This window comes from Erythrolamprus reginae, chromosome 8, assembly GCF_031021105.1.
Source record: "Erythrolamprus reginae isolate rEryReg1 chromosome 8, rEryReg1.hap1, whole genome shotgun sequence".
NCBI classification, from domain to species: Eukaryota; Metazoa; Chordata; class Lepidosauria; order Squamata; family Dipsadidae; genus Erythrolamprus; species Erythrolamprus reginae.
In genome coordinates, this window is record NC_091957.1 from 35,456,596 (window position 1) to 35,744,953 (window position 288,358).

Sequence of the window (288,358 nt, forward strand, 5' to 3'; positions counted from 1 at the left end):
GCAGAATTGCGCTGGACTCCACTAGCACTCAGAGCCATGGGGGCGAGCACACGTCACCGTCCTACCTTAGCAGCCCACCTCTGGGGAGACCTTACACTTGAGGCAGATGTACTGTGTGGATTGGACCAAAATGCACTTTTGTTTCCATGTTGCATAGCATCCGGTGGGGTCAAGAAGATGACTCTCTTTGGGCGTTCGGTGCTTTGATCATAAATTTGAGATGGATGAGTATCACCCGGAAGGTTCTAAAGTTCAGACCACAGAATAACGCAACATGTTGCTTCCCTGTTTGCTAATGAATTGAACAAATAAATAACAATATAGCCTTCCTGTGATTTGCTACAATTATTCAATTCCTAGTAGCTTTTCTTTAAGGAGGAGAAAATGTGGCCTGGCCTATAACTAGAACGCATAAGAATCCATAATAAATGTGATTTCTGGAATTATTAGAATAATTCCACTTCATGGTTTGTCAGACATTACAAGGGCTAATTTTTAATGGCCCCAAATGTGCTCTAAATGAGTCTATTTTAGTCCCACGCAAGCCACCTAGGTGTCCTATGGGATCCTTGGTCCTCTCCAAGCCTGGTTGCTTTCTTGCAGTAATTTCATGCACGGATATCAGTAAACTGATGGTGTTACCTAGTTTGGTAATGAAATGTCTGCAGGAAACCCACCAAACTCAGAGAAGACCCAGGACCCTGCAGTCCAATCCTTAGCTGTCAATATTCTCTTCTACTGGTACAAATCACATATTTATAGCTGCTCACTTTTCTCACTCTTGTTTACACCCCTTACTGTTGTCACTAATTCTTCTTTCTCAGCGATGATATGTAGCATACCAATTGCTGATGGAGAATAATCTTTATGATGCTATCCACATTTCTAAGGGTGAGGGCCTTCCTGAGAGGTTTGAGAGGAGAGAGAGGGGGGGGGAAGGGAGGGAGGGGGGAGATAGAGAAAGAGGGAGACTTCCTTGTCAAGAGTTTCCTAGGAGTTTTCCCTTTTCCCACAGAGTTGGCCTTCTCCGGGTCCCATCGACAAAACAATGTCATCTGGCGGGACCCAGGGGAAGATCCTTCTCTGTGGCGGCCCCAGCCCTCTGGAATCAACTCCCCCCGGACATTAGGACTGCCCCCACCCTCCTTGCCTTTCGCAAACTCCTGAAAACCCACCTATGTCGCCAGGCATGGAGAAACTGACATATCCCTAGCTGTTATGATTGATGTATGGTTTGTCTGGATTGTATGATTGTTTTTATAAGGGGTTTTTAAAATTGTTTTTCTAATATTGGTTTGTAGATGTATTGCTTGTTATCAGCTGCTCCGAGTCCTTGGAGAGGGGTGGCATACAAATCTAATAAATTATTATTATTATTATTTCCTGGAGTAAAAATTTAACATTTACATTGAAAATTTTGGGGTATCAGAAACAGCCTGCCTGCATTGTGTCTGCAATAGGACTATTTTCCCTATGGGCATATGCTGGGAGAGAGAGCAAATTCAAATTGAGGAATGAACATGGACCCAAACCTGGTAGTGTTTTGGTAGAGGGTCAAATTGAGCCAAGAATTAGGACATCAGTTTCCATAAAGAACCAGAAACTGGTTGCAGGGACTGGACATGAGCCAATTAATGAGAATACTGGTATATGAAGAGCCAAGCCAAGCCAAGGGTGTCTGGGTTGGAAATATGTTGTGGCCTATTCAGAGGTGTTTGCTTGGACATTCTGCCTTCGCTTGGAATTAATCTCAAGTCAACTATAATCTTTTTGGATAGATTCTTAGAAATGGGGAGAGAGGCATTTCTAACTTCCTACCATTGGGTGAAAGAAGAGCATGCCTATCTCTTAGAGCAGAGGTCTTCAAACTTGGCAACTTTAAGACTTGTGGATTTCAACTCCCAGAATTCTCCAGCCAGCTATGCAACTTTATAAACTTGTGGACTTCAACTCCCAGAATTCTCCAGCCAGATATGCTGGCTGGAGAATTCTGGGAGTTGAACTCCACAAGTCTTAAAGTTGCCAAGTTTGAAGACCCCTGTCTTAGAGCAATGGGGAGGGGAGGACTGTGGCCCTTTTATGACTTGTGGACTTCAACTCCCAGAATTCCTGAGCCAACATGGCAGATAATCCCTCTTCTCCTCCAAAACTAACGAATGAATGAAAAAAACTCAACGGTCAAGAAACTGCTTCTATGGGCATATTCCCAATGGATCTAAGACGCCCCTCCGATTTTTGAAAGTAATCCCTTTAGAGAAATGCCTCGTCTCTCTTTCAGGCAAGAAATACATTATTTCACATGTGTTTGAGGACATCTTACAGAGATGATAGGCAGACAGTGAAGGAATTCAGCCCTTCTGGGAAGGAACAGGGGACTCCGGGCTGCCCAAGCTGCTGCTGACTTCTCCTGGGCCCTGGCTGGACAGAAAGGCCTGGGGAGACCTCTTCAACACTTCTTGCAGCTCTAGGTCAGAGAAAAAGGGGGGAAGGGGCCAGGGAGGTCTACGAAACAGGGGAGGGGGAACCCTGTCATCACCCCTGGGCTGCCTGGGCCTCGCGCAGGACTAGGATCTTGGGCAAGCTACTACTGCCACAGGCCACTTACTCACTTCGCAGGGGAAACATCCCGGCCAGGAACCTGAACCCAGGATACGTGGTGGCAGAAGCAGCTGGGGTCACTCCCCGGGGGGTGGGGGGGCTCGCACTGGCCTTTGCAGGGGGCCCCCTGCTCCCCCTTTCCCTTCCACCCCTTCCCTGCCTGGCTTCTGCAGCTTTAGGCTGGGAGCTCTTGGAGCCCTCCCTTGGAGGCTGTGTTTCCACACCAGCCCTCTGGGCATCCCTGGGCGGCCCTGCGCTCAGAGTCGCTCTCGGAGGGGGTCTCGGCGTGCGTGGGGTGGGCCTGTGCACGGCATTGTCACCCAACTGGCGCCCCCGAAAGAGGCACATGCCCCCTCCCCTCCCCCGCAGGGGCCTCTCCCGCTCGTTCTCGTTGCCTGAGGCGCTGCCCTCGCGCCCGGTCACTCATCTCGGGCGATGCCCTCCTCAACGGCGGGAAGGACCTCCAAGGTCAAGCCCTCACTGCTGTGAACACCGGAGAAGGAGACCATGGTGTGCAGGAGCATCAGGACCAGGACGCAGAGCCGGATCCTGCTGGGGCTGAGGCGAGACCCTGCGGAGACCGGCAGCAGAGATGGGGGAGGGTACTGGTGGTGGTGGTAATACAGGTGGTAGTGCTGCTTCCGTTCCTGCTCCTTCTGCTGCTGCTGCTCCTTCTGCTGCTCCTTCGGCTCCTCTTGCTGGTGACGGGGGGCTTCATGGCGGGGGCTGTGGGGGGACTCCGACCCCGTGGATGGGGCGGAGGTGTTGTGGCTGTGGTCCGCTTGGGGGTCACAGGAGTCCCATTGCACGTCGCAGCACTTCGCTTCCGGGTCTGGCAGCGGGCTCTCCAACAAACCTGGAAATACAATGGCACATTAATGACCTATGGCAGTGATGGTGAATCTATGGCACGGGTGCCACAGGTGGCAGGTGGAGTTATATCTGCTGGCAGGCGAGCCGTTGCCCTAACCCAGCTCCAATGTGCATGTATATGCCATCCAGCTGATTTTTAGCTTGCACAGAGGCTCTGGGAGGGCGTTTTTGGCTTACAGAGAGCCTCTGAGGGAATGGGGGAGAGTGTTTTTACCCTCTCCCAGATCCAGGGAAGCCTTTGGAGCTTGGGGACGGTGAAACATGAGCCTACTGGGCCCACCAGAAGTTGGAAAACAGGCCATTTCCAGCCTCCAGGGGGCCTCCAGGGGGTGGGGAAAACTGTTTTCACCCTCCCCAGGCATTGAATTATGGGTGTGGGCACTCGCGCATTTGCAATAGCGCATGCCCACGCTCTTTCGGCACCCAAGGGAAAAAAGGTCTGCCATCACTGGTCTATGCAATAGCTACAGCACTTAGAACAGTGGTTCTCAACCTGGGAGTCAGGATCCCTTGGGGGGGGTCAAATGACTGTTCTAAAGAGGTTACCTAAGACCCTGGGAAAAGACAAATTTCCCCTGGTGTTAGGAACTAAAGCTTCTATTCTGGTACCTTGGAACATATTTTTACAATCCGACCAATCAGGTATTGACAGTGGGGGTGTCCCTCTGACCTTCCTGCCAATCAGCTTAAAGCTCTGTTGGAAGAATCGGCACTAGGCTTATGGTTGGGGGCCACCACAACATGAAGAACTATATTAAAAGGTCACGGCATTAGAAAGGTTGAGAACCACTGACTTATATGCCACTACACAGGGCTTTATTTATTTATTTATTTATTAGAGTTGTATGCCGCCCCTCTCCGTAGACTCGGGGCGGCTAACAACAGTAAAAAGACAATATGAACAAATCTAATATTAAAAGTAATGTAAAAAACCCCAATTTAAGAAACCAATCATACATACGGACATACCATGCATAAATTTTATAAGCCTAGGGGGAAGGGAATATCTCAATTCCCCCATGCCTGATGACAGAGGTGGGTTTTAAGGAGCTTATGAAAGGCAAGGAGGGTGGGGGCAACTCTGATATCTGGGGGGAGTTGGTTCCAGAGGATCGGGGCCCCAACAGAGAAGGCTGTTCCCCTGGGTCCCACCAAACGACAGTTTGGTCGACAGGACCTGGAGAAGGCCAACTCTGTGGGACCTAACTGGTTCCTGGGATTCGTGCGGCAGAAGACGGTGCTTGGTCTCTAAGAGGTGTACAGTCAACCTATTTGCCCTAACCCAGCGAGGCAAAGGGAGGTCTTTCCTTACTTCCTTACTCTCACTCCTTCCTTCCTTCCCTCGTTCCTTCTTTTCCTTCCCTCCCTCCCTTCCTTCCACTCCTTCCTTCCTTCCTCCCTCCCTCCCTCCCTCCCTTCCCTCCCGTGCTCATCCCTGGGACACTTTCAAGCCCCCCTGCCCCCCCCCCCCGAGTCTTACCCGTACAGAGGAAGCCAGGCAACCCTCCATAGACCAATTCATCGTTGTCAGGCAACACGAAGGGGCACCTGGTCTCCACCTCCAGGCAGTATTGCTTGCATGGGATCCGGTGCTGGCACTGTAGTTGGGTCACATCAAAATACTCAGAGCACAGCCAAGCCTTGTAGACAGCCTGCATGGAAGGAACAAGAGTCCAGAGGCAATAATACAGTAGCAAAAACATCTGCCCGCCGCCTTTCCTCCCCCCCCCCCAAGGACCTGAATAGGGTCTATTGGGACGTAGGGATGGTCCTTGACTTACAATAGCTCAACTTACAATAGCTCAATTCAATCCTGCCACCTCTCACAATACTAGACAACAGTAGAGACATTCAAATTTCTAGGTTCTATCATATCTCAAGACCTAAAATGGTCACGCAACATCAAAAAGTCACAAAAAAAGCACAACAAACAATGTTCTTTCTGCATCAACTCAGGAAGCTCAAATTGCCCAAAGAGCTGCTGATCCAGTTTTACAAAGGAATTGCTGAGTCTGTCATCTGCACCTCAATAACTGTCTGGTTTGGTTCTGCAACCCAACAAGACCAACACAGAACTTCAGAGGAGAATCAGAATTGCAGAAAAAAACAATTGCTGCCAACCTGCCTTCCATTGAGGACCTGTATACTGCAAAAAGAGGGCTGTAAAAATATTGACTGACCCCTCGCATCCTGGACACAAACTGTTTCAACTCCTATCCTCAAAACGTCACTGCAGAGCACTGCACACCAAGACAACTAGACACAAGAACAGTTTTCCCCCCGAACGCCATCGCTAGGTTGAGAATCACTGATCTAGGATAAGTTTTGCATTAGGGAAATGTCCCAACGATCATTAAATAAAAATTAGTTTCTTTTGGTTACAGAAAATTACACCAATTTCCACAAATAAAGAAATAACTAGAAGTTAGAATGACTACCGTGATGCTAAAAAATTACAACCTTTAAATATCTCTATAAAAGGTCCTTAATATTAATACTAAAACTAAAGCCTCAAAGAAAGCTTCAAAGGGCAAAAAAAGATGTAAAAGCAGATAAAGATTAGAAAAATAAAAGAATATAATTTTGAAGAATTTGCAGCAGCAGCTCTAAGGATGAAAGGAGAAAGCAGAAAGGGAACCAAAAGAGATCTGGTTTCTGATGTTTTGGTAGACAGTTAAAGACAATTAAGTGGGGAAATTAATTAACAGAGTTCATTCTGTAGGTAGACACCCTATTATAAGTAAATACTGTAGATGAGAAAAGATAAATTCTCTGCCTGTTGAAATCAGTAACAGCACTGTTGGATGTACGTTACTCATATGTAAAGAAACCCGAGCATATAAAACTTTCACCAGAGCAATCCTTGAATACAGCTCATCTGTCTAGAACCCACACCGCATTTCGGACATAAATACATTAGAAAGTGTCCAGAGATACTTTACGAGAAGGGCCCTCCACTCCTCAGAAGAAAAAGGGGGGACATGATCGAAACATTTAAATATGTTAAAGGGTTAAATAAGGTTCAGGAGGGAAGTATTTTTAATAGGAAAGTGAACACAAGAACAAGGGGACACAATCTGAGGTTAGTTGGGGGAAAGATCAAAAGCAACGTGAGAAAATATTATTTGATTGAAAGAGTAGTAGATGCTTGGAGCTGCCGCCACTGGGATGCCCTGCCTCCGGACTTCCATTGTCAACCGAAGCGCGGGGATACCCCTGAGGCTCCCCTCGCTGGGAAACTCCACCTCCGGACTTCCGTTGTCAGCTGAAGCGCGGAGATTCCCCTGAGTGATCAACGCCTGGAACACATTACCTGTCTGTGTGGTTTATTCCCCAAACCCCAAAATCTTTAACCTCAGATTGGCTACAGTTCACCTCTCCCCTTTTCTAAGAGGTCTGTAAGGGGTGTGTGTAAGCGTATCATTGTGCCTACTGCCCCTGTCCTACTGTCCTCTTTTATCATTATTTACTACTTTTGTTATGCTTATACAAACTACAATCCTATATTTGCTCGACAAAATAATTAAATAAATAAACAAACAAACAAATACATAAACAAATAAATAAAGCAACCAAGCAAGCAAGCCCTGATGGCTTTGTGGAAGGAGTCATTCTTCTTCCTGCTTCTCTTGCCTTGAGGCTTCATTTAAATTTCCTGCCTAATTTCATTTCAATATTACTGTTTGCCCCAGAGAGAGGGTCAAGTTCAGCTCAAACCTGAGAAAACATCAATTACCTCTCACATCTATATAAATACAGTATTTATCAAAGATCTGGCAACTTCTTTTGAAGGGGGGGGGGCGCATCTCTGTGACACTCCCCAAAAAGTCATCGGTGGGGTTATGATAAAAGCTACATTTCCTTGAATCAATATTAATAGAGTTAGCGGTTGTGTTTTGCGCAACATGCTTTAATTGGGTCATGAAGTCAGAGTGTCACGCAAACAGGAAAACTGGGTCAGTTGATGCAGCCAATCAATTCCAGTGAAGGAAGCGCAAAACCCTTTTCCCCAGATGTCAGCAACACCCGTAGCTCTGTGGGTTTAGTTCACCATGAAGACCAGGCAGATGAAAACATCCAGCTCAGTGGTTCCCAACCTTTTTTTGGCCATGCCCCACCTAAGCATCTCTAGAATCCTGAGGCCTCCCCCCCCCATGACATATAATTCTTATTATTCAAAAAGTGGACTGTTCATGTGGAGGAAGCCTAAAATAATAATAATAATAATAATAATAATAATAATAATAATAATAATAATAACAACAACAACTTATTAGATTTGTATGCCGCCCCTCTCCGAAGACTCAGGGCGGCTCACAACAATAATAAAACAGTGTGACAATGTAAACAAATCTAATATTAAATAAGCATCTAAACACCCCATCATTTAAAAACCATGCAACACATGCATACCATACATAAAACTATAAAAGCCTGGGGGAGATGCCTCAATTCCCCCATGCCTGGCGATATAGGTGGGTCTTAAGTAATTTGCAAAAAACAAGGAGGGTGGAGGCAGTTCTGATCTCTGGGGGGAGTTGATTCCAGAGGACTGGGGCCGCCACAGAAAAGGCTCTTCCCCTGGGTCCCACCAGACAACATTGTTTAGTCGACGGTACCTGGAGAAAGTCAACTCTGTGGGACCTTATTGGCCGCTGGGATTCGTGCGGCAGAAGATGATCCCGGAGATATTCTAAAAGGCTATTAACTAGGCTTAAACAAGGTTCCAACTGCCCCTGTTAATGTATTGGATTATTGTCATATACTGTTTTATTACTGTTGTTAGCCGCCCCAAGTCTACGGAGAGGGGCGGCATACAAATCCAATAAATAAATAAAATAAATAAATGAAATTGCCCCCCTGTGGGGAACCTGGGCCCTATGTTGGGAACCTGGGGTCTAGCTTGATCCTAGGCATTAAGATCCTTAATGGGGGCTAAAACGTATGAAGAACAGTTGCAGGAACTGGGCATGGCTAGTTTAATGAAATGAGGACCAGGGGAGACATGACAGCAGCCTTCCAATATCTCAAATGTTGCCACAAAGAAGAATGAGTCAACCTATTCTCCAAAGCATTTTAGGGTACAACAAGAAGCAATGGCTGGAAGCTGAACAAGGAGAGAAGCAACTTAGAACTAAGGGGAAACCTCCTGACCATTAAAACAATTAACCAGTGGAACAACTTGCCTCCAGAAGTTATGAATACTCCAACACTAGAGGTTTTTAAGAAGATGTTAGGTAACCATCTGTCTGAAGTAGTGTAGGGTTTTCTGCCTAAGCAAGGGGTTGGTCTAGAACAGTGTTTCCCAACCTTGGCAACTTGAAGACATCTGGACTTCAACTCCCAGAATTCCTCAGCCAGCAAATGCTGGCTGGGGAATTCTGGGAGTTGAAGTCCAGATGTCTTCAAGTTGCCAAGGTTGGGAAACACTGGTCTGGAAGACCTCCAAGGTCCCTTCCAACTCTGTTGTTGTTGTTGTTATTGTTATTATTATACAGAATTTTTGGGTTCAATTGCGGTCATAATAAGTTGAGGACTACTGTATACTGTGGGTACAACTGGTATACCAGCACATATAGATTAGGCTTCATTGAGAATGAAAGAACTAGGGGCATTCTTTAGAGGGGATGCATTTATTCAGAATAGACAATTTCCCATTTTCCAGAGGAAGAAATATTCATTCACAACATTACCATTTTATTAGGTTTCTACTTCCTCAAGCTGCTTTCTGATCTGTATTGCAGAGCAAGAGAGCTCAGCAACTTTGCAATACCTCTAAATACTCTTAAAAAAATGGAGGGCTTCATATATAAGTTAAAATAAATATGGCATTCAGTTCCAGTCTTCGCAATATAAATAAGATATTGAGACTTTGGAAATAATGCAGAGAAAAGCAACAAAGACCGTTAGGGGGCAGAGGCCTAAAACATATGAAGAAAAGGTTGCAGGAATTGGGTATGTCTAGGGGAGACGTGATAGCAGTGTTGCAATATTTGAAGGGCTACCACAAAAATGAGAGAGGGGTGTGTGTCAACCTATATTCCAAAGCACCAAAAGGCAAGACAAAAACAATGTAAGGAAGCTAATCAAGCAGAGAAGCAGCCTAGAACTAAAGATAAATTTCTTAACAGTGAGAAAAATCCACCAGTGGAATGGCTTGCCTTCAGAAGTTGTGGGCGACAGGAGTCTTTCAAAAGGAGATTTGAATGGATAATCACTTATATGAAATGGTATAAGATCACCTGCTTAAGCAGGGGGCTGGACTAGAAGACCTCCAAGGACCCTTCCAACTCTATTATTCTATGTTCTATGTATGTATGCACTATATCTGAAAATACAGAAAAAAGATATTTGAATATTCAATTCAATTCAATTTATTAAGATTTGTATGCCGCCCTTCTCCGAAAACTTGGGGCGGCTCACAGAATAAGTATAAAACAAAGCACCCTATATAACACTCAGTCAGGCAATCCAATCCAATCACACCATACATCACATTTATTGATCAGAGGGGCAAGGTCTAATTGTCCCAAGCCTGGCGACATAGATGAGTCTTAAGACTCTTGCGGAAAGCGAGGAGGGTGGGGGCAGTACGAATCTATGGGGGGAGCTGGCTCCAGAGGGTCAGGGCCCCTACAGAGAAGGCTCTTCTCCTAGGCCCCACCAAATGGCATTGTCTGGTTGACGGGACCTGGAGAAGGCCAACTGAGGGATCTAACCGTCCGCAGGGATTTATGAAGCAGTAGGCGGTATGTTGCTAAAAATAGACTCAAAATACAATACAGTATTGCAATACTCTAGTACCAGGTTTTTTTTTTCCTGAACTGAAGATTGCTTTTAAATAACCACATCAATGGGGAAAAAAGTAGATGACCTGGGAAAAGTTACACTTTTAAATTAAATCCTCGCTAACACCACTTTTCATCATAGATCTTTTTTCTGAGAACATCTATAGGTCTGAAATGTGATGATCCCAGAGTAATTTGGGATCATGAACAAGTTGTTAGAAGCCAACACTTACTTTGTGTAAGGTAAGTGAATACCTGACAAAATAAAATGACAGCACTGGAGACACACTGAAACCCATGGGTACTGGATCATTATTAATCTCCAAAGTAAACAAACCACACATCTACATATTGGCCTCCTCCAAAAGTTAAGATGGCATTATGATTCCCATCCATTGTATTATCAATGGAACTAAACCATCTCCATTCTGATTATGGTTTATTTTCCAACACTGCCATATTGTGACACTGCAGAAAATCTCAGGCACTCTCTATTCCTTCTCCCTATGAAGATTCCACGGTCAAAGCTGATATACAAATATCAATAGAAACACCAGATCCCCCTAATAGTAAAAGCTTAACTTTATGTTATATTCAACATGCATGGTATAAACATTTAATATAATGCTACAATGAGGAGGAATAATTTATTGTGGGATCAGAAGACACAGAGAAGGTACATTTAACCCTCCACTTCCAAGTTAGTTAATGAAAATAGCAATTACATTTCCATATCTGTATGAAAATCAGTGTCCCTGTACTTATTTCTTGAAACTGAGCATTCCACTTTCCAAAAATGGTGCATTTGATGTTATGTAAAATATAATAATCTAATAAATAATAATAATAATAATAATAACAACAACAACTTGAATCTTTTCAGAGAGGAAGAAACTTTCAAATTAATTCTTATATGAAGAATACTGAAACTTACATTGTATAAACTGAAAATTATTTTGTGTGCAAAGAAAAATCCACACAGCCAAGCATATGAGGATTAATTTTACAGTACCTGATAAATAGAGTGTTGTATTCATTGTTGCAACATATAAAAAATTCAAAAATACACCCAATTTGGTGATAAATTTTCTTTACAACCTAGAAATGCTCCGGGTAATATTTTCAACTCTTCTTACTCATCTCCATCCCTGCAAGAGTTATTAATTCTCTGGGCTTCCATTCTTAATGGGGATATTTTATTTCCAGAGGTGGCTGAGGGGGGCAGGTAGGGGGCCTGTGGTCTCCCACACTATCTTCCAGTTCTATGCAAGTTACATCTGGAAATGCTACCCATGGAACTGGACCTGAGGTTCTGCTGATTCAAGCACACCCACATCCATTTGGCCAACACTCAAATGTTTATTATTTGTAGGGGCAACTTGTGGAAGGGTCTTTTGGATGTGTTAATGTCATGGGATGCAGTTATTACGCCTGTACCTATATTCAAATATCCCAAAGTAAAATTTCTAAAAGGCTTTGATGTAAATGAAGTTTGGAAACTACACTGCTCAAAAAAATAAAGGGAACACTCAAAGAACACATCCTGGGTCTGAATGAATGAAATATTCTCATTGAATACTTTGTTCTGTACAAAGTTGAATGTGCTGAAAACAAAATTAAATTGATTGTCCATCAGTGTTGCTTCCTAAGTGGACAGTTTGATTTCACAGAGGTTTGATTTACTTTGAGTTATATTGTGTTGTTTGTTCCCTTTATTTTTTTGAGCAGAAATTACTGGAATGCAGACTAACTAAACGTTCCATCTTTCTGTCCAGCAAGGCAGCTCAAAGCAGCTAGCAATCCTGGTCAAAAGTTGAGATTAAAATATAATGCAACAGAAAGTGTTGTCAACAAGTCAGATTCATTGCCTTTTAAATCAAAGTAAGGTATGAGAGAGAAGCTTCTCCAAAACGCTCCTTAGTTCTAGATCAAAAGAATGAGCAAAGGTGGGTTGTCCTGAGTGACGGTCAGTTCAGAGTGGCTACTTAATCACAAGGCTATTTCGCTACCAAGGAAGACGAGGTTCCTAGCGATGGACTTGCACGGCTGTGCAGCAAGTCACTGAGGAACTCTGATGGCAACGTATGTCCGTCCTTCCCAAGAAATTCTGACGGAGGCTGCTGCAAAGAAAGCAAAATGAGTGTTTCAAGCAGCCGGCCTGCAAAAAGCCAGGGCCTGGCTCTCGGTGGCCGGCATTCCTCCAGTCTCAGCCCATCTGTGGCGCCAAAGTCTTGCTTATTGGCAGCAAGAGAGACGGTCTGCTCATCAAGAGAAAAGGGAGGGAGGCCCAGTAGGGGCCAGCACAGTCCCAACAGGCCAGCCAGTTGTTGCACTCAAAGCCAGAGACAAGCCCTGGGGGCGTGGTCTCCTGCCAGAGGTTGGCTGCCACATAACTCCCAGAGACGAATTACAGCACACAGAGTTGGCCTCCTCCAGGTCCCATCAGCTAAGCAATGCAGGTTGGCGGGACCGCAGGGGAGGGCCTTCTCTGTTGCCGCCCCAGCTCTATGGAATTAACTCTTCCCCTCCGCCCCCCCCCGATGTCCATACTGCCCCCACCCTGCCATGAAGACCTGGCTATGGTGACAGGCCTCGTCGCCCTAAATTTTATTTATTTATTTATTTATTTTATTTATTAAATTTGTATGCCATCCCTCTCCGTAGACTCGGGGCGGCTCACAGCAGTAATAGAAAAACAATATACAATACAAATCTAATAATTAAAACTAAAAACCCATAATTTAAAAAAACATGCACACAACATACCATACATAAACAATATAGGCCTGGGGAAGTTATCTCAGTTCCCCCATGCCTGACGACAGAGATGGGTTTTAAGGAGCTTACGAAAGGCGAGGAGGGTGGGGGCAATTCTGATCTCTGGGGGGAGTTGGTTCTAGAGAGTCAGGGCCACTACAGAGAAGGCTCTTCCCCTGGGTCCCGCCAGATGACATTGTTTAGTCGATGGGACCCAGAGAAGGCCCACTCTGTGGGACCTAACCAGTTGCTGGGATTCATGCGGCAGAAGGCGGTCCCGGAGATATTCTGGTCCGATGCCATGAAGGGCTTTATAGGTCATAACCAACACTTTGAATTGTGACCGGAAACTGATCGGCAACCAATGCAGACTGCGGAGTGTTGATGTAACATGGGCATACTTAGGGAAGCCCATGATGGCTCTCGCAGCTGCATTCTGCACGATCTGAAGTTTCCAAACACTTTTCAAAGGTAGCCCCATGTAGAGAGCATTACAGTAGTCGAGCCTCGAGGTGATGAGGGCAAGAGTGACTGTGAGCAGTGACTCCCTGTCCAAATAGGGCCGCAACTGGTGCACCAGGCGAACCTGGGCAAACGCCCCCCTCGCCACAGCTGAAAGATGGTTCTCTAATGTGAGCTATGGATCGAGGAGGACACCCAAGTTGCGGACCCTCTCTGAGGGGGTCAGTGATTCCACCCCCAGGGTGATGGACGGACAGATGGGATTGTCCTTGGGAGGCAGAACCCACAGCCACTCCGTCTTATCAGGGTTGAGTTTGAGTCTGTTGATACCCATCCAGGCCCCAACAGCCTCCAGACACCAGCACATCACTTCCACTGCTTCGCTGACTGGACATGGGGTGGAGATGTAAAGTTGGGTATCACCAGCGTACTGATGATACCTCACCCCATGCCCTTGGATGATCTCACCAACAACTAGCTTGACCACGTGCATGAATCTGTATGAATGGTACGTTTGTGTGTTGTTGAGTTGTTATACTACAAGTTTTAATCAGGGTTTTAGTACGCAGATTGTTTTCTTTCTTGACTTGCTGTTGTAATTTTATATTGTTGTAAGCTGCCCTGAGTCCTTCAGGACTGGGCGGCATAGAAGTTAAATTAAACTGCTAAGGTGCAATGGTGACACATACTCGCCCCCGTGACTCTGAGTGCTAGCTGAGTCCAGTGCAATTCTGCTACTGCACCTCGGCAGGTAGCGAAATTGTGCGCAGACACCCAGGTGCGCCCGTTTTTCAGTGCAGTAACCATGGAGTACAGCACAATTCTGCTATTGCACCTGGGCAGGTAGTGAACTCTCACATGGACATGCAACGGCGCCCGTGTTTTGGCGCATTAACCGTGGAGTCCAGTGCAATTCTGGTACTATAACTGGACAGGTAGCAAAATGGCACGGACATGCAGGTATGCCCATGTTTCGGTGCAGTAACCATGGAGTCCAGTGCAATTATGCTACTGCACCTGGGCAGGTAGCAAAATTGTGCGCAGACACCCAGGTGCGCCCGTGTTTCAGTGCAGTAACCATGGAGTACAGCACAATTCTGCTATTGCACCTGGGCAGGTAGTGAACTCTCACATGGACATGCAACGGCGCCCGTGTTTTGGCGCATTAACCGTAGAGTCCAGTGCAATTCTGGTACTATAACTGGACAGGTAGCAAAATGGCACGGACATGCAGGTATGCCCATGTTTCGGTGCAGTAACCATGGAGTCCAGTGCAATTCTGCTACTGCACCTGGGCAGGTAGCAAAATTGCACAAGGACACTCAAGAGCAGGCACCCATGTTTCAGTGCAGTAACTGTGGAGTCCAGCAGAATTCTGCTACTGCACCTGGGCAGGTAGCAAAATTGCACAAGGACACTCAAGAGCAGGCACCCATGTTTCAGTGCAGTAACTGTGGAGTCCAGTGCAATTTGGCTACTGCACCTGGGCAGGCAGCATGTCTGTGCGCAATTTCGCTACCTGCCCAGGTGCAGTAGCAGAATTCCGCTGGACTCCGCTAGCACTCAGAGCCACAAGGGCAAGCAGGTGTCCCTGTCGCACCTTAACAGCCCACCTGTATCTCCTGCTGCCCGGGAGTTTCTGCCCCCCCTCCCTTACCTTGCAGTCTCTGATGCAGGAGCGGACGGAATAGTCCTCGGCCTGCAGGTATTTGTCCAGCAGGAGCTCGAACTCCTCGTATTTTTCCTGAGCGTGTTGGTCCAGCCTTTGGTAGGCCTCCAGGCAGCTGCTGCAGGCCTCTCCGCGCCGGGCTCCCGAGAGGAAATCCAGCAGCAGGTTGGGCAAGCTGCAGTCCAGGCTCTCCGGGCCGGCCATGCCCAACAAGAGGTCCCAGGTCGTGTAGGCGTCGCAGAAGGCCAGGCGGAAGGTCCCGAAGTGGCCAGCCAAGAAGTCCAACTGAGGCGAGGAGGAGGCAGCCAGGGCGGCCAGGGCGGCGGGCAGCCGGTGAGGCACGGCGGCGAAGGCGGCCAGGGAGCCCCGCTGGAAGAGGCGCCGCTGCGAGCAGGCCGAGCTCAGGTCCGCGGGGGCGGCGCAGGGCGAGGCGGGGCCCTCGGCGCTCCGGTTGCGCGGCCCTCCGACCAGGCCGGGCGCCTCCATCGCCTCAGCGACCAGGCGGTCGGAAAGGAGGACGGCGAAGAAGAAGAGCAGCGAGCCCAGCCACGAACGACGCTCCGGCTTCCCGGCTACTGAGGCGGCGGCGGCGGCGTCCGGTTCTCCTGCCTGCATCCAAGCGCCGCCAGTCATATTTTTCCGGGGCGGCGCGGCGGAGAGCGGGGGGCGGCGGGGGGCGGCGGCGGGCGGCCCCTCCGCGGGCAGAACGTCACCTCCCGCCGCTCCTCCCGCCGCCGCCTCCGTTGTCCGGGCCCTGAGGGAAGGAGAAGGGGAGGGCCGGCCCCATGGCGGGCCAAAACCTGAGCCCGCCCGCTGCTCCGGCCCCACCGCCGCCGAGCCCCGCGCCGACGCCCCCAGCCTCCCCGCGCCGGGCGGCTAAGGGCGGCCGAGGGCCGGCGCATGGTGTTGCGCCGCTGCGGCGCCTATCAGCATGGCCGGCCCGGGCGGGAGGAGGCCGCGCCGCGCCGTCCGGGCATTCCCCCCTCTTCTTCCTCCTCCGCCTCCTCTTCCTCGCGGGCGTCCCGGTTGCTGGGTCGAGCTCAGCGTTCGGCCCGCTCCATCTTCCGTCCCGACGGGCTGCCTCACTGGCCTTTCCTCTTGCGCTTCAGGCCGCTCCGGAGCGCCCGGGCGCCGCGGCCCTGGCCAGGCCTACCCGTCATCTCCCCCCTCCCGCGCTCGCCCGCCTCCCGCCTCCCTCTCGCCTCAGCCCGCCGCCATCTTCCGCCGGGCAGGGAACACCTTGAGGGAGCGCTCGGGTCGGGAAGGGGGGGAGTGGGCCAGAGGCCAGGGCGCATGCGCGGCCGGGGAACACTTCCTTCGCGCGGCGCCCCCCGAGGACGCCGCCGCCGCCGCCGTGCGGGACGGGGAGGGACGCTCGCCCGGCCGGTCCGGAGCCGGGAAGCCCAAGCGGCTGGCCGGGCGGCAGAAGGTGGGCTGCTAAGGGTGGGACGGGGAGAAGTGCTGCCCTCCGTGGCTCTCAATTCTGCTGCTGCACCTGGGCGGGTAGTGAAATCGTGCCCAGACCCGCAGGTGCTCCCGTGTTTCGGCGCGGTTTATGCTACTGCACCTGGCAGGTATCGAAATCGCGTCCATACACACAGGTGGCACCGTGTTTCGCCGTGCTTTAGGCTATTGCACCTGAGCAGGGAGCGAAATCGCGCCCGGACAATCTGGGTTGTTCCTGTTTCGGCGCGGTAACAGTGGAGTCCAGAGCAATTCTGCTACTACACCTGGGCAGGTAGTGTAATCATGCCTGGACACTTAGCATCCCACCTCTGCCGGGCGGCTTCTGGACAGCGGCGCCTCCTCCTCCGTGGTGCTGAAGGACAGCTCCCGAAGCGCATCAGAAGAGCCGCCTGGGCTGCGCGGCTCAGAAGCGCGGAGCCTCGCCTGGCTTCTTCGGCGGGGCGCCGGTTGCGAGAGGCGCGGCGGACGGGGGCGGGGGGGGGGGTGAAACGCCAAGCGGGGTAGCAAAAATGGAGGAGAGGAGGAAAAGAAAGGAAGAAAGGAAAGGGGAGGAGAAATGGAGGAAAGGAAAGTTTCACAACAGCAGGTGAAATTGACTGTCAATTAGAATAGAATTTTTTATTGGCCAAGTGTGATTGGACACACAAGGAATTTGTCTTGGTGCATATACAACCATCATGAATGTGAGTCAGTGGCCAAGCGTCTGAATTTTGATCACATGACCACAGGGGTGCTGCCATTGTAACTTTGAATAGTCAATAGAATAGAATTCTTTATGGGCCAAGTGTGATTGGACACACAAGGAATTTGTCTTGGTGCAGATGATCTCAGTGTACATAAATGAAAAAGAGACATTTGTCAAGAATCACGAGGTACAACACTTAATTATTGTCATAGGGATCAAATAAGCAATCAGGAAACAATCAATATTAATAAAAAAATCTTAGGCTACAAGCAACATGTTACAGTCATACAGTCTTAAGTGGGAGGACATGGGTGATGGGAATGATGAGAAAAAACTAGTAGCAATAGTAGTGCAGACTTAGTAAAAAGTCTGACAGTGTTGAGGAAATCATTTGTATAGTAGAGTGATGGTGTTCGGGGGGAAACTCTTCTTGTGTATAGTTGTTTTGGTCTGCAGTGCTCTGTAGCGACGTTTTGAGGGTAGGAGTTGAAACAGTTTGTGCCCAGGATGCGAGGGGTCAGTAAATATTTTTACAGCCCTCTTTTTGCAGTATACAGGTCCTCAATAGAAGGCAGGTTGGCAGCATTTTTTCTGCAGTTCTGATTCTCCTCTGAAGTCTGTGTCGGTCCTGTTGGGTTGCAGCACCAAACCAGACAGTGATGGAGGTGCAGATGACAGACTCAATGATTCCTCTGTAGAACTGTATCAGCAGCTCCTTGGGCAGTTTGAGCTTCCTGAGCTGGCGCAGAAAGAACATTCTTTGTTGTGCTTTTTTTTAAATGTTTTTGATGATGTTGTTGCTTCCTAAGTAGACAGTTTGATTTCACAGAAGTTTGATTTACTTGTAGTTCATTTTATTTTTTTGAGCAGCGTACAAAGATTGAATAGCAGTTCTCCTTTCTCCCTGCTGCCTGTCACCTGCTCGCCATTTTCTTCCAATAGTGGATCAATCATTTCCTTGGTTTTTTTCCCCTTAGTTCTGGTTCTTTTCTTTTCTTTTTTTTTAATCTCATCAATTTTGGTACCGTGGTACCTTGCTGAATGTCTGTTGGGATTAGAAATGAACAGTATCTTGTTTTAATTGGAGAAATGTTTAAGCACCATTAAGACTAATGTGGGCGGAAGGCTGCAGGTTACAGCCCGAACAGTCAAAACAAATAGACAAATAGAACTCTAATCATAAAAACATTCTTTCTGAGCATTTTAATGGTTGCCAACTGGGCCCTGGAAACTTTGCAAAGTATGCTCCTTCACATACACGCATGCATATTATATGTGTGAATTGGACATCACGCAGAATTGTCTGACTTGCACGAAGATTATGTGAAAACAAATCTGGTATGTCAAAGGAATGCCAGTGTGCATGCACTCAATGTGTGGGGTGTACCTTTTTATCAATTTTTGACACAGCTGGATGGAAGACCACCTGGTAGGCTTTGGAGATTGCCAACATCCAAAGGCCTGAAGAGGAAAGGGCCAAGAGGGCCAAACACTTTGGGGTGTTTTCTTTGTGAGGGTCCTGAAATGTAAGCCAACAATCCATGTTGACAGGACTGAGGACTCAACCGCCAAAGCCTCTCCAAATACTGTACATAGTGAACATGAAATCAAGACTTTTCAATTCATTTCTCCCTTCTCTGATGTGGATCTTTTACTTTATAGCAGTTTAAGAATGCTACCCAGAGTTGCTTTGGATAGTGAGATAGGCAGAAGATAGAAACAGATGATGGATGGATGGATGATATTTAAGAACATTGACAACTACTGGTATATAGTAATTGTCTTCCTGCAGAGCTCGTAAAGAGTTATGATTCAGAAATTATGAAAGAATGAAAAAGTGATCTGCTGCCGAGATCATCAGAATTGCAGAAAAAACAATTGCTGCCAACTTGCCTTCCATTGAGGACCTGTATATTGCACGAGTCAAAAAGAGGGCGGGTAAAATATTTACTGACCCCTCACATCCTGGACACAAATTGTTTCAACTCCTACCCTCAAAACGTCGCTACAGAGCACTGCACACCAAGACAACTAGACACAAGAACAGTTTTTTCCCGAACGCCATCACTCTACTAAACAAATAATTCCCTCAACACTGTCAGACTTTCTACTAAATCTGCACTTCTATTTCTACTAGTTTTTCTCATCATTCCTTTCACCCATTTCCTCCCATGTTGACTGTATGTCTGTAACTTGTTGCGTATATCCTAAGATTTTTATTAATATTGCTCCTTCATTGCTTATTTGACCCCTATGACAATCATTAAGTGTTGTACCACATGATTCTTGACAAATGTATATTTTATTTTATGTACGCTGAGAGCATCTGCATCAAAGACAAATTCCTTGTGTGCCCAATCACACTTGGCCAATAAAAATTCTATTCTATTATGTGAATGTGGAGATTGGGCACAAAAGAAGGCAAATGTTGCCTTCTGCAGGTTCTACTCTGAAATTTCTCTTTAATTCTCAGATCATCCCAGGTTACCATGGAGACAGGAACATGCACTTTGAAATGATTCAAGTTTTACTGACCACCCTTTACTGGATTCTCACTTAGTTAGCAGGCTAGAGTCGGGGGGTTTCCATCCTTTGAAATGTATTTTCTTATATATCATGGCAGCTGATTTTTGGCTGGCACGGAGGCTCTGTGAGGGCATTTTTGGTGTCTGGAGGGCCTGCGGGGGGGTGGAGGAAGGCATTACAGACAACAGATTGAGGAGTTGTTGTTGTTGTTGTTGTTGTTGTTGTTGTTGTTATTATTATTATTATTATTATTATTATTATTATTATTATTATTATTTATTGGATTTGTATGCCGCCCCTCTCCGTAGACTCGGGGCGGCTAACAACAGTAGTACAAACAGCATGTAAATCCAATACTAAAACAGCTAAAAAACCCTTATTTGTAAAACCAAACATTCATACAAGCAAACATACCATGCATAAATTGTAAAGGCCTAGGGGGAAAGAATATCTCAGTTTCCCCATGCCTGACGGCAGAGGTGGGTTTTAAGGAGCTTATGAAAGGCGAGGAGGGTGGGGGCAATTCTAATCTCCGGGGGGAGTTGGTTCCAGAGGGCCGGGGCCGCCATAGAGAAGGCTCTTCCCCTGGGCCCCACCAAATGACATTGTTTTGTTGACGGGACCCGGAGAAGGCCCACTCTGTGGGACCTAACCAGTCTCTGGGATTCGTGCGGCAGAAGGCGGTCTCCACCTTTTCTATCCCATGCATGATTTTATACCCTTCGATCAAGTCACCCCTTAAACGCCTTCTTTCCAGGCTGAAGAGACCAAGGCTTTGCAACCTGGTTTCATAAGGGTAGTGCTCCATTTCCTTGATCATTCTTGCTGCCCTTTTTTGCACCTTTTCCATTCCATTATATCCTTCTTGAGGTGCGGTGACCAGAGCTGTACACAATACTACAAGTGTAGTCTCACCATTTATTTATTACTTGCCAACCTATTTTCAATTCCCTTCCTAATCATGCCAAGCATGGAATTTGCTTTTTTTTTTTTAATGCTGCTGCTCATTGGGTTGACATCTTCATTGAGCTGTCCACCAAAACTCCAACATCCTTTTCTTGGGTTGTCTCAGAAAGGTTGGTTCCCAAATATGGCACAGGTGCCACAGGTGGCATGCGGAGCCATATCTGCTGGCACGCGAGTTGTTGCCTTAGCTCAGCTCCAACGTGTATGTGTGTGCTGGCCAACTGATTTTTGGCTTGCACAGAGACTCTGGGAGGGTGTTTTTGGCTTCCAGAGAGCCTCAGGGGGCATACGAGAGGGTGTTTCTACCCTCTCCCAGCTCCAAGGAAGCCTTTGGTGTCTGGGCAGGGTGAAACACGAGCCTACTGGGCCCACCAGAAGTTGGGAAACAGGTCATTTCCAGCCTTCAGAGGGTCTCCAGGGGAGCAGGGAAATCAGTTTTCGCCCTCCCCGGGCATTGAATTATGGGTGTGGGCAGTCGTGCATATGCGATAGCATGTCTACACGCTCTTTTGGCACCCGAGGGAAAAAAGGTTTACCATCACTGCCATAGGGGGGGGGGGGGGGGCTTTTTACTGTCTCCCAACTCCAGGGAAGCCTTTGGAGCCTGGGGAGGGAGAAACACGAGCGTACTGGGCCCACCCGAAGTTGGGAAACAGGCCATTTCCAGCCTCCAGAAGGCCTCCGGGGGGGCATGGAAGCTGTTTTCGCCCTCCCCAGGCATTGAATTATGGGTGTGGGCATTCACACATGCACGATAGCACACAGGCACGCTCTTTCAGCACCCAAGGAAAAAAAGGTTTGCCATCACTGCCCTATACTATTTCAGACAAATCTCTGTGAACCAAGCTCACCCCTTGCCAAGAAACTATGGCAGTGGGGGTGGGGGAGGTTGGGTTGCCATTGAGAATTGGGGGGCTTCTGGGGGAAGAAGGCAGAGAAGGTAATGGGAACCCCCTTTAAACCTGGTTTCTCTCTGGTCTTTATCTGGTCTTTATCCCCTTTCTGCTAACAAAGCAGGGTTGAGCTCAGGGAAAGAGGCTCACTCCCAGGAGGGATCCTGCTCAGCACGAAAGCTTCCCAAAAGCCGGAGTGGTATCCTTTGGCTTTGGGCCCTGCAACTCTGGCCTCTGGAGGGAGAAGGCATGGGTGGCAGTGCTGCTCAGGCTACAAAGCTGCTGCCTTCACTTTGGGGCAGGAGGGTGTGCAAACCCAACCCATCATCCACGGCAGAGCATAATGTATATCAGCAGGAGTGAAAACCAGAAGGTTCTGGAGAACCAGTAGCAGAAATTTGGAGTAATTAAGAGAACTGTCAAAGATCGCCTCTGTCTGGTCCCAGAGTTGGCTGGGAATAAGATTTATTTATTTATTTATTTATTCATTCATTCATTCATTCATTCATTCATTCATTCACTCATTCATTTATTGGATTTATATGCCGCCCCTCTCCGAGGACTTGGGCTGGCTTACAACATATAAAAGGAACAATAAAATACAGTGTCTAAACCCAATTAATTAAAACTAGGTGGACTAATCTAAAATCCACAATAACGTGAAAAATCTATCCTACCCATTCAAACACCAATCATACGTAACATTCGTTGGCCAGGAGCTAAGATCTAATCGCCCCAAGTGTGGCAGCATAAATGAGTCTTAAGACTCTTGCGGAAGGTGAGGAGGGTGGGGGGAAAACGAATCTCCTGGGGGGAGCTGATTCCAGAGGGCAGGGCCCCCACAGAGAAGGCTCTTCCCCTAAGCCCTGCCAACAACATTGTCTAGTTGACGGGACCTAGAGAAGGTCAACTCTGTGGACTTAACCAGTCGCTGGGATTCATACAGTAGTATCAGAGGTGGGCTGCTAAGGTGGCATGGGGACGTGTGCTCGCCCCCATGGCTCTGAGTGCTAGCAGAGTCCAGTGCAATTCTGCTACTGCACCTGGGCAGGTAGCGGAATCGCGCACAGACATACAGGTGCCAGGTGCAGTAGCAGAATGGTGCTGGACTTTATTAGCACTCAGAGCCACGGGAGCAAGCACACACCACTGTCCCACCTTAGCAGCCCACCTCTGGGCAGTATCCTTTCCTCTGCCACGCCCACCAAGCCACACCATGCCCACAGAACTGGATCTCAAGGCGCTGCAGGAATAGAATAGAATTTTATTGGCCAAGTGTGATTGGACACCCAAGGAATTTGTCTTGGTGCATAAGCTCTCAGCATACATAAAAGAAAAAGATACGTTTGTCAAGAATCATATGGTACAACACTTAACGATTGTCACAGGGGTCAAATAAGCAATGAAGAAACAATATTAATAAAAATCTTAGGTTATAAGCAACAAGTTACAGTCATACAGTCCTAAGTGGGAGGAAAAGGGTGATAGGAATGATGAGAAAAACTAGTAGAAATAGAAGTGCAGATTTAGTAAAAAGATTGACAGTGTTGAGGGAATTATTTGTTTAGTAGAGTGATGTCGTTCAGGAAAAATCTGTTCTTCTGTCTAGTTGTCTTGGTCTGCAGTGCTCTGTAGTGACATTTTGAGGGTCGGAGTTGAAACAGTTTGTGTACAGGATGCGAGGGGTCAGTAAATATTTTCCCCGCCCTCTTTTTGACTCGTGTAGTATACAGGTCCTCAATGGAAGGCAGGTTGGCAGCAATTGTTTTTTCAGAAGTTCTGATTCACCTCTCAAGTCTGTGTCGGTCCTGTTGGGTTGCAGCACCAAACCAGATAGTTATAGAGGTGCAGATGACAGACTCAATGATTCCTCTGTAGAACTATATCAGCAACTCCTTGGGCAGTTTGAGCTTCCTGAGCTGTCATGATAGAATAACAGAGTTGGAAGGGACCTTGGAGGTCATCTAGTCCATGAGTGGGCCAAATGGGCTCTTCTATGACATGTGGACTTCATCTCCCAGAGTTCCTGAGCTAGCATGATAGGCTCAGGAATTCTGCGAGTTGAAGTCCACAAGTCATAGAAGAGCCAACTATGTCTACCTCTAATCTAGTCCGATCCGCCGCTGGAGTAGGGGACCTGACCATTCCAGACAAAGGGGCTGTCCAGCCTCTTCTTAAAACCCTTCAGAGTTGGAGCACCCACAATTTCTTCTTTTTATTATTTTTTGTCCAATATACAATAATACACAATGATGTTTATAGAGGATATAGTAGAGAAGAAATAGGAGATATAGGAGAGACTATAGGACAGGGGACGGAAGGCACTCTAGTGCGCTTATATACGCCCCTCCTCTTAGGAATCTGGAGAGGTCAACCGTGGATAGTCTAAGGGTAAAATGTTGGGGGTTACTACAGAGTCCGGTAATGAGTTCCACGCTTCAACAACTCGATTATTAAAGTCGTATTTTTTACAGTCAAGTTTGGAGCGGTTAAAATTAAACTTGAATCTGTTGTGTGCTCTTGTGTTGTTGTGGTTGAAACTGAAGTAGTCTTTGATAGGCAGGACGTTGCAGCATATGATCTTTTTACTTACTTACTTACTTACTTACTTACTTACTTACTTACTTACTTACTTACTTACTTACTTACTTACTTACTTACTTACTTACTTACTTACTAGATTTGAATGCCGCCCCTCTCCACAGCCTCGGGGCGGCAATACTTAGATCATGTTTAAGGCGTCGTAGTTCTAAGCTTTCAAGACCCAGAATTTCTGAAGGCGAGCTCGTCCATCGACCGAGCGTTCTCCCTGCCAAGAAAATTTCTCCTTATTTCTAACTTGAATCGCTCACTGAGCAATCCCCCCGCCCCCGTTCCGGAAAGCGCAGGGCGTGCGAAGGCAGAATGCGCATGCGCCTCTCCCTGCTATCCGCGTTAAGCTACGGGCGCCCTCTAGAGGCCGCCTGCCACGCCGCCTCCTGCACTACATTTCCCTTCGCGCCGCGCGCTCGCCCGCCTGCCCGCCCGCCCGCCTGCTTCTCTCCAGGCGCCGCAGCCGAGCGCCGAGTGAGCGAGCGAGGGTGGGAAGGGTCGCGCCGCCCAGCCCCGCTCAGCCGAGCGCCGATGCCGCCGGGCCCGGCCCGCGAAGGGCGCCGCGGCAAGAATGGCGCTGTCCAGGGGGCTGCGGTGCTGCCAGCGTGTCTTCGGCTGGGTGCCCGTCCTCATCATCGCGCTGGTGGTGCTCTGGTCCTACTACGCCTACGTCGTCGAGCTCTGCCTGGGTAGGAGGGCGCGGGGGGGCTCCCGACCCATCCTCCCCAGCCGGGTGGGGAGGGCTCTTGGACTACAACTCCCATCCTCCCCCGCCCAGGCTTCCTCAGGGGACTGGGCCTCAGCTCCCCCGGGCCGCCTTGTGGGGCCTTTCCTCGCCTGGTGGCCCGCTGGGTTTCCGGGAGGGATGGGCTGATTCCTTGGTGGAGGGGGGGGGGCAACAACCTTTAAGTCGCCTCCACCCGCTTTGTTTTGTTATTATTTTATTTTATTATTTTATTATATTATTATATTATATTTAATTTTTATTTATAATTTTTAATAATTTATTTATTTATTTGATTTATATGCCGCTCAACTCCCTAAGGACGGCTCCCTAAGGGTGGCTGACAACAATAAGTATTTCTTTATTTTATATGCCAAGGAGGGGCAGTATATAAATCTAATTAATAAATAAAATAAATACTATATTATATTTATTATATTACATTACATTACTATACAGTACATACAAATCTAATAAATTATTATTATTATTATTGTTATATTATATTATATTTGTCATGTTTAGTGTACAGTATATCAGAGAAGGTGATCCTTTGAGAGCTGTATGCAACAAAATTTCATTTTCATGTATGCTAACTAGTGTACATTTAAGCAGTGAAGGGCTGCTATTTCCTGGCACTACTGAAGCACCTTGGGAATTCTGGGACTTGAAGTCCACAAGTCATCAAAGGGCCACTGTTCCCCACCCCTGGGTTAAAAGCCAGACTCACTGGGACAGAGGTCTTCAAACTTTAAGACTTCAGCATATCTGGCTAGAGAATTCTGGGAGTTGGAGTCCACAAGTCTTAAAAAGTTGCCAGGTTTGGGGACCCCTGCTCTGGGATAACCTGTGGGATCATCTGATTCCAGGATGCTGCTCCCCTGACTTCGTAACTTCCTCCTCCTTGAACCAAAACAGGGGTTGTGCAAAGAGAACCAAAATGCACACAAAGCCGGATTGCACACTTACGGCGTATTGGGCTGCGCTAGTGCCTCAGATACGGTTGATAAGAAGCGCTTCCAATATATTGTGAAAGCTGCACCTCAAAAGCAGCTCAGCTTGTTTGTTTGGTTCCAGGAGAGCTTGGGGAAAAAAAGATTGCTACTGTTTTAAACATCTTATTTATATCAAGACAGGGCTGTGCAAGCTCAGCAATTTTAAGACTTGACAGAGTTGCAGAAGGCCGTGGAAGCCAAAAACGGAGCACCGCGGGACAGACCTTGGCTGTTTTCAGGGCCTCCCTTTGGCCCAGATCTAAGTCCGCTGTGGGCTGGATCTGGCCTCTGGGCATTGAGTTTGACACCCCTGCCACAGATTCAGTTTAAAAAAAGATATCTTTATTAAATAAATACATTAAAAATGAAACAGAGGTAAATATAAACATAATACATGACATATCAATCATATATGTTGTATAAAGAAATAAAGAGAGAAGGAAGAAAGGGAGAGGATAGGAAAGTTATAGTAGAAAGGAGAAGTTAGGGGAAAGAAAAAAGAAAAGGGATTGAGAAAGAAATGAGAAAAGCAGAAGACATGCCGGCTATTTAGCTGGCACTTCCGTAATATACAACCTCTGATTTAAATATGTAGTTGGTGTAAATTTCCCTTGATTTTTATTAGTTCATTGTATGGTGTTAGTTAGATTTTTGTATATATTGTTGGTATTTATCTAACAAGTAGTCCATGCACTAAATATTTTAGGATTTTGTTCGTAATGTTAGTTGTGTGTCTAAAGGTTGCGTCGATTAATGTCTTTCGTAAGTTCTGTGAAAAGTTTGTTTTCGTCAGGGTGTGTTGCCAGTACATGAAATCATTGTTGAACAATCTTCTTTTTTAATAATATTTAAGGGGCGGGGGGGTTGTCTTCGCCAATAGTACCATTTCTCCCAGGCCTTGTAGAAGTCAGTTTCATCCCTATTTTAGTTAATTAAAACTGAGTTTGCATCTTAGAGAGAAAATCGTTGAGTTTTAATTTCCTCCAGGTCGGTATTTTCCGATTCTGTGGGCATGCACATACATGCTGCCCCAGAAAAGTTTGCCTTGCCGTGCCCATTTACCTTGACAAACAGCAATGTGGGCAAAATCACTCTGTTTTTCTTCATAGGTGAGAGTGGGGTTGTAGTCTGCAGAGGGATTCTGACTCTCAGCAGAATTGACCCCTATGACACTCTTGTGGGGTAACATGAAGGTGAAGCAGTAAGGTTGCCTCCCAGAAGTGCTTCCTACCTGATATCCAAGCAATGAATATTAACAGGAGTCATTGTAGGGTGTCTTGGTGCCCTCCTATCTCCAGAGCCCAAGCACCTCTCCATTCTAGCCCCACAAAATAATGCAAAAAATAATATTTATTTATTTATTCGAGTTCTATGCCGCCCAATCCGGAAGGACTGAGGGCGGCTTACAAAATACAATACAAATACAAAAAATACAAAGTAATAAGCGAAGTCGAATATAATATCTAAAACTAACCCCATAAAAACCCATTTATAATAAAAAGACATAATCATTTACATACACACCATTGATACAGTTTGGCCATAAGCGGTTACAGAAAGACCTTTTGGGATGGGCAGTTTGCTTGAACTTGCTGTCTCCTATTCTATTTTATTTTATTATTATTATTATATTATTATTATTACTATTATTATTATTATTATTATTATATTTATTTTATTATTGTTTATTTTATTAATCATTATATTACATTACATTGTATTATGTTGTTTTTATTTTATTTTATTATTATATTATTGCCTTGTAGAGTGTCTAGTTTCCTATCTTCAGATGGCAAACGCCAGTGGATATCTAATCTTTCCTTGAAAACCTCCAGCACTGGAGCGTCCACAGTTCCAGGATGATTTGTTCCATTCTTCTCACTGTCAAGAAGTCCCTCCTTACTCTGTTTCCCCAAAAATAAGACAGCGTGTTATCTTAATTTTTGCCCCCAAAGATGTGCTACGTCTTATTTTCAGGGGATGTCTTATTTTTTTTCAATGAAGAATAATTCACATTTATTGTTGAACAAAAAAACAACAACAACATTTATTATATACTGTACAGTAGTTGTCATCACACACCAGCATAACCAGACAAACCGAATCGTATCAAGAATTTCTTACTACTACCATACCATTATTTCCATGCACAACAATTATACTTTCTTCAAATATATGTTATATATGTTCTGTTCGGAAATGTTGCGAAATGAAACATCTACTACGTCTTACTTTCGGGGGATGCCTTATATTAGGCAAATCTACGAAACCTCTCCTATCTCTTACTTTTGGGGGTGACTTGTTTTCCGGAAAACAGGGTAGTTGCAGCTAGGATCTTTCTTTAATTAGTTTTTTTCTTCTTGTCCTGCCTTCGGGTGCCATGGAGTTGGGGGGGGTTTGACCCTCTCTTCCCTTCAAGTATTGGAGGACCGCTACCACATCACCCCTAATCCTTTGCTTCCTAGACGTACCTTTCCCCCTATAGAGCTCTTTCCCTGATAAGAGTTCTGCAAGATAAACCATATGATGAACAGTTATTCACCATATGGTTTATCTTGCAGAGCTCTTATCACTTTGTTGCTCTTCTCTGTACTCTTTCTAGGGCCTCAGAATCTTTTCTGTATTGTGGTGACCAGAAGTGGGAAGAATATTCCAAGTGTGGCCTTATTAGTGCAGTAAAAAGTGGCACTATCACTTCTCATGACCTAGAACAGTGTTTCCCAACCATGGCAACTTGAAGACATTTGGACTTCAACTCCCAGAATTCCCCAGCCAGCAAATGCTGGCTGGGGAATTCTAGTAGTTGAAGTCCAGATATCTCCAAGTTTCCAAGGTTGAGAAACACTGACCTAGAACCCAATAGATCCTTCGGTTCTTTAAGGCAGATAATTTTTCTATTTTTAATAGGGTCTTTTCTCTGAGCCAAAGAGCTTACTTCCCAGAACTGAGGAATTTGCAGGGGGCTGTTTTTTTTCCAACCATCTCCTGAATTTCAGTGAGGCCATCAAGAGATAATTGCAGGTGAAACTCAATGCTTCCTTTCTCACTGCACTTGTTTTGGAGTACTGTGTACAGTTCTAGTCACTGCACCTCAAAAAGGATAGAATGGAATTGGGAAAGGCGCAAAAAAGGGCAACAAGAATGATCAAGGAAATGGAGCCCCTCCCTTACGAAACTAGGTTGCAAGCCTTGGTCTCTTCAGCTTTGAAAGATGGCGTTTAAGAGGTGACTTGATCGAAGTTTGTAAAATCATGCATGGCATAGAAAAGGTGGATAGAGAAAAAATATTTTCTCTATCACACAATACTAGGAAAAGGGGGCCCTCCCTAAAGCTCACAGGTAAGAAAGTGAGGACAAATAAAAGGAAATATTTCTTCACCCAGAGGGTCCTTGGTTGATGGAATTCACTTCCAGAAGAGTTTGCGAGACTCGTGACAGCTGTCAGCCTGGGTAGATTCAAGGCAGGATTAGATGGATTCATGGATGCCAAATGTATCATATGTGGTTATTGAAACGAATGTCCAAGTGCCGCGTCTCTGTTGGTTGAGGCAGGCAGGGTTCCCTTGGGTCCCATTTGTTGGGGGTCAAGGGAAAGGGAGGTTTTTGCCTTCTCTTTCTGCTCAAGATCCCCATGGACAATTGGTGGTTCACTGGGTGACACAGAATGCTGGACTCGATGGGCTTTGGCCTGATTCAGCAGGGCTCTTCTTATGTTCTCTTGGCTGTTTCTTTGCATCCAGTTCATTTTTTTCTAAATGAACCATGCCTACTACTGCATTATTTTCTTTTGTTTGGAAATAAAAAATAGGTGGGCCGCTAGGATTAGTCACCAATGCCTGTCACTCAGCCATTCGTGGTGCTTTCCAGCATTCTTCATAGCAGGCTTCCTGTATGTCTCATTCAAATTTGAGTCAAAACGTCATCTGCATAGTTGTGTATTGAGCAATGTACAAATGTATGCTCTGACTCTGTGTATGTTTTCATGACGCCCTGTGACTATTCAGGTGAAGGTCACCATTGATATCTTTCTGCCCTTTCCTTCAAATACTGGCACTCAAGTTCTTAAAGCTGTTGGCCACTATTCTGTTTCAATACTCTGCTTAATCCTTGGGGATTTTCTTCCCAGCCTAATTCTTGTGAGGATAAAAATGTGACCAAATCCACAATAGAATCGATTTCTTTATTGGCCAAGCATGATTGCACACACAAGGAATTTGTCTTTGGTGCAGATACTCTCAGTGTACATAAAAGGAAAGGATACATTTGTCAAAAATCATGAGGCACAACACTTAATGATTGTCATAGGGGTCAAATAAGCAATGGGGAAACTATTAATAAAAATCTTAAGGATACAAGCAACAAGTTACAGTCATACAGGCATAAATGGGAGGAAATGGGTGATAGGAATGATAGGAAAAAACTAGTAGCAATAGTGCAGACTTTGTAAAAAGTTTGACAGTGTTGAGGGAATTATTTGTTTAGCAGAATGATGGTGTTCGGGGGAAAACTGTTCTTGTGTCTAGTTGTCTTGGTGAGCAGTGCTCTGTAGCGACGTTTTGAGGGTAGGAGTTGAAAAAGTTTATATCCAGGATCCGAGGGGTCAGTCAATATTTTCACAGCCCTCTTTTTGACTCGTGCAGTATATATATAATAGAAGGCAGGTTGGCAGCAATGGTTTTTTCTACAGTTCTGATTCTCCTCTGAAGTCTGTGTCGGTCTTGTTGGGTTGCAGAACCAAACCAGACAGTTATGGAGGTGCAGATAACAGACTCAGGAATCCTTCTGTGGAACTTTATCAGCAGCTCCTGGGGCAGTTTGAGGTTCATGCGTTGGCGCAGAAAGAACATACTTTGTGGTACTTTTTTGATGACATTTTTGATGTTAGGTGACCATTTTAGGTCTTGCGATATGATACAACCTGGACATTTGAAGGTCTCTACCGTTGATACTGTGTTGTGTTGTCTAGTATTGTGAGAGGTGGTAGGATGGGAGGGTTTCTCCTAAAGAACTTGCAAAAAACAAGTATTTTGTAAATGTGCAATGCTTTCTTCTTTTCCAGTGTAGAAGAAAGATAAAGCCATTTTGCTTGTTACTGTGTATGTGCTCAGAATGAGGTCTCCTTTTGAGTCGACTAGGACTTGCAAAGCAACTTTGGTGGCGCATGACAAGTGTGGTTTTTTTGTGGTACAGCAGCTGTGACACAGCAGAAAAGGTTTTTGGATGCCATCCCCAGATGTATATTCTGGGCTTCCCTCCTTTTGTCTGGAAGGATAATAAGCACTCTTGTAATAAATGTAAACTCAGTCCCCCTATGGTAAATGTGGACAGGTGTGAATGATTTTGAGCTGGTGTAAAAAAACTTTATTCACAGGCAAGCGTAAAGAAGCAGGCAGGCAAATGAATCAGATTGTAGTTGAAGGAGCAAGAGATAAATGTGATCTAAATTATTACTGCTATTTTTATTTATTGATAACATGTGCCAAGTATGGTAGCTAATTAAATCAACACATGTAATCTTTTAAAATCATCCAGTTCAGATGGAAAAGAGAGAAGATTTTAACCCCATTCATGAAAATAGAAGAAGAGTAGAGTAGGACGTCCAAGGAAGGCTTTAATAAATCTGCAGCAGATCACCAACCAGATCCAGATCCATTTGAATTCTCCACAAAGCTCTCATCCTTTCTATGAATGAATTTGTTGAAAAAGAATCTTTCCTTAGTCTGGCAAGATTCTGTCTGTACGGCAACAACAACAAAGTACTCAGAAGTAACTCCACGTGTCATTCTTGATTCTTGGGGCCTTTCAGTTATAAGGATAATAAATCAAGTCAATAATTGACTATCAGTGCAGCGGAATTAATAATACAATAGGACCCATAAAGTAAAGATTAATTTCAGACACATGGCTAGAGCATACATAATTGCAAGCATATTTCCTTGTGGAAATCTTGATACGTCATTTGAAGATATCCTTATTTTCTCTTTCAGTGACTCTGACGAACTCCGTAGAAAAAGGTATGTTGGTATTTATTGTATCTGATCTTTATACTTTGTTCTGCTCTGCATTGCTTCGCAGTCCCTTACAATGCTAATCCAGTATGATTATCCCAGTATGGACAGAGATAGAAAGGGCTCATGGATGGGAGTTTTCAACCCAAGGTGTGGTTGAGTCTCATGGAAATGCAAAATGTCTCCAGGCCCTGCCTAACCTGAGACCTTGGAAATCCCCACCAATCGTGGGCGGATGTAGGAGGATCTAAGTTGCACTCAAAGGAACGTGCAAGGGAGAATCGTGTGTTTGAAAGGAATCTCAAAGTATATGACTTCTTTTTTGTATTTCTGGCCAGTTGAAGTCAACTTAATATGGGGAGAAATGTATCTTTCTTTCTTTCTTTCTTTCTTTCTTTCTTTCTTTCTTTCTTTCTTTCTTTCTTTCTCTCTTTATTTATTTATTTATTATTTTATTTTATTTTATTTTATTTTGTCCAATACACAATGAAGGTTAAAGAGAATAAACATATAGAAAGGATAGAAGAAAAGATATAAGAATAAAATACGACAATAGAGGAAAAGATATAGGAGATATAGGAGAGACAATTGGACAGGGGACGGAAGGCACGCTGGTGCACTTATGCACGCCACTTACTGACCTCTTAGGAACCTGGAGAGGTCTTGCTTTCTCTCTCTTTCTCTCTCTCTTTAGTGTTCTATTTTATTTGAAAGGCAACAAGCTCAAATCAGAATTGACGGGGGACAAAAAGTTAGATCCACCATGTTGAAAAACAATTTATATTAGCTTGAATAGGCTAGCTTCTCATAGTCTAAGTCAATGATGGAGAACCTATGGCATGGGTGCCACAGGTGGCACGCGGAGCCATAGCTGCTGGCACGAAAGCCGTTGCCCTAGCTCAGCTCTAACATTCATGTGTGTGCCAGCCAGCTGAGTTTTGGCTTGCACAGAGGCTCTGGGAGGGTGTTTTTGGCTTCCAGAGAGCCTCCAGGGGATGGGGGAGGGCGTTTTTACTCTCCTTTGGCTCCAGGGAAGCCTTTGGAGCCCGGGGAGAGCTAAACACAAGCCTACTGGGCCCACCAGAAGTTGGGAAATAGGTCTTTTCCAGCCTCCAGGGGGTGGGGGAAGCTGTTTTTGCCCTCCCCAGGCATTGAATTATGGGTGTGGGCACTCACGCATGAATGATAGCGCGCGCACACACACTCTTTTGGCACCCAAGGGAAAAAAAGGTTTGCTATCACTGGTCTAAGTTCACTAGGCATATTTCCTCTTTTCAAGCCAGCCAAACGAATATTAGCAGCCAACAGTGACATTGTATTCCTTGTTGAGTAAGTGGCACTTCCAATATGTGTCATGTATCTTGCTTTCTCGTGGGATGATCATTTTCCCCCCTGAAGTGTCTCACTTCCCTATCATAAACATTTTTTTCCTTTTTCTGTTAAATCATATCTTGCCTGCACAAGTCTGTTCTGTTTTCTTGGCAAGCTTTTTTTTCCCCAGAAATGGCTTTCCATTGCCTCCTGTGTTGGGATGAGAGAAAGTGACTAGCCCAGCTGGTTTGGGGCCTAGGGTAGGATTAGAACTCACAGTCTTTTCCTTTTCTAGCCTGAGAATTGTTTCAAATCATGAGACAGGGGGCATAATTCATTTCAATAAATAAAGCCAGACTCCACATTGATTCTCCCAATCTTAAATGCAGAGACACTTTGAGAGAGGTTAATGTGCTGGTGTCTGGAGGCTGTTGGGGTCTGGATGGGTGTCAACAGACTCAAACTCAACCCAGACAAGACAGAGTGGCTGTGGGTTTTGCCTCCCAAGGACAATTCCATCTGTCCGTCCATTACCCTGGGGGGGGGGGAATTATTGACCCCCTCGGAAAGGGTCCGCAACTTGGGCGTCCTCCTCGATCCACAGCTCACATTAGAGAACCATCTTTCAGCTGTGGCGAGGGGGGCGTTTGCCCAGGTTCGCCTGGTGTTCGCCTGGTGCACCAGTTGCGGCCCTATCTGGACCGGGAGTCACTGCTCACAGTCACTCATGCCCTCATCACCTCGAGGTTCGACTACTGTAATGCTCTCTACATGGGGCTACCTTTGAAAAGTGTTTGGAAACTTCAGATCGTGCAGAATGCAGCTGCGAGAGCAGTCATGGGCATACCTAGGTATGCCCATGTTTCACCATCACTCCGCAGTCTGCATTGGTTGCCGATCAATTTCCGGTCACAATTCAAAGTGTTGGTTATGACCTTTAAAGCCCTTCATGGCACTGGACCAGAATATCTCCGAGATCACCTTCTGCCGCATGAATCCCAGCGACCGATTAGGTCCCACAGAGTGGGCCTTCTCTGGGTCCCGTCAACTAAACAATGTCGGTTGGTGGGCCCCAGGGGAAAAGCCTTCTCTGTGGCGGCCCTGACTCTCTGGAACCATCTCCCCCCAGAGATTAGAACTGCCCCTTCTCTCCTTGCCTTCCGTAAACTCCTTAAAACCCACCTTTGCCGTCAGGCATGGGGGAACTGAAACACCTCCCCCGGGCATGTACAATTTATGCATGGTATGTTTGTGTGTGTGTTTGTTAGTAAATGGGGTTCTTTTTAAATCTTTTAAATCTTTTAAATTTATTTGGATTTGTCATCATTTGCTGTATCTTGCTGTGAGCCGCCCCGAGTCTGCGGAGAGGGGCGGCATACAACTCTAAATAATAATAATAATAATAATAATAATAATAATAATAATAATAATAATAATAATAATAATGTTGTCTGTTGTAAAAATCAAGGATTGCTAAAGGATTAGGAGCAAAATGGGTATTTCTGCTTCCTTGGTTAATGCTTTTCTTCTTCTTTTTTAGTGGCCTACCTCACTGTATTCCATATCATCTTCGTATTCTTCCTATGGACATATTGGATGTCTATATTCACTCCTCCGCTGCAACCGGACAAAAAGGTAAAACTCAGGAATTTTATAAAGGAACTATCTGGTTTTCGCAGGGAGAAACAATGAAAGAACCTGCAATGTAAGAGTTGGGAAAATCATTAGCAGCTAGTTAGGGCTGGGGAAAATAAAGCTACATTCAGAGTATAAAATGCACTCCAATTATCAGCCTCTTTTATGGAGGAAAAAGATGCATCTTGTACTCTGAAAAATACGGTAGTCTGGAGAAGGCTAAAATAAAGAGAAAAGCTAAAACAGAAATGGTATGGACACCTCCAAGAATAATCTAAAGAGGGGGTCTCATCATAACTTTAGATCTGCTCTCATGGTCAGGAAGCAAGTGGGTCAGTTTGGGGGCAGCTATAATTACAGTGGTACTCGTCATTAATTGGTTCCAGGAGGCACAATGAGTTCCAAAAACAATACCAAATAGATTTTTTCCCATAAGGAATAATGTAGTGAGTCAAAAGGCAGCCAACACCGACAGGTTCTAGCTTATGCAATGAGTAACAAACCAACGATGAGTACCACGACAAAATTCTCATGTCAAAATGGGTTGAGTAACAAATTTGAGATTTGGTACTCCACTCATTTAAAGAGATGCGTTGAGTACCAATTCAGTTGAGTAACAAGGTGCCACTATGTAAAGCATGGGGTGCTAGATCCTGCAATAAATCAAATATCTCTACTATGGGTTTTGGCCAGCCTTTAAAATAAAAAGAATACAGTGCAAAAGAGAAATAGTTTAACACAGCAATTTGTTATTGAGGAAGGGGAAAAATAGGACTATATAACAATATAATTAAAAATTCTGTGCAACTGTATTACTTAGGGTAGATATTTGGTCACCTGATACATGAGTGTGGGGTTATATCATCCCTAAAAATTATAAGAAAAACATGAACATTCTTGTGTTTGGAACTGCTTGGGGCAATCAGAGAAAGGGCACCATAGGATATGAGTAAGTTTCTATTCCCTGGATCCACAGCGGAAAATTTCTGTGAATAGGATGTCAGGGAAATCCTCCCCCCAATAGAGCTGATGGGAGGGCAGAAATAATCGGAATGGCTTGGTCGGGTTTTGCTATATTTTAATTGTGAAATTAGGCATCTTGATAACTGAGGGGTAAGGCTGCCTGGGGGACAGTAATAATTGGCCTTCAGGAGATGCTAGTAGAGGGAAATGGGCAGAGAAGTTGAATGTCTAAGTAGTAAGTGTTGTAGTTGGATCACAGCCAGCTTTTCTGGTAATGGATTTTGAACCGGAAGAGCCTGGTCCGTCCGAGCATCGGAGACCTTTGTGGCTATTGGAAGGTTCAGACAGTGAGAGGGAAGGTGAGATGGAAGCTGGAGGTGCTGGAGAGATGGAGGTGGAGGCCCCTGCAGTGCCTATGGAACCCCCAGCTAGGGCCTTGTCTGGGTCGGATGAGGAGGGGGTGATTGATGATCCAATCCTGAATGTGCATGTGCAAAGGATTAGGAGGAGACAGGAACAGCTGCACAGATGCAGGAGGAGATCTTGATCACAGCTGAGAGTAATAGGGAATTCTGCAGCATGCATAAAAGGGGAAGTTTGTGGGAGTGTTCTTTGCAGGAGTTATCGTTCATGGTTTAACAGAGAAACAGATCTAGAGTTTTCTCTAAACCAACACCCTTGCTTTCTTGGAGAAACCCAGCCTTTGGGAAATTGCTTTATGAAAGACTGTAGCTATTGCAAAAATAGTGAGTACCCTTGCTTCAGCCCAGTTTTGAGACATTATTTACAAACTTTGGGGAGTTTGGGGACATTTGTTATTGGCCTTGAAGATAACTCAAACTCTTTGGCAGTAAACAGACATTCTTTTGCCGTAATTGTGGCTCTCAGCCAACTTGTTAAAGAAATATTTTTTTGTGTTACTGAAACTCCAGTGTGTGTTTGACTTTGACCTTAATCACTGCTCATCTGTCACCAGGCAGAACAGTAAGGATCCTTGGCTTTGATTGTTGCAAAAAGTTATAGCTTTATTAGAAGTCAAGTGTATAACAGTAGTTCATAGCCAGAACTTGAGAATCGTGAGCCAAAATCTCTTCACTTAATTTACCTTTTTTCTCCGTTAACTGCCTCCCACTGCTGATTCCCCCATGACCAATCAGGTTTAAGCAAGATGCTGTCAGAACGGTCACTTCCAAGGCAGTTGCTGCCTTCTCCTGGAAGGCTCAGGAATTCTGGGAGTTGAAGTCCACAGGTCATTTAGGGGCCATAGTTCCCCACCTCTGTTCTACAACTGTGTGTGTTTCACTCTTTTCCTTCTCTTTCCAGTTCCACATGTCTTATGCCGACAAGGAGCGCTATGAGGATGAAGAAAGGCCTGAGGGTCAAAGGCAGATCCTGGCAGAGATGGCCCGGAAGTTGCCAGTTTGCACAAGGACAGGGAATGGGGGTGAGTTTCTAACACGGCTTGGGCAAAGTCCACCTGTGCAGCAACCCATACTGAAACCCCTCTTTGGGAGAACTTTTGGAGTGATCAAGAGCATCATCAAAATCATTGATGACAAAATGTTTGGCTTTTGTATTAAAGGCAAGGGACCGAGAAGGCATTCATTCATTCCAGCTCTTAAAATCAAAACACAGGCCTTTGTGGCATCATTACAACTTTTTCCCCGGCTGCTTTTATCATTTTCATCCCACTGTGCTTTCTAGTTGCCAGTTGGAATTGCAAAACTCAAGGTGGGGTGAATTCAGATCTGGGGAAATTGTTCTTTTGGATAGTGATTCTGAAAGGTGTAATCCAAAATATATCTGGAGGGTGCAAAGTTTGAGAAAATCTAATCTAATTATTGTTGTTGTTGTTTTGTTATAGAATGTAAGGTGTTCTCTGTTGCACGTACTGATTCTTTTTTTCTGATTCTTGCTCCTGATTTCATAGGAGTAGATGATGAATAGCAGGGTTTATATCCACAGTGAACAGTTACTGTATAAGATGCACTGGAGTATAAGACGCACCTTAGTATTTGGGGAGGAAAATAGGGAAAAGAATCTGCTTACCAGATATTCATCTGGCTAGCATCCTTAGTCAGCTTCACATTATTTTATCCCCTGGTTAGGGCTTTAAAAAATCTTATTCAGAGAGAGTAACAATGAAAGAACTTGCAAGCCAGTAAGAGCTGGGAACACCTTTAGCACCAGGTTAGGGCTGGAAAGAAACATTTGGAGCAAGTTAAGAGCAATGGGGAAAAAACCTGCAAAGACTTAGGGCTTGGAAAACATTTTTAGCAGAGTAACAATGAAAAAGCTTGCAAGTGGGTAAGAGCTGGGAACATTGTTAGCACCTGGTTGGGGCTGGAAAGAAACATTCGGAGTAAATAGAGCAATAAAAAAACTACAATAGGTTTGGAAAACATTCTTGACAGACAGTAGCAATAAAAGAGCTTGCAAGTGGGTAAGAGCTGGGAACATCGTTATTGCCTAGTTGGGGCTGGAGAGAAATATTTGGAGCAAGTAGAGCAATGAAAAAACCCTGCAATGACTTAGAGCTTGGAAAATATTATTTGCAGAAAGTAACAATGAAAGAACCACCAAGGTAAGAGCTGGGAAGTTAGTTAGCACCTAGCTATAGCTGGGGGTGGGGGGGAGCTTCAAGAAAAGCTACATTCAGAGTACTGTATAAGACACACCTGAATTTTCAGCCTCTTTCAATGGGAAAAAACCCCAAAATGACGGCAGCGCATATGCAGTCCAGATACTCTGCTTACCACCCTCCCCCATTTAAAAAAAAAAAAAAATCCAAAAATACCCCCGGTTACGTCCATGGATCAGGACTGACAGAACCAGCTCCGTGACATCAAACTGGGAGGAACCCACCTCTGGTAGAACCCCCTGAGAAGGTTTGCCAAAAAGGCTGGAGGGATTGGACCCACTCTGATATAGGAAATTGAGCCAAGCATCCTAGAAAAATTTTAAGAAATGACTTTGTCCATAAAGTCATCGGTTCAGCCTGAGCGAAGCAGGTGTCTCTGTACCATAATCTCTCCTGTGGCATTCAGCCACTTAGAACACCCGGATGAGGAATTCTGGGAGGGTTTTTTTAATTATAAATTTTATTAATGTTTTATAATAACAACAGATACACACTTGGGAGTTGAAGTCCACAAATCTTAAAGTTGCCAAGGTTGTAGACCCCGATCTAGAAAGTATAGCTTCCCTAGTTTTATATAAGGCACCATCTTCAAAGTAGGCCTCAACTCTTGCCTTGGTCCTATGTTTCTCAAAGTTGGCTACTTTAACATGTAGGGACTTCAACTCCCAGAATTCCCCATGCTGGCTGGGAATTAAAATTACCAAGGTTTCAAAACATGCCTTGGTCCTTCTAGTAACACAGAATTTGCACTCGTGATAATGATTTAACTAGGGGCATTTTTGTCGTGTTCTTTACAGCCATTCGGTTCTGTGACAGATGTCAACTCATCAAACCTGACCGTTGTCACCATTGCTCGGTTTGTGCTGTGTAAGTTTACTCTTTTCGTCCATAACCAGTGCAGCTTGAAGGTTAGCTCAACAATTACGCAGGATGTTGTTAACTGAACACACAAAAAGAAATGGTTTTGCTTGCTTTAGCCATAGTGGCACAGTGGTCAGAGTGCAGTACTGCAGGCTACTTCTGCTGACTGCCGGCTACCTGCAATTTGGCAGTTTGAATCCACAGGGTCAAAGGTTGACTCAACTCAGCCTTTCATCCTTCCGAGGTCGGTAAAATGAGGAACCAGATTGTTGGGGGCAATATGCTAACTCTGTAAACCACTTACAAGTGGCTGTAAAGCACTGGTAAGCAGTATACAAGTTTAAGTGCTATTGTTCTTGATTGTACAACTTGACATATTTGTTTGTTTGTTTGTTTGTTTGTTTATTATTTTATTTATTTATTTATTTATTTGTTATTTTATTTATTTATTTGATATATATGCCAGTTCCCACCCCAACCCAGGGACCCAGTCATGTCCTTTGTCTGTGTATCTGTCTGTCCTGCCCCTTCTCTCTCTCTTCTCTCTCTCTCTCATCTATCCATCCATCCATCTCTCATTTCTCTCTCCCCACCTACCTACCTATGAATGCACACACACACTGAAGATTTTAATTAATTATGAAAGCATATACAAATTAAGCTCAGTGCAAATAAGAAAAAGCAAGATAAAAAGAAATGCATGAAGAATTGACTCTGGCTGTGTTAGAAATCATTAATGTCATTTATTGGCAAGTTAACTTTTAAAACTTTTCATGCAATTCAAGGAAGAGGACTTAAAATATACTGCTTAAAAAATAAAGGGAACACTCAAATAACACACATCCTAGATCTGAATGAATGAAATATTCCCACTGAATACTTTGTTCTGTACAAAGTTGAATGTGCACAACAGCAGGTGAAATTGACTGACAATCAGTGTTGCTTCCAAAGTGGACAGATTGATTTTTACAGTAGTTTGATTTACTTGGAGTTATGTTGTGTTGTTTAAGTGTTCCCTTTATTTTTTTGAGCAGTGTAGAAAGAAAGAATAGAGAGAGAAGGGAAGAAATTATGTTGAGTAAACATTCCAATGTTATTTTTTGGAGATGTCTCAGAATTAAAAGTACAGTTGGACAGTCTGTTTGTAATGCAATGCATTGTACCAGTGAAACAGTAGCTTTTCTCCTTTTGAAAATGAAAAGGCCAGCCGTGAATTGGATTTGACTTCAGCACTGACCAGAATGCAGGGCTTGCTTGCAAGAGGAGAGGCAAAACGTGGCCCTTAGCTGGGTTATGCCTGGACTTGTTAGCTGACGTTAGCACGGATGCAAAGTTATGACATGCCAGCTTGCAAGGGTTGCCCAATTACAGGCTTGGTTTCATTTCCATGTCATTCATACAGCCATGTCTCTAGGTTAGATTCTGACCCTGCCTCTGATTTGCAAAAAATCTTCTGGGTCTTAGTCAAAATATCGAGCGAGGAAATGTTGGAAACCGACCCACGTTTAGATGAACAAGAACATCATTGGGAGGTTATCCTGCTATGTTTACCAGTTAGAAAGCAGATTCCTCCACCTCACCCCACCCCGCCCCAGTCCAATTATTAGCTGTGAATTAGGGTGGGGTTGTTGTGCAGGCAGGGATGACTGTCTTCGGAAAATTACCCTAATGATGGGCTTTTGCTTAGGAGAGTTGGTGCCCCCTGATGAAATTGACCCCCTGGTAGCACCCAAAGGGCCCTCTTCTTCCCTGTTCATCCTGCCTCATCATCCTTTGTGGTTTTATAAACATGTCTACTTTTCAAGGCATATAATTTCAGTTGTTATTGCTGAATTGTTTTTGTCCAGTGTCTTCTTTTTAGTTGTGTTAGTTCTGGCAGAGAGATTCAGGGATAGATAGAAGTATATGCTTGCTGGGGAGGGCAAAGTCTCCAGGCTGACTTAGAGCGGAAGGTGGCGTTGCAACAGGTGAGCTTGGTGTTGCCTAGAATTTTTGTAGTTGTTTGTTTTTATCTGTAGGTTATTGAGGCGGTATTATAGTAGAGAAGAAATAGGATTAGAATAGAAATAGAAATAGAGTAGAATAGAACATATAGAGAATAGAATAGAAAATAGAATAGAATAGAATAGAATAGAATAGAATTTTATTGGACATACAAGGAATTTGTCTCTAAGCTCTCAATGTATATACCATCAACAAAGTGATAGGTCATGTAATATAAGTCATAGTTACAAACATTAATCATAATACTGTATAGAACAACATGATAAATCACAGATAGTAGAAAGCACTAGAGAAGATGGGAAGGATAATATCAATGCAGCCCTAGTACATGGGTAAATGAAGTTTATATTTTGACTGTCAACAGTGTTTGCTTGATACCCAGAGCAATTTTCTGCATGGCTTTAAATCTATGCAGCGCACCTCATTCATTCAACTAACTGTGAGTAGCAAGCACTGAATCCCTTTTTCACAGGATAATCAAGATATAAGATCCCACAACTCGCAACAGAATACCCTACACAACTAAATTTACAATCCTAGGTTTAGAAAGCTTAGAACTGCATCACCTTAAACACAACCTAAGCATAGCCCATAAAATCATCTGCTACAACGTCTTTCCTGTCAATGACTACTTCAGCTTCAACCACAACAACACTCGAGCAAACAACAGATACAAACTTAAAGTAAACCGCTCCAACCTTGACTGCAGGAAATACAAGTTTAGTAATTGAGTAGTTGATGCATGGAACTCACTACCTAACTCTGTAGTATCATCATCGAACCCCCAAAACTTTATCCTTAGACTGTCTACTGTTAACCTCTCCTGATTCCTAAGATGTCAGTAAGGGGAGTGCATAAGTGCACCAGTGTGCCTTCTGTCCCCTGTCCTAATTTTTCTCTCTTACTAATATCATGTATATAAATATTATATCTTTGTATACCACCAATACATACTTGACAAAACAAATGAATAAATAAAATAACCTTGTCCTGTGTTGTACGTGCAGTAACAGAAAACCTCACAAGGGGGCATCATGCCCAGAAAGACTTCCTGGGAAATGAAGTTGCAAACCTGAAAATGTTAGTGGTCACTAATAAATAACATCATCTTTAAAAAAAAAAAAAAGCAGAACCCTTGGTTATGAGTAATATAGCAAAGAACCAAGTTTGTGGTTTTGGCTTCTTTTCCCCCTTGTGTGGTCCCTGACATTTTTCTCTTTTTTTAATAGGTGTGTGTTAAAAATGGACCATCACTGCCCATGGTAAGGAGTCTAGAGGAGAACCATTTTATTAATCCGTCATATACACATTAAAGTGTTTCGGGGATAGAGGTGTATCAATTTCTGAAATTGACTGGCTCATTCCACCAACACTGCTTAAAATTCAGAACACCCAATTTTCGTTCAGCTACTACAATAAACATTAATGCGAGCCTCGGTGGCGCAGTGATTAGAGTGCAGTACTGCAAGCTACTTCTGATCACCAGCTGCCAGCAGTTTGGCAGATCGAATCTCAGTAGCTCAAGGTTGACTCAGCCTTCCATCCTTCCAAGGTCGGTAAAATGAGGAGCCAGATTGTTGAGGGCAATATGCTTACTCTCTGTAAGCCTGTTTAAAAAGTGCTGTAAAGCACTGTGAAGCGGTATATAAATCTAAATACTATTTTGCCACTTGTTTCCTCCAGGGTGAACAACTGCATCGGCTTTTCCAACTACAAGTTCTTCCTACTGTTTTTAGCCTATTCTCTGTTGTACTGCACGTTTATTGCAACAACAGTCTTCAAGTATTTCATCAAATTCTGGACAGTAAGTTGGGGGACCTGGTTATTGCTTACTTTCTGCATTCTATCATTTGGGAGTCTGAAATCACCTGGGGTCCAAACCAGTCCCAAGGGAAACACTGGCAGAGCCAGGTCTTAGTGGCCTTTCGGATGGCCAGTAGGGTAGGAGCAGTGCGGATATCGGGGGGAGGTGGTTCTATAGGGCCGGGGCAGTCACAGAGAAGGCTCTCCCTTGTGGGCTGGCCAACCTGCATTGCTTGGTCAACAGGACCTGGAGGAAGCCAACCCTGTGAGATCTAATTAGTCTCTGGGAGGTATGCGGCAGGAGACGATCTCATAGATAGTCTGGTCCAAAGCCATGTAGGGCTTAGGACCAGTCGTGTCCCTTTTTTCAGTGCCATTGTAACTTGGAATAGTCGCTAAATGAACTGTTGTAAGTTGAGGAATACCTGTACTCTAAAATGTGACAACCCCCACCAATGTTCCCTCTAACTTTTTTTTGGTGTGGCCGGAAAAGTATAGTGTCTGAGCAGCACATTTTCATACCTGAGCACCTGATTATTTTTCCCACAGATATCACCCAAGACAACTTGTTGCATAATTATTATGCTGGGGCAGAATAGGTTCCCTTCCCACTATGTTATTCTGTTATTCTGGTTGCCTAATTATTGACATCACTAGCATACAAGGATTCCAACTGAGATTAGCAATACTAATGATCACGACTGCACAGCGTTGGAAAATGCTACACACAGTTTGTTGTTGGGTGCACGGCTGCGTGGCCGTGCAGCTTAGAGGGAACAGTGGCCCCAACCATTGCCACAGAGCTTTCTAATTCTCAGTAACCTTAACCAAAGACCATTACGCAGGAAGGCAGGGGGATGTTCTTCAGCCACATCTGGAGGGCAAGAGATTCCCTCCTGCTGGTCCCTTAAGAACATAAGAAGAGCCATGCTGAGTCGGGCCAAAGCCCATCGAGTCCAGCATTCTGTGTCACATAATGGCCCACCAATTGTCCATGGGGATCTTGAGCAGAAAGACAAGGCAAGACCCTCCCTTTCCCTTGACCCCCCAACAAGTGGCCCTCCAGGGAATCCTGCCTGAGTCAACCAACATAGAGGTGGCACTTGGACATCCGTTTCAATCACCACCTATGATACACTTGGCATCCATGAATCTGTCCCTTGTGACTGGGAGGGGCATTCGCTGGTCCTCCAAGCTCTGCCAAAGCCGGATCTGCCAGAAGAAGGAGCACACTCACTCTTTTCACCCTCTCCGGGGGTCTCCTTTTACTTTCTCTCGATTTTCTCTGCAGGCGGAGCCAACCAGTGGTCATTCCAGGTTCCACGTCCTCTTTCTCCTTTTTGTGGCAGTCATGTTTTTGGTCAGCCTGTTGTTCCTCTTTGGCTACCACTGCTGGCTCCTCAGTCAAAACAGATCGACCCTAGGTAAGGCATTCACTCCTTCGAGAAGAAAGCTGGGGGTGGGGCAGACTTGTACCAGCCCATTTTTGACGACCATAACTGAGCGATATGCATTCTGCAATCCCAAAACGGCTTCCCTTCCCCATTCCAGAATCCTGGAATCCTCATTGATGGGGTTTTTGCTTGGTGTTTGTCGGCTGTTGATAGAATCATTGGGTTGGGAGGGATTTGGAGGGTCTTTTGGTCCAGTCAAGAATCCAAGGACATGAAACGCTCCAGTGATGCTATAGCCTCCATGAATCCAGGAGGCCAGAGATCTCATGGATGAAGAGCGCTCCCACTCCAGAACCGAGTTTCTCAATCTCAACAACTTCAGAATTCCCCAGTGCTGCTTAAAGTGGTTAAGGTCAAGAAGCACTGGTCAGAAACTCCTTAATTCATCAGTTTTTGTTCAGTACTCTACTGATATTTTTGTTTGTGAAAAGGCATTGCCCATTTTAATGACAATGAGACAACTTAAGACCTGTTGGGGCATCTTCATATCAACTTACAAATACCCTGTTATTAATGCCAATGGAAGGGCTTGCCTTCAGAAGTTGTGGGTGCTCCATCACTGGAGGCTTTTAACAAGCGACTGGACAACTTTTGGCCGTGCCCCACAAGGGGCACGTGGAGGTATATCGGAGGGCACACGATGCATTGCCCTATGTCAGTGATGGCGAAACTATGGCACGGGTGCCACAGGTGGCACGTGGAGCCATATCTGCTGGCACATGAGCCTTTGCCCTAGCTCAGCTCCAACGTGCATGTGTGTGTTGACCAGCTGATTTTTGACTCGTACAGAGGCTCTGGGAGGGCGTTTTTGGCTTCCAGAGAGCCTCCAGGGGGATGGGGAAGGGCGTTTTTACCCTCCAGGGAAGCCTTTGGAGCCTGGGGAGAGCGAAACATGAGTCTACTGGGCCCACCAGAGGTTGGAAAACAGGCTGTTTCTGGCCTCCAGAGGACCTCCATTGGGCTGGGGAAGCTGTTTCGGTCCTCCCTAGGCATTGAATTCTGGATGTGGGCACTCGTGCATATCACAATAGCATGTGCGCATACTCTTTCGGCACCCGAGGAAAAAAAAGGTTTGCCATCACTGCCCTATATCAACTCCTGCGCACACTAGCCGGATGATTTTCAGCCTCAAGGAAGGCTGTTTTGCACTCCCGAAGTTCAGGGAGGCTTCCCAGAAGCCCCAGAGTGGAAAACAAATACCCTGCCCAACTGGCAAACTGAAAGTTCGGAAAAATTGGCTTCTCGTTTTCCCAGTGTGCTCTTTTCCGCACTCTGGAGCCTTCAGCACAGCTTCCTGAAGCCCCGGAGTGCAAAAAGCAGCCCGACGGGCAAATCCGAAGTCCATTTTCCAAACTACCAGTTTGCCCGTCCAGCCATTTTTTCACCATCCCAGGCTTCAGTGAGGCCTTTGCGGGCGCATGGGGACAGGGGAAAGGATTGTGCACATGCGCACGGGCTGCATGGGGGTTGTGCCTGCGTGCCTGCTAGCACATGCTAGCACCCTTTTGGCACGCAAACCAAAAAAGGTTCACCATCACTGCTGTAGGGTCTCCTGCTGAAGCAGGGGGTTGGACTAGAAGACCTCCAGGGTCCCTTCCAAATCTATTGCCCTGTGATCCTCCTTCTCTTCAGCAGGAAAGCCTCTTTGACATCTTAAAGCAGTGTTTCCCAACCTTGGCAACTTGAAGATATTTGGACTTCAACTCCCAGAATTCCCCAGCCAGCAAATGCTGGCTGGGGAATTTTGGAAGTTGAAGTCCAAATATCTTCAAGTTGCCAAGGTTGGGAAACACTGTCTTAAAGCACAAGGTTGTGAAAACACTGGTTCAGATTTCGTTTTGCTTGCCAGCCTTCCCCATCCAGGATGGTTTGAAGTGTCCGCTGATTTCTAGCAGGCGCAGCCCCCAAAACCCCTCTCTGACCGGGGTCCATTTTCCGGCGCCTGAGACAGCATTCTTCTATTCTGCTGCAGAGGCTTTCTCGGCTCCTGTGTTCTCCAGCGGCCCTGATAAAAACGGCTTCAACCTCGGCTTTGTCAGAAACTTCCAGCAGGTGTTTGGGGAAGAGAAGAAACTCTGGCTAATCCCGGTGAAGTCCAGGTAAGTAGCAAGCAACCCACCCACTGTTCTGTGCACGGCCCTCGGAGCGACCCCGCCGACTCAAATATCCTTTATTTTATGAATAAATCAAACTCTTTATTGATATAAGCACACATAAGGAAAAGCAGGTTTTAAACTGCCAGGGAAAAGGAGTTATCTTTTTCTTCGGAGCAAAACATAAACAATGTCCGGGAAAGGGGCCAAACTCGGCCTAATCAGTATTCCGAGATAACAAAGTCCATTCATCATTTAAGCATATGGATTTTGCTCACTGGAATCCTGGCAACAAGCATCCAGCAGAGAAATGCCTTTTATCATGGCAGAAATCATGGTTTTAAAGTCCTGTTCAATTACAACTCCCAGTCTCACATCTCTCCCATTGAACGATGTTGAAACTCCACACCCAATTTCCCAAGACCCTTTGCCTTTATACACCTGGAAGTGACATCACATCCCAAAGAGGCTCAGGTTGTACACTAATCCCTTTTACTATGCAACTCCTCTCGCCCTCAACAATCTTCCATAGTGAGGGTCAATCCATTGACTTTCCATGCTAATGTCTTCCTCACTCTCTGACTGGGACCACTCCCCCATTGTCACATCAGCCCCCTCTAGTGGTCCCTCAGGCTCACCATTTATCATTTAAGCATATGAATTTTGCTCACCGGAGTCCTGGCAACAAGCAACCAGCAAAGAAATGAATTTTACTGTGGCAGAAATCATGGTTTTAAAGCCTTGTTCAAGCACACCCCCAGTCTCACATCTCGTCCATTGAATGATGTTGATTCCCCACACCCAATTTCCCAAGATCCTTTGCCTTTATAGAGGCTACGTCAATACACTAATACCTTTTACTATGCAACTCCTCTCGCCTTCTCAGCAATCTTCTATAGCGAGAGTCTATCCACTGACTTTCCACTCTAATGTCTTCCTCACTCTCTGACTGGGACCACTCCTCCATTGTCACATCAGCCCCCTCTAGTGGTCCCTCAGGCTCACTCAGGTCACTTTCTCCTGCACTCTCACTCTCTGCTTCAGCTGGTACCACCCCCTGGCAGAGGGTATCCAGAGGGGCCTGGCTCATCCTCCTCAGAATCTGACATGACCTGAGGTGGACAAGGAGCACTCACAACACCCACCAGCCATGCAGACAGAATTTGAAGTCCCCTTCCCTCATCTCCCTTCCCCCCAAAGAGGAGTTTGGGGCTATGTAGGTGTGGAGAGGACCTCCAGAACTATGGGGCAGCAGAAACCTCCCTCTCAGGGTTAATAATAATAATAATTAATAATAATAATTTATTAGATTTGCATGCCACCCCTCTCCGAAGACTCGGGGCAGCTCACAACATAACAGCAATACAATATAAATACAAATCTAATGTTAAAAACTTTAAAAAACTAATTTAAAATACATTATTATAAAAACTTATCTGTTACACAACCGTACACATTCAGTCTGACTGAACATAAATATAATAAAGGTTAGCGAAAAAAGGAGGGGGGGGGAGATTAATCCCCCATGCCTGGCAGCAAAGGTGAGTCTTCAACATTTTATGGAAGGCGAGGAGGGTACGGGCAGTTTGAATCTCCGGGGGGAGTTGATTCCAGAGGGCCGGGGTAGCCACAGAGAAGGCTCTTCCCCTGGGTCCCACCAGACGGCATTGTTTTGTCAAAGGGACCCAGAGAAGGCCAGCTCTGTGGGACATAATCGGCCGCTGGGATTCATGCTGCAGAAGGCGGTCCCGGAGATATTCTGGTCCAATGCCATGTAGGGTTCCAACTAACATTTAAGTTCAAATCACAGTCCGAGGCAAAAGTTTCTTTAAAGTTCCAATTTATTCCTAGAGCTACGTTGGTATATCTGTGAGAAACCCAGATCTGAATTCCCAGGGTTTCTCCTTCCTGTTTAAAGTTCATTCCCCTGCCCCACATCCACAAGTTCATCACATGGACCACTCATCTTCTGCCAATGGGTGCGTACACTTCCATCTTCTTCCGGGAGCATCGAAAGAGCCGGTGGCTCCTCCGTGATGCCTGATGCCAACCAAACCCAGACCTGCCATTTGCCGGGTGGCTTTTCTTCTTCTCCCTCACCTTCACACTGCCTTTCTCTCTCCACAGCCTGGGAGACGGACACTCCTTCCCCATCCGAGCTCAGAGCGAAGCCCGGAATCCCCTGCTGGCCAACGAGGAGCAATGGGAGGAAGACGGGACAGAAGACGGCAGCCAGCACAGTAAGGGCACAACGGCCGCGGGAGGGAGAAGGGGCAGACCCTGCATGTCCATGCGCGATTTCGCTCCTTGCCCAGTTGCAGTAGCAGAATTGCGCTGGACTCCGCTAGCACTCAGAGCCACAGGGGCGAGCACCCGTCCCCCTCCCACCTTAGCAGCCCACCTCTGCTCCCCACCAGCCTTCAAAAATTGGGCTCCACAACTGCTGGGAACGCAACTCAGATGGAAGAGCAATCCCTTTTTTACTGAGTGGTCTTGTTTTGTTTGCTTGTCCAGATTTCCAGCAAGGGACTTCTCTTTCCATCGAAATGGAGACGTAGCAGCACCGAGGAGCTGAAGTCGTGCAACTCATGAGCTCTGGTAAGTGATTCCTTCTTTAGAGTTTTCTTTTTTTAAAGCTTATCACTCCTTTTTCAGCTACCGTATTTTTTGGAGCATAAGACGCACCTTAATTTTTGGGGAGGAAAATAGGAAAAGAATCTGCTTACTAGGTATTCATCTGGCTAGCGTCCTTAGCCAGAACATTATTTTATCCCCTGGTAAAGGCTTTAAAAAAACTTTATTTGGAGAGAGTAACAATGAAAGAGCTTGCAAGCCTGTAAGAGCTGGGGACATCATTAGCACCTGGAAAGAAACATTCGGAGCAAGTAGAACAATGGAGGGAGGGAGTGGCACGTATCTCCGAAGGGAGTTCATTCCAGAGGGCCGGGGCCGCCACAGAGAAAGACCCGCCAGACGACATTGTTTGGCTGTCGGGACCTGGAGAAGGCCGACTCTGTGGGACCTGACCGGCCACTGGGATGCATGAGGCAGAAGGTGTTTGCAGAGGTCCATAGAGTTGTGGCGGGAAGAGGAATAAATATACCCTTTGAAAAGCAGCATTCCAGGTCGAACCCAAACCAATTGGCGTTTTCCTTTCCTTTGGAATCCCCCCCCCCCCCAATTAAAGATTTCGTATTAAAACATCAAATAGCAGCTTCTGATGAACACTTTTTATCCCAGAAAGGAAAAAAGCTGCCTCCTGCCCCTTCCTCCCACCAGCCTGGATCTTGATCATTATCAACACATCTGCAGGTGCCCTTCCCTTCTTATTTCATGATGGTGCCAACGAAGACTGCCTCAGTGAAATGCTCTCAAAGTACTATCACTACTAATTTTTCTCATCATTCCCATCACCCATCTCCTCCCACTCATGACTATATGACTGTAACTTGTTGCTTGTATCCTTATGATTTTTATTAATATTGATTTCTTCTTCATTGCTTACTTGATCCCTATGACAATCATTAAGTGTTATTCCACATGACAAATGTGTCTTTTTCTTTTATGTACACTGAGAGCATTTGCACCAAAGACAAATTCCTTGTGTGTCCAGTCACACTTGGCCAATAAAAAATTCTATTCTGTTCTATTCTATTCTATTATTTCTATTCTAGTCTAGTCTATTATTTCTATTCTATTCTATTCAATGGGCGCATTAAATGCAGGGCTGCCTACTAACGTCATGTCGACTTTGGTCCTTAGCAGCAGAACAGAAATTATTTTAATGAGACTCATTCTTATTTCTTTCTTTTTCCGCAACCCGCTTCCTCCCTGTCTCATTAGCTTCTTCTGGTGATGGAGACTCAGGTGGCACCAGAAGGAAGGAGGACAAAAGAAAAAAGATTTGGATCAGAAAACGAAAAAGCAACATTGGATGAAGGTTAATTCTCACTTTCCGAAACGCTTCTTGAGCAGCCCTGTCCTTCCAAGGTTTGCTACGTGGATTTATTTCTATTTTTATTTTCTTAACATGGCAGCTCCGAAGCGATTTAAGGCTATTCGTGACCTTCTCTTTTTGTACGTCTTACCCAGAAGAGGGGAAAACTGCTTCGTGCAAATGCATTTCCAAGTGCCTTAAGGGGCATTTCGCTAACAGCCTGGACTTCGCGTTGTCTCGTTTTGCCAAATAGGAAGAGCAGCTCCGTAAAAGGGTGTAGACGGACGGTTAAGCAGATGGCTCAAAAATGGGAACCGTGGCCGCTAAACCAAGTCTTAACCGCTTGAGAACGGGGCGAATACTCAGCGCTTCTGTAGCCCTGGGAAACCTGCAACACCCTGGGGCCCTAAATGTCCTCATCCTCAACTCTGATTTTGCTAAAAAAAATCCGGCTCTTTTGAGTTCAACCTTTTTGATGTAAGCACAATCCTCATTTGCAGGTGCCTACAATTATTTCAAATTCATTCCGAACAGCTTCAACTACTGGACTAGTTTCTGCTATGGGGAAAAAATAGTCTTTGAATTGCACAAGAGTGGCACCGTCTTGGATTGTCCACGGAGGCTCCTGTGACTGTGGGCATCTTTAGACAGAACTTGCCTCCTCCTCTTAATATCACCTCTCCCTCCGGCCCCTGCAAAAGTCAGGCTGCCAGGGGGAGAAAGCCCAGCCTCTGGTTTTTCACGCAGGGATAGCTGTGTTTGGAGTCACTTGATGGACTTTTAAACCCTTTGCATAATCTGATCAGGAATTAAGATTTGTGTCTCTCCATCATTCATTCATTTTTCCCAAATGTTCAAAGGAAATTCATGGAGAGAGAAGTCCAACAGGCTGGGCTTCCCCCTGCCCCTTTAACTTGAGTGCTGGTTGACTTGATCCTCAAATGTGGGTGTTGCAAGAAGAGGTTTTGATCCAAGTGGGATCCCCACCACCACCACTCAAAGAGATTTTTTTTCAGGCTTTTCACTGACCAGGCCAGTGATGGCGAACCTATGGCACGGGTTCCACATATCTGCTAACACGCGAGCCGTTGCCCTAGCTCAGCTCCAATGTGAATGTGTGGGCTGGCCAGCACAGAGGCTCTGGGAGGGCGTTTTTGGCTTCCAGAGAGCCTCCAGGGGGTGGGGAGGGCGCTTTTACCCTCCTCCGGCTCCACGGAAGTCTTTGGTGTCTGGCGAGGGTGAAACACGAGCCTGCTGGATGCACCGGAAGTTGGGAAACAGGCCATTTCCAGTCTCCGGAGGGCCTGCGGGGGGCCATGGAAGCTGTTTTCGCCCTCCCCAGTTATGGGTGTGGGCACTCACGCATGCACGATAGCGCATGCCTACGCTCTTTCAGCACCTGTGGGAAAAAACGTTCGCCATCACTGCTTTAGAGGGAGCCTCCCAAGATCCATCCTCCAGAATTGTCTCAAGCTCAATTAAACAAACATTAACGCTTAGATTTGTATGCCGCTCCGAGTCTCCGGAGAGGGGCGTCATACAAATCTAATAAATAATAATAATAATTAACAAACTATTTTTTCTCAACATAGGAAGGCGCCAGCCAGAGAAACTTAAACGCAAATCTTAGGGCAAATATTGAAGCTATCCTAATTTCAATAGAACTAGTTTAAGCATTTTTTTCTGCTGATTATATTCGTCCTTTGAAGGCTACGTGTTTTAAGCAAAACAGACATTTGCGTGGGTCCCTGTTTAACGCTGATATTCTTCCCTTGTTAGGCTTCATAACGGTGCTGTCAATCAATTGCAACGTGTTTTCCCTTTCTTTTAAAAGACTCTTTTCTTCTTCACACCGATCGGAGCAATTAAATGCTAGCATTTAATTAACAAATTAACTAACGCAGCTCCACTCCAACATTTCCAAAAAAGATAATCTACTAAAACACTAGAACGAGTATTTCGGGGGACTAATTCTTAATTATGTGTCTCCACCTTCATGGAGCTATGTGAGAAAATTATCTCGGTGGGTCCTGAACATTTCTCAGGTCACCTATGTTGACACTATCAGAAGAGGTGAAGAGCTGGCTTGGTTTCATTGGTCTCTGATTGATTGCTATTGGACTAGTGCAGTGTTTCTCAAATAGTGGGGTGGGGTTCCCTGGGGAGGGGGCAGAGCCCTGCCAGGGGGCCGTGCGGCCCCAGGGTACGTCCTTTTTTTGCCAAAGGGAGTAGGGGATTTTCTGCACCGAACAATAGGACATAGCGCAGAGTAGGACATACGAAGTGCAGATAACAAACCTTAAGAGACACCATGGAAAAATATTTAACAGGGATGAAAAGAAAGGAGGAGAGAGACGGAGATCATGAGACAAATGTAAGTCTCCTGAAAGCTAAGATAAGGAGCTATCTGGGCATGGGTAGTTTAATGAAAAGAAGGACCAGTGGAGACATGATAGCAGCCTTCCAATATCTCAGGGGTCTCCACAAAGGAGTCAACCTATTCTACAAAGCACCTGAGGGTAGAACAAGAAACAAAGGGTGGAAACTAAACAAGGAGATAAGCAACTTAGAATTAAGGAGAAATTTCCTGACATTTAGAAGAATTAATCAGTGGAACAGCTTGCCTCCAGAAGTTGTGAATGCCCCAACACTGGAAGTTTTAAGCAGATGTTTGATAACCATCTGCCTGAAGTAGTGTAGGGTCTCCTGCCCAAGCAGAGGGTTGGACTAGAAGACCTCCAAGGTCCCTTCCAACTCTGTTATTATTATTATAAGAAACAATTAACAAATATGTGATGAATCTTCTAGTATATACACTTAAATGCCATAAATGATTACATCACTATTCACCTTAAAACTCTACTGTTCACGAAATACACACATGTATTTTACTTCTCCATAGGATTTCTTTAATTTAAGATTTTGGTTTCTCCTTTCTACCAGTGGTATAATTTATTCCACATTTCATAATATTCAGTCTCATTTTTTTCTTTCAATTCTAGCATTAGTCTGTCCATCTCTGCGCACATTAGTATTTTATATAGAATTTCTTCTTTTGTGGGTATATTCCTGTTCTTCCAACATTGAGCATAGACGGGTTTTGCAGCAGTCAAGATATGCAGCATTAGATATTTGGTATTTTTCTCATACGTTTTCTCATACATTGTTACCCCTAGTAGGAAAGGTTCTGGGCTTTAAGTGTAATTGCATGTTTGATAGTTCTTCCAACTAATGTTTGATTGTTGTCCAAAATTTTGTGATGGATGACATTCCCACCACATGTGATAATGAGTACCTGGTGACATCCTACATTTCCAGCAAAACGACAATTTCTGATGATTTGACAAAGTTTCCTTAGCAGCCTAGCTGAAGGATAAAACCTACTTGGTGTTCTCATGGCTAAACCTTTGGGAGTTTAAAAAACAGCACAAAAAAACCCTTTGTGCACCTATTGCAACTCACTCAATCTGTCTTACAAGCCCTGCAGGGAAAACTCCAGTATAGCCCTGAAGTTTTTTCTCTTAGTAGCCTCTCCCAAATTCCCCTCCAGCTGTGACGCCTGTTCTTTGCCAGCTTCCTTGTGAGCTGGACAGATGTTGAGCTTAAAACGGCACCAGTGGAATGCGTGTGAATTATATTTTTAAATGATTTTGGGGTTGGGGGAGAACTGCTTAATTTAATAAAATTAGATGCGATCAGGTGACTAGAAAATTATCTTTGGAAGCCTCTTACCACCTGGCTTGTGGAAAGCGAATGCGCTGGTTTAAATCAGGTTAGGGAGACTTCGGCCCCGATAATTCCTCAGAATCGAAGGTCACCTAATGTACATCCCTGCAAAGCAAGAGTTGCAAAAGGGCTTCCACAAATTATGGGAGTCTTAGAGATCCAGTCCGTTCTACTAATCATGCGCAATCTGTATGCATTTCATTACCAAATGCCATTACCATTTTCATGGTGGCACATTCATTGTTTTTATTGGGATAAAAGTAAGTTTGTTGGAATAGTTTGTACCAACCAGTATTGCCTCTTTCAGTCCTTATCCAGTTGCTGCATGCAATTCTGGTTTTCATGTACTCACATAAGATATGGAGACACCCAAAGCCCTGAATAATTAAGCAAATGTTCTGAAGAACAGAAAGTATTTTCTTCTCATTCTAGATAATGAGAAGTCATTAAATGTTTATGCTTCCTCACTCCCAAGGATGGTTCACAACTATCAGCCTGTGAACGGAGCACACAGACCCAATAATTTGTGCCAGTGTTATCTAGAAATATTATAACTAGTATTTAATAATCTAGTTAGCCTTTTTTGTGTGATTTCTTAGGACCAACTGAAATTTTGAAGCAGGGAGGATGGGTAGTAAGAGACCATTTGCAAGCCTACTTTTATGCTTGGAATATGACAAATTCCTTGTGTGTGCAATCACACTTGGCCAATAAAGAATTTTATTCTATTATTCATATTCAGGAAGAAATTAAAGACATTAAATGGCTACTTAAGGAATTTGATTGTGTTCTATAGCTGTGTTCCTCAACCTTGGCCATTTTAAACTAGTGGCACTTCAATTCTCAGAATTCTGGGAGTTGGAAATCCACCCAACTTGAAATGACCAAGGTTGAAAAATACTGTTCTGTAGCATTTGATCCAATATTGTAATATTTTGTCTCTAGATTCCTATTATGTTGATTAGTTTTGTGGTTGCAGCCCATGAGGTATAATTTTCGTACATTATTTAAACCATTTTTAAAGCAGTCACGTGTGTGGAACAAAACAACCTTTGTGTATTGGAACTATTAAATTTGCACTTTGTCCAGCATTATTCATGGAACCAGTTGGGGTTTTCCATTCTGTGATGTCCCAATTTCAGAAACTTCTCCAAGGTTTCCACGGTTCCACAGTGCCCACTTGTACCCGGGCGTAAAATGTGCTTCTGAGATGAAGCAGTGGAGAGCAGTCCCTGGAAACCAACCTGAGGATGTTTGCAAACAGTATTGCATCTCATTCTCACCACAAAACTGAAAGCATCCCATTGATGTCTGCTAAGGACAGCGAGACAAATGTAGTTAAGTAGGACACCTGTGTTTAAAAAAATGGCTTTCTGTATATAGCTTAAATTTTGGAGATCATCAGAATTGTTGAATAATGTCACTGTTGCATGCCGGTATAGTGAAAGAGTCAGCTAGCACGATGTAAGAAATGTTCATTTGGCCCCAGCCTATAATTGTTTCTTGTGTAAGGTGTGCAACTGAAAGCACAATTTCCTTGTAACAAGACAGGACCATGATGTATCTGTAATGACAAATTGAATGTGACATACATACCGTTCCTTCCTCCTCACCTGGGTAGAGAAAAGTATGTTAGAGAGGTAGGGACATACAGTGGTACCTCTACCTATGAACGCCTCTACTTACGAAATTTTCTAGATAAAAACCGTGTGTTCCAAGATTTTTTTTGCCTCTTCTCAAGAACCATTTTCCATTTACAAACCCAAACCTCTGAAACTAACCGGGAAAAGGCAGGAAGAAGCCTCCGTGGGGCCTCTCTAGGAATCTCCTGGTAGGAAACAGAGCCGGAAAAGGCGGGGAGAAGCCTCCGTGGGGCCTCTCTAGGAATCTCCTGAGAGGAAATAGGGCCAGAAAAGTCAGGGAGAAGCCTCCGTGGGGCCTCTCTAGGAATCTCCTGGGAGGAAACAGGGCTGGAAAAGGCGGGGGGAAGCCTACATGGGGCCTCTCTAGAAATCTCCTGGTAGGAAACAGGGCCGGAAAAGGCGGGGAGAAGCCTCCGTGGGGCCTCTCTAGGAATTGCCTGGGAGGAAACAGGGCCTCCACCCTCCCTGTGGTTTCCCCAATTGCAAGCATTATTTGCTTTTATATTGATTCCTATGGGAAAAATTGCTGCTTTTTACAAACTTTTCTACTTAAGAACCTGGTCACGGAACGAATTAAGTTCGTAAGTAGAGGTACCACTGTACATTATTTCAGTGTTTCTCAACCTCAGCAGCTGGAAGGTGGCTGGATTTCACCTCCCAGAATTCCCCAGCCATCCTTTCTAGCAGCCAAGATTAAACACTGCAGTATTCTATTCTACCCCCTTCTCAACTCTTGGGGAGAACCACTATACCTGCATTCCGCCTTCTGTCTGTGACCCATCAACACTGAAGATATGCAGGGGGTTGGATTAGATACCCACAAGTTCCCTTCCAACTCTAAAAAAATAAATAAATATGCAGAATAGGACTGTAAGTCCCAGCAAACCTGCTTTAGCTCAATTCCTTGAAAGGTCTGCTGTTTTGCCGGTCGCACTGCTTGCTTCCCACCACAATAAAACAAGCATATCAGGGCCTACTTGAAAGCACTGATAAATACATTTAATATATTAAGAGAAAGAATATGGCTGTGTCGGTCACGGCTGATGGAGGGAGAGAGCTGATTTTACCTTTGTAGAATGTTTAAAGTGGATTGTGTTTCCTATAGCAGAGTCCTAGATGAGTCTTTTGTTGGTTTAAAAAGAACACCAAACATTTGAGGCAGAGGATTCACTTAAAGGTACCAGTTATTTCTCAAAAATACTTCCCACTGAATACATTGTAGTTAGATTTAAATTCTTTCTCTGAGCTTTTGAGGGCAGCTTAAATAATATTATAAACTATTAAATAAGTTACTTCCTATGGCAGGGAGGGAAGATTACTCCGCGAAAGACTACATGTACATAAGTAAAGAATGGATGGATCCTGTTGCTTGAGCTACCAGCAGCTATTGATTTGACTGCATTTTTCCAAATAGTTTTGCCAAGGTTTTTTGTTTTAATCATTGTAAAAATGGCACTAACCTTTAGTTTGGATATTACCGATTAATGATCTTGGGGGTGGCCGCAAATTGCACAGCCCTTTATTCTATGCTTTTAAATATTTTGCTCACTATCTATTCTAATTCCTTCCTGGCTTTTTCTTTGGTATTGTATAATCAATTTTTTTCATTTATGATATATCATAGAGTGGATTTCCCCATTTGATTTTATAATCACAAACATACAAAACAGATTACTTAAGTACAGAATAGCGGAGCATAATCATTCCTAAGGATTCTCAGAATCATTTGGTTGTATCATATTCTATTGTTCATGTTGGTCTCTTGAATGTTTAATGGTTACATTCTCTCAGGTTCATTACTTGAAAAATGTATGTCCGTGATCATGTAGCAGTCTAAAGCATGGAAATATTTTACAATAAAAATGTTTTGTAGAATCACATTTGAATATTTAAATATGTTAAAATGTATTGTGTAATGCTGCCTTTTTAAAATTCAAATACCAGTAGTCCAGGCTGGGTTAATGTATTCCTCTTGATTTGCATCATGTAATCTTCCATTATGATTTAGCTTGTTTTTATTCAGGGTCTGTTAATCACAGACCGAGTTTCCATCTTATCCAACGATCTCCAAGCTTAGGTTTTACAGTAATGTCCAATATAATGAAAACAAATTTTAGTAAGAAGTAAAACATGCTCTTAAAGAAATGAAAAGAAATATCCTTAAGTCTGATGATGAACAGAAAAATGAAGATTAACGGAGCAAGAACATTACTGGTTTGTTTGTTTTTTAAATGCAAATGATTTGTGGTTGTAGGGTACCAGCTCATTAGCAACGGAGAGGGGCGGCATACAAATCTAATTAATAATAATAATAATAACCAGGAGACAATTACTGATATAGCCAAGCTGAATATTGTCTGGACAATGACCTATAATGGCTGATATACAGCACTGATCTCTCTGAAATGGGTTGCTTTAAAATTGTGTTCAAGTCACCTGTCATGAAGTGAAACATTAGTTTTGTCTTTGTTCTCATTTGTATTTAATTTAAAAATCAAGATTTACTATCAAAAGAAAACTAGCTAATCTGTGGTATAAAAATCTGAGCAACCACCAGATGGCAGAAAAAGCAAAGCATTTTCTTTTCTTTTCTCTATTAAAGGTATGAATCTACCTTTAATACCTGCAGGTAGCAGGTATTATGCTACCTGCCCAGGTGCAGTATCATAACTGTGCTGGACTTATTCAGATATTCAGAATTCTGCAACCCAGATCTGATGGGCTTGCGTTGCCTCTTCCATTAGTCCATATACTGGAATGTGAGCAAGTGAGAGCAGTGTAACGTTTTGCACACACCGACTTTTGAATTGTGCCTGCATTTTGTTTACACATCGTTATTACAGTTACATAACTCCTATACACAGAGGTGGGCTGCTAAGGTGAAACGGGGAGGTGTGCTCGCCCCCGTGGCTCTTAGTGCTAGCAGAGTCCAGAGCAATTCTGCTACTGCACCTGGTCAGGTAGCAAAATTGTGCCTGGACACGCAGGTATGCCCGTGACCCAGGTGAAGTAGCAGAATTGCGCTGGACTTCAGAGCCACGGGGGCGAGCATACGTCACCGTTCCATCTTGGCAGCCCACCTCTGCCTGTACAGCTTAAGGATACAAAAACTAAAGTTATATCCAAAGCCTGGCACAAATGGGGCAACAGTTTCCAGTGAAAAATCCATCTGTTCCAGGAAAAGGGTCCAGCTGCATTATAAAAACAATGAAAAATACACAAACAATGGTGCTTTCACAGTTAATTTATTTTACCGTTGCAATCAGCCAAATTGGCTACGAAGAATAAATAAAGTAGAGGGCAGCAATTTGAATAACCCAACATTAGATGTCTGTGGTCTGCTTGATTTCCCCCCCATCTCATTATTAAAACAAAAACTAGACTTAAGCTCAAGTATCTATCCATTTAAATAAAAAATTAGTGCAGGTCAACTATTTCCACTTTTGGACAAAAACGAAAAAAACAAAACAAAACCCCGAAGATGTTAAATATTCCCATAGATACCTCCACTTCAAATTATAAAATGTAGAAAAATGGTATAATATCTTACAGTAACAAAACACAAGCAAGTTAATTATTTCAGTCTGTTCCAAAATACTTCTGCCCAAAATGTGTAGGTGCGACTGGATGAACCTCTGTTGTCAAAATTGTGATATCTGGAAATTCCTGTATTATTGATTTGGCACCTTAAAAAACAAAACAAAACTGTAAATTATATATGTAGCTATGTAGATTTTCTACTTCTGGAATGTGACCTTATCCAATTATTATAAGCTTTAATCAAAAGTTGACGTAAGTTTTTTCCCCTTTCCCAGTATTTTGTGAATTCAACAGCTGCATTCTCTTTGGACATATAATTCCTATATGAAAGTTTACATGTGACAGTTTCCACATCTGTCAACAAGAAATTCAATAATACTTCTATAATACAGAAATGACATTCTGGAATATTCTTCTTTGCCTAAGAAAAAAAAACTTAAGACGTGCCCTCACAAGCATCAAACACACAGATACACAACTCCTTTTATTTAATCTGTCTTTTCTAACAGGAAAGGATTTCACTACATAGGAATGTTGAAAGTCTTTTCAAATGTTTAAGAATTCTATTTATAATTATTCACTCCATCTCAATTTGTATCTTCAATATTTTGAAGATGCTCACATCCGTGCCTTTTACGAGATACACCAAAGACAAAACCTTGCAGCAGAAGTGTTAGTATCATGTTTCTCCATGTTGCTTGATCAAGTTCTCGTTAGTTTTACATATTGGTTTGGTTTGGTTGAAGACCTATGCTGAAACATTTCATCTGCCACTTTTAAAAGAAATCAATCATACCGTTGTATATAGAGTATATTAATTTCTCTCTTCATTTCTAGCAGGAGTATGGATCTCCTTAGATGAAACTAGACTTTCCCACAAATACCCTTATTTTATGGCCAGTTTGCCTGAACTTACCGTGGGGGGTAGAGAATAGACTCAGCAGGATTATAACGTTGGGCTGAACCCCGTGTTCTATGAGAACCTTTACGGCCTCGATCACAGTGTTGCCAGTGCCTGATAAATATATGGGGGCAGGGGGAGTAGAAGGGGGGAGAAGAAAGCAGAGGTGAAATATCCAACTGTCTTTTCAAACTTTATGTGTGTGTCAGAGTCATTTTCCTTTCTGTAGGATTACAACTGGAGTGAAGAGTCTAACTCTGGCACAATCTATTCCCAATTTTTTTTCTACGAAGCATTTGGCTAAACAGAATCATTGGAAAGAAAGAGTCAATTGCCAAGTATCTTACGAAGGGTTAAAAACCTGTGGAATTCTACATAGTCATGCCATTACTTAAATCACATCAACACACCTCCATCAATCGTTTTAGATGAGTAGACACCTCTTACTCAACATGTGCAGCCTAGGATCAATTAGATCAAGGACTAGACCAAGGGTCGGCAACCTTACACACTCAAAGAACCACAAAGGTCCTAACTGGAAGTCCGGTCCCCCCACCATAGAGTCTCCTCCTAGTGCGATGTCCATTTTCCTCTACCCGTCCTAACCGAAACCGCTATCAATTGTGGAGCCGACTGGAAAACCTGCCACTTTCCATCGTCTCTCCTCCTGGCACGCCCTGCTCCCCTCCCAAACCGCAGAAGCTCCTCTCAAAATTGTGAAGCCAACCAGCAACAGCTACAGCAGAGGGATGAAAGAGCCACATGCGGCTCCAGAGCCCCAGAGGTTGCTGACCCCTGGACTATACCTTCCACCCTCTGCAGCCCACCCAGCCTCTGATGCCGTCTTTAAAGCACTCACTCAGAATGGGGTACATGAGGAGGACTTTCCTTCTGTAGATGTCTGGTGGGAATTTTGCATAGTAGACTTTGGCTCTCTGGGTCTCCTCGTCGCTCTGGATCAGGATCTTCCCTATCCGTATAGATCGGCAGCAGTCGCGTAAGCCCTGTTCCATTGCCTCCCCTTCATTGGGAGAGGAAAACGGGAAAAGGTTACGCGGCAAAGAAGGGCCAGGGGATTACTCGCTTTAACAACTGTATTTGTACTCTCAACCTTACTGTAATTCTATGCTGTCTTCCTAAATAGGCCTGACTATCTTACATAGGTGAGCTCTGTGCATTGTTTTCTAATCGGCATTCTGGCGTTATTGATAATGTGGTACAATGATCAATAATAAGAAATACTAACAAGCACACAAGAAAACGTTAAGTGACCTACCACTTCTCATTATGCTGACCCCACAGTTTCCCTTTTCAAATTTCACTCCATCATATTTGTACCCTGTTGAAAAGACATAAATATTATTTTTATTTATTATAAAGAATTTGTTATTTTTATAAGAATAAAGAAATTTCTCCAGGAGTAGTATTCTTCAAGTTATCCAGTAGTAAACCTAATAACCTCATTTCCCAGACAGCAACGACATGTTTAAATAAGAAAACAGGAGGTCTTATAAATTTGGAACTAGCCAGTCACAGAAAGAAAGGACAATATTGCAATGGTTGACCTTCAGTGATGAGAAATAAAATTTGACTTAATATGCATTTTCACTGCAAACATTTACAGGGGTGTCTCTTTTTAAGTGTTGAAATTTCATTACCATCTGTATAGTAGTCAATTAATAAACTTTCTTCCTAAAGTGCAGTACTGCAGGCCATCAAAGCTGACTGCTAGATCTGCAGGCCAGCGGTTCAAATCTCATCACCGGCACAAGGTTGACTCTGCCTTCCATCCTTCCGAGGTGGTAAAATGAGGACCCGGATTCTGGGGGCAATAGGCTGGCTCTGTGTTTTAAAAAGTGCTATTGCTAACATGTTGTAAGCCGCCCTGAGTCTAAGGAGAGGGGCGGCATAAAAATCGAATAAATAAATAAAATAAATAAAATTTAGTCCATACTTTTTGGTGGGGGGTACACACAATGAAAGAAAAACTCACTGAGTTGCTGCTGTTGAATAATTAGTCTTTCATATTCTGACTCCAAGTCAGAAATCTGAGGAAAGAATCCAGCCACATCTGCAAAGTAGTACCAAAATAACTATGGAAGCTCCCTGCCTGGTTTCCTGAAGCTTTCCAAGAGGCTTGCCCTCTGACTTCCAAAACTGCAGCCTGCATGTAGGAACGAATCAGGTCAAGAGAGCTATTTTAGGCTAATGCACCGAGCAAGATTCCAGGCAAAATTAAGAGAACAACTCTTACTTTTTATCAGACATTTATTTACAGACTACAGACAACTCTATTTATTTTCAGGCTATTATTCCAATCACATACTGTAGATTCTGGCTCGGTAATGCAGCTGGTTCAGCCATTTCTGCCAGAATGAAAAGCCACCAGTGTTTCTTGCTTAGGAAACTAGTTTGTGATTTTGAACATCTGAAGTTAATTAACACTTAGCCAACCACAGCAGAAACAAAAGACAAAGCCAATATGAACTTGTATGAAAGACCTCTAGGAAATCCCAGGTTGGAAAATAAAAATATATTTAGAGACATGGGTACAAGCAACCTGATTCCTAAGAAAATTGCATGGATGCAGTCATGAAAACTCCAGGGGTTTTTATCTTCACCTTTGCCAGAGGCTGAGACTCCTGTTAATAAGATGATTAAAATAAGAAACACAACCTTATTGCTAACTGATCCTATCCGGCTCTAATCTATGAATCAGAAAATATAAAACTCTTGCTTGCATAAAAGCTCTCAAACTATTTTGATACAAAATAGGTGAATTTATCATCTCCTTGCTAGCTAATTATAGTGGCAACATTTCTCAGACCCACTTGAATTAAATCTAGGGTCAGATGCACAATAACCCAAAGTTCCAATCGGCTGGAAACACAGCATCTTTCATTCACAGGTCGCCCATTATAATCAGTGCACATTGTTCTGTGTCTGACCTTTTGTTTTTTATTTACACCCCCCCTCCCCTTACTCAGCAGAAGCACTGAAGAGGAAGGGATTTAAAGAGAGGAAGCAGCAGAGGTGGGCTGCTAAAGTGCGGCCATGTTATGGCGCACAAGCAAAAAACCGCACCGAAACACGGGTGCACCTGCGTCTCTGCACATGATTCTGCTACCTGCACAGCTGCAGTAGAATTGCGCTGGATTCCGCTAGCACTTAGAGCCACGGGAGAGAGCATACGTCACCGTTCCACTTTAGCAACCTACCTCTGGGAAGCAGGCGTACAATGGAAATATAGTGGTACCTCTACCTAAGAATACTTCTACCTATGAACTTTTCTAGATAAGAACCGGGTGATTTTTTGCTTCTTCTCAAGAACCACTTTCCACTTACAAATCCAAGCCTCCCAAACTGTAACTGGAAAAGGCAGGGAGAAGCCTCCGTGGGGCCTCTCTAGGAATACCCTGGGAGGAAATGGTTAGAAAAGGCAGGGGGAAGCCTACATGGGGCCTCTCTAGGAATCTCCTGGGAGGAAACGGCCGGAAAAGGCGGGGAGAAGCTTCCGTGGGGCCTCTCTAGGAATTCTCCTGGGAGGAAACAGTGCCGGAAAAGGTGGGGAGAAACCTCTGTGGGGCCGCTCTAGGAATCTCCTGGGAGGAAATAGGGCTGGAAAAGGCATGGAGAAGCCTCCGTGGGGCCCCTTCTAGGAATCGCCTGGGAGGAAACAGGGCTGGAAAAGACGGGGAGAAGTCTCCTTGAGGCCTCTCTAGGAATCACCTAGGAGGAAACAGGGCCTCCATCCTCCATGTGGTTTCCCCAATCGCACATATTATTTGCTTTTACATTGCTTCCAATGGGAAAAATTGCTTCTTACAAACTTTTCTACTTAAGAACCTGGTCACAGAACGAATTAAGTTCATAAGTAGAGGTATCACTGTATACATTTCAAGCAATGCATTGGCACTGACAGCTATGAGCATGCTACATAAACAGCCTGATATATTTCTCATTGTGTGCCTCTTTCCTCTTGTTACCCCTTCCTTCCCAATCCCTTCCTTTCTGGTTCTGCAAGGGTGGGACTGGGGAAAATAAAAAGACCAAGCAATCTCTCCCTCGCCGGACCTCACCCCCCACCCCTGCACAGCGGAGAAATTGGACAGGAAGGGATTACAAGAGAGGAACAATGGGGGATGCCCTAGTTTGCCAAATGCACTCGGAGGTTACCATCACATTCCTTTTGATGTGTATTCCCCGCTGTGACCTCCTTACTTTCCTGCAATCCTTCTTCTTCACTGAACGTAGTTCCCTTCTGCTAGCATCAGGGTAAGCATTCCAAGGGTGGGGTCATTGAGAAAAGGAAAATACAGTTGCAGTTTACAGGATGTCCCACTTAGTGACTGCTTTGGCTACTGAGAGTTGCTGGTCCCAATTTTGACTGCTATATGAGGATTGCCTGCATTTGAATACCAGTGCATTGATCTAATGATCAACCCCACAGTTTAAAAAACTAAAACAATCTTCTGTTTATTGGATTTTGTATACCTCAAGATTTAGTTGCTTAATCTGCATTGCCTATAAAGCAACTGGAATTCTCCAGCAAGTAGACCATCTGCTGCAGAAACATATGTTTCTGTATATATTATATATTTACATGAGAATGATTATTTATAATTTGAAGGTACTGTAATTCATATGTAATCTCTTTAGAAATCTACTAGTCCCAGAAGGTGGAACGGTGACGTGTGCTCGCCCCCGTGGCTCTGAGTGCTAGCAGAGTCCAGTGGAATTCTGCTATTGCACCTGGGCAGGTAGCAAAATCGCACACAGAGACGCAAGTGCGCCCGTGTTTGGGCGCGATAACCATGGAGTCCAGCGCAATTCTGCTACTGCACCTGGGCAGGTAGTGAAATCGGGCACGGACACGCAGGGGTGCCCATGGCGTCCCTGTGTGTCCATGCCCGATTTCACTACCTGCCCAGGTACAGTAGCAGAATTGCGCTGGACTCTGCTAGCCATCAGAGCTACGGGGGCGAGCACATGTCACCAGTCCACCTTAGCAACCCTCTGACTAGCCCTATATACATTTGCCGTTCTTTGATGTCTAGGACAACAAAACCCAGACAAGGACAGGCAATCCCCTGAGCAATTTATTTAACATTGTTGCTAAAAAGCGTTCCATGGTTTTTTTAAAACAATTTTATTTGTTTGCACTAACTCTATGATATCTTATCGATCTGTTATCTATCTCCTTCAGCCTTGGGCTAAATATAGTTAGTTCTTGGTTAGCAACTGTTTGTGGCAGCAGGAATTCAATCACTAAATGACAGGGTCATAATGCACAACAACAGGTGTTCTGCATCAATTTCTGATGGCAGTTCCAGTCATTAGGTGGTTGAAATCCAATGTCACATGATCACTATTTGCAACCTCCTGCCAGCTTTGCCACTGACTCAGTGATGGAGTGCTACCAGTTGACCCCGGTTCGGACAAACCAGTAGCAGGAGGTTCTGCCTCCTCACCTGCACACCATCATGGATGATCTGCGCATGTGCAGAAGCACCATGCACAACATTCACAGTTCTGACACCAGTAGCGAAGGTAAGTGAAGCCTACGACTGCACTGACTGCTTGCCTGAAACCTGCAGTGAAGATTGTAAATGGTGATCATGTGATTGTGGGCTATTACGAGCCCGTTGCCAGCACCCGAACTGCAGTCACATGATTGTGCGAATGCTGCAATGAATGCAATTTCAAGGGCCAGACATGTCTCTTCATTCAGCAGCATTGGAGCAAATGTTTATTAACCTTTGAATAATTTGGCCTGGGACACTCCCCCACCTTGGGAGCTTCTACCTTCTCTTACCTGTTGGGGTGGTCACTGTGCATTCTGTATATGGTAGTCGATTTAATCCCTCTTCAACTACGAGTCTGATCTGCAAGAGAGGAAAAATTCAAATAATCACAACCAAATCAAAATTTCAATGAAAGCATTTAGAATAGGCGTTGATTGCTTACCTGAACGCCTCTTCTCGTACGGTGAGCGGGTACAGCAGTCACATGGGTTGCTCATGTCCAATCCGGTGGAACTGAGCCTAGTATTAAAAAAGCTTGCCGGATCCGCCCCTTCCCCAGAATTCGCGAATCCATAGACTAGGCTCAGTTGTGAAGCTCTGTAGTGTTCAACTCTCATTGTTAGAGGAAGAAAGAGATAGAAGGTAAAGAAGACACATACAAGGGCGGGAAGTGACTGCTGTACCCGCTCACTGTACGAGAAGAGGCGTTCAGGTAAGCAATCAACGCCTATTCTCCGTACTGAAGGAGCGGGTCCAGCAGTCACATGGGACATACCCAATAGATGGTCCCTAGGGTGGGATTAGCTTGCTATCGTGTGAGATAACGGATTGGAGTACCCTTCTGCCGAAGGCAGCGTCCGCTGAAGCGTAGGAATCAATTTTGTAGTGCCTGATGAAGGAATTTGGCGAGGCCCAAGTGGCTGCTTTGCAGACCTCCTCCAACGGGGCTTGAGTCGCCCAAGCGGCCGAGGTGGCTGCGCTCCTGGTGGAATGCGCAGTGATGTTCCTTGGAACTGAGAGGGAGGCCGACTCATAGGCCTTAGATATAGTCCCTCTGATCCAACGGCCTATTACTGTTGAAGACACTTTGGCCCCCATGACTCTGGGATGATAGGCTACAAACAGTGCTTCTGACCTCCGAAAGGGTCCTGTGCGTTGGATATATATTCTCAGCGCTCTGGTGAGATCCAGGGTGTGCCATCTAATTGCCAAGGGATGGTCTCGTTGGAGGCAGAAGGAAGGTAGGACAATATCCTGAGATCTGTGGAACATGGAACTGACCTTGGGTAAGAAGGTGGGGTCCAGTCGCAAGACTACCTTGTCCTGATGGAATTGACAAAGGTCCTGCCTGATTGAGAGGGCAGCCAGCTCCGAAATGCGTCGGGCAGAGGTAATAGCCACCAGGAAGGCTACCTTACAGGATAGGTACCTGAGGGACGCCGATTTTAGGGGTTCGTATGGTGCCTGCGTGAGGGAGTGGAGAACCCGTGGCAAGTCCCAGGATGGATACCTGTGGACCTTGGAAGGCCTGAGGTTGGCTATGCCCTTGAGGAATTCCTGAACTTCAGGGAAGGATCGGAGAGGCTGTCTGCGGGGGCCCCCTAGGACAGATGAAATGGCTGCCAGATGACGCCGGAGGGTGCTGGTGGAGAGACCTTTATGGAAACCTTGCATAAGGAAGGAAATAATTCTGTGTATGGGGATGCACAGAGGGGAGAGACCTTCCTGAAGACACCACTGGTGAAACTTGGACCACGTGTGGTCGTAGATTCGATTGGTCGAGCCCCTTCTGGCCTTTAGAATGACCTCCACTGAATCGGGGTCATGCCCACGCAGTTCTAAATCTCTCCTGATAACAGCCAGGCGGTGAGGTGGAACCACTCCGGGTCTGGATGGAAAGAGGCCCCCTGCCGCAGCATATCCCCCGAAACGGGGAGTCGCCAAGGGTCCTGGACGGACAGCTGTTGGAGATCTGCGAACCAGGGCCGGCGGGGCCAATGAGGGGCGATTAAGATTACTCGGGCCCTCTCGGTGAGGACCTTGTGAATCACGTCCGGGAGGATTGGAATTGGAGGAAATGCATAGAGTAGGCCTGGAGGCCATGGACTCCGGAGGGCATTGATCGCTTCCGCTCCCGGGGATGGAAATCTGGAATAGAAGCGAGGGAGTTGTGCGTTTGCATTGGTCGCGAAGAGATCCAGGACTGGTAGGCCGAATCTGAGGGTGATTTGATGGAACAGGTCTTGATGGAGGTTCCACTCTCCTGGGTCTATCGTTGCTCGGGATAGCCAATCCGCCTGGATGTTGAGGCTCCCCGAGATGTGATCGGCTAGGAGCGACTGGAGATGTTTTTCCGCCCAAAGGCCCAGCTTGAGGGCCTCCCTCATGAGAGCCTTGGATCTCGTGCCCCCTTGCCTGCAGATATGGCTTTTTGTGGCAATGTTGTCGGTGAGAATGAGAATGTGCCGGTTGGGGATGCGAGAAGAGAAATGCTTCAGAGCCAGGGAGACGGCTCTTAACTCTAGCCAATTTATTGGCCTGGAAGCTTCCTCCGGGGACCACGTGCCCTGGGCTATCATCCCCTGGGCGTGGGCGCCCCATCCCGATAGACTGGCATCTGTGGTGATGACAAATTGATCCGGGCACCTGAACGGGGATCCTCTGTCCATGGCCGGAGACTTCCACCACTTGAAGGATCTGCGAACACTCAGTGGAATGACGATGCGTCGATTTGAGTTGCTGTGCCCCGATCTCTGAAAAGGCAACAGAAGCCACTGGAGTTCCCTAGCATGAAGGCGAGCCCAGGGAATGATGCCTATGCATGACACCATCTTCCCCAAAAGGGAAGATAGAGTAACTATGGATACTGAAGGATTAGATAAAATGTTAGAAATTAACTCCACAATACTGAGTTTTCTCTCGGGAGAGAGAAAAACCTGGGAAGATTTTGAATCAATAATGGCTCCCAGGTGAGGAATGGAAGTGGAAGGTTGGAGGTGACTTTTTTCAAAGTTGATGGAAAACCCATGGTCCTGAAGGACTGACATGGTGACAGAAAGGTCTGATTTCACTCTCTCTAGGGAGTTCCCATGAATTAAAATATCATCAAGATAACATAAAATGTGGATGGGAGACGCCCGGATATAGGCCGCCAGGGACCCCAAGAGCTTTGTGAAGACCCGAGGGGCCGAGGAAAGGCCAAATGGCATCGCCCTATACTGGAAATGCCTGCCTTGAAAGGAAAAACGTAAAAATTTTCAGTGGCATTTGGCTATAGGAATGTGAAGGTAGGCCTCAGTGAGGTCTAAGGAGACCATGAAATCTCCCGAGTGAATGGCGGCCAAAATAGAAGACAAGGAGTGCATTTTAAACTTCCTATATTTGATGAATAGGTTTAGTTTCTTTAAATCCAAAATAGCTCTCCAACCTCCGGAGGACTTTGGAACCATAAATAGGATGGAGTAAAAACCTAGGCCCTTCTGACCGGAAGGGACCGGCTGAATGGCTCTAATGGACAATAGATGAGAAATGGCCTCCTCCATACGGTTACAATCTGAGGATGACCTGGGCGAAGGGCAGGAAATAAAACGTTTAGGGGGAGGAGAAATAAATTCTAAAAGAAGGCCTGATTGAACAGTGTCAATGACCCAAGGGTCCTTGGAGGTGAGACGCCAATTTGCAGCGAAATGAGCTAGGCGACCCCCTATGGGAATGGAGGAAAGGTTACCATCTAGGTTTTTTTGAAGCCCTGTTAGAGGCAGCTCCCCTTTGGAAACGAAAACCCCTACCCCTGGAGTTCCTACCTTGGGAACGAAAGCGGGGGGAATACTGACCTGGAGATCTCTGATAGGAAGCCGCTTGATCTTGCTGGCGCCCTGGGCGACGAAAGGACTGCGTTTTAGTAACCTTTTTTGTGGTTGGACCCAAAACCTTCTTCTTGTCTGTGGTCTCCGTGAGGAGAGGATCCAGAAGATCACCGAAGAGAAGGTCGCGCTTTAAGGGGCCCTGGGATAACTGCCACTTTTGGCGAACTCCCGCTTGCCAAGGGCGAATCCATAGGAGTCTTCTTGCCGTTGTAGAGGCTGCAATAGACTTAGCAGAAAATCTAGTAGATTGTAAGGTGGCATCAGCCACGTACTGGGCAGCTGCAAAGACCTTGTTGAAGTCTTGTTGACCTCTCAAGTCATCTGGAGGAATGTGCTGTTGAAGTTGGCGAAGCCACAGCAGCATGGCTCTGGAGAAGAAGGAGGCTGCTGCAGAACTTTTAATGGCCCAGGAATCAGCGGAGAATCCTCTTTTGAGCATTTGCTCGATGCGCTTGTCCTCTGGACGGAGGACTTCCTCCGCCTCGCCTGGCACAGCCGCTGCCGAGTGAAGAATTTTGACAGGTTCATCTGGTTTGGGAAAAGATAGAAGCTCTTCATAGGAAGAGGAGAGTTTATACAACTTTCTGTCCTTGGTAGAGGGATTAAGGCCAGAGGCTGGAAAATCCCACTGTTTAAGTAAGGCATCTTTAAATAATTTAGGCATAGGGATTACCTCGTTATCCTCCTGTTCCTCTGTGAAGTAAGGTAAATTCTCCTCCGGGGGATCAGTGGAAGTGGAGGCTTGTTTCTCCTGGGCCGCTAATCCCGTAGAAATTCTAGCTTTGAGGAGGAGAGATTTGAATAGTTGAGAAGGGAAAATAGTAATAGGAGGAGGGACCTTTATTTGGGATTCCTCATCCTCTGATAAGCCCTGGAAAGGGTCTTCATCCTCCTCTATATCCTCATATTCATCTTGGGAGGACTCTGAGTCATCCTGAATAGGAGCTCTGACCGCTGGGGAAGAACCCAAGGGGCGGGAGGAACGAGAAGGAGGAAGAGGTAAAGGAAGCTCATTGATGGAGGAGAGTTTGGCATCAATGGCTTTGGACAACACAGCAAAAATAGATTGGAACTCAGGAGGTAAACTGGAAATATCAGCAGAAATGGCAGAAGAATTCCTAAAGGCCTGGGAGGATCCTGGCTGGGGGGAATCTTCCATAATATCTGGTTCCTCTGGACCTATGCCCCATAGGTTAGGTTGGGGTCTGTCTAGGTTTGGCTCATCCAGAGATAACACAGGGACCCCAGAAGGAGGCAGACTAGAGGCCTCTGGTGGGTCTTGACTACTGATTACTTGGGCCTGCACTTTCAAACGTTTTGCTGATTTATCATGAATCTTTTGTAGGGCTAGGTCCCTTCTCTTCTCGGCCCTGGTGACCTTGGTCGAGGGGCGGGCCCCTGGAGAAGAGGAGGAAGAGGCCTGGGGGATACTAGTAATCTCATCGCCTGTAGGCCTGGCCTCTCTGGGACCTTTAGTTGTGCCTCTCTTGGGAAAAGTAGCCATAGTCTGACAATTAACAGAAGACAAGGCTGAGCCAATACTAAATTATAAGGAGAAGATTTCAAGGACTTCCCAAGAGGAATGGATCCTGCTTCGAGGCCTCGAAGCTGCTGAAACGTGAGGACAATCTGGGCAAACCCAGAGTTCGTGCCCCCAAATCCAGCGGGGCCAGCCTCCCTAAACTTTGCAATTAAGTAAAACCAAGGCACTCTGGTTGGAGGCTAGGCCGGTGGAGAATTTAGCCTGGGACCCCCAAGGCCCGCTCCCGGATCCACGCGGTGGACTGAGGCCTACGCGGCTGGCAGAAGGCCAACACGAGAGGCCTAGATATTTTAAGAAAGGGCGCGAAGGCCTTCGCGCCAAAAAATCGCTTCGTAGAATTTCTTAAGGGAAAAGCGATCGACTAAGTCCAGGAGACTAAAGGCGTCCCACTCCGCAGGAGGTATTTATAAGCCCTTAAATATATTTTTATACAATCAATAAGCAATAATCCAATGATAAATACTTGCACTAGGACCTCCAGGCCAAGGGATTAGAAGAATCCACAAGCGGCCGCAGGAATCGTAACCGGCAAAACCGCCGGGGGAAAACGAAACCGCAACTTCTCCCAAGTAAAAAAGCCTAGCCGCCTTTTACTTTTTTTCCTTTTTAAAACGGCTGGCGCAAATAGTGCAAGTAATAAAATAAAGACAATAAATCTTACTACTTTTTTGAAGGAAAGATCGAAGGGAAGGTGTTAGAATGTTGAACGAGCTATCACATACAACCGCAGGATATGCGAACTGAGCGAATTCTGGGGAAGGGGCGGATCCGGCAAGCTTTTTTAATACTAGGCTCAGTTCCACCGGATTGGACATGAGCAACCCATGTGACTGCTGGACCCGCTCCTTCAGTACGGAGAAACACAGAAACATAGAAGACTGACGGCAGAAAAAGACCTCCTGGTCCATCTAGTCTGCCCTTATACTATTTCCTGTTTTTTATCTTAGGATGGATCTATGTTTATCCCAGGCATGTTTAAAATCAGTTACTGTGGATTGACCAACCACGTCTGCTGGACGTTTGTTCCAAGCATTTACTACTCTTTCAGTAAAATAATATTTTCTCATGTTGCTTTTGATCTTGCCCAAAACTAACTTCAGATGGTGTCCCCTTGTTCTTGTGTTCACTTTCCTATTAAAAACACTTCTCTCCTGAACCTTATTGAACCCTTTAACATATTTAAATGTTTTGATCATGTCCCCCTTTCCCTTCTGCCCTCCAGACTATACAGATTGAGTTCATGATGTCTTTCCTGATAAGTTTTATGTTTAAGATCTTCCACCATTTTTGTAGTCTGTCTTTGGACCCATTTGATTTGATCAATATCTTTTTGAGGTCTTCAGAACTGAACACAGTGTTATTCCAAATGGGGTCTCACCAGTGCTCTATACAGCGGGATCACAATCTCCCTCTTCCTGCTTGTTATACCTCCAGCTATGCAGCCAAGCATTCTACTTTCTTTCTCTACCGCCTGACCGTACTGTTCATCCATTTTGAGATGGTCAGAAATCACGACCCCAAAATCCTCCTCTTCTGAAGTTTTTGCTAATACAGAGCTGCCAATACAATACAATATTTCTCCCTTTCATTGTAAGCAAAATTTGTTTCCTCCCTAAAATAAGCCTTCAGGTAGTCCTCCACTTACTACCAAACGTTTAATGACCATTACAAAAGTCTTAGAAAGGCTGTTTAAGCACTTCTGGTCATCATAAAATGTTGCCCCCTCCCTCACAATCATACGAGTGCGTTTGGCAACTGACTCACAATTAAGATTGGCTGCCAAGTGCCACATAATCACAGGGGTCATTTCTGTTGAAACGGATCCCTTCTAGGAATGGGTGCTTGATGGTTTCATCCCAGGAGAATTGAGCCCAAAGTTATTAAAACTAAAACTATGACTGCGTTCAGGGGGCTTGCCTGGCCCTTTGCACAGGAAAAGAAGGAAGGACGTGCTAAACTTTTGCTTTTGGGACTGAAGGTGGCTGGGAAAGTAAGGGCAGCTCTTCATGTGCAGCTGGCAGCAGGGTCGGAGGGTGAGGAGGTGGCTGGGGAGGCACCTGGGCCAGGCTTGGAGCCTGGAGAAAGCTCGGTGCCAGAGGCCGGGATTCATCCAAGGCCTCCCGAACCTCCAGAGACTGACATGAGTGGGGAAGAAGAACAGGAGGAGGAGCCTCTTCTCAATGCGCACATGTGCAGAAAGGCAGGAATGGTTCCAGACCAGGAGGACTTTTAAGGCTTGGAGATAATTGGCCGTTCCCATAGGACAGTGATGGCGAACCTTTTCCCCTTCGGGTACCAAAAGCATGTGCGCACACACTATCACGCCAGTGCAAGTGCCCACACCCATAATTGAATGCCTGGGGAGGGCATTTTTGCCCTCCCCAGGCTCCAAGGAAGCCTCTGGAGCCTGGGGAGGGTGAAAATGGGCCTACTGGGCCCACAAGAAGTTGGAAAACAAGCTGTTTCTGGCCTCAAGAGGGCCTCGGGGGGGGGGAGGGCAAGGGGAGGCAATTGTTGCCCTCCCCAGGCAATGAATTATGGGTGTGGGCACTTGCGCAGGTGTGATAGTATGTGCGCACACACTTTCGGCACCCGAGGGGAAAACAGTTCGCCATCACTGTCATAGGGTATCTGCAACACATGTAACTTTGGCCACAGGTCACAAGTCTCCTTGTTCAACACTGTTGTAATTTCAGTCCTGGAATGGTCATAAATCAAGGTTTAACTGCATAAGACAGCCAGGACAGTGGATAAACAGAATATCTTGGAGGCCTTATCTACTGCCATTATTGGTGAACCAATACAAACAACAGAATTTAGTTATTCTATTCTTTGGTTTTAGAATGTTTCTAAAGGCCATAAAATAAGATTTCCAGGACATGTTTGACTGGTGACCTTTAACACTTTCCATTGCATACGTGCAGAAGCTATCTCCATGAATAAACCAGTGCTATTTATCAATTGGAGAAAAATATATAGATTCCATGTAAATAGGTATTTGCAACAAAACTGGCATTGGAAAATACAGCAATAACTGTCCAATAGTTTTAACACTTATTATATTAAGTCAAAATACCAACTGATTCAGAATCTGTTATGCTTTCCTGAATATATATCCTAAAGATTTATGTTTAAATTTGTATGTGGAAATATTTTATTTGGCGAGTATAATCTTGCCACTGAGAAAAGAAAATTCTATTTTTAAAAAAATAGTATTTAAGTTTGAATTAGGCGTTGATTGCTTACCTGAACGCCTCTTCTCGTACGGTGAGCGGGTACAGCAGTCACATGGGTTGCTCATGTCCAATCCGGTGGAACTGAGCCTAGTATTAAAAAAGCTTGCCGGATCCGCCCCTTCCCCAGAATTCGCGAATCCATAGACTAGGCTCAGTTGTGAAGCTCTGTAGTGTTCAACTCTCATTGTTAGAGGAAGAAAGATATAGAAAGGTAAAGAAGACACATACAAGGGCGGGAAGTGACTGCTGTACCCGCTCACCGTACGAGAAGAGGCGTTCAGGTAAGCAATCAACGCCTATTCTCCGTACTGAAGGAGCGGGTCCAGCAGTCACATGGGACATACCCAATAGATGGTCCCTAGGGTGGGATTAGCTTGCTATCGTGTGAGATAACGGATTGGAGTACCCTTCTGCCGAAGGCAGCGTCCGCTGAAGCGTAAGAATCAATTTTGTAGTGCCTGATGAAGGAATTTGGCGAGGCCCAAGTGGCTGCTTTGCAGACCTCCTCCAACGGGGCTTGAGTCGCCCAAGCGGCCGAGGTGGCTGCGCTCCTGGTGGAATGCGCAGTGATGTTCCTTGGAACTGAGAGGGAGGCCGACTCATAGGCCTTAGATATAGTCCCTCTGATCCAACGGCCTATTACTGTTGAAGACACTTTGGCCCCCATGACTCTGGGATGATAGGCTACAAAAAGTGCTTCTGACCTCCGAAAGGGTCCTGTGCGTTGGATATATATTCTCAGCGCTCTGGTGAGATCCAGGATGTGCCATCTAATTGCCAAGGGATGGTCTCGTTGGAGGCAGAAGGAAGGTAGGACAATATCCTGAGATCTGTGGAACATGGAACTGACCTTGGGTAAGAAGGTAGGGTCCAGTCGCAAGACTACCTTGTCCTGATGGAATTGACAAAGGTCCTGCCTGATTGAGAGGGCAGCCAGCTCCGAAATGCGCCGGGCAGAGGTAATAGCCACCAGGAAGGCTACCTTAAAGGATAGGTACCTGAGGGATGCCGATTTTAGGGGTTCGTATGGTGCCTGCGTGAGGGAATGGAGAACCCGTGGCAGATCCCAGGATGGATACCTGTGGACCTTGGAAGGTCTGAGGTTGGCTATGCCCTTGAGGAATTCCTGAACTTCAGGGAAGGATCGGAGAGGCTGTCTGCGGGGACCCCCTAGGACAGATGAAATGGCTGCCAGATGACGCCGGAGGGTGCTGGTGGAAAGTCCTTTATGGAAGCCTTGCATAAGGAAGGAAATAATTCTGTGTATGGGGATGCACAGAGGGGAGAGACCTTCCTGTAGACACCACTGGTGAAACTTGGACCACGTGTGGTCGTAGATTCGATTGGTCGAGCCCCTCCTGGCCTTTAGAATGACCTCCACTGAATCGGGGTCATGACCACGCAGTTCTAAATCTCTCCTGATAACAGCCAGGCGGTGAGGTGGAACCACTCCGGGTCTGGATGGAAAGAGGCCCCCTGCCGCAGCATATCCCCCGAAACGGGGAGTCGCCAAGGGTCCTGGACGGATAGCTGTTGGAGATCCGCGAACCAGGGCCGGCGGGGCCAATGAGGGGCGATTAAGATTACTCGGGCCCTCTCGGTGAGGACCTTGTGAATCACGTCCGGGAGGATTGGAATTGGAGGAAATGCGTAGAGTAGGCCTGGAGGCCATGGACTCCGGAGGGCATTGATTGCTTCCGCTCCCGGGGATGGAAATCTGGAATAGAAGCGAGGGAGTTGGGCGTTCGCATTGGTCGCGAAGAGATCCAGGACTGGTAGGCCGAATCTGAGGGTGATTTGATGGAACAGGTCTTGATGGAGGTTCCACTCTCCTGGGTCTATCGTTGCTCGGGATAGCCAATCCGCCTGGACGTTGAGACTCCCCGAGATGTGATCGGCTAGGAGCGACTGGAGATGTTTTTCCGCCCAAAGGCCCAACTTGAGGGCCTCCCTCATGAGAGCCTTGGATCTCGTGCCCCCCTGTCTGCAGATATGGCTTTTTGTGGCAATGTTGTCGGTGAGAATGAGAACGTGCCGGTTGGGAATGCGAGGAGAGAAATGCTTCAGAGCCAGGGAAACGGCTCTTAACTCTAGCCAATTGATTGGCCTGGAAGCTTCCTCCGGGGACCACGTGCCCTGGGCTATCATCCCCTGGGCGTGGGCGCCCCATCCCGATAGACTGGCATCTGTGGTGATGACAAATTGATCCGGGCACCTGAACGGGGATCCTCTGTCCATGGCCGGAGACTTCCACCACTTGAAGGATCTGCGAACACTCAGTGGGATGACAATGCGTCGATTTGAGTTGCTGTGCCCCGATCTCTGAAAAGGCAACAGTAGCCACTGGAGTTCCCTAGCATGAAGGCGAGCCCAGGGAATGATGCCTATGCATGACACCATCTTCCCCAAAAGGGAAGATAGAGTAACTATGGATACTGAAGGATTAGATAAAATGTTAGAAATTAACTCCACTATACTGAGTTTTCTCTCGGGAGAGAGAAAAACCTGGGAGGATTTTGAATCAATAATGGATCCCAGGTGAGAAATGGAAGTGGAAGGTTGGAGGTGACTTTTATCAAAGTTGATGGAAAATCCATGGTCCTGAAGGACTGACATGGTGACAGAAAGGTCTGTTTTCACTCTCTCTAGGGAGTTCCCATGAATTAAAATATCATCAAGATAACATAAAATGTGGATGGGAGACGCCCGGATATAGGCCGCCAGGGACCCCAAGAGCTTTGTAAAGACCCGAGGGGCCGAGGAAAGGCCAAATGGCATCGCCCTATACTGGAAATGCCTGCCTTGAAAGGAAAAACGTAAAAATTTTCTGTGGCATTTGGCTATAGGAATGTGAAGGTAGGCCTCAGTGAGGTCTAAGGAGACCATGAAATCTCCCGAGTGAATGGCGGCCAAAATAGAAGACAAGGAGTGCATCTTAAACTTCCTATATTTGATGAATAGGTTTAGTTTCTTTAAATCCAAAATGGCTCTCCAACCTCCGGAGGACTTTGGAACCATAAATAGGATGGAGTAAAAACCTAGGCCCTTCTGACCCGAAGGGACCGGTTGAATGGCTCTGATGGACAAAAGATGAGAAATGGCCTCCTCCATAGGGTTACAATCTGAGGATGACCTGGGAGAAGGGCAGGAAATAAAACGTTTAGGGGGAGGAGAAATAAATTCTAAAAGAAGGCCTGTTTGAACAGTGTCAATGACCCAAGGGTCCTTGGAGGTGAGACGCCAATTAGAGGCGAAATGAGCTAGGCGACCCCCTATGGGAATGGAGGTAAGATTACCATCTAGGTTTTTTTGAAGCTCTGTTAGAGGAGGCTCCCCTTTGGAAACGAAACCCTCTACCCCTGGAGTTCCTACCTTGGGAACGAAAGCGGGGGGAATACTGACCTGGAGATCTCTGATAGGAAGCCGCTTGATCTTGCTGGCGCCCTGGGCGACGAAAGGACTGCGTTTTGGTAACCTTTTTGGTGGTTGGACCCAAAACCTTCTTCTTGTCCGTGGTCTCCGTGAGGAGTGGATCCAGAAGATCACCGAAGAGAAGGTCGCGCTTTAAGGGGCCCTGGGATAACTGCCACTTTTGGCGAACTCCCGCTTGCCAAGGGCGAATCCATAGGAGTCTTCTTGCCGTTGTAGAGGCTGCAATAGACTTAGCAGAAAATCTAGTAGATTGCAAGGTGGCATCAGCCACGTACTGGGCAGCTGCAAAGACCTTGTTGAAGTCTTGTTGACCTCTCAAGTCATCTGGAGGAATGTGCTGTTGAAGTTGGCGAAGCCACAGCAGCATGGCTCTGGAGAAGAAGGAGGCCGCTGCCGAGCTTTTAATGGCCCAGGAATCAGCGGTGAATCCTCTTTTGAGCATTTGCTCGATGCGCTTGTCCTCTGGGCGGAGGACTTCCTCCGCCTCGCCTGGCACAGCCGCTGCCGAGTGAAGAATCTTGACAGGTTCATCTGGTTTGGGAAAGGATAGAAGCTCTTCATAGGAAGAGGAAAGTTTATACAACTTTCTGTCCTTGGTGGAGGGATTAAGGCCAGAGGCTGGAAAATCCCACTGTTTGAGTAAGGCATCTTTAAACAATTTAGGCATAGGAATTACCTCGTTATCCTCCTGTTCCTCTGTGAAGTAAGGTAAATTCTCCTCCGGGGGATCAGTGGAAGTGGAGGCTTGTTTCTCCTGGGCCGCTAATCCCGTAGAAATTCTAGCTTTGAGGAGGAGAGATTTGAATAGTTGAGAAGGAAAAATAGTAATTGGAGGAGGGACTTTTATTTGGGATTCCTCATCCTCTGATAAGCCCTGAAAAGGGTCTTCATCTTCCTCTACATCCTCATATTCATCCTGGGAGGAATCTGAATCATCCTGAATAGGAGCTCTGACCGCTGGGGAAGAACCCAAGGGGCGGGAGGAACGAGAAGGAGGAAGAGGTAAAGGAAGCTCATTGATGGTGGAGAGTTTGGCATCAATGGCTTTGGACAACACAGCAAAAATAGATTGGAACTCAGGAGGTAAATTGGAAATATCAGCAGAAATGGCAGAAGAATCCCTAAAGGCCTGGGAGGATCCTGGCTGGGGGGAATCTTCAATAATATCTGGTTCCTCTGGACCTATGCCCCATAGGTTAGGTTGGGGTCTGTCTAGGTTTGGCTCATCCAGAGATAACACAGGGACCCCAGAAGGAGGCAGACTAGAGGCCTCTGGTGGGTCTTGACTACTGATTACTTGGGCCTGCACTTTCAAACGTTTTGCTGATTTGTCATGGATTTTTTGTAGGGCTAGGTCCCTTCTCTTCTCGGCCCTGGTGACCTTGGTCGAGGGGCGGGCCCCTGGAGAAGAGGAGGAAGAGGCCTGGGGGATACTAGTAATTTCATCGCCTGTAGGCCTGGCCTCTCTGGGACCTTTAGTTGTGCCTCTCTTGGGAAAAGTAGCCATAGTCTGACAATTAACAGAAGACAAGGCTGAGCCAATAACTGAATTATAAGGAGAAGATTTCAAGGACTTCCCAAGAGGAATGGATCCTGCTTCGAGGCCTCGAAGCTGCTGAAACGTGAGGACAATCTGGGCAAACCCAGAGTTCGTGCCCCCAAATCCAGCGGGGCCAGCCTCCCTAAACTTTGCAATTAAGTAAACCAAGGCACTCTGGTTGGAGGCTTAGCCGGTGGAGAATTTAGCCTGGGACCCCCAAGGCCCGCTCCCGGATCCACGCGGTGGACTGAGGCCTACGCGGCTGGCAGAAGGCCAACACGAGAGGCCTAGATTTTAAAAAAAGGGCGCGAAGGCCTTCGCGCCGAAAAGATCGCTCCGTAGAATTTCTTAAGGGAAAAGCGATCGACTAAGTCCAGGAGACTAGAAGGCGTCTCACTCCGCAGGAGGTATTTTATAAGCCCTTAAATATTTTTATACAATAAATAATCAATAATTCAATGGATAAATACTTGCACCAGGACCTCCAGGCCAAAGGATTAGAAGAATCCACAAGCGGCCGCAGGAATCGTAACCGGCAAAACCGCCGGGGGAAAACGAAACCGCAACTTCTCCTAAGGAAAAAAGCCGAGCCGCTTTTTTTCTTTTTTTTTCTTTTAAACGGCTGGCGCAATTAGTGCAAGTAATTAAATAAAGACAATAAATCTTACTACTTTTTGAAGGAAAGATCGAAGGGAAGGTGTTAGAATGTTGAACGAGCTATCACAATACAACCGCAGGATATGCGAACTGAGCGAATTCTGGGGAAGGGGCGGATCCGGCAAGCTTTTTTAATACTAGGCTCAGTTCCACCGGATTGGACATGAGCAACCCATGTGACTGCTGGACCCGCTCCTTCAGTACGGAGAATCAATTATTACATTAAGAAACCTCACTGATCTTTGATGGAATTACAATATTTATTTAATTCAACTTCTATGCCACCCAATCCCGAAAGACTCATGAAAATATGAAAACAAGGAAAATATGAAAAAAAAATATGAAAATATGAAAACAAAGAGCCCAGCTGCTCATGTGGGAAGGCCCTGGGTTGGAGGCTAGCAAGCCCAGGTGGGAGACCTTATTGCTGCTGTGTGACCGGGTAAGTTCCCGTCATTCGCTCCAGCCTCCTTGATGGGGACATCAAAAGGGCTTGGCCAACAGCGATGTCACCAGCTAAATACTTTCAACCCGGAAGCACCTTAAATCATACCTCTGACATAATTGGGGAATGGGACAATATGAAAGCCCAGTATAATAATGTAACTAGACCATTAATGTTAATGACTGATTTTAATCTTTGTATAAAGGTTGTGTCATTATGGTAATATTGCCATCATATATGAGCATAACATAGTGCATGAGAAATGTGGCTTACCAAGCGGTCAGCGGAAAACACGAAGTCACCTCTACTGGCTGTCCTGAACAAAAAAGCAACAAGAATTAAGTTTTATTAAGGATTCAACTTCAGTTTCAATCACTTTGTTAGTTATCCCAGAATATTTAATATAATTAAAGTGCGACACTAGCAACATACACATTCATTTTATCTATTATTTTATGAGAGAATGTCTAGACTTTACATTTACATTTTTATCATCACAAAGGCCCTTCAACATTAATCATTACAGCAACCACCAATATTGTCAGAGAAGAACTCCATTAGAAAGATCTAATGAAGCCACCCTGCTATGAATCTGTGGGACTTTTTATTTATTTCTTTGGGTGACAATTAAGGAGACAGGATTACCTGTAAGCATATGAGCAGAACTCTACATTTATTTTAAGCCTCATCAAAAACTCAAAAATGAACAGCAGAGTAAGTTTAATAAAGAAAACATAATGGATCTTGCAATTCTCAGAGCTCAGTAACATTCCACACCTCTCCCTTTTATTGAGATTAGCTTCTTTTAGTGCTTCTAGTCGGACTTAGAAGAATCTGACCAAAACATGTTATCATTGATCTTTTTGAAGCCTTTATTCATTATTTTAAGATATGAATAAAGTTTGCAAGAAATAAGCTGCGGGCAATTCTCAAATAGTAAATCACCTTTATCAGTTACCAGTTGCACATGCAGAATAGAATAGAATGCAATGCAATGCAATTTGGAGTGGAGAGTGGCATAGCATAGCATGGGGGTGGTGGAATTTTTGACCCCCTCAGAGAGGGTCCACAACTTGGGTGTCCTCCTCAATCCACAGCTGACTTTGGACCATCACCAGCCGCCCCGAGTCTTCGGAGAGGGGCGGCATACAAATCTAATAAATTATTATTATTATTATTATTATTATTATTATTATTATTATTATTATTATTATCTTTCGGCTGTGGCAAGGGGGGCATTTGCCCAAGTCTGCCTGGTGCACCAGTTACAGCCCTATTTGGACAGAGAGTCCCTACTCACAGTCACTCACACCCTTATCAACTCGCGATTTGACTACTGCAATGCTCTCTACATGGGGCTACCTCTGAAGAGGCATGCCCAGGTTTCTCCAACACTCCACGGACTGCACTGTTTGCCGATTGGTTTCTGGACCCAATTCAAAGTGTTGGTTATGACCTATAAAGCCCTACATGGCATCGGACTAGATTACCTTCAGGACCGCATGAGTCCCAATGACCGGTTAGGTCCCACAGAGTCGGCCTGATCCAGGTCCCGTCAACCAGACAATGTCGCTTGGCCTAGGGGAAGAGCCTTCTCTGTGGGGGCCCTGGCCCTCTGGAATCAATTCGCACTGCCCCCACACTCTTTGCCTTCCACAAGTCTTAAGACTCATTTATGCCGCCAGGCTTGGGGCCATTAGATCTTAGCCCCTGGCCAACAAATGATTGTATAGTTGTTGTTCGAATGGGCATGATTGATTTTCACTATAACCGTGGATTTTAGATAGTTTATGTAGGTTTAATTATATCTTAATTAATTAATTAATTAATAATTAATAAATTAATAATTAATTAATCTTATTGTATCCTACTGTTTCTTTTATATGCTGTAAGTCACCCCGAGTCCTCAGAGAGGGGCAGCATATAAATCCCATAAATAGATAGATAGATAGATAGATAGATAGATAGATAGATAGATAGATAGATAGATAGATAGATAGCATAGCATAGCATAGCATAGCATAGCATAGCATAGCATAGCATAAAATTCTTTATTGGCCTAGTGTGATTCGACACATACAAGGAACTTGTGTCCAGTGCATAAGCTCTCAGCATAGACACAAACAACAAGTGATAAATCATGACCACAACATTAAGTATAATCATAATAAATCTTAAGATACAAAACTCAAGTGATAGTCATAGGATACTAAATAAGCAATCAACATAAATCATAACAGGATAATCAATAAAAACGATCAACATGAACCACAGGATATAGCAACAAGGTTATAGTCATAAGAAGCTAAGGAAATAGGCAATAGGAAAGATGGGAAGGATAGTAGTAATACTGCCCCTACTAGGGGGTTTGACATACAGCTAATGTGGTTCCCTTTACCTTGTCTTATATCCTCCTAACTCCACAGATTTCAAAGTCTTATTAATATTCTCAACCTTCGATGGAGTTGTGGCTGTAGATGGCAATAGCAGTAAGCTCGGACACAGAATAGATGATCCCTCATATCAAATTCAATCTATATTCACAAAGGAGATCTATGCCTTGTCGTGTTCAGAGAGTCAGGGATTCCCATGAAAGAAGTCTTAAAATAATTTTAAAAAACAACAGCAGAAGCTGTGAACTGGGTTGGGAAAGGCCAATAACTAGCACGTGTTCTCCACATCTTCCGATTCTATTTTGGCATCTCTAGGAATCTGAAGAAAACCCACGTAAGTTAAAATAGATAACAGTAGTTTATTTCTGTAGGTGTAGGTAAAAATATTGTTCGCACTATAAGATGCACTTCCCAAAAAATGGGTGGAAATGTCTGTCCGTGAATGATTCTGAAGCCCCCGCCCACCTGCCAGGCCCCACCCACTGGCTGTTTTTAGCCTCCGCACATCCAGTTTTTGGCCCGTTACAGGGTTTGGTTCCATTACACAGCAACAGCTATTGGCAGCGATACCCTCCTGCAATGGGCTGAAAACAGGACACGTGGAGGCCAAAAATGGGGCATGTGGCTAATAAAGAATTATATTCTATTCTATTAGGGGACTGGAGGCTAAAGCACTTGAAGAACGGTTGCAGGAACTGGCCATGTGTCTAGTTTAATGAAAAGAAGGACCGGGGAGACAGGATAGCAGCCTTTCAATATCTCAGGGGTTGCCACAAAGAAGAAGGAGTCAACCTATTCTCCAAAGGAGTGTTTCCCAACCTTGGCAACTTGACGATATCTGGACTTCAGCTCCCAGAATTCCCCAGTTAGCATTCGCTGGCTGGGGAATTCTGGGAGTTGAAGTCCAAATATCTTCAAGTTGCCAGGGTTGGGAAACACTGCTCCAAAGCACCTGAGGGTAGAACAAGAAGCCATGGGTGGAAACTAAACAAGGAGAGAAGCAACTTAGAATTAAGGATAAAATTCATGACAGTTAGAACAATTAACTAATGGAATAGCTCCAGAAGTCGTGAATGCTCCAACACTGGAAGTTTTTAAGATGTTGGATAACCATCTGTCTAAAGGCAGTGTAAGGACTCCTGCCCAAGCAGGGGGTTGGACTACAACAGTGTTTCCCAACCTTGGCAACTTGAAGATATTTGGACTTCAACTCCCAGAATTCCCTAGACAGTGAATGCTGGCTGAGAAATTCTGGGAGTTGAAGTCCAGATATCTTCAAGTTGCCAAGGTTGGGAAACACTGGACTAGAAGACTTTCGAGTCCCATTCAACTCTGTTGTTATTTATGTTGTAAAGTGAGTTTTGCCCCATTTTACAACCTTTCTTGCCACATTTGTTAAGTGAATCACTGCAATTGATAAGTTAGTAACCTGCTTAAGTGAATCTGGCTTCCCCATTGTTTGTCAAAAGGTTGCAAAAAGTGATCACATGGCCTTGTGGACATATTGGCTGAGTGTGATTGGACACATGAGGAATTTGTCTTTGGTGTATATTGCTCTCAGTATACATAAAAGAAGATACATCTATCAAGCATAATGAGGTACAATTTATTAGTTGGATTTCTACGTCGCTCCTCTCCAAAGACTCGGTGTGGCATAGAAATACCCCCCAATACTAAATGATTGTCATAGAGGTCAAATAAGCCATCAGGAAACAATCAATAAAATCTTAAGGATACAAGCAACAAGTTACAGACATACAATCATAAGTGGGTGATAGGAATGATGAGATAGGAATGATGAGAAAAAACTAATAGTAACAGTAGTGCAGAATTAGTAAATACTTTGACAGTGTTGAGGGAATTGTTTGTTAAGCAGAGTGATGGCATTCGGGGGAAAACTGTTCTTGTGTCTGGTTGTCTTGGTGTGCGGTGCTCTATAACAGTGATGGCAAATGTTTTTTCCCTTGGATGCCAAAAGAGCGTGCATGCATGGTATTGTATGAGATGTATGATTGTTTTTATATTAAGGGTTTTAAATGGTTTTTAATTTTGAATTTGTACTGTTTTTGTTGTTGTGAGCCACCCCGAGTCTTCAGAGAGGGGCGGCATACAAATCTAATTAATAATAATAATAATAATAATAATAATAATAATAATAATAATAATAGCACATGCGCAAGTGCCCACACCCATAATTCAATGCCTGGGGAGGGCAAAAACAGCTTCCACCGCCTCTCAAAGGCCCTCTGGAGGCCAGAAATGGCCTGTTTCCCAATTTCTGGTGGGCCTAGTAGGCTCGTGTTTCGCCCTTCCCAGGCTTCAAAGGCTTCCCTGGAAACGGGAGGGCAAAAATAGCCTCCCCCATTCTCCCAGAGGCTCTCTGAAAGCCAAAACACCCTCCCAGAGCCTCTGTACAAGCCAAAAAAAAACCTGGCCAGCACACACATGCACGTTGGAGCCAAGCTAGAACAGCGGCTTGCGTGCTGACAGATATGGCTCCACGTGCCACCTATGGCATCCATGCCATATACTCGCCATCACTGCTCTATAGCGATGTTTTGAGGGTAGGAGTTGAAACAGTTTATGTCCAGGATGCGAGGGGTCCGTAAATATTTTCTTTGCCCTCTTTTTGACTCGTGCAGTATGCAGGTCCTCAATGGAAGGCAGGTTGGCAGTCATTGTTTTTTCTGCAATTCTGATTCTCCTCTGAAGTCTGTGTCGGTCTTGTTGGGTTGCAGAACCAAACCAGACAGTTATAGAGATGCAGACGACAGACTCAATGATTCCTCTTTGTTGCTCTTCTCTGCACTCTTTCAGCATCTTTTCTGCACTGTGGAGACCAAAATTGAATGCAGTATTCCAAGTGTGGCTTTACCAAGGCCTTATAAAGTGGCATTAACACTTCATGTGGTTTTGATTCTATCCCTCTGTTGTTGCAGCCTAGAACTGTGTTGGATTTTTTGGCAGCTGCAGAATTTTGGGCTCAATTTGATTGTAAGTCATGGACTCTCTGTATCTGGTCCAGGATTCCTTGCTTCCTGCTCCAACACCACCTGCCTTTTTAACAGCCTTTTTAACAGCTGTTCTCAATTGAAGAAAACAAAAAAACCTGGGCATTATAACAATGAACAATTGTAATATTGATTCCGACAGACCTAAAGCTTAAATGTGATTCATTTTTTAAAAAGCAGTCAGTTTTCAATTGAAATAAACAGAATTTTTATAGAAGTGCAAAGTAACCTAAAACAATTACCAGCACAATGGAAACATAAAGAATTCCCCCATGTTTGCATTCAGTTAGTTAATTATGGATTTCACTAATAGGCACATACTGTTCTGAGCTGCTTCTATGGAAACCAGCTCCCAAAATCAGCTGCCCCAAATCTTCTTCTTTTTTGTTAAAAACTGCGGCACTGTTACCATTAGCCTTGAAATCAAGCAAACCAACCTCTGCTCAAATATATTGTGAAATGTATTCCCCTCAAAAAGATCAACATACTGATTATAAATATGAAACACCAGTAATTTATTGATTGATTGAACATTGGCACCCTGGGTGTTGGGCAGCTAAAAATGAAAAGGAGACAAAACAACAACTGTAGTGAACTGAGGAACAAATGCAGCTCATCCCTAACAGAGCTCTCCGAGCGCTTTGACTCCAAGGCCTGGGAGAATATCCAAGGTCTTCACAGCCCTGAGAAGGTCGCCTGTATCTCAAGGAGGACATTTGATCTACAAGGCAGGTGTCATGAGAAAGGGGGCAGTCTTGCATGGACCCACCAAGTCACACTGCCTCAAGGGCAGGCAGAAATATGGGGAGAGGCAGCCCCATATATAATCTGGCCTCATCTGGTGTAGGGCTTTGAAGATGACAACCAGGAACTTGACCCAACACCTTCTCAGTGACCTTTGTGAGAAAGGCAAGCATAGAGACTAAATGTTTAGTACTGTTAATTTCAAGGATGGCCTCCCACAAAAAGATCCATTTGCTGCTATTGCTGATATGGCACTTAACAGAGTGGAAGCTAGAATGTAAATTAGATAACTAATAGAATAGATATAATTCTTTATTGGCCAAGTGTGATTGGACACGCAAGGAATTTGTCTTTGGTGCAGGTGCTCTCAGTGTATGTAAAAGAAAATATAGATTTATCAAGAATCATGTGGTGCAACACAATGATTGTCATAGAGGTCAAATAAGCAATGAAGAAACAATATTAATAAAAATCTTAGGATACAAGCAACAAGTTACAGTCACACAGTCCTAAGTGGGAGGAAAAGGGTGATAGGAATGATGAGAAAAAAGTAGTAGAAATAGAAGTGCAGACTTAGCAAAAAGTTTGACAAAAAGGGAAATAATTGTTTAGTAGAGGGATGCCGTTTGGGAAAAAACTGTTCTTGCGTCTAGTTGTCTTGGTGTGCAGTGCTCTGTAGCGATGTTTTGAGGGTAAGAGTTGAAATAGTTTATGTCCAGGATGCGAGGGGTCCATCAATATTTTCCCCGCCCTCTTTTTGACTCGTGCAGTATACAGGTCCTCAATGGAAGACAGGTTGGCAGCCATTGTTTTTTCTGCACTTCTGATTATCCTCTGAAGTCTGTATCAGTCTTGTTGGGTTGCAGAACCAAACCAGACAGTTATAGAGGTGCAGATGACAGACTCAGTGATTCCTCTGTAGAATTGGATCAGCAGCTCCTTGGGCAGTTTGAGATTCCTGAATTGGCGCAGAAAGAATATTCTTAATCGTTCTTTTTTGATGTTTTTTGATGTTAGGTGACCATTTTAGGTCTTGAAATATGATAGAACCTAGAAATTTGAAGGCCTCTACTATTGATACTGTGTTGTCTTGTATTGTGAGAAGTGGAAGGATGGAAGTTTCTCCTAAAGTCTATAATTGACCGTATTGTTAACAAAATTTCTAATGCGGTGGCACAGAATAAACCTTTCCTGTTATTTAATGTGTTAGCTGCAGTAATTTATGTACTGGCTTCACCTGTAGCATAAACACCTTTAAGGGATGAGGAAACCCCTTCAATGTGCTCTTTAAAGAGTTAATCTTGGAAACCGTTTGGAAATAGCTGTGGACATAATATGCTATTTGGGGCAAAGTACAATGATCAGATCATACTGGTGTGGAAACAGCTGGTTATGAAACAGCTGTTAAATATCTTAAGCAAAGGCCCTTTAGGGTGTACCCTCATTTGCAAAGACCCATACCAAGGATTTCAGTACTGATTTCTTCTATATGAGAAAGCTTTTGCTAACAATTGTCTGACAACAAAATCTCAATATTAAGGCATAACTAAAAATTCTGCATAATCTCTGATCCTTCATCTTCTTCAGGCAGGATGGGGAGGGAGGGCACCAGTGGCTTCCACAATCTTTAGTACTCTGCTACAATCTCCTTTGATTGCTGGTCATAGGTGAAAAGTATTTCGTGGGAATATTTCCTACAGAGCAGCTGCATGAAATCAATGTAACGTCCTCTCTCCAACTAGCACAAATTTTATCATACTGCATCCAGAATTGGAAAAAAAAGCAAAACAGTTAATGGCCATCAATTTTGCTTGTGTTTATTCACTCCTAGGAGAGGCTTTTTGTATGCCAAATCTGGCAAGAATAAAGGGCACTGCTCTTAAAATATCCTGCTTGGAATACGCACATCAAAGGGAAGAAGAATACGGAGTTTCATTTTAAAAGAATTGAAGTACACAAATTGACACATAACACATTTGGCAAAAAGATGGAAACACACAGAGAGCAGCAAAGTACTCCTGTAACAATGATAATCACACTCCTCATTCTTTGATTCTACTGTTTCTGTAATGACTCAGCCTAGTCCAGTGACGGCCAACCTATGGCACGTGTGGCATGCATCCCATATCTCAAGGCACGCGAGGTGTTACCCTGTGTTGGCTCCAGCATGGGGTGCATGCCCGTCCAGTTGAGTATCAGCCTCCTTTTCACTCTCTCCAGGCTTCAGGAAGGCCTCTTAAAGCCTGGGGACGGTGAAACACAGCTCAACAGGCCAACCGAAAGTTCACACCCCCAGCCTCCTTTTCACTGTCAGAGGTCTTCAAGAAGTTCTTTGGCTTTGGACAGTTGAAGCCAGGCCTCACACACTTCTTCTGCAGGCAGCAAGGCTTTCCTGAAGGCCTCTGCAGCTGATAACAGAGCTCCGGATTGATCTGGAGTTCTGTTATCGGCTAGAGAAGCCTTCAGGAAAGGCCTCTGCAGCCGATAACAGAGCTCCAGATTGATCTGTTATCAGCTACAGAGGCCTTCAGGAAAGCCTTGCTGGCTGCAGAACACATTGGCCAAGGTGTGCAAGGTCTGGTTGCAACTATCTAAAGGTAAGTAGTAGGGCAGCTCCACTGACGTTTAGTTAGCCTGTTGGGCCATTTTTCGCCATCCCTAGACTTCAAGATTTCCTGAACCCTGGAAAAAGCAAAAAACAGCCGAGGCCTACGGGAAGCCCGGAGGCTTCAGTGATGTCTCTGCGCATGTGCAAGGGGGTGGAGAAGAGGGAACTGCATTATGGGTACGCGCGTACCTACCCTTTTGGCGCCCGAGCCAAAAAAGGTTCACCATCCCTGGCTTAGTCCTATTCTACATGACTGGTCTTTTCTGGAGAAGTTTGCATCTTACTCTTCCTAATTGTATTTCATATTCTCCTTTCCAGCCCTGTAACAGTCCAGTATAATGAGCTGTTATTCTCTATTTGCTTCAACTACTCCATTATTAAGCATCTACACTACAGTATTTATTAATTTTTTGGTGTTGGGGCAATAATTCTGGAACAGTACTGGCATTAAACGTAATGAGGGTCAAATATTAATCTTCCATCAAAAGCACTGCACACCAAGACAACTAGAAACAAGGACAGTTTTTCCCCCAAATGCCATCACTCTGCTAAACAAATAATTCTATAATTCTGAATAGTCAAACTATTCACTAAGGCTGCATTACAATTGCTATTAGTCTCATCATTCCTATCACCCATGTCCCCCCACTTATGACTGTGTGACTAACTGGTTGCTTGTAGCCTTATGATTTATATTGATTGGTTCCTAATGACAATCATTAAGTGTTGTACCTCATGATTCTTGACAAATGTATCTTTTTCCTTTAGGTACTGTTGTGGTTCCGTCTGAGGCCCCTCCGGGAACGGCTGACCTTCTGTCGGTTTCCAGCTCAGAGGGAGAGGCTGAGGAACAGGAGGTGCAGACAGACGAGGAGGAGGAATCCCAGGCTGAAGAAGAGGGAGGACAGCCAGAGTCCCACCAGGGGGAGCTCTCCCCAGCAAGCAGCCTGGATTCCTTAGAGGAAAGTGCACAAGCCATAATTGATCTGCGACAACGAAGAGCTACTCAGAGACGGAATCAATTGGCTAAATACTTTCAGCATTAAAGTGGCAACAGCTGGGTTTGGGTGTGGTGCTCTTGGGAAAGGCTAAAAGGCAGACCCACCCTTCCTGGCTTGTGGAGTTTTATCTTTGAGAGTCGTGGGACCTGACTGTGAACTTTGGCGTCTTGGAATCCTGGTTTGTGCCTTTGACTATTGAAACCTTGGGGGGGGGGGGTGCCAGCAAGAAGCTTGCTGTATTGTCTGGACATCAGGACCCTGCTGTACCGTATTATATCCTGTCTGTTGGGAAGAACAGGTTTTCCTCTGTGCTTATTTTTTCCAGTTATAAAATACTTTTGGCTTTTACCAGAGTGTCTGGCTGTTTTTTCCAGTTGGTGTTGAGGTCTGGGGGAACCCAGACAGAACAGGTACACTGAGAGCATATACACCAAAGAGAAATTCCTTGTCTGTCCAATCACACTTGGCCAGCAAAGAATTCTATTACATTTTATTCTATTAGAACAAATATTTGAGATCATTCATTACAGGATATTTTTAGATGTTCTGCACCTGCTTACATACGGTAGTCCTTATCAACTTGATAACACATCCACATGAGTATTTCTTACATCAGTTTATTTCTCCTCTTTTCTGTGCCATAATACACATTTTTCTAATGATGCAACACAAAGACGGAGCAGGCTGAACTTAGAAAAATGCCCTTTGGTGAGAGACAACTTTCCATATTAAGGATTTCACACTTTCCACGGCTGCTTTCTGCACTTTTTGAGTTATAAATTAATGAATCCTTCAACAGATTAATCGTACAACATATTCTAGAGATTTAAAACTGTAAGTGTTTCAATACTAATAGGAAATAATTTGAGTGAGACATTTTTGTAACAGGATTACACTGTTCCTGACACAGTGGGTCATTGCTGAGCGCTGCAATGACAAATGCATGAAGTCAGCGAAAGCAAGCAATGATTCTACTTGCCCTGGAGCATGCAACTAATCAGGAGGCTGCCGAGGACAATTTGTACACCAGGAGCAGCTCTCGCCGATGGACTCTTTCAATAGGAAAGGCTAACGTTTTCTTCAAATTGAACTCAACTGTCAGTGACAGTATGGACAGGTCCACGTGCCCAGGTTAATTTTGGGCAGCAGTACAGGAAGGGTGGCCACTGCCTTCACGAAGCAGGACCCAGAGCTGCTCGGCTGACAAGCCCAAACATGGCCGGCCAGGTGCTGCCACCCACTGAGGCTCGTTTCAAAGCAGAACATGGGGAGTTTGGAAGTAGCTGCTGCAACAGCTTTAGGAAAAGGAGTGGCTGCAGGCAGAACTCCGTGAGCCACTAAAATAAATCAGGCCAGTGTTCTTTACAAAGGTAACCACAGCCACAGACTATACAGTGGTACCTCTACCTAAGAAAGCCCCTACTTATGAACTTTTCTAGATAAGAACCGGGTGTTCGAGATTTTTTTTGCCTCTTCTCAAAACCATTTTCCACTTACAAACCCAAGCCTCCAAAATTGTAACCGGAAAAGGTGGGGAGAAGCCTCTGTGGGGCCTCTCTAGGAATCTCCTAAGAGGAAATATGGCCGGAAAAGGCAGGGAAAAGCCTCCGCGGGGCCTCTCTAGGAATCTCCTGAGGAAATAGAGCCAGAAAAGGCAGGGAGAAGCCTTCGCGGAGCCTCTCTAGGAATCTCTTGAGAGGAAATAGGGCTGGAAAAGGCGGGGAGAAGCCTCTGTGGGGCCTCTCTAGGAATTTCCTGGGAGGAAACAGGGCCGGAAAAGGCAGGGAGAAGTCTCTGTGGGGCCTCTCCAGGAATCTCCTGGGAGGAAACAGGGCCGGAAAAGGTGGGGAGAAGTCTCTGAGGGGCCTCTCTAGGAATCTCCTGGGAGGAAACAGGGCCTACACCCTCCCTGTGGTTTCCCCAATTGCACGCATTATTTGCTTTTACATTGATTCCTATGGGAAAAATAGTTTCTTCTTACAAACTGTTCTACTTAAGAACCTGGTCACGGAACAAATTAAGTTCGTAAGTAGAGGTACCATTTTATTTAGTATTTATTTGTTTGTTTGTTTGTTTGTTTGTTTGTTTGTTTGTTAGACTTGTATACTGCCCCTCTCCGAGGACTCGGGGCAGCTCACAACATATCAAAAAATATATACAATTAATATAACTAATCTAAAAACCCTTCCAAAAAACCTTGAAACATTATAAACCATTCATTCAGATTCAAACAGCAAACATACAACATACTTGTTGGCCAGAGGCCACGGTTTAGTGACCCCCAAGCCTTACGGCATTAATAGGTTTTCAAATTCTTGCGGAAGGCGAGGAGGGTGGGAGTAGTATGAATCTCTGGGGGGAGCTTTTCCCCTAGGCCCCACCAAGCGACACTGTCTAGTTGATGGAACCTGGAGAAGGTTGCTGGGATTCATGTGGCAGGCTGTGGGCACAACTCCATGAGAACCGCTTGATCAGGAAAAGAAGAAAAACAGGAGAAAACGATTGATTCTGAGAAGAGAACCTACTGTATGTATTTCGCTGTCCCCACATGTTAGCAAGAACAGATAGCCCTCAACTTACGACTGACTTAGTAACTTTTAGAAGTGATGGTGGATCTCCCCAGGGATACCTATCACTCTGATCCAAAGTTCTGACCCTTCCCCTGCCTGTGCTCACACAAGCACACTCTGGGCACTCTTTGCAACCATTTGTAGCGTTTGGCAACTACAATTTGAGGTTTTTGCTGGAAATTGGTATTTACTACTGAGTTTCTGCAAAAAAAAAATCATTGCAAATAATGGATTTGTATAATGATTGTCACAAAAATGGTTGTAAAATCAGGCATGGTCATGTGGTGAACAAGACGCAAAGTTTCAAAATTTACAAAGTAATTTTGTGTTCAATTCTAAGTCAAGGATCACCTGGAGTAATGGTTACATGAAGTATTCCCCTTGCTCTTCAGGTTTATAGCAAGTACCTAAACCTTAAATTTGTTGCAGAACTAGACTTTATCCATCTCTCTCCATTTTTTAAACATTTTTTTAGTAAGGAATGACATGCTACAGATCTTTGAAAATGCTCTGGAAGTCTTACAAACAATGAAACTCAAAATGCTTTGAAGTAAAAAAGCTTAATGCTTCCATTATAACGGAAGTACATAATTACACATTATGAGATTACACTGCAATAAATTAGTGAACTGTTATGAGGTGAGATGCAAAGACATTTGTGGTGTAAGCTGTATGATTTTTCAAATCTTTAATAGTAAAATGGCATTCAATTTCATAGCATTTTATTGAAGATACATAAGATCATTTGAAGCAAAAGGCTGTAATTTGCCATTATAGATGGCACTGTAGATCTCATACTTAAATTTTTCTCATGGGTCCTGCAATGCCCTGGTTCATCCTTATTCATGTGATGAACTTGTTTGTGTGCTATAAAAATATTTTTATATTTCTGTATCGTTTATCATAATTGCATGTTATTTTGACTGCAAGATACCATCAGTATAAGAAATTGATAGAAACCTACATAAGGGAATAGAAGCAAGCCATGGATCCTAATGTCCTTTCTCAAGTAAGCTTCAGATCTAAGCCAGCAAATATATTTTTATATGTTGGAAGAATCAGTGTTGGCCATTTTAATCATCTATTTTGCCGAGCGCTGTGAATAAGACCCTAAACAATTAAGAACCTGAAACATTACTGTAACCTTGAAGTCAAATCCAAATTTGTAGCATAGTTCTTTAAGACTGATGTTATACAGTCTCAACCGTGACTTCTCCCTGTTAAACATACCTAGTTCCCTCAACCATTCGTTCATCATATGATTTAGCCTCCAACCACTGGTACAATATAGAGGTACTATCATTTCTTGAGATATTGATGCCCTCTGTTGATGCATCCTAGGACTGCATTGGCTTGTTTGGTAGCTGCAGCACACTGCTGACTCACACTTAAGAAGTGATCCACTCTCTCTCTGTACTATTGCTGAATCAGGTACTGCCTATTCCAATGATGGCGAACCTATGGCACGGTGCCACAGGTGGCACACGGAGCCATATCTGCTGGCATGCAAGCCGTTGCCCTAGCTCAGTTCATGTATGTCTCGGGCAGCTGATTTTTGGCTTGCACAGAGGCTCTGCGAGGGCATTTTTGGCTTCCAGAAAGCCTCCAGAGAGGATGGGGGAGGGCGTTTTTATTCTTCCTGGGCTCCAAGGAAGCCTTTGAAGCTTGGCGAGGGCGAAACACGAGCCTACTGGGACCACCAGAAGTTGGGAAACAGGCCGTTTCCAACCTCCAAAGGGCCTCCAGGGGGGCGGGGGAAGCAGTTTTCGCCCTCCCCAGGCATTGAATTATGGGTGTGGGCACTTGCGCAAATGCAATAGCATGCGCCATGCTCTTTCAGCACCCGAGGGGAAAAAGGTTCACCATCACTGGCTTATTCTATACCTGTACATTAGATTTCTCTTGCCTAATTGTAATACTTTACATTTCTCACCACTGAGCTACATTTTGTTGGATAGAGCCCAGGGTTGATCCCTCTGCATCCTGAGTCTGTCGTCTAAACTGTTAGTTGTTCCATGCAGCTTGGTGTCATTTGCCAATTTCATGAGCTCCCCTTCTATCCCCCCACCTAGATGATTTATGAAGTACTGGGCCCTAGACAGAACCTTGAGCACCCCACTGCATGCTTCTCTCCGTGTGGATGTACTGTAGTTCCATTAACTCTCCCTGAGTTCCCTTGGCCAGCCAACTGTGAAGCCATCTCATGGGGGTACAGTCTATCCCACATGGTTCTATCTTTCCAAAAAGTAGGATGTGATTGACTTGTCAAATGCCTTACTGAAGTCCAACTAAACTATATCCACATTATTTTCCAGATCCACTAATTAAGATACTTTATCAAAAAAGGCAAGAAGGTTTATCCAGCATGATTTGTTTTTCACAAGCCCATATTGGCTTCTAGGGATTGCTTTATTCATCTCCTCAGCCTGAGCATCTTTTCAAGGAAGAAATGGTCATTTAAACAATAAAATCCAGATTTCAGGAATTATGCAAACTCAAGTAAAGTCATCCTGCACATTTAAAATATTTTCTTACATTTTATTATTCTATCTACTGAAAAGTTATTATTTTATAAAGCAGTAATTATTGATTTATTTGTGGTAGGTGGTGTAGTAGAAAATTTTGAAGACCCAATTTGCAATGTCACCTCGATTAGAGGGTATTTCCAGCTTTTACCACAGCAAGATGTGGAACTGCTGAATAAGCTTGGATATATTTCCCAAATAAGCTTTGGGAAAAAGGGGACATTACCTTATGTCTCTCTCTTATGTACACTGTACACTCTCCTTATGTACACTCAGAGCATATGCACCAAAGACAAATTCCTTCTGTGTCCAATCACACTTGGCCAATAAAGAATTTTATAAAGAATTCTATTATTACCCTATTAAAGCAAGATCTACTCTTACTGGTTCAATAATTCTAGAATGAAGGCACATATAAGACAGTACCAATGTCTATAATATATACATTCATTGTGTTTCATTTGTTAAAAATTGCTTGATATTAAGACCGATGAAAATGATGCAATCCCACCATTTATTTAATGTAGTTATATTTAAAAGCCATAAAATCATTTGAATAGGTTTCAGCAAATTTTGTAGCAATGTAATTACATTAATTATAAAACCAAAATCAGAATAGGTAAGAACAAGCATCAAAATTCTAACACTGAGATGCCCAGAATATATTAGCTATTTATAAACTTAGTTATTGTTGGCCCTTTGTTCAAACAAACCCCTTGGCACTTAGTGAAGCACCTGCATTAGATGTGTAGCATATTCTGGAATAGCCACACATGAAAAACATGTTGTAGAATTAGAAATAGCTTCTTTCTGCACACATTTTGTGATTTGCTTCAAAAAGAAGAAACTTGAAAACCTGGTTTATATGTACCAACAAATAATGAACCCGGATGCCTCCATCCTCTTTAACTACTAGAGCTGGCAAGAAGCCTGAGGTGGAGTCATATACTTGGCTAGTATGCTGTTTACTTAGAGACCTACAAGCAAAAAGGAAAAATATATTCTGAAATGATTCTGGGAACACAAAATTCTGGCTTCATATTGCAGCTACAGTATGGGTTCTTTTGCTTCCAACTTCACTAGTATTATAATAACTGGGTTAATGCATCACAGTAAGATTATTTTGCTGACTATTATTACTAAATAAAGCACAATGAGCTTTATTCTATATGTTAGGTCAAAGCATGTAGCTTTATAAGCACGATGGTTGAGTTCACAGGAATGCTAAGTCATAACTGGAGTGCAAAATCATACAGTCACACTTTAAGTTTTGGGGTGGCATCAGGGCCCCCAACCAAATGGGAGGGGTCAAGGGAAAAATACCACCTAAGTCTGATTCATAATAAAAACATTCAAGATTTTTATTTTATTTTATTTATTTGATTTGTATGCCGCCCCTCTCCGGAGACTCGGAGCGGCATACAAATATGTTCAATATATTTTTCTGTCACTTTAAAAATGTGCTGACAAACTTTTGGTCTGCAAACTAACCACATACAGGTCTGTGCAAGGCATGAAATCCATCAGTCTCCATTAAACAAGGCAATTGCAAGAACACTCATTTCATCTCAAAAGTCTGCCTAGGCAAAAAGCTCTTTTGTAACACAAAGGAAAAATGTTTTTAAACGAAAGACAGCTGGACTCATCAAACCTTGCAGTACTATGACAAACCCAGATCTGAGGGCAAGCCAAGAGCAGTGAGACAGCAGAGGCAGACTTGCGCTGGCACACTCGGTGAACTTTGACGCAGACTTGAACCAAAAGCCCTGCCCTGAACGCAGAACAGGCTTCTCTACCTTCCTTTGAGGGTTCAAAGACGTCAATGCTTTCCCCCACCCAGGCCGGGTCTCTTTATAGAATGCCTTGGGCCAGTGTCATCTGGCGTGGCTGTACTTTCTTAACACTCCTCTAAGCTGGGTAAAATCTGGATGGGTGACTCGCCCATCTATCACGCATTTCTGATAAATGTTACCTCCAGAAGTATTATTAGGCAAGAGTTAACATGTCTGTATTTCAGAGAAACTGAAATCAAGAATCCACATACATGTACTCATTTACTGGCTGAAGCATTTGCCTAGGTGTCATTTTTACATCAGCAGCCTTACCTATAAAGACCCCTCTCTGCTTACAAAGTTTGTTCTTTCTCAAAAGAACAATTTTAAAAATTGATGAATATAGAACATTGACAGCAGAAAAAGACTTCTGCCCTTATACTCTTTCCTGTATTTTATCTTAGGAGGGATCCATGTTCATCCCAGGCATGTTTAAATTCAGTGACTGTGGATTGACCAACCACGTCTGCTGGAAGTTTGTTCCAAGCATCTACTACTCTTTTAGTAAAATAATATTTTCTCACGTTGCTTCTGATCTTTCCCCAACTCACCTCAGATTCTTGTGTTTATTATTATTATATTATAAATATTATTCCACTAGTCAGCTGTAATGCTTTATCTTAAATTCACTTTTTAAAAAGAATATTGTAACATTGTTTCTAACACGTTTTGTTTCTGTATATTAAAGCAATTAGAAGGGGAAAAGGAAAGACAGAACCCTCTTCCAGATAACTTTGCACCTGGCATAATAGTCAGCCTTGTGTTAAAGTGAAATTGCTGACCTACAGTAGAAACAGAAGGGCACAGAAGCTGGCTGGGTGAGTGAGGGCAGTCTCTCTTTCTCTTTCTCTCTCTCTGTGGCTAACCTTCCTCACAGGGTTGTTGCGAGAGAGAAAATGGGAGGCAAAATACAGGTAATCTTCAACTTACGTTAGTTCATTCAGTGGCTGTTCAGTTATGACTCTGAAAATAGTGAGCTATGACCATTCTTCACACCCACGACAATTGCAGCATCCCCGTGGCCACATAATCAAAATTCAGATTATGTTGGCAACGGACTCATTTATGACAGTTGCAATTTCTTGCAGTCATGTAATCCTCTTTTACGACCTTCTGACAAGCGAAACCGATGGGGATGCCACGTTCGCTTTAAACACAATGTTGCTAACTTCACTGCAGTGATTCACTTAACAAATGTGGCAAAACTCTTCCCCTTTAGCAACTGAAATTTTGGGCTCAATTGTGGTCATAAGTTGAGGACTACCTGTGCTTATTAGAGATGTTCACCACCTTGAGTTGACCTATATAATACACACAGATGCAGGATAGATGGATCAGATTGATAGGATAGATTCATAAGATAGACACGATAGATAATATAGATAGAGTTAGAGATAAGATACAGATAGATAAGATAGGTAGCTAGATAAATAAAGAGAAAGAAAGAAAGAGATAAGATAGATAAGATAGAGAGAGATAAGATAGAAAGATATAGAGATAAGATAGATTGATAAGATAGAGATAGAGATAGATAGATAGATAGATAGATGACTAGTAAGATAGAGAGAGAGAAAAGATAGATAAAGATAGAAAGATAGATAGATAAAAGAGAAATAATATAAATTGATAAGATAGAGAAGAAAGAGATAGAGAAATAAAATAGATTGATAGGACAGAGAAGATAATGATAGAAAAATAGAAAGATAGCTAGATAAGATAGCTAGATAGCTAGATGATAAAGAAAGAAAGAGATAAGATAGATAGAGAAGATAGAAAGATATAGAGAGATAAGATAGATTGTAAGGTAGAAAGAAAATAGAAAAATAGAGATATACTAATATTATAGGTTTTACTAATTTATGGAAATGTATATAGTTTGCTTAAGATACAGAGATATGATTTGTAACTTCAGTATGCAAAACGAAACTGTATTGGATCTGTAATAACAATTATGTAAATTATTTTCTTTTTAACAATAAAATTTTAAATAAATTTAAAATAAAGAAAAATAGAGATAGAGAAGATAGTTAGAAAGATATAGAGAGATAAGATAGATTGGTAAGAGATGGAGGGAAATCACAGGAGCCTTCTCTTCTCCAAGAATCTCAGCTGTCATTCAGGGGCCTCGTTCAACTTTCCTTAGTCTCCCTCCCCCCCACCGCATTTCCTTCCGGAGAAAAAGCCATCTCTGCAGGCGGCACCTGGCGACGAAGCCCCGAGCGACGCCCGTCGTGCCGAGGCGGGCGAGGCATTCTTGCTTCCAACCCCAGCAGGCGGGCGCGGCGCTCTGCACGTGCTCAGAGGGCGGCCGCCGCGCGCCCCCTCAACTCACTTGTCGCGGATGATGGTCTGCAGCTCCCGGATCTGGTCGTTCATGGGCAGGAGTTTCAGCTGGGACTCCGCCGCCGCCGCTCCGGGCCAGTCGTGAGGCGTGGTGGTGGTGGCCGCCTCGGTGCCCCCGTCGCCCGCGCAGCAGCCGTTCCCGCTGGCGCTGCAGCAGCATCGGCTCCCTTCGGCGCTGCTGCCGCTGCTGCTATCCGGACTCAGACTGTCCCCGCTGCCTGGGCCGGGTTCAGCGAAGCGCAGCTGCCGAGGCTCGCCGCTCGCCGGCATCCCGAGTTCTGCCCCCGCAGGGCCCACCACGCGCCGGTCGCGGCAAGGCATCGCCTCCATGCGCCGCCGAAGCAGCCCCGGCGCCTCGCCACGCGCTCAGCTTTACCTCAGCCGCGCGGGCCCGCGTGCCGGCCCGTGACGCAGACGGGCGTCCGGGGCTCCCCATTGGCTGGCGCGCCTGCCGCTCGGCGACGCGCCGCCACTCGGGCGTTCGGAGGAGGTGCCCGGGCCCGCCCACTCTCGCCCCCCCTTCAGCCAGCGCGCGCGCGGGGATCTAGCCCCGCCCCTTTCCGGCCTAGCTTGCGCGCCGGACCTGAGGAGCCGCGTCCTGCGCTCGCTTAGTTGCGGGGAAAGTGCCGTGGCCCGAGCGCCTGCCGGACACGCGTGGGCCTCTCCGGGGTCCGTCCGTTGGCTGCTGGGTCTCCCTGAGGGGAAAGAGAGTTCGCGCCGATGGAAAGTCCCCAGCGCCCTGCTCGTTGAACTCCATTTCCCAGAATCTTTTGCGCGAAACTCTTAAAGGGGCGGCTTATATGATTATGATTATGCGTAGCCAAACTGGTCCTTTGGTGCTGTGTTCCCCCCCCCCGCCCTTTCTCGTTTGCATGCAAGCCAGGCTGCTTCGGGGCTGTGGTGGTGCACCAACCCGCAAGGGAAGCGTCTGACTGAAAGAAGCTGCAGGTCCTGCTTGCAAAGCGCAAAGGGGCGCATTTGTAGAGGGTGCGGAAATAGCGTGTTTTTCTGAATGGCGAAATTCGCTCCTATTTTACATCTCATGTGTCCTGCCTGTCTTTGAAATAGCATACAGTGGTACCTCTTCTTACCAACTTAATACGTTCCATGGTCAGGTTGTTAAGTAGAAAAGTTTGTAAGAAGCAGTAATTTCCCCCATAGGAATCAATGTAAAAGCAAATAATGCCTGCGATTGGGGAAACCACAGGGAGGGTGTAGGCCCTGTTTCCTCCCAGAAGATTCCTAGAGAGGCCCCATGGAGGCTTCTTCCTGCCTTTTCAGGCCCTGTTTCCTCAGGAGATTCCTAGAGGCCTCACAGAGGCTTCTCCCCGTCTTTTCCAGCCCTGTTTCCTCCCAGGAGATTCCTAGAGAGACCCGCGCAGAGGCTTCTCCCTGCCTTTTCCGATTACAGTTTTGGGGGCTCAGGTTTGTAAGTGGAAAATGGTTCTTGAGAAGAGGCAAAAAAAATCTTGAACACTTGGTTGTTATCTAGAAAAGTTTGTAAGTAGAGGCGTTCTTAGGTAGAGGTACCACTGTACAGAAGTAGTCCATGACTTATTGCAGAATTCCATTGGTGAGCAGGGGGGGGGGTAAATTCTACAGATTTTACGGCCGCAATGAAGCAAATCACAAATAGATTTCTTTATTTTAATTTAGATCTCTAAATAGTAGAAAGTGCCACCTGGCCACCATTTTCAAGGAAAGAATGTGTGTAGAGCCCTGTTGTAGAATCTTGCTTTGTTTAGGGAGGCAAATTTTCTAATCAATGTGTTCCAACATTCTTAGCAAAGCAAACATAAGAATTCACGATAACTGATAATGGGTTTACTTACGGGAGAGCCTTAACTATTACAACATTTCCCACAGCAGGTTGCTGTAGATCTAAACTAGGAACTTGGCGTACTTATCTAAACTGTCTTAATGAACTAAGCAATTTGCACTCTGCAGTGGGGTGGGGGGGGGGGGTGATCTTCTTTTTTAGTTATATTTTTAATTGGAGAAATGGATTTAAAATCAGGTGTGTGCTCTTTTTTATCTCATTTCCTGCATTCATTAAAATGGGTTGATCACACCTTATTTTTCTATTTGATTCAGAGGATATTTATACTTGAAAATGTATAAAATGTTGACATTGAAACTAATGTTTGGGCAGACCATAATCCTATAGTGATGCAATGGAAAGGGAAAAGTAGAAAATTTAGATGGACATTAAGACGGGAAATATTACTAGAAAAATATTTTGAATTACTGTATATGCAAAAAATGGCGTTTTTCTTTCAAAAAAATAAAAGAGAACATACTTCCTCGCAAATACTTTGGGGTACTTGCAATGTTTTCATTGCCACCTGCATACTGTACTATGTGGATAGGATGATTTGGTCTTTGTCAGGCAGGTGAAGCAAGTTTTATGCCTTGGGAGTTATTGACTGAAAATTTTGCAATAATGGCACAGAAAGATAGGGGCACACTATACCTTTAAAAAAAAAATCACAAATGGCAACCACAGGAAGCTGCAAACACTGGTTGCCAAAAGCTTGAATTTTGATGTAACCGGATGCTGCGAGTGTGAAGGTCATAAATGCACAATCATTCAGTGGCTGTTGTAACTTTGAATGATCACTAAATGAGTAGTACTTGGAAGCTGAGGATTACTTTGCAGCCACTGACTTTTAAATCAGGTGGGTTTTAGGCAGGTTCTGATCAGTTCTGGAGAGCCACGGGTGGAAGAAATTTGGAGTTCGGAGAACCGGTAAATACCACCTCTGCCTGGCCCCCCCTCCATCTATTCTCTGAAATTGAGATTTTGCAATTGCCTTTCCCTGCCACACCCACAAAACCAGTAGTAAAAAAAAATTTGAAACCCACCTCTGCTGTAAATAGTTTGTAGAGCAACATATAATACCATAGAATCTAATTTTCTGTTTTATACAGAGTTCAGTTTGAACGGAAACACTCATCCAAATGTCATAGAACAATACAGGCAATTCCATTGTGTTCTATTTTATCTTACATCCTGAGCCATAAAACTAGATCATTTTTCAGGATTGCATGGAAAATATGGGAAACACTCCACAACCTGCATGCAGGATATTGCCATCCCTCCATCTTGAGTGTGTGTGTATGTATGTGTATATGTATGTATGTATGTCACATGTTTTTGTTGAGTTTGAAAATTAAGGGAGACTAGGATAGATCTATTTCCGCCTTGTTCTGGCCTCATCAGCTAGCCATACCTTCACTGGGATTTGTATGTATAGAAGGCAAGGTTTGCAAGTTCAAGTCCCAGTGAGGGTATGGCTAGCTGATGAGGCCAAAATAAGGCCGAAATAGATCTATCCTAGTCTCCCTTAATTTTCAAATTCAGCAAAAACGTGACATATATATACTGTATGTGTGTGTGTGTGTGTGTGTGTGTGTGTGTGTGTGTATATATATATGTCACATGTTTTTTGCTGAATTTGAAAATTAAGGGAGACTAGGATAGATCTATCTATATATATATGTATGTATGTATATATATGGCTTAGTAGTCTTCCTTTTCATTATCAGCAAAAATATGTTACACTTACAGATTATAGTTGTCGGCTATAAAAAGTTTATCTGCCTTGGAATATGGCCCCTGGTGGGGCTGAGAGGCAAAAAGGAAGTTGTATACTCCTCCCATATACCAGGGTGACTTGACATAAATATAATAAATCCAGGCAACACACATGCATACAATATAACTTGCCATGACAAATGTCAATTTCATGGCCCCCAGGCACAGTCAGGTCTTTGTGGCCTTTTGGAAAGCCAGTAGGGTGGGAGCAGTATGGACATTGGGGGAGGGGAGTTGGTTCCATAGAACTGGGGCAGCAACAGAGAAGGCCCTCCATGGCCCCTCTAACCTGCATTGCGTAGTTGACGGAACCCGGAGCAAGCCAACTCTATGTGATCTTATTGGTCTCTGGGAGGTCAAACAATTATAGCATGGTGATTTGTACAAATAAAACATTAGATAAGTAATGATAAAAAGTAATGATAGAAGACAATGGAACAGTAAGCCAAGGACGGTAGGCACAATGGTGCACGTATGCATGCCCCTCTTAGAAAGTGGGAGAGCGGAGTGGTCAATTGTAAATAGTCTGAAGTTAAAGGTTTTGGGGTTAGGAGTAGAAACCACAGTCAGGTAGTGCATTCTAGGCGTTGATCACTCCATTGCTGAAGTTGTATTTTCTGCAATCAAGTTTGGAGCTGTTGAAGTTTAAATCTATTTAAATCTATTTTTAGTTTAAATCTATTTCGTGCTCATGTGTTGTTGCGGTTGAAGGTGAGGTAGTCGCTAACAGGTAGGACATTTTGGTATATAATTTTATGAACTATAGTTCATAAAATCCATAAAAAACCTTCACCCATGGACACCCATGTGCGGAGAGGGGCGGCATACAAATCTAATAAATAACAACAACAACAACAACAACAATAATAATAATAAAATGCCAAGCACAGGACCCAGCCTGATGCAGAATTTGGAGAAGGGAAGTCAGCTGCCGGAGGACAACCTTGAAGGGTGGGAGTTCCTGCCCTAAAATGTTTTAAGTCTGAGGAGCAGCCCTGGGCATGCACAGACTGCTGGCTGAAAGGGTGGGGCAGAGGAGAAGCTTGGAAAGAACTTGCAGAGGAAGTGGGTGATTAGCTGAGCCCTGGTCTGTTGATTGATTTGTGCCCATCCGTTATAGCTGGCTCTTCCCATTCAAGAGGGCAGAGACTTCCTTCCTGGTGTAGAATCCTCCGCATAACACTTTATTCTTATTTACTCCAAGGCTCTTGTTCTTTTTTTTTGCCAGTTACTGGGGATAAAGTACACTGCTCAAAAAAAAAATAAAGGGAACACTCAGATAGCATATCCTAGATCTGAATGAATGAAATATTGAATACTTTGCTCTGTACAAAGTTGAATGTGCACAAGAGCATGTGAAATTGATGGTCAATCAGTGTTGCTTCCTAAGTGGACAATTTGATTTCACAGAAGTTTGATTGACTTGGAATTATATTCTGTTAAGTGTTCCCTTTATTTTTTGAGCAATATATTTTATTGAAAAGGTTTTGATTAGACAGCAAATAAATTTATTTGCAGTATTCGGAGACAGCAAATACATTTCTTCAGAGTCTTCGTAGAGGGGCGGCATAGAAATCCAATTAATAAATAAAATAAATAAAATAAAACTGGGAAATTCTGCAAAAGTTTAGCAATCAATGATTCAATGACATGAATGTTGCTGAAATGTGTAGAATGCATTTGAAGATATCCTTGTTATTGTTACGGTATCATGTCAGTATCTGCAATCAGAGAGGGAATTGTCAATCACACCCCAGTAGGCTTCATTTTGGCGAGATTCTACATACCTTCCACTGTGTGTGTTTGTATAACACATAGGATTCCCAAATTCTTCCTGATGATTGACAGATGGTGGTAACTTTTATTACGAATATTTTCCAATTCACATAAACCATGCCAGCAATCTGTTACAATTATGCAGCCAGGTAAAACACATGATATTACATTTGCTAATGTTGATGCAGACTAATTGTCAACAGCAGGTATGAAGCTGTGTCCAACAATCCTCTTTCCTACGCATTGCATTTTTGCTGAATCAGTTTCAACTGTGCTGGATCCACCAATGGCATCCTGATAGTTGAGGGATGATTGCACACAAATCTCACACAAGAAATAATTCTGGTCAGTTATTGTTTAGTTTTTTTAAAAAAATTATCTTTATTAAGTTTCTACATATAAAAATAGAAAAGAAGTTAAGCAAAACACAAAGAAAAAAGGAAAAGAAAACAAGAAAAACAGACAAACAAACATATAAACTTGAACAAAATACAATAAAAGTAATTCAGTTACAGTAGTGTTCTTTATATGCACATAGATATAGTTATTGTTTACTTTGATTCTATAGCAGAGGTTGCCAACCCACGGCTCCGGAGATGCATGTGGCTCTTTGGGCCCCTTGCTGTGGCTACCTCTCCCATCCCTCACCTGGCCTGAAAAGGTAAGGATGATGGACAGTGGTTGGCTACTAGCTGGAACGCTAAATCGGGTTTGCCAGGGCGGCTCGTGAGTACTTGCGTGACCAGTGCGATTTTGCTTCTGCACCTGTGGAGGTAGCAAAATCGTGCACGGAGCCGTGGAAGCAAAAAAACCTCGCTGAAACACAGGTGCACCTGTAGCTCCATGCGGGATTTTGCTACCTCCGTAACACTGGCCCCACAAGCACTTACGAGCCACCACGGCGAGCCCAATTTAGTGTTCCGGCTAGTAGCCCACCACCGGTGATGGAAGGAATGGAGAAGCGGCTGTGGCTGATTCTCCAGCACTGGTTGAGGAACATAGCTTCACTTCAGGCGAACCCCCCTTCCCCCGGCAACTCCCTGGCTGGCTGTGGCGGGGCTAGGAGGGTGTGCATCCATTTTCTGCATCATATTTTCTAGCCTTTAATCTTGGTTTTCCTCTCTATCCATTATAGAATTTATTCCAGGTTTCAATATAATCTGTATCTGATTGGTCCTTTAATGATAAGAAGAGCAACAAAAATGATTAGGAGACTGGAGGCTAAAACATATAAATAACGGTTGCGGGAACTGGGCCTGGCTAGTTTAATGATAAGAAGGACCAGGGGAGACATGATAGCAGGCTTCCAACATCTCAGGGGTTGCCACAAAGAAGATTTAGGAGTCCACCTATTCTCCAAAGCACCTGAAGGTAGAACAAGAAGCAATGTGTGGAAACTAAATAAGGAGTGAAGCATCTTAAAACTATGGAGATATTTCCTGACAGCTAGAATGGTTGATCAGTGGAACAGCTTGCCTCCAGAAGTTGTCAATGCTCCAACACTGGAAGTTTTTAAGCAGATGTTGGATAGCCATCTATCTGAAGTAGTGTAGGGTTTCCTGCCTAAATAGGCGGTTAGACTAGAACAGTGTTTTTCAACCTTGGCAACTTGAAGATATTTAGACTTCAACTCCCAGAATTCCCCAGTCAGCAAATGTTGGCTGGGGAATTGTGGGAGTTGAAGGCCAGATATCCTCAAGTTGCCAAGGTTGGGAAACACTGGACTAGACCTCCAAGGTACCTTCCAACTCTTCTGTTTTTTCCCTTGTTGTTGTTATTGTTGTTATTATTATTATTACTATTGAAGACACTTGGAGTCCCATAAAAGTGAGTGAAAGTGTCCCTATCAATCGAAGGGATGGAGACATGCTGAGTCATGGACGCGCAGCAAAGAAGCAAGCCATGAAAGAAACTCAAAACGGAGGCGGAGAACGAGGGACCTTTGATGACTTGAGGACTTCAATTCCCAGAATTCCTGAGCCTAGATTTTTCTGTCGAGGTTGCCATGTAGTAAATGGCTGGAATTCTGGGGATTGAAGTCACAAGCCATCAAAGGTCCTTCCTTCCCAACCCCTTAAATCCATTAAAAGTCAGCAAATACACAAGATCCGAACTCGAGGAGAAGGAGGGGGAAGAAATCTTTGGCGTTCAATTTATGCACTGAAGTTCCCATCCGGTCAGTCTGTAGGCCTTCACGTGTGCGGGAGAAAACCGCCAGCCGCACCGCCAACACACACACACCGGTCTCTCCAGTTCCTCAAACCCAGTACTGTACTGTAGTAGGCAAAGTTGGCTCTTCTATGACATGTGGACTTCAACATGATTCGCTCAGGAATTCTGGGAGTTGAAGTCCAGAAGCCATAGAAGAGCCCAACGTCTCTCTCAGGCCTCCAAAGTCCCTTCCGACTCTATTCTCCCAACTCTATGGTTCTGGTATTGTTGCTCTCGCTCTCTCCTTTCCCACTTCGCTCACTTCCGGCGCCCGCCCCTTCCGCCCCTCGACTTCACCGTCAACTCCCCCCCTCCCCTCCCCCCAATATGGCGCTGCTGAGGGCTCTGCCGAACTTCTCCGGGGACCGCGCGGCCCTTCGGACCAGGCCTCTTCGGCTTTCCTTGCGCTGGCCGGGCCGGTCGCTGCCGGAGGTCTCCCAGGTAAGGCGGCTGGGGCTCTGGGCCAGGCGGGGCGGGGGCGCCTCCTTAGCGGGGCCGTTCGGGGAGAAGTTGTTTGGGTCCCTCACCCTCACTCCCGGGGACCCCAGGACTGGTTGGCCGGCTTCAGGTTCCCCCCCCCTCCCGCTTTCTGGCTGCCGGTTTCTAAGAAAGCAGTTTATTTATTTGTTTGCTTGTTTGTTTTTTCAAGTACGTATTGGTGGTATACAAAGATATAATATTTATATACATGATACTAGTGAGAGAGATACATTAGGACATGTTACAGTCATAGAGTCAGAAGTGGGAGGACATGGGTGATGGAAATGATGAGAAAAAACTACTAGTAATAGAAATGCAGCCTTAGTAAATAGTTTGACAGTGTTAAGGGAATTATTTGTTTAGCAGAGTGATGGCGTTCTGGGAAAAAACTGTCCTTGTGTCTTGGTTGTCTTGGTGTGCAGTCCTCTGTAGCGACGTTTTGAGGGTAGGAGTTGAAACAGTTTATATCCAGGATGCGAGGGGACAGTCAATATTTTCACCACCCGCTTTTTGACTCATGGAGTATAAAGGTCCTTCTCTCCTTGCACAAAATACAGGAGGACCTTCAACCCAGGTGATCAAATCACCCAAGAGGTCTGATTGATATCCTTCAGAATTATTTGATGAGGTCCCGGTCCCTCATGTGCCTAGAAACTCATATGTATGCCTACAGGAGGAAAAAAAGATGTTAGTTCAGATTGGGGTGCACAAATCCGGAATCTTCTCCTTTGGTTCTTTGGCAGAGCTGCTTTTGATTCACTTCCCTGGGGAGAAATGAACACAAATGAGGACATTGTATGAATGAAGGGACAATTAGTCTGGGCATGTTTGAGCATTCAAGCAGATTCACAAGTCTGTTTTACATAGAGATTTACTGCCCTACAAGGGTAAAGTTCAATCACATAATTGAAACATTTTTTATTATTTATTTGTTTGTTTATTTTGATGAAGCTTTGTGATTCAACAAGGGAAACCCAGAGTTTAGTATTTATCTTTATTGTTTGTTTTTTTTGTTTTTTTGTTTGTTTTGTCAAGTATGTATTGGTGGTTTACGAAGATATAATAATGTTTATATACATGATATTAGTGTGAGAGAAATATTAGGACAGGGGACAGAAGGCACTCTGATGCACTTATGCACACCCTTTACTGACCTCTTAGGAATCAGGAGAGGTCAACAGTGGATAGTCTAAGGGTAAAGTATTGGGAGTTAGGTGATGATACCATAGAGTCAGGTAGTGAGTTCCATGCTTCAACTACAGTATTTGGTTACTAAAGTCGTATTTCCTGCAGTCGAGTTCAGAGCGGTTTACTGTATTTTGAGTTTGTATCTGTTGTGTACTTGTGTGTTGTTGTGGTTGAAGCTGAAGTAGTCATTGACAGGAAAGACATTGTAGCAGATGATTTTATGGGCTGTGCTTAGGTTATGTTCAAGACGATGTCGTTCTGAGCTTTCTAAACCTAGGATTGTAAATCTAGTTGGGTAGGGTATTCTGTTGCGTGTGAAGAAGTGGAGGGCTCTTCTAGTAAAGTATCTCTGGATGTTTTCTAGAATGTTTATGTCCGAAATGCGGTGTGGCTTCCAGACAGATGAGCTGTATTCAGGGGTTGGTCTGGCGAAAGTTTTGAATGCTCTGGTTAGTAGTGTGTGATTACCAGAGCAGAAGCTATGTAGGATTAGGTTAACAACTTTTGAAACCTTTTTGGCAATGTTGTTGCAGTGGGCTTTGGCACTTAGGCCATTTGATATGAGTATTCCAAGGTCTGCATGAAGTTGCCTCGTTGGACAGCGAAACAACTGCAAGCGTAGAAGAATGGAATAGAATAGAATTATTTATTGGCCAAGTGTGATTGGACACACAAGGAATTTGTCTTTGGTGTACATGCTCTCATTGTACATAAAAGAAAAAGATACATTTGTCAAGAATCATCAGGTACAACACCTCATGATTGTCATAAGAGTCAAATAAGCAATGAGGAAACAATCAATATTAATAAAAATCTAAAGGATACAAGCTACAGTCATACAGTCATAAGTGGGAGGAAATGGTTGATAGGAATGATGAGAAAAAACTAGTAGTAATAGTAGTGCAGACTTAGTGAAATAGTTTGACAGTGGTGAGGGAATTATTCGTTTAGCAGAGTGATGGCATTCAGGAAAAAAACTGTTCTTGTGTCTAGTTGTCTTGGTGTGCAGTGCTCTGTAGCAACGTTTTGAGGGTAGGAGTTGAAACAGTTTATGTCCAGAATGCGAGGGGTCAGTAAATATTTTCACAGCCCTCTTTTTGACTCGTGCAGTATACAGGTCCTCAATGGAAGGCGGGTTGGCAGCAATCGTTTTTTCTGCAGTTCTGATTCTCCTCTGAAGTCTGTGTTGGTCTTGTTGGGTTACAGAACCGAACCAGACAGTGATAGAGGTGCAGATGACAGACTCAGCAATTCCTCTGTAAAACTGGATCAGCAGCTTCTTGGGCAGTTTGAACTTCCTGAATTGGCGCAGAAAGAACATTCTTTGTTGTGCTTTTTAGATATTTTTGATAAAAAGATAGAATAACCGAGCTGGAAGGGACCTCTAGTCCACCCCCCACCCCCCAGCAAAAGACCCTGTACCATTTCAGATAAATCGTTGTTCAATCTGCTTCTTGCAATGCGCCAGTGATTGAGCAAACCAGGACTTCTGGAGGCAAACTGGTTCCCCGGAGAAATTAGGAAATTTCTCCTCTAGTTCCAGGTTGCCTCTCTCCTTGGGTTATTTTCCATCCACTGTTTCCTGTTGTTCTGCCCTCTGGTGCTTTGAAGCAGAGGTCCCCGACCTTTTGGGCCTCAGGGACCACCAAGGTCATAATTTTAAGTCCTGCAGACCACTAATATTTTTTTTCAAAAGATACATTCATTTGTAAAATAATGATCCATTTTATTAATATGAAATGCACTTATTTAACATAATAGAATTATAAATGCTTATTTAATCATAACAAAATTTTTAAAGGTTGATTAACTGTAACAAAGTTATTAAAGGTAGTGTAATTATCACAAAAAATGAAGCTTTTTTGGTGGTTTGTTTTATGATTTTATGATTTCTTTGATAGCAGGGAAAGGTGGTCATGCTACTGAGGCTTCATAATCTTTGATAACTGAGTTGACATCTGCACATTTAAGGCTAGCATTACATTTTAAAAGCAATATTTTTCTTGGAAGATCTTAGGCTAATCATACAGCTACCAGAACAAGTTTATTCTACATAGGAAGATTGCAGATCAAGGCCCTATCTTGTCTTACCATTTAACAAATGCCATGCCTTTCAGGTTGTAACACAAAAGCACAATAGATTTTCCAGAGCACAAAAGGAATTTCCATGTAACTCAGCAGTTACTATCCTGTCCCCGTCCCCTCCCAAATAAGACGTCTCCTGATAATAAGCCCAATTGGACTTTTGAGTGCATGGCAATAAAGCCAAGCACTTATTTCAGGGTTTAAAAAATATACTGTATTTTGGGGGGAAACACAGTATTCCAACTAGTGCTTGGAAGGCCAGAGCCTCTAAGTGGTTACTTCTGTTATACAGGAACAGTTTGCTTTTCTTGGACTCTGAACAAATCAGCCGGGTGGATTCACACAACATGCTTATCAGAGTTAAACATATCACATTTTAACTTAGCTTAATAGCCAGATGGTACAGCAATACTTTAAAACTTGTGAAAATAAATAGGCATCATCTTGGTGGGAACATAGCAGTGTTCCGTGCATGCCAGGGTATAGTCATGCCGGCCACATGATCACAAAAATGTCTTCAGACAATGTGGGCTCCTTTGACTAGCAGATGGAGATGAGCATCCCCCTAGAGCAGTGATGGCGAACTTTTCCCCCCCCTCAGGTGCCGAAAGAGCGTGGGTATGTGCTATCGCACATGTGCAAGTGCCCACACCCATAAATAAGTGCCTGGGGAGGGCAAAAACAGCTTTCCCCCCGGCTGCCCAGAGGCCCTCTGGAGGCCAGAAACGACCTGTTTGCCAACTTCTGGTGGACCCAGTAGGTTTGTGTTTCGCCCTCCCCAGATGCCAAAGGCTCTCCCATCCCCCTGGAGGCTCTCTAGAAGCCAAAAACACCATCCCAGAGCCTCTGTGCAAGCCATAAATTAGCTGGCTGGCACACACATGCACGTTGGATAATTGGCAGCTTCATATTTGAAAATTTAAATGGATAAAATAATTAATTTTCAGATTTTGAAACTATCTTGCCACGTTGAATTTGCCTTAGTTTTCTGACCTCCTTAAAGCTATCTGCACATTTACCCTGCATTGCTGTTTGGGAGAGGCAAATAATTCAACTACCTTCTCTATAATTTTTTTAGCTACCTTAGTTCTATTTTTATCTCATTAAGTTGGTCATTTTCTGGAACAAGAATAAATGTATTTTCCCGCCTTCCTAATAATGTTACTAACACTGTTCAATGTTGATAACCTCTTGGACTTGGTACTTTACCTCATTTCAATATACAGTACAGTATACTCCACCCTGGTTTCTGCTCTTAGGATTTTTTCAAAGATTTGTGTGGTTTTACTTTAAAACTAATTCCTCCACCAGATTCACTTTCTAATTTAACAACTGCAGTGATTCACTTCACAACTATGTTAAGTGCATTTGTAAAAATTCTGCTAAATTGGGTTCCCTTTAACTAGCTTTAAAACCTGACTAGGGACCAGATCATGTTTTAGGACATACTTGTGCAGAAATTGAAAATTCAGAAAGACTAGCAAACTCAAGTAACACTGTATATGTTGTGGGAATTAATAGCAAATTTTGCAATTGTTTAGTTACATTGTTTGATCATGTTGGTAACATTTTAGTATCTGTTCTGTAAATAACTACATCTGTACATGAAGCACAATTGATTTGTAGAACTTTTTAAAAAAGTAAATATCAAATTTCTGTTTCATCAAGCAAACAAATGCAATATTTACAAGCAAAGAATATATTCTGAAATAATTCTCATTTATCTCCAATATCTTACTTAAATTTTTGATCATTTTTTTTTTAAAAAAAGCACCTTTGGGACAGCCATGACCAGAGAATCTCCCTAGATATTTTGGTCATATAATGACCAAATAATATATTGTTTGAGTTTTTTTATTACATTACAAGTTTGCAGTGCGCAGCACTAAAGCAATAATACTTGCAGTTTGCAAGATTAAATGTCTATGGAGATTCTCAGTCCAGGTCATGGCTGTCCCAAAGGTGCTTTTTTCCCCCCTTAAAGGTGCTTTCTTCTTTTTCCAGAAGATGTTTTGCTTCTCACTCAAAAAGCTGCTTCAATTCTGACTGAATAGTGGAGAATGGAATTCCTTGCAATCACATGGTTGCTAACTTTTGTGGACTTTGGTATTGGTTTATCCAGGCAAAACAGGAGCAAATTCTGACAATAATTCTCTTTTTATGTACAAGCTCAAAGCAGCTTTTTTCCCTGACCTTTCAGGATCACAACCTTCAGTTTAAGAACTCCTCTATTAAGTTAAAATGTTTATTTGTATTAGCTTAGCATTTTTGCATCAAGCTGTGTGGTTTATAAAGCTAATACATGGCAAGAACAGTCATTCAATGATTTGCAAGGCCTCATTAGATCTCCAAGATCCCTTCCAATCTCTTATTCTGTGTTATTTCTTCATCTTTTTTGGTGTGAAGCAAACCGTTTATTTTTAAAAAATACTGTTTAATTGTGTGCTAGTACCTAATAGTTGTGGGAAGGGGACACTTGTTGAAAGAATGGGAATAAGCCAAGTTAATTATTCCCCTTTAAACCATCTCAGGCTTATATTCATTTGGCAGTATTGGTTGCTGGGGGAACCTCAGTACAATGGTACCTCGTCTTACGAACTTAATTCGTTCCGTGACGAGGTTCGTAAGAAGAAAAGTTCGTAAGATGAAACAATGTTTCCCATAGGAATCCATGTAAAAGTGAATAATGCGTGCAAGCCCATTAGGAAAATCCAAAACATTAAGGAATTATCTACAACTTTATGATCTATCATTCTTACAATCTCGTCACTTTTAAAGAGTTTTCTGATCATTTTCTTAGCAATTCCTGACTGTAGTATTTTGGACTACTGATTTATCTGATATTCATTTAAATTATTATGTGAAGCCAAGCTTATCTTAGAAGCCAGGTTTTCTGCCTTAACATGTTGTGTGAATCCATCCAGTTGTAGTCTGTTCAGCAGTCCATACTAAACAATAGAAATTTCTTCTGTGGGAAATTATGGGTGTTGGCGGATAAGAGAATGAGTTCCACATAATACTTGGCCTGTAAAGATGTTGATTGGCAGCTGTAAATAAAATAGGTGAGCCAGGGTTCTCTCAAGCAGCCACAAAGCAGCCTCTGGTTAGCTTTCTTGACTGTTAACTAATACATGTGCAATTTACTATTCTGCAGGCACAACCACCCCTTTTATTTTACAATGCTTTTGTGCATCCCAAGAACTTCCTAATAAACAGAGATGATGGTCAAACTTTATATATTCTGGTCTTCCCATTTAATTATTAAAAATAAATAATAATGAGATTGAAGGGCCAAGTGAGATCAAAGGAAAGAGTAATGTTAGCCTTATTTAAGTTTTAAAAGTGAAAGTCTTCCAAAATTCCTGGTATAGTGGTAGATGTAGCACATTCTTTTGCTCCTTGCTTATTGTACATTTTCCTTTTTGAAATGTTTATGGATAACGTGACCTGATCATGGGGATGCTGCAAAAATCAGAAATGGCAAAGACCAGTTGCACTTTTTTCAGTCCCATTTTAATTTTGAATGGTCACTGAATTCAGGTTGTAAGTTGAGGAATACCTGTAGTATAAATGTCCTGGAAATTAGAATTAGAATTTAGTTACCGTTCAGAGTTACAACAGCACTGAAAAAAGTGACCTTTGAGCAGTTTTCATACTTCCAACATAAAAACCTAAGAACTTAAGAAGAGCCATGCTGAATCGGGCCAAAACCCATTCAGTCCAGCATTCTGTGTCTCACAGTGGCCCACTGATTGTCCATGGGGCTCTTGAGCAGAAAGAGAAGGCGAAACCCTCCCTTTCCCTTGACCCCCAACAAATGGTACTCAACCAATATAGAGGCGGCATTTGTACATCCATTTCAATAACCACCAATGATACACTTGGCATCCACGAATCTGTCTAATCCTGCCTTCCAACCATTGCAGCATCTCCGTGGTCAAAATCCAGACACTTTCTTTTCAGAAGCCAATGCTCTTTCATTATATCAGATGTGTCTCTGCAAATGACTGGGGGGTTTGAGTTGTGGACATTGTGCTATTAATTGTTACAGCCTTGCTTTTTATTTCTTTCCAGGTTCTACCAATTTTAGATCGACCCACATGGCAGAGCTCAGGGAAATGCTATTCAAGGCAACTACTAGATGCTGCAAAGGTAGTAATGAGCTGTCTTTTCTTTTTCTCTCTTGAAATTCTGCTAATGAGAAAGACTGGTAGACTGTCCCTCCAACTATGGCTCCAGTTTATGTCCTGCTTTTTACTTAATCTTTATAACTTTGCTTTCCAGCTCCAAAGAATGTAGGTTAAAAAGCAAGACTTTCTTCTTAAAGAACTATTTTTGCAGTCTCGAGAAAATGGATGTGATTGTAAAAATAAAAGCAAGCTTTCGACAGCAACGATGAGTTTCTTTGGTATCAGGTATCGCTTTGGAGGGGGGTCTAGGACAAGTTGGCACAGCCAACTCGCTTCAGCCAACTTGGCTGTGGGACAGCTCACCGTGGGACAAGAGTTCCACTAATATTGAAGAAATGAAGGAATGAAATCTTAAAGAAAGGATGAAAAAGGAGGGAGAGAATGAAATGTGAATGACAAAAAATAAAAATATTTTAAAATTACTATATTTTTTAGACTATAAGACACTCCAGAGTCCAGACTATAAGATGCAAATAGAAAAACAAAGCAAGTAGAATTCTTGGCTGCATAGCTACAAGTATAATAAGCAGGAAGAGGGAGATTGTGATCCCGCTGTATAGCGCGCTGGTGAGACCACATTTGGAATACTGTGCTCAGTTCTGGAGACCTCACCTACAAAAAGAGATTGATAAAGTTGAACGGGTCCAAAGACGGGCTACAAAAATGGTGGAAGGTCTTAAAACATAAAACTTAATGAACTCCATCTGTATAGTCTGGAGGACAGAAGGGAAAGGGGGACACGATTGAAACATTTAAATGCATTAAAGGATTAAATAAGGTTCAGGAGGGAAGTGTTTTTAATAGGAAAGTGAGCACAAGAACAAGGGGGCACAATCTGAGGTGAGTTGGGGGAAAGATCAAAAGCAACGTGAGAAAATGTTATTTTACTGAAAGAGGAGTAGATGCTTGGAACAAACTTCCAGCAGATGTGGTTGGTAAATTCACAGTAACTTAATTTAAACATGCCTGGGATAAACATATGTCCATCCTAAAATAAAATACAGGAAATAGCATAAGGGCAGACTAGATGGACCATGAGGTCTTTTTCTGCCATCAGTCTTTTATGTTTCTATGTTTCTAATAAATAAATAAAATATTTTCCTCTTCAGCCTGAAATGGGGAGCATGGATTAAAAGATCTTCCAGAGATAATCTGGAAGAAATAAAGAACTGCTCCTTCATCTTTCTTAACAGCCGCACAGGTAGTCTTTGATTTGCGATCAATCGCTTAGCAACTGTTCTGACAGACCTGCCTAGGAGAGATTTACAACCCAGGTTCAAATTTACAGTGATTCCCCCAACCCCCTCCTGGACAGTTGCATGACCCCACTTCAGGCGCTCAACAACATGACTGCACTTATGGCTATTTTCAGCATCCCACAGGCATGTGACCACATTTCACAAGGTTTTTTGCCCTGCATTTACTTCGTTTCGGCAAAACCAGACGGTAGGGAACCACTGGTATGCTTAAGCACTGCTTAATGACCCCCACAGAAAAGGTTGTAAAATGTAATTGATCTGTTTTACGACTGTCACATGTTTCAACTGCAACAGGTAATGTGGTAATTCGAGAACTTACTCTCCTCCCTATTTATATTTGGTCATGCATAACTTGTGTTCTTGAAAGTAATAAATGAGAGCCTTTAAGCTCAGGCTCCCAAGCTAGAAAGGAATTTGTCTTCAGCATCTAAGTATAAATTTCCACTGCATTCACAAATATACTCCTAGCTGCAGATCCAGTGTACGAATGATTAATTTTCCTTCCTTTATTTTTAATTTTGTTTCTTAAAACATCTCAACTGGAATAAAACTTTGTAATCTGGTTAATATTTTGCTGTTGGGTTCCTGAAAGAGAGAAGCCACTTTGTGGAAATTAGGGAGTACCTAAGAACATTTAGGAATAGCAAGGAAAAGTGGGAACCTTATAAAAGTAGTTAGCTGCATAGAAAAAATTACTTGAAACATGTCAGAAAAACTGGCAGCTTCCTTGATGCTCCCAGTCAAACGTTGATATATACTGCTCAAAAAAATAAAGGAAACACTTAAACAACAGAATATAAATCCAAGGAAATCAAACTTCTGTGAAATCAAACTGTCCACTTAGGAAGCAACACCGATTGACAATCAATTTCATTTGTTGTCAGCACATTCAACTTTGTACAGAACAAAGTATTCAATGAGAATATTTCATTCATTCAGATCTAGGATGTGTTCTTTGAGTGTTCCCTTTATTTTTTGAACAGTATATTATGTCACCTTCCTGTACATCTGGAGGGTTCAGATGTGGTACATTAATTCAGGAGATGCAGGCTGCATTCTCTAATAAAAATATCCTTTAAAAAAAAAAGTAGCTATCTGATCACTATTGAAAGTAATCAAAGAGTAGGTGGCTTTTAAAAGAATTGTGTTTACTAGCAGAAGGGACTTTCCTGCACTTTTCCTCCAGTTGTATCTTCCTGAAAAGCCTGTCCTGGGGGGTGGCAGGGTGAGGGGAAGGAATTTACAGAAAATTGTCCAAAGACAGCGTGTAGAAGTTTCAAGACTGTTCTTAAAAAGTTTTGAACATGTCGAGAACAATATGGAACAGATTGGAATTTATGAAACCTATACATCTAAATATAGATATATATTTTTTTATTTTACATACTGCCTACAGTAAAAATTATGAATAGAAATGTTGGAAGTGTCATTATATCTATAGTCTTTAATAATGTCAGTCTTTGTTATTGGATCTGTTTTTTGTTGTTCCTTTTTTCTATTCCTTTTTTAAAACTGGGACATTTGAATGATGTTATTTGGTTTTTATTATGTTGTTAACTGATGCCAATCCTTGATGGTCTGTAAATTTAAAGAAGCTAGTAGCAAGATAAATACTTAAAATAGACTGGCAGCATTAATTTGACACACATATATTGCGCATAAAATGTCATATAGCTAATGATTTTTGGTAAAATGCTTATTAATAGAATGTTAATGCCATTTTCTTTCATTTTCCTTCTTTGTCTATAACTTCCTGAGTCCCCTTCTTAAAAACAGAAACAATTATGTTTTCTGTGAAGAATGGTTGTGAATTAATGCTTTCTCACACTTATGTATTTGCAAGCATTTCTTAAGTTCTTTGTAAGTGCTTTATGATGTTATGTTGCTCACCAAATTGCTCTTGGTGTTCTAGCATAATAGAGATAACAAGCCTTTTCTTTGAAGCCTAGATGCACTTTCAGAAATGACATTCCGAATATATCATTCTTTCTTTTTTAAGTGGAAAATAGAAGAGCTCAGGGTAAAAATAAAGGAAATTGTGTTGTTAGTTCATTAGACTTCAAGTGTTACACTGTGTGACTATTACACAACCATGGGGATGAGGTGAGAGGTGGCAGAAGCGGCAACTGATTCCATTTCTCCCCCAGACTGCTAGTTTTATCACCCAGGACAGTGATGGCAAACCTTTTTTTCCTTGGGTGCCGAAAGAGTGTGTGCGCGAGGGCCCATACCCATAATTCAATGCTTGGGGAGGGTAAAAACAGCTTCCTTCGCCTCCTGGAGGCCCTTTGGAGGCCGGAAATGGCCTGTTTCCCAACTTCTGGTGGGCCCAGTAAGCTCGTGCTTCCCTGGACCCAGGGGAGGGTAAAAATGCCCCCCCCCGGAGGCTCTCTGGAAGCCAAAAACGCTCTCCCAGAACCTCTGTGTGAGCCAAAAATCAGCTGACCTTATACACGTGCACATTAGAGCTGAGCTAGGACAACGGCTCGCGTGCCAGCAGGTATGGCTTTGCGTTCCACCTGTGGCACTTGTGCCATAGATTCGCCATCATTGAATCAGGACCTGCACTCTGATATTGCTCTAAAAGAGGGGTGGGCTGCTAGCCAGGATGATAAATTGGGCTCTCCGCCGTGGCTTGTGAGTGCTAGTGGGGCCAGCGCAGTTTTGCTTCTGCATCTGTGGAGGTAGCAAAATCGCACATGGGGTCACAGGTGAGCCCGTGTTTCAGCATGTACGGAAGCAAAAAAAGCTCACTGAAACACGGGTGCATCTGCGGCTCCGTGCGCGATTTTGCTACCTGCACAGGTGCAGAAGCAAAATCGCACTGACCCCGCTAGAACTCACAAGCCGCGGCAGCAAGCCCAATTTAGCCTTCCAGCTAGCAGTCCACCCCTGCTCTAAAAGCTCTTTCACCTAATAATGTAAACCTGGTTTATACCTGTGCATGTAACACCTGCCTACACCAGCATCTCACAAGTTCTGCTGCTGCAATATGCTATCCACAGAGTGGGTTCTATTTAATTGTTGACCTGCTCTGACATGTTAGGAAGCAAACCTTTGGTTGCTGTTGACTAGATTTTCTATTCCAGAAGTGTTCAAACTTGGCAACTTTAAGACTTGTAGACTTCAAATCCCAGAATTCTAGGAGTTGAAGCCCACAAGTCTTAAAGTTGCCAAGTTTGGGGACCCCTGCACTAAATAAATAAGAGTGAAGTAGGAGTAGCTCAACTGGTGGGATTTCAACTGGTCACCTTTCAAAAGCATCTGACGAGCAAAGTCAATGAGGAAGCCAAATCCACTTAACAACCACGTTGCTAACATAACATCAAAAAGTACTTACTGGCCCCTCGCATCCTGGACAAAAACTATTTCAACTCCTACCCTCAAAACGTCGCTACAGAGCACTGCACACCAAGACAACCAGACACAAGAACAGTTTTTCCCGAACGCCATCACTCTGCTAAACAAATAATTCCCTCAACACTGTCAAACTATTTCCTAAGTCTGCACTGCTATTACTACTAGTTTTTTCTCATTATTCCTATCACCCCTCTCCTCCCACATATGACTGTAAATTGTTGCTTGTATCCTTAAGATTTTTATTAATATTGTTTCCTCATTGCTTATTTGACTCCTATATCATTAAGTGTTGTATCTCTTGATTATTGACATGTATATTTTCTTTTATGTACACTGAGAGCATCTGCACCAATGACAAATTCCTTGTGTGTCCAATCACACTTGGCCAATAAAGAATTCTATTCTCTGTTCTATTCTATTCTATTCTATTCCCATCTCATATTCTATTCTAATCTATTCCTTTCCATTCTCTGCTCTAATTCTATTCTCTGCTCTAATTCTATTCTTTTCTATTCTCTTTTCTGACAAATGCATATTTTCTTTTATGCCTCTGCACTAAAGACAAATTCCTTGTGTGTCCAATCACACTTGGCCAGTAAAGAATTCTATTCCATTCCATTCTATTCTATAACAATTGTAACAATTCACTGAGCAACAGTGGCAATACAGGTCGTAAAATGGGGCAAAACTCGCTCAGTGTTTCAGTTAACAACTTAAACTTTGGGCTCAGTTGTGGCCCTAAGTCGAGTGATGTATACTGTAATGGATTTTATTGTGACTGTGCAAGCACTGACATCCTCCTCTGCTGTGTTCTCCTCCCAGCATCTGCAGGGGTGGTCTCAGATAGACAAGAGGACCTGCTGGCACGGGCATGCTGGGGGAGGCCTCCATTCAGACCCAAAGAATGCGGTAAATATCACCTCTTAATCCCTCCTGGCTTTCCTGCACTCAAGGAAGCCGTGCCTGCTCTACCCAGTCGCTTGTGTCTTTGCCTCTGAGGAAGCAAGGGGTGGGTGGGAATCCTTCTGTCGATTTCTCTTAAGTTGGCCTTGGGTTCTCTCAAGCAGGTTGATTGGAAGCAAATCCCCATTTGCATAAATTGTTCAGAAAATTAGTTTTGACAGAAGAAGGAAGCCACCAGCTCCTCTGCCTGTGATTGGAAATGACTGCATCCTGGGGAGAAAGGTGTCAATTTAAAGCTTTTTGATGGCTTTGACCAGTGTGAAAAATCACGGAGGGGACCGACTTTTCCATTACACGTTCTCATGCCTCTTTTCCTCCACTCTCCTCCTTGATTATATCTTAGCGGGGGGCAGCAGCGTCTGTTTTATTTATTTAAAATGTCCCTATCTTTCTGACAACAGGCCTCTGGGGCAGCTGACAAGCAGCGCAAATTAATATATAAGAAACACGGGATTCTTCTATCGTGGCGGTGGATGGGGAAAAAAATAGGATGCTATATCCTATTCAGCTGCTTTAGTCGGTTGTGCTTTTTTAGATAGTTATTATTTCATGGTTGTCACTGAAAAGTCATCTTGAAAGGCAATATCACACTATTTTAAAATATATGTATCACTTCTCGGCTTTTAGACTTTGCTTCTTTAAACTCCAGCTCTGATATGAATTAATATTTCTCCGTACTGAAGGAGTGGGTCCAGCAGTCACATGGGTTGCTCCTGTCCAATCCGTTGGAACTGAGCCTAGTATTAAAAAAGACTGCTGGATCCGCCCCTTCCCCAGAATTCGCTCAGTTCGCATATCCTGCGGTTGTATTGTGATAGCTCGTTCAACATTCTAACACCTTCCCTTCGATCTTTTCCTTCAAAAAGTAGTAAGATTTATTGTCTTTAATTATTTACTTGCACTAATTGCGCCAGCCGTTTAAAAGAAAAAAAGAAAAAAAGCGGCTAGGCTTTTTTCCTTGGGAGAAGTTGCGGTTTCGTTTTCCCCCGGCGGTTTTGCCGGTTACGATTCCTGCGGCCGCTTGTGGATTCTTCTAATCCTTTGGCCTGGAGGTCCTGGTGCAAGTATTTACCTATTGAATTATTGATTATTTATTGTATACAAAAATATTTAAGGGCTTAAGAAATACCTCCTGCGGAGTGAGACGCCTGCTAGTCTCCTGGACTTAGTCGATCGCTTCCCCTTTAAGAAATTTTACGCAGCGATCTTTTTCGGCGCGAAGGCCTTCGCGCCCTTTTTAAATCTAGGCCTCTCGTGTTGGCCCCCTGCCAGCCGTGTAGGCCTCAGTCCACCGCGTGGATCCCGGAGCGGGCCTTGGGGGTCCCAGGCTAAATTCTCCACCGGCTAAGCCTCCAACCAGAGTGCCTTGGTTTACTTAATTATAAAGTTTAGGGAGGCTGGCCCCGCTGGGTTTGGGGGCACGAACTCTGGGTTTGCCCAGATTGTCCTCAAGTTTCAGCAGCTTCGAGGCCTCGAAGCAGGATCCATTCCTCTTGGGAAGTCCTTGAAATTCTTCTCCTTATTATTCAGTTATTGGCTCAGCCTTGTCTTCTGTTAATTGTCAGACTATGGCTTCTTTTCCCAAGAGAGGCACTACCAAAGGTCCCAAAGAGGTTAGGCCTACTGGTAATTCTACTGAAGTTCCCCAGGCCTCTTCCTCCTCTTCCTCAGGCACCCATTCCTTAGCCAAGCCCACCAGGGCTGAGAAGAGAAGGGACCCAGCCCTACAAAAAATACATGATAAACCAGCCAAACTTTTAAGGTGCAGGCCCAAGTGCATATCAATCCAACCCCCCCGGAGGCCTCTAACCTGCCTCTTTCTGGGGTCCCTGTGCTATCCCTGGATGAGCCAAACCTAAATCCACCCCAACCTAACCTATGGGGTTTAGGTCCAGAGGAGCCAGATATTACCGAGGATTCCTCCCAGCCAGAACCTGCTCAGGCCCTCAGGGATCCTCCGGCTTCTCCGTACTGAAGGAGCGGGTCCAGCAGTCACATGGGTTGCTCATGTCCAATCCGGTGGAACTGAGCCTAGTATTAAAAAAGCTTGCCGGATCCGCCCCTTCCCCAGAATTCGCTCAGTTCGCATATCCTGCGGTTGTATTGTGATAGCTCGTTCGACCTTCTAACACCTTCCCTTCGTTCTTTCCTTCAAAAAGTAGTAAGATTTATTGTCTTTATTTTATTACTTGCACTAATTGCGCCAGCCGTTTAAAAGGAAAAAAGAAAAAAAACGCGGCTTGGCTTTCTTTCCTTGGGAGAAGTTGCGGTTTCGTTTTCCCCCGGCGGTTTTGCCGGTTACGATTCCTGCGGCCGCTTGTGGATTCTTCTAATCCCTAGGCCTGGAGGTCCTAGTGCAAGTATTTATACCATTGAAATTTTGATTATTTACTGTATATAAATATTTAAGGGCTTATAATATACCTCCTGCGGAGTGAGACGCCTTTCAGTCTCCTGGACTTAGTCGATCGCTTTAGAAATTCTCAGCAGCGATCTTTTCGGCGCGAAGGCCTTCGCGCCCTTTTTTTAAAATCTAGGCCTCTCGTGTTGGCCTCCTGCCAGCCGCGTAGGCCTCAGTCCACCGCGTGGATCCCGGAGCGGGCCTTGGGGGTCCCAGGCTAAATTCTCCACCGGCTAAGCCTCCAACCAGAGTGCCTTGGTTTTACTTAATTATAAAGTTTAGGGAGGCTGGCCCCGCTGGATTTGGGGGCACGAACTCTGGGTTTGCCCAGATTGTCCTCACTCTTCAGCAGCTTCGAGGCCTCGAAGCAGGATCCATTCCTCTTGGGAAGTCCCTGAAATTCTTCTCCTTATTATTTAATTATTGGCTCAGCCTTGTCTTCTGTTAATTGTCAGACTATGGCTTCTTTTCCCAAGAGAGGCACAACTAAAGGTCCCAGAGAGGCCAGGCCTACTGGCGATGAGATTACTAGCATCCCCCAGGCCTCTTCCTCCTCTTCTCCAGGGGCCCGCCCCTCGACCAAGGTCACCAGGGCCGAGAAGAGAAGGGACCTAGCCCTACAAAAAATCCATGACAAATCAGCAAAACGTTTAAAAGTGCAGGCCCAAGTAATCAGTAGTCAAGACCCACCAGAGGCCTCTAGTCTGCCTCCTTCTGGGGTCCCTGTGTTATCTCTGGATGAGCCAAACCTAGACAGACCCCAACCTAACCTATGGGGCATAGGTCCAGAGGAACCAGATATTATTGAAGATTCCCCCCAGCCAGGATCCTCCCAGGCCTTTAGGGATTCTTCTGCCATTTCTGCTGATATTTCCAGTTTACCTCCTGAGTTCCAATCTATTTTTGCTGTGTTGTCCAAAGCCATTGATGCCAAACTCTCCTCCATCAATGAGCTTCCTGTACCTCTTCCTCCTTCTCGTCCCTCCCGCCCCTTGGGTTCTTCCCCAGCGGTCAGAGCTCCTACTCAGGATGATTCAGAATCCTCCCAGGATGAATATGAGGATGTAGAGGAGGATGAAGACCCTTTTCAGGGCTTATCAGAGGATGAGGAATCCCAAATAAAAGTTCCTCCTCCAATTACTATTTTTCCTTCTCAACTATTCAAATCTCTCCTCCTCAAAGCTAGAATTTCTACGGGATTAGCGGCCCAGGAGAAACAAGCCTCCACTTCCACTGATCCCCCGGAGGAGAATTTACCTTACTTCACAGAGGAACAGGAGGATAACGAGGTAATTCCTATGCCTAAATTGTTTAAAGATGCCTTACTCAAACAGTGGGATTTTCCAGCCTCTGGCCTTAATCCCTCTACCAAGGACAGAAAGTTGTATAAACTCTCCTCTTCCTATGAAGAGCTTCTTTCCTTTCCCAAACCAGATGAACCTGTCAAGATTCTTCACTCGGCAGCGACTGTACCAGGCGAGGCGGAGGAAGTCCTCCGTCCAGAGGACAAGCGCATCGAGCTGATGCTCAAAAGAGGATTCACCGCTGATTCCTGGTCCATTAAAAGTTCTGCAGCGGCCTCCTTCTTCTCCAGAGCCATGCTGCTGTGGCTTCGCCAGCTTCAACAGCACATTCCTCCTGATGACTTGAGAGGTCAACAAGACTTCAACAAGGTCTTTGCAGCTGCCCAGTACGTGGCTGATGCCACCTTGCAATCTACTAGATTTTTTGCTAAGTCTATTGCAGCCTCCACAACGGCAAGAAGACTCCTATGGATTCGCCCTTGGCAAGCGGGAGTTCGCCAAAAGTGGCAGTTATCCCAGGGCCCCTTAAAACGCGACCTTCTCTTCGGTGATCTTCTGGATCCACTCCTCACGGAGACCACGGACAAGAAGAAGGTTTTGGGTCCAACCACTAAAAAGGTTACCAAAACGCAGTCCTTTCGTCGCCCAGGGCGCCAGCAAGATCAAGCGGCTTCCTATCAGAGATCTTCAGGTCAGTATTCCCCCCGCTTTCGTTCCCAAGGCAGGAACTCCAGGGGTAGAGGGTTTCGTTTCCAAAGGGGAGCTTCCTCTAACAGGGCTTCAAAGAAACCTAGATGGTAATCTTGCCTCCATTCCCATAGGGGGTCGCCTGGCTCATTTCGCCTCTAATTGGCGTCTCACCTCCAAGGACCCTTGGGTCATTGACACTGTTCAAACAGGCCTTCTTTTAGAATTTATTTCTCCTCCCCCTAAACGTTTCATTTCCTGCCCTTCTCCCAGGTCATCCTCAGATTGTAACCGTATGGAGGAGGCCATTTCTCATCTTTTGTCCATCAGAGCCATTCAACCGGTCCCTGCCGGTCAGAAGGGCCTAGGTTTTTACTCCATCCTATTTATGGTTCCAAAGTCCTCTGGAGGTTGGAGAGCTATTTTGGATTTAAAGAAACTAAACCTATTCATCAAATATAGGAAGTTTAAAATGCACTCCCTGTCTTCTATTTTGGCCGCCATTCACTCAGGAGATTTCATGGTCTCCTTAGACCTCACTGAGGCCTACCTTCACATCCCTATAGCCAAATGCCACAGAAAATTTTTACGTTTTTCCTTTCAAGGCAGGCATTTCCAGTATAGAGCGATGCCATTTGGCCTTTCCTCGGCCCCTCGGGTCTTTACAAAGCTCTTGGGGTCCCTGGCGGCCTATATCCGGGAGTCTCCCATTCACATTTTATGTTATCTTGATGATATTTTAATTCATGGGAACTCCCTAGAGAGAGTGAAAACAGACCTTGCTGTCACCATGTCTGTCCTTCAGGACCATGGATTTTCCATCAACTTTGATAAAAGTCACCTCCAACCTTCCACTTCCTTTTCTCACCTGGGATCCATTATTGATTCAAAATCCTCCCAGGTTTTTCTCTCTCCCGAGAGAAAACTCAGTATAGTGGAGTTAATTTCTAACATTTTATCTAATCCTTCAGTATCCATAGTTACTCTATCTTCCCTTTTGGGGAAGATGGTGTCATGCATAGGCATCATTCCCTGGGCTCGCCTTCATGCTAGGGAACTCCAGTGGCTTCTGTTGCCTTTTCAGAGATCAGGGCACAGCAACTCAAGTCGACGCATTGTCATCCCACTGAGTGTTCGCAGATCCTTCAAGTGGTGGAAGTCTCCGGCCATGGACAGAGGATCCCCGTTCAGGTGCCCGGATCAATTTGTCATCACCACAGATGCCAGTCTATCGGGATGGGGCGCCCACGCCCAGGGGATGATAGCCCAGGGCACGTGGTCCCCGGAGGAGGCTTCCAGGCCAATCAATTGGCTAGAGTTAAGAGCCGTCTCCCTGGCTCTGAAGCATTTCTCTCCTCGCATTCCCAACCGGCACGTTCTCATTCTCACCGACAACATTGCCACAAAAAGCCATATCTGCAGACAGGGGGGCACGAGATCCAAGGCTCTCATGAGGGAGGCCCTCAAGTTGGGCCTTTGGGCGGAAAAACATCTCCAGTCGCTCCTAGCCGATCACATCTCCGGGAGTCTCAACGTCCAGGCGGATTGGCTATCCCGAGCAACGATAGACCCAGGAGAGTGGAACCTCCATCAAGACCTGTTCCATCAAATCACCCTCAGATTCGGCCTACCAGTCCTGGATCTCTTCGCGACCAATGCGAACACCCAGCTCCCTCGCTTCTATGCCAGATTTCCATCCCCGGGAGCGGAAGCAATCAATGCCCTCCGGAGTCCATGGCCTCCAGGCCTACTCTACGCATTTCCTCCGATTCCAATCCTCCCGGACGTGATTCACAAGGTCCTCACCGAGAGGGCCAGAGTAATCTTAATCGCCCCTCATTGGCCCCGCCGGCCCTGGTTCGCGGATCTCCAACAGCTGTCCGTCCAGGACCCTTGGCGACTCCCCGTTTCGGGGGATATGCTGCGGCAGGGGGGCCTCTTTCCATCCAGACCCGGAGTGGTTCCACCTCACCGCCTGGCTGTTATCAGGAGAGATTTAGAACTGCGTGGTCATGACCCAGATTCAGTGGAGGTCATTTTAAAGGCCAGGAGGGGCTCGACCAATCGAATCTACGACCACACGTGGTCCAAGTTTCACCAGTGGTGTCTACAGGAAGGTATCTCCCCTCTGTGCATCCCCATTCACAGAATTATTTCCTTCCTTATGCAAGGCTTCCATAAAGGACTTTCCACCAGCACCCTCCGGCGTCATCTGGCAGCCATTTCATCTGTCCTAGGAGGTCCCCGCAGACAGCCTCTCCGATCCTTCCCTGAAGTTCAGGAATTCCTTAAGGGCATAGCCAACCTCAGACCTTCCAAGGTCCACAGGTATCCGTCCTGGGATTTGCCACGGGTTCTCCACTCCCTCACGCAGGCACCATACGAACCCCTAAAATCGGCGTCCCTCAGGTACCTATCCTTTAAGGTAGCTTTTCTGGTGGCTATTACCTCTGCCCGGCGCATTTCGGAGCTGGCTGCTCTCTCGATCAGGCGGGACCTTTGTCAATTTCATCAGGACAAGGTAGTCTTGCGACTGGACCCCACCTTCTTACCCAAGGTCAGTTCCATGTTCCACAGATCTCAGGATATTGTCCTACCTTCCTTCTGCCTCCAACGAGACCATCCATTGGCAATTAGATGGCACACCCTGGATCTCACCAGAGCGCTGAGAATATATATCCAACGCACAGGACCTTTTCGGAGGTCAGAAGCACTTTTTGTAGCCTATCATCCCAGAGTCATGGGGGCCAAAGTGTCTTCTACAGTAATAGGCCGTTGGATCAGAGGGACTATATCTAAGGCCTATGAGTCGGCCTCCCTCTCAGTTCCAAGGAACATCACTGCGCATTCCACCAGGAGCGCAGCCACCTCAGCCGCTTGGGCGACTCAAGCCCCGTTGGAGGAGGTCTGCAAAGCAGCCACTTGGGCCTCACCAAATTCCTTCATCAGGCACTACAAGATTGATTCTTACGCTTCAGCGGACGCTGCCTTCGGCAGAAGGGTACTCCAATCCGTTATCTCACACGATAGCAAGCTAATCCCACCCTAGGGACCATCTATTGGGTATGTCCCATGTGACTGCTGGACCCGCTCCTTCAGTACGGAGAATAGGCGTTGAATTGCTTACCTGAACGCCTCTTCTCGTACGGTGAGCGGGTACAGCAGTCACTTCCCGCCCTTGTATGTGTCTTCTTTACCTTTTTCTATATCTTTCTTCCTCTAACAATGAGAGTTGAACACTACAGAGCTTCACAACTGAGCCTAGTCTATGGATTCGCGAATTCTGGGGAAGGGGCGGATCCGGCAAGCTTTTTTAATACTAGGCTCAGTTCCACCGGATTGGACATGAGCAACCCATGTGACTGCTGTACCCGCTCACCGTACGAGAAGAGGCGTTCAGGTAAGCAATTCAACGCCTATTTTCCGGCTGATATTTCTTCCTTGCCACCGGAGTTTCAGTCTATCTTGACTATTCTGACTAACACCATTGACGCTAAACTCTCATCTTTCAATGTGCCTTCTCTGTCTCATCCCTCTCCACGCTCCTCCCGTCCCGTGAGTTCTTCTCCTTCCTACAGAGCCCCAGCCATGGAGGTCTCTGACTCCTCTCAGGAAGAGGATGAGGACGTGGATGCAGAAGAGGATGATGACCCATTTCAGCGTCTGTCGGAAGATGAGGAATCTCAGATTAAGATTCCAGCCCCAGCTGCTATCTTTCCTTCGCAGCTTTTCAAATCTCTCCTGCTTAAAGCTAGAGTATCCACGGGGCTAGCCGGGCAAGAAAAACAGGCTACCTCTTCCTCAGATCCTCCGGAGGATAATCTTCCTTATTTCATGAAAGAACAGGAAGACAATGAGGTAATTCCTATGCCCAAGTTGTTTAAGGATGCCTTGCTTAAACAGTGGGACCACCCAACTGCTGGCTTTACTCCCACTCCCAAGGACAAGAAGCTCTACAAGCTCTCCTCCGTCTATGAGGAACTCCTAACATGTCCCAAGCCAGATGAACCAGTGAAGACTCTCCACTCGACTGCCGCCATGCCTGGCGAAGCAGAGGAGGTCCTCCGGCCAGAGGACAAACGACTTGAGCAATGCTCAAAAGGAGTCTTCTTGCAGACTCATGGGCCTTTAAGAGTGCTGCAGCGGCATCCTTCTTTTCCAGAGCTATGCTCTTGTGGCTTCGTCAGCTCCAACCACACCTGCCTCCAGATGACTTACGGGGCCAACAGGATTTCAACAAAATCTTCGCAGCTGCCCAATATGTAGCAGATGCTACCCTCCAATCTTCCAGATTTGCAGCCAGGTCAGTAGCAGCCTCCACAACGGCCAGAAGACTTCTATGGCTCCGCCCTTGGCAGGCGGGAGTAAGACAGAAGTGGCAGTTAGCCATGGGTCCGCTGAAACGTGACCTCCTCTTCGGAGACCTTCTGGACCCTCTCCTTACAGAGACCACAGACAAGAAAAAGGTCTTGGGACCTACCACCAAGAAGGCCCCTAAACCGTAGCCCTTTCGGCGCACAGGGCGTCTACAGGATCAGGGCTTCGCATTTCAAAGGAGTCCAGGTCAGTATTCCCCTCGGTTTCGATCCCAATCTAGAACCACCAGGGGCAGAGGTTCCCGTTATCAGAGAGGATCCTCTTCTACCAGGGCTTCCAAAAGAGCCAGATGGTAAGTTTTCCTCCTTTCCCATAGGCGGTCGCCTAGCCTGGTTCTCTTCCGCCTGGCACCGTTCTTGTAAGGACCCCTGGGTCATTGACACTGTGGAAAGGAGCCTAAGGTTAGAGTTCATTTCACCTCCCCCTAACCGTTTTTATTTCTTGTCCTTCTCCCAGTTCCCCTCCTTCTCGTATCCGAATGGAGGAGACTATTTCTCATTTGTTGACTATTAGAGCTATTCAACCGGTCCCCTCTCTCCAGAGAGGTTTAGGCTTTCTCCCATCCTCTTCATGGTCCCTAAGACCTCTGGAGGCTGGAGAGCCATCTTAGATCTAAAAAAATTGAACCGGTTCATAAAATATAGGATTTTCAAAATGCATTCCTTATCTTCCATTTTTAGCAGCTCTACATCGGGGAGACTTTATGGTGTCTCTGGATCTCACGGAGGCCTTCCTCCATATCCCCATTGTCAAGGTCCTTAGGAAATTTCTGCGCTTTGCCTTTCAAGGCAGGCATTTTCAGTGTAGGGCCATGCCATTTGGGCTCTACTCAGCTCCCAGAGTCTTCACTAAACTCTTGGGATCCTTGGCGGCTCATATCCGGGCTTCTCCCATTCATATTTTATGTTATTTAGATGACATTTTAATTCATGGAAATTCCAGAACTGGGTGGTGGCAGACCTCTCTTTTACCATGTCGGTTCTACAGAATCATGGTTTCTCCATAAATCTTAAAAGGAGCCACCTTGATCCATCCACTTCCATTCTGCATCTGGGAACTATCATTAATTCTGAGTTATCCCAGGTTTTCCTCTCCACTGAGAGAAAACGCAGCTTTTTGGATCTCATTGCTCGCATCCTGCCCCAGCAATCTACCTCCATTGCCACCCTATCTTCCCTTTGGGTAAAATGGTGTCATCTATTGGTATTGTCCCCTGGGCCTGTCTTCACGCCAGGGAACTACAGTGGCTTCTATTACCTCCCAGAGATCGGGCCACAGCAACTCGAATCGTCGCCTTCCACCGACGGTTCGCAGATCCCTCAAGTGGTGGACTTCTCCAGCCCTAGACAAGGGATCTCCCTTCCAGTGCCCCGACCAGTTGTAGTCACCACAGATGCCAGCCTCTCGGGCTGGGGAGCCCACGCCCAGGGTCTTTTAGCTCAGGGCACATGGTCACTGGAGGAGGCTTCCAGGCCCATCAATTGATTAGAATTAAGAGCCGTGTCTCTAGCTCTAAAACAATTCCAATCTCATATCTCCAACCAGCATGTGCTGATTTTCACCGACAATATAGCCACCAAAAGCCATATTTGCAGACAGGGAGGCACAAGAGCCTAGGCCCTCAGGAGGGAGGCCCTGAAGTTAGGCCTTTGGGCAGAGAAGAATCTCCAGTCGCTTCTAGCCGACCACATCTCGGGGAGCCTCAACGTCCAAGCGGACTGGCTCTCGCGAGCGACCATAGATCCAGGCGAGTGGAATCTCCATCAGTCACTGTTCCACCAAATCTGCCTCAGGTTCGGCCATCCAGTGTTGGATCTATTGGCGACCAAAGCCAATGCCCAGCTCCCTCACTTCATCTCCAGGTTCCCGTCTCCGGGAGCAGAGGCAATCACTGCTCTCAGGAGTCCTTGGCCTCCAGGTCTATTGTATGCCTTCCCTCCAATTCCAATTCTGCCAGACGTGATCAACAAAATCCTCCTGGAGAAGGCCCGAGTAATTCTGATTGCCCCTCACTGGCCTCGCAGGCCCTGGTTCGCGGACCTCCAACAATGTCCGTCCAGGACCCCTGGCGACTCCCCGTTTCGGAGGATATGTTGCGACAGGGGGCCTCCTTCCATCCAGACCCAGAGTGGTTCCACCTCACCGCCTGGTTATTATCCGGAGGGACTTAGACCTGCGAGGGTATGACCCAGACACAGTGGAAATCATCCTGAAGTCTAGAAGAGGGTCTACCAACCGGATCTACGACCATACTTGGTCCAAATTCCATCAGTGGTGCTTGCAGGAGGGCTTATCTCCCCTGTGTCTTCCCATCCACAGGATAATCACCTTCCTCATGAAAGGCTCCCACCAAGGCCTCTCTACCAGCACCATCCGCCGACACCTGGTCGCCATCTCTTCCGTCTTGGCGGGGCCTCGCAGGCAGCCCCTCCGCTCCCTTCCAGAAATCCAAGAATTTCTAAGAGGAGTGGCCAACCTCAGGCCTTCTAAAATCCACAGATATCTCACCTGGGACTTGCCACGGGTTCTCCACTCTCTTACTCAGGCACCTTACGAACCCCTGAACTCTGCGTCCCTCAGGTACCTATCCTTCAAGGTAGCATTCCTGGTGGCGATTACATCCGCCCGACGCATATCTGAGTTGGCAGCCCTTTCTATCAGACAGGACCTTTGGCAGTTTCACCAGGACAAGGTGGTTCTGCGACTGGACCCCACCTTTATACCAAAGGTCAGTTCCATGTCCCACAGATCTCAGGATATCATATTACCTTCCTTCTGCCTCCAACGAGAGCATCCCCTGGCAACTAGATGGCACACTCTGGATCTCACTAGAGCGCTAAAGGTTTATATCCAACGCACAAGATCCATCCGGAGGTCTGAAGCACTCTTCATAGCCTACCATCCCAGATCCTTGGGATCCAGAGTGTCTTCTACAGTAATAGGTCGTTGGATCAGAGGGACCATCTCTAAGGCCTACGAGACAGCTTCCCTTTCCATTCCAAGGAATATTACAGCGCATTCCACCAGAAGTGCTGCCACATCTGCCGCTTGGGCGACTCAGGCTCCGTTGGAAGAAGTCTGCAAAGCAGCCACTTGGGCCTCGCCAAATTCCTTCATCAACGATTCGTACGCATCAGCGGACGCTGCCTTCGGCAGAAGAGTACTCCAATCCGTTATCTCTCACGATAGCAATGTACTCCCACCCTAGGGACCTATCTCTTGGGTATGTCCCATGTGACTGCTGGACCCACTCCTTCAGTACGGAGAATAGGCGTTGATTGCTTACCTGAACGCCTCTTCTCGTACGGTGAGTGGGTACAGCAGTCACTTCCCTCCCTTGTGTGGTCTTCTTTACCTTCTATTCTATTTTCTTATAACACATGAGAGTTGAACATTAAAGAGCTTCACTACTGAGCCTAGTCTATGGATTCGCGAATTCTGGGGAAGGGGCGGATCCAGCAGTCTTTTTTAATACTAGGCTCAGTTCCAACGGATTGGACAGGAGCAACCCATGTGACTGCTGTACCCACTCTCCGTACGAGAAGAGGCGTTCAGGTAAGCAATCAACGCCTATTTTCAATTTAGCATTCATTGTTCTCAGCTATGCTGCCATATCCAACTTCCAAATGAAATACTTGCAGGAAGACAGCTTCTGTAAGTTTAGAAGGATAGACTTCAATCCCCAACTCCCATCTTCCAAGTTTCCCAATGACTATTTACCTTTGGCAGGAAAGAATGGCTGGGGAAAACTGGATTGAAGCTGCTGCTGAAATGCTTAAAACTGGCTAGGCCCTCCGCCTATCTCCCGGCAACAGAGTCTAGTCCCATCCACTGTTTATTGCAAGGCACAATGTTGTTCCACACTGCCTGGGTTCCAAAGCCCACGGTCACACATTTATTGCACACGCATGAGCCTCCCTCTCCCCGTGGAGCTGGAAAATGACAAGACTCCCTTTATTCAAACAGGCTGCTCTCCCTGCTTTTGCTGACTCAGGGATGGAGGAAAAATTTGATCAAATGTCACACAACCTCTATACTGAACTAGTGGGCTTGTATTGAAATTTTCTAAAAGAGCAAACTTGGCTCCTGTCAAAGTTACAGCACTCCCAAGATTGAGGGATATGTTTACATCAAGAAGCACAGTAGGATACCTTTAGTTAAGGTGTTGCAAAAGGAAAAGCAGCTATACCTTTATAAGAGCTAAGACAATGTTTCCCAACTTCCGGTGGGCACAGTAGGCTCGTATTTTGCCGTCCCGTCTCCAAAGGTCCCCATGGAGATGGGAGAGGGTAAAAACACCCTCCCCCACCCCCTCAGAGGCTTTCTGGAAACCAAAAATGCCCCTCCCCCCGAGCCTCTGTGTGAACCAAAAATTAGCTGGCTGGCACACACATGCATGTTGGAGCTGAGCTAGGGCAGCAGCTTGCATGCCAGCAGATATAGCTCTGCGTGCCACCTGTGGCACCCATCCCATAGGTTCGCCATCACTGTCCTACAGTTTTACTTTTTAACACTTGTTCCTCCACCCATAAGTTTCTTGGTAGACGGATTCTAAGAGGACAAGAAAATCACCAATAAACCATGATTTGGCTGGGCATGATATGAAACATTAATAAGAGGCTGACAAATCACTGTTTCAAATTCTGATTTTTTGAACAAAACAAAACATGGTACTGTCACAAAATGGGGGGGAGGGTTTCCCGCATTTTCCTAAGCCAAACGTTCTTAATGTGACATGTGATCATGCTATACCGACTCAAGATCCCTGTAAAGCCAGGAAACTGGAACTTGCTGATCTTTTAAGAGGAATCCACTGTGTCAAGGAATGGTGGGATATAATTTATTTATTTATTTGTTTATTTATTTATTTATTGGATTTGTATGCCGCCCCTCTCCAGAGACTCGGGGCGGCTAACAGCGACAATAAAACAGGGTACAATAGTAATTTGGTATTGATGATTAAAAATCAATTAATATAAAAACCAAACATACATACATACATACCATGCATAGAATTGTAAAGGCCTAGGGGGAAAGAGGATCTCAATTCCCCCATGCCTGGCTGCAGAGGTGGGTTTTAAGTTGTTTACGAAAGGCAAGGAGGGTGGGGGCAGTTCTAATCTCTGGGGGGAGTTGGTTCCAGAGGGCTGGGGCCGCCACAGAGAAGGCTCTTCCCCTGGGTCCCGCCAGGCGACATTGCTTAGTTGACGGGACCCGGAGAAGATCCACTCTGTGGGACCTAACTGGTCGCTGGGATTCATGCAGCAGAAGGCGGTCCCTGAGGTAATCTGGTCCGGTGCCATGAAGGGCTTTATAGGTCATAACCAACACTTTGAATTGTGACCGGAAACTGATCGGCAACCAATGCAGACTGCGGAGTGTTGGTGTAACATGGGCATATTTGGGAAAGCCCATGATTGCTCTCGCAGCTGCATTCTGCACGATCTGAAGTTTCCGAACATTTTTCAAAGGTAGCCCCATGTAGAGAGCGTTACAGTAGTCAAGCCTCGAGGTGATGAGGGCATGAGTGACTGTGAGCAGTGACTCCCGGTCCAAGTAGGGTCGCAACTGGTGCACAAGGCGAACCTGGGCAAACGTCCCCCTCGCCACAGCTGAAAGATGTTTCTCTAATGTCAGCTGTGGATCGAGGAGGACGCCCAAGTTGCGAACCTTCTCTGAGGGGGCCAGCGATTCTCCCCCCAGGGTAATGGATGGACAGATGGAGTTGTCCTTGGGAGGTAAGATCCACAGCCACTCCGTCTTGTCTGGGTTGAGTTTAAGCTTGTTGACACTCATCCAAGCCCTAACATCCTCCAGGCACCGGCCCATCACTTCCACTGCTTCGTTGGCTGGACATGGGGTGGAGATGTATAACTGGGTATCATCGGCGTATTGATGATACCTCACCCCATAATGCCACAGATCCTGACTTTGTCAGCTTTCCAATAAAAACACCCCCAATTAAATAAAACTCCAAGGCTAGAAGTTCCTCAAAAGTTCCAATTTCATATTAGAGATGCCATGTTGGCAACATCTGGGAAAACCCGAATCTGAAAGCTTCTGGGTTTTCTCCACCCAAACAAAAGTTCAAGTCCCTGTCTAGCACCCACATGTCCCTCACATGATCCAATCAGGCACCATCCAAAACTGAAGATGCCTCTCAGTCACCTCATCGCAGCTGCAGGGCACAGCGGCCTTGACCTTCTGGAAAGAATGTTACAAGGATCGCCCAGAACTGTAATGCACCACATTTTTTTTTCTTCAACAATTATTTATTGAACATGGTGAAACTTACACACAAGAAAGAAGGATGTTTCTTCTACACTCCCTATTTTTCCACGTAATCTCCATCTCGTTCTTTGGCCTTCCTCCAGTGAGACACAAGGCTGTGTTACGCCCCATCAGTACCACTCCTTGTTCTGGTCACGAAGCTTTGGAGCTCTGCCGAACCGTCTTCTAATGGCCTCACCCTCTGTGCCCCGTGACTAACCGTACTTCCGTCGACTGCAGATTCTCCATAAACTGAACACAAACGTTTGTGAATCTTCCCAACAGTTTCTTGCAGTGAGAAATTCAATGATGACACGCTGCTTGTAACGTACATCACTTACAGACACCATTTTGAAACACTGCTGCAGCTACACTATCTGTCTGAAGAAACACAAAATTTACATGCGCACGCCTGACAATTCAAATAATGTATAGCTAATGTTTCGCACTCATATCATTATTGTAGGCTGAGAAAAAAAATGTGGTGCATTACTTTCTGGGCAACCCTCATACTAAGACTACTACATATCCTCTACTCAATCCCCCATCCCATTTTCCATTGGTGAAATAGAAAATGTGGCAGGGCTGAATATGAAAAGGTAAAAGACGGCTTCCAGGCATGATAGACTGGCTTCAGTGTACTCATGTTTTTATGGTTTGGATGCCAAGGGTAAAATAATGCATAAGGCCTATAGAGAGGCCCATGTAATGAGCGGGTTTAATTGCCCAAGTCTCTGTGCAATATTGTACAGCGTCATCAGGACATGTTTACTGGAGCTTTCCAATTCCTTTATTCTGGGAAGCTTTAAGCCAGCATGGGGTAGCTTTACCTCTGGCCTAAATCAGCAAGCTTTTAATAGTGATGATTATTTGCCCCATTTGTTAAACAAACACTGTCTTTCAAAATGGGTCGTATCCTTTTAGAATTCACTCCAGTCCAGTGAGTGGTATCAAGTGAAAATGAGCACAGGGCTGTACCTTTGGGCTTGCATGGAGGAGTCGCAAAGGACGGACAGTGGAGAAATGAAAGGGGAGAGACATTTGGAAATATTAACTGCTAAGTAGAACGTTGGAAGCTGGCATTGTCTCCAGTTGCATCCAGATTCACATTCTCTGGTATTGCTCTTGCTTAATGTAATACAATTCCTTGCTGGAGTTTTTTTTCTTCCTGATAGTGGAGACCAAACATCAATTCTGATGGAAAACTAGGGAGCAATAGCAGATAAACCTCCACATGGCTTCAAAGACTCCTAGAAAGAGCGCTAATGACCAGAGGAGTGCAAGGAATATAAATCCTTCCATCCACCACCCTTCAGTCAGAAGTGAAGAAGCTTCTTGGATGAGAAGCGAAACATCTTTAATAATAATAATAATAATAATAATAATAATAATAATAATAATAATAGTAATAATAATAGTAATAATAGTAATAATAATATTAGATTAGTATGCTGCCCTTCTTCGATGACTCGGAGCGGCTCACAACGAACAATACATAGTATACAAATCCAATATTAAAAACAATTTTAAAAAACCTTATAAAAAACAATCATACAGCCCGAACAAACCATACATAAACCGGAACAGCTAAGGGTATATCAATTTCCCCATGCCTGGTGACATAGGTGGCTTTTCAGAGACTTGCAAAAGGCAAGGAGGGTGGGGGCAGTCCTAATCTCCGGGGGGAGTTGATTCCAGAGAGCCGGGGTCGCCACAGAGAAGGCTCTTACCCTGAGTCCCGCCAGACATTGTTTTGTCTGACAGGACCCGGAAAAGGCTGAATCTGTGGGACCTAATTGGTCGCTGGGATTCATGCGGCAGAAGGCGGTCCCAAGGGTATTCTGGTCCAATGCCATGAAGGGCTTTATAGGTCATAACCAACACTTTGAATTGTGACCGGAAACTGATCGGCAGCCAGTGCAGGCTGTGGAGTGTTGACAAGACATGGGCATATCTAGGAACGCCCATGATTGGTCTCGCGGCCACATTTAGTTGCCTTTTGGGGGGGGAGAACCACCTTTGGCACAACCATGACCTGGATGACTGAGAATCTCCATATTTGGGGAATAGCAAGATTTCAATATTCTCTGGCAAATTGGAGCCTGTCTGATCTTTCTTGCCATGTCATCCTTCTAAGGAAGACATGGAGTCGCTTTCTGTGGCGCACCGGGGCATTTTACACCCTGTGGACCACGTCAGGTCTTTTGACTGGCCCACGAAGTTGGGGGGGGGGAGTCAGCGCTCCACAATCATCCCAATTTCTCATGCGGTTCTTGGGAAGATTAATTGCCCACCTTTAACTGTGGATTTTTACACACGAGCGAAGGCTGTTTGCAAGCTGTCAATTGATGTTGCACATGCAGCATAAATCTCTGCAGCTATATAAAGCCCACTGTTGCCCATCATGTCCCTTTCTGTGGGAGTTTCCTCCCTGTTGGCAAATGAGTGAACAGGTGCATAATATCCCATCCTCACAAGCAGATATCTAGCCTGGATAAGAAATGAGAGAAGAAACATGAATCAAGCTATCCTAGTTGGCTTACAGATGTGTGCCTTGTTTGAATGCCAGGAATTTGCCAGAATTCTCAGTCATCCATGATTGTCCCAAAAAGTGGTTTTTCAGGAGGCAAATGGACTTTCTGGTTTTTCTTTTGAAGATGTTTCACTTCTCATCAGGAAGTTTCTTCAGCTCTGACAGGACAGTGGGGAATGGAAGGATTGATATTCCTTGCAGACGGCTGGTCATTTGCATCTTTAGAGCAATGGTTGGCAACTTGGCAACTTTAAGACTTATGGACTTCAACTCCCAGAATTCTCCATCCAGCGTAGCATAGCATAGCATAGCATAGCATAGCATAGCATAGCATAGCTGGAGAATTCTGGGAGTTGAAGTCCACAAGTCTTAAAGTTGCCAAGTTTGGGAACCACTGCTTTAGAGCAATGATGGCGAACCTATGGCACGGGTGGCACGCAAGACGTTGCCCTAGCTCAGCTCCAGCACACGTGTGCACCGGCCAGTTGATTTTCAGCTCACACAGAGGTTCTGGGAGGGCATTTTCAGCTTCCGGGGGATGGAGGAGTATGTTTTTGCCCTCCCCAGACTCCAGGGAAGCCTCTGGAGCCTGGGGAGGATGAAAAACAGGCATATCGGGCTCACCAGAAGTTGGGAAATGAGCTATTTCTGGCCTCCAGAGGGCCTCCAGGGAGTCAGGGGAGGCAATTTTTGCCCTCCCCAGGCATTGAATTATAGGAGTGGGCACTCAAGCAGATGCAATAATGTATGCACCCAAAGGAAAGAAGGTTTCCCATCACTGCTTTAGAGGGTCATTGAAGGTTTATCTGTGTCCTCAGGGCTACCTAAGTAATGCTCTTGGTTCTTGAGTCTTCAGTTTTCCTCTGCAAATCCATTCTAGTTCTGTAGTTTTAGCTATACAATTGGGGATGAACATCCTTTGAATGGTGCGGCGAGCAGGAATGGATTTCCAGAGAAAAATTGCAGGCTACAGGAACCATTAGCACCAGTCCAGTGACCCTGAGAACGCAGATAAAGCTCCAAGTGCTTCAAGGAGGATCCTCTAAAATGACCAGATGCCTGCTGTGGAATATAAATCCTTTAATTCCCCACTATCTTGTCTGAGCTGAAGAAGCTTCTTGGATGAGAAACATAGAAACATAGAAGACTGACGGCAGAGAAAGACCCCATGGTCCATCTAGTCTGCCCTTATACTATTTCCTGTATTTTATCTTAGGATGGATCTATGTTTATCCCAGGCATGCTTCAATTCATTTACTGTGGATTTACCAACCACGTCTGCTGGAAGTTTGTTCCAAACATTTACTACTCTTTCAGTCAAATAATATTTTCTCAGGTTACTTCTAATCTTTCCCCCAACTAACCTCAGATTATGCCCCCTTGTTCTTGTGTTCACTTTCCTATTAAAACACTTCCCTCCTGAACCTTATTTAACCTTTGAACATATTTAAATGTTTCGATCACAGCCCCCCCTTTCCCTTCTGTCCTCCAGACTATACAGATTGAGATGCAAAACATCTTACCCCCTCCCCCCCATACACACACAAAATGTCCAATGGCCTACTGAAAAAGCACCTTTGGGATTTATATTTGATTCTGTTCACAAACATTGTATTGCGAAATCAAATATCTTTATGAAAGACTTTGTCCAGTATGTATAATAAAAGAGTGTAGTAAAAAGAGAAATAGTGCAATAAAGTATTTATTGGGGAAGAATAATAGTTTATACAATTATTAAGGAAGAGGAAAAAAATAGGGCAATAAAACAGCACATATCTAATTTTAAAAAATTGTACTGTTGTATAACTTGGTGGAAATGTATTGTCAAATATTGTCAACAACCTTAAGCATATCTTAATTTTTTTGTTGTTGTTTCTGTACATAGAACATTGTGTGAGAGAATACAGTAACAGAGCAGAATCTGATTTTTTTTTAAAAAAAATGTGCTCCATCTGGGCTTACCATTTGTTCTTTATAAAATTATACAAGCCCATTTTTCTTTGGATTGAAAATTTGAAAAATTGAAAATTAGCTTTGTTTTAATTTAAAGTTGTATTGCCATAAATTGAGACAAAGCCGTTTTCAGCAAAAATAGTAGCTGATACTGCATCTCGGTGTCATCGTTGATTTTAATCTATATTCTAGATCAATGATGGCGAACCTGTGGCAAGGGTGTCACAGATGACACACGGGGCCATATCTGCTGGCACATAAGCCATTGCCCTAGCTCAGCTCCAACATGCATGTACATGCCAGCCAGTTGATTTTTGGCTCACACGAAGGCTAAGGGAGGCCATTTTCGGCTTACCGAGGGCCTCCAGGGGAATGGAGGAGAGCATATTGCCTTCTCCAGGCTACAAGGAAGCCTCTAGAGCCTGGGGGGGCGGGGAGGGGGGCAAAAAACGGGCCTACAGGACCCACCAAAATTTGAGAAAGGGGCCATTTCTGGCCTCCAGTGGGCCTCCGGGGAGAGGGGGAGGCCATTTTCACCCTCCCCAGGCATTGAATTATGGGTGTGGGCACTCACGCATGCACAACAGCACCTGTGCACGCACTTTTGGTACCTATGGGAAAAATGTTTCGCCATCACTGGTCTAGATTAGTGATGGTGAACCTTTTTGGCGTTGCATACCGAGAGTCCAAGCAAGAAAGCGCTGTTGTGCTCACGTGTGTCGGCACCCATAATGCAATGTGCACCCCCAATTGGGCCTGGGCACAAAACCACCCTGTCCTGCACTGTACATGTGCACATGAACCTCCATGTGCCGGTTGCTCTTGCCCTTCTCCCTTCAACTGCTGCTGCTGATATTCTAGGGCAGGTGGGGAGGGGAGCAGAGAGCCTGCCACCAGCTAGGGAATGGGGGCTTCCAGCAGGGGTGGACATTCGCTCCTGGCAAGGCCACACATTCGGGGCTTCCCTGGGCGAGCAGCCAGTGAGGGCGGGGTGGGGGTGGAGGCTGCCTGCGCAGATGACCCCGTGGCCGCTGTCAGAGCAGGTCCAAGACGCTCACTCCACCAGCCTCACGGCTCCCCTGGGCATCACTGCCTGTCTCTGTTCTGTGCACAGCCCTCGGAGCGAACCCCAAACTCAGAAATCACTTATTTTATGATAAAATCCAATTCTTTATTTGAACACAAGCATGCATAATGAAACACTGTTTTTTTAAAAACAGCACAAGAGTTATCTTTCTCTTTAGAGCTACTGTAAACTATGTCTGAGGAAAGCATCAACAGCTCTGCCTTATCTGCATTCCTTAGATAAGGTCCGTGCATTACTTAAGCATATGCATTTGCCCGCCGAAAGCTTCCCAGCACATCATCCAACAGAGAATGTCTTTTATTGAACCAGAAATCATGATTTTTAAGCCTTGTTCAATCACGCCTCCCAGCCTCACGTCTCTTCCATTGAACAATGTTGCGTCTCCACACTCCATTTCCCACAGTCCTTTGCCTGGAAGTGACATCACACCTCAAAGAGGCTAAGGCTGTAAGATAATAATAATAATAATAATAATAATAATAATAATAATAATAATAATATTAGTAGTATTATTAGTAGTATTATTAGTAGTATTATTAGTAGTATTATTAATAGTAGTATTAGTAGTAGTATTAGTAGTAGTATTAGTAGTAATATTAGTAGTATTTTGATTTGTATGCCGCCCCTCTCTGAGGACTCAGGCGGCTCACAACAACAATAACAGTGGAGCAATAAGTTTTACTATGCAATTTCTCTCGCCTTCTGATCAATCTTCTATAGCAAGAGTCAATCCACTGGCTTTCCCCTCTCATGTCTTCCTCATCCTCTGACTGGGACCACTCCCCCATTGTCACATCAGCCCCCTCTCGTGGTTCCTCAGGTTCACTCAAGTCACTTTCTCCCTCACTCTCAGTCTCTGCTTCATCTGGCAACCCCACTAGCCCAGGGTATCCAGAGGGGCCTGGCTCATCCTCCTTGAAATCTGACATGACCTGTGGTGGACAAGGGGCACTCACAACAGTCTCCAGCATTCCTCCTGCACAGCCCCAGTGGCTGCACAGCCAGTAAATGCTGCCTTTCCCTGGGAGGGGGGGGGGAGAGAGACTGAGAAGGATGGGGAGCTGCATTCACACAAGTCTTGGAGGAAACAAACCCAGCAAATGCAACCTGTTTCTATCTCGGCAGCTTTAAGATGGGGGAAACCCAACTTCCAGAATTCCCCCACCAGACATCTTCCAAGGTTCAGAAAGGCTGGTCTGGGCAGCCAAGGGAGGAGAACAACCAAGAGATAGAAGAGGCTGCAATTCTGGCACACTCTTAAAGCCTCCGTCACTTTGGGTGGAGCATTTGCGGAGGAGACTTTACAAAGCACCACAGGGAGAGATTTGGGGCCGCTGCACCAGGAGTGACCACAGCCAGTCCCCTCAAGGGATACTCGGAGCCCCCAGAACTCTGACGAATGGAAGTGGCAAGGCAAAGGGGAGGCCCATTGTGATGGTGGCTCAGGCTCCGCAGGGCTATTCTTGAGGGCCCAAGGACTTTGGACTGCTCCTCCATTTCCAAGGACAACCCACCTCAAAACCTTCCTGGCAGCCTTCTGACGATAGGCCACAGAGGGCTTCTCGTCTAGAGGAGCCTGGTCCCCCTTGCCTCTCCTGCTTTCGTCTGCCAGCTGTTCCTCTTTTGGCTGGGCTGGGACTGGAGATCCATGCTCCCTCCCTCCTCTCTCTCTCTCTCTCAATCACTCACTCTCTCTCACACACACACACATACACACAGCAAAGCTCGTGGCCTCTGGTGTGCAGGTAGAGCGTGGGCAAAGGTGTGCCTGCTGGGCGAGCAAGGCGATTCTCTGCCAGGCAAATAGGATGCGCGGAAGCAAAAAGACTCGCTGAAATACGGGCGCACCTGCATCTCCGCACGTGATTTCGCTCCCTGCCCAGGTGCAGTAGCAGAATTGCGCTGGCCTCTGCTGGCCCTCACCGTCCCACCTTAGCAGCCCATCTCTGGACCGCAGGAGCTACTGTGCAGTGGTTGATATGTTTCTTGATGCCTTCTAAGCTCCCTGACCTGCTTGATTTAAACTTTTTAGAATCTCTTATTTGAAGAAAGATGAATGGAAATCTAGGTTTCCAATAATATCTCTTGGGCTCTTTATAGACTCTTAAGGGGTCGTTAGAAAATAAAATGGTTGTTGGCTGTAGACCAGTGTTGGTTTGCCTTCTGCTAAATGTGTGGCTTATGTCCATCATGGTAATCATTTTATAAAGCAGTGCACGAGTGCCACAGGTGGCACGCAAAGCCATATCTGCTGGTACATGAGCGGTTGCCCTAGCTCAGCTCCATCGGGCACATGTGTGCCAGCCAGCTGGTTTTTGGCTCGCACAGAGGCTCTGGGAGGGCATTTCTGGCTTCCAGAGAACCTCTAGGAGGGGGGAGGGGAGGGGGTTTTTACCCTCCCCTGGCTCCAGGGAAGCCTCCAGGGGTTGGGGAAAGCTGTTTTTGTCCTCCCCAGGCATTGAATTATGGGTGTGGGCACTTGCACATGCACAATAGCGCGCACGCTAGCTTTTTCGGCACCTGAGGAAAAAAAAGGTTTGCCAGTTATAGAGTGTCCTATAACATGCTCTCAAAATTCCAGATGAGCTTTCTGGCCCAAAAGGTTAGAGGCTTGCATATAATATTGTTGCCAGGGCTCCGACTGATGTCCTAATTAAATCTTGAGCCTCAAGCCAAGCCTCAAAAGAAATCCAGTTATTTATTAGGAGCTTCATGTCCGCATGGACCAAGTGAAGCCAACTCTGACCTCACTTAATTTGCGTCCCATCTCTGACCCTGTTTTCCCCAACGTGTGTCATCAGTCACATTTTCCAACGAAGGAATTTCACGGGATGCAGAGGTCCCTCCCTCCGGCCACTAAGGGTTTGCATGGCTATTGCCTTGAAATAGCCGGCTTGAATGTGCTTTGTTTTGATGGAAGGGCAAGTTCCTCAGCTGAACAGCTGCGAGTCTCGATTCTCCATCCTTCGGCCTCTGGCAACTCGAGAGCTGGTCAGGAAGGCTTCACGAGTTGATAACTGTTACAAACGTAGGAGATCCTACGTTTTGTTGCTCCTTTGTTGCTACTCTGGCTCAAATGCTAGTTGGCTGTTACTACTGATTAAGGAAGAAGGCCGAAGCACAGAGGGTGTGCACCTGCTTCTACCTCCTCACAAGCGTCTTTGGATTTCACATGCCCTCATCCAGCATTTTATTTTTGCCTGCTTGCCCAAATCTTGTACGTTCCAAAGCTAACTTTTATAGACTTTGATAGTTACTGCAATTTTGATTTCATGTTTCTCCTCCTCAGCATAGAGGGAGCAGGTGCCTTGATTCTTAAATCCGGTTTACAATCTTGCTTTTATTTAATTCGACTTCTATGCTGCTCAATCCCAAAGGACTCCTCTCCATTTTTTTTACAGGTCTACATCAGTGGTGAAACCTACTTACCTTCCCTACCATTTCAGAAGCAAGCGCATGCCACCATCGCATGTGATTTTTCACCCTATGCGCATGCGCAGAAGGCTTTGCCCATGCACAGAGAGCTAAAAACAAGAAAATGGCAATGTCCTTGCACTGCCGCCACTAGTGGTTCTCAGAACCACCAGTGGCTCCTGAACTGAGCATTCAGTTCGCAGGGGCCAGAGCAACAGCTCCTGGCTGGGACCTGAGACCTAGTGAGAGAAGGAGGAGAGAAAGGTAGTGTTTTACAAGCAGTGTGCCACAAGGATCTGTTCTAGGTCCTATTCTTTTTAATATGTTTGTGAGTGACATAGGGGAAGGTTTGGTAGGGAAGGTTTGCCTATTTTTATTTATTTATTTATTTATTAATAGAGTTGAAAGGGACCGTTAGGTCATCGAGTCCAACCCCCTGCCTGAGCAGGAAACCCTACAGCACCCCAGCCAAATGGAAGTCCAATCTCCTCTTGAAGGTGTCCAGGGTTGGGGAGTTCACCACCTCCCCTGGCAGGCAGTTCCATTGGTTGATCGCTCTGACCGTCAGGAAGTTCTTCCTTATTTCCAGGTTGAATCTCTCCTTGGTCAGCTTCCAACCATTGTTCCTCGTCCGGCCCTCTGGTGCCCTGGGGAATAAAGAGACCCCCTCCTCACCGTGGCAACCCCTCAAGTATCTGTAAACTGCTATCATGTCCCCTCTAGACCTTCTTTTTTCTAGGCTGTCCATGCCCAGTTCTCTCAATCTCTCTTCGTAAGACTTGGTTTCGAGTCCCCTAATCATTTTGGTTGCTCTTTTTTGCACCTTCTCCAGAGTTTCGATGTCTTTTTTGTAGTGAGGTGACCAAAATTGGATGCAGTACTCCAGGTGGGGTATGACCAGGGCATAGTAGAGTGGTATTAGTACTTCCCTGGTCTTGGAGCGTATTCCTCTGTTGATGCAGCTTAGGATTGAGTTGGCTTTTTTGGCTGCTGCTGCACATTGCTGACTCATGTTTAGTTGATTGTCCACCAAGACTCCAAGATCTCTTTCGCAGTCACTACTGCTGAGTGGGGTATCTCCCAGGCTGTATGTGTGTCTAGGGTTCTTTTTGCCGAGATGGAGGACTCTGCATTTGTCGGTGTTGAACCTCATTTGGTTGGTATGGGCCCACTGTGATAGTCTGTCTAGGTCTTCTTGTACTCTGAGCCTGTCCTCAAGGGTGTTGGCTACCCCCGCCAGCTTGGTGTCATCTGCAAATTTTATTAGTTCCCCTTTTACTGCCGATGACTCTAAAGTGTGCAATAGGGTTGATATTCCTGGAGGCGGCTTTAATATGGTAAATGATTTAGCTTTACTAGATAAGTGGTCAAAGCAATAGAAACTGCAGTTTAAAGTTTCCAAATGCAAAATAATGCATTTGGGAAAAGGAATCCTCAATCTGAGTATTGTATTGGCAGTTCTGTGTTAGCAAAAACTTCAGAAGAGAAGGATTTAGGGGTAGTGATTTCTGACAGTCTCAAAATGGGTGAACAGTGTGGTCAGGCGGTAGGGAAAGCAAGTAGAATGCTTGGCTGCATAGCTAGAGGTATAACGAGCAGGAAGAGGGAGATTGTGATCCCGCTGCATAGAGTGCTGATGAGACCACATTTGGAATACTGTGTTCAGTTCTGGAGAGCTTACCCACAAAAAGATATTGATGAAACTGAATGGGTCCAAAGACGGGCTACAAAAACGTTGGAAGGTTTTAAGCATAAAACGTATCAAGAAAGACTTAATGAACTCCATCTGTATAGTCTGGAGGACAGAAGGGAAAGGGGGGACACGATCAAAACATTTAAATATGTTAAAGGGTTAAATAAGGTTCAGGAGGGAAGTGTTTTTAATAGGAAAGTGAGCACAAGAATAAGGGGGCACCATCTGAGATCAGAAGCAATGGGAGAAAATATTTTACTGAAAGAGTAGTAGATGCTTGGAAAAAACTTTCAGCAGACATGGTTGATAAATCCACAGTAACTAAAGTTAAACATGGCTGGGATAAACATATATCCATCCTAAGATAAAATACAGGGAATAGTATAAGGGCAGACTAGATGAACCATGAGGCCTTTTTCTGCCGTCAATCTTCTATGTTTCTATGTTTCATTCCACCGTTGGTCTACATGCTGTAGGTATTATTTACAATTTTGTAATATGAGAACATCAATTGAAGATCTTTGGAACAGGAGATTTTATGCTTGAATAAAATTATCCCTATGTTTTTAGTTTCACTAATTAAAAAGATCATAAAGTGACAAAAAGGGTGCCTATAATTCATTGGAGCTTTAAAGAAGGACTTAATAATACCGGAAAAGGCAATCAGTTTATGAAGTAAACTTAGTTCTGTCCTTGAATCTTTATCAGCCTTGTAATGCACAATTACTCAATCTTATAGCCATTTAGTTCAAAGGATTTGACATTTTACATGCAATTAAACCACCTAGAACAATTTTCTCAATCTTAAGAGTGCTATTACTTTATACCCATTGAACCAATTCCCTTTGGTGCTGATTTTAATTCAGATGTTCTTATTTAGTAACCAAAAATAGTTCCCATTTCTTGGATTGAGACTCGGGAACCAACGTCATTTGGAAACCTGTTGAAACCATCCTTTCCATCTCTCAACCTTTTATCTCCGCAGTTGAAAGAAATAGATGGTGTAAAGATCCTCAAAGCAATGCTCTCATACGTCTGGCCCAAGGACAGGCCTGATCTTCGTGCCAGAGTCGCTATATCGTTGGGATTTTTAGCAGGCGCAAAGGTAAGAACACCAATACAAGCTAAAATTGGTGGCCAGACAAAATAACATAAGGGGAAAGAGAAGATGATACAAACTATTTTGTTTGGGGTTGTTCTCACAAAACCTTTTTGAAGATCCATTAAAGGCCTCCATCTCTGTTTTGAAGAGCCATTACTTTCCCTTGTGCTTTGAGATTGCTTTAAGTCCTATACCAGTGATGGCGAACCTATGGCACAAGTGCCACGGGTGGCACACAGAGCCATATCTGCTGGCACACGAGCTGTTGCCCTAGCTCAGCTCCAAGGTGCATGTGTTGGCCAGACAGCTGATTTTTCGCTCACACAGAGGCTCTGGGAGGGCGTTTTTGGCTTCCGGAGAGCCTCCAGGGGGATGGGGAGGGCATTTTTACCCTCATCTGGCTACAGGGAAGCCTTTAGAGCCTGAGGAGGGCAAAACATGAGCCTACTGGGCCCACCAGAAGTTGAGAAACAGGCTGTTTCCAGCCTCCAGAGGGCCTCCTTGGGTGGGAGAAGCTGTTTTCGCCCTCCCCAGGCATTGAATTATGGGTGTGGGCACTCGCGCATGCATGGTAGTGTGCGCCCACACTCTTTCAGCACCCAAGGAAAAAAGGTTCGCCATCACTGGTATATACATTTGGTGAAAACATTAAAAGCTTGTTCTCAAACACTACTCACAATTTCCTGTCCGTGGTTAAGCACTCAACCACAAAACTAGCTACCCTTAATCTTCATCTACGCAGTTGTGTAGATACTCATTTTGATAAGCTCGCAGTTAAATATGCATAGCTCATATCACTTGTAGGCGTCGTGGCAATTCTGAATTCAGACAACTTGCTATCTGTTGGTGGCCCTCATCTGTTCCAGTTTGAAGCAGCCCTCGGAGATGGTACATCGTCTTCTGTTAGGCTCAAGTCAAGAATCCTTTGCCGTGGAATTAATTTGTGCAGGCTGTCATTAATAGAGACTTAACTTAAATGACAATAACACAAATTGTTCTCTTGATGGTATTAGCTTAGGTTCTTCCGTTGAGACTTTCCCAGGCTATGTGATCATATATTTCACTAGAGTTTATGAGATTGGACAGTATTGAAATAGAATACACCCCTAAGTGTATTCTTGGTAGCTTATTTGCAAGTAGTTGGAAAGAGAGGTTTGTAATATATATGCTTGTGGTGTCACTGGCTATTCTGAACGAGGACAGGAAGTATGACTTTGAAAGCAAGCCTTTGTTCAATACAGCTATTTATTTGTGGGCTTTTTATTTTGTATTCTCTCTAACAAGGATCCAAAGAAATCGTCGTTGATAAGTGTTAATTTAATTCTCGTAATAGATCAGTCCATGGTGCTGGAGTGAATTTGCCAGTGGGCTTAAATTCCAAAATAAAAAGAATTATTTTATTACGAGGACAGACTCACATGAATAGAATATACAGCCTTTGGTGCTGCACCAGGTCAAATCAAGTGTTCTCTTATCTGCATTCACCAGACTTTGCTTACTGGAAAGCGAAGGAGGAGGCTGTAGGGAGAGTCCACGAGGCTGGTAAAGGAGGGCACTTTAAAGATTTTCTTTAACACTTCCAAGGAGGGGGGAGGCAGGAAAGAGGTTGGCATGCTGTCTTCGCCTAGGCAACTATCTGACCTAATCCTTCCTGCAGCTACCATGCAGGGCTGGAGTTCAGGATGCAAATGAGTATTTTGGCCCATGGAAATTGTTAAGGGAATTATGTGGGGGCACATCACTGCAGTGTGCCTAGTTAAATATGTACATAGCTCTTTCTGCACCAATCCCTGTTCCCTTCAAAAGCAGCCCTATTAGACAGAAAATCCACAGCTCTCCCAAACATGTCCAGCGAGCAAACATGACTAAGGCTAGCTTTATATCTGGTTCTCCCCATCCATAATCTAACTGCACTGCCGTAAACACTTTACATTAACCAAAACCAAAAAAAAATGCTATTGGCTTAATTTTTTTCTTAAGATAAGAGCACGGGAGAGAAAAGAGCAAGGACTCCAGCAGATTTGAGCAATAATTTCAGCCCATGGCATGAAGCTGCAAAGGAAGGAAAAAGGCTTCTGGGGAAGAGAGTTAAAATCCTTGGGCCAAGAATATCGGCCATAACATTCCCTGGCGGACTGGGAGAAAATTTGGACCAGAAATATGAAATTAACTAAACCAACAGCGTACAAAGAAAATCAATCTAAAATGTTTTATTGGTGGCATCTAGCCCCAAATAGATTGACTAAAATATATCCAAATTGCAATCAGGTCTGCTGGAAATGAACAGGGCACCTTCTTTCATGCATGGTGGATGTGTCCTGAAGCTAAAAAAATTTGAGAAGACTCCATGGATGGTTGCAAGAAATGACAGAAATTACCATTGAATTTACCCTGGAATTATTCCTGTTAGGTATCATAAGAAAAACATACCCAAGAAATATTCAGTACCTGTTACTGCACATTGTAACAGTAGCAAGAATCACATATGCAAAAAATGGAGGGACACCGGGACACCAGGAGATAAGGAAATAATTTAAAAAATATATACGAATGTGCAGAAATGGACCGGCTAACCATGGAATTGAACAATAAAAAAGATAGATTATTATTCCATCTGGACTAAATGGTATAAATGGATTCCAAAAAGGAAAAATAGCCCACAATGAGAAACGGAGTACTATACAAAACTATATGTACAAATATGTAAAATATCAACAATAATGTTAAAATATGGACGTTAACCCACTTGAAATTACTATGATTTCTCCGTACTGAAGGAGCGGGTCCAGCAGTCACATGGGTTGCTCATGTCCAATCCGGTGGAACTGAGCCTAGTATTAAAAAAGCTTGCCGGATCCGCCCCTTCCCCAGAATTCGCTCAGTTCGCATATCCTGCGGTTGTATTGTGATAGCTCGTTCGACCTTCTAACACCTTCCCTTCGTTCTTTCCTTCAAAAAGTAGTAAGATTTATTGTCTTTATTTTATTACTTGCACTAATTGCGCCAGCCGTTTAAAAGGAAAAAAGAAAAAAACGCGGCTTGGCTTTCTTTCCTTGGGAGAAGTTGCAGTTTCGTTTTCCCCCGGCGGTTTTGCCGGTTACGATTCCTGCGGCCGCTTGTGGATTCTTCTAATCCCTAGGCCTGGAGGTCCTAGTGCAAGTATTTATACCATTGAAATTTTGATTATTTACTGTATATAAATATTTAAGGGCTTATAATATACCTCCTGCGGAGTGAGACGCCTTTTAGTCTCCTGGACTTAGTCGATCGCTTTCCCTTTAGAAATTCTCAGCAGCGATCTTTTCGGCGCGAAGGCCTTCGCGCCCTTTTTTTAAAATCTAGGCCTCTCGTGTTGGCCTTCTGCCAGCCGCGTAGGCCTCAGTCCACCGCGTGGATCCGGGAGCGGGCCTTGGGGGTCCCAGGCTAAATTCTCCACCGGCTAAGCCTCCAACCAGAGTGCCTTGGTTTACTTAATTACTAAGTTTAGGGAGGCTGGCCCCGCTGGATTTGGGGGCACGAACTCTGGGTTTGCCCAGATTGTCCTCACGTTTCAGCAGCTTCGAGGCCTCGAAGCAGGATCCATTCCTCTTGGGAAGTCCTTGAAATCTTCTCCTTTTAATTCAGTCATTGGCTCAGCCTTGTCTTCTGTTAATTGTCAGACTATGGCTACCTTTCCCAAGAGAGGCACAACTAAAGGTCCCAGAGAGGCCAGGCCTACAGGCGATGAGATTACTAGTATCCCCCAGGCCTCTTCCTCCTCTTCTCCAGGGGCCCGCCCCTCGACCAAGGTCACCAGGGCCGAGAAGAGAAGGGACCTAGCCCTACAAAAAATCCATGACAAATCAGCAAAACGTTTAAAAGTGCAGGCCCAAGTAATCAGTAGCCAAGACCCACCAGAGGCCTCTAGTCTGCCTCCTTCTGGGGTCCCTGTGTTATCTCTGGATGAGCCAAACCTAGACAGACCCCAACCTAACCTATGGGGCATAGGTCCAGAGGAACCAGATATTATTGAAGATTCCCCCCAGCCAGGATCCTCCCAGGCCTTTAGGGATTCTTCTGCCATTTCTGCTGATATTTCCAGTTTACCTCCTGAGTTCCAATCTATTTTTGCTGTGTTGTCCAAAGCCATTGATGCCAAACTCTCCTCCATCAATGAGCTTCCTGTACCTCTTCCTCCTTCTCGTTCCTCCCGCCCCTTGGGTTCTTCCCCAGCGGTCAGAGCTCCTACTCAGGATGATTCAGAATCCTCCCAGGATGAATATGAGGATGTAGAGGAGGATGAAGACCCTTTTCAGGGCTTATCAGAGGATGAGGAATCCCAAATAAAAGTTCCTCCTCCAATTACTATTTTTCCTTCTCAACTATTCAAATCTCTCCTCCTCAAAGCTAGAATTTCTACGGGATTAGCGGCCCAGGAGAAACAAGCCTCCACTTCCACTGATCCCCCGGAGGAGAATTTACCTTACTTCACAGAGGAACAGGAGGATAACGAGGTAATTCCTATGCCTAAATTGTTTAAAGATGCCTTACTCAAACAGTGGGATTTTCCAGCCTCTGGCCTTAATCCCTCTACCAAGGACAGAAAGTTGTATAAACTCTCCTCTTCCTATGAAGAGCTTCTTTCCTTTCCCAAACCAGATGAACCTGTCAAGATTCTTCACTCGGCAGCGGCTGTACCAGGCGAGGCGGAGGAAGTCCTCCGTCCAGAGGACAAGCGCATCGAGCTGATGCTCAAAAGAGGATTCACCGCTGATTCCTGGTCCATTAAAAGTTCTGCAGCGGCCTCCTTCTTCTCCAGAACCATGCTGCTGTGGCTTCGCCAGCTTCAACAGCACATTCCTCCTGATGACTTGAGAGGTCAACAAGACTTCAACAAGGTCTTTGCAGCTGCCCAGTACGTGGCTGATGCCACCTTGCAATCTACTAGATTTTCTGCTAAGTCTATTGCAGCCTCTACAACGGCAAGAAGACTCCTATGGATTCGCCCTTGGCAAGCGGGAGTTCGCCAAAAGTGGCAGTTATCCCAGGGCCCCTTAAAGCGCGACCTTCTCTTCGGTGATCTTCTGGATCCACTCCTCACGGAGACCACGGACAAGAAGAAGGTTTTGGGTCCAACCACTAAAAAGGTTACCAAAACGCAGTCCTTTCGTCGCCCAGGGCGCCAGCAAGATCAAGCGGCTTCCTATCAGAGATCTTCAGGTCAGTATTCCCCCCGCTTTCGTTCCCAAGGCAGGAACTCCAGGGGTAGAGGGTTTCGTTTCCAAAGGGGAGCTTCCTCTAACAGGGCTTCAAAGAAACCTAGATGGTAATCTTGCCTCCATTCCCATAGGGGGTCGCCTGGCTCATTTCGCCTCTAATTGGCGTCTCACCTCCAAGGACCCTTGGGTCATTGACACTGTTCAAACAGGCCTTCTTTTAGAATTTATTTCTCCTCCCCCTAAACGTTTCATTTCCTGCCCTTCTCCCAGGTCATCCTCAGATTGTAACCGTATGGAGGAGGCCATTTCTCATCTTTTGTCCATCAGAGCCATTCAACCGGTCCCTGCCGGTCAGAAGGGCCTAGGTTTTTACTCCATCCTATTTATGGTTCCAAAGTCCTCCGGAGGTTGGAGAGCTATTTTGGATTTAAAGAAACTAAACCTATTCATCAAATATAGGAAGTTTAAAATGCACTCCCTGTCTTCTATTTTGGCCGCCATTCACTCAGGAGATTTCATGGTCTCCTTAGACCTCACTGAGGCCTACCTTCACATCCCTATAGCCAAATGCCACAGAAAATTTTTACGTTTTTCCTTTCAAGGCAGGCATTTCCAGTATAGAGCGATGCCATTTGGCCTTTCCTCGGCCCCTCGGGTCTTTACAAAGCTCTTGGGGTCCCTGGCGGCCTATATCCGGGCGTCTCCCATTCATATTTTAATTCATGGGAACTCCCTAGAGAGAGTGAAAACAGACCTTGCTGTCACCATGTCTGTCCTTCAGGACCATGGATTTTCCATCAACTTTGATAAAAGTCACCTCCAACCTTCCACTTCCATTTCTCACCTGGGATCCATTATTGATTCAAAATCCTCCCAGGTTTTTCTCTCTCCCGAGAGAAAACTCAGTATAGTGGAGTTAATTTCTAACATTTTATCTAATCCTTCAGTATCCATAGTTACTCTATCTTCCCTTTTGGGGAAGATGGTGTCATGCATAGGCATCATTCCCTGGGCTCGCCTTCATGCTAGGGAACTCCAGTGGCTTCTGTTGCCTTTTCAGAGATCAGGGCACAGCAACTCAAGTCGACGCATTGTCATCCCACTGAGTGTTCGCAGATCCTTCAAGTGGTGGAAGTCTCCGGCCATGGACAGAGGATCCCCGTTCAGGTGCCCGGATCAATTTGTCATCACCACAGATGCCAGTCTATCGGGATGGGGCGCCCACGCCCAGGGGATGATAGCCCAGGGCACGTGGTCCCCGGAGGAGGCTTCCAGGCCAATCAATTGGCTAGAGTTAAGAGCCGTCTCCCTGGCTCTGAAGCATTTCTCTCCTCGCATTCCCAACCGGCACGTTCTCATTCTCACCGACAACATTGCCACAAAAAGCCATATCTGCAGACAGGGGGGCACGAGATCCAAGGCTCTCATGAGGGAGGCCCTCAAGTTGGGCCTTTGGGCGGAAAAACATCTCCAGTCGCTCCTAGCCGATCACATCTCCGGGAGTCTCAACGTCCAGGCGGATTGGCTATCCCGAGCAACGATAGACCCAGGAGAGTGGAACCTCCATCAAGACCTGTTCCATCAAATCACCCTCAGATTCGGCCTACCAGTCCTGGATCTCTTCGCGACCAATGCGAACACCCAGCTCCCTCGCTTCTATGCCAGATTTCCATCCCCGGGAGCGGAAGCAATCAATGCCCTCCGGAGTCCATGGCCTCCAGGCCTACTCTACGCATTTCCTCCGATTCCAATCCTCCCGGACGTGATTCACAAGGTCCTCACCGAGAGGGCCAGAGTAATCTTAATCGCCCCTCATTGGCCCCGCCGGCCCTGGTTCGCGGATCTCCAACAGCTGTCCGTCCAGGACCCTTGGCGACTCCCCGTTTCGGGGGATATGCTGCGGCAGGGGGCCTCTTTCCATCCAGACCCGGAGTGGTTCCACCTCACCGCCTGGCTGTTATCAGGAGAGTTTTAGAACTGCGTGGTCATGACCCAGATTCAGTGGAGGTCATTTTAAAGGCCAGGAGGGGCTCGACCAATCGAATCTACGACCACACGTGGTCCAAGTTTCACCAGTGGTGTCTACAGGAAGGTATCTCCCCTCTGTGCATCCCCATTCACAGAATTATTTCCTTCCTTATGCAAGGCTTCCATAAAGGACTTTCCACCAGCACCCTCCGGCGTCATCTGGCAGCCATTTCATCTGTCCTAGGAGGTCCCCGCAGACAGCCTCTCCGATCCTTCCCTGAAGTTCAGGAATTCCTTAAGGGCATAGCCAACCTCAGACCTTCCAAGGTCCACAGGTATCCATCCTGGGATTTGCCACGGGTTCTCCACTCCCTCACGCAGGCACCATACGAACCCCTAAAATCGGCGTCCCTCAGGTACCTATCCTTTAAGGTAGCCTTTCTGGTGGCTATTACCTCTGCCCGGCGCATTTCGGAGCTGGCTGCTCTCTCGATCAGGCGGGACCTTTGTCAATTTCATCAGGACAAGGTAGTCTTGCGACTGGACCCCACCTTCTTACCCAAGGTCAGTTCCATGTTCCACAGATCTCAGGATATTGTCCTACCTTCCTTCTGCCTCCAACGAGACCATCCATTGGCAATTAGATGGCACACCCTGGATCTCACCAGAGCGCTGAGAATATATATCCAACGCACAGGACCTTTTCGGAGGTCAGAAGCACTTTTTGTAGCCTATCATCCCAGAGTCATGGGGGCCAAAGTGTCTTCTACAGTAATAGGCCGTTGGATCAGAGGGACTATATCTAAGGCCTATGAGTCGGCCTCCCTCTCAGTTCCAAGGAACATCACTGCGCATTCCACCAGGAGCGCAGCCACCTCAGCCGCTTGGGCGACTCAAGCCCCGTTGGAGGAGGTCTGCAAAGCAGCCACTTGGGCCTCACCAAATTCCTTCATCAGGCACTACAAGATTGATTCTTACGCTTCAGCGGACGCTGCCTTCGGCAGAAGGGTACTCCAATCCGTTATCTCACACGATAGCAAGCTAATCCCACCCTAGGGACCATCTATTGGGTATGTCCCATGTGACTGCTGGACCCGCTCCTTCAGTACGGAGAATAGGCGTTGAATTGCTTACCTGAACGCCTCTTCTCGTACGGTGAGCGGGTACAGCAGTCACTTCCCGCCCTTGTATGTGTCTTCTTTACCTTTTTCTATATCTTTCTTCCTCTAACAATGAGAGTTGAACACTACAGAGCTTCACAACTGAGCCTAGTCTATGGATTCGCGAATTCTGGGGAAGGGGCGGATCCGGCAAGCTTTTTTAATACTAGGCTCAGTTCCACCGGATTGGACATGAGCAACCCATGTGACTGCTGTACCCGCTCACCGTACGAGAAGAGGCGTTCAGGTAAGCAATTCAACGCCTATTTTATTTGTATCAATGTTTGTTTGTATATGATGTTTATGTCTTATTTATGTATGTATGTATGTATGTATGTATGTATGTATGTATGTATGTATGTATGTAATATCTTTTTTGGATGTATATTTCAATAAAAACTACTTTTAAAAAATCCTTGAGACAAAGAGCATAACAAGGTGTCTTAAACAAGTAGTGCCCCAGCCTATATTTGGGGCATGGAGTATGGAACCAAGCTCCCTGGCTAGTCTCGTAAGACTCCTTGCTAGATCTCATAGAAGGCAATCCGGATATTTTTTTAAATTTTATTTAAATTAATTTTTTACTTGTTTTTATCCATCGTAGTATTTTAATCTTTGTTATTATTTTATTGCTATAAACTGCCCTGAGTCTGTTAGGAGAAGGGTGGCCTATACATTTGAAAAATAAATAAATAAATAAATTTAAATATGCTGGCACGGGGGTTAAAGTGTAGCGGTGCAGGCTACGTCATCTGATTGCTATCTGTAATTTGGCAGTTCAAATCTCACTGGCTCAAGGTTGACTCAGCCTTCCGTCCTTCTATGATGGGTAAAACAAAGACCCAGATTGTTGGGGGCAATAGACTGACTCTCTAAACCCACTTAGAGTGGGCTGCAAAGCACTGTGGAGCTGTATATAAGCCTAAGTGCTATTGCTGTATTACCCGCAAAATCTCCTAAACGCTTTCATTTTATTTAAGTGAGATTCATTTTATTTCTCTTCCCCCCTCCTGCCAAGAAAAACCCCTGGTTGCAGAGCCATTCTTAGCAAGTGACGGGCGCCAAGCAGCTAGAGACAGTCTGATCCCTCTTCTCCGTACTGAAGGAGCGGGTCCAGCAGTCACATGGGTTGCTCATGTCCAATCCGGTGGAACTGAGCCTAGTATTAAAAAAGCTTGCCGGATCCGCCCCTTCCCCAGAATTCGCTCAGTTCGCATATCCTGCGGTTGTATTGTGATAGCTCGTTCAACATTCTAACACCTTCCCTTCGTTTCCTTTCTTCAAAAGTAGTAAGATTTGTTTTATCATTATTATTTACTTGCACTAATAGCGCCAGCCGTTTGCGGCTCGGCTTTTTTCCTTTGGAGAAGTTGCGGTTTCGTTTTCCCCCGGCGGTTTTGCCGGTTACGATTCCTGCGGCCGCTTGTGGATTCTTCTAATCCTTTGGCCTGGAGGTCCTAGTGCAAGTATTAATCTATTGAATTATTGATTATTTATTGTATACAATATATTTAAGGGCTTAAGAAATACCTCCTGCGGAGTGAGACGCCTTCTAGTCTCCTGGACTTAGTCGATCGCTTCCCCTTTAAGAAATTTACGGAGCGATTTTTTCGGCGCGAAGGCCTTCGCGCCCTTTTTAAATCTAGGCCTCTCGTGTTGGCCTCCTGCCAGCCGCGTAGGCCTCAGTCCACCGCGTGGATCCCGGAGCGGGCCTTGGGGGTCCCAGGCTAAATTCTCCACCGGCTAAGCCTCCAACCAGAGTGCCTTGGTTTACTTAATTATAAAGTTTAGGGAGGCTGGCCCCGCTGGATTTGGGGGCACGAACTCTGGGTTTGCCCAGATTGTCCTCAAGTTTCAGCAGCTTCGAGGCCTCGAAGCAGGATCCATTCCTCTTGGGAAGTCCTTGAAATTCTTCTCCTTATTTTTCAGTTATTGGCTCAGCCTTGTCTTCTGTTAATTGTCAGACTATGGCTACTTTTCCCAAGAGAGGCACAACTAAAGGTCCCAGAGAGGCCAGGCCTACAGGCGATGAGATTACTAGTATCCCCCAGGCCTCTTCCTCCTCTTCTCCAGGGGCCCGCCCCTCGACCAAGGTCACCAGGGCCGAGAAGAGAAGGGACCTAGCCCTACAAAAAATCCATGACAAATCAGCAAAACGTTTGAAAGTGCAGGCCCAAGTAATCAGTAGTCAAGACCCCCCAGAGGCTTCTAGTCTTCCTCCTTCTGGGGTCCCTGTGTTATCTCTGGATGAGCCAAACCTAGACAGACCCCAACCTAACCTATGGGGCATAGGTCCAGAGGAACCAGATATTATTGAAGATTCCCCCCAGCCAGGATCCTCCCAGGCCTTTAGGGATTCTTCTGCCATTTCTGCTGATATTTCCAGCTTACCTCCTGAGTTCCAATCTATTTTTGCTGTGTTGTCCAAAGCCATTGATGCCAAACTCTCCACCATCAATGAGCTTCCCTTACCTCTTCCTCCTTCTCGTTCCTCCCGCCCCTTGGGTTCTCCCCCAGCGGTCAGAGCTCCTATTCAGGATGATTCAGATTCCTCCCAGGATGAATATGAGGATATAGAGGATGATGAGGAGCCTTTCCAAGGCTTATCAGATGATGAGGAATCCCAAATAAAGGTTCCCCCTCCAATTACTATTTTTCCTTCTCAATTATTCAAATCTCTCCTCCTCAAAGCTAGAATTTCTACGGGATTAGCGGCCCAGGAGAAACAAGCCTCCACTTCCACTGATCCCCCGGAGGAGAATTTACCTTACTTCACAGAGGAACAGGAGGATAACGAGGTAATTCCTATGCCTAAGTTGTTTAAAGATGCTTTACTCAAACAGTGGGAATTTCCAGCCTCTGGCCTTAATCCCTCCACCAAGGACAGAAAGTTGTACAAACTTTCCTCTTCCTATGAAGAGCTTCTATCCTTTCCCAAACCGGATGAACCTGTCAAGATTCTTCACTCGGCAGCGGCTGTGCCAGGCGAGGCGGAGGAAGTCCTCCGCCCAGAGGACAAGCGCATTGAGCAAATGCTCAAAAGAGGATTCACCGCTGATTCCTGGGCCACTAAAAGCTCTGCAGCGGCTTCCTTTTTCTCCAGAGCCATGCTGCTGTGGCTTCGCCAACTTCAACAGCATATTCCTCCCGATGACTTGAGAGGTCAACAAGACTTCAACAAGGTCTTTGCAGCTGCCCAGTACGTGGCTGATGCCACCTTGCAATCCACTAGATTTTCTGCTAAGTCTATTGCAGCTTCTACAACGGCAAGAAGACTCCTATGGATTCGCCCTTGGCAAGCGGGAGTTCGCCAAAAGTGGCAGTTATCCCAGGGTCCCTTAAAGCGCGACCTTCTCTTCGGTGATCTTCTGGATCCACTCCTCACGGAAACCACGGACAAGAAGAAAGTTTTGGGTCCAACCACAAAAAAGGCTACCAAAACGCAGTCCTTTCGTCGCCCAGGGCGCCAGCAAGATCAAGCGGCTTCCTACCAGAGATCTCCAGGTCAGTATTCCCCCCGCTTTCGTTCCCAAGGTAGGAACTCCAGGGGTAGAGGGTTTCGCTTCCAAAGGGGAGCTTCCTCTAGCAGGGCTTCAAAAAAACCTAGATGGTAATCTTACCTCTATTCCCATAGGGGGTCGCCTAGCTCATTTCGCCTCTAATTGGCGTCTCACCTCCAAGGACCCTTGGGTCATTGACACTGTTCAAACAGGCCTTCTTTTAGAATTTATTTCTCCCCCCCCTAAACGTTTTATTTCCTGCCCTTCTCCCAGGTCATCCTCAGATTGTAACCGTATGGAGGAGGCCATTTCTCATCTATTGTCCATCAGAGCCATTCAACCGGTCCCTTCCGGTCAGAAGGGCCTAGGTTTTTACTCCATCCTATTTATGGTTCCAAAGTCCTCCGGAGGTTGGAGAGCTATTTTGGATTTAAAGAAACTAAATCTATTCATCAAATATAGGAAATTTAAGATGCACTCCTTGTCTTCTATTTTGGCCGCCATTCACTCGGGAGATTTCATGGTCTCCTTAGACCTCACTGAGGCCTACCTTCACATTCCTATAGCCAAATGCCACAGAAAATTTTTACGTTTTTCCTTTCAAGGCAGGCATTTCCAGTATAGGGCGATGCCATTTGGCCTTTCCTCGGCCCCTCGGGTCTTTACAAAGCTCTTGGGGTCCCTGGCGGCCTATATCCGGGCGTCTCCCATCCACATTTTATGTTATCTTGATGATATTTTGATTCATGGGAACTCCCTAGAGAAAGTGAAAACAGACCTTTCTGTCACCATGTCAGTCCTTCAGGACCATGGATTTTCCATCAACTTTGATAAAAGCCACCTCCAACCTTCCACATCCATTTCTCACCTGGGATCCATTATTGATTCAGAATCCTCCCAGGTTTTTCTCTCTCCCGAGAGAAAACTCAGTATAGTGGAGTTAATTTCTAACATTTTATCTAATTCTTCAGTTTCCATAGTTACTCTATCTTCCCTTTTGGGGAAGATGGTGTCTTGCATAGGCATCATTCCCTGGGCTCGCCTTCATGCTAGGGAACTCCAGTGGCTCCTGTTACCTTTTCAGAGATCAGGGCACAGCAACTCAAATCGACGCATTGTCATCCCACTGAGTGTTCGCAGATCCTTCAAGTGGTGGAAGTCTCCGGCCATGGACAGAGGATCCCCGTTCAGGTGCCCGGATCAATTTGTCATCACCACAGATGCCAGTCTATCGGGATGGGGCGCCCACGCCCAGGGGATGATAGCCCAGGGCACGTGGTCCCCGGAGGAAGCTTCCAGGCCAATCAATTGGCTAGAGTTAAGAGCCGTTTCCCTGGCTCTGAAGCATTTCTCTCCTCGCATTCCCAACCGGCACGTTCTCATTCTCACCGACAACATTGCCACGAAAAGCCATATTTGCAGACAGGGGGGCACGAGATCCAAAGCTCTCATGAGGGAGGCCCTCAAGTTGGGCCTTTGGGCGGAAAAACATCTCCAGTCGCTCCTAGCCGATCACATCTCGGGGAGTCTCAACGTCCAGGCGGATTGGCTATCCCGAGCAACGATAGACCCAGGAGAGTGGAACCTACATCAAGACCTGTTCCATCAAATCACCCTCAGATTCGGCCTACCAATCCTGGATCTCTTCGCGACCAATGCGAACGCCCAACTCCCTCGCTTCTATTCCAGATTTCCATCCCCGGGAGCGGAAGCAATCAATGCCCTCCGGAGTCCATGGCCTCCAGGCCTACTCTACGCATTTCCTCCAATTCCAATCCTCCCGGACGTGATTCACAAGGTCCTCACCGAGAGGGCCCGAGTAATCTTAATCGCCCCTCACTGGCCCCGCCGGCCCTGGTTCGCGGATCTCCAACAGCTGTCCGTCCAGGACCCTTGGCGACTCCCCGTTTCGGGGGATATGCTGCGGCAGGGGGCCTCTTTCCATCCAGACCCGGAGTGGTTCCACCTCACCGCCTGGCTGTTATCAGGAGAGATTTAGAACTGCGTGGTCATGACCCCGATTCAGTGGAGGTCATTTTAAAGGCCAGAAGGGGTTCGACCAATCGAATCTACGACCACACGTGGTCCAAGTTTCACCAGTGGTGTCTACAGGAAGGTCTCTCCCCTCTGTGCATTCCCATACACAGAATAATTTCCTTCCTTATGCAAGGCTTCCATAAAGGACTTTCCACCAGCACCCTCCGGCGTCATCTGGCAGCCATTTCATCTGTCCTAGGGGGTCCCCGCAGACAGCCTCTCCGATCCTTCCCTGAAGTTCAGGAATTCCTCAAGGGCATAGCCAACCTCAGACCTTCCAAGGTCCACAGGTATCCATCCTGGGATTTGCCACGGGTTCTCCATTCCCTCACGCAGGCACCATACGAACCCCTAAAATCGGCGTCCCTCAGGTACCTATCCTTTAAGGTAGCATTCCTGGTGGCTATTACCTCTGCCCGACGCATTTCGGAGCTGGCTGCCCTCTCAATCAGGCAGGACCTTTGTCAATTCCATCAGGACAAGGTAGTCTTGCGACTGGACCCCACCTTCTTACCCAAGGTCAGTTCCATGTTCCACAGATCTCAGGATATTGTCCTACCTTCCTTCTGCCTCCAACGAGACCATCCCTTGGCAATTAGATGGCACACCCTGGATCTCACCAGAGCGCTGAGAATTTATATCCAACGCACAGGACCCTTTCGGAGGTCAGAAGCACTTTTTGTAGCCTATCATCCCAGAGTCATGGGGGCCAAAGTGTCTTCAACAGTAATAGGCCGTTGGATCAGAGGGACTATATCTAAGGCCTATGAGTCGGCCTCCCTCTCAGTTCCAAGGAACATCACAGCGCATTCCACCAGGAGCGCAGCCACCTCGGCCGCTTGGGCGACTCAAGCCCCGTTGGAGGAGGTCTGCAAAGCAGCCACTTGGGCCTCGCCAAATTCCTTCATCAGGCACTACAAGATTGATTCTTACGCTTCAGCGGACGCTGCCTTCGGCAGAAGGGTACTCCAATCCGTTATCTCACACGATAGCAAGCTAATCCCACCCTAGGGACCATCTATTGGGTATGTCCCATGTGACTGCTGGACCCGCTCCTTCAGTACGGAGAATAGGCGTTGATTGCTTACCTGAACGCCTCTTCTCGTACGGTGAGCGGGTACAGCAGTCACTTCCCGCCCTTGTATGTGTCTTCTTTACCTTTCTATATCTTTCTTCCTCTAACAATGAGAGTTGAACACTACAGAGCTTCACAACTGAGCCTAGTCTATGGATTCGCGAATTCTGGGGAAGGGGCGGATCCGGCAAGCTTTTTTAATACTAGGCTCAGTTCCACCGGATTGGACATGAGCAACCCATGTGACTGCTGTACCCGCTCACCGTACGAGAAGAGGCGTTCAGGTAAGCAATCAACGCCTATTTTCATCAGCTGGAGGGGATCTGTAGAGAATAAGGGGAGGCAGGACGGTCAAGAAGGGCAAAGAGGCCACAGCGGTGTGATCAGAGTTGTACCCCTTTATAATGCGTGACATGTGTTGATCCCTTCCCTTAAGAAATCCCTATAAGTGGGGTCTGAGGTGCTTCATCGGGGTCAGAAAACTTGTACTCAGGGAAATGCCCCCCCCTTCACTAAGTTATTGACTGGAGTATAAAAACCTATTTTACAATTACAAGGTAGCTATGGTGTGAATTTCCATCACAGCACTGGAGAGCTTTCATGCCTGGGTTCATCAGGTGCTGCTTGCATCATCGGGGGGTGGGGGTTTGATCTGCACACATGTGATCACACCAGATCACCATCCCAGAGTTTTGCTTTTATCAAGCTTTCTGTCTCTATTGTTGCTGTTGTGGTAATCCCTTGCCAACTTTAGCTTTCCCTTTGAATTATACAGAGAGTGACTTTAAAAGTACAGTGGTACCTCTACTTAAGAACGCTTCTACTTAAGAACTTTAAGAACCGGGTGTTCAAGATTTCTTTGCCTCTACTTAAGAACCATTTTCTACTTAAGAAAATTTCCCAGGAAGTTTGAAAGCGGCACAAAGGCCCGGCCAGTTTCCTGCCATTAATCCCAGCCATCTCGGGCTTTTCTGGGCTGCCAGAGGAGCCTTTCGGTGGCGCTTAAGGAGGCTTGGCAGTCCAGAGCAAACAAAGCATTTTCTTTTCTCTGGGCACTTGGAGAGGGAATAAACCTCTGCCAGTAGCCCAGAGAAAAGTAACGCTCCCTTTGCTCTGGGCAGCAACTGTCCTCCTCCTCTTCTTCCTCCTCCTCCTCCCACCGAAATTCTAAGTTTTTATTTTTTTTTCCTAATGGGTTTGCACACATTGAAGCGCTATATATTCCAGCACCTATGTGCTGACAGGTTTCTGTTTTTTTTTCAATTTCCTGCAAAAGCAGCTGCCTTGGCCAGGCAAGTGCAGCTGAGATCAGAAAATGCTGTCTTGTCTTAGAGATGGAAGGGAAGAGATGAAAAGCTGTTTCATTGAAAGAGGGGACTTTGGTATTCTCCACTAAATCTTTTAATAAAATAAAAGCGTGCCCTCAAATGCCAGGTCTCGTTTTGAACAAGAAAAGAAATAACCTCACTGGAGAAACGCAGCTTCAGCAGTTGTGGGTTTTGTATAACCAAAGGATAAAATATAATTGCTGTAAATTGGAGCAGTAGCTATGTTCACATGGCACATGGAATAACAAATTAACCTGCAGTATAACGTCTTAGCCTGGGATGTTTTACACATGCAGAATTCGTATATGAGGCGATGGTTTAGAATAATATACTCAGTGCAGAAAATGAGAGTGAGTTTACAGTGCTAACTATGGCTGAGCTCAAGGGGCAAATACTGATGTTGTTTTGCACTATAATTCTCAAAAGACCCAGCTAGCAATCAGCACATCTTCAAGTAGCGGTTGCAGGTATTCAATTAACTAATCTCTGATTTCAGAGTACCCCAGAGGCACTAGATAGCTACTATGCCCAGCCTATGTCCCAAGGTTGCAGTCATGAAAAATACTCGAGAAGGGAGTGGCAGGGCTTTTTCTTTTAAAGATATATGACACTCTTCTCCCAGGTCGAGTGGCCTTCAACATTCTGGACTACAGTTCCAATCAGTCGTAGACAATTTTAGTCTAAGGATTAGAGTAGAAATTTCATAACATCTAAAAAGTAGAGTTAGAGAAGGCCAGTCCCCAGTTTGCTTAATTCTTCAAAATATTTTCCCACTCTTGAGAATGCTGCCAACTGTGCATGTAATACATTTAAGTCTAAAATACTTGGAATTAAACAAAGATGACATTAGTGTCAAATATGCTTAAGCCCTTTATTTCAGCTAGAAGGGTAGAGAGAAGAAAAACTCTCACCCTTATGGGGGCCTGTGTCTTACTCAATCTTGGATCCTCTCTACCAGACACCCAGGAGTTTGAGGGTTTGCATGTAGCTGTGCCTGGCACTTCACACCTCTAGATGGAGAGCTCTGATGTTTCTGGAATCTGTTGGAGGTTTATGACAATTCATTGCAACCAACTCACCATGACCAACTCGCCACAGCCAACTTGCCACGGTTAACTCACCATGGGACAAGAGCTACACTAAGTGTTGTGGTTTGCCTGTGCACCTGGCAACCGAATCGGACAGTGAGGAGGAACCTGGGCCAGGCCTGGAATCTGGAGAAGGCTCGGTGCCAGAGGCAGGGGTTCATCCGAGGCCTCCCAAACCTCCGGAGGCTGACATGAGCCAGGAAGAACAGGAGGAGGAGCCTCTTCTCAATGCACGCATGCGCAGAGCTGGCCAAAAGGCAGGAATGGTTCCAGAGGAAAGGACTACTCCAGAGTAAGGTTTGGGGATAATTGGCCACTCCCATAGGCTGTTTAAGTGATAAAATTGAATGAGGAAGTTGCAGGAAGCAACTTCATTCATTTCTAGTCCTTTGAATTCAAGCCTCTGTTTGTTCCCGTTTGAAATTGTCAAGTTTGCCTGAAAATTGCCAAAGAAGAGCAAGTTTCATGTGGGTTATCTGCTGTTATCTGAAAGACTTTTGGTCAGCTTGTGTTCTATTGCCCAATGTTAACGAGACTAATTAACAGCCGTTGTGCACACAAAAAAGACTAGTCTATCTTTTATTTTGAACTTAGGATGACTGCTAAATAAAACAACCAGCAGTCATTACTGTTAAAGAGAGGTTTGTAAGGATGTTGTTTGTGCTGTGTTCATTTATCAGGAAGCTGGCTCAGAACACTTAAGATCAAAGAAATGAGGGAATAGAATAATTAGATTTGCCAAGGACCCCCGACTAGATTTCATCTGGGATTTAAACCTCAATCTGCAGCATCAAAGATGGTGCTTTAACCACTATGATCTGTAGTCATCAGGTAGAGTGCTGTACTGCAGGCCACTGAAGCTGACTGTAGATCTGTAGGTCAGCAGTTCAAATCTCACCACCGGCTCAAGGTTGACTCAGCCTTCCATCCTTCCGAGGTGGGTCAAATGAGGACCTGGATTGTGGGGGCAATAGGCTGGCTCTGTTAAAAAGTGCTATTGCTAACATGTTGTAAGCCACCCTGAGTCTAAGGAGAAGGGCGGAATAAAAACCAAATAAATAAATATATATATAGATATTATCCGTCCATCCATCTCCCCCTAATAGCTGGATTAAATTCAGGAATTTGATAAGAGCTGCTGTCACCTCCTGTCACACTTGCCGTCATTTTGGCCTTTTGCTTATGGGCCCGGCATCCATTATTTATGAGTCAGGCATGTCTTTTTCTCTGTAGCGCCTTTGACTGTTAATTTTCTGTATCTGGGAGGGGAACTGGCTGGAAATGTGAAGTGCGCTGAGCAAGTGCCGGGGGAACTTTAAAATGGATGACAACGCTCTCCTCCCGAGGACGTCTTATCTACCTAATCAGCAAGGGAGATGTCAAGGCAATATCTGAACTCATTTAGCTGGAGTCAGCCATAGAGGCCCTTAAGGGGGGACTTTTTAATGAAACCTCTTCAGTTTGCTTCTCCCACAGCTGCTGGTAGGACCGAGATGCCCCTCCAGGCATAACACCCCGGGAAACTCTGCTCATCTCGCTAGTCCTTCCCCAGCACCCCCACGTTGTGCTGAGGCAGCTGGGCTCTTGCTCCGGGTGCCCAGATTGGATCCGTGTCTGCCTTCTCTTCCGAGAGCACCGGGCTGTCTCATCTCATTACTGGATCTGGAATGGAAACTCTGCTACTGTTCCCTTTGTGGGATGGTTGAACTGCAGTCCCTCCTGTGAGAAATTATGCTCCAGAAAGAGAGGCTTTGAAATCCTTGGGTCTCTATACAGGCTAAATTGATAACAACATATAAAAACAGAAAGAGAGAAGGATGGAAGCAGAGAGAGAAAATGAAGTATACTTGCAGCATGTCAGATTGAACAGGAAGGAGAAATCCTTAAAAATCCCACCATTCATATATATGTATATGTCACATGTTTTTTTGCTGAATTTGAAAATTAACAGAGACTAGGATAGATCTATTTCGGCCTTATTTTGGCCTCATCAGCTAGCCATACCCACTGGGACTTGAACCTGCAACCTTTGCCTTGTAAGGCAGAGAATTATCCTCTAGGCTACAGTATCCAATCCCTTCAGCTCTACACCAAGGAAGGGTTACATATTTTTGTGTCGAATCACCCTGGTGTATTGAAGAAACATCACAGCTCCTTATATGTATGTATGTATGTATGTATGTATGTGTATATATATATATATATATATATATATATATATATATATATATATATATATACACACACACACACACACACAAACATACCTACATACATATATGTGATCAAAGAGATAATAATAATAATAATAATAATAATAATAATAATAATAACAACAACAACAACAACAATAATAATAAATCGAATTGCAACGACTCTGGCATGAGCCAGTGAAAGTGGTCCCAGTGGTACTTGGCACGCTGGGCGCAGTGCCAAAGGATCTCAGCGGACATTTGAAAACCATCAGAATTGACAAAATCTCCATCTGTCAATTGCAAAAGACCGCTTTACTGGGATTGGCACACATAATTCGCTGCTACATTACGCAGTGCTAGGTGCTTGGGAAGCGCCTGACCAGTGATGAAATATGAAATCCAGCATAGTGATCTCGTTTGCTGTGTTGTGTTGACATAGTAATAATAATAATAATAACAACAACAACAACAATTTATTAGATTTGTATGCTGGCCCTTTCCGAGGACTCGGGTGTAAGTAGAGCAGCTTTGTAGCATTATAATTAATGTAGGTGCCACATTGATATTTATGTTTCACGAATGCTTGGGAAAATGAGCTTTTCTTAAAGCAATACATCATAATATTTAACCATCCTCAATTTAAGAAGTTAACCATCATTGTATTTTGAGTGCTCACTAAAGTAAGTTCTTGTCCAGCAGTGAATAATTAGGAGAGGTTGATATAAGCTAAAAAGAACAGGACCAAAAGAATTAGCTGCTGCTGTTCCGGGCACAAAATTCCTCCTTTGCAGAGCTCCAAGACAAACTAAAAATTGTGTTCCCTGCCAGGATAGATTTATGAAAATCTGTCTGTCTGTCTGTCTGTCTGTCTGTCTGTCTGTCTGTCTGTCTGTCTGTCTCTATCTGTCTATCTATCTATCTATCTAATTTATAGGCCACCCAACACCTTCTGGTGGCATACACTTCTCCATATTTTACCATCCAGTCAGTAAGGTTAAATTGGAAATATTGGCTTCCTCTTATATCCATTAATTAGGGGTGTCTACAAAGATGAACTTCTACAAGACAACAGAACCTAAACTGGGTGTGTGGGGACTTTAACAATACTTCAAGCTCTGGGCACATAGTGCTTATAAGCAGCATCCTGAATAATGGGAAGCGAGCTTCCTATAATCTCTCCTGTCCTCACCACTCTCTATAGGGACTTTCTATCCAAGGCACTGCTGCCACAAAACAAAACAGAGATGCAGTTTGTTAAAATGCTCTCAATGGGGCCTCTGTAAAAAGTGGCTAAGACAGGAGGAGAAGTATGTGCTCTCTTTATCCGATGCAGGAAACGCAGATGCTGCTTTGCACGCTTCACTAAATATGATTTGTGGAGAGACCACTTCAGATGGTTAGTTATCTGCACCCCCAGGTACTTAATACTATTGAACACCTCCATAGCTGCAGCCTTGATACAAAGTGAAGTATGACTATGCTGGCTCTTTCTAAAATCTACAATGTTGTCCTTTGTTTTGTTAACATTCAAAGCCAAGTTATTTTTATTGCACCAGCCCACCAGAGCCTTCACCTCCTCCTTATTAAAAACCTTCCTTGTCATCCTGAATAAGATGGAAGATGGAACAAAAAAAAGTATGAAGAACACAGCGAAAGATGGAATGAAATTACTACAGATTGACATTGAGATTTGCTGATGCCTAGTAGATCACACTGTTGGGGCATGAGGCTTAAAGAAGGAATAATCCTGTTTTCATAATTAAGGTTACAGTAAGAACAGTGCAGTCAATAACCAGATAATATTAATTAGACTTCATGGATATCCATTTAATATGACAATCATTCATATTCAGTTTATGTTGTAATCACCGATGCAGAAGAAGGCTGATGAATTTTTTTGATCAGTTTGAAAGTGACAAAACAGCCAACCAAAATGAGCTGCTTGTGAGTGGAGACCGGAATGCCAAAGTTGTAAAGATTAGCTATACAGATCAGGAAGCCACAGTATAGACAGAATATGATAAAAATGGATTGGCTGCAGGTTGGCAAAAAGTGTAAGATAAGACTGTATGTTCTTCCCTTATTTATTTTTTGATTAATATCAACTTAAATACTGCAGATATAAAGAACGCTGGATTGTTTTATATTTAGAAATAAGTTTATTTCTGGAGGTAATATTACAATGCAAGTAAATGGTTTGTAACCTTAGGAAAGGCTAATGTAAGCCATAATCAATATTTATTTATTTTATTTGTTTATTTATTCATTTGTCCAATACACAAATACATAGGAAGAAAAATAGACATGTAGTAATATATATAAGGGTAAAAGTGAACTTAGAGGAGAGGATATGTGAAAGAAAGAAAATATATATGATAAGTGAGAGAAAAGAAAGACAATTGGACAGGGGACGAAAGGCACACCAGTGCACTTATGTACACCCCTTACTGGCCTCTTAGGAACCTGGAGAGATCAATCGTGGAGATTCTAAGGGAGAAATGTTGGGGGTTAGGGGTTGACACAATTGAGTCTGGTAATGAGTTCCATGCTTCGATAACTCGATTGTTGAAATCATATTTTTTACAGTCAAGTTTGGAGCGGTTCGTATTAAGTTTGAATCTGTTGCGTGCTCTTGTGTTGTTGCGGTTGAAGCTGAAGTAGTCATTGACTGGTAGGACGTTGCAGCATATGATCTTGTGGGCAATACGCAAATCATGTTTTAGGCGCCGTAGTTCTAGGCTTTCTAGGCCCAGGATTGTTAGTCTATTTGTTAGTCTAATATGTAATCATGGGTTTGCTAACTATGCTGCAACCTGATTGGCTGTAACCTACATAATAGGGGTAATACCCTTGCATGGGTACGGTTTGTTACAGTGGGTGATTCGTTATAGTAGTGAGTGGTTTTGTTACAGAGAGTGGTTTGTTATAGTGAGTGGCTTGTAGTTAGTGGTTAGTGCTTAGTGGTTGCAGTGGTAGATGTAATATGAGTTATGCAGTGGTAGATGTAATATGAGTTATATACCAGCATTGTGGATAGTTTATTATAGTGGTTAAATGTAAAGGTGATAGTTTATTTAGAGAAGTATTTTGAGAAGAAGAAAAGTAAAATATATTTTTACAAGAAAACCTACTGCAGTGTTTTTTTTAATTGAAGACATCAATTAGGTATAGTGGTGAACTGTGGCTAGTTGGTGGGGTTACCTTCCATGTGCGCAAAACTCTCCCCCAACAGTAGAAACATCAAAAACCTGCACAATGCCGGTGACACTTGTCTGATAGCCAAGAATGCAGAGGATCTGCTACCTTTAGGAATAAAAGTGAAGGAACACAGTGAAAAAAATTGAACTAAAAGGAGACCAATTAAGTGACAGCAGATATAACAACTAATCTCAGAAATTATAATGAATATATAGAAATGGTAGATAATATCTGTCTTTTACGATCAACCTCAACCATACAGAAAGAGGTACCATACTTTTTTGAGAATAAGATGCACCTTCACCCCTCCCTCCCCAATGGATAAAAATTTAGGTGCATCTTATAGACTGAATATGGGCATTTTGGGGCTCCCAAGCGTTCCATGTGTCACATTTTCACCCTCCCTAACTCCAGAAGCACTCTGCAGGACCAAAATAGGTGCGTTTTGGGGGGGGGGAATGGGCTGTTTTTTGGCAAAAATGGGCCGAACAGAATACTGCAGAGTGCTCCTGGGGGCCAGGGAGGACAAAACGTGACGCGCGGAGGCCAAAAATTATTTTTTCTTGTTTTCCTCCTGTGAATTTATTTGTGTCTTACAGTCAAGGGTGTCTTATAGTTCAAAAAATCAGTACTTTAAAAAACAAGCCACAGACTAGCACTGGAAACAAACAACAGCTACAGATGGACATCAGATGTTTAAAATCAACAAGGTAGAAATTGAATTAGATCCAGAATCTATCTTCTTTGGATTAAAAATTGTTCGCAAAGGCAGGTCTAACCTTAAGCTATACTGCAATGAATAAGAATAATGAATAAGAATATAAGAATAAGATCTGGAGAAGCCAAGATACTGATATAAATACAAAAGGCAGGCTAGTTAGAGCAATAGTCTTCCCTGTAATGATGTATGGATATGACAGTTGGACACTAAGAAGAGATGATCAAAGAACTGATGCCTTTGAAGTGTAATGCTGGTGCAAAGTATTGCATATACCATGGGCAACCATTAGAGAGCTGCTGAATCGTATAAGACTAGAAACATCATTAGAAGACATTCACAAGACTATGTCTGATCTACTTTGGCTCCATCATGCGTGCAAATTTAGGGATGGTTAATGGGTCAAGAAGAATGGCAGGCCGAAGTCTATAACTCCAAATGATGGCTTCGGCGCTGACAAAGAAGGGGCAAGCAAAGAACTTGCTTGCCTTGATAACTTCAAAACTGATGCAAAAATGAACATCCATCCACCAACAGGTGATTTGACAGGGTAGCATGGAGAGTACTTGCCTATAAAGTCGGTAAGACTCGGACATGATTGGATGATTAAAACTACTACTAGTGCTTGGAAGAGCATTCATGAAGACCTTGGAGAAGATATTCAGTTGCCACGGTATCACAGTATATCAGAATACTTGAAGCAGTGATACTTTGTGCCTATGGAAACAAAAGTTGGATTTTGAAGAATACTTTTGAAGTTTTGTGTTGGAAAAAACCAACACAAATGATCAATAATAGCATGGCAGCCAGGAAAACAAGGAAATGGATGAACAAATCTACTAAGACGTATCACATGACCAGGCTTAAAATAGAAACAGAAACATAAAAATTGACGGTAGAAAAGGACCTCATGGTCCATCTAGTCTGCCCTTATACTATTTCCTGTATTATATCTTAGGATGGGCATGTCCCAGGCATGTTTAAATTCAGTTACTGCGGATTTACCAACCACGCCTGCTGGAAGTTTGTTCCAAGCATCTACTACTCTTTCAGTAAAATAATATTTTATCCTGTTGCTTCTGATCTTTCCCCCAACTGACATCAGATTGTGCCCCCTTGTTTTTGTGTTCACTTTCCTATTAAAAATACTTCCCTCCTGAACCTTATTTAACCCTTTAACATATTTAAATGTTTCGATCATGTCCCCCCTTTCCCTTCTGTCCTCCAGACTATACAGAAGGAGTTCATGAAGTCTTTCCTGACATGTTTTATGCTTAAGACCTTCCACCATTTTTGTAGCCTGTCTTTGGACCCGTTCAATTTGATCAATATCTTTTTGTAGGTTAGGTCTCCAGAACTGAGCACAGTATTCCAAATGTGGTCTCACCAGCGCTCTATACAGCAGGATCACAATCTCCCTCTTCCTGCTTGTTATACCTCTAGCTATGCAGCCAAGCATTCTACTTGCTTTCCCTACCGCCTGACCGCACTATTCACCCATTTTGAGACTGTCAGAAATCACTACCCCTAAATCCTTCCCTTCTGAAGTTTTTGCTAACATAGAACTGCCAATACAATACTCAGATTGAGGATTCCTTTTCCCTAAGTGCATTATTTTACATTTGGAAACATTAAACTGCAGTTTCCATTGCTTTGACCACTTATCTAGTAAAGCTAAATCATTTGCAATATTACAGACGCCTTCAGGAATATCAACCCTATTGGACACTTTAGAGCCATCGGCAAATAGGCAAACGTTCCCTACCAAACCTTCCCCTACGTCACTCACAAACATATTAGAAAGAATAGGATCCAAAACAAACCATTGTGGTGCACCACTTGTAACCAGTCTCTGCTCAGAATATTCACCATTAACAACAACAAAATATTCCACTTGGAGAATGTTTTAATGCTGGGAAAGAAGTAAGAAGAGAAGAACAGCATCAGGATGGAGGGACTCAGTTACATTTATGATGAATACACTATTGAATGACCATAATGGAGAAAATCTTGATCGTGGTGCATAATTCAACTTAGAATCAAGCATTAGGTCAGTTTTCTAAACTTCCATGAATACTGAAGGATTCTTCCTTGTATAAGCATAGCCTGGCTCCAAAGAAATGCATTCTAATTTTATTTGCCTAAAGAGATTTTTAGTTGTAGCTTGTAGTGGTTCCCTAAATTATCTGGCTATTACAGACTGTTTGAAAGCAAAAGGGAATTCAAAACCTATTCTACTTTTATAAAACCAGGGGTGTTCTGCCATTAAAGTAATCATTTTCAACTGGTGGTACATGAGACTCAGAAAGAGTTCAGGTAGACCATTGAAATGTTTGTAAAGTATTTAATACTTACCATAAATTTTGGGCAAAGTGTTTCAAGTGTGAAAAGTTTAGAACCCCTGAGAAGTGTTTTATGGATGATCAGGAGGCCTTCGGGGAATTCCTAAAGTGGCTCTCTGAAAAAATTCATTTTAGTTGTTAATCCGTCCCTGGTACGGTAGGAAGGTAAATAAACGTGACACTTTTGATTTTGACGGGTAGTAAGTGAGTGGTAAAGGAGAGGGAAAATGAGAACACAATGGGATGTAATATTGTGGTGCCTCATTCAGATTCATCCTTTGGGAATGGGAGAGACCAATTTTAAATTTTGTGTAAGCACTTTGAAAGGTAGGGATGCATCAGAGGAGGATTTTTTTTTAATTGTTTTGCAAAATTATAACAAAGCCAATTAATTTAATTGAAGATTCAGATGGATACTATTCCCTTCCCAAAACATTGGGTAAAATGACTGAGGTGAACCAGGCTTCTGTGCTACAGGTCTTTATTTTATAACAACAGCTAACAGGTTCCCAAGGCACAGCAGCTAACACACGCACACTTCCAGCTGATGGCAATGCAAGAGTCTGTTTGACAGCTCCTTATATAGAGAGCTGCCAAACAGGTAGCCAATCAGGAGACAGTGTTGCATTCCCCTGCCGAGGGCAGACCCGAGCGGAAGGTCCCGGACATTACAGAGACCTAAAGAGATGGTGGGGAGGGCCTTTGTCCTTTTAACTTTGGGGGAAAATATGTATCTCTTAAAAAAGACCACACCCACACTGATGCCTGGGGAGGGCAGAAACAGCTCCCCCCCCTCCAAAACCCTCTGGAGGCCAGAAACGGCCTGTTTCCCAACTTCTGGTGGGCCCAGTAGGCTTGTGTTTCACCCTCCCCAGACTCCAAAGGCTTCCCTGGAGCTGCGAGAGGGTAAAAACGCCCTCCCCCATCTCCCTGGAGGCTCTCTGGAAGCCAAAAACGCCCTTCCAGAGCCTCTATGAGAGCCAAAAATCAGCTGGCCTGCACACATATACAAGTTGGAGCTGAGCTAGGGCAATGGCTTGCGTGCCAGCAATATGACTCCGCATGCCACATGTGGCACCTGTGCCATAGGTTCGCCATCACTGGTATATAACCTGTTTTTTATTATTATTAAATAGCTGGAGCTTTCCAGAATTGTCATTATAATAAATATCATTACTACTGAGTAGGCTCTCACAGGGAAACCAGTTTTATGGCCTCTAAATGATGGTCACCACAATGTAGCACAGATGGAGTGGTATCGTGCCAAAAACAGAAGGAATTAAAAATTGAGTTTCCAGGCAAGCTGGACCGAAGGGAGTTGACCAACGCTTGTTGCTGCTTATCTGAAAAGCATAGTTAGAAATTAAAATTCTAAAACAAAATGCTTCTTTTAACATCTTTGAACACATTCTCTAATTCCTTAGAGTTTTATGTCTGAATTTTCCATCAATCTGTTTTTTCCCCCCACTGACTATGATTTGTGATTGTAACATTTTAAAAGTGTGAAATCTTCAGGGATGTTGTGTAATTCTAATCCAAGTAAACTCCTAAAGGCAAAGAAAAACTCCAATATCAAATGGTGACATGGAGCATTTAAGTTTCTTGTAGCCCCAAAGCACCCACTGCAGTGAACAATATGAGGTACAAAACAGGAAGAAGTTATGTGTGTCTCCCTAAAACTTAGATGTATCTCTTAATGAAGCCTTCTCCTATTTGAACCTAAGAAGAGCCATGCTGAATGGGGCCAAAGCCCATTGAGACCAGCATTCTGTGTCCCACAGTGCCCCCCTAATTTTCCATGGGGATCTTGAGCAGAAAGAGAAGGCAAAACCCTCCCTTGACCGCAACAAATGGTACCCAAGGGAACCGTGCCTGCCTCAACCAACATAGAGGCAGCACTTGGACATCCATTTCAGTAACCACCTATGATACACTTGGCATCCATGAATCTGTCTAATCCTGCCTTGAAGCTATCTAGGCTGACAGATGTCACAAGCTCTTCTGGAAGTGAATTCCATCAACCAAGGACCCTCTGGGTGAAGAAATATTTCCCTTTATTTGTCCTCGCATTTTTACCTGTGAGCTTTAGGGAGTGCCCCCTCATCCTTGTATTGTGTGATAAAGAAAATAATTTTTCTCTATCCACCTTTTCTATCCCATGTATGATTTTATACCCTTCGATCGAGTCACCCCTTAAACACCGTGTTTCAAGGCTGAAGAGACCAAGGCGTTGCAACCTAGTTTCATAAGGGAGGGGCTCCATTTCCTTGATCATTCTTGTTGCCCTTTTTTGCGCCTTTCCCAGTTCCATTCTATCCTTCTTGAGGTGCGATGATCAGAACTGTACACAGTACTCCAAGTGTGGTCTCACCATCGATTTGTATAGAGGCAATACAACACTTGCCGACCTATTTTCGATTCCCTTCCTGGGTTGTTCCCTTTTAACATTTGATTGGGGTTGTGTTATTCAGAGCCTTTTCAATGGTGGCCCTGGAAAAAACGTACCACTCCAGATAGAAGGAATTTTCCCATCTTGGTTAGCCTTAGTTGCTGTTCAGCATTCATTACTTTCAAACTTGGTATCCTTTCTGCTTATCTATCTGGGTTAGCTAGAGAAGGGCAATCGCAGGCTGGTTCTGCACATTGCTGTAAGCCGTGATTAATTGGTAATCCAAAATTGGTGGTCTTGTATCACACAGCAGGCGAGAGGCTAAAGCAATCTCATTTGGGGTTACTGTGTAATGTGAACCTTATTTCAGAAGATAATGCTGGTCTGTGGCATTCATGACTCCCCAGGGTTGCAGCGTGCCCTTGGTGCTTTTTAACACCTATGTAAATCTACGGGAAAGACTTAGCCATCAATCTCTGCACAGTTTACTGCCATAACTGCACTGACTTTAAAAATGTTGCCTGATTCAACTGGGTTTTATTGGAGAAGTGCTCCTCTATTGACGTTTTAGTCCTGTGGGGATTGCTAGGAGTGTACTCAGTTGAGTGAAATAGATTTTAATGTATTTTATATTACATAAAAGTTTAAAGTGTTGCCATTGCTTCTTTTTTTTTAACACTTGTAAGTTCTGCCGCTGTCCTATGTCGCCTTTAGGCAGGTAGCTTAAAAATAAATAAAAGAAGTAGTCTGTTTGCTTATCTGTTTTGCTGTTCCGTTGAAAGTAAATTGGGCTGTCTCGTTGAAATTAGCATGGGGAAAAAGCAATGGCTGAGCAGGTCAGCACCCAATGGCCGCTGGTTGATTTTGGCAAGGTTGTAGACAATCCAAAGTGCCCTGTAAACACTTGAGAAGGGGGGAAATGGGTGGTTCCCCCCCCCCCAGATTTTAAAAGCAGCGATGAATCAGAAGTGGGCTTGTGGTGCTGTTGTATTTTACCAGGGTGCCCAGCAAACCTGGAAATCAGGGAATTATCAGAGAAATTGATTGATTGATTGTAAGCGGTTGAAAGTACAACAAAAATGTAAATTAAGTGAATAACCGTATTAGCCGTTGAATGGATATGTACAAAATGATCAATTAACTGATATATTTTTGTTTTGTTTTGTTTGTGTTCTTTTCCTTTTTTTTCTTTATTATGTATGTTACACTCCTTATTTTCAATGTATTTTTTATATTTTGTTTTTAATGTAAATAACTCAGTGAAAAAAATTCTTTTTTTTAAAAAAAGAGAAACACTGGCTTAATGTCTGCTTTGTCAAGAAAGGCGATGGAGCTCTCTCCTCAAAGTCCTGGGGTTGAAACGCTTTGAGCAGCTTCCAGTGGCTCTAAAAATATATTCCATGCAGGCTAGAGCTATTTCCCTTTGTGTCTCCCAGTCATGTCAACACTTTAAGGAGCACTTTCTCAACCAAGAGTAGTGGAGATGAATGCTGTTTTTTATGAAAAGGGGAAAGCCTGTCACTTCTGCTCTGGCCAGGCCGGCCTTCCACTCTTACGCTGTTGTGCCCGAAGGCCGTAGTGCTCTGCCAGTAAGTAGACCGTAGGAAAATGTCACCATTTCAGCTTCTTCAGGGAAAACATTTATACTTTATAAATAAAGCATTTTTAGCATGCCTCGCATAACCGTATACATAATGATCTTGCATCCTATCTTATGCTTTTTAGGCTATGAACATAGTGGTTCCCTTCATGTTTAAATATGCAGTAGACAACCTCAACCAGCTGTCTGGAAATGTTCTGAACCTGAATGATGCACCCAATACAGTTGCAACCATGGCAACAGCTGTTCTGATTGGATGTAAGTGCGATGCTTTAATCCGCTGACAGGTGCTGACTTTCTTCGGGAAGGCTGGGGAACATTGGTGCACATGACCTTTCACGGGGAAGCATCTGGAGCAAACGTTGTGCGCTGGAGCCTCTCCTACTTTGTTCGCAGGAAGGATGAATCGGTACGCCAGCGATTCTCCAGAGTTGTGTTATCTGCTGGAATAACAGCCTCGTCTCCAGGCCTGCTTTTGCATTGTGTGTTCTTTTTTTTAAAAAAAGAACTCCAAATATCTGAAGATGAAATCTGTTTAAAAATGACTTAATTGATAACCTTTTGTCCGGAGTAACGCAGGAGGACTAGATAAGATATCAGAATATATTGTGGCAATTTAATGAACCAGATAAATGAATGAAGACACATTTGTATAAAACAGTAGTTTACTCTTTAGCGAAAAATATCTTCAGTCTTCTATTTACATGAAGTTTACATCAGCTATATTCAGCTTACTTACAAGTAGATATACAACCAATCCAGATTACAAGTAGATACAAAACCAATCCAGGTTTCTAGTAGATACTAAACCAAGCCAGGTTTCTTCGTATCACTATCTCAGTTCTACTCAATATCTAACTCATGCTCAAACTGCTCCATCCACTATTCAACAACAGCAAATGACCAACAAGACCAACAAGGAAATGGTGAAGTTAATTTGCATCTTATAATGCTCTGGCCCAATCGCATTGCAGTTTACACCCAATGACTCAGCATTAGCATGCTTGCATTCTACCTTTTACCTTACATGATAATACAATCTTATATTTCACCTTATATGGTACTACAATGAAGTATCACCCAGGATTGCTTAGCCTAACACCTTTGACTTCTCATCTGGAAACGTTAACATGTGTATGGGGGGGGGAGGGGAAGTTATTAAAAAAAGCTGAGGATGAATAAAGTAAAATTAATTAGAAATGAATGCCTTTCTCTCCCCCCTCCTCCTTTTACCAGACGGCACATCGCGAGCGGGTGCAGCACTGTTTAACGAAGCCAGAAACGCCGTCTTCGGGAAAGTGGCCCAGAGTTCCATCAGGAGGATAGCCAGGAACGTCTTCCTCCACTTGCATCAGCTGGACCTGGGCTTCCATCTCAATCGGCAAACCGGAGCCTTGTCCAAAGCCATCGATCGAGGCACCCGCGGCATCAGCTTTGTGCTCAGTGCCCTAGTGTTTAATCTGGGCCCCACCTTGTTCGAAGTTGGCCTCGTGAGTGGGATTTTGGTACGTGTCATTTTCATTCAATTGCAGCACCAATCATTTGCTTGAGATCCACGTCTGGTGGGACCGTCTCCTGCCACACACCTCCCAGAGACCAATTAGAGCACACGGAGTTGGCCTCCTCCAATGCAGATTGGCGGGGCCTCGGGGAGGGCCTTCTCTGTTGAGGCCCCGAATTTATGGAATCAACTCCCCCCTCCCCCGAGGTCTGTATGGCCCCCACCCTGCTGGCTTTCCATAAGGCCACGAAGACCTGGCTATGCCGGCAGGCTTGGGGGCTCTAAATCAACCACTAACATGTCCATTTGTCTGAATTGGTATGAATGATTAGTATGTATGCTGTTGAATTGTCTTAAGTTTTAATTAGGATTTTAGAAATTAGGTCTTATTTTATTGTTGTTATTTGTAATTTTATACTGTTGTAAGCCACCCTAAGTCCTTCGGGATTGGGCAGCATAGAAGATAGATAGGTAGGTAGGTAGGTAGAGAGAGAGAGGGAGAGAAAAAGGGAAGGAGAGAGGGAGAGAGAGAAAGAGAGAGAGAGAGATGCTCTTGGAGGTCCCTGGCGCTAGGCGTGGCCCAGCCCTTGCCTTTCCCAGAGCACTGTTGAAGAATAGAGGAAAAAGAAGGGGTCAGAAAGACAGAGGGGGGCTCTTGCAGCCATCTAACGCGGCCCTTTGCCTCAGTTTCACCCCCTTTGAGAACTCTGGTGGTGCAGGGATTAGAATGCAGCATTGCAGGCTGACTGCCCACTGCCAAGAGTTCAATCCTGACTGGCTCAAGGTTGACTCAGCCTTCCATCCTTCTGAGGTCAGTAAAATGAGGACTTGGATTGCAATGTTGTACAGATAAAAAGTTGTGAGCATGAAAACAGCTGTTCTTACATAATTTTGGGGTGTTAAAAACAAAAATAACATTTAAAAATGTATATTGGCTCTAGTTTCCATGATAAAAGCAACCAACTAATGGAGTAGAAAACTGCTTTTCAGTTAAAATGGTATATACAAAATATGCCCCCATTTTGGTGGAGGGGTATGAATTTTGTCTGGTGGTGGGCAGTTAAACATGTGATTTGTAATATCCTTTCCAGAGAAAACAGGGGGGAAAAGTGCCCATTGGATAGTGCTGCATTTACTTAAACATCCATGTGGTTTAATTAATCACCATGGTGATTCGCTTTGCAATCAATTGGTGACCCACTTAATTGTCACCTCAATTTACGACCAAAATTCCTGCCCCAATTTTGGTCTTAAATTGAACACAGCCTGGGTAATATCTCCCCACTTTTCTGAAAAAAAACCCTTGTTGGTAACCTCTGCATCTCAGTAATGCAGCACATAAACTAAGAGAGAGCAATGCTCACAGATTATTGCCGAGAAGGCTAGCTGTCAGTATGGTTACAATAGCCCAGATGCTCCATGCTCTCCATCTGGTGTTCTCAATATTCCACAGCATTTGAACCAGGTTGACGTTTAAGAACACACACATAATCCTTCTCCTTCCTTAAATTATCCAGGCTTTCAAGCAGGAGATCCATAAGTGTTGTGCCAAATCTCAAGCAGGAGCATGAAACCCATCCCCAAGTCAAACAGCGGTGGCTTTTGAGTTAATAACGCCTGGTATCTTTCATTTAAATGGGTGGGGTTTGCATTGTGCCAAGAAAAAGAAATAAATGCTATTCTAATTGGAGCTTAAAGTGTGAAATCTCTCACAGCTGCTTCTCCAGACAGCAAATGCCAAGAGCTCACACATGATAGAATAATAAATATCATTTTGGGACTATGTTCTTAACCTTGGCAGCTTGAAGATGTGTGAACTTCAACTCCCAGAATTCCCTAGCCAGCTATGCTATCTGAGGAATTCTGGGAGTTAAAGTCTGTCCATCTTCAAGTTGCTAAGGTTGAGAAACACTGGTCTAAAAGAAAAGAAACAGAGGCTTTAGGGTTCTTGGGGTTTATTTCCTGCCCTTGTTGCTGAGGGTAAAATGTACCCAGAAGCTCTCAGCCGGGGCAGCCACAGAGAAGGCCCTCCCTTGCATCCCCACCAACCTGCATTGCTTAGTTGACGGACCCGGAGAAGGCCAACCCTATGTGCTCTTATTGGTCTCTGGGAGGTATGTGGCAGGAGACGGTCCTGTAAATAGTCTGGCCCTAACCATGTAGGGCTTTATAGGTGATAACCAACACCTTGAATAGTGACCAGAGACTAATTGGTAGCCAGTGCAGTTCACGGAGCGTAGGTGTTATATGGGTGTACCCATAATGATGACAAGATAGCAGAATTGTAATGCTAAACTGTTATTTGACCACCAGTCCTTATTGGATATGGAGATGATGTTTAGAAAAAGAGGAACTACAGTATTGGTAAAACTGTTCTGGAATAGCTTTGTACCATATAGGTTCAACCTTGGTGGCACAGTAGTTAAAATGCAGTATTGCAGGCTAACTCTGCTGCCTGCCGACTGCCAGTAGTTCAGGTGTCACCGGCTCATGGTTGACTCAGACTTCCAGCCTTTCCAGGTGGCTAAAAAGAGGACCCAGATTGTTGGGGGCAAGAGGCTGATTCTGTAAACCGCTTAGAGAGGGCTGTAAAGGTACTGTGAAGTAGTATATAAGACTAAGTGCTATTGTTAACTCTGAAGACTCTTTTTCCCCCTGCTATCCAGGGGACCTCTACCTAAGAATGCCTCTACTTAAGAATTTTTCTAGATAAGAACCGGGTGTTGAAGATTTTTTTGCCTCTTCTCAAGAACCATTTTCTACTTACAAACCAGAGCCCAGAAAAATTTCCCAGGAAATTTGAGAGCGGCACAAAGGCCCGGCCAGTTTCCTGCCATTCCCCCTTGGTTTCTCTCTCTGGCGCAGTGTATGGGAGGCAGCTTCGCGCATGCTCCTCGTCGCTGCCTCATAGACCCTCTTTAAATAAAAAAAAAAAAAGCCTTAAAGTTTTGGATTTTTTTGACTCCCCTCCCCTCACCCTCTTCCTTCGGCAGCGACCGTCCTCCTCTTCTTCCTCCTCCTCCCCCCACCCAAATTCCGAGCGTTTATTTCTTTCCTAATGGGTTCGCACCTATTATTTGCTTTCACATCGATTCCTATGGGAAAAATTGCTTCTTCTTACGAACTTTTCTACTTAAGATCCTGGTCACGGAACAAATTAAGTTCTTAAGTAGAGGTACCACTGTATATTCAAAATGGACTGTGATGAATTAATTTGTGTATGTGTGTGTATTTTGAGAGCCCATAAGAATTTTCATTTTTAATGTGTGCCAGTGTGTACACAGAAAAAGGTGACAATAAAGGTTCTCTTCATTGGAATGATTGCAGCTTATTTCCTGACAAATCTGGTAATCTGCCCATCTTTTCCTTGAATCAAAGCTCCTGGATTCCGTTCATTACTTCCATTCATTTGTGTTGACAACAGCTCTCTATATGAGCTTCTTCTTCTTTTAAACAAAAAAAGTTCTTTAAATTTTTTTTTTAACTTGAACATGTTATCTTCAATTATACAGTATGTTGTCTGGTGGCAAATGTGTCTCTGCTATTACAGTCAAGATTTACAGTATCTGTTATATTGATAATTCTCTAACCTTACAATAATAGCAATCCGCATTGTAACTCTATTCATTCTTCCCTCCCGCTTTTTGTAGATTCCTTTCCCTTCTCTGCTGTAAGTGCAGTAGCTCAAGAGCACAAGTTGAGTGTCTGTATGGTGAGAGTCTGCACAACTTTGTGGAGCTGCTCCTAAGTGCAGATGGTGTCAAGGAGCTAAACTTCCTGTGCCATCATCTTTTCACTCCTCTTCTCTTTGGCTTGCAGACAATTATTCCCAAGCCTAGTATAATAATAATAATAATAATAATTTTATAATAATAATTTATTGGATTTGTATGCCGCCCCTCTCCGTAGACTCCGTAGTATGGATCTCCTTGGTATGGATCTATTTTGAGCTTGTTATGCTCTCGTCAGCTAGACATACCCTTACCGGGATCTGAAGCTACATACCATATTTTTCGGAGTATAAGACGCACCGGAATATAAGACGCACCTTAGTTTTGGGGGAGGAAAATAGGGAAAAGAATCTGCTTACCAGGTATTCATCTAGCTAGCATTCTTAGTCTGGTCAGCTTCAGCACATTATTTTATCCCCTGGTTAGGGCTTTAAAAAACTTTATTCTGAGAGAATAATTATAAAAGAGCTGGGAACATCATTAGCACCTGGAAACAAATAGTCTAAGCAATAGAGCAATGGAAAAAACCCTGCAAAGACTTAGGGCTTGGAAAACATTCTTCGCAGAGAGTAACAATGAAAGAGCTTGCAAGCAGGTAAGAGCTGGGAACATTGTTATCACATGGTTAGGGCTGGAAAGAAACATTTGGAGGCAAATAGAGGATGAAAAAAAAAACAAAGACAAGGTTTGGAATACATTCTTGGCAGAGAGTAACAATGAAAGAGTTTGCAAGCCTGTAGCACCTGGTTAGGACTAGAAAGAAACTTACTCAGAGCAAGTTAGAGAAGTGAAACACACCCTGCAAAGACTTAGGGCTTGGAAAACATTCTTCACAGAGAAACAATGAAAGAGCCTGCAAGGCAAGAGCTAGGAAGATCGTTAACAGCTAGTTAGGGCTGGGGGGAAGGAAAAGAAAAAGCTACATTCAGAGTATAAGACGCATCCAAATTATCAGCCTCTTTTAGGGAGGAAAAAGGTGTGTCTTATACACCGAAAAATACAGTATATGTCTTGTCCAAAGAGCTTTCTGTTTGATGTTCTAACTAAAATGATTGCAATCCCTCCCTTTTTTCTTTTCTCTTCCCTGCAGTATTATAAATGTGGTGCACATTTCGCACTCGCAACCTTGGGGACATTAGGAGCTTACACGGCATTCACAATAGGACTTACGCAGTGGAGGTAAGACAGTCCCTGATGAGATTTGACCGCCTGTTGGAACTGGATGGGAACAACTGTCTGTGCCAACCTTTTGTCTTGCAGAACTAAATTTAGGATTGAAATGAACAAAGCAGATAATGATGCAGGGAATGCTGCCATTGACTCTCTGCTGAATTATGAAACTGTGAAGGTAAGCCATTCATGTTTTTAACTTTTTCATATTGTCATGACTTGGGTAGACCTCATTAACAATCTATGTTTTTTTGTACCCTTTACTTAAAAAAATATATGTTTTTAATTCCTTTCTGTTACAAATAAAGCATGAAAGGATTACTCTTAGTCTAAATAGGTAAACAAATTTTCACCCTACCATATTTTTCAGAGTATAATACATATCAGAGTTTAAGACTCATCTTAGTTTTGGGGGAGGAAAATAGGGGAAAAATCCACCTACCAGGTATTCATCTGGCTAGCTTCCTTAATCTGATCATCTTCAACACATCTCCTAGTTAGGGCAGAAAAATATCTTCAGAGGGAGTAGCAATGAAAGCAAACTTGCAAAGACTTGAGGCTGAAAAAACTTTTTTTGGAGGGAGTAGCCATCAAAACAAGCCTGCAAGACTGGGGGTGCCAGGAAGATTGTTAGCATCTTGTTAGGGCTGGGGGGGGGGGAGCTTTGAAAAAGCTACATTCGGAGTATAAAACCCACCCACATTTTCAGCCTCTTTTAAGGGAGGAAATGTGCGTCTTATACTCCAAAAAATAAGATAATTGGGCCATAAGCTGTTGATTACAAACATGTAATCAACAGCTCATGGCCCAGTTATCTTATTTTCTCCTTTCATACTTCCCCCCTTGCTTTGCTTCTTAACTTTTCTTGTTAGCTTTTTTTCACTGAAAGGTCTGCTTAAGTGTGTTTGACCAACTGTATGGCAGTTTATTATTTCCCGTTCAATTGGAAGCAGAAATTCAAGCTCAGAACCCAAGCCATGATGGGCAACATAGTTTAAGGGCTAGCTAATGTGGATGGCCTGACTAAACTTAAGGTTAATCTCAGTTTTTAAAAATCACTATATCAAGAAACGCCATATTGAGAATATTGAATGGCCTAAACCTAGACTTTGCTCAAAAATGCTTTTCTTGGTTTCAGCAGAAGCAGCATTTTATAGGAAATGTCCCTATGTTTCTATAGGAAAGAAACAGCACGTAAAGAGAAACGCTTAACCTATTGAGAGTTCTTAGAACGAACACATGGAGAAAAAATATAAGATGAAATCAAAAGAACAATTCGCCTAGGGGTTAGTTTTCAATGTGTTTCATATGCAGAGCTCAGAGAAAGAATCAAGGTACCTAACAGGACATTTGGAATTGAGCAACAAAAGAAAGAGGTTAAAGTTGAATTGTATAAATGGAGAACATGTCATTCTTAAAATGAATGAACTCTTACTGATATTTGAAATAGAGGATAAGCAAATGAAAGAGTAAGATAAAAATGGGCTAAGAATTTCAAATCGAATATTGTTGGGAGAGTGAGAAAACATGGAAAGGATTGAAATTTTCACTAAACCATTGTTAAAAGAAAATTTCCATAAAATTATGTATTGCTGGTACATGACTCCAAAAGAATTAGCACAAAAGCCTTCAAACATGGCAACTTTAAGACTTATGGACTTCAACTCCCAGAATTCTGGAAGTTGAAGTCCACAAGTCTTAAAGTTGCCAAGTTTGGGGACACATTATTAGCTGGTCACCCTCTCAGAAGAATGCAATGGCAAGCATTTTTTTAAAAACATTGCCTTCACCAACTACTGCAGGAAACCTTTTCTTCATTGCTTATTTGACCCCTGTGACAATCATTGTTGTATCTCATGATTCTTGACAAATGTCTCTTTTTCTTTTATGTACACTGAGAGCATCTGCACCAAAGACAAATTCCTTGTGTGTCCAATCACACTTGGCCAATAAATAATTAGCTAAGAATTCTCTATAATTAACAGCAGAAATTTTGGATTCAGTTGCAGTCACAAGTGGAGGACTACTTATAATTGCATCCTAAATCATAAAAAGCCCAGGATTTTCTGAAGGAGATGAACACTGTGCTGTCTTCTCTCCCTTTTCGTAGTACTTCAATAATGAAAATTATGAAGCCCAACGGTACGATGGATTTTTGAAGACCTATGAAAACGCCTCACTGAAAACTACCTCAACTTTGGCTCTTCTAAACTTTGGACAAAATGCTATATTCAGCATTGGGTTAACAGCCATTATGGTGATGGCCAGCAAGGGAATTATTGCAGGTAAACTCATGTTTCACTCTCTCTCTCTCACACACACACACACAAACACACACACACACACACACACACACACTATCCCAGGTTGATACTTTTCTTTGCTCTTTTCAAATGCATGTCCTTTTTTCGTGATGGCACCTCAGATGTTCCCCCCAGCCACACCAGCTGGCACTGCCTAGTTGTGGCCCTATCTGGACAGGGTGTCTCTACTCACAGTTGCTCATGCCCTTATCAACTCGAGGTTTGACTACTGCAATGCTCTCTACATGGGGCTACCTTTGAAGAGTGTTCGGAAACTTCAAATTGTGCCAAATGCAAACGCGAGAGCGGTCACCAGCCTCCCGCCCATATTTCTCCAACACTCCACGGACTGCACTGGTTGCTAATTGGTTTACAGACACAATTCAAAGTGTTGGTAATGAGCTATAAAACCCTAAATTTACATCCTTGAGTGCCAACTCTATGAATGGTGTGCATGTGTATGATTGTGACTGCTCTTTTTAAATAACTTTTTAATGGGGTTTTAGTTTTAGATAATGTTCAACTTCTTTTTATCGCTTTCTATCTATTTATATTGTATTTTTATTATTGTTGTAAGCCGCCCTGAGTCCTTCGGCATTGAACAGCATAGAAATCGAATGAATGAATGAATATATGTGTGTGTGTGTGTGTGTGTGTGTATTTTTATTTATTTTATTTATTTACCGTATTTATTTATTTTGTCCAATACACATTGTAGGTTCTAGAGAATATACATGTTATAAAATATATCAAAGAAAAAATAGAGGAGAAGATGTAAGAATAAAATAAAATAAGTCAGTGAGGAATAGTGAGAAAGATATAGGAATGGAAGAAAAGATAAATGCGATAAGGAGAGACAATTGGACAGGGGATGGGAGGCACACTAGTGCGCTTATGCACGCCCCTTACTAGCCTCTTAGGTATCCGGAGAGGTCAATCGTGGATAGTCTAAGGGTAAAATGTTGGGGGTTAAGTGTTGACACTACGGAGTCATGTAATGAGTCCCACGCTTCGACAACTCGATTGCTCAAAGTTATATTTTTTACAGTCAAGTTTGGAGCGGTTAATATTAAGTTTGAATCCGTTGTGTGCTCTTGTGTTGTTGTGGTTGAAGCTGAAGTAGTCGCTGGCAGGTAGGGCGTTGCAGCATATGATCTTGTGGGCAATACTTAAATCATGTTTATGGCATCGTAGTTCTAAGCTTTCAAGACCTAGGATTACAAGTTTATTTTCATACAGTATTCTGTTTCAAATAGAGGAGTGAAGGGCTCTTCTGGTGAAATATCTTTGGACATTTTCAAGGGTGTTAATGTCCGTGATGCGGTATGGGTTCCAGACAGATGAGCTGTATTCGAGGATGGGTCTGGCGAAAGGTCTGTAAGCTCTGGTGAGTACTGTGAGGTTGCCCGAGCAGAAGCTACGTAGGATCAGCTTAACAACTCTAGAAGCCTTTTTGGCGATATTGTTGCAGTGGGCTTTGGCACTTAAGTCATTTGATATTAGTATCCCAAGGTCTTTAACTGAGTGGGGGGTTGTCTGTGAGATTATGTTTATTTAGTTTGTATGTGAAGTTTGGATTCTTTTTGCCAATGTGGAGGACAGAGCGTTTTTTGGTTGATATTTGAAGTTGCCAGGTGTTAGGCCAATTTGAAACTGAGTCAAGGTCTTTTTGGAGAATAGCTGTGTTGTCAGTGGTGTTGAAGAATTTTACATCGTCGGCGAAAAGAACGCAGTTGCTTGTGATAGAGGTTGTTGATGTAGAGAATGAATAGAGTAGGTCCTAGTACGCTGCCTTGGGGAACGCCACTTTTAACAGGGACGAGGGTGGATATAGCGCTTCCTATTTTGATGTATATGTACTGCCCCAAGTCTGTCTGTCTGTCTGTCTGTCTGTCTGTCTGTCTGTCTGTCTGTCTGTCTATCTATCTATCTATCTATCTATCTATCTATCTATCTATCTCTATCATCTGTCTGTCTGTCTATCTATCTTTATCTATCGTCTGTCTGTCTAATCTATCTATCTATCTATCTATCTATCTATCTATCTATCTATCTATCTATCTATCTAATCTATCTATCTATTGGACTTACATGCTACCCCTCTCCGAGGACTCGGGATTGCTTACAACATATAAAAACAGTGCAACATCACAATCTAATTAATATTAAAACAGTTAATCTAAAACCACAACAATATTAAAATCACACATTACCGTTCACACAACAAACATACACTACATTCGTTTGGCCAGGAAGCCTAAGATCAAATGGCCCAAGCCTAGCGGCATAAATGACTCTTGCAGAAGGCAAGAAGGGTGGGGGCAGTGTGAATCTCTGGGGGGAGCTGATTCCAGAGGGCCGGAGCCCCCACAGAGAAGGCTCTTCCCCTAGGACCTGCCAAGTGACATTGTTTAGTTGATGGGACCTGGAGAAACCGACTCTGTGGGACTTGACTGATCGCTGGCATTCATGCAGGAGGGGGCGGTCCTGCAAGTAATCTGGTCCTATGCCAGGTAGGGCTTTATAGGCCATAACCAACACTTTGAATTGTGTCCGGAAACCCATCAGCAACCAGTGTAGTCTGCAGAGTGCTGGAGAGACATGGGCATATCTGGGAAGGCCTTTGACCGCTCGTGCGGCTGCATTTTGCATGATTTGAATTTTCCGAATACTCTTCAAAGGTAGCCCATGTATTGCAGTAGTCAAGCCTCGAGGTGATAAGGTGACAATATAAGCTGGCTGCAATTTACTTTGAAAAATTAAGCCTTATTGCTAGTCTACCTTTTGTTTCTCACTCAGGTAATTTAAGCATTGGTGATCTGGTCATGGTGAATGGATTGCTGTTCCAGATTTCCTTACCCCTTAACTTCCTGGGCACGGTATATAGAGAGACAAGGCAGGCCCTCATAGACATGAACTTATTGTTTACGCTGCTTAACATAGACACTAAAATCAAAGTGAGTATTGTCCGTGAAATCTTTCTTTTTAAACATGCTAGTTTAAAATGAATCCAGGTTTGTTTCTAACGGCGAAATTTGAGCAGTTACTGAAGATCCTTCATTTTAATGTTGCATTTCTGAAAGAGCTTTTGGGGCAGGGAGCCAAAGGCTATGTGTAATCTCTGCATTTTATATAAGTGTGTGCCCTATGCATTGAAATTTTATTATGTCATTTTAATTAATGATGCAGAATTGATTGTGTGAAAGGCTGCTTTGGAGCCAGACCATTCTGGCAAAAAAATAAAGAAAAATAAATTATTGAGCTGGAAAGAAGAGGGGAGAGAGAAAGAAAGAAATTTACCTGTGGCTGAAACTGCTTGGGATTTTTTATTATTATTATTACTACTACTACTACTTTTAACCTCTTCTAGGCACTTGCTTGTGCCTCGTTTTCAATTAGATGGATTGTTTAGCTTGTTAAGCTCTTTAAAGTACCTTCTGGGCAGTGTGTAAAGCAGGACTCTTCTTTTAATAGGATAAAGAGCTGGCTCCACCCCTGCAGATCACCCCACAGACGGCTACCATCGCCTTTGATAACGTGCATTTTGAATACCTTGAAGGGCAGAAAGTCCTCAGTGGCGTGTCTTTTGAAGTCCCTGCAGGAAGAAAAGTGGCCATTGTAGGAGGCAGTGGGTCAGGGTGGGTAAATGGATGCACAAAATTCTGCATCATTGATTGATTCCTTTTTTCTTTTAATGGCAGTAAAAACTTGGATTTTTTTTAAAAAAAGGTGCAAAACATTGTTCTAACCCTGAGCCTCTCTCTCTCTTTTTCTTTTCTTTTCTTTTGTTAGGAAAAGCACAATTATGAGATTATTATTTCGCTTCTATGAGCCTCAGAAGGGAGAGATTTATGTTGCTGGCAAGAATATACAAAATGTCAGTTTGGAAAGCCTGCGGAAGTCTTTAGGAGTTGTGCCACAGGTATGTTTTTTTGCTATCTTGAAAGTCATCCTAATGTTGCAGGCCCAGAGACTGGTGAAATAATGGGAAAATCGAGGCGATGAAGCCAAATAATGAAAGCAATCGAAGAAGAAGGAAAAAACCCCAAACAGCTTGTATGAATGAAACAGTTTTTATCTGATGATTAAAATCTCCCAGGGGGGGGGGGGGGGACATCTAAACTGTTGTCCTTTGGAAACTAGTCGCTGAAAACCTCCACCTAAAGGATTTCCTGTTCAATCTTGTATTGCTTCTGAAGCTGGAGCAAAATAGTCCCCACAGAAGCTGCCATAGTTCCCTCTAAGCTGAGCAGTGAGCAATCGCTCACTTAAAAATCATCATCAACTCAGAGTTTTCCAAACCTGCCCAGAAGCCGAGAGGGAAAGAGTGAGAGGGAAGGAGAGAGAGAGGAAGAGAGAGAAACAGATAGAAAAAAGAGAGGAAGGAAAAGAGAAAGAGAAAGAATGGGAGAAAGGAAGAGAGAAAGAAAATCAAAATCTAGTTTGAAACTAGCTCAACTATTTAAGTGGCATTTTGATATTGATAGAGTTGCCCTATTATGAGCTCACTGTTATAGACACACAGTACAGTATTTTATTTTGAAATTCTCTCAGGCAAAACAGGGTGGGTTTTTTGTTTGTTTGTTTGTTTGTTCATTTATTTATTTATTATTTCTGTGCCGCCCAGTCCCAAAGGGACTGCCGCTCAGACACTATACTTTTTTGCCCACCCCCCAAAAAAAAATTAGAGGGAACACTGGAAGCTGCTGGATGGAGAATTCTGGGAGTTGAAGTCCTCACTTAGGTCACCGAGGTTGAGAAGCCCTGCTATGGAGAAGCAGCCTGTTCTTTCCCTCTATTACACAGATTACAAATGCTCATAACACTCTTCTTTAATAACTTCAGTTTTCGTGCAAATCATCAAACAATCCTCTCATCTCCAGCTAATTTCGTTAACTCCCGGCAACTCTGCATTCCAATCTCAGGTCTATAGTTTAATTGTTCCAGGAGCCACGCCAAGGCTAAATCATTACTGTCCCAGATAGATAAAATGGCACATAAATCATGAACACTGGCAGCTTCCTCCAAAAGTTCAGACAACTTACCGTATTTTTTGGTGTATAAGACGCACCTTTTTACTTCAAAAAAGTGCACCAAAAACTGGGTGCGTCTTATACACTGAATGCAGTTGGGTGGCGGTCGACGGCAGCAGCCTTCCTGTTGTCCGGCGGTGGTGGCTTTTTCATATGGTTTGGCGGCTGGTGCTGGCCGCCCCTGCCAAACTGCGCAAGAAGCCGCTATTGCTGGACTACAGGAATGCTGCTACTGCTGGCCGCCACCGCAGAAGCCGCCACCGCCAGATTACAGGAGTCCGCACCAAGTTTCTCGTCATGGGGGAAAGCTGAGCTTCTGTCCTCTGTCTCATGGGCGCCTCTCCTTTGGTAGGTTCATCTCATGTGGAGAGACCGAGAGCGCCCACCTTTCCACTCCAAGTCTCCGGAGAGGGGCGGCATACAAATCTATTAAATTATTATTATGTCAGTACAACACAGCAAACGAGATCACTATGCTGGATTTCGTATTTCATCACCAGTCGGGTGCTTCCCAAGCACCTAGGACTGCATGATGTAGCGGCGAATTATGTTTGCCGATCCCAGTAAAGCGGCCTTTTGCAATTGACAGATGGAGATTTTGTCAATTCCGATGGTTTTCAAATGTCCGCTGAGATCCTTTGGTACTGCGCCCAGCGTGCCAAGTACCACTGGGACCAATTTCAGTGGCTTATGCCAGAGTCGTTGCAGCTCGATTTTTAGATCTTCGTATTTCACTAATTTCTCTAGCTGCTTCTCCTCAATTCTGCTGTCCCCTGGGATTGCGATGTCAATGATCCATACTTTCTTTTTCTCCACAGTCAGGATGTCTGGTTTGTTAAGCTTCAGAATTTGGTCAGGCTGAAGTTGGAAGTCCCACAATAATAATAATAATAATAATAATTATTATTTATTATTTATTATTATTATTATTATTATTATTATTATTATTATTATTATTATTCCTTCCCCCTCCCATCTGCCGAGAAGAGCAGCACAGCACTTGCAACTCTTCCCCAGCCTTGAATCAATCAGGGAATTATCAGAGAATTTGGCGGTTCTGGCAATATCAGGAAATTATCAGGGAATTTGTGAAAAAAACACGGAATAAATCAGGGGGGAAAACCAAACTGTGTTAAAATGTTTAAAAGTCAGGGAAAAATCATGTTAAAAAAACCCCAACGGATCGCACTTCCTGGCAGAGTCAAGCAAAAATGAGCATCACTGTGGCAACAACTTGCTTCCTCAGCTCCCGATATTTCTCCATGGCTTAGCCATTTGGTATGATGTCATCTACAACCGTGCCTTAACTAGATCGCAAGTTACAGGGAATTGTCAGAGAAATATCAGGGAATTTCAAAATGCTTTTCCCCCCGGACACGCTGTACAATGGTTGTTGTGTGTGAAAAACAGTCATCAATCCCTTTTTCAATGTCGTAACGCTGAAAATATTTCCAAAATCTAGAACACTAGATGAAATGCTGTAAGTTGAGGACTTACCTGTATCTGTTTTGTTTGCGTGTATCTTAGGATGCTGTCCTCTTCCACAACACCATCTTCTACAACCTTCAGTATGGCAATATCAATGCCTCCGCGGAAGACATCTATGCTGTGGCCAAGCTATCAGGAATTCATGATGCTATTCTCAGAATGCCCAATGGGTACAACACCCAAGTCGGCGAGCGAGGTCTGAAATTGTCAGGTAAGGAAATCCGTGGGCTGCTGGTTTCTGCAGCTCCCCCTTCTTCTGTCTTGCCTCAGGCCTGATGCTCAGCACAGGCCTTTCCAACCTGACCTTTCTCAGCAGACAGATAAATGCCAAGTTTAATATTAAATGGTCATCGAGCAGCTGGTCTGATGCTTCTCTGGAAACAGCTCAGAAAGCTTTATAGTCAGGGACTGAGAGCCAGTAGGTTCTTCACACGCTCCTCCCCAGGATGATGGCCAAATAAGTATTTGATTAGATGGAGACAATTAGCGGTAGCTGCTCAGATTTAAAGGTGGAGGAATACAGAGCTGTCGTGCAGGCAGTATAATTGTATCTTCATCATCATCATTACTATTACATCTCCAAGGGCCATAAGGACTTATCACAATATCAAAAGTGTTTTTTCTTATTTTTGAAAAGGCAACTGGGAAATAAAAACCACATTTGATAACAACTATGACCTGGAGACTGAGAATCTTCATAGACATTTGACTCATCACAATGTCATAGGCCAGTGGTGGTGAACCTATGGCATGGATGCCACAGGTGGCATGCGTAGCCATATCTGCTGGCACTCTAGCCTTGCCCTAGCTCAGCTCCAACATGCCTGTGTGTGCCAACCAGCTGATTTTTGGCTCGCACAGAGGCTCTGGGAGGGCGTTTTTGGCTTCCAGCGAGCCTCCGAGGGATGGGGGAGGGCGTTTTTACCCTCCCCCGGCTCCATGGAAGCCCTTGGAGCCTGGCAAGAGCTAAACACGAGCCTACTGGGACCACCAGAAGTTGGGAAACAGGCCTCCAATGGGCCTCCGGGGGGCAGGGGAAGCTGTTGTCGCCCTCCCCAGGCATTGAATTATGGGTGTGAGCACTCGCACATGCGCAATAGTGCACACACACATTTTTTCGGCACCTGAGGGTAAAAAGGTTCACCATTATTCACCAAAAGAATCCCGGTCCTTCTCCGGGTCCTGTTGACTAAACAATGTCATCTGGCGGGCCCCAGGGGAAGAGCCTTCTCTGTGGCGGCCCCGGCCCTCTGGAATCAACTCCCCCCAGAGATCAGAACTGCCCCCACCCTCCTTGCCTTTCGTAAGCTATTGAAGACCGACCTATGTCGTCAGGCATGGGGAAATTAAAATACCCCTGGGCTTATATTGTTTATGTATGGTATGATTGTGTTGCATGGTTTTAATAATGGGTTTTTAGATGTCTTTTAATGTATTTGATTTGTTACATTGTTGTTTTTGTTGTGAGCCGCTCCAAGTCTCTGGAGAGGGGCGGCATACAAATCAAATCAAATCAAATCAAATCAAAAAATAAATAAATAAATAAATAAATAAAATCATTGTCATAAGATAACATCCAAACATGATATCATCATAGCTGTAAGTACTACCATGAAGCTGTCAGTCACAATTGAATGAATGTCTTTGGGGGGGGGGACTTGAAGCATAAGCTGATTGTGCCTTAAATCTTCCATTTTCCTCTCAACCCAAAATGTCTGTTCTGCCAGGGTTAAGTGGTTAAAATAGATACCATTCATCTTTCTTACTTTGCCCCTTTACTCCCTTCGCCAGGAAAAAAAAATTGACCCACTGTCTCTGGGTTGATGGGGATGAAACCTGTTGTCTGTCCATTTGTATAAGTAAATTTGCAAAGGTTTCCCGTGACATATCTGATACGAATCAAAATTGGAAGCTGCAGATGTCCAAATTGTTTAAAGATTGACGTGTGTCTCTTAACTGACTATTTAATGGCAACGTTTAGTTGAGGGGGATGATGGCAGTGATAGAGAACACTTATGATAATCCTATTTAATTTTCTTTGTGAGATTCTTAAATGATACGAAAGAAGCATTCATGTGTCATGTCGTAGAAAAACATATTTTTGTTAAGGGATAATACATTCTGAAATTGTTTGACATTGCAGCCTAAATATATGATGGAAAGAAGGGAGGAATCACTGTTTAAGTGGATGCTATATAGTGCTATTAGAATTTATATCTAATTTGCAAGATCCAATCTGGGTCAGTCACCAGGAGCAGAGGTTTTGCCTTCCAAGCCCATCCCCAGAGAATTTCACTCTCACCAGAATGTCTGCTTTGGGCTATTCTATGCGCCTGAGCACAAGGAAACAAAAGCCAATGACTTAATAATCAGCCATCAACACCTCAATCAGCAACTAAAAAGCCGCACACAACCAGGCATGAATATTACTCACCCAATAGGCCAAAGCAGACATTCTGGTGAGAGAGAAGTTCCCTGAGGATGGGTGAACAGTGTGGTCAGGCGGTAGGGAAAAATGAGTAGAATGCTTGGCTGCATAGCTAGAGGTATAGCAAGCAGGAAGAGGGAGATTGTGATCCCACTGAATAGAGTGCTGATGAGACCACATTTGGAATACTGTGTTCCGTTCTGGAGACCTCACCTACAAAAAGATATGGATCAAATTGAACGGGTCCAAAGACGGGCTACAAAAATGGTGGAAGGTCTTAAGCATCAAACTTATCAGGAAAGACTTAACGAACTCCATCTGTATAGTCTGGAGGACAGAAGGGAAAGGGGAGACATGATCAAAACATTTAAAAAGGTTAAAGGGTTAAATAAGGTTCAGGAGAGAAGTGTTTCTAATAGGAAAGTGAACACAAGAACAAGGGGGCACAATCTGAGGTTAATTGGGGAAAGATCAGAAGCAACGTGAGAAAATATTATTTGATTGAAAGAGTAGTAGATGCTTGGAGCCGCCGCCGCTGGGATGCCCCGCCAAAGCGCGGAGATTCCCCTGAGGCTTCCCTCACTGGGATGCCCCACCGCCAGACCTCCATTGTCCGCCAAAGCGCGGAGATTCCCCTGAGGCTCCCCTTGCTAGGATTCAAAGCAGCGCCACAAAAAATGAAGGGAATCCTATAAGCCCTACATGGCATCGGACCAGATTACCTCCAGGACCGCCTTCTGCCACATGAGTCCCAGCAACTGGTGAGGTCCGACAGAGTCGGCCTTCTTCAGGTCCCATCAACTAGACCAGTGTTTCCCAACCTTTTTTGAGCCGCGGCACATTATTCACATTTTCAAAATCCTGGGGAACATTGAGGGGGGGTGTGTGCAAAAAAGTTTGGACAAAAAAAATCTCTCTTTCTCCCTTTCGCTCTATTTCTCTCTCCCTCTTTCTCTCTCTCTCCATCCCTTTCTTTCTCCCTTCCTTCCTCTCTTTTTTGCTCTTTCTCTCTCCCTCCTTCCCCCCTCTTGCTGTCTCTTTCTTTCTTTCTTTCTTTCTTTCTCTCTCTCTCTCTCATTCTGTCTCTCTTGCTATCTCTTTCTCTCTTCCTTCCTTCCTCTCTCTTTGGCTCTCTTTCTCTCTCCCTCCTTCCCCCCTCTTGCTCTTTCTTTCTTTCTTTCTTTCTTTCTCTCTCTCATTCTGTCTCTCTTGCTATCTCTTTCTTTCTCTCTTCCTTCCTCTCTCTTTTGCTCTTTCTCTCTCCCTCCTTCCCCCCTCTTGCTCTTTCTTTCTTTCTTTCTTTCTTTCTTTCTTTCTTTCTTTCTTTCTTTCTTTCTGTCTCTCTCTCATTCTGTCTCTCTTGCTATCTCTTTCTTTCTCTCTTCCTTCCTTCCTCTCTTTGGCTCTCTTTCTCTCTCCCTCCTTCCCCCCTCTTGCTGTGTCTTTCTTTCTTTCTCTTTCTCTCTCTCTCTCATTCTGTCTCTCTTGCTATCTCTTTCTCTCTCTTCCTTTCTCTCTCTTGTTCTCTCTCTTCCTTCTCTGTGGAGGCCGGCAAAGCTTTTCCGGGTAGGCTGGCTGGGGGATAGGGCGCGCGCGCGCACGCACCCCCGACGTTCCAAAGAACCTTCTCCAACCTCCGCTGTGAGAAGGTTTTCTCCGAGCGCTCGCCGGAGGAGCTGGAGAAAGGGGCAGATCGAGCGGGAGGGCGGGCGGGCGGCAGCGGCGAGAAGCCAGGGGCGTGAGGGGAACGGAGGCACTGGGGGGTGGGGGCAGCCGCGGCACCGGCCTCCGCACTTTCATCGCTCCCCACCCCAAACTCCAACGCCCAGCTCCTTGCGCGGCACTGGAAAAGGGTGCTGCCGGCTGCCGGCTTCTACCTGGTGCTGCAGGGAATCTCCAGCTGGGCAGGGCTCTCCTTAAGCTCTCCTTTTTCCCTAGGAGCTTGGCGGCACACCTGGCTGTGTCTCGCGGCACACTAGTGTGCCGCGGCACACCGGTTGGGAAACGCTGAACTAGACAATGTCACTTGGCGGGGCCCAGGGGAAGAGCCTTCTCTGTGGGGATCCCGACCCTCTGGAATCAGCTTCCCCCAGAGATTTGCATTGTCCCCATCCTCCTCGCCTTCTGTAAATGTTTAAAGACCTACCTGTGCCACCAGACTTGGGGCCATTAGACCCTTGCCTCCTGGCCAACGAGTGTAGCATGTCTTGCTGTGTGAATGGGAATGAATTATTTTAAATGTTATTAGAGTTTTAAAAGTTTTTTAGCTATTTTAATTGGATTTTTTAGATATGTATATTGTTTTGATATATTGTGAGCCGCCCCGAGTCCTTTGGAGAGGGGGAGCATACAAATCCAATGAATGAATGAATGACTGGAGGAAACCGAAGGGTTTATCATTCTTTCGGAGGATGTGTAGCTGTATTACCACATGAGCATTAACACAGACAAATTTGGAGCCGGACTACCTGTGCCGTAACTTGAGAACCAATTTGATCTAGTGGTTATGGTACCAGGCTAGAACCCAGAGACGGTGAGTTCTAGTTCTGCCTTAAGCATGAGAGCCAGCTGGGTGACTTGAGGCCAATCTCACAGGGTTGTTATTGTGGAAGGAATAGGACAAGGAAGGAGTACTAGACATTATTTGCCATTTCTGAGTTACATATAAAGCAATAAAATGCAGGATAAACACCTAGTAAACAAGTGAACTCTCCTTGAATGCCAGCAGGTTCCATTCTGCCCAGCACGGTTATAACAATGGAAAAAAACAGGAATGCAAGTCCTGCATATTTCATGGAATAAACTTAGTATTCACATGATTGGTTCTTACCTGTAAAAAAGGGCAGTCACTTCTGCTAATATGCACCTTCTGATGAAATGAAAACTGCAACTAGTCCTCAGTTTACAACCACAACAGAGCCCCAGTACTCATGTTGCTACGCGAGAAATTTGTTAAGTGAGTTTTGCCCCATTTAACGACTTCTCGCCCCATTTGTTAAGTGAATTGCTGTACTTGTTAAATTAGTAGAACAGTTATGTCAAGCATCCGAGTGTAAATCATGTGACCATGGGGATGCTTCAACGGTCATAAGTCACTTTTTTCATTGCTGCTGTAAGTTCAAACGGTCAACAAACACTTGTAAGACAAGAGCTCCCTGTCTTCCATTTTGCCTTGTTTTCCTCCAGTTAACGTTTGTCGTATGGCATGGGATTGAAATTGTGAGTGTTTAGTGTTTATTTTTTCCCGTAAGTGTGCATGCCATCCCTCTAGTGAGAGGATTCTTTCATTGTTTAAAGTGATCTATTATTTTGTCCATAATAGGATTGTGGTTTGATAGTGTTGGTTATGACCTTTAAAGCCCTTCATGGCATCGGACCAGAATATCTCCAAGACTGCCTTCTGCCGCACGAATCCCAGCGACCGATTAGGTCCCACAGAGTGGGCCTTCTCCGGTCCCGTAAACTAAACAATGTCGGTTGGCAGGCCCCAGGGAAGAGCCTTCTCTGTGGTGGCCCCGACTCTCTGGAACCAGCTACCCCCAGAGATTAGAACTGCCCCTATCCTCCTCGCCTTTCGCAAACTCCTTAAAACCCACCTTTGTCGTCAGGCATGGGGGAACTGAGATATCTCCCCCGGGCCTATACAATTTATGTATGGTATGCTTGTGTGTATGTCTGTTTAATAATGGGTTTTTTAAATATTTTATATTGTAAATTATTAGATTCGTTATAAACTGTTTTTATTGTGTTGTGACCCGCCCCGAGTCTACGGAAAGGCGCGGCATACAAATATAATAAATAAATAATCAAACAAATTAATTAATTCATTCATTCATTCATTGCAAAGCTCAAAATTTGGCAGCCCGAATCCTCCTCTCATCCTGGAATCTTATAGTGCTTTGACCCTAATTCTTGTTTTTTTCCTGTTCCATATGAATTTGGACAGTATTTTATTTAAATTTGCAAAAAAAATCTTATTTAATTTGACTGGAGCTGTCTGAAAAACGTATAGCCACCTTGGTAATATATTTTTTCCATTTTTTTCCATTTGGAAATATATTACACTTTTAAAATCTCTATCCGGACTCAGCTATCTGTAATTCCTATGGATTACACTTGGTTAGCTCATTACTCAAGGAAGCTTTGGATGAGAGGCAGGGAATCTGATTGCTTGGTATGTATGTGTGTTTGATTAGATAGTTCGTTTGGGTTTTATAATAGGGTTTTTATTGTTTTATTATTTAATATTTGACTTTTTATCAACGTATTATTTTATACGGGATTGGGTGGCATAGAAGTCAAGTAAATTAAATTAGTTTAGTTTAATTGGATTTGGATGCCGCCTCTCTCCATGTGTTAGAAAACCCAGTTTCTACTAAGCTGTTTATCTTACGAGGGCCTGGGAGATTTCCTGGTCTCAGGCCAAGAGTTGCATGTCAAAGCCTTTCAGGATAGTTAAATCTTTGATAGTGATCTCCATTGAAAATCTGTTCAAAGTTGTTTCTGGTGCTTTTTATAAACGGTAAACATAAGGAAGGAGAGAGGAACGTTATTCGTTCGTGATTTATAGAACGTTTATATAAGCTCAGCCTTTATTAGGGTAAAATGTCTTTCTTGCTTCTTGTTGGGCTTTTAATTTCTAATTTGGAAATTGCAGCCGTGCAGTAACTCAGTTTAAGAAATGGCCATTTGTTCCATAATCAAATGCTATACTTTTAATTATAGCATTGACTTATGCGGAGAGGTTTGCAGGAAGGTCACTGCTGCAGAAATGAAACCTGTTTTTCCCTATTAGCCATCGTGAACGTTACAGATGGCAACCTCCTCTCCCTTCCTTTTTATCATGTTCCTGGAAATGCATTGTCAAGAAGTGGTCTAAATTATTTTTTTATGAGTTTATTTTAAAATCTGGTTTTTCTTGACTTTTATAAGTACTGTGAAAGGCTTTTGGACAAACCACGGTTAGTAGTAGCTCTCATAGAGCCAATTTGGTCTAGTGGTTAAGAGGTACCAGGCTAGAAAACAGGAGTGGGGTGGCGCAGTGGGTAGAGTGCAGTACTGCAGGCCACTAAAGCTGACTGCTAGATCTGCAGGTCAGCGGTTCAAATCTCATCACCGGCTCAAGGATGACTCAGCCTTCCATCCTTCCGAGGTGGGTAAAATGAGAACCCAGATTGTGGGGGCAATAGGCTGGCTCTGTTAAAAAAAGTGCTATTGCTAACATGTTGTAAGCCGCCCTGAGTCTAAGGAAAAGGGCGGCATAAAAAATTAAATGAATGAACGAACGAATGAATGAATGAATGAATGAATGTGGACAAATAGAAAGGCAGGCAGGCAGAGTCCTTGAATGCAATTGTATGTGCTAGAATACCATTGTTTGTGGTAATTTTTCAGTGTGTAAGCATCTGTGACTATGTGCATAGAATTCATGTAGTATCTTAATCAGAAGGACTCTGTAATTCTATTGGACCTGAAATGGTTCTCTTCCCACACTCTTCTGAGAACCAGACCGTGATTCAGGAACAAGTTGTAGGGTTCCTTCTCACATTTATCTCCGAGATTGTCACAGGTGGTCTTTGAAATGGGTTTGGAGGAAGACCCTCGAAAAGACCTTGCATTATGGAACCATTACTTTTATAAATACCGGCAATAGCAAATGCAATGCATCTCAGGGTAAGCATTTTATAAAGGAGGTGAGAAGCAGAAATCACATCTTGGGTGAATAGTTCAATTTCTGTTTATTGCTCAGCTTCAGGACAGCCACTTAAGGCTTAAAGTGAAATGAGATTATTATCCTCCTAAAGAGGCTTGCTAAAACAAGGCTATGTTAGTTAGAAGGGCACATCACCAGGAAGATGAAAACATTAAAATGGAAGCTTGTCAGATTTTTGACATGTAGAACAAGAAGGCAGACACATATTTAACAATTAATTACTTTCAAGGGCTCCAAAATCCGAAATGGACTTTAAATTTTTTAACACAGGGTTGTACAGTACGTCTCAAAGTAATAATGTGGCAATATGGTGGTTTAGAAAAATACCCTTAATTATAGCCTTAGAGAATGGGAGCAAAGAGGGTCCTTAAAAGAGACCGAAATCCTTGGGGAGGATGACACAAAGTGACAGTCTCGGTTACAGATATTCCTTGACTTATAACAGTTCATTTAGTGACTGTTTGATGTTACAATGGTACTGAAAAAAGTGACTTATGACTATTTCTCACACTTATGAACATTGAAGAACTAAAACTAAGGAGAAATTTCCTGACAGTTAGAACAATTAATCAGTGGAATGAGAATGAGGTGCCTCCAGAAGTTGTGAGTGCTCCAACACTGGAAGTTTTTGATAAGGGGTTGGACAACCATTTGTCGGAAATGGTATAGGGCATTGATGACGAACCTGTTTTGGTAACATATAAAGACTGGTTGCAAGAACCGGGGATGACTAGTTTAATGAAAAGAAGGACCAGAGGAGACAGGATAGCAGTCCTCCAATATCTCAGGGGTTGCCACAAAGTAGAAGGAGTCAACCTATTCCCCAAAGCATCTGACGGTAGAACAAGAAGCAATGGGTGGAAACTAAACAAGGACAGAAGTAACTTAGAACTAAGGAGAAATTTCATGACAGCCAGAACGGTTGATTAGTGGAACCGAAGTTGCTTCCCGATGTTGTGAATGTTCCAACACTGGAATTTTTTAAGAAGATGTTGGATAACCATCTGTCTAAAGTAGTGCAGGGTTTCCTGCCTAAGCAGGGGGTTGGACTAGAAGACCTCCAAGGTCCCTTCCAACTTTGTTGTTATTGGTTTGCGTGCCAAAAGAGTGTGTGTGTGTGTGTGTGTGTTTGCGCGCAAACATGCGTTCACGTGCCTATACCTCTTTCCTCCCCCACGCATGTGCACACACACACACATGCTGCCCCTGCATATATGCACAACCCCACCCCCCCATCCACATGCAAGCACACAGACCTCATTGAAGCCTGGAATGGTGAAAAAATGGCCAAACGGGCAAACCAGAAGTTCAGAAAAACGGACTTCCAGTTTTCCCATTGGTGCTATTTTTTTGCACTCCAGGGGGCATTCATTTCAGAATGGCCTCCCAAGCAAAAATAGTTTTCTCTGACTTTATGTGCGTGTGTCTTCCTTTTTTTAGGAGGCGAAAAACAAAGGATTGCAATAGCCAGAGCCATCTTGAAGAATCCTCCCATTATTCTCTATGATGAAGCCACCTCATCCTTAGATTCCATTACAGAAGAGGTACGTTGGCCCCCACTACATCTTTATGGCAATTCTACATTTTGCTATCCCAGGCTATGAAAATCAAATTTGGAACAGTGGGAGAACTGGCTTTCCTCGAATTGGATAGAGAAATGAACCCACTTCTAAATAAATTACAGTTGTACCTCTACCTAAGAACACCCTGTACTTACGAACCAGGTGTTCAAGATTTTTTTTTGCCTTTTCTCAAGAACCATTTTCCACTTACAAACCCGAGCCTCCGAAACTGTAACCGCAGGGAGAAGCCTCTGTGGGGCCTCTCTAGGAATCTCCTGGGAGGAAACAGGGCCGGAAAAGGTGGGGAGGGGCCTCTGTGGGGCCTCTCTAGGTAACTCCTGGGAGGAAACAGGGCCAGAAAAGGAGGGGAGAAGCCTCCATGGGGCCTCTCTAGGAATCTCCTGGGAGGAAACAGGGCCTCCACCCTCCCTGTGGTTTCCCCAATCACACACATTATTTGCTTTTACATTGATTCCTATGGGAAAAATTGCTTCTTCTTACAAACCTTTCTACTTAAGAACCTGGTCACGGAACAGATTAAGTTTGTAAGTAGAGGTACCACTGTACAGCACAAAAGTATTAAGTAGAGCAGTTGGAATTACTTGACCTTCTCACTCTTAAGAGGTGAGGTTTTAATTTGAAGAGAAGCAGCTGGTTGCCACTTAATATTCATAAAAATTGGCCCTCTCAATGATTTTTGCATGTGACCCATAGAGCCATGGTGCATCTTTCTTGGGATGCAGAATTGACTGTGGATAATTCCGTTTGGCACCAAATTATATTCGCAGGTAATTATATTCACAGGTACAGTTGTAAAGCATCAGGGTGTTGTGAAACAGATGCTGTGACATCACAGTGGCAGCTTCATAATACTATACATGGACCTTTGCAGCCCCCCGGCCGTTTCCCTAGGTTGTCTTGTCCGAAGCCAAAGCTCACCATGTCTCTTTGTGTTGGGTTATTTGACATACCAGGACCTCTGATCATGAGAGGGGTCTGACTGTGGATGACTGACACATAGTTCATTTCTAAAGAATAGAAGGAGACAGATGCACCTGTCAAGAAAAATCTCCTTGGATTCCGTTCACCGATCATGATCAGAATTTTTAGTGAGCTTGTTTATTCTACTTGTTTGTTGCCATTCCTTTTGCTAGATTTATTATGAGGTTGTCAAATGAAGTTGAATGTTTACACAACACAGCTGCACTTTAAAAGCAGCTAGTAAAAACGACTCTTTTCCCCCCAAAGTGTGCAACAAGAAATCAAAAGGGTATTTAAGGAAAAGCAGAATCGGTCTGTTGCCTTCCTATTATAAAGGAAGCAAAAAACCCTAAAATTATTTCTCCTTTTTAGCAACTAAAGTTTCCTTTAATTTTTCCCCTGGGATAGCTAGATTTCACAATCAAGGAATCTTTTCAAGGTTTTCATAGTACATTAAATGAAACACAGCTAGTCCTTGACTTACAATTATAGTTGAGTCTAGAATTATAGTCATAAATCCCCACCATCACATGTGAAGTCAAGGCATCATGGACCCAATTTGGGGGCATGTTTTCTGACAGTTCTTAAATGATGCAGTCATTAAGTGAATCCATTTCCCCCAGTGAGCATTTTATTATTATTATTATTATTTTGTTGGAAACCAAAAGTAAATATTGGAAAGAGGCAAAAATAAAAATAAAAATGCCCCACTGCAAATCACAGAGATATGACTGCAGGACCTTGCCGTTGTAAAGGCGAGCCAGTTGCCAGGCACCTGAAATTCAATTATGTAATTGTGTGTGTGTGTGTGTGTGTGTGTGTGTATGCAGCCATTGTAATTTCAAATGGGCGTCCTCCTCGATCTATAGCTGACATTGGACCATCATCTTTAGGCTGTGGCGAGGGGGGCGCTCATCCAGGTTCGCCTGGTGCACCACTTGCAGCCCTATTTGGATAGGGAGTATCTACTCACAGTCATTCATGCCCTTATCACCTTGATGTCCAACTACTGCAATGCTCTCTACATGATGGGACTACCTTTGAAGATTGTTCGGAAACTTGAAATACAGTGTAATCCAGAATGCAGCCGTGCGAGTGGCTATGGGCCTTCCAAGGCATACCCATATTTCTCCAGCGCTCCACGGACTGCATTGGCTGCTGATTGGTTTCCGGATGCAACTCAAAGTGTTGGTTCTGACCTATAAAGCCCTACATGGCATTGGGCCAGATTACCTCTGGGACTGTCTTCTGCCACATGAGTCCCAGCAACCGGTCAGGTCCCACAGAGTCGGCCTTCTCCAGGTCCCGTCAACTAGACAATGTCGCTTGGTGGGGCCTAGGGGAAGAGCATTCTCTGTGAGGGCCCTGGCCCTCTGGAATCCGCTCCCCCTAGGGATTCGCACTGCCCCCACCCTCCTCACCTTCCATAAAAATTTAAAGGCCTATCTGTGCCACCAGGATTGGGCCCATTAGACCCTAGCCCCCTGGCCAACGAGTGTAGTATGCCTTGCTAGGTGAATGGGAATGAATGATTTTAAATGTTATTAGAGTTTTTAAATTTTTTTAGTTATATTAATTGGATTTTTTTAGATATGTATATTGTATATGGTTTTGATATGTTGTGAGCCGCCCTGAGTCCTCGGAGGGGGTGGCATACAAATCCAATCAATCAATCAATCAATAAATAAACCTGAGTCAAAAGTAGCGCTGCGGAAATTGGTTGTGGCTTTGAATTGTTACTAAGCAAAGAATCGTAAGCTGAGGACTAGCTGTGCCTGAGGTTGTGACTTTTTTTTTCTTTGTTGATAACATTGGAATGGCTGGCAGCTTGTTTCTATGTGTGATTAAATCACTCTCATTTGCTAATCTATTTTAAGAGGAGTTCTTCCCCCTCCTGCCACCTATCTTTAATCTTTCAGAACATCTTGAATGCCATGAGAGACATCGTCAGACACAGAACATCCGTCTTCATTGCACACAGGTTGTCAACAGTGGTTGATGCTGATGAAATAATCGTCCTGGATCAGGTGAGACCCAGCTTCCTGACGGGAGGGGACTCTGGCAGGCTTGCAAATGTCACTTGGGGGCTACGCCACTTCCCAGCACTGCTTTTCCCTGAAAGGCTTTTGACTGGAAATACCGAAACGTGAATGTGTGGATGCAGATTTGTATGTGGAGAGTGTGACAGCGGAAGACAGATGGATTGAGGGAACAACATGTTGGGTTTTGAAGTGGATTATCATTAATTAGTTTCCCTGGGGGCTCAGCGATGGTATGAGCATAATACCCCTTTTTTCAAATTCTAATGATTCTGTGTTTTTATTAGGCTAGATCCCCTAATGTGAATCTGATGGTAGTTTTATTGTTCCAAGAATATATATCTGGAGTACATACTTGCACAACGACCCTTATGTTTTCTTTAAAAAGGAAAAAGAAAGTGGGTGGTTATATCCTACTTCCATGAACATTTATGAGGGCTTAGGTGCTTCCTATTAAACAATAGATTTGACAGTGTCGGTATTGGCTATCTCTAGAATGCTTCATTAATATATATTTGTCCTATCCCTGTTTTCACATAAATGCCACTGGTGTCTTACAGCCCAGTAACAAAATTAGAGTACCAATTATTGTATTGGAAAACTGTACAACCCATGTGTAACCATTCAAGCTTTACACAAATAAAAGGGGGACATGAGCCTATTCAGTGACCATAGAATGCTGTCTGATCACATAGTCAGGAGAAAACCCTAAACAAAAAACCTCAGAAGATCGGAATGGCGTATCCCTGAAAAAGTGTATGGTTGGCTGAAATAAACCCTTTATCTGTGCTTTTTTTCGAGCATTTCCTGCAAGAAACAAAATAGCAGAATTCAGTATCTTACACCATAAAGATAATAATAATAATAATAATAATAATAATAATAATAATAATAATAATAATAATAATAAACAAACCATTTATTTATAATGCCCTTTTAACAAAGGGCATGACAGCAAGCCATATACAACTAACAAAGATAGACAGTAGGCAATACACACACTTAGCTAAAACACAACTAATAAAACCACAAACTTGTTAAAATCATTCCCAACCTCTCCAATTTCTTTCCCTCTTGCTGATCCCTGGAACAAAGATGTTTCAATCTGCCGAATCAAAGAGGAAAGAGAAAATTCTCCTCTACTCGAAGCGCTAAGGGAAGACGGTTCCACAGACATGGGGCCAGATCTTGAAAGGCCCTGCAATTTTGATGTGGCTGTATATGTCTGTGGGACAGTCAACCGACCCTTCCCTGCCGAATGTAGATCCCTCAATGGTGTGTACCAGGATAAGTAGATCGGCAAGTAATTTGGTGCGTTTGAGCACAGGGCCTTAAATACCATCACTAACAGTTTAAAGTAGGCCCTGGCTCGAATTTGCAACCAATGTAGAGATCTACTTGAGGCCAACACATGGGATGACCTGGAGAAGTTTAGAACCATCTGGACAGCACTATTTTGGACCAGGGATAATGGACGCAGTGAGCAAGGTGGCAAGCCTGCCAATAAGCTATTATAATAATCTAAGCATGATGTTACAAGGGCTTGGATGACTAAGCAGAACAACTCCCAGAATTCCTCAGCTACCCATGTCGTGCTGGCCAGAGAATTCTGGGAATTGAAAGCCACATATCTTAAAGTTGCCAGGTTTGAAAAACACTGGAATGCTTAATTAAATGCCATCCAAATAGTGCCCAAGCAATTATCAGCAGCTAAAAAACAAAACTGGTAAATCCAGGGGACATTAAAACATACCAGAGATTAATAAGATTTTTATTTATCTCTAAAACAGTATGATTGATGTCAATTGCGTTGTAAGAGACACTATCCCTGGTTGAAGGACATTCCTAGTCAGGTGTCCCCTACCCTTGAATTATTGCCCCTGTTGTTTCTTTGCTCTGATCTCCCTGGAAACCAAGATGGCAGTGAGCTTTTTAAATAATGAGAGAAGATGCTCAGGGACCAGAGGATCATATTGTCTTCCATGAAGCCACTGCAGTGCAACAGGTTCCCTTTTGCATAGCTTTAATGCCCTGATTGATTTAAGATTCTGCTCTGTCAATTTAGGCCTTCATTGTTCCTTTCATATGCTTATAATGCAGAATTATGATGCGTTATTAATAAAGGCGATCAAGCCAAGCTAACCCAAAATAAAGATCAGTTACATCCACCCAATTGCCCTGCTATTCTCTGCTGAATGATTCTATTAAAGGTCTTCTGATGCCACCTTCCATTTGATGAAGCCTTGGGAGTCCAAAGTCCCCTGACTATCACTGTCAGTATGTGACGGTTGCTCCTTTGTATTGGTGTGCACGTTTATAAATACAGGCATAAAAAATTTCTAAAGCAGTGGTCTCCACTTGTGGACTTCAGCTGGCTGAGGAATTCTGGGAGCTGAAGTCCACAAGTCTTAAAGTTGCCAAGGTTGGAGACTTCTGATCTAGGACATCTGTTCACACAAACACATAGCCCGCAGATACAGCCCTGATGTCACCTGGTGGTCATCCATCTGTGTGCTAACCAGGCCCACCCCCTTCTTAGCTTCAGCTAGCACCAATCAGCTGTTCAAGGTTGACTCAGCTTGGCATCCTACCAAGGTCGGTAAAACGAGGATTCAGATTGTTGGGGGCCAACTCGCCACAGGATACCTTGCTGCAGGCAAAAGTTACACAAATATTGAGGAAATGGTGGGAGTAGAATAATTAAAGAAAGGATGCAAATGAAATAATCTTAAATTATAATGAAAAATAATTATTTTAAATCATTAAATGGAATTCTTGAATTGCCCTGGGTCAGGTTGTCCCACAGTGAGTTGGCTATGGTGAATTGACCTTGGCAAGTTCTCCCATTCCACTCCCCAGAACAAGTTAAACAAATAAACTGAGCATCTTATTAGTTTGAGAAGAAGCAAAAAAATAAGATGCATCAGGTGCTCAAAGCATTTGTTTTCAAAAAATGTTCTGGATGAAACTGCTTCTGGCCACCCTTCCCAAATATTCTTCCTCTGGCTACATCCATGAGTTCACGTGTCATTTAACGTGACCATTGTATAGAAAAAAAATTTAACCATTGTAAAGTGTTGGCCTAATAGGGCCATTATATCAATTGTTACTGGGTTTTTTAAAAGGCCCAGTTGAGCTGGCTCATTAGTAATAATGAAATGCCAGAGAACGCTCAGACGGACCCCCTTAAATATCTTGCCTTTGTGAACTCTTGTAGAGTAGAAATGTTGTGATGAGCTCAGCGAGGTGGCTTCATGCATGCCTGGCTCCCAGCTGTCTCATAAATGCTGGTTTCTTAGAAAACAGATAACTTAAACCGTTATGGACAAGCACAGCTAAAGAAAGACAGGAAGAAAATATTAAAATAAATGGTGTGTGTGTGTGTGTGTGTGTGTGTGTGTGTGAGGTGAGAAGGCTGAACGACCTCTTCTATGCCCTCTTCCCAGTTCAGCATAAATATTTGTAGTTTGGGGTACAATAAAACTCTGAATCAGTAGTTGATTTATATAAATAAACAGTGATGACAATCTACCCAGTTTCATTGCTGTGTAGGGTCATTCCTTGTCAAGTGGACCGGATGAAATTGAAGCCTTATTTGAAAAGAAACCATCACCATGATAGAAAAAAACTTGCTTTTTCTAATGAAGATGATTGAAGGTGATGAAACAGAGCTCTCTGTTTTCTCACCTTCAATCATCTTCATTTTTATTTCATTAGAAACAGCATGTTTTTTTCTATTTTATATGTTGTTTTTGTGATGGTTTCTTTTCAAATAAGGATGCAAAAATCAGTCAAGTGGACACCTGGTCCACTTGACAGAGAATGACCCTATAGGAAGCTTTCTGTTCCTCTAAAACTGCTAGAAATGCATGCTGTCTGCTTCAAAAGCAACAGACCTTCTTTTTTTTTAACCAATGAATTGTAAATTCAGACTGACCTCTTATGAGCTGGATGGTTAGGTTTTTAAAGAAAATTGGAAGCAAAAGAGAAATGTGGATAAGAGTCTCGTTGATTTAGCACTGCGTTCATCCAACAGATGTTGCCAAGCTGAAAGGTTCAATTATAAATCAGAAGCTTAAATCAAAACTGTTGATTCTGATGTCACTGTAACCTCCAGACCACTAGAGCAAGCAGAGACAGCAAACTCTTCCTGAAAGTTTTAAAACGCTTTTGGAATATCTGCATCTCCTTCCTCTAATAAAAAATCCATCATTTTGAGTCAGTCATGTGTTGCTTTCTGAGTCAGATTTAATACATATTGATGCGGTCACTGCATTATTTCCCTCAGCTTTGGTAAATCCCTTTAGATTAGGGGTCTCCAATCTTGCCAACTTTAAACCTGCCAGATCTCAACTCCCAGAATACTCCAACCAGCTGGCTGGAGAATTCTGGGAATTGAAGTCCTCCAGGCTTAATAATAATTTAATAATAATAATAATAATAATAATAATAATAATAATAATAATAATAATTTATTAGATTTGTATGCCACCCCTCTCCGAAGACTTGGCCAAGGTTGGAAATCCTGGTTTTAGATGACTTCCCCTGGAGGTTGTGTTAGAGTTGACCCCTCTGGTGACTTCTGGTAAATTATACACCACTCAGGCATTTTGAAAAGTGATTATGGAACATTTGAAAAAGAAACAAAAAGCCAACAGTTCATATGGGTCAGCCTTATGTGAAAGAATGTAGAGAGGCTGGGAGCTTAATGGATGGAAAGCTGTCCATAAACAACACAGAGAGAAAAGTATATGGCTGTTAGCAATTCAGTCCAGGCAACCACAAAATAGAATTAGAATAGAATAGAATAGAATTCTTTATTGGCCAAGTGTGATTGGACACACAAGGAATTTGTCTTGGTGCAGATACTCTCAGTGTACATAAAAGAAAATATAGATTTGTCAAGAATCATGTGGTACAATACTTAATGATTGTCATAGGCGTCAAATAAGCAATGAAGAAACAATCAATATTAATAAAAATCTTAGGATACAAGCAACAAGTTACAGTCATACAGTCCTAAGTGGGAGGAAAAGGGTGATAGGAATTATGAGAAAAAACTAGTAGTAATAGTAGTGCAGACTTAGTAAATATTTTGACAGTGTTGAGGGAATTATTTGTTTAGTAGAGTGATGACGTTTGAGAAAAACCTGTTCTTGTGTCTAGTTGTCTTGGTGTGCAGTGCTCTGTAGTGATGTTTTGAGGATAAGAATTAAAACAGTTTATGTCCAGGATGTGAGGGGTCAGTAAATATTTTCATTCTGAGAAGTCCCCAGTCAATGAGGTGCAGAGATACTTTCTGTATTCTCTGCTTATTTATTCTTAATATGCCTTGTGAAATTGCTTCCTTGATCTTGCCCTTGCCAGTCGATTGGTCTGTTTCTCTTGCTTTGGTATCTTCCCCAAAAACAGTTTTATCAACAACTGGAACTATATTTTCTGCGCCATAGCCCAAGTTTTATTCATGGGGAGAAAAGATGCAAGGCCATTCCCAGATTTTACTTGGGCAAGCTGTAACAACTGGGTGTTCTGAGATCAGGCCTCCATGAAGGAACAGGCTAGGAACAGTCAGGGTCTGTTTCACAAGTTTTCGGCTCTTTAATTTGGGGAGGGGATGAATGCCTGGAGCAAAAGTAGAACGGTGTGAACAGGCACCTTCAGTTTCCAACTGTTGAGTTCTCTACTAGTTCGTCCACACCCTTCTCACTGCTACACTGCATGGAAGGCCCATGGGCCAAGAGAAAAGGGGGGCTACAGTTAGTCCAGATACACCCATATATCTCCAACTTCACTGGCCTCCAGTCGGTCTCCAAATGCAATTTAAAGTGTTGGTTATCACTTATAAAGCCCTAACAGGCCTTAGGACCAGATTATTTACGGGACTGTCTTCTGCCTCACACTTCCCAGCGACCGATCAGATTCCACAGAGTTGGCTGTGAACTATGGTTTGTTTATTATGATTGAGAGAGTTTATGGTTTGGGTAAGAGGTCCATGCATTTGTAGAAGTAGGCAGCCCTCTATCTAGAAATCCACTGATGTTTTCAGCATGATGCTTTATCTAAGGCCAAGTTGTGGTGGTCAGAATGCAATATTGCAGTCTTAACTCACTGCTCACTGCCGGCAGCTCGATCCTGACCAACTGGCTCAATCCTGACCAACTAGTTGATTCAGTCTTCTATCCTTCTGAGGTCAGTAAAACGAGGGTCCAGATTGTTAAGGGGCAATGTGCTGATTCTGTAAGCCGTTCAGACAGGGCTGTGAAGCAACTTGGGCATCCTCCTCGATCCACAACTGACATTGGACCATCATCTTTTGGCTGTGGCGAGGGGGGTGTTCGCCTGGTGCACCAGTTGCGGCTATATCTGGCAGGGAGTATCTACTCACAGTCAATCATGCCCTTATTACCTCGAGGTTTGACTACTGCAATGCTCTCTACATGGGGCTGTATGGAAACTTCAAATCGTCCAGAATGCAGCACTCTGCAGACTGCACTGGCTGCCAATTGGTTTCCGGACTCAATTCAAACTGTTGGTTATGACCTATACAGCCCTACATGTCATCGGACCAGATTACCTCCGGGACCGCCTTCTCCTGCATGAGTCCCAGCGACCAATTAGGTCCCACAGAGTAGGCCTTCTCCACATCCCGTCAACTAGACAATGTCGCTTGGCGGGACCTAGGGGGAGAGCCATTTCTGTGAGGGGTCCGGCCCTCTGGAATCAGCTCCCCCCAGAGATTCGTATTGCCCCCACCCTCCTCGCCTTCCATAAAAGTTTAAAGACCTATCTGTGCCACCAGGCTTGGGGCCACTAGACCCTTGTCCCCTGGCCGACGAGTGTAATATGTCTTGCTGTGTGAATGGGAATGAATGATTTTAAATGTTATTAGAGTTTTTAAAGGTTTTTAGATATATTAATTGGATTTTTAGATATAATAATAATAATTTATTAGATTTGTATGCCGCCCCTCTCCGAAGACTTGTATATTGTTTATTGTTTTGATATGTTGTGAGCTGCCCCGAGAGGGACAGCATACAAATCCAATAAATAAATAAATATGAAGTGGTATATAAGTCTAAGGCAGTGTTTCTCAACCTTGGCAGTTTGAAGATGTGTGGACTTCAATTCCCAGAATTCCCCAACCAGCGTTGCTGGCTGGGGAATTCTGGGAATTGAAGTCCACATATCTTCAAACTGCCAAGGTTGAGAAATGCTGGTCTAAGGGCTATTGCTGTTGCTAATGGGCTGCTCTTCTGCTATTAAAGCCACAGTTGTCTCCTAAGGCGGGGGGGGGGGGGGGGGGGGCTCTCCTTGCTCCAGAGAAGCAATGCTGAGTGATGATGGACTTCCAATTTCTTTACAAACAGGGCAGAGTGGCAGAGCGTGGCAAGCACGTCGACCTGCTTACCCGTCCCAACAGCCTCTACTACGAGATGTGGCACACTCAGAGCAGCCGGATGCTGAACAGAAGCCCCAGTGAGAGGTGGGAGGAGAGAAGCAATCACATGTCCAAAGAGGAGGAGAGGAAGAAGCTGCAAGAAGAAATCATCAACAGTGTGAAAGGCTGTGGGAATTGCTCCTGCTGAGCCCGAGTCTGAATCCCACCCCCAGTCGATGCCAAGTAAAGTTTGCACTGAAGCTGCATTCAGCCAAGTACTGGGTTGACGAGATTTTGTTTGCTTTCCTTGGCAGGCTTTTCTCCATGAAACCGGATCTTGGTGGCCAAAGGATTTTATATCTGCTTTGTCAGTGAGGATCGGTGGCACCTGACCTGGACTGCCTCGTTAACACTTGCATTTGGTAATAATCTCAGACAAGGTGCAAAACCACCTGGAATTGTTTGTAAAGTGGCAGAAATGGCCAGAATCTGGCATTCACTGTTAAGATGTTGCATTCTAGTGCTGTCCCTCACTACTGCAGAATTAAAAGTGTTTTTATATATACTGATTTTAAGAGGAACCAATGAAATCAAGTACAAATATTCATGGGGGGGAAAGGATGCCGTTAATATTCTTGAGTTGGTTGCATTTGATAGAGTTTGTATCCTTTTATAAAGGAGGCATTGGATTTGCAGTTCAATGCAGAAACATTTTTGCCTCCATATTTACTGGTTTCCCCCAAAAGGTATTTCTGCAAGGGCTACGTTTTCAGTGTGAAGAACAAAAGAGAGCATCTCAAAATGATCGGTGCGTCTTTTCAAAGCAAAGCAGTAAAAGGCGGGCTCATCTCAGTTCGGTAATCTTCTCAGAACAGCACCAGGAAATGTTTCTATTAAATTCTAATGATAATTCAATACAAAAATTGTTAGAATTATTGTCCTGCCAATAAGTTGCTTTTCTGTAGCAAGGCACAGAAGTGTCCTCATTCCTCAGGCACTCTCCCTACCGCCTTTAATTTGGGCCCAGTTATGTCAAATAAGTATTGATGAAGAAAATGTAATGTTTGGAAAAAGAATGCGAGTTGACCTTGATTAAAAAATAACTATTTTATAGGGGATTCGTTCTTCAACTGGATAAGTTGCTCTTTGATGGCATTAATGGAAAGAGTGTTTTTTTTTCCCTTTCTTTCTTTCTTTCTTTCTTTCTTTCTTTCTTTCTTTCTTTCTTTCTTTCTTTCCTTCCTTCCTTCCTTCCTTCCTTTCTTCCTTGCCATTGGAGGAGGAGAGGGGGAAAAACATTCATTATTAAATTCCAAGAATTGACAATATAATTTATCCTGGTTTCAGTGTTTATTTGTCTTTTCAGTGTTAATTTTTCTTTCCCAAATTAAAAATGCTCATCTATCTTAAGAGACTGGTATACATGCCTCCAGGCACCGTCTCTGCCTCCTTGGAGTGTCCACGCTTCTTCCACCAGAGCATCACAAGCTGTCTGTCCCCCTGAGATCATTGTTCCAGTGAAAGGTACACATATCCTGTGCACAAGTAGTATGTGTGTGTGAAAAATGAGAGGCTCCATAGCGCCATGATTTGTAATTTATCAGCTGTGTTCAATGGTCATTTAAATAAATGCCTTTGCCAGAACTGCAACCGGTACATTATCTGTGTCATGCCTGCTGATCTTCTCCACGCAAAAGCTGGAGGGCGGGGCTAAGTCCTTTTGAATTGTGATTGGTTCCTTGTAAAATTTGGTACAATGCTCCCAGCGACTTTGGGCCTTTTTGCAGCAGTTTTATATCTTTTCAAGTTTCTTTTCAACCAAGTGACATCACTGCAAGCATTCTCTAGGACGATGTTTATCAACCTTGACGACTTAAAGATGGATTTCAACCATTAAAAAGCGAAAGTTGGAATAGTTTGGACATGTGATGCGTTACCCGGAACACTTTAATCCTCCAGGGAAAGATTGAAGGCAAACAAGGTCCAGGCGAAAGAAAGAAAAGAACAACATGGCTTCAAAATCTAAGAAACCGGTTTGGACAAAACTCAGCAGCACTGAGTTTTCGTACAGCTGTTGATAAAGATAAAATCGCCAACATGATCGCCAATGCTTGATGGCAGATGTGGCCCCAAGAAGAAAAAGATTTCAACTCTCAGAATTCCCCAGCCAGCTTGACTTGCTCTTTGGGGAATTCTGGGAGTTGAAGTCCATCCATCTTAAAAATTGCCAGAATTGAGAAAGGCTGCACTAGGTCGATGTTGCTTTATCTTGTCAACTCTATGTGGACTTTAATTTCCTGGTTTGCTGGCTGGAGAATTGTGGGAGTTGTAGTCCACCTACATCAAAGTGGCCAAAATTGAGAAACACTGTTCTAGTGAAAAAGAAAGAAAGCAATATTCTGTGACGTTCTTAGCCTTTGTGGAATAAAGATTTCTGAAAAACGCTAAAGGGGACCAAATGTCCTTTTAGGCTAATCATTCCTAATTTTCAATTGTTTTTCTAGGTCTCATAATATGTCGCTTTTGAAATGAGCACTAAAATTGACTTCAAAGCCCCACCCCCCCTCTCACACACACACTTAGATTACAGTGGAAATAAAAGTCACATTTTATTACTGTAGGGCAGTGTTTCTCAATTTTGGTAAATTTAAGATGGGTGAACTTCAACTCCCAGAATTCCCCAGCCAGCCTGGCTTGCTCTTTGGGGATTCTGGGAGTTGAAGTCCACCCATTTTAAACTTGCTAAGGTTAATACCACTTCTACCGCTGATTGGAATGTAACGTGCAGTGCCTATGGCACTTTTCTGCTCTGAATTAAGACTTGACTCCACATACCAAACTGATTCTGAACTTGTGGCTCAACACATTTGTGGCTGTTGACTTGTTTTTCATCCCCTTTGCAGATTCCTCTCCTTTAAGGAAGGTCGGGGCAGAGTGGAAAAAATGAAGAATCTTTCATTTTAGAAACGCACACTGATTCTAAAGCCTAGATTTAAGCATTTGTTGGAAATTAAAGCAAAAATTCCTTTTCTTCCCCAATTCCACTCTCCTGATCCCTAAGGATCCATACATTTTAATTACCTCAAGGTGTAAGACAAAATTTAGGAGAGCATATTTGAAAGGGTGGGAGTGGAGGAAATCTTAGTACTTGAATTGTTAACTTAAGATAAATTAATTATTTAAAAAAATCTTTATTTTGATTGGCATTTAAAGGAAAAGGGCAAAAGTTTAGAGTGCTTTACATTCAAGCAGAAAAAGTGGGATTGGAACATTCTCCCATCTGTACAGCTCTTTAAAGAAGCTGCATCTTGACCTGGGATGAGGTGGCTGCTTTAAAGGGACACAACATGGAAAGACTCTCATTCCAAGGCATCTGTTGGTCCTCTAGTCTAATCCAATGCGCTGCAGAACCCAACAGGAGGCAAAGAAATCTGAGAAACAGGAGTTGTTTTAGATTAGACTAACAGAGTTGGAAGAGCCAACTTTGTCTAGTTCAACCCCCCGCCCAAGCAGGAGACCCTACACCAGGAGTAGGCCAAGTTGGCTCTTCTGTGACATGTGAACTCCAACTCCCAAAATTCCTGAGCTAGCATGATTGGCTCAGGAATTCTGGGAGTTGAAGTCCACAAGTCATAGAAGAGCCAACTTTGCCTACCCCTGCCCTATACCATTTCTGACTGATGGCAGTCTTTTTTAAAGCTTCCACTGATGAAGCTCCCACAACTTCTGAGGGCAACTTCTCTTCCATTGGGTCGGTTGTTCTCACTGTCGGAAAATTTATGCTTATTTCTAGGTTGAATCTCTCCTTGATCAGTTTCCATCCATTACTCCTTGCCTGGCCTTCTGGTGCCTTGGAAAATAGCTTGACCCCCTCCTCTCTGTGGCAGCCCCTGGAAGATGCTATCCTGTCTCCCCTGGTCTTTCTCTTCCCTAGACTAGCCATGCCCAGTTCCTGCAACTGTTCGTCATCTATTTTAGCCTCCAGTTTCCTAATCATCCTAGTTGCTCTTCTCTGTACTCTTTCTAGACTCTCAGCATCATTTTTATAGTACGGTAACCAAAACTGGATTTTTGACAGTCTTTATGTGGGTTTTTAAAAAGGTGTGCATTTGATAGATTTTATTAGCATAATATTTCATTTACGACATATCAGAATATATTTTGTAGCTTCCGGTCTGGACATACTGATAGCAAAACAACAGTTTGATTTTTTTTCTAGTTTATGATCTATTGGTACGCTAATTGCATGTTGCAAAATGGCTTCATGCTAGGAATGGACTAATTTTCTTTTTATAAAATATGATGAGGTTCTTGGTAACTGCCATTGATTCTTCAGTTCTCTTGTGGCCTTTGGTCAGTGGCTGGATGTTTTGTCACAGATCAACCAAGACAATAAAGTTGCGATTTTAAAAATCTAATCTCAAAATAAAACATTTGAGTCTATTGAAGGGAAATTGTAAGGAAGTGTGTGGACTGTTGAGAGTGAAGGATTTCACACCTTGTGTGAATTTTTTTTCATTGGGAGTACAATGGTACCTCTACTTACGAACTTAATTTGTTCCGTGACCAGGTTCTTAAGTAGAAAAGTTTGTAAGAAGAAGCAATTTTTCCCATAGGAATCAATGTAAAAGCAAATAATGTGTGTGATTGGGGAAACCACACGGTGGGTGGAGTCCCTGTTTCCTCCCAGGAGATTCCTAGAGAGGCCCCACGGAGGCTTCTCCCACCTTTTTCGGCCCTGTTTCCTCCAAGGAGATCCCTAAAGAGGCCCCCTGCCTTTTCTGGCCCTGTTTCCTCCTAGGAGATTCCTAATGAGGCTCCATGGAGGCTTCTCCTTGCCTTTTCCAGCCCTGTTTCCTCCCAGGAGATTCCTAGAGAGGCCCCATGGAGGCTTCTCCCTGCCTTTTCCGGTTAACGTTTCCTGAGGCTCGGATTTGTAAGTGGAAAATGGTTCTTGAGAAGCGGCAAAAAAGTCTTGAACACCCCGTTCTTATCTATAAAACTTCGTAAGTAGAGGCATTCGTAGGTAGAGGTACCACTGTACATAGTTGTGGATGTTACTTTAGAGCTATAAAAGAAGACCCTGTGAATGTGTTTTTACTGGCAAACGAATGAGAGAATGTCTGAAGTCTTTCCTTGATATTCTTGACAAATATATCTTTTCTTTTATGTACATTGAGAGCATATGCGCCAAAATAAATTCCTTATGTGTCCAATCACACTTGGCCTATAAAATAATTCTAATTCTAATATTATCCTATGAGAATAATTTGGGCATTGCACAGCACCAGTGCATTTCTTATGTTTCTACCTGCAGAGTTGAAAACATTCATTTAATAATTGCTCGCAATTTATTAACAACATTTTAGTTATGTAGTGCAGCTTTTCTCAGCCTCAACCATAGCTGGCTCGGGAATTCTGGGAGTTGAAGTCCACCTCCCCTCCCCAAATGTTGCAGAGGTTGAAAAACCCTGAGGTAGAGCCTTTGCAAGTTCCATCTTACAATTTCTGAACAGATTTCAATGAACAGAAAACAAGATGGAATTGGCAGGAAACAGTGTGGAGAGCCAACTCGTTTTCATATTTCTTTGCAAATTCAACTTGGCTTTACTTCCCGAGTGCACATTTTGGAGAATGGATTGCTATTTGTACTAACAGAAATTATTTTGAAATTCAAATGTTTTACATTGTATCTGGGCCTTTAATTCCATTCACTGGTGTAAATATAACTTGGGCACAGCAAATAACCAATTTCCAAGCCACATTTTTTAAAAAAAGTTATCCAGAAATCAACCCAGTGAAAGCATTGTATAAAATATCTATTATGAAGTCGTCATAACATAATCCATGTTTAATGTGTGGAGATAATTATTACTGGAATAAATGATGAATTGCTTTTTGAATAGAAATGGGTGTCCTGTTGAAATTATTCTTTCTGATAGCAGTAGCTTCAAGAGCAAACCAATATTTTCCCCCAGTTGCTTACATGGAACAGAAGGCCTGATTGTTTTAATAGCATGCTTCATCTACCCAGAGGGAGCTGCCTTAGAATTATTCTTGGATTAAAAGTCATTGTTTGTGCAGCATTCAGTAATGTCAATGAAATGAGAATAAATTGTCACACATTGAGCTTTAACAATCAGCAATGAAACCTCTCACCTGAACAGCTAGAAAAAGGAACTCTACAATGCTATGATAGCCTTATAAATACCTCATTATTACAATGAGAAAAGAGCTGTATTGAATTGTTTTAGTCCGTCTCTTGTTCTGGACTCCACTCATAAATGTCTTTTAGCTTTTCTTTTTTTGGAAGGCTTCTCCCAGTAGCCATCATGATTAATAGCCGTGGCTTCCCGACTAAAGTTCTCCAGATATATTGAGACTATGGCTATGCTGGCTACAAATTACAGAAGCTTGGAAGGCTGGTTTCCATTACCACAATTCTGTCATTGGTCAAGCCAGGGCTCTCTTTTCCACCAACTGAGCATTGATGCAAAATAGGAACAGCAGCAGCGGTTCTTCCCCTCTTTGGCTATTACCATTTGAAGGTCAGTTCTGCTGCCTTTCACCATTGCAACAATCTTGAGTTCAAGAGGACCTCCACCTCAACTTCATGGCTGAAAAATCCTCTTCATTGCCCACAAGACAACGGCAGATTCTGGGATTAGGGGTTTTTTTCTGGGTTGCCTGGAGCATTCACAACTTCTGGAGGCAAGATGTTCCACGGATTAATTGTTGTCACTGTCAGGAAATATCTCCATAGTTCTAAGTTACTTCTCTCCTTGTTTAGTGTCTACCCATTGCTTCTTGTTCTACCCTCAGGTGCTTTGGAGAATAGCTTGACTCCTTCTTTGTGCCAACCCCTAAGATACTGGAACACTGCTATCATGTCTCCCCTGGTCCTTCTTTTCATTAGCCATGCCCAGTTCCTGTAACTGTTTTTCATATGTTTTAGCCTCCAGTCCCCTAATCATCTTTGTTGCTCTTTTCTGCACTTTTTCTAGAGTCTCAAAATCCTTTTTTGCATCGTGGCGACCAAAACCGAATGCAGTATTCCAAATGTGGCCTTCCCAAGGCTTTATAAAATGGTATCAACACTTCACGTGATCTTGATTCTATCCCTCTGTTAATGCAGCCTAGAACTGTGTTGGCTTTTTTGGTAGCTGCTGCACACGGCTGGCTCCTATTTAAATGGTTGTCCACTAGGACTCCAAGATCCCTCTCCCAGTTACTACTATGGATTAAGTATATACAGTATAACACATACTATACTTGTGCATTTTGTTTTTCTTGCCTAAATGTAGAACCTTCCTTTTTTCACCCTTTAATTTCATTTTGTTAGATAGCGCCCAATGTTCAAGTCTGTCAAGATCCTTCTGTATCTTTTGCCATGGTTATAAGGCAAAACGCTGCAGTTGTTAAGTGTACCACTGAAATCTAGTGTGTTCTTATCTTCTTAAGAGCCTCCGCTGCAGCATACACTTTTTTTTCTTTACTATTTGGTCCTTTTAGGTATGGGATGGATCTCGAGTCTTCGAGTTGGTTGTTTACAAAGAAGGTGAGTGTGGATTTCATGTGCTTTGCTTCTTGCTTGATGTGGTAATTGGTGCATTCAGTCTTTATTTAGTGGCATAGATTTTTGTAGCTATTAGTTTCACATTTAGGCACTCCCAACTCTCAAGCTATTCAGGGTCAACCAAGAAGTATACATTTTTTGCTTCCCCTTCTGTAGTAGGACTGGGCAGCTGGCACAGCTGGCTCAGGCATTCTGGGTGTGGCATTCCACAGATCATAAAGGGGCCATAGTTGCCCACCCCTGTTCTATATAGTGTGCACAGAAATGAGGCATTTGGAAGAAAAGTAAAACAAGTCTGGCACCACATTTTTTAAAAATGTACAGTGATACCTCGTCTTACAAACGCCTCGTCTTACAAACTTTTCGAGATACAAACCCGGGGTTCAAAACTTTTTTGCCTCTTCTTACAAACTATTTTCACCTTACAAACCCACCGCCGCCGCTGGGATACCCCGCCTCCGGACTTCCGTTGCCAATGAAGCACCCGTTTTTGCGCTGCTGGGATTCCCCTGAGGCTCCCCTCCATGGGAAACCCCACCTCCGGACTTCCGTGTTTTTTGTGATGCTGCAGGGGAATCCCAGTAGTGCAAAAACGGGCGCTTCGCTGGCAATGGAAGCCCGGAGATGGGGTTTCCCAGCGAGGGGAGCCTCAGTGAAATCGCAGCATCGCAAAAACACAGAGGTCCGGAGGTGGGGTTTCAAGGACTTTGGTGTTTTTGCGATGCTGCAATTTCACTGATCACATCTGCTGGAAGTCCAGAGGTGGGGTTTCCCATGGAGGGGAGCCTCAGGAGAATCCCAGCAGCGCAAAAACGGGCGCTTCAGCTGGCAAAAGGGGTGAGTTTTGGGCTTGCACGCATTAATTGCTTTTCCATTGATTCCTATGGGAAACATTGTTTCGTCTTACAAACTTTTCACCTTAAGAACCTCGTCCTGGCACCAACTAAGTTTGTAAGACAAGGTATCACTGTATTAGGTTTTAGCAGAAGACAACACCTCATTTTTAAAAGGCTGTAAAAAATGTAGGTTTGTCCTGATGGAGCAGCACCAAATCTAGGACCTCCCATTTGTTGTTGTTGTTGTTGTTGTTGTTATTATTATTATTATTATTATTATTATTATTATTATTATTATTATTATTTATTAGATTTATATGCTGCCCCTCTCCGAGGACTCGGGGCAGCTTACAACATCTAAAAAGATAGTATACATCAAGATACAAATTAATTTAAATTTAAAGTTACATTTAAAAACTAAAGAACTATTAAAATGCACACATATCCATTCAAACAAACCCACTATACATTCATTGACCAGGGGGCAATATGCTGGCTCTGTTAAAAAGTGCTATTGCTAACATGTTGTAAGCCGTCCTGAGTCTAAGGAGAAGGGCGGCATTAAAAAATCGAATAAATGAAAAATCCAATAAATAAATAAATTAGGTGAGTCTTTAGACTCTTTCGAAAGGCTAGGAGGGTGGGGGCAGTGCAAATCTCTGGGGGGAGCTGATTCCAGAGGGCCGGGGACCCCACAGGGAAGGCTCTTCCCCTTGGTTCCACCAAGCGACATTGTCTGGTTGACGGGACCTGTAGAAGACTTACTCTGTGGGACCTAACCGGTCACTGGGATTCATGGGCTAGAAGACCTTCAAGGTCCCTTTCAACTCTTGTTATTATTGTTGTTGTTGTTGTTGTTGTTATTATTATTATTATTATTATTATTATTATTATTATTATTATTTAGTTGACCATAGTGAGTTGTCCCATTCCACACATGTGTGTTTCCTGGGGTTATCTCTCAGGAACAACCACAGCAACAACGAAAGGAGCTGTGATTGTCGTAAGGAGAACAATGGCAGCCAAAGACAACATTAGACGGCATTATGGTACCTAATTTTGGCGCACTGTTCCCCCAAAATCTCTGGAGATCACAGCCAAGTAGTCTCCTGGAGGTTGGGAATTTAGAATTATTTGGTCAGCCGTTGAGGTGTTGCATGCTAACATTCCCTGTTGTTATTATAGTATTTGGGTCCCACTCTCAAAATTGTAGTAAATTGCACAGTGGCTGTTTTTATGATGTGAGGAAAAAACAACACATCTTTTAAAGAACTTGCCTCGGGCCACATTGTAGAGCTGATTCTCAAGGGCTGGAAAACAAATGTGTCACCCAGCATCGCTGCGCATTCATTACGAGTCTTCTATGCTTTTATAGCTATCAATAAAATTGTCAAGGAAAATATGTACGTCACTCCAACCATAAAACGAGTCCTCTAATGCTTTCAGCCTTGGGTGTCTTTGTGAAGGTGGGTTTTTTTGTTGTTGTTGAAAGATGGAGGTTTTACTTCCAGTACACAAAATACTTAATACATGAACTCTATACTTTGGAGTTGTTCAAATGATGTTCTTTAGCGTGCTCATACATTGTCCGCGTGCAAGGAAATGTTGGAGGTTGGAATGCAGAAGAGGTTGTAGGTGTCTACCACAGATATCAGTTTTTACTGGCACAAATCGGGAATATATAACATGTTACCAGGCAAAAGTGGGGGAGAAACCCTTAAGCTGTTTGAAGTGGAGCTAAGGGTAAAGAATGTAAAGTGTGTTCGATAGAGAAAGAAATTAAAACGAGGAATACAGAGAGGGTGGAGAGATCTACAAGGTTTTAATATGAAGAACAGAAGAGATCATCAAGTATCGTAAAGCAAAATCTAAAGAAATGATTCAAAAATCTAATTCAGACGATAATGGAAAGAGATTGAAAAAAAAGGGAGAACAACTTGTTTTATTTTTATTTTTATATACAGTGGTACCTCGAGATACGAGTTTAATTCGTTCCAGACCTGGGCTCTTAAGTCGAGCAGCTCTTATCTCGAACGACTTTTCCCCATAGGATTTAATGTAAATAATTTTAATTGGTTCCAGCCCTCAAAAAACTCACAAAGTTAGTCTAAATTATGCAGAAAGACATGTTTTTAATGAAGAAATGTACATGTACATATAAATGAATAATGAAGTTTCTTTCACTTAACTTGTAAACTTTCTTAAACTTTTAAATTTACATATGTTCAACTTCTCTACCACCCAATCCTGTAGGACAGAGGTCCCCAACCCTTTTTGCACCAGGGACCGGCTTTAAGCGATCAAGAGAGGAATGGGTGAATGAATGGACGGAGGGTGGGAAGGAAGGAAGGAAAGAGGGAAGGGACAGGAAGAGAGGAAGGAAGCAAGGAAACTTATGAAAGGGGAGAGTAAGAGAGGAATGAGTGAAGGGAGGGAGGGAGGGAAGAAGGTGGGAAGGAGAAAGAAAAGAAGAAATAGAGGAAGGGAAGGTAAAAGAGAGAAAGAAAAAGAGCAAGAAAGAAAGCTGCAAGCACCCCCCCGAGCCCCCCAGGCCGGCTGCAACCTTTTAAAACACGCGCGCCGCTTCGCAGCTGTCTCCTGAAGCCGAACGCGGAAGTTAGCATTTGGCTTCAGGAGACAGCTCCTTGGCGCTTGTATCTCGAATTTGGGCTTGTAAGTAGAACAAAAATATCTCTCCCCTCCCAGCTCTTATCTCGAGTTGCTCTTAAGTAGAGCAGCTCTTATGTCGGGGTTCCACTGTACATACATAAACATAACGATGACAAACAAAATGAAAAACATGACATAAATAAAACATAAATTCCCTGCTCGTTCAGAATTTCAATTGGAGATTTATCCATTTTTACCTTATTTTTTGGTTAACATACTGCTTCAAATTTTTACATATTTGTGTATTTTTCTTTCAATTTTATTTATTAATTTCTTTAATTATCTATATTGTTTCTTTTCTTTTATCCTTTCTTTCCTCTAGCCCAGGGGTAGGCTCTTTTATGACTTGTGGACTTCAACTCCCAGAATTCCTGAGCCAATCATACTAGCTGTGGTATTCTGGGAGTTGAAGTCCATGCATCATAGAAGAGCCAACTTTGCCTACCCCTACTCTAGCCAATTATAAAAATTCTCCCATATCTTATAATATTCTGAGTCTTCTTCCCTCTCCCCTCCTTTCTCTCTCTCTCTCTACCCCCCACCCTCATTCTTAATCGGTCTGTCTCATTCTGATTCTCTGGCGCTTTCTGGGTCTCATGGGCTCCCCTTTGGCCTTTGTTGGTGCTGGAGGCCCCTCGGTTGCTTGGGAGATACACAAGCTGCTCTCCGTCCCAACTCTGTTCCGCATCGTCTTTGGCTCCAGGAGGAGAAGGGGATGCCGTCTCCCCCGTTGTGAAGCGAGCGAAATTGAACTGCACTACACAGCAGGCAGGCCAGCAGCAGCAGTAGCAGAGAGAAACAGCTGGGCCCATCCGGGGTCTTGGGGCTGAGAGGAACTCACACATCTCCCTGAGAGACCAAGGGGTGCAGAGCACCAACAGGACCTGGAAGAAATGCCCGCAAGACCCAGCAAGAGATGAACCTTCGCTCCCAATCTGGAATTTGGAGGAAATCTCCAAATTCTTTTGGAGAAATTTGTCAACAACTACACTTCAGCTTCAACTACAACACCCGAGCACACAACAGATACAAACCCAAAGTAAACCACTCCAAACTCAACTGCAGGAAGTATGACTTTAGCAACCAACTAACCCCCAAAACTTTACCTTAGACTATTCATCGCTGACCTCTCCTGATTCCTAAGAGGTCAGTAAAGGATGTGCATAAGTGCACCAGAGTGCCTTCCATCCCCTGTCCTAATGTTTTTCTTTTACTAGTATCATGCATATAAACATTATTACAGTGGTACCTCTACCCAAAAACGCCTCTATGTACGAACTTTTCTAGATAAGAACCGGGTGTTCAAGATTTTTTTGCCTCTTCTCAAGAACCCTTTTCCTCTTACAAACCCGAGCCTCCGAAACTGTAACCAGAAAAGGCAGGGAGAAGCCTCTGTGGGGCCTTTCTAAGAATCTCCTAGGAGGAAACAGGGCCGAAGAAGGTGGAAAGAAGGGCCTCTCTAGGAATCTCCTGGGAGGAAACAGGGCCGGGAAAGGCAGAGAGAAGCCTCTGTGGGGCCTCTCTAGGAATCTCCTGGAAGGAAACAGGGCCAGAAAAGGTGAGGAGAAGCCTCCGTGGGGCCACTCTAGGAATCTCCTGGGAGGAAACAGAGCTGGAAAAGGTAGGGAGAAGCCTCTGTGGGGCCTCTCTAGGAATCTCCTGGAAGAAAACAGGGCCAGAAAAGGCGAGGAGAAGCCTCCGTGGGGCCTCTCTAGGAATCTCCTGGGAGGAAACAGGGCCTCCACCTTTCCCGTGGTATCCCCAATCGCACGCATTATTTGCTTTTACATTGATTGCTATGGAAACAATTGCTTCTTCTTACAAACTTTTCTACTTAAGAACCTGGTGACGGAACGAATTAAGTTCGTAAGTAGAGGTACCACTATATATCTTTGTATACCACCAATACGTACTTGGCAAAACAAACAAATAAATAAATGAAATAAATCCCCCACCCTTCCCTTCTCAGAGTATCACTGGGGGGCTTACAGCCAACCACTGGTGGTTTCAGTTAACAGGAAGCTGCAGCAGGGGGGAGAGTGAACCTCAAGTTGCTGATAGCTGTTGCTTCATCTCACCTGTGCCCCCCCCTGCACCGTTACCTCGTTCCGGCTGGTGAGGGCTGCACTGCAAAGTTGCAAGTTTCACGTAGCTCCCCCTACCATGGAGATTTCCAATCCCACCGTGAGCTGCCTGGCCGGTCCATTATTCCAGAGTTCTAGTCACAGGAACTGGCCAACAGTCAGCCCCAAGCAGGTCCTCTTCCACCCGAGTGCGCTGTGGACCACCAAAATTTTCTCATGAACCACCAGTGGTCCACAGGCCACAGGTTGGTAACCTGTGCTCTGAAGGATGCAAATCACCAGCCGTCTGCAAGGCGTATAAATCCTTCCATTCTCCACTAACTGGTCAGAACTGAAGAAGTTTCTTGGATGGGAAGTGAAAGGTCTTCAAAGAAAAGGTCCAGTTGCCTCCTGAAAAAGCACCTTTGGGACATGAGTTGGAAATGCTGCAATAGCAATAGCACTTATATACCGCTTCACAGTGCTTTGCTGCCCTCTCTAAGCAGTTTACAGAGTCACCATATCGCCTCCAACAATCTGGGTCCTCATTTTATCCCCCTCGGAATGAAGGTTGGAAGGCTGAGTCAACCTGGAGCCTGGTGAGATTTGAACTGGTGAACTAGCAGTCAGCAGAAGCAACTTGAAGTACTGCACTCTAACCACTGCACCACCAAGGCTCCTCATGCTGGTGCAACTATCCATTGAGTGCCTCTTAGGAAAATAGGAAGGGTCTTTTTACCCCAGAAACGGAAGGATAGATCAGAAAGTATGTCAATGAGGCCAAAGGTGTCTAAACGTTGAGTCCTATCAACTGGATTGAAATTTGTTAATTTTGAGACATTGCTTGGATGAGCAAAAAAAGGTCTTCAGATTACACTGGGGAACAATTTGTAACACAATTTCTGTTGAGTTTGATTTTTGAGCTTTTTTATAGTTAATTAGGCATGCTGGTTTCAAACGTGTAGTTAGTTTTCTTCTACCACGTCAAGTTTTTTCTCCACACCTTATTTATATAATAGGCAACATGAGCATCAAATGGCATTTTTGACATAGCCATCTTGCTAACTTCCTGGAAAATCTTGGTGCAGTCAGTGATGAGCAGTGTGAGCGATTCCACCAAGATTTGAAGGTCATGGAGGCGCGATATCAAGGTAGATGGGATGTACATAGATAGGATGGCTGACTATTGTTGGAGCATCAAGCGAGAATGTCCACAGATTAAACACTCCAGAAAAAGCTATAAGCGAAAATTTTATCTTAATAGGTATAATTACTGTTTGATAAAAAAAACTATTTTTATGAACACAATTTAACACAGTGACTATTATAGCCTTTGTATGAATAAAATTATTCTTTGTAAACAGTATATTTGGTTAGTTTTTACTTTATTTTCCTTATATGCACAATTTGTATGATTTTTGAAGGTATCCTGTATCTTAAAAAGTTGACATGATAGACAAAAACTGTGGTTATTTTTGGATCCAGAGGCCAAAAGTTAGTTGAAAACAAGTCACAGATTTAAGTCAAGGAAATTGCTGTTCCCCAGTGTTTGGTCCAGTTGTCATGATTCAGCCTTTGGAAACAGACGCTGGGGATAATGATCTCTCTCTGATGGGACCTTCCCTCCTGGCACATATTTGTATGTCGTAGAAATGCTGCTTCTCTTTGGCTTGCATACATTTTATATTATAAACCCGTAACAGCTGTTCGCTTCTTTCTCAAGTACCTTTTTCCTTCAAGTAAGAAGAAACGGAGTCTCGAGGGACTTGGCTGCACTGAGCTGATCCACAGAAGTCTTTGAGAATTTGATGCAAGGATCTATCCAACAGCCGTCCACGAACAGACCCCTGACCCCTTCCCCACTCTAAATGCACAAATAATATTTCTTGCCAGCTGGGACTGTCTCAAGACCCTCATTTGCTGCACAGGTCTTCTGCTGTAAGATGTAGGGCTACAATGCAGAAAAGTTCCTAGAGGTTAAGAGCTCTTGGAAGCTGGCTTTACAGAAGAAACCATAGCAAAGAATTTCTGGTCAAGTTGAGGATGCTGAGTGTCACAGAGGAAGCAAATTTTGAATATCTGGAAGTCCAGGGTAGGCTCATGTTTCATCCTCCCCAGGCGCCAAAGGCTTCCCTACAGTATTCCCTCTAATTTTGGGGGGGAGTGGGCGGAAAAGTATAGTGTCTGAGCGGCAGTCCCTTCGGGACTGGGCGGCACAGAAATAATAAATAAATAAACAAACAAACAAATAAATTAAAAAAACCACCCTGTTTTGCCTCAGAGAATTTCAAAATAAAATACTGTACTGTGTGTCTATAACAATGAGCTCATAATAGGGCAACTCTATCAATATCAAAATGCCACTTAAATTGTTGAGCTAGTTTCAAACTAGATTTTGATTTTCTTTCTCTCTTCCTTACTCCCATTCTTTTTCTTTCTCTTTTCCTTCCTCTCTTTTTTCTATCTGCTTCTCTCTCTTCCTCTCTTCCTCTCTCTCTCCTTCCCTCTCACTATTTCCCTCTCGGCTTCTGGGCAGGTTTGGAAAACTCTGAGTTGATGATGATTTTTAAGTAAGTGATTGCTCACTGCTCAGTTTAGAGGGAACTATGTTTCCCTAGTGCCAGAGAAAAGTAAAAATGTCTGCCTCCAACCCCCCAGAGGCTCTCTGGAAGCCAAAAGCTCTGGAAAAGCCAGGGTGGCGCAGCAGGTAGAGTGCTATACTGCAGGTCACTGAAGCTGGCTGTAGAACTGAAGGTCAGCAGTTCAAATCTCATCATCGCTCAAGATTGACTCAGCCTTCCATCCTTCTGAGGTGGGTCAAATGAGGACCCGGATTGTGGGGGCAATAGGCTGGCTGTGTTTAAAAACTGCTATTGCTAACATGTTGTAAGCTGCCCTGAGTCTAAGGAGAAGGGTGGCATAAAAATTGAATTAAATAAATAAATAAATAAAATTAAAACTCCCTGCCACAGCTTCTGTGTGAGCCAAAAATCAGTTTGCCAGCACACATATGCACGTTGGAGCTGAGTTAGGGCAATGGCTTCAGCTTCAACCACAACAACACAAGAGCACACAACACATTCAAACTTAATATTAACCGCTCCAAACTTCATTGTAAAAAATATGACTTTAGTAATCGAGTTGTCGAAGCGTCGAACTCATTACTGGACTCTGTAGTGTCATCCCCTAACCCCCAACATTTTACCCTTAGACTATCCACGGTCGACCTCTCCCGATTCCTAGGAGGTCAGTAAGGGGTGTGCATAAATGCACTAGTGTGCCTTCCGTCCCCTGTCCTAATGTTTCTCTTATATCCCATATATCTTTTCTTTTATTCCTATATCCTTTCTCTATTCTTTCATTTATATATTTTATTCCTATATCCTATATCTTTATTATTACCATTTTAATCATTGGATTTGTACTGTGCCTTGTTGTTGTGAGCCGTTCCAAGTCTTCGGAGTGGGGCGGCATACAAATCTAATTAATAATAATAATAATAATAATAATTATTATTATTATTATTATTCCTATATTTTATTCCAATATTTCTTCTATTCTTTCTCTGATATATTTTACTACGAGTATATCCTCTATAACCTTTATTGTGTATTGGAATGAATGAATGAATGAATGAATGCATGCATGCATGCATGCATGAATAAATAAATAAATAAACAAATAAATAAATAAATGGCTCATGTGCCAGCAGATATGGCTCCATGTGCCACCTATGGCACCCATGCCATAGGTACGTCATCATTGCATTACTCCCTATTTTCTACTTGTGCATCAAATATCAAAGGGTGCCTGATTTGCTCTTATGGAAGCAGAAGGAAGCATCTTCCGGCTTCTGGTTTCTATTGGCCTGTTGGAGGGTCCCTTTCTCTTGGTGTGTGTGTGTGTGTGTGTGTGTGTGTGTAATAGAGACGAAAGCTGTAAATGAAGAGAGCCCAACAGCCAGGAAGCCGAAGTGATCCAGTCGGTCTGTGACATTTACATGGAAAGCTCTTAAGTACACAAGAGAAGAAGCATCTCCTCTCTTCTTCTATTGTGTGCATTTCAGCTTTGCATAGAAATGTCAACGAACTCCCCCCTCCCGGTCCTTTTATACGTTTCCTGGCCTTTACGATATGTTGCCCTTATGGGGGCTTTTTTCTCTGTCAACCAAGCTGGAGAGTCCACAAACAAACAGAAAACACTTTGGATAACACCAGTTTTTCCCTCTTAATAAGATTTCAGGTCTCCTGATTATCTAATAATATAGTCATGATTACCTGCCTTTAGAAAGAGGCAACATTCGGTTTTCTTTGGTGATCCAGGCTGTCCCAGGCCAGCCTGGCACCTGACGGCAATTTTAAAGGTTGATGCTTTGGAGATTGCACAGGTGAGTTCGTTCGAGGGGCAGATGCCCCTTGCAGGACAGTTTTGAGAATTTTTGGGTAAAGAAACAGATACAGTGGTCCCTCTACTTACAAACTTAACTTGTTCCGTGCCCAGGTTGTTAACTGGAAAAATTTGTAAGAAGAAGCAATTTTCCCCATAGGAATCAATGTAAAAGCAAATAATACGCAATGAGGCCCCACGAAGGCTTCTCCTGGCCTTTTCCAGCCCTGTTTCCTCCCAGGAGATTCCTAGAGAGGCTCCATGGAGGCTTTTCCCCGCCTTTTCCGGCCCTGTTTCCTCCCAGGAGATTCCTAGAAAGGCTCCACAGAGGCTTCGCACATTTTCCGACCCTGTTACCTCCCAGGAGATTCCTAGAGAGGCCCCACAGAGGTTTCTCCCTGCCTTTTCCGGTTACAGTTTCGGAGGCTTGGGTTTGTAAGTGGTTCTTGAGAAGAGGCAAAAAAATCTTGAACACCCGGTTCTTATTTAGAAAAGTTCATAAGTAGAGATGTTCTTAGGTAGAGGTACCACCTGTATTGAGTCTTCAGAGAGGGACGGCATACAAATCTTAATAATAATGATAATGATAGTAATAATAATAATAATAATAATAATAATAATAATAATAATAATAATAATAATAATTTTTTTTACACAAAAGGGTCCCATCAGCTAAACCACTGGTGGTGAACCTTTTTTTCCTTGGGTGCCGAAAGAGCGTGCATGTGTGTTATTGTCCATGTGTGAGTGCCCACATCCATAATTCTATGCCTGGGGAGGGCAAAACCAGTTTCCCTCGCCCCCTGGAGGCCAGAAATGGCCTGTTTCCCAACTTCTGGTGGGCCCAGTAGGCTCGTGTTTCACCTTACCCAGGTTCCAAAACGCCCTCCCAGAGCCTCTGTGCGAGCCAAAAATCAGCTGGCTGGTACACACATGCATATTGGAGCTGAGCTAGGGCAATGGCTCACATGCCAGCATATATGGCTCCACGTGCAACCTGTGGCACCCGTGCCATAGGTTCACCATCATTGAGCTAAACAGTGTCAGCTTGCGCATCTGTGGGGGAGGGCCTTCTCTGTGGTGGCTCCGACTCTTTGGAACCAGCTACCTCCTGAGATCTGGACTGTCTTCTGGCCTTCTGAAAAGCTGTAAAGGCCTGGTTTTAAATTGTTTTAGATTCTTTTTAAGGGATTTTAATGTTACATCTATGTTTTGTTCTTTGGCTGTGAGCCACCCAGAGTCCCTTGGCAGTTGGGTGGCATACAAATCCAAATAAATGAGCAAACAAGCCAACAAATAAATCAATATTGGGCCAGTGGAGGGAGAAAGAAAGGAGGGAAAGGGTGAGTTGGAATCACCCATTTTTACAGATTAAGAGAGATGGAAGAGACCTTGCTGGTCCAACCCATTGCCCCAGCAGAAGACTGTATATTTGCCTCCACCTAGGATTGAACTCACAACCTCCTGATTGTGAGGCAAGAGCTCCACCTGTAGGCCACAGCAGCTATCACTGTGGTCTTGATTTTATCCCTCTATTATTGCAGCCTAGTACCGTCTTGGCCAGTGATGGCAAACCTATGGCATGGGTGCCGCAGGTGGCATGCGGAGCCATATCTGCTGGCACACGAGCCGTTGCCCTAGCTCAGCTCCAACGTGCATGTGTGTGCCGGCCAGCTGACTTTTGGCTTGCACAGAGGCTCTGGGAGGGTGTTTTTGGCTTCCATAGAGCCTCCAGGGAGATGGGGGAGGCATTTTTACCTTCACCGAGCTCCAGGGGAGTCTTTGGACTGGAGCCTGGGGAGGGCAAAACACGAGCCTACTGGGCCTACCAGGAGTTGGGAAACAGGCCGTTTCTGGTCCTCCAAAGGGCTTCCAGAGGGTAGGGGAAGTTGTTTTCGCCCTCCCTAGGCATTGAATTATGGGTGTGGACACTTGCACATGCGTGATAGCACACACACATGCTCTTTCGGCACCTGGGGGGGGGGAGTTCACCATTACTGGTCTTGGCTGTTTGGGCAGCTGCAGCACACTACTGGGTCATGCTTAAGGAATGGCCAACTAGGACATCTAGCAATATCTTTCACAGTTACTGTGAAAGAACTTTAAGACTTGTGGACTTCAACTCAAAGTTACCAAGACGTGGTAGATAAATCCACAGTAACCGAATTTAAACATGCCTGGGATAAACATATATCCATTGTAAGATAAAATACAGGAAATAGTAAAAGGGCAGACTAGATGGACCATGGGGTCTTTTTCTGCCGTCAGTCTTCTATGTTTCTAAGGTTGGAGACCCCTGATCTAAAGTAGAATCGTTTACATCAGGAATTCCCTTTAGCTTGCTGTTCCAAGGTCACTCCGTGCAAAGAAGGGGATCACATCAAAAAGAGCCGATCAAAACAGTTTCTTTGCTTAACCAAACATGGCAGGTAAATAGGGGAGTTTTCCAGCTTTTTCCCCAAAGAGGCCAGGACATTAATCTTCCTCTTTCGTTATCTCTTTGGTTATCTGGCTTATTTGTGTATTTGGTGCTTTTGGGAATTATCATTTTCTTCAAGATAGCTCTGCAGGAATTATTTGTACGCTTTAAACTTTTTTTATTTATTTTTATTTATTTGTTTTGTCAAGTACATATTGGTGATATGCAAAGCTATAATATTCATATGCATGATAGTAGTAAAAAAGAAACATTAGAACAGGGAATGGAAGGCATGCTTGTGCACTTATGCACACCCCTTAGTAACCTCTTAGGAATCAGAAGAGGTCAACAGTAAATAGTCTAGGGGTAAAGTTTTGGAGTTAGGTGATGATAGTACAGAGTCTGGTAGTGAGTTCCATGCATCAACTACTCGGTTACTAAGATTGTATTTCCTGCAGTCGAGTTTAGAGTGGTTTACTTTGAGTTTGTATCTGTTGTGTGCTCATGTGTTGCTATGGTTGAAGCTGAAGTAGTCATTGACAGGAAGAACATTGTAACAGATGATTTTATGGGCCATGCTTAGGTCGTGTTTAAGACAACATAGGTCTAAGCTTTCTAAACCTAGGATTGTAAGTCTAGTTGCGTAGGGTATTCTGTTGCGAGTGGAGGAGTGGAGGGCTCTTCTGGTAAAGTATCTCTGGACATTTTCTAGGTTGTTTCTGTCCGAAATGCAGAATGGGTTCCAGACAGATGATTATATTCAAGGATTGGTCTGGCGAAAGTTTTCTATGCTCTGGTTAGTAGTGTGAGATTACCGGAGCAGAAGCTACGTAGGATTAAGTTAACAACTCTTGAAGCCTTTTTGGCGATGTTGTTGCAGTGGGCTTTGGCACTTAGGCCATTTGATCTGAGTATTCCAAAGTCTTTTACGGAGTGAGAGTTGTCTGCAAGGTCTTGTTTATTCATCTCATATTTGGTGTTGTGATTCTTTTTGCCAATGTGTAGGACAGAGCATTGGTTGGTTGAGATTTGGAGTTGCCAGATGTTTGACCATTCGGACACAAAGTCAAGGCCTTTCTGGAGAGTAGCTGTGTTATTGGTGGTGTTGAAAAGTTTTACATCATTGGCAGAGAGAACACAGTTGCTTGTTATGTGATCGTAATTGTAATTACTTTTTAATTGTAGTGTAATACTTGTAACATGATTTAGCTCTCTACACTCCAAGAAAACTGGGTGCTGGTGTCAGTGTGCCAGTTGTTAAATAGCACAAGATGTGTAGGGAAGGAAAAGGAGGATCAAGATGGCCCCAAGCAGGAACGAAACCCAGAAATTTGGCTTTTCCCATGTTCCTTCCGTGCAGTGGGCTGGAGTTGGCTGAACATCCAATCAAAACCAGGTATTTTTTTGTTACCAATGTTTGCCGTTCATACAATTCTTGCCCGTTCTCTGAAAATACACTTAAAAACGTTTGCATAAATTTGGCATTAGCTGTGTCACACTTAAAAGATTACAGGACTGGCATTTATTGGTCTGAATTGTCTCATCTATTGACTAGTAACCATCCTGAGGATGTTCCAATTCTTTCCAGGCACGTTTCCATCTGGTCAAGCTTTAGAACTCAAGCTGTTTATAAATAAAAAGTTGAAAAAGGGAGTCTTTACCAGGAACAATTGGCAGCAAATAAAATTAAAAAAACATCTTTTCCAGAGACATTTTAAAATTTTAAATGGCCTCCTTTTGCCTGAAATTTGAAAGGCAAGGTAAAATTATCCATTTAGGAAAAAAAGCATTTGCTCCTGCTAGGATTCTGGAGATTACAGGTAGTCCTCAATTTATGACAACAATTGAGCCCCAAAATTTATGTTGCTTAATGAAACATTGGTTAAGTTACTAGAATGCAGTACTGCAGGCTACTTCTGCTGATCACCGGCGGCCAGCAGTTTGGCAGATCGAATCTCAGTAGGCTCAAGGTTGACTCAGCCTTCCATCCTTCCGAGGTCGGTAAAATGAGGACCCAGATTGTTGGGGGCAAGAGGCTGACTCTCTGTAAACTGCTTAGAGCCAGGGTGACGCAGCAGGTAGAGTGCTGTACTGGAGGCCACTGAAGCTGACTGTAGATGTGAAGGTCAGCGGTTCAAATCTCATCACCGGCTCAAGGTTGACTCAGCCTTCCATCCTTCCGAGGTGGGTAAAATGAGGACCCGGATTGTGGGGGCAATAGGCTGGCTCTGTTTTTAAAAAGTGCTATTGCTAACGTGTTGTAAGCCACCCTGAGTCTAAGGAGAAGGGCGGCATAAAAATCAATCAATCAAACAAACAAACAAATAAATAAATAGGGCTGTAAAACACTGTGAAGCGGTATATAAGTCTAAATGCTATTGCTAAATGAGCTTTGCCTCATTTTATGAATTTTCTTGCCACTGTTCTTAACTGAATCACTGCAGTTGTTAAGTTAATAACTTGGTTACATAGAAACATAGAAGATTGACAGCAGAAAAAGACCTCCTGGTCCATCTAGTCTGCCCTTATACATACTATTTCCTGTATTTTATCTTAAGATGGATCTATGTTCATCCCAGGCATGTTTAAATTCAGTTACTGTGGATTTACCAACCACGTCTGCTGGAAGTTTGTTCCAAGCATCTACTACTCTTTCAGTAAAATAAAATTTTCCCACGTTGCTTCTGATCTTTCCCCCAACTAACCTCAGATTGTGCCCCCTCGTTCTTGTGTCCACTTTCCTATTAAAAATACTTCCCTCCTGAACCTCATTTAACCCTTTAACCTATTTAAATGTTTCGGCCATTTCCCCCCTTTTCCCTTCTGTCCTCCAGACTATACAGATTGAGTTCATGAAGTCTTTTGTTAAGTGAATATGGATTCCCCATGGACCTGGCTTGTCAGGTTGTAAATGGGGAAGGTCGTACCTGCACAGGATACAAAGTGACTTTTTTTTTAGTACAAGATGTCCTCGACTTACAACAGTTTATTTAGTAACTGTTCAAAGTTACAGTGGCAATTATGACCGTTGGTTGTCCCTTAGTGCAATATGCGAACCCAGTCATTGTGGATTCTAAACCATAGATTCTGGCTTAGCATGTGTGAAGTCAAACACAGCTAAGCATGAGGGTGCAAAATCTTTCCTAATTTGGTGGAATGGCTGAGTTCAGTCGCTGATGCTGCATAATATTCTGTGGGCTTCTTATGTTCTCAATAGCCCTTGCAGGTACAGTGGTACCTCTATCTAAGAATGCCTCTACTTAAAAACTTTTCTAGATAAGAACCGGGTGTTCAAGATTTTTTGGCCTCTTCTTAAGAACCATTTTCTACTTAAGAACCTGAGCCCAGAAAAATTACCCAGGAAATTTGAGAGCGGCACAAAGGCCCAGCCAGTTTCCTGCCATTCCCCCTGGGTTTCTCTCTCTGGCACAGTGTATGGGAGGCAGCCTCGTGCCGGGTGTATGGGAGGCGCATGCTCCTCCTCACCACCTCAGAGTCCCTCTTTTTGTTTTTAAGCCTTAAAGTTTTGGATTTTTTTGATTCCCCTCCCCTCACCTTCTTCCTTCGGCAGCGACTCTCCGCCTCCTCTTCTTCCTCCTCCTCCCACCCAAATTCCGAGCTTTTATTTCTTTCCTAATGGGTTTGCACGCATTATTTGCTTTTACATTGATTCCTATGGGAAAAATTGCTTCTACTTACAAACTTTTCTATTTAAGAACCTGATCACGGATTGAATTAAGTTCTTAAGGAGAGGTACCACTGTATTCAAATTAAGAGTTAGGATCAAAGTTTTGCCCTCTATTTTAACATTCTAGGACAATGATGGAGAATGATAGCGGCTACCATTCCTGGGACCACCGGAACGCGTCGGGAGTGCGGCACAAGGTTTGGGTTCTGTGCATGCGCAGAAGCTGAATCTTGTGCGAGTACGCGCACACATGCAATATCTGGGGCGGGGGTTGTTGCTTCCGTGCATCCCTGGCTCCATTTTCGCTGGCAGAGGCACCACGGGTCAAGTCTTTTGCTGTCTCTAGAGTGGCCCCGTGGGCCAGATTTAAGCACCCCATGGGCCACATCTGGCTCCGGGCCTTGGGTTCAACATCCCTGGTCTGTATTATCAGGAGCTTCTCCCTGTTGTGGTTGGACTTCTGATACTGGATAATTGAGATGCTGCAGGTTGGAAATAATAATAATAATAATCATCATCATCATTTATTTATTTATTTTAACAAAGGGCATAACAGCAAGCCATATACAACTATCAAGAATAGACATTAGGCAATGCACATCTTTAGCTAAAACACAACTAATAAAACCACAAACCTTGTTCAAAATCTTCCCAATCTCTCCAATGTCTTCCCCTCTTGCTGACCCCCAGAACAAGGATGCTTCAATCTGCCGAATCAAAGAGGAATGTCTTTAATGCCTTTCAAAAGCAGAGAAGATTCTCCTCTACCCGAAACTCTAAGGGCAGTCTGTTCCACAGACATGGGGCCAGATCTTGAAAGGCCCTGCAATTTTGATGTTGCTGTATGTATCTGTGGAACAGTCAACCGACCATTCCCTGCCGAATGTAGGTCCCTTGATGGTGTGTACCAAGATAAATAGGTCGCCAAGGAAAGGAATTTGCCAACAGCATCCTCCCTTTCCCACACATACACAAGGCTGCCCATAAATCCATCTGGTGTCAAAAAGTTAGCCCATCACCTTTGGAATCAGGCACTAAACTTCTGCAGTTGACATAATCTCTCAATTCATCTCTCAATCCTTTCCAACTAAATTCTTTCTCCAGCACGATTTTATTGCGTTTGTTTTCCCACTAAGCTGCAGTTGGGCAGGGAAGATCCCCAATTTAACTTGAAGCACTTTGGGTGAGATTTCGATGTCTTTCCTCCCTATATAAATAGGCTTGGATTTGCCACTCTATTGAGGAGGTACCTGTATTTTTCTTACTGAGATTGGGACAGTTTTCTGCATTAGGATAGCCAGCTTTCTACCACTTCGTTTGAAATGATCCACCAATCTTGCATTTTCCTGTGTAAACTCTCTGACTGCACGGCTGGTAATTCCGATTCCACAGACTATCTGACATTATAAATGGAGCCCTGACCCCTTTGTACCTCTGTTGATATAAAGCTTGTCTCCCATGTCTTCTCTGAGCGATTTCTTCTCTCCCCTCCCTCCTCCTCTTTTCAAGTAATATCATAATAATTGTATCATCAATTTGCTGTTCCTGATTTTCAAGAGATCCCTAATTTACTTTCAAATCTATCTTCATGAATACAGCGTCCCTCCTGATTTGGGCTGGTAAGCTAATGACTTTTCATTTGCAGAATCCCATTCATCCAAATTAAATGTATCAGGAGAGACTACAGCTGCACCGACTACAAGAATTTCATCTACTGTAATTGCTGAAGAAACCTTTCTAGTTTTTTTAAAAAAAAAATATCTTCAGGATTTAATTCAGGAAATGGTTTATGTTGTCCTTCTTGGGCTTGTTCTTCAGGGGCCCCAACCGAAAGCTGAGGGAGATGAGTGGTTCAGAAATGTGAAAAATAAATAAAACAAAAATAAATTAGTACAATAAATTCTCATTAGAAACTTGTCAATGAAGTGGTAAAGCCAGTGACGCATTAGATCTCCCACCTGACCCACGACACAGATACACCCAGTGAAGGGCTGCAAAAAAAAAATTTATTACCACATGGTGGGCGTGGCTTATTGTGTGGGTGTGGCTTGGTCATGTGACTGGGATAGGAGTGGCTTACAGGTAATGTGACCCGGTGGGAGTGGCTTGCCAACCAAGATAAGTTTTCTAATAGGTGCTTGGACTCTTTTTCAGTTGATGAAGTCCCATTATTTGAATAGCCACAAAAAGGACAAATGATAGACAGCATCATTTGTTGAGGAGCACAGTAACATCAGTATGATCAGTATGATAACAGATTAGGCAAGTAGCTCAATTTTCTTTTACTTGCTATAAAAGTTCTGTTCTAGATAATGATTAAATCGGTTCAAGCGTTTATGGGTAAAACATACTTTTTAATTATTTCCCATTTTAAAAGTAAGGATCATACTACGATACAAGAGAAGGAAAGACAATAAAAATCTATTAAGTATGCAATAAATAGTGCATAAACTTACTACCCCCACTGTGACACCCCCCGTGGTTAGAGCAGCCCATCACTGGATACACCCAAAGGTTTCTTAGACAAGTCAGTGTCATGAGCCAAAATTTGTTTGTTGGATTGTCTTTGGGGGAACCACATGGTTAAATATCCACCATTTCAACCTGTCCCAAAAGTGCTTTTTCAAAAATTCAGAACTTTCTTGGATGAGAAAAGAAACATAATCAAGAAAAAACAAAGAAAGTTCAGTTGCCTTTTGAAAAAACACTTTTAGGGCTACCACGTCTGGATGACTGTGAACCTCCAGAGACATCAACCTTAATTACAATCTCCAACTCTTCCAACAACTTTTAAATTATTCTTTCATCCTGCCCATCCTCCTTTCCTTTAGGTTTCCCCCTATTTCTTCTTGCTGAAAATAGACCAAGAACCAATAGAGGGGAGGTAAACAGAGGGAAAGGCAAACTCAAAAGAGGAGGAACTTTCTGACTGAGAGCCATTGTGAAGAAGTCAGAAGACAAGGAGCACGTTGAGATAAACCTGCCCTGTTGTTTTGGATAATAGGTTGACCTCTCCTTCTTTGGGACAGCTCTTTCAGGTATTGGAGGATGCTATCATGTCACCTCTAATCCTTCTCTTTGTTAGACAAGACCTATCTAGTTTCCATTGCCATTTGTTGTACAAATATATAATAATATTTGTATACATGACACTAGTAAAAGAGAAACATTAGGACAGGGGACAGAAGGCACTCTGGTGCACTTATGCACGCCCCTTACAGACATGTATATGTACAGTAAAATAATATTTTCTCACGGCGCTTCTGATCTTTCCCCCAACTAATCTCAGATTGTGTCCCCTTGTTCTTGTATTCAGTGTTTTTAATAGGAAAGTAAACACAAGAACAAGGGGGCACAATCTGAGATTAGTTGGGGGGGGGAATCAGAAGCAACGTGAGAAAATATTATTTTACTGAAGGAGGAGTACATGCTTGGAACAAACTTCCAACAGACGTGGTTGGTCAATCCACAATCACTGAATTGAAACATGCCTGGGATAAACAGATCCATCCTAAGATAAAATGCAGGAAATAGTATAAGGGCAGACTAGATGGACCATGAGGTCTTTTTCTTCTATGTTTCTATATGCAACAAATATGCAAATTATATAATGTATATAAGTGTGTATATATAATGTATATAAATATGCAAATTCCATATATATATTTTATTAAGGCAATCTGGGATTAATTGATATTTACAGGACAGGAAAGCAACCATGCTTAATTATTGGGCTGCCTTTCTTTTTAGGAAATACTTCTTTTATTTTAACCAAAACGGTTTTTATTTTCTCTCATCGGAAACTTCTGTTCCATCTCTGCCTGTCGTTGGGTTTTAGGGTGGTTGCCGGGCGGCTGTTAAACGATGCGGCTTCTAAACCCGAGCCCTTATATATCCCCTCAGCGGTTCTGTACCGACCTTCAGGTGGAGGAAAGCGGCCCTCTACGGGGTGCCGGCCCTCACCTGCCCGCAGGCCCAGCCTCATGCAAGGGAGGCTTTACCGTCGACTGCAGGCCCTCCGCCGCTGCCCCGGGCCCTTGAGGACCCCCACCCTCCCAAATCGACCCCGGCCCCGCTCGGGCTTCGGCCTCCAGCTCACGCTGCTTAACGTCGGCCCGGACCGCGGAGGAGGGCAACCCTGAGGCGGCGGCGACGCGACCGCCCGGAGAAGCTCCCGCTCGCCCCGGCCGACGCAATCCCAGCCAGCCCGGCCCTGTCGCGCCTCAGCCGGCTTTCCTCAAACGCCTCAGCCGGCTGATCTTCCGCGCCTCAGCCGGTTCTCCTCAAGCGCGGCTCCAGGCCCGCCTCCCCCCACCCCGCCGGCCGCATGAGCGCCTGAGGCGACCAGACCGGAGCCTCCGCGGCCTTCCCCGGGCAGCTGAAGGGAGCGCCGCCGCCAGGGACCGCTCCCTCAGCCGCCCCGGGAAACGCGCGCCGAGCGGGCTGAGGAGGGAGCGCCGCGGTCCTCCTGGATGGGCGAAGGCGGCCGTGGGGAGGTGGGGGGCTGTCGGGCGCCCCCTCCCTCCCCACCTCCCTTCTTCCCTCCCCTCCCGCCCGCCCGGGCGGCGCTGCGCGGGGCTCCGTCGGCGGCTGCTCCGTCCGCCTCTCCATCCTTGGCCCCTCCCGGCCGTGGAGGCGGAGGCGGCGGCGGCGGAGGAGGCGGAGGCGGCGCGGGGCAGAGGCGGGCGCGTCCACCTGCACGCGCTGGAGCGCAGGGCGCATGGAGGAGCCGCCAGTGCCGCAGTAGCCGCTGCCCTGCCTCGCCGCTTGTCGTCCGGACCGCACCGGCCGCAAGGTAAGCTTCGGGGCGGGGCGGGCGGGGCCCTTTTGTGCCAGTCGGGGAGGCGGCGGCGGCGGCGGCTGCAGCAGAGGCGGGCGGGGGAGGCCGGCCCGCCGGAGGGGCGATGCGGGCGGCGGAGACAGGCGAGGTCCCGGCCGCCCCCCGCCCGCTTGGCCCCGGGGGGCTGAGGGGAGCCGGACGGGGGAGGGCGGGGGCTGCTCGGTTCTTCCTCAGCCGGGGGTAGCCGGAGCGCCGGCCAGGCGGGGGCGGGCGAGGCGGGGGCTGCGGGGCGCGCCGGGCTCCAAGTTGCCGCGCTGCCTTTGTAAACCTGCCCAAACGAGGGAGGCGAGGGAGCCCCTTTGTTGGCCGGCGGCCTGGCCGGCCCTTGGCGCGCGGTGCCCGGGGGGACTGGCCGGGGGACTGCTGCGGCGGGGACTGCCCACTGCCTTCGCCGAGACCAGAGAGGCGTCGCTCGGCTGGGCTGGCGGATCCGCGGAGGCGTCGCCGAGGCCGGGCTGAGCGGCGCTGTGTTGGGAGCCCGTGCGGTGGGAGCGGGCGGCTCGGCCTCGCTGCGGCGGCGGCTTTGCGGGTCCTCGCTGGCGGCCTTTTTCCTCCTCCCGCCGGGTGGAGGAGGCTGCGGGGCTTTCTAAAGGGAGGAAGAACTTGCTATCGAGCCTGCTAATGAAATCCAACCGGCGGAGGGTCTGAAATTCCACCCGAGGGGAAATGGGGGGGAAAAGCCCAGCCGGGACCAGCCTCCGCCATCCGCCCCAGGAAACCAGGAGGAAATTGGGCTCTTCGCTTTGGGCATCTTTCGGGCCTTCCTGCCATAAGATTCTTGGGCCAGGTGAACCCAGGCAAAGGTGGGCTGCTAAGGTGGAAGGGTGACCTGTGCTCGCTCCCTGGAGCTCTGAGGGCTAGCGGAGTCCAGGGCAATTCTGTTACTGCACCTGGGCCACAGGAGCCCTGCGTGTCCACGCACGATTTCGCTACCTGCCCAGGTGCTGTAGCAGAATTGCGCTGTACTCCACGGTTACCCTGCCGAAAAACGGGCGCACCTGTGTCTCCACATGCGATTTCACTACCTGTCCAGGTGCAGTAGCATAATTGCGCCTTTAATGTGCCAAAACACAGGCGCCCCTGCATGTCCACCTGCTATTACTGCCCAGGTGCAGTAGCAGAATTTCACCGGACTTCATGGTTACCGCACCAAAACACAGGCACACCTGCATCTCTGCACACGATTTTGCTACCTGTCCAGGTGCAGTAGCATAATTGTGCCTTTACCATGCCAAAACACAGGTGTATATGCATGTCCACGTGCAATTTCGCTACCTGCCCAGGTGCAGTAGCGTAATTGCGCTGGACTCCGCTGGTACTCAGAGCCATGGGGGTGAGCACACGTCACCGTCCCCCCTTAGCAGCCTATCTCTGAGCCCAGAGCTGGTAGAGGGCGACCTTTGGCCTGGGGTTGGGGGGATGTTGAGAGGAAAATGGTTGAATCGGGGAAAGGGAGCGGCAACAAGTGCAAAGTCGGTTTTGTGAAGTCTCCAGTGGAATAAGAGGGGATCTGATGGCAGGTGCTTTGAAGCGGAGAGAAGGGGGGAGGGAGCTTGTGTTTTTGCTGAAAAGGATGGAGCGAGTGAAGGAGCAGAAAGGGCGAAATATCAGAAAATAGCAAGAAACTCATCCGGATTTTCAGCTCCTTCTGGAGATGCGAGGGATCGAACCTGTGGCCGTCTACCAGGCTGGGCCTGAAGGGGTTGCAGGAGGGGAGCACATACTGTAGTTCCTCACTTGCACTGTTGTTCTGCTTCCCGTTGTTGCTTTGAGCTTTTGCCCCTGAAGGCCTCCAACCAGCAGGGTTGACATGGTCCCTTCACCCAGCTCCAACAATGCTGGTAGAGCTGTCTTTGGGCGTGGGGGTGTGTGTGGCCGGAAGACCCTCCAAGCCAAACAGCTGAGACGTGGGGAGTTGCGCTGCAGAGCTCCCTCTAGGGCGGGGGCCTCCAACCGTGGCATCTTTAAGACAGGTGGAACTTCAACTCCCAGAAGTCCTCAGCCAGCAAAGCTGAAGTTGCCAAGGTTGGAGACCCCTGATGTAGGGGACTGCGTTGGATGGAGAAGGCTTTGTGCAAAAAAGGTCTCCCGAGCCTCCTTCGTGGGCCTGCATTAAGAAGTCTTCCATGAAAACGCCACTCCTTGCCTTCTGCGCCTGAGAGGGAGTCACAAGACCGATGCGCGTAGGGTCTGGGACTGAACACCTCTTGGGGTTAATGTTTTATTGGCCAAAGGACTGGTTGACTTTCCTCCGTGGCATTTGAACCGGGCACATTGGTTGCTGATGCTGCCTGAGAAGTCTGGCTGCTCAGTAGCCCTTTGGGGGGGGGGAGGAGAGCAGGAACTGGATGTTAGGAAAGAGACGGTACATAACTACATGTGCGGCATTACATAAGCATCCCATTTTATTTATGTCTTGTTATTCTGCAGGAACGTGCGTGAAATTTCAGATCAAATTATTATTATTATTATTATTATCTCTCTCTCTCTCTTCCCCCTTTTTGTTTAATTTTTTTAAAGCCCTAACTATTTGATTATGCAAGCGCAGTCTACCTGATTTTAAAACCCAGTGGATGGATGTGACCGTAGGAATGTCAGTGGCCTCTGGAATATTTGGTTTGCCAAGCCAGGCGCTGCCCTTCTGGGGCATCAGAGCTTGCAGTTGTGGAGGCTGCCAATGGCAAAGCAGGCACAGGGCAGAGTTATGGCCTTCATGAGGCCACTGGTGGAAATTCGCAGACCTTTCGAGCACGTGCCAGCCGTGATTTGACTGCATGTGCTGTTTGCTGGTTATCACCACTTAGGATGGCTCCGGGCAACTTAGAATAGGTCAAGACGAACAAGGAGGAGATCGAGGGATGAGAGGAACTGAGTATGTTTACTACTCCTGAGTAGAAAAAATAAAGGAAAATCTGTTAGTGCTGTTGAACTATTTCCTGAGATCGGTGGCACTTCTGTCCAAACAGAAAGCAGGTTCTCCTTCTCTGTACTTATTTATTTATTTTATTTATTAATTGGATTTGTATGCCGCCCCTTTCTGAGGACTCGGGGCAGCTCACAGTATAATAAAAAACAGTATACAATATCAAATCTAAAATCCAATTAATATAGTTAATTACTCTAAAAATACTGGAGCATTAAAATCATCCATTCCCTTTCAATAACAGACATACTTTGCACTTGTCAGCCAGAAGTTAGGGTCTAGTGACCCCAGGCCTTGTGGCATAGATGGGTTTTCAAGTTCTTATGGAAGGCAAGGAGGGTGGGGGCAGTAAGAATCTCTGGGGGGGAGCTGATTCCAGAGGGCTGGGGTCCCCACAGAGAAGGCTCTTCCCCTAGGCCCTGCCAAGCAACATTGTCTAATTGACAGGACCCGGAAGGCAGACTCTGTGGGACCTGACTGGTCACTGGGAAGGGTTGGAAGGGACCTTGGAGGTCTTCTAGTCCAACCCCTGCCTATGGCAGGAGATCCTATATACCAGTGATGGTGAGCCTTTTTAGGTTCACATGCCAAATGGTTGTGTGTGTGTTTGTGTGTGTGTGTGCTAGCCCACACCCATTTCCTCATACACACACAAGCACACTCCAACCGCTGCCCTTGTGCATGCGCACAATCCTACATCCCTGTCCCCGCGCATGCGCACAGGCCTTACTGGAGCCTGGGATGGTGAAAAAATGGCCAAATGGGCAAACTAGAAGTTTGGAAAAATGGATTTCCGGTTTGTCTGTTATGCTGTTTTTTGCACTCTGGAACCTTCAGGGAAGCTTCTTGAAGCCCCGGAGTGTGAAAAACAACACAACAGGGAAACAAAAAGTCTGTTTTCTGAACTTCCGGTTTGCCCGTTGGGTGTTTTCTTTGCACTCCAGGGCTTCAAGAAGCTTCCTTGAAGCCTCCGGAGGGCGAAACAGCCTTCCCCAAATCAGCTGGCTAATGCGCGCATGCATGCTTGATCTGACATAGGGAACACTTCGCGCATCCTCCAATGTGGCTCCACGTACCACTTATGACATGCGTACCATAGGTTCTCCATCACGGCTACATACAGTTCTAGACTTTATTTGGGCTTGGGTATAATTTTTTTCCCGTTTTTCACCAACTTAAAATAAAACATATGTAAATAACAAGACACAATACCAATATCAAACTGCATACTTTCTTTGGGCTTAAAGGGATATGGATGCATGTGGTTGTAGAAAGAATAAAAGAAGAGAATGATAGACAGGGTGTCTGGCAAACCTGGAAAACAGGGAATTATCAGGGAAATTGTCAGTTCAGGAAATATCAGGGAATTATAAGGGAATTCATGAAAAAACGGAATAAATCTGGGAGAAAAACAAACTATTAAAATGTTTAAAAGTCAGGAAAATCCTGTTTAAAAAATGGATCGCGCTGCCTGGCAGAGTCAAGCAAAAATGAGCATAACTGTGGCAAGAACTCAGCTACCGATATTTCTCCACAGCTTGGCCGTTTGGTATAATGTCATCTACGACCATGCCTTAACTAGATCACAAGCTATAGGGAAATGTGAGGGAAATATCAGGGAATTTCAAAATGCTTTCCCCCTGGACATCCTGGATAGAGTTCTTTTACTTTGGCTTCTTGTAACCTGGGGGTAGGGCTTGATGACCTCAAAGTCCCCTTCCACCCCTAGGATTCTACTAGCATTTGCAGGTTCAACCACAGCAGTAAACATCCCCTTCCCGCTACCGTAGCTGCTCCTAAATCTGTTGACGTATAGGGGCACGGCAGGCAGCTCATTCCTCCGTATTTTTTAAAAAATAAATATTTGTCAAAAGAACAGGCTGCAGCAATTATGCAAATGCATGGGTAAGATTTGGCATGCAACATGCCTGTTAAATCAACCTGTTCAGTGAGTACATCTGCTATGCACCAGTGCTCCGTTCCATTCCTGCAAATGAATAAACTTGGCTTACATGCTTTAATTGCTTCTTAGTGTATCTTGTCCTCCCAAATGCTCGGTCTGTCCGGGTTCTGTGAGGACTCCCATCCTGATGAGGCTCCATGGGCAGCCCTGGGCCGATTGGAAGCAAGCAGAGATGCCTCTAAGAGGCTTTGCTTGAAATATGCTTAGGAATTGACGGTGAGGTTCTCACCCATTCATTTCTACATTATTGATTTGCAAAGGGACACAAAAAGTGGCATCTCTATATACCCTTGTTTCAGAGTCTGTGGTATTTATTCATCTATTTCTTGATTTCTTCCTTCCTTCCTTCTTTCCTTCCTTCCTTCCTTCCTTCATTCATTTATTCCTTCCTTCCTTCCATCCTTCATTTATTCCTTCCTTCCTTCCTTCATTTATTCCTTCCTTCTTTCCATCCTTCCTTCCTTCCTTCCTTCATTTATTCCTTCCTTCCTTCCTTCCTTCCTTCATTCATTCATTCATTTTATGCTGCCCTTCTCCTTAGACTAAGAGCAGCTTACAACTTGTTAGCAGTAGCACTTTTTAAAAACACAGCCAGCCTATTGCCCTCACAATCCGGGTCCTCATTTTACCCACCTCGGAAGGATGGAAGGCTGAGTCAACCTTGAGCCGGTGATGAGATTTGAACTGCTGACCTGCAGATCTAGCAGTCAGTTTTTAGTGGCCTGCGGTACTGCACTGTACCCACTGCGCCACCTTGGCTCATCATTTAGGGGACAATTGCCCCTGAGTTCGGACTCAGGAGACTGCCTGCCACCCTCATTAGCCTGGGTCGGCTTCACAGCTTTTGCTTATGCGAACCCTTCCTTTCCTTGGGTGCCAGAATAGTGTGCATGTGTGCTATCACATATGTGTGAGTGCCTGCACCCATCATTCAATGCCTGGGGAGGGTGAAAACAGCTTCCCTTGCCCCCTGGAGGCCCTCTGTGGGCTGGAAATGGCCTGTTTCCCAACTCCTGGTGGGCCCAGTAGGCTCGTGTTTCACCCTCCCCGGGCTCCAAAGGCTTCACTGGAGCTGGGGGAGGGTAAAAATAACCTCCCCATCCCCCTGGAGGCTCTCTGGAAGCCAAAAACACCCTCCCAGAGCCTCTGTGTGAGCCAAAAATCAGTTGGCCAGCACACACATGCATACTGGAGCTGAGCTAGGGCAGATATGGCTCCGCGTGCCGCCTGTGGCACCCATGCCATAGGTTTGTCATCACTGTGCTAGAGAGAGAGAGAATTCTGCCTATTAGTTAAGGCCCCAGGTTACAAACCTCTATGTTGGGTGAGGCAGGCAGGGTTCCCTTGGGTCCCATTTGTTTGCCTTCTCTTTCTGCTCAAGATCCCCATGGACAAGTGGTGAGCCACTGTGGGACACAGAATGCTGGACTCAGTGGGCTTTGGCCTGATTCAGCATGGCTCTTCTTATGTCCCTTCCTTCCTTCCTTCCTCCCTTCCCTTCCCTTCCTTGCCTTCCTCCCTCCCTCCCTCCCTCCCTTCCTTCTCTTCCTTATTGAAACGGATGTCCAAGTGCCTCCTCTATGTTGATGAAGGCAAGCAGGGTTCCCTTGGGTCCCATTTATTGGGGGTCAAGGGAAAGGGAGGGTCTTGCCTTCTCTTTCTGCTCAAGATCCCCAAGTAATCTTAAGTAATAAGTAATCCTAAATCCAATTCATGTGCAAGTCTTGACATCCCCTCCAAGATGTCAAGGCCCACTTTGAAAACGATGAACAAAAATCACCGTGTATGTGTGTGTGTGTGTGTGTGTATTTATTTATTTATTTATTTATTTATTTATTTATTTATTTATTATTTAGATTTGTATGCCGCCCCTCTCCGCAGACTGTTTGTATGCATGTATATATGTATGTATGTTTGTATGTATGTATATATATATGTATGTATGTAATGCATGCATGCATATGTGTGTGTGCATGCTCATATATATATAATATAGTGTGTGTGTGTGTAGAGGGAACAGATTTATATGGTAGAAAATGGAAACCACCCTTTCATTCTTTTCCCCACTCATAAAATTTTGGGAATGCAGGCGTTGTTTACTGAAGCAATTCGTGAGTCTCCTCTGCCTCTTCCCCCTTTATTATTTTTTGCCAAAGAAAAAACTCTGTTAAGAGCTGAACAGTGGGAGAGCTTCACAATGGGGCCTGATTGGGAACCTCTGAGAGCGACACCCAGCCAGGGAGGCCTCACTACTTAAAGACCCTTTTGAGGAGGGGGGGGGGCTTCTTGTGCAGAATGCCACCCCAATTAGGAGCTCTAGCATGGTGTTGTTTTTTTAAAAAACAGTAAATTATGTGCTAGGAATCATCAGGGAGGTTAGTTGTTTGGTTGTTTGGTTATTTATGGGTTTTGAAAGCTGCCCATCAATAATAGCCCTCTGGACAACTTTCATGCATTTTGAAATACAGTACAATCTAATGTAAATAGTGTGGAATAAAAATGTCTCGAAAAACAGCGCTAAAGTTGAATGTAAATGATGCAGCATAAACACAACAGCAACAGCATTATACATTTAGAATTAAAGTAATTTGATTGTGACGGAGGGACTGAAATCTTGCTCAGAAACCAGTCATTCTTAGAAACATAGAAACATAGAAGATTGACAGCAGAAAAAGACCTCCTGGTCCATCTAGTCTGCCCTTATATATTTCCTGCATTTTATCTTAGGATGGATCTATGTTTATCCCAGGCATGTTTACATTCAGTGACTGTGGATTGACCAACCACGTCTGCTGGAAGTTTGTTCCAAGCATCTACTACTCTTTCAGTAAAACAATATTTTCTCACGTGGCTTCTTATCTTTCCCCCAACTCACCTCAGATTGTGCCCCCTTGTTCTTGCGTTCACTCTCCTATTAAAAACACTTCCCTACTGAACCTTATTTAACCCTTTCACACATTTAAATGTTTCGATCATGTTCCCCCTTTCCCTTCTGTCCTCCAGACTATACAGATTGAGTTCATGAAGTCTTTCCTGATAAGTTTTATGCTTAAAACCTTCCACCATTTTTGTAGCCCGTCTTTGGACCTGTTCAATTTTATCAATATCTTTTTGTAGGTGAGGTCTCCAGAGCTGAACACAGTATTATTCCAAATGTGGTCTCCCTCTTCCTGCTTGTTATACCTCTAGCTATGCAGCCAAGCAGCCTACTTTTTTCCCCCTACTGCCTAACCGCACTGTTCACCCATTTTGAGACTGTCTTGAGACTTCTTAAATGGCCTCTGCGGAGAAAAAGCATTGAGGTCAGTGTGAGGTGGAAATCTTAGGAAGGTTGTCCTATGAATGAGGCACCACCACTGAAAAGGCCCTTCTTTATCCATCTCATGGACGTTTCTTTGAGGATGAATGGGAGAACCTGGAAAGGAGCATTGTTCCCGAGGAAGATCTCAGAGTCCACATAAGAGCGGGTGTGGTAGAGGAATGCAATTCTTCCTTTGAGAAGGAAGGGGGAAAGGTCAGGAAGCAATGGGTTGGAAGCTTGTTCAAGAGAGTTGCAACCTGGAACTAAGGAGACATTTCCTGACAGTGAGAGCAATTAGTCAGTGGAACAGCTTGCCTCCAGGAGTTGTGTTGTGGGTACTCCCATCAATGATGGAGGTCTTCAAGAAAAGCTTGGCCAATTATTTGTCCCGGTTGGTATAATTTCTCCTGTTTTGGGCAGGACGTTAGATTAGAAGACCTCCACGGCAGTGTTGGGTTGCTGCCGGTTCAAACTGGTCTGCCTGAACTGATAGCACAAATTTACCGCTGCTCATTAAACCGACAATGATGGCTGGCTGGCCATGCCCCAAACTGGTCTTCTGGTTGCCACTTCTTGAAAGCAGCTGGCAAAGAATCCTCTGTGGATATGCAAAGGCTTCTGTACATGTGCAAAGGGTCATTTCCCCGATGTGATGTAGGCGCCCCCAGGCACAAAGCAAGTGTATGTGTGCAAAACACACACTTCCGACATGATGCGAACCGGTAGGGAAGGTCTGTGGAACCCACCACTGCTCCATGATATGATTCTGTGAAACAGGTACTCATCCCTGGGACAGTGACTTGGACCAGACTAAGAAACCAAAGCCACATAGAGCAGGATTACCGTATTTTTTGAGTATAAGACGCACCGGAGTATAAGATGCACCTTAGTTTTTTGGGAGAAAAATAGGGAAAAGAATCTGCTTACCAGGTATTCATCTGGCTAGCGTCCTTAGCAAGCACATTATTTTATCCCCTGATTAGAGCTTAAAAAAACCTTTATTCGGAGAGAGTAACAGTGAAAGGGCTTGCACGCCAGTAATAGCTGGGAACATCATTAGCACCTGGAAAGAAACATTTGGAGCAAGTAGAGCAATGGAACAAATCCTGCAAAGACTTAGGGCTTGGAAAATATTCTTCTCAGAGAATAACAATGAAAGAGCTTGTAAACTGGTAAGAGCTGGGAACATCGTTAGCACCTGGTTAGGGCTGGAAAGAAACTTACTCAGAGCAAGTTAGAGCAATGAAAAAAAAGCCTGAAAAGACTTAGGGCTTGGAAAACACTCTTTGCAGAGAGAAACAATGAAAGAGCCTGCAAGGTAAGAGCTGGGAAGATCGCTAGCAGCTTGTTAGGGCGGGGGGGGGGGGAACTCCGAGTCTTCGGAGAGGGGCGGCATACAAATCCAAATAATAAATAAATAAATAAACTACATTCACAGTATAAGACGCACCCAAATTATCAGCCTCTTTTAGGGAGGAAAAAGGTGTGTCTTATACTCCGAAAAATATGGTACTTTTATTGGAACAGAAAGGAGCACTTATCTTCTTCCTTCAAATCCTTGGACCGGCTTTCAATAAAGGGCATTGTGAGAATTTCTCTTCCTCGACCTGGCCTAGATCAAAGAAAGAGCTGTAGGAGGAATTGCTCTTCAAAATAACTTCTTCCCAAAGTGTACAGTTTTGGGCACCAGAGCTTGATGTTAGCCAGCACTTGGATCTGGGCCTGGGAGTAGGAACGTATAATCAGCTAGACAAATCCAATCAGCAGCTCTGCAGCTCTGTTTGGAGGCATCGGAAGCATCCAAATTATTTTCAAAGGTACCATCTCATGAGACGCATTGCAGCTATCCACCTGGCAAATGATGGACCCTTAATAACTTTTCCAAGGTTATCTTTGTCCAGGGAGGATCATAAACTGCTATATATTATCATATTGATAGAAAGCAGTCTGAGCTATTGAGGGTAGGTGGGTCTCCAGGGACAGCGAAGGAATTCATGGACTATACCTCTGACCTTGGACCAGGGCAGTCTCTTCCAGAATAGGTGAACTCCAAATAAAAGCAGATGAACTGCCCATCTTTGGTGTTTGTATCTCAACAGGATTGAGTTTCTGTTGGAAGTCTAGTAGACTTTATCCAGGCATTGCTTCAGATCGTCAGCTACTGTGCCTGTGTGATCCCCAAAGAGGTAAATGTGACCAGACAATTTTTGGGGGACCGTCTCCTGCCACATACCTCCCAGAGACCAATAAGATCACACAGGGTTGGCCTCTTCCAGGTCCCATCGACTAAGCAATGCAGGTTGGCGGGACCATGGGGGAGGGCCTTCTCTGGGGCTGCCCCGGCTCTATGGCACCAAGTACCGCCCGATGTCCATACTACTCCCACTCTACTGGCCTTCTGAAAAGATGTGAAGACCTGGTTTTGCCGGCAGGCCTGGGGCCATGAATCCTAACATCTTGTCATGATCAAATTGTGATTGATTTGGTATGTATGTCTGTTTGATTGGATAGTTTGTTGGATTTTATAATTGGGTTTTACTGTTTTTACTATTTAATATTTGTTTTTGTTTTTTTTTACTATTGTATTATATTACAATGGTTGACAAGAAAGTAATGCACCACATTTTTTCCTTCAACAATTATTTATTGAACACAATGAAACTTACACACAAGAAAGAAAGATGTTTCTTGTACACTCCCTGTTTTTCCACATAATCTCTGTTCCGTTCTATGGCCTTCCTCTGGCGAGACACAAGGGTATGTAGGCCCTGTCAGTACTACTCCTTGTTCTGGTTATGAAGCCTTGGAGCTCTGCCAAACCGTCTTCTAATGGCCTTACTCTTTGTGCCCAGCGACTAACCGTACTTCTGTCGACTGCAGATTCTACATAAATTGTACACAAATGTTTGTGAATGTTCCCAACAGTTTATTTCTCCACAGTGAGAAGTTCAATGGCGACACACTGCTTGTAACGTACATCATTTACAGAAACACTGCTGCAGCTATGCCATCTGTCTGAAGAAATGCAAAATTTACACATGCATTCCTGACAACTCAAATAATGTACATCTAAAGTTTCGTATTCGTACCATTGTAGGCTGAGAAAAAAAAAGTGGTGCATTGCTTTCTGGGCAACCCTTGTATTTATTGTTGTAAGCCACCCTGAGTCCCACAGGATTGGTCGGCATAGATGTCAATTAAATTAAATAAAATCTTCACAGTGGTGACACTTCAGCCAGAGTTTCCCAAGTAAGACCTCCCAACGGTGTTGGGTCCATGGACAGTCAGCCTGATAAGCACAAGGGATGAGGCTGGGAGCATTGTTGCAAAATGGGTCAGAACAGTGAAAACGAGGCATTGTTTTCTGGATTCAGTCCCCTGAGTACATAGAAGAAGTACAGTGGTACCTCTACTTACGAACTTAATTTGTTCCGTGACCAGCTTCTTAAGTTTGTAAGAAGCAATTTTTCCCATAGGAATCAATGTAAAAGCAAATAATGCGTGCAATTGGGGAAACCACAGGGAGGGTCAAGGCCCTATTTCCTCCCAGGAGATTCCTAGAGAGGCCCCACAGAGGCTTCTCCCCGCCTTTTCCGGCCCTGTTTCCTCCCAAGAGATTCCTAGAGAGGCCCCAGGGAGGCTTCTCCCCGCCTTTTCCGGCTCTCTTTCCTCCCAGGAGATTCCTAGAGAGGCCTCACGGAGGCTTCTCCCTGCCTTTTCCGGCCCTATTTCCTCCCAAGAGATTCCTAGAGAGGCCCCAGGGAGGCTTCTCCCCGCCTTTTCCGGCTCTCTTTCCTCCCAGGAGATTCCTAGAGAGGCCTCACGGAGGCTTCTCCCCCCCTTTTCTAGCCCTGTTTCCTCTCAGGAGATTCCTAGAGAGGCCTCATGGAGGCTTCTCCCTGCCTTTTCCAGTTACAGTTTTAGAGGCTCGGGTTTGTAAGTGGAAAATGGTTCTTGAGAAGAGGCAAAAAAATTCTTGAACACCTGGTTGTTATCTAGAAAAGTTTGTAAGTAGAGGCGCTTGTAGGTAGAGGTGCCACTGTACTTCCCAGTCATAGTTTCCCAAAGGATGCTATGAGGGCATCAAAAACCACCGAAGAGGCCAAGCAAAGCAATAGGACTACTTCTGTCTCAGCCAGGTGAGCAAGATCATTTTTGTTCTACAATCTGACCTGGAAATACACCTAGAACATTTATTTCCTCTCAGAGTGCCTGGAGTTGCAGCATCTGATGCCCAGCAGGGGAACGTCAGCAATTGGCTTGATGGTTGTTTCCATCGCCTGGATCAGCTTTGGCCTCTTTGTGATCAGCCCCATCTCTGCTTTTAGATTCACAACATCCTGAAAACCAAGGAGGGCGTTTAATTTTAATTGGAAAATAAACCTGCTGGTGTAATGGTTTGCTTTTTTTAAAAAAAAGTTAAAATCTTTTTTTCTTTTCAACACATATCCATACAAATGTCAATGCATATACCTTACATACATGTTACAAATAGTACATTAGTCCATATTTTCCATTTTTTAAATCAATAGTGTGCATTCAAAATTCATTTCCTCACTCCCCTCTTGCACTCTCCATCTCTTGCATCTACCTTCCTTTCCCTCTCTCTAACCTTCCTTCTCTCTCTCTCTCTCTCTCTCTTGCCTCTCCTCCTTTAACCTTCTCCAAAAAACTACTCCCTCCCTCTCCTTCTTAATCCTTTCTTGAGTGATTCCTCCTTCCAGGGAGGGAAAAAACACCTTTTCATTTGGCAGACTATCAATAGTGTATTTTTAACCTGTTACCTTATCATTTTTCTTATTTTTAAATTACCTTAAACATATTTGTTATTATTATTCTTTGTTTTGGTATATACTTTGATACTAGTATTCATTGAAAATCTTATAAATCTAATTTCGTCATCCGGGTTAATTTATTTCTTTTCTCTTTCTTGCTGTTTTTATCTTAATCCCAACTCTAACTAAACTCACTTTCTATCCATTTATAACACTTCATCCAAACCTTGTAATATTCAGTGTCCGGTCTGTCCTTAAGTCTCATTGTCATTCTACACATCTCAGCACAATTCAATTTTTTTTTGAGAACATCTTCTTCTGATGGAATCTTAGATCCTTTCCACTTCTGCACAAAGGCAATTCTTGCTGCTGTCATTATGTGTACTATTAGGTATGAGTCTTCTTTACTTAAATTGTCTGGCAAAATACCTAACAGAAATATTTCAGGCTTCAGTACTATTTTTTGTTTCACCATTTTTTTAACCCATGCCTGAATTTTAGTCCAAAACGTTTTTGCTTCAGTACATGACCATCACATATAGTAAAAGGATCCTGGTATCTGTTGACATTTCCAACATTTCATACTCTTATCTTTGTTTTATCTTTATTTTTGGAATACTGTGTGCAGCTACGGTCATCTCACCTTGAGGTGGACATTTTAGATTGGGAAGAGGTGAAAAAAGGGTGAACTGAGTAATGGAAGAACTTAGTGGAACTTAGTAGTAGGCATAGAGCACTAGAGTGCCTTCCGTCCCCTGTCCTATTGCTCTCCTATATCTCCTATAACTTTCTTCTATTCCTATATCTCTTCCTCTATTCTTTCATTGATATGTTTTATTCCTATATCTTCTCTTCTTTCTCAGATATATTTTACTATGGGTATCTCCTCTATAATCTTCATTATGTATTTTACTATGTGTATACCCACTAAAACCCTCATTGTGTATTGGACAAAATGAATAAATAAAATAAATAGAGCCCCATAAAATCATGTTTGACCCAGAGAAAAGTGGAGAAATGTTCTTCCCCATCTGGATCACTCTGCCTGTGGAATTCTGGGAGTTGAAGTCCACCCAACTTAAAAGTGAGAAACACTGATCCAGAACTTAAGGCCAACCATTCAAAGTTTAATAACCCCAGGAAGAAAATAAACTTCTTTACCCAAGTGTGAATTAACGAAGAGCTTTGTTGGCATCAGAAGCAGGGATGTTTACCCATTTCCATGGCTTTCAGAAATAAAGTATCATCTTCATACATTGCTACAGAAATCCTAGTACTGTATTCACAATAATCTTCAATATGATTGCTTAACTGCCAGAAAACAGGTCAGTTATAAATACACATTTATAAATACATGGATAAATACTTGAAAATAAAATCTAAGCTAAGAGCAGACATTTATTTCATTAAATTCTTCAGGTTGGTGCTTTTGGCTTTGTGCTAGGGTGTTCACATACATTTATACGTGCATGTATGTAAAACATGATTAAAAGGCCTGTATGATACAATTCTTTGTCGAGTTCCAATTTGGGATTTCTTTGTGATTCCATGTAAGTTGCAGGCTCCTTCTTAGAATTCCTGTAAGTAAGAAAGCAATTTATTCCCCTGGCTACCTCTCTGAGGTGGAAGTTGGCCCTTCATGAAAAGAGATTTTGTGTGAAACCCATACTTTAATACTCTTCAATACTCTTTGGCCCTTCTTTTATTTGGGGGTTGTTTTTGGAGAGTGGATGAGAGTGTGTATGGAATGATCCCAAATCAGTTGGTGCTGCAAGCAGATTTTGTGTGTGTGTGTGTGTGTGTGTGTGTGTGTGGTAGAAAAACCAAATGCAGCCTGGTGTATTTGGAGAGGTTTTTCAGGTTTGGCTTTGAGCTTCAGGTGAGAGCAAATTAAACCCTTGAAATCTGTGCTTGTGATGCAGTCAGAACACGGCGGCTGATTTGTTATTGTTGTTTACAGCCCCTTCCTGGGTTTTTTTTTGACAATCTTGCGGAAGGGAGAGCTATGAAACAGTTCAATCCATCAGGCCCCCTTTTTCATCTGAAACCGGAGAGACCGTGGAGGTGTTGCCAGATGCGGCAACCACAATGAAGTCAGATTTTCAAAAGGTGGTCATCAGCTCCTATTTATTTGGAGAGAGAAATTGGGGGTAGGTGTGACAGTGGAAGCTTTGTCTCTGTGCCTAAAGATTAACAAAAGTTCTAATCTGTTGCTGCCTGCCAAGGACCCTGCCTTTTATTCTCTTTAAACAGGGATTTCAGTAAAAGCAAGTGCTGCTTTGGGTTCTTTTGTATTGCTACTGAAAAGAATATTTTTTGGGGATATTGATTTGGATATTGTAGATAGAGCACAATCAAAATTGTGAGATAATATCAATAAAGGTCAATAACTATGGAGATTCTCAATCATGCAAGCCACGGTTTTCGCAAAGGTGGCCCCCTCCAAAGGCCAACTGGACTTTCTTGGTACCTTCTTTCAAAACACCTTCTTTCCAAACGTAAAATAATGCACTTGGGGAAAAGGAATCCTCAATCTGAGTATTGTATTGGAAGTTCTGTGTTAGCAAAAACTTCAGAAGAGAAGGATTTAGGGATAGTGATTTCTGACAGTCTCAAAATGGGTGAACAGTGTGGTCAGGCGGTAGGAAAAGCAAGTAGAATGCTTGGCTGCATAGCTAGAGGTATAACAAGCAGGAAGAGGGAGATTGTGATCCCGCTATATAGAGCGCTGGTGAGACCCCATTTGGAATACTGTGTTCAGTTCTGGAGACCTCACCTACAAAAAGATATTGATAAAATTGAACGGGTCCAAAGACGGACTACAAAAATGGTGGAAGGTCTTAAGCATAAAAGGTGTCAGGAAAGACTTAATGAACTCAATCTGTCTAGTCTGGAGGACAGAAGGGAAAGGGGGGACATGATCGAAACATTTAAATATGTTAAAGGGTTAAATAAGGTTCAGGAGGGAAGTGTTTTTAATAGGAAAATGAACACAAGAACAAGGGGACATAATCTGAGGTTAGTTGGGGGAAAGATCAAAAGCAACATGATAAAATATTACGGTATTTTACTGAAAGAGTAGTAGATCCTTGGAACAAACCTCCAGCAGACGTGGTTGGTAAATCCACAGTAACTGAATTTAAACATGCCTGGGATAAACATATATCCAACACTCATTTCTTCTCCAAGAAGCTTCTTCCAAGAACTAAAAATCGAGTTGCCTTTTGGGGGAAAAACTCCACTCTTGGAATAAATGTAGTCTTACCCTTCATCCGATTTCCTGGTCTGGTCTACCTAGTGGGGCTGATATTATAGTGAACTAGGATTACCCCTTTGTTAAAGAGTTGATGAGTAAAAGACCTGTTGGATGAAGAGGGCTGGGAGGAGGGCAACAATATGCCAGTACTGGGACTTTAAGGTACATTGTGTGATGGCAGGTTGAAGGAACTGGAGATATTCAGTCTGGAGTAGGGAAGACTTAACGGAGACCCAGACAAAAAAGGAACCAGAAGGAAGGCGGTCAAAACAATAAATCCGCAGAAAGGCGGACCAGAAGTAACAGCTGCATCTATCTAGATTTCTTTGACAAATATCAGGGGGGGAAAAAATACTGATAGTAATTTCTGTACCACACCGAAGCAATCTGTTAAAATCTGTCTATGGAGGTTTCTCCATCTCTAGAAGTTATTTTAAAATAAAAGCTGGACAGGCATCTCTCATGGATGGTTTCATTCATCTGCTTGTACATTCAGAACGGATTAACAGAGTTGGAAGGGACCTTGGAGGTCATCTGGTCCAGGGGTAGGCAAAGTTGGTTCTTCTATGACTTGTGGACTTCAACTCCCAGAATTCCTGAGCCAATCATGCTAGCTCAGGAATTCTGGGCGTTGAAGTCCACATGTCATAGAAGAGCCAACTTTGTCTAGTCCAACACCCCGCCCAAGCAGGAGACAATTTCTGACCGATGGCAGTCTAATCTCTTCTTGAAAGCTTCCAGTGATGAAGCTCCCACGACTTCTGAAGGCAACTTCTGTTCCGTGGATTGACTGTTATGACTGTCAATTCCCCCCCCCCCTTAATTCCACTTTGAATATCTCCTTGCTCAGTTTCCATCCATTATTCCTTGTCTGTCTTTCAGGTGCTTTACAAAATAGCTTGACCCACTCCTAGACTTACAATCCTGGGTCTTAGAACTACGACGCCTTAAACATTATCTAAGTATTGCTCACAAGATCATATGTTGCAATGTCCTGCCTGTCAAAGACTACTTCAGCTTCAACCACCACAACACAAGAGCACACAACAGATTCAAGCTTAACATTAACCGCTCCAAACTTGATTGTAAAAAATATGACTTTAGTAATCGGGTTGTTGAAGCCTGGAACTCATTATCGGACTCCGTAGTGTCATCCCCTAACCCCTAACATTTTACCCTTAGAGTATCCATGGTTGACCTCTCCAGATTCCTAAGAGGTCAGTAAGGGGCGTACATAAGCGCACTAGAGTGCCTTCCGTCCCCTGTCCTATAGTCTCTCCTATATCTCGTATTTCTTCTCTACTATATCCCCTATAACCTTCATTGTGTATTATTGTGTATTGGACAAAATAAATAAATAAATATTCCTGCAACTGTTCATCGCATATTTGAGCCTCCAGTCCCTTAATCATCTTGGTTGCTCTTCTCTGCACTCTTTCTAAGGTCTCAACATCTTTTTTATAGTGTGGTGACCAAAACTGGATGCAGTACTCTAGGTGTGGTCTTAGTAAGGCTTTATAGAGTGGTATTAGTACCTCACTTGATCTTGATTGTATCCCTCTATTGTTGTTGTTGTTGTTGTTGTCTCCGAAGGCTTGGGGCAGCTCACAGAATACAAAAAACAACACAACAAATCTAATTAATTAAAAATTACTACTAAAATCCCATATATATTAAAATCAGTCAGCCAACTCTTTCACAACCACACATTACATCTCATAAACAGGGGAAGGGGGCTTGATCTAATTGCCCCATGCCTGATGACATAAATGGGTCCTGATACTCTTGCGAAAGGCGAGGAGGGTGGGGGCAGTGGGAGCTGATTCCAGAGGACCGGGGCTGCCACGGAGAAGGCTCTTCCCCTGGGCCCTGCCAGACGACATAGTCTGGCTGACTGGGACCCAGAGAAGGCCAACTCTGTTAACGCAATTTAGGATTGCATTGGCTTTTTTTCAGATTTATTGGCATTATGGCAACAGAATTCTCTTCTACCTATAGTATTGATGCAATAGCCTTTTAAAAAAAATTCTAGCATCATGCCTTAGTTGCCTTGCCTTTTCCCCAACCATGGCATGTGGTCAGAATTGCTCAGCCTCTCACTGCTTCTCAGGTCTCCAGCCGGCGACATCTCTGTACTCAGCACCCAGGTAGGAATCTCACTGACCTTCCCGAATACTCCTTAGCCTTGTCTTCCCACTGTTTCCTTGCACTTACATTCTAGCACACCCAGAGAGTCACCCAGGAGTGGAATATCCTTTCCTCCTGCACTCTCACATCAAGTGGTAGCATCCTCACTGACATTACCTGACCTTGAAAAACCTATTCAAGATCACACCTGATCAATACTGGAACGGGAAACAACCAGGAGATTCCAAAACCATACAGTTGATTGGGAAATTTATTTATTTATTTATTTCATTAATTAAAAAAAAAAAATAAGGTGGGGAAACAAACTTAAGAAAATTTTTACAAAGTACGTAGTATTGACTAATCATAATAACAGATATATATATATGTATGTATGTATGTATGTATGTATGTATGTATGTATGTATCACATATTTATCCGACATAAAACACACACACACACACACGCACATATATATATATATATATATATATGATCCAACAGAAAAAACATATATATATATATAGTCATCAAAATAGAAAGTCTAATATAAAAGAACATAAAATGGAAAACACAAAAGGAATAGAAAAGGAGATAAGAAAAAAGGGATAAAGAAAAGAAGAATAAGGGGTGTCTGCAATATATCAGGCCCTTTGGAAATATATGACTTTAAAGTAAGCAGGGGTAATGGGTGTGTATGAATAAATTTCATAAATATTACTGAATTTTATACGTGTGTATATCAATAATTTTCGAGGGTTATTGGTGATTGAACTTTATTTATTTATTATTTATTAATTGGATTTCTATGCTGCCCCTCTCTGAGGACTTGGGGCGGCTCACAACATATAATATACAGTATACAAAATCTTAAATCCAATTAATTAATTAAAAATCTAAAACCCCCAAAAAGCCTAAAAAACAATCATTCCATTCACTCAACATTCTCTGAACACATTCATCGGCCAGGGGGCAAAGATCTAATGGGCCCAGGCCTGGCGGCCTAGATGGGTCTTTAGACTCTTATGGAAGGTGATGAGGAGGGTGGGGGCAGTACGAATCTCCAGGGGGAGCTGATTTCAGAGGGCCGGGGCCCCCACAGAGAAGGCTTTTCCCCTAGTTGACAGGACCTGGAGAAGGCCGACTGTGGGACCTGACTGGTCGCTGGGATTCATGAAAATAAAAGTTCCCTGACAAGATAGTCTACCCAAGAGAAAAAGGCAGTGGTGGATTGCTCCCAATTCAGCCCAGATCAGCGAACCACTGCTGCCAGTGGTGGGAGTGCACAAGGGAACTGGTAGCGATGGGATTTACAACCCGCTACTGGGGAAGGGGTATTTTTACAGAAGGTGTGGGTTGACTACTATCTCTTGGAAGTTTTGAAGAAAGACGCTCAACAGCATCTTTTAAAAGATGAACAGGTTTTTCTGCCCTGCTTCAAAGTGTAAATGATCTTTCCAGCTCAAAAGTTTCAAGGTTCTTTGAAAAAATAAACCTTCCTGGAAGAAGGCAGCAACATAACCCTTCTGTGCTGTTGGCAACAAAATTGTATGAATGTGTTCACAGCATTTTCTGAAGATAATCTTGATTTAAGGGCATCTCTGTCTTTTACTTCCTCCGTCCAAAGCCATTCAGTTCAGATGCAAACTTGCCATGCACGTTTCATGCTCATAGAATACTCAAACTATATCTGTACTAAATGTAAAGTAATTGGATAATGATCATAATATTATAATAATTATAATAATATTATAATAATAATAATTATTATTATAATAATACTGTACAGTTGTACCTGTTCTTACAAACTTAATTCGTTCCATGACCAGGTTCTTAAGTAGAAAAGTTTGTAAGAAGAAGCCATTTTTCCCATAGGAATCAATGTAAAAGCAAATAATGTGTGCGATTGGGGAAACCACAGGGAGGGTGGAGGCCCTGTTTCCTCCCAGGAGATTCCTAGGGAGGCCCCCACAGAGGCTTCTCCCTGCCTCTTCTGGTTACAGTTTCGGAGCTCGGGTTTGTAACTGGAAAATGGTTCTTGAGAAAAGGCAAAAAAATCTTGAACACCCGGTTCTTAAAATTTCGTAAGTAGAGGAGTTCTTAGGTAGAGGTACCACTGTAATAACAACAACAATAACAACAACAATGAGAAGAGACAAATCATTTTGGAACTCAACCAAGAAGATAAAAAACTCCTAGTAAAAACAGAAGTTTGTATCCAAACTGAACACAGAAAGAACAAATTACTACCAAGAATAATGAACCTCAGAGGTCAAAAAAGTTGAGAAAACTGCTGTCCAATCTAGTCCACGACAGATCTAAATGAAGAAGAGAAGGGGAGGTCATCAAATTTGTAAATGACACTAAGTTGGGAGGAATTGCTAATACTTTGGACGGCAGATTCCGGATCCAGAAGGATCTTGAGCTTTGGGCTCTGTCCAAAAAGATGCAGCTCAGTGGTTGGAAATGTAAGGCTGTGCACTTAAAACCAAATGCACCGGTGTTGTATACAATAGGCAGTACGTGGCTCAGCAGTAGCAACTGAGAGGAGTCATAGTGGAGAGTCACTTAAGTCTGAGCCTCTTGGGTCCTTCTAGCTGGACGTCTCTATTTGTCTTGGGATTGTGACTTCCAGGCTGACGGAAGATATTTGGGAGTTGTATGTTCCATACAACCAGGGTCATTAGTTTTGAAGAGTAGGTGGCAGCGGTGGGTTTCACTTTCTTTTTTACTACCGGTTCTGTGGGTGTGGCTTGGTGGACGTGGTATGGCTTGATGGGAGTGGCTTGATGCGCATGGCAGGGGAAAGGTACTGCAAAATCACCATTTCCTCAGCTGGGACTAGGGAGGCTGAGAATAGAAGGGGGCCAGTCAGAGGTGGTGTTTGTTTGTTTGTTTGTTTGTTTTATCAAGTACATATTGGTGATATACAAGGATATACAAAGATACATGATACTAGTAAAAAATAAACGTTAGGACAGGGGACGGAAGGCACACTGGTGCACTTATGGACGCCCCTTACTGACCTCTTAGGAATCGGGAGAGGGCAATGGTGGAGAGTCTAGGGGTAAAGTTTTACAGAGTCAGGTAGTGAGTTCCATGCATCAACTACTCCGTTACTAAAGTAGTATTTCCTGCAGTCGAGTTTGGAGTGGTTTACTTTAAGTTTGTGTCTGTTGTGTGCTCGTGTGTTGTTGTGTGTGTTGTTTACTGGTTCTCCAAACTACTCCAAAGTTCTGCTAGCGATTCTCCAGAACTGGTCAGAACCTGCTGAATCCCACCTCTGGTACATGGGTAGTAAACGCAGTGGTACCTCTACTTAAGAACTTAATTTGTTACGTGACCAGGTTCTTAAGTAGAAAAGTTTGTAAGTACAGTAGAAGCAATTTTTCCCATAGGAATCAATGTAAAAGCAAATAATGCGTGAAAACCCATTAGGAAAGAAATAAAAGTTTGGAATTTGGGTGGGCAGAGGAGGAGGAAGAAGAGGAGGAGGACAGTCGCTGCTGAAGGAAGAAGGGAAGGGGAGGGGAATCAAAAAAATCCAAAATTTTAAGGCTAAAAAAAAAAAGAGGGACTCTGAGGCAGTGAGAAGGAACATGCGCCTCCCATACACCCGGCACGAGGCTGCCTCCCATACACTGTGCCAGAGAGAGAAACCCAGACGGGCAAGAGGGTGGAACCTCCTTCTCCTTTGACCAAAAGGTGACTGCTGCTGCTGCTGCTACCTGCTTCCTCTTCCTTCCCATGCTGAAGGGCTCCCCTCTCCTCTCGCTCGCTCGCTTTGTAACAGGTGCCTTTCCTTCACTGTGGTGTCTCCTCGGTTTGGCTGAAGCCAAGTTGATCCAGCCAGGGCGAAGCGCCCCCTTTTGCCTTTCCGCGCCCAGATGCTCCGGGAGGCAACCTCGCGCCGGGTGTATGGGAGGCAGTGTGAAGGAGTCACCACAGCAAAATGGTTTATTCCCTCTCCAAGCACCCAGAGAAAGGAAAACGCTCCGTTCGCTCTGGACTGCCAAAGCCTCCTTAAGCACCACCGAAAGGCTCTTCTGGCAGCCCAGGAAAGCTTGAGGTGGTCAGGATTAAAGGGGGAATGGTAGGAAACTGGCCGGGCCTTCATGCCGTTCTCAAATTTCCTGGGAAATTTTTCCGGGCTCGGGTTCTTAAGTAGAAAATGGTTCTTAAGAAGAGGCAAAAAAAATCTTGAACACCCGGTTCTTATCTAGAAAAGTTCTTAAGTAGAGGCGTTCTTAGGTAGAGGTACCACTGTATCTGTTTTCCTCTTTTTTTGTGAAGCTTTTTGCCAGTTTGGGTTGCTCTCCTCTTCCCTCCCCATTTTCTGCAGCGGTAGAGCTGAGATTCTCAGTGGGTGTTTTTGTCCAGAGGCAAAAAGCTACTTTCCTGCAGGGAATCTTGACTGCCAGTTTTATTCTGTTTTACTTTTTTTCCACATTAGGAAATACACCTAGAAGAGTAATGTCTATCTAAGTGTGCAGTTTCTGCCTAAGCTTTTCCATGAGGGTAAAATAAATCACAGTTAAACTCATGTTTTATACACCAAAGTGTTCATATGAGCATATCCAGAAGCATTTATGGAGACAATTGGTTTATAAAACTGTGCCTGAGAAAATATTAGCATGCGATCTTTGATTTTTCGCAAATGCCTTTTATGAAATCCCAATTTATTTTAGCCACAGTAAGCCTGAGATTGTATGTAAATTCTGAGCATTATACATCAGTTGCGTTCAGTCAGGTGGCTTTCTGTCCCATTGATTTCCAGAGGTTTAACCTTTCATAGGAGGGGCTCGGAAAAACAAAGACATTCACTCACTTACCAGTTTGGGCAGAAATCCCCAGGACGGCTCTTGGAGGAGATGTTATCTGACACTTTACAATCTCTCGGAGTAATCGAAGGATCAACATTTTGCAGTCAGCCTGAGGTCAGACCTACACAAGAGATGCAAGCGGCATTGGGGTGTTTATCGCTAGGAAGGAGCAAACCTGGGTGGTCAGCGCTTAAGAAGGGAAGTAACCAGGTTTACAAGTTTAAAGTCAATATGAATTCACGTTAAACCTATATTAGTGGATGTCATTGATAAGAGTTCCTATCCAAGGGTTGAATGAATCTTTCATTTAGCCCATCTCAGCCATGGCTTACTGAATTACATGATTATGGCTTCACACAACAATAATAAAACATAAAACTAATATAGGCTGAACTTCTATAATGTAAAATGCAGTTACTGTATTTTTGGAGTATAAGACGCACCTTAGTTTTTGGGGAGGAAAATAGGGAAAAGAATCTGCTTACCGGGTATTCATGTAGCTAGCTTCCTTAGCCAGCACATTATTTTATCCCTTGGTTATATTCGGAGCAATAAAGCAATGGAAAAAATTCCTGCAAAAACTTAGGGCTTGGAAAACATTCTTCCCAGAGAGTAGCAATGAAAGAGTTTGCAATCTGGTAAGAGCTGGAAACATTGTTAGCACCTGGTTAGGACTGGAAAGAAAATTATTTGGAGCAAGTTAGAGCAATGAAAAAAAAACCTGGAAAGTCTCAGGGCTTGTTAAACATTATTTGTAGAGAGTAGTAATGAAAGAGCTTGCAAGCCGGCAAGAGCTGGGAACATCCTTAGCACCTGGTTAGGGCTGGAAAGAAACGTATTTGGAGCAAGTTAGAACAATGAAAAAAACCCTGCAAAGTCTCAGGGCTTGGAAAACATTTTTCACAGAGAGAAACAATGTAAGAGCCTGCAAGTTAAGAGCTGGGAAGATGGTTAACAGCTAGTTAGGGCTGGAGTGGGGGGGGGGGGAGATATACATTCAGAGTATAAAACGTACCCAAATTATCAGCCTCTTTTAGGGAGGAAAAAGGTGCATCTTATACTCCGAAAAATATAGTAAATGCTATTCCAATTTTTTTTTCCCAAAAAAAGGTAAGGGGGAAATTTTGGAAAAGACATTGGAAATGCATCTAGGGCTGAACTTTCCAATTTTAACCTTGCTCAGTCCAGGTTGTAAAGTGCATACGGTTTGTTTTTATCTGCTGAGCATTTCCTTCATGCATTGCCCAGCTGCACTAGAGTTTATTGTGCCTTTGGGGGGGGGAACCCTTGTTCAGCCATGCGCTGCTTGCGTGGGAAGATCGTGAAAGGTGCTGACGGTGCTCATTCAACCGTCTTTTGGAACCAGACAGGAAGCGTGTTCCTGGCTACTCTTTTGAACAAAGTTAGAGGCATTTATTTGCTGTGCTTGGAACACAACTGTATGGAAAATGGAGGCGCTTTTTAAGGAGGAAACACGCCATTACACACACACACCCTTCCTCTTTCTGGACAAATCTTTGCAAATGCCTCCTGCTGACTACAATCATTGGGAAATTCAGCAGACATTTGGGTCACGTCATTTGACAAGGAGAGGATGGAGCTTTGATGAAAAAGAAAGAAGGGACTTAATGAGAAGCTTAATTATGGCATTAAAAAAACCCAGTTGCATTAGTATCCAGGAACAGTAGCATAGCCTAGAGAAAGAATATAACATCTTCAGAAGTTTTTTTCCCTCCTTTTCCTTTCTGGAGCTTAATATCTAAAGCTCCCAAAGCTGTTCAAATGTCTTTAGAAGTGCTACCAATCAAGGGGGAAAAAAATCCCTGTATCTTTCATAAATAGAGAAGGGTCATCTTTGGCTGCCTCCAGTGAAGGGCTGCAAAAATGTTTACTACCACACTGTGGGCATGGCTTATTTTGCGTGTGTGGCTTGCTGGCAATGTGACCAGGTGGGAGTGGCTTGATAATCATGTGACCCGGGATGGCTTAAAGGTCATGTGACTGGCTTAAAGGTGGCCAACTTGATGTCACTCACATCAAGGGTTTGAGTTAGGGTGCCTGGCTTCTCCTCACCTCCAACAGATACAATTTCCATCTCTATTGACTATGATTGAACATCCAAAATACAGTGTTCCCTTGATTTTCACAGGGGATGTGTTCTGAGACCGCCCACAAAAGTTGAATTTCCGCGAAGTAGAGATGCGGACGTAAATAAACTATTTTTGGCTATGAACAGTATCACAAACCATCCCTTAACACTTTAAACCCCTAAATTGCAATTTCCCATTCCCTTAGCAACCTTTTAGATTATTACTCACCATGTTTCTTTATTAAAATTTATTTAAAAAAATATTTATTAAAAGTGGATGAAAGTTTGGTGATGATATATGACATCATCGGGCAGGAAAAACCGTGGTATAGGGGGGGGAAACCGCAAAGTATTTTTTAATTAATATTTTTGAAAAACTGTGGTATAGACTTTTCACGAAGTTCGAACCCGCGAAAATCGAGGGAACACTGTATGCCATTTAATTCTATGTATATATGCCATATGTGTACGTACATATTACACACAAGCACACAAAAATATACATTATCTACTATATAAACTGTATGTATATGTACACATGCACGCACGTACAGCTCTTCTAAAATTATACACATTCAACCCCATTTACTGCGATAGGAAAAACATACCCAGAGCCCAGAAGGGAAAGAAAGAAAAAAATAAATCAAAAATTTTTTAAGGGTCCTGCGTAACTGACCGTACCCCTAGGAGCCCATCACCGGGCCTCCTTAGCAACAAGGTCCCACTGATGTCTCCTGAAGTTGCATTCATGCACAGCCAGGTAAGCAGCTGTAACGGAGCGGAAATGACACAAATTGCTTATGTTTTCATTCAGTCTGTTATCATCCCCCCCCCCCGGCTCTGAAGTCAAGACTGGCTCCTCTTTGCAGGTATGGGGGAATCCTTTAGGACAGTATTTGTCAACCTTTAAGATATGTGGACTTCAACTCCCAGAATTCCCTAGCCAGCTTGCAATCGCTGGAAAGAGGTTATTTGTGCTGATGTGGCACTGCTCAATGGTTATTGATGATGTTAGACTGGCATCAGAGACACCCAGATTTCGGCCCACTTTCACTTACGGTTCATAACAGCTTGATATCAGGTTCATGGACAACTGGACACCCATTTGTCAAAACTGGTATAAGATAGAAACATAGAAACATAGAAGATTGACGGCAGAAAAAGATCTCATGGTCCATCTAGTCTGCCCTTACACTATTTCCTATATTTTATCTTAGGATGGATATATTTTATCCCAGGCGTGTTTAAATTCAGTGACTGTGGATTTACCAACCACATCTGCTGGAAGTTTGTTCCAAGCATCTACTACTCTTTCAGTCAAATCATATTTTCTCACGTGGCTTCTGATCTTTCCCCCAACTGACCTCAGGTTGTGCCCCCTTGTTCTTGGGTTCACTCTCCTATTAAATACACTTCCCTCCTGAACCTTTTGGTTGCTGCCAAAAGACTCATTCGAGTGAGGAAGTTTGGAAAGTTCCTGATTCCCCGGTGCTAAATTATTCCATTCCAAGTGTGTGAGTGTGTGGGTGTGGGGTGGGATGGAGGTGAATAACCCAGCGCCAGGAAATGGTGGTTCTGCGGGTGGCAGAGGATTTGTTGCTCTGAGATATTGAATCTCGGCTGTTTGTACACCTGCAACATCAAATGCTTTAACTCTGTGCCGGAAATGAAAGGCTGCCAACTCAAGCGTGAAAAGATGGGACTAAAATTCACTCGCTGGAAATGGTCACCAGAGAAGCTTTTGTGCTACTTCTTGGAAGGGAATCTGCAGACTGGAAAGCTCCCTCGTCAAGGTGTGTTGGGGGGTTTGTGTAACTTGTTTCCAATAAGGTCAAATGTAAGAAGGATTAAGCTGTTTAAAGAGTCTTTTTTTCCTCCTCCAAATGTTCCTTTGTCCTTCCTGCTTTTTCCTCCTCTGCTCCTAAAGCCTCCGAAGACATCTCTCCCCACTCGACTAAATTGCAGCTGTTGCTGAGGGACAGATTTCCAAGCTCAACAAGAAAAGAAGCTACAGTTATTTTGGATCCCGCAGATGTCTTCATTTTAAATTGAAAGGAGGATTATTTTTAATGTTTAAACTTAATTGGACCTGAGCTTCTGCTGTTTCATTTATTGCAATACTGTTCTAATAGCCAGATTTTTATGGCGTGCAATTAGCAATGGCATTCTTTGGAAACTATGGCCCTTTTGCCTCGGCCATTGTCCTGCTTACCTGCTTTGGCAACAATATGTCCTATGCAAATATATTCACCTTCTTGTGTGAATTTGAAAAATTGAAATGGTTAGACCAGTGATGGCAAACCTATGGCACGGGTACCACAAGTGGCACACAGAGCCATATCTGGTGGCACGCGAGCTGTTCCCCTAGCTTAGCTCCAATATTATTATTATTATTTATTAGATTTGTACCCCATCCCTCTCCGAAGACTCAGAGCGTCTCACAACAGCAAAGCACAGTGCAAATCCAATGATTAAAATGGTTAAAACCTTAATATAAAAACAGTCATACATCCCAAACAAACCATACATAAAACGGAACGGCCAGGGGGAATCAAATACATGTTTGTGCTGGCTAGTTGATTTTTGGCTTGCACAAAGGCTCTGGGAAGGTGTTTTTGGCCTCGGGGGGGATGGGGAGGGCATTTTTACTTATCCCTGACTCCAGGGAAGCCTTTGGAGCCTGGGGAGGGCAAAATACAAGCCTACTGGGCCCACCAGAAGTTGGGAAACAGGCCATTTCCAGCCTCCAGAGGGCCTCCAGGAGAGTGCCTTGAGGAGACTACATAGTTGGTTTGTCTGATGATCCATTTGGCTTTTTTCTTTGCGGACTTCTCCTATAGTAGAGTTTAAGAAATATAGATTAACTACCGTATTTTTCAGAGTATAAAAAGGCTGATAATTTGGGTGTGCCTTATACTTTGAATGTAGCTTTTTTCAAACCCTAACTACCTGCTAATGATCTTCCAAGCTCTTACTTTGCAGGCTCTTTCGTTGTTTCTCTCTGCGAAGAATGTTTTCCAAGCCCTAAGTCTTTCCAGGCTTTTTTTCCCCATTGGTCTAATTTGCTCCAAATGTTTCTTTGCAGCCCTAACCAGGTGCTAACAATGTTCCAAGCTCTTACTAGCTTGCAAGCTCTTTCACTGTTTCTCTCTGTGAAGAATGTTTTCTAAGGCTTAAGTCTTTGCAGTGTTTTTTTTTCAATGCTCTACTTACTCCGAATGTTTCTTTCCAGGTGCTAATGATGTTCCCAGCTCTTACTGGCTTTCAAGCTCTTTCATTGTTACTCTCTCCAAATAAGGTTTTTAAAAAACTTTAACCAGGGGATAAAATAATGTGCTTGCTAAGGACGCTAGCCAGATGAATACCTGATAAGCAGATTCTTTTCCCCATTTTCCTCCCCATAAACTAAGGTGTGTCTTATACCTTGGTGCATCTTATACTCCGAAAAATATGGTAGCTGTATTTTATATTGTAGAAGCTCAGCCTATATTAGTTTAGTTTTTATTATTATTGTGTGAAGCCATAATCGTGTAATTCACTAAGCCATGGCTGAGATAGGCTAGCATTTGTGCACAGACACAGCTGTGGAGTGATTTACAATATAGGAACTGTTAACTCTAGTGGTAATTTATTGTCCATCCCCTGAGCTGGTAGTTTAGGTTTAATCAAAGCCAAATTAAGTATTCACAATTGTTTTCTTTCATTCAGCAAAGTCTTGGTTCTGTACATGGAAAGGATTTAGATGGCTAATGCCTGACGTGTCTTCCTTGGGCACATTTAGGGTGGGGGGAAATTGCAGAGAGATTGTCATGCAGATTTTCCAGTACTGGATTCCTGAATCAGCTGCTCTTGTACAGTAACATCTGTATAATAATAAAAAAAACCCAAAGCAAAATGAAATAAGGAAAGGCAGCCTGCAGCTTTTACCTGGGAGCCTGGGAAATATGCTAAGTTTTAATGTGTTATTAACTCAAGACCGCCAGTGGAGTATTGATGCTTTTAATTGTATTTATTTAGCCCGTATGGTTGGTTAACCAAAAATTATTGATTCCATTTGTTTCTGGCCACTCATAATGATATTAAAAGAATTCCAAGCAGGGGAAGGAAACTGTTTCTGGATCAGCCAGCAATGTTTTCCCTTCATGTCCCTTGTAATATATTTAAATCTTGAAGTAACCTTGCAGTTCAAAAGAATTAAACATTAACCTAGCGTTTATTTATATTAACTTGGTCCTATCTTTCAATCCAGCGGCCCACAGAATTTATGACGAAGACATTTTAACTTTGATGAAAAGAAGCTCATTTCTCTCATTTTATTTGTTATTTTATTCTCCTGCATGTATTTTGCACATGTAATGCTCCTACCTTCTATTCCCCCCCCCACACACAACAGCAAGTTGGTTTGAAGTAAGAGAGAATTATGGGTTCTAAGGCAGAGGTCTTCAAACTTGGCAGCTGTTAAGACTTGTGGACTTCAACTCCCAGAATTCTCCAGGTAGCATGGCTGCCCTTAGAGATATAGCTGGCCTCTGTGCCTAAGGGGGAATTAGAACTCGCAACCTCCTGCTTTTTAATCCAGAATGTAAACTATTGAATCAACTCAACTCTTTTAATTCTATTTATTTTTTGTCTTTGGTTTCCAATAGCAATACGAAATAATTCTGAACACCAAAATGGAGGTGAATAATACTTTGTTCCCAGTAACTCAGAATGAGTCTTTACTACATTTAGTTCTCAACTTACAACCCCAATTTTGAGCTCAAAATTTCTGCTGTTAAATGAGACATCAGTTAAGTGAGTTTTGCCCCATTTTACGACCTTTCTCGCTACAATTGTTAAGTGAATCACTGCAGTTGTTAAGTTAGAGAATCTGGCTTCGCCATGATCTTTGCTGGTCAGAAGGCCGCAATAATATGGGGTCACATGACCTGAGATATTGCAACTGTCATAAATGTGAACCAGTTGCTAAGTGCATGAATTTTGATCATGTAATCATGAGGGCACGACTGCGGAAAACGGTCATGAATCACATTTTTTTCTCTACCGTTGTAAATTCAATAAATGAACTGCCGTAAGTTGAGGACTTAACCAAAGCTGATCCACAGGAAGAAATTTTTATTTATTTATTTATTTTATTCTATTTGCCAAACAACTATAGAGTTATAGTTTGTATTAACATAACAAAGTATAAAGAAGTGATACAAAGGATAATAGGACAGAAGGATAGGGACGGTAGGCACAATAGTGCGCTTATGCACGCCCCTTACAGACCTCTTAGAAAAGGGGAGATGTCAACTATAGATAAAGTAAGGTTGAAGATTTGGGGTTTGGGGAAAGAAACCACAGAGTCAGGTAATGCGTTCCAGGCATTGATCATTCTGTTGCTGAAGTCGTATTTTCTGCAGTCAAGTTTGGAGTGATTTACATTTAGTTTGTATCTGTTATGTTCTCTTGTGTTGTTGTTGTTGAAGCTGAAATAGTCACTAACAGGAAGGACATTATGGTGTATGATCTTATGAACAACAGTTAAATCAGTTCAGAGGTGATGTAGTTGTATGATCTTGAGAAATGCAGTTACCGAATATTTGGAGAAGTGATTCTGTTGTGGAGCAGAGTTGATCATTGTATGAAGTGGGCCAGTCTTTTAGCAGGAAATGAGGCTGCTTTGTGTTCGGTCATTCTTGTAATTCTATATTTTGTATGCAGTCTTATCAAACTTTAATCCCTCTGTCCCTGCCGAGATTGGGCGCCTTTCAACACATCAGAATGGCTGTGCGTGAGGAGGAATACTTTTTACCTGAATAATAATGTAAGAGTTTCTGACTTAAAGAGTCCTGTTTTTTCCCCTTTAAAAAATAATAATAATGGTAGTAATTTTCAAGTTACTGAAACCTGCCCTTGCCCTGGAGGTAAAGTAAGCTGTGCATTTTCTTCTAGTCTTTTTGCAAAGGATTTCAGGTATTTTATTTGCTCCATCAAAGATCTGTGTAAGATCTATTGGCAGAGGGAAAAAGGTTTTGAGAAAGACCTTAAAAGACCGGGGCAAAGAAATTGGTACTTTCAGACTTGCAAGAATAACGCCAGCTTTCCTAGGTCCACCAGATGGGGAAACATCACCAATTGAGCTACTCCTACTTCACTCTTATTTATTTAGTGCAGGGGTCCCGAAACTTGGCAACTTTAAGACTTCTGGACTTCAACTCCCAGAATTCTCCAGCCAGCTAAATGTGCCAAAGAAAGACATGTCAGGCACGGCTGGAGAATTCTGGGAGTTGAAGTCCACAAGTCTTAAAGTTGCCAAGTTTGAAGACCTCTGATTTAACATATGGCAAAGGTGACGACCAACACCTTAAATTGCATCCGGAGACCAATTGGAAGCCAGTGCAGCTCACGGTGATAGAGTTATGTGGGTGTACCTAGGCACACCCACAACAGCTCGTGGGGGCACAACCCCCCCACTGCCCCCCTACAAATGCACCAGCCTCACTGAAGTCCCCGGACGTCCGATAGGCCCGTTGGGCTGTTTTTTTGCTTTCCTGGGGGTTTAGAAAAGCCACCTGAAGTCTAGGGAGAGCAAAAAGCTACTATGGTTTTTTTATGTATGGTTTGTTAGGTTGTGTGTTTGTCTTTTATAATAAGGGTTTTTAAATTGTTCTTTTAACATTAGATTTGTACATTATGTATTGTCGTTGTGAGCCGCTCCGAGTCCTCGGAGAAGGGTGGCATACAAATCTAATAAAATATGAATATATAATATAATAATATATAATATATAATATAATATAAATATAAATATAAATAAAAACGGTCTAAAAGAAGGTCTAAAATCAGCTGGAGCTGACAAAGGGCAATGCCTCACGTATAATTCCGCGTGCCTTTGGCTCACCATCACTGCCCTATATAAACCAGGTCCTTAGGGCTTGTCTAACAAGCCAGGGTTAAAGACCTTCTGGTGCTGCTTTAAGTGTGAATTCCAACCTTGTTGTGTGGGATATGAGAAAGTTTACCAGAAGAAGCCGTAAACGGCAGGGATCAGATTTTTTATTTCAGATGTTTTCATGGTTACTTCTGATAGGTTCAATAGCCTTTGGAGCAAAGTTACAAACATACTTAATAGCAATAGCATTTAGCAATAGCATTTAGACTTATATACCGCTTCATAGTTTTTTGCAGCCCTCTCTAAGCGGTTTACAGAGAGTAAGCATATTGCCCTACATGGCATCGGGCCAGATTACCTGCGGGACCAGATCCTGCCGCATGAATCCCAGCGAGCGGTCAGGTCCCACAGAGTCGGCCCTCTCCAGGTCCCGTCAGTTAGATAATGTCAGTTGGCGGGGCCTAGGGGAAGAGCCTTCTCTGTGGGGGCCTCAGCCCTCTGGAAACAGCTCCCCCCGGAGATTTGCACTGCCCCCACCCTTCTCGCCTTTTGCAAGAGTCTGAAGTCTCACTTATATCGCCAGGCTTGGGACCATTAGATTCTTGCCCCCTGGCCGATGAATGGGCTGAGAGAAATTGATTGAATGGGAATGACTGGTTTTTATGGTTTTTAGTTTTAGATTTTATACTTAATTAATTGGACACAAAATGTTATATATTGTTTTATTATATGTGTGAGCCGCCCCATGTTCTTGGAGAAGGGCGGCATAAACGTCCGATAGATAGATGATAGATGGATAGATAAGATATAGATTGATAGATGATGGATGGATGGATGGATGGATGGATTAGATTAGATTAGATTTATTGGATTTATATGCCGCCCCTCTCCGAAAACTCGGGGCAGCTCACAACAAGATAAAAACAATACATAATAACAAATCCAATACCCACCAATCCAATTACAATTTTAAGCTAAAAATTCATAAAAACAACCCCAGAATATTAAAACACGCATACAATCTAACACCAAAACAACATGGGCAAGGGGGAGATGTTTCAGTTCCCCCATGCCTGATGGCAGAGGTGGGTTTTAAGGAGTTTGCGAAAGGCAAGGAGGGTGGGGGCAATCCTAATCTCAGGGGGGAGCTGGTTCCAGAGGGTCGGAGCCGCCACAGAGAAGGCTCTTCCCCTGGGTCCCGCAAGACGACATTGTTTAGTCGACGGGACCCGGAGAAGGCCAACTCTGTGGGACCGAACCGGTCGCTGGGATTCGTGCGGCAGAAGGATGGATAGATTAGATAGATAGATAGATAGATAGATAGATAGATAGAGAGAGAGAGAGAGAGAGAGAGAGAGATCTGGGTCCTCATTTTACCGACCTTGGAAGGATGGGAGGCTGAGTCAATAGTATTACAACCATGCAGAAGTACTGTACATTCATACATAGTGTAGGGCAAACATTACAAAAACACGAGCATCATCCCCATTTAATTGGACCGTTAAAAGCTAATTAGAACAATGCTTGGGAGAAGAAGGGCACGTACCTTCGGTGGCGTTTCCGAGCAAGAAGGCTTTTTCCCGTGCACGAGCTGCTTCTGGGAGCCAAGAGCATTGACAACGAGATTGGGCCATTCATTCCTGTCGAGGGGCATGAATAGAATAGGATGGAAGCAAATCTTTTCTTTCTTTCTTGGCTGAATTGATATTCCTGAAAGATTTTACCCGAAGTGGAAGGTTTGGCACCAGGCGGAAGCTTCACCTCCCTTTCTCAATATCTGGCTGATGAAATGAAAGAATTGAGGCCCTCGGGGGTCTATCTAACACTATTGGAACACGACACGTCTGCAAACTGCAGAAGCAGCTTTTCAGAATTGCCTCTTTAAAATTAAAAGCTGCACCTGATGAGTGGAGCAGAGGTGACCACCTCTGCTCAGGGGTGGGGCTGAGGCGGATATTGGGAGAAAACCTCTGCCTCTCTCCCCTTACAGAATAGCAATAGCACTTGGACTTATGGGCCAGTTCATAGCACTTTGCAGCCCTAAGCGGTTGACAGAATCAGCCTCTTGCCCTCAACAATCTGGGTCCTCATTTTACCCACCTTGGAAGGATGGAAGGCTGAGTCAATCTTGGGCTGGTCAGGATTTTTTTTTTAAAAAAATAGTAATAATTAATAATAATTTATTAGATTTGTATGCCGCCCTACTCTGAAGACTCGGAGTGGCTCACAACAACAATAAATACAATAAAATACAAATCCAATGTAAACTATATTATATAAACTATATAAACTATATTATAAAAACTAACAATTCTAAAAACAATCATACCAATCTCATATGTTGAGTCAGAAAGGTAAGGGGAGAAATTAATCCCCCCATGCTTGGTGGTATAGATGGGTCTTCAACATTTTACGGAAGGCAAGGAGGGTGGGGGCAATTAGAATCTTAGGGGGCAGTTGATTCCAGACGGCCAGGGCCGCCACAGAGAAGGCTCTTCTCCTAGGTCCCGCCAGATGACATAGTTTAGTCGACGGGATCCGGAGAAGACCGACTCTGTGGGACCTAATCGGCTGCTGGGATTCGTGCGGCAGAAGGAGGTCCTGTAGGTATTCTGGTCCGATGCCAAAAAATATATTTATTAGTTATTTACGTATAAAAAACAAACAAGCAAAATAATCAAATACAAAAACAGGCAAAACAGAGAGGAAAAAGAAAAGGGAAGAAAAAAAGAAAAAAAAGAGAGAAAGGAGAAAAAGAAAAGGAGGGAAAGAAAAGAGAAAGAAGGGGGAAAGGAAAGAGAGAAGAAGAGAAGAGAGAAACAGGATCAACTAATCTGTTGACTGTCATTGTTACACAGCCTTTAAGTAGCATTGTATGTCTTTCCTTTACTCTTTATTGTTAGTATAGTGTATGCAACTATGTTGGGTGTTGCAATACAGAAGCTAACAATGTATGTTTACCATTGTACCTTGAAGAGTAATTTGCTGGTTGGCCATAAGAGGGAGCCAACGATGTTCCTCTTAGGGGAGTTTATACTAGAGAGATTTATATTTGCTGTGTGTATATTTTGCTGTGTGCGATAACCTGGTTTGTAAACCATTATTAGGATTATATGCTTATGATATTGGACTGTGTAACTACTATTGTTTATTTGCCTATCTGTATATAATAATATTGTTCTATTTTGTACTAAGTCTGATTCATTGACTGACTAACCCACATTTCTACATTTACTCTGCTTAAAGTTTGTTGAAGGTTTATTACCTAGACATTCTAACAGTTATTAGTTAAGGAGAAACATTATAGTCCACGTAATTATTTTTCTGTTTTGTACAATTCTTGTCAATAGGATTGTAAGGAGCCGGTCAGGATTAAACCGATGGCTGTCAGCAGAATTAGCCATTCTAACTACTGTGCCACCCTGATTCTTAGAGTAACAGAATAACAGAATTGGAAGGGACTTTGGGGGTCATCCAGTCTAACCCCCTTTTTACTGTTACATGCTGCCTTCTGCACCAACCTGGAAGCCAAAATTAGGTGAAGGTGGGGGCATGCGCGGGAGGGGCGGAGGAGTGCAGGGGGCACATGGATATGCACAGAGGTCATGTGGCATGTGCAGGGGGGCATACACTGGCTAATCATGCACTCATGTGCAGGGTGGATCTTGCGCATGCATTGCATTTTATTATGGTAAAAGCCATAACGTCTCCCTTCACCAGATCATTCATTATCCATAAATCAGTGGATTTAGCTCATGAAAGCTTATGCCTTGTAATAAAACGGGTTAGCTAATAAAATGTGAACAGGTGTTTACCAAGCTCCTAATATTTGGTTACTACAGACTAACACATCTGTCCTCCTAAAACATCTTTTATTTATTACTAGAGTTGAAAGGGACCTTGCAGGTCATCAAGTCCAACCCCCTGCTCAAGCAGGAGACCCTACGCCTCCCCAACCATTTCTTTTGAATGTGTCAAGTGATGGGGCATTCACAACCTCTGCTGGCAGGCCGTTTCACTGGTTTATCACTCTCGCCGTCAGAAAGTTCTTCCTTATTTCTAGGTTGAATCTCTCCTTGGTCAGTTTCCACCCGTTACTTCTGGCCTGGCCCTCTGGTGCCCTGGAAAACAGTCTGACCCCCCTCCTCTCTGTGGCAACCCCTCAAATGTCTGTATACTGCTATCATGTCCCCTCTGACCCTCCTTTTTGCAAGACTATCCATGCCCAGTTCCAGCAACCTCTCTTCGTATGTCTTGGTTTCCAGTCCCCTTCTCATTTTGGTTGCTCTTTTCTGTACTTTCTCTAGAGTTTCAATGGCCCTTTTGTAGTGGGGTGACCAAAATTGAATGCAGTACTCTAGGTGTGGTCTGACTAGGGCATTATAGTGGCAGGAAACATCAAATATAGGATTACTGCAGTGTGCAAATGGGAAAGATCTAGGAGTAATAGTTGGGCCACTAGCCAAGCATGAGCAAGCATGGTGATGGAGCAATTGAAAGGCCAATAACCGTCGACTGCATTAACAGAAGGATTGTGTCCAGATGATGGGAGGGAGCGAGCTTGCTGCATTATCCTCTAATTCAGTGTTTCCCAACCTTGGCAACTTGAAGATATCTGGACTTCAACTCCCAGAATTCCCCAGCCAGCGAATGCTGGCTGGGGAATTCTGGGAGTTGAAGTCCAGATATCTTCAAGTTGCCAAGGTTGGGAAACACTGCTCTAATTGAACCACTGTTGGAGAATGGAGAGTCCTGAGCACTGCACTTGAAAAGATTCTTGCGAAAGATGGAACAGGTTCAGAGGAGAACGAGGATGATAAAGAATGAGGCACTCTCGGCCTTAGGAGAAACCGGAAAAGGAACTAAGTGTATTTAGTTTGCTAACAGGGCAGAGCGTGAGAGTTGAGAGTGGTCTAAAGAGAGCTTGGGTCTCCAAACTTGGCAAGTTTAAGACTTGTGAATTTCAACTCCCTGAACCTATGGATTTCAGCTCCCAGCACTTCCCAGCTTTTCCGCATGGTGGCTGGGAAATTCTGGGAGTTAAAGTCTTAAAAATTGTCAAGTTTGGAGGCTCCTGGTCTGGAGGAAACTAAAAGTCTCATGTGATGGTTGTAATGAGCCACTCCGAGTCTTCGGAGAGGGGCGGCATACAAATCTAATAAAATAATAATAATAATAATAATAATAATAATGATGATGATGATGATGATTTATTATTTATTTATTTATTACTTAGATTTGTATGCCGCCCCTCTCCGAAGACTCGGGGCGGCTCACAACATGTAAAAACAAATCATAAGCAATCAGGCAAATTTAAAATATTTAAATATTTAAAAAACCCCATATGCTAACAGTCACACACACAGACATACCATGCATAAATTAAACGTGCCCAGGGGGAGATGTTTCAGTTCCCCCATGCCTGACGGCAAAGGTGGGTTTTGAGGAGTTTACGGAAGGCAGGAAGAGTAGGGGCAGTCCTAATCTCCGGGGGGAGTTGGTTCCAGAGGGCCGGGGCCGCCACAGAGAAGGCTCTTCCCCTGGGGCCCGCCAACCGACATTGTTTAGTTGACGGGACCCGGAGAAGGCCCACTCTGTGGGACCTAATCGGTCGCTGGGATTCGTGCGGCAGGAGGCGGTCTCGGAGATATTCTGGTCCGATGCCATGAAGGGCTTTAAAGGTCATAACCAACACTTTGAATTGTGACCGGAAATTGATCGGCAACCAATGCAGACTGCGGAGTGATGGTGAAACATGGGCATACCTAGGTAGGCCCATGACTGCTCTCGCAGCTGCATTTTGCACGATCTGAAGTTTCCGAACACTTTTCAAAGGTAGCCCCATGTAGAGAGCATTACAGTAGTCGAACCTCGAGGTGATGAGGGCATGAGTGACTGTGAGCAATGAGTCCCGGTCCAGATAGGGCCGCAACTGGTGCACCAGGCGAACCTGGGCAAACGCCCCCCTCGCCACAGCTGAAAGATGTTGTTCTAATGTGAGCTGTGGATCGAGGAGGACGCCCAAGTTGCGGACCCTCTCTGAGGGGGTCAATAATTCCCCCCCCAGGGTGATGGACGGACAGATGGGATTGTCCTTGGGAGGCAGAACCCACAGCCACTCCGTCTTATCCGGGTTGAGCTTGAGTCTGTTGACACCCATCCAGGCCCCAACAGCCTCCAGGCACCGGCACATCACTTCCACCGCTTCGTTGACTGGGCATGGGGTGGAGATGTAAAGCTGGGTATCATCCGCATATTGATGATACCTCACCCCATGTCCTTGGATGATCTCGCCCAGCGGTTTCATGTAGATGTTGAATAGCAGGGGGGAGAGGACCGACCCCTGAGGCACCCCACAAGGGAGAAACCTAGGAGTCGACCTCTGGCCCCCCACTAACACCGACTGCGACCGGCCAGAGAGGTAGGAGGAGAACCACTGAAGGACAGTGCCTCCCACTCCCAACCCCTCCAGCCGGTGCAGAAGGATACCATGGTCGATGGTATCGAAAGCCGCTGAGAGGTCAAGGAGCACCAGGACAGAGGATAAACCCCTGTCCCGGGCCCGCCAGAGATCATCCATCAACGCGACCAAAGCGGTTTCCGTGCTGTAACCGGCCCTGAAACCCGACTGCTGGGGACCTAGATAATCGGCTTCTTCCAAGGACCGCTGGAGCTGGAGTGCCACCACCTTCTCGACAACCTTCCCCATAAAGGGAAGGTTGGAGACTGGACGATAGTTGTTAAGTACGGCTGGGTCCAGGGAGGGCTTCTTGAGGAGGGGGCGCACAAGCGCTTCTTTATAGAGTGATGGAAAAACTCCCCTCCCCAAGGAAGCGTTGGTAATCTCCTGGGCCCAGCTCCGTGTCACCTCCCTGCTGGCCGAAACCAACCAGGAGGGACACGGATCCAGTAAACAGGTGGCGGAACTCACAGCTCCAATGGCCTTGTCCACTTCATCAGGTGTCACCAGATCAAACTCTTCCCAGACAGGTGGACAAGTACGTGCCCCAGTCACCTCGACTGACTCGTTGTCAGTCGACTCTGTTTTACAATTGGAGTCGAGGTCGGCTCGGATCCGAGCGACTTTATCAGCGAAAAACGTGTTAAAGTCCTCGGCACTACTCTGTAAGGGCTCCCCAACTCCCCCCTGATTAAGAAGGGAGCGGGTCACCCTAAACAGAGCGGCCGGGCGGGATTCCGCTGATGCAATCAAGGCGGCATGGTACGCGCATCTTGCCGCCTTGAGCGCCATGATGATGATGATGTTCCATTACTGGTAGTTCTCACAGTCATTCATTTATTGACTATTCAAAGTTTTGCACTTACCAAAATTGAAACATCCCCTGGTCACGTAAACAAAATTTGGGCACTCGGCTTGTATTGAACAGGGTTGTAGCATCCCGGGGAACATGTGTATTGACATTTGTGACCTTCCTAGCCTGCTTCTTACAATAGAATAGAATATAATTTTTTATTGGCCAAGTGTGATTGGACATACAAGGAATTTGTCTTGGTGCATATGCTGTCAGTGTACATGAAAGAAACATAGAAACATAGAAACATAGAAGTCTGACGGCAGAAAAAGACCTCATGGTCCATCTAGTCTGCCCTTATACTATTTTCTGTATTTTATCTTAGGATGGATATATGTTTATCCCAGGCATGTTTAAATTCAGTTACTGTGGATTTATCTACCACATCTGCTGGAAGTTTGTTCCAAGGATCTACTACTCTTTCAGTAAAATAATATTTTCTCATGTTGCTTTTGATCTTTCCCCCAACTAACTTCAGATTGTGTCCCCTTGTTCTTGTGTTCACTTTCCTATTAAAAACACTTCCCTCCTGGACCTTATTTAACCCTTTAATATATTTAAATGTTTCGATCATGTCCCCCCTTTTCCTTCTGTCCTCCAGACTATACAGATTGAGTTCATTAAGTCTTTCTTGATACGTTTTATGCTTCAGACCTTCCACCATTCTTGTAGCCCGTCTTTGGACCCGTTCAATTTTGTCAATATCTTTTTGTAGGTGAGGTCTCCAGAACTGAACACAGTATTCCAAATGTGGTCTCACCAGCATTCTATATAGTGGGATCATAATCTCCCTCTTCCTGCTTGTTATACCTCTAGCTATGCAGCCAAGCATCCTACTTGCTTTCCCTACCGCCTGACTGCACTGTTCACCCATTTTGAGACTGTCAGAAATCACTACCCCTAAATCCTTTTCTTTTGAAGTATTTGCCAACACTGAACTGCCAATACAATACTCAGATTGAGGATTCCTTTTCCCCAAGTGCATTATTTTACATTTGGAAACATTAAACTGCAGTTTCCATTGCTTAGACCATTTATCTAGTAAAGCTAAATCATTTACCATATTACAGACGCCTCCAGGAATATCAACCCTATTGCACACTTTAGAGTCATCGGCAAATAGGCAAACCTTCCCTACCAAACCTTCCCCTATGTCACTCACAAATATATTAAAAAGAATAGGACCCAGAACAGATCCTTGTGGCACACCGCTTGTAACCTGACTCTGCTCAGAATACTCGCCATTAACAATAACTCTCTGATGTCTACGCTTCAGCCAGCTGCAAATCCATTGAACTATCCAGGGATTAAGTCCAATCTTCACTAATTTATCTATCAGCTCTTTATGTGGAACCGTATCAAAGGCTTTGCTGAAGTCCAGGTAGGCAATATCCACGGCACCACCTTCATCCAACACCTTTGTGACATAGTCAAAGAAATCAATGAGATTAGTCTGACATGATTTGCCTTCAGTAAAGCCATGCTGATTTGGGTCTAATAAGTTATTGTTTTTTAGGTGCTGATTTATCCTCTTTTTGAGTAGAGTCTCCATCATTTTAACTACAACTGATGTCAAGCTAACTGGCCTGTAGTTACCAGCTTCTTCTCTACTGCCCTTCTTGTGAATAGGCACAACACTGGCCATTCTCCAATCCTCAGGAACTTCTCCTGTTAACAAGGATTGGTTAAACAAATCAGTCAGGGGGGTAGCAATGACAGATCTGAGTTCTTTAAGAACTCTGGGGTGGATGCCATCTGGACCCATTGCCTTATTTATCTTTAATCGTTCAAGTTCTTCTAAGACATCGGCTTCTAAGATCACTGGAGCTGAATCCGTACAGCTGGAAGCAATGCTATATCCCTCTATAAGAAAATATACATTTGTCAAGAATCATGAGATGCAACACTTAATGATAGTCATAGGGGTCAAATAAGCAATGAGGAAACAATCAACATTAATAAAAAATCTTAAGGATACAAGCGACAGGTTACAGTCATTAGTGGGAGGAAAAGGGTGATAGGAATGATGAGAAAAAACTAGTAGTAATAGTAGTGCAGACTTAGTAAATAGTTTGATAGTGTTGACGGAATTATTTGTTTAGCAGAGTGATGGCGTTCGGGGAAAAAACTGTCCAGTCTCATCTGAAAAACCTCCAGTGGTGAAGCACCCACAACTTCTGGTCGCAACAGTTCCACTTGTTCTCACTTTTAGGAAGTTTCTCCTTAATTCCAGGTTGCTTCTCTCCTCAATTAGTTTCCATACACTGTTTCTTGTCCGGTCTTCTGGTGCTATCATGTTACCCCTGGGCCTTTTCTCTAGTTTGGCCATACACAAATACACTTCAACCAGTCTTCTTACCTTTTAGTCTCTAGGTCAGTGATGGCAAACCTCTGGCACGGGTGCCACAGGTGTCACATAGAGCCATATCTGCTGACACACAAGCCGTTACCCTAGCTCAGCTCCAATGTGTATGTGCATGCCGGCCAGCTGATTTCTGGGAGGGCATTTTTGGCTTCCAGAGAGTCTCCAGGGGGATGGGGAAGGCACTTTTGCCTCTGGAGCCTGGGGAGGGTGAAAAATGGGCCTACTGGGTCTACCAGAGGTTGGGAAGTGGGCTGTTTTAGGCCTGCAGAGGGCCTCCGAGGGAGTGGAGAGAGGCCATTTTTGCTATCCTCAGGCATGGAATTATGGGTGTGGGCACTCGCACATGTGCAATAGCACATGCACACATGTTTTTGGCACCCAAGAAAAAAAAGGTTTGCCATCACTGCTCTTTAATCATCTTAGTTGCTCTTCTTTGCACTTTTTCCAAAGTCTCAAACATCTTTTTTTGTAATGTGACCAAAACTAGATGCACTATTCACTTAACAGCTGCCGGAATTGTCTTAAGAACTGTGGCCAAAAAAAGGTAGTAAAATTGGATGTGAATCACTTAAAAACCAACCTTGCTTAATACAGTAACACAAATTCTGATCACAGTTGTGTTTGTAAGTTAATGACACCCTAAACAGTGTTTAATTTAACACAGCTCACCTCCTCGTGTTTTTCATCTCTCTGGATTGGAGGCTATTGTTGGTATGAACTGAAACTTACTGTCTGTCCTTGACAGGGGAGTTATCACCTTTAAAAAAAATAAAAAAAATAAAACAAGGCCTTTCCTAGTAAAGTACCAGAACAAAATGGCATTTTGAAAAAAACCCAACACAGTTTTCCCTTTTAACTCACAGCCACACCAATTAAAACTGAACCCTCCGTGATTAAAAACCAGCCCCTTCTTAATAATCAACTAAATCTCACTTGATTAATCTACCAATAAAATTTTGCAGCAGCCCAATGACTCACCAAGGTTTATGCCTAGGAGAACATGAATAATAAGTGAAGCCTTGGCAGTCAGTGGGTCTCTCTCGCTTGAAACTCTCGGTCCGACGTGGGGATCAGAATTTTTAAAGTTGCAGTGGGCTGACTCCATAGGTACCTCAATGGAGGCTTTTGGAAAGAGACTGGTTGTTTCTAACCCTCCACATAACAACAGCAGAGAGAATAGTGTTTGTACAACATTGGAAAAAATAGAAATTTGCCTATTGAGGAAGATATAAATGAAAAATCACAATGTGTGCAGAATGGATAGGTTAACTAAAGAAATAAAAAATATAGTTGAGCACGAGTACATTAACTGTTGGAGTAGGTTCTATCACTAGATGGAAAAAAAGTAAAATAAGAGAGTTAATAAATATTAGATAATAGATGTTGTGGTTGGCTCTGGGCTAGCTGCAGCGGGGAATTTTGATGTTGATTCATGGGAATCCTCAGTTTATAAGAGACCTGTTTTGTTGCCAGCAGAATCAGACAGTGAAGTTGGCTCACAGTCAGGGACAAACAGTGGGGGAGAGGAAAGAGACGAGGAGATGGGTGCAGCCAGCCCACCAGTGAGTGCTCCAATTAGTGAGTCATCAGAATAGGAGGAGGACCCACTTGTGGATGCCTGTGTGCACAGGCTTGTGGCACGAAGGGAACAGTTATGCAGGCGTCTCAGAAGATAAGTGAGCACACCTGTTCAAGGGGTAATTATGTTAATGAGTTTGTGATAAATACGGGCGTTGGGAAGCATGGGCTGTGGGCGTTTATCCATTTGGGAAAGAGATACCTTTGGAAGAAGATTGCTACAGCATGGAGAGCTTGTAATATTCAAGGATGTTTAGTGAACTTTGGACATTTCATGGTTAAAGAACTTGTGAGGACTTTTGGCTTGTGTGGCTGTGTGGATTTACAGCTGTCTTATCTACTCTTTTGTTTTGGCATGCTTCTGCATCCAAGGACTTTCGGGTGAGAGTAATTTGACTCCTCTTGGAGCTTGTGTTTTCAAGACTGTTATATAAATTTGCTTTATTCCTTTTTGATTGTGTGTTTGAAACTTATTCCAAACTCACTGGGGGCTAATTGCCAATATCCCAGCATAACAATATGGGAAGTAAATGTCAGAGAATCAGTCACAAAAGGAAAACCAAAAGAATAAGATCTTTGCCAAAACTCAGTGTATATATGTAAATACAACTTATGTAATAGTAAATAAGCACCATTAGATTTGTACTACAGCCATGTCACAAAATATTCAACTTTTATTTTAATGTTTTTTTCTTTTTCTGTGTGAGTTTAATTGTTTGTATTTTGTGTGTTTAAATAAAGTTTACTTTTATAAAAAGAAAAAAAGAAAAAAGAAAAGAGACTGGACAACCATTTATCTGAAATGGTATAGGGCGGTGATGGTGAACCTTTTTTTCTTGGGTGCCGAAAGAGCGTGGGCATGCACTGTTGCACATTCGCAAGTGCCCATACCCATAATTCAATGCCTGGGGAGGGCAAAAACAACTTCCCTTGTCCCCCTGGAGGCCTTCTGGAGGCTAGAAATGGCCGGTTTCCCAACTTCTGGTGGGCCCAGTAGGCTCGTATTTCGCTCTCCCCAGGCTCTAACGGCTTCCCTGGAGCTGCAGTAGGGTAAAAACGCCCTCCCCCATTTCTCTGGAGGCTCTCTGGAAACCAAAAATGCCCCCCCTGAGCCTCTGTGCAAGCCAAAAATCACTGGCCAGCACACACATGCATGTTGGAGCTGAGCTAGGACAACTGCTCATGTGCCAGCAGATATGGCTCCGTGTGCCACTTGTGGCACCCGTGCCATAGGTTCGCCATCACTGGTATAGAGTGATGGCGAACCTCTTCTTCCTTGGGTGCCAAAAGGGTGCATACACATGCTGTCACAAGCACACGAGTGCCTACACTCATAATTTAATGCCTCCCATGTGCCCTGCACCCCTGCACATGCACACGCAACTCCTCTGTGCTGCCCCATTCCCCACTCATGATGACCCCCTGCTGCCTTATTTTGTGACTTCTGATGGGCCCATTTGAAACATAGAAACATAGAAACATAGAAGTCTGACGGCAGAAAAAGACCCCATGGTCCATCTAGTCTGCCCTTATACTATTTTCTGTATTTTATCTTAGGATGGATATATGTTTATCCCAGGCATGTTTAAATTCAGTTACTGTGGATTTATCTACCACGTCTGCTGGAAGTTTGTTCCAAGGATCTACTACTCTTTCAGTAAAATAATATTTTCTCATGTTGCTTTTGATCTTTCCCCCAACTAACCTCAGATTGTGTCCCCTTGTTCTTGTGTTCACTTTCCTATTAAAAACACTTCCCTCCTGGACCTTATTTAACCCTTTAATATATTTAAATGTTTCGATCATGTCCCCCCTTTTCCTTCTGTCCTCCAGACCAGTGATTTTCAACCTTTTTTGAGCCGCGGCACATTTTTTACATTTACAAAACCCTGGGGCACATTGGGGGGGGGGGGGGCGCTAAAAAAAGTTTGGGCAAAAAAATTATCTCTCTCTCTTCCTCCCCTTCGCTCTATTTCTTTCTCCCTTCGTCTTTCTCTCCCTTCCTTCCTCTTTTTTTGCTCTTTCTCTCTCCCTCCTTACATCCCTCTATGTCTTTCTCTCTCTCTCCTTCCCTCCCCCTCTCTCTCTTGCTTTCTTTCTCTCTCTTGCTTTCTTTCTCTTTTGTTCTCTTTCTCTCTCGCTCGCTCTTTCTCTCTCTTGCTTTCTCTCTCTTGCTTTCTTTCTGTCATTCTTTCTCTCTCTCTTGGTTTCTTTCTCTCTGAGCTTCGCGGCACACCTGACCATGTCTCGCGGCACACTAGTGTGCCACGGCACACTGGTTGAAAAACACTGCTCCAGACTATACAGATTGAGTTCATTAAGTCTTTCCTGATACGTTTTATACTTAAGACCTTCCACCATTCTTGTAGCCCGTCTTTGGACCCGTTCAATTTTGTCAATATCTTTTTGTAGGTGAGGTCTCCAGAACTGAACACAGTATTCCAAATGTGGTCTCACCAGCATTCTATATAGCGGGATCATAATCTCCCTCTTCCTGCTTGTTATACCTCTAGCTATGCAGCCAAGCATCCTACTTGCTTTCCCTACTGCCTGACTGCACTGTTCACCCATTTTGAGACTGTCAGAAATCACTACGCCTAAATCCTTCTCTTCTGAAGTTTTTGCTAACACAGAACTGCCAATACAATAGTCAGATTGAGGATTCCTTTTCCCCAAGTGCATTATTTTACATTTGGAAACATTAAACTGCAGTTTCCATTGCTTTGACCATTTATCTAGTAAAGCTAAATCATTTACCATATTGGCCCATTTTTTGCCCTCCACAGGCTGCACAGGCTTTCTTGGAGCCTGAGGAGGGCAAAAATGCCCCTCCAGAGGCTGAAAATGCCCTCCCAAATCCTCTGTGTGAGTTGAAAATCAGATGACCAGCATGCACATACACACTGGAGCTGAGCTAGGTCAACTGTTCGTGTGCTGGCAGATATGGCTCTGTGTGCCACCTATAGCACATGTGCCGTCACAGGCAGTATTGGGTTGCTAGCTTGTGCACGCCACAATGCATGTTGGTAGCGAAAATGGAGCCGCTCATGTATCTCCATGCATTGCTGGCATGCACATGCACACCCCAGCAAAATTGTGTTCCTGCGCATGCACAGAAAGAAAAATCTCGTGACAGGATGCAAGATGCAAGAATTTTTTTGCGTCTGTGCCTGCGTGGAAGCAAAAAACCGCCGGAATCTTGCGCATGCATCCCTGCGTGAAATTTTGCTTCCTGCGCATGCGCTGAAGCAAAATCTTGCTGGGGCGCACATGCGTGCAAGGCAGAACTGTGTGTGCATTGTACCACTAGTGCAGGTAAAGTAGAAACCCCCGTTTGATCACAGGTATAGAAACATAGAAGCAGAAGATTGACGGCAGATTTTTAACACAAAACCAAAATTTCCCTTTGGTGCAGTTTCCAGTCAGTGGATCACTTCCTCAAGTCCAGCTCTATAATTATTATTATTATTATTATTATTATTATTATTATTATTATTATTATTATTATTATTATTATTATTGTCAATACAACAAAGCAAACGAGATCACTATGCTGGATTTCGTATTTCATCACCAGTCGGGCGCTTCCCAAGCACCTAGGACTGCGTGATGTAGTGGCGAATTATGTTTGCCGATCCCAGTAAAGCGG

General features: G+C 44.1%; 4 protein-coding genes across 4 annotated transcripts; 2 read left to right on the forward strand and 2 right to left on the reverse strand.

Annotated features, from left to right (window-relative positions):
• Positions 1–2,983: 2,983 nt before the first annotated feature.
• Positions 2,984–15,762, reverse strand: NALF2 (NALCN channel auxiliary factor 2). Its single transcript, XM_070760140.1, has 4 exons — positions 15,136–15,762; positions 4,952–5,123; positions 3,312–3,454; positions 2,984–3,248 (listed from the first exon to the last, which is right to left on the reverse strand). The coding sequence occupies exons 1-4, from the start codon at positions 15,760–15,762 to the stop codon at positions 3,018–3,020; spliced, it is 1,173 nt and encodes a 390-aa protein (XP_070616241.1). The 3' UTR covers positions 2,984–3,017.
• An 8,979-nt stretch (positions 15,763–24,741) lies between these two features.
• Positions 24,742–57,952, forward strand: ZDHHC15 (zinc finger DHHC-type palmitoyltransferase 15). The gene is made up of 12 exons (XM_070759647.1): positions 24,742–24,965; positions 31,983–32,009; positions 34,855–34,949; positions 37,236–37,356; positions 39,351–39,420; positions 42,648–42,680; positions 43,102–43,222; positions 44,513–44,645; positions 46,648–46,774; positions 48,896–49,008; positions 49,283–49,366; positions 50,612–57,952. Exons 1-11 carry the CDS (start codon positions 24,848–24,850, stop codon positions 49,324–49,326), a joined length of 1,002 nt encoding a protein of 333 aa, XP_070615748.1. The 5' UTR covers positions 24,742–24,847; the 3' UTR covers positions 49,327–49,366; positions 50,612–57,952.
• A 1,351-nt stretch (positions 57,953–59,303) lies between these two features.
• Positions 59,304–100,548, reverse strand: UPRT (uracil phosphoribosyltransferase homolog). Its single transcript, XM_070759648.1, has 7 exons — positions 99,776–100,548; positions 81,033–81,075; positions 66,331–66,400; positions 61,792–61,854; positions 61,375–61,536; positions 60,531–60,629; positions 59,304–59,760 (listed from the first exon to the last, which is right to left on the reverse strand). Exons 1-7 carry the CDS (start codon positions 100,114–100,116, stop codon positions 59,654–59,656), a joined length of 885 nt encoding a protein of 294 aa, XP_070615749.1. The 5' UTR covers positions 100,117–100,548; the 3' UTR covers positions 59,304–59,653.
• Positions 100,549–107,633: 7,085 nt separating this feature from the next.
• On the forward strand, positions 107,634–214,496 carry ABCB7 (ATP binding cassette subfamily B member 7). The gene is made up of 16 exons (XM_070759642.1): positions 107,634–107,812; positions 115,199–115,276; positions 120,756–120,842; positions 147,601–147,720; positions 177,639–177,771; positions 178,750–179,018; positions 183,836–183,924; positions 184,006–184,093; positions 186,026–186,200; positions 189,018–189,175; positions 189,693–189,856; positions 190,011–190,140; positions 192,779–192,950; positions 202,321–202,424; positions 205,343–205,450; positions 212,830–214,496. The coding sequence occupies exons 1-16, from the start codon at positions 107,699–107,701 to the stop codon at positions 213,046–213,048; spliced, it is 2,208 nt and encodes a 735-aa protein (XP_070615743.1). The 5' UTR covers positions 107,634–107,698; the 3' UTR covers positions 213,049–214,496.
• The last annotated feature ends 73,862 nt before the right edge of the window (positions 214,497–288,358 follow it).

What these genes read in the sequence shown, in the direction of transcription:
- ZDHHC15 (XM_070759647.1), top strand. Translation starts at nt 24,848, where the DNA reads ATGGCGCTGTCCAGGGGGCTGCGGTGCTGCCAGCGTGTCTTCGGCTGG. An exon ending in ATTTCATCAAATTCTGGACA is followed by an intron (nt 43,223 to 44,512) that starts GTAAGTTGGGGG and finishes TTTTCTCTGCAG; the next exon opens with GCGGAGCCAACCAGTGGTCA. An exon ending in CTAATCCCGGTGAAGTCCAG is followed by an intron (nt 46,775 to 48,895) that starts GTAAGTAGCAAG and finishes CTCTCTCCACAG; the next exon opens with CCTGGGAGACGGACACTCCT.
- ABCB7 (XM_070759642.1), top strand. Translation starts at nt 107,699, where the DNA reads ATGGCGCTGCTGAGGGCTCTGCCGAACTTCTCCGGGGACCGCGCGGCC. An exon ending in GTAGGAGGCAGTGGGTCAGG is followed by an intron (nt 189,857 to 190,010) that starts GTGGGTAAATGG and finishes TTCTTTTGTTAG; the next exon opens with GAAAAGCACAATTATGAGAT. An exon ending in AAATAATCGTCCTGGATCAG is followed by an intron (nt 205,451 to 212,829) that starts GTGAGACCCAGC and finishes CTTTACAAACAG; the next exon opens with GGCAGAGTGGCAGAGCGTGG.
- NALF2 (XM_070760140.1), bottom strand. Translation starts at nt 15,762, where the DNA reads ATGCAGGCAGGAGAACCGGACGCCGCCGCCGCCGCCTCAGTAGCCGGG. An exon ending in GCCTGGCTTCCTCTGTACGG is followed by an intron (nt 3,455 to 4,951) that starts GTAAGACTCGGG and finishes TTGTATTTCCAG; the next exon opens with GTTTGTTGGAGAGCCCGCTG. An exon ending in CCCACAGCCCCCGCCATGAA is followed by an intron (nt 3,249 to 3,311) that starts GCCCCCCGTCAC and finishes CAGCAGAAGGAG; the next exon opens with CAGGAACGGAAGCAGCACTA.
- UPRT (XM_070759648.1), bottom strand. Translation starts at nt 100,116, where the DNA reads ATGGAGGCGATGCCTTGCCGCGACCGGCGCGTGGTGGGCCCTGCGGGG. An exon ending in TGTTTTCCGCTGACCGCTTG is followed by an intron (nt 66,401 to 81,032) that starts GTAAGCCACATT and finishes CCTCTCTTGCAG; the next exon opens with ATCAGACTCGTAGTTGAAGA. An exon ending in TCTATTCTCTACCCCCCACG is followed by an intron (nt 59,761 to 60,530) that starts GTAAGTTCAGGC and finishes TTGTTTTTTAAG; the next exon opens with GTGCCAAATCAATAATACAG.